The sequence below is a fragment of the Pongo abelii genome, chromosome 6 (genome assembly GCF_028885655.2).
Source record: "Pongo abelii isolate AG06213 chromosome 6, NHGRI_mPonAbe1-v2.0_pri, whole genome shotgun sequence".
NCBI lineage: Eukaryota > Metazoa > Chordata > Mammalia > Primates > Hominidae > Pongo > Pongo abelii.
This window is the reverse complement of record NC_071991.2, coordinates 61,693,493-61,909,752: the sequence shown is the minus strand read 5'-3', so window position 1 is coordinate 61,909,752 and position 216,260 is coordinate 61,693,493. Positions and strand designations below refer to the sequence as shown.

Here is a 216,260-nt window from a genome sequence, read left to right as displayed (position 1 = left end):
TACAATATTATACTTTGTATCATTTCTTTTAGAGTGTAGAGTGTATCATCTATTTTATAAGTAAAGTCCTTCTACTTATTAAAAAGAAAAAGTTAACTGTACACCAGCCTCAGGCAGGTCCTTCAGGAGGTATTTCAGAAGAAGGCATTGTTATTAAAACAGATGACAGTCCCATGGGTGTTATTGCCCCTGAAGACCACCCACTGGGACAAGATGTGGAGGTGGAAGACAGTGATACTGATGATCCTGACCCTGTGTAGGCCTAGGCTAATGTGTGTGTTTGTGTCTTAGTTTTTAATAAAAAGTATATTAAGGTCCCTTGGCATTGTGTTTTGTTTTTGTTTTTGAAATGCAGTCTCTGTTGCCCAGGCTGGAGCGCTGTGGCATGATCTTGGCTCACTGCAACCTCCACTTCCCAGGTTCAAGTGATTCTCCTGCCTCAGCCTCCCAAGTAGCTGGGACTACAGGCATGGGCACCACACTCAGCTAATCTTTGTATTTTTAGTAGAGATGAGGTTTTGCCATGTTGGCCAGGCTGGTCTCAAACTCCTGGCCTAAAGTGATCTGCCCACCACGGCCTCCCAAAGTGCTGGGATTATAAGCGTGAGCACTGTGCCCAGCCACTTGATGTTGTTTTTAAGAAGTTTAAAAAGAAAAAAAAATAAAAATTTTTAAGTAGAAAAAAAACTTACAGAATAAGAATAGAATTTTATAATATTGTAATATTATTTTACAATACTTACAATATCGTAATAATGTTATTATTACAAGAGTCAAAAAGGGCCAGTTGTGGTGGCTCATGCCTATAATCCCAGCACTTTCGGAGGCTGAGACGGGCAGATTGTTTGAGCCCAGGAATTTGAGACAAACCTGGGCAACATGGTGAGACCACATCTATACAAAAAATACAAAAATTAGCCAGGCATTGGTGACATATGCTGTAGTCCCAGCTACTCAGGAGGCTGAGGTGGGAGGATTGATTGAGCCAAGGATGGAGAGGCTGTGTTGAGCTGTGATCACACCACTGCACTCCAGCCTGGACAACAGAGTGAGACTCTGTCTCAAAAAAAAAAGAAAAAAAAAAACTGTTAAGAACTGTTCTTTGGGAGGCCAAGGCAGTGGATCACGAGGTGAGGATTTCCAGACCAGCCTGGCCACGTTGGTGAAACCCCATCTCTACTAAAAATACAAAAATGAGTCACGTGTGGTGGTGGGCACCTGTAATCCCAGCTACTCGGAGGCTGAGGCAGAGAACTGATTGAACTCAGGAGGCAGAGGTTGCAGGGGGCCAGGCTCATGCCTGTAATCCCAGCACTCTGGAAGGCCGAGGCAGGTGGATCACCTGTGGTCAGGAGTTCGAAACAAGCCTGACCAACATGGTGAAATCCCGTCTCTACTAAAAATACAAAAATTAGCTGGGTGTGGTTGTGGACACCTGTAATCCCAGCTACTCGGGAGGCTGAGACAGGAGAATCACTTGAACCCGGGAGGGGAGTTTGCGGTGAGCCGAGATCATGCCACTGCACTCCAGCCTGGGTAACAGAGCGGGACTCTGTCTCAAAAAAAAAAAAAGAACTGTTAGGGAAATGCAAACTACCATACAATGAGACATCATTTCACACCCACCAGATAGCCAAAGATGAAAAAATTATCTGACAAAATCAAGTGTTGAAAGAAAGTGCAACTTTGCTGTTGGGATTTTAAATGGAAACAATGGCTCTGGAAAACAATCTGGCATCACCTGGTGAAACTGAAGATGCACATGCCTAGGATCCAGCAATCTCACTCCTAGGTAGGTAATGCCCCAGAGAAACCCTTGCACATGTGTTCCAGGGGACACACATAAGAATACTCAGAGCAGTAGGAGGAATAACACAAATGTCCATCAACAGCAGAATGGGTAAATCAGTTGTGATATGCAATGGAATATGTTTTGTTTTGTTTTGTTTTGAGACAGAGTCTCACTCTGTCACCCAGGGTAGAGTGCAGTGGCGCCATCTCAGCTCACTGCAGCCTCCACCTCCCGGGTTCAAGTGATTCTCCTGCCTCAGCCTCCCAAGTAGCTGGGACTACAGGCATGTACCACCACGCCTGGCTAATTTTTGTATTTTTAGTAGAGATGGGGTTTTACCATGTTGGCCAGGCTGGTCTCGAACTCCTGACCTCAAGTAATCTGCCTGCCTCAGCTCCCAAAGTGCTGGGATTACAGGCACCCGGGTGATATGCAATGGAATATGAAGCCATATTCTAGTAAAAATGAATGAGATGACAGCTATAAGCACCAGGAGAGAAGACACTCACCAACATAATGTACACAGAAAAAAGCAAGTTGCAAAAGAATGCATACAACGTGACACAATTTATATAAAGTTTTCAAACTCCAGGCTGGAGTGCAGTGGTATGATCTTGACTCACTGCAATCTCTGCCTCCTGGGTTCAAGTGATTCTCATGCCTCAGCCTCTAGAGCAGCTGGGATTACAGGTGCCCATCACGACACCCAGCTAATTTTTGTATTTTTAGTAGAGACGGAGTTTCACCACATTGATTACGCTGGTTTTGAACTCCTGACTTCAAGTGATCCACCCACCTCGGCCTCCCAAACTGCTGGGATTACAGGCATGAGCCACCGTGCCTGGCCTCTGTAACATTTTATTTCTAAAGGACAAAGTAATTAACATAAAATAAAAATTCGCTGGGCTGAATTTTTAATAATTTTTTAAAAGAACAAGTTAATGACTATCTTTTCATTCCTTGTGAGTCTGAACAACCTAATATGAATAAAATGTAAACAATTCCATTCAAGGCCGAGCACAGTGGCTCATGCCCATAATCCCTGCACTTTGGGCAGCCTAGGTGGGTGGATCACCTGAGGTCAGGAGTTCGAGACCAACCTGGCCAACATAGTGAAACCCCATCTTCACTAAAAATACAAAAATTAGCCTGGTGTGGCGGCACACGCCTGTAGTCCCAGCTACTCAGGAGGCTGAGGCAGGAGAATCGCTTGAACCTAAGAGGCAGAGGTTGCAGTGAGCCGAGATCGCACGACAAAGTGAGACTTCTCAAAAAAAAAAACAAAAGAAAGAAAAAAAACAGTTCCATTCAAGACTGTCTAGAGCTTCTTGGCCTTTTCCTGTAAAATCTACCTTCCAACTTAATGACGTTATTTCTGGTTGGTGACTGTTGGTGGCTGACTCAGAAAATTTACTTGGCCTCATCTTTAAAATGAGAAGACTGGACTTCTGCAACCCTGAAACCTCCTAACAAGAGGCAGCCAAGAACATTTCGCACTCATGGGCTCCTCGGAGGGCTACAGCAGCAAGCTTTGCTTTGGCAACAGAAGGCTGCTTCAGCAGGTGAGCTGTGTTTCAAAGCTCCCAGCTGCTGCCTTCCTTCATTTTAATGCTATATGAAAATAGCTGCTAACCCATTGGTCCTGGGCCCCATAGATATCAAACATGTCCTGAGGGGACACTTGGCTCAAAAGCCAGTGACATTTTGATTCCACTCCCAGCCTGAGTCTTCCCTAAGCAACTCATAAGGTTATGAGGAGAAAAATGCAAATATGTTCACCAATACCATTTCATCCCCTGAGGACTGGGTTAAAAATGCTCTTAAATCAAACTTGTCCAATCCATGGCCCACGGGCCACACGTGACCCAGGACAGCTTTGAATGCACCCCAACACAAATTTGTAAACTTTCTTAAAACATTTGACTTTTTTTGCGATTTTTTTAAAACTCATCAGCGATCATTACTGTTAGTGTATTTTATGTGTGGCCCAAGACAATTCTTTTTCGAATGTGGCCCAGGAAGTCAAAAGATTGGACACCCCTGTCTTAAATGATGGACTCTATAAGACCTTTAGGTAATAAGTCCTTGCATGTTGTGTTTTTCTTAACAAACAAAATCTCTTTTCTCGACATTCTTCCATAAGGCTATCAATCCAGATCTGGATTATATAGTAATGAAGCAGGAGAACAGGGAATTAGGGTAACCAAGGGTTAAGATAGAAGCAAAAGACCACCAGGTGCAGCCAGTTCTAGGCAAGATTAGGCAGCAAACAGGCCACATCCTCACTCCTGTGATGAGACAGAAGTTTCCACTTCGGCCTCTGATTAAGCACGGACGAATCTCCATTTTAGCCTGTGATTGGTCACAGGCCAATCCTTCATAGAGTGTAACCAATTGGAGCCCTCTAATGGGCACCTAGGGGTGTTACCAAATACTTTTAGCTTAATAAAAACCCTTGAAGACCATCGTAACGGGAACTCTTCGGCCACTTGCTCTAGCCTGCTTCTGTTGTGTGAGTTGTACTTTTGCTCCAATAAGTCTGTGCTTTCCTGACTTTGTTGTTTTGTCTTTTGTTGCTTTGTGTGTTTTGTTCAACTCTGTCCAAGACACCAAGAACCTGGACCATTCACAGTCAAGACCTTCCATCCAGTAAAAGTAACGTTCTCTAAATGGTTTTCCCAACTCCCTCTCTCTCCACCCCCCTCCTTCCCCTCTCTCCCCCCCTCCTTCTCCTCTCTCCCCCCTCCTTCCCCGTCTCCCCCCTCCCCCTCCCCCCTCCCCCTCCTTCCCCTCCCCCTCCTTCCCCTCCCCCCTCCTTCCCCTCCCCCCTCCTTCCCCTCCCCCTCCTTCCCCTCCCCCTCCTTCCCCTCCCCCTCCTTCCCCTCCCCCTCCCCCTCCCCCCTCCCCCTCCTTCCCCTCCCCCTCCCCCTCCCCCCTCCCCCTCCTTCCCCTCCCCCCTCCTTCCCCTCCCCTCCCCCTCCTTCCCCTCCCCCTCCTTCCCCTCCCCCTCCTTCCCCTCCCCCTCCTTCCCCTCCCCCTCCTTCCCCTCCCCCCTCCTTCCCCTCCCCCTCCTTCCCCTCCCCCCTCCTTCCCCTCCCCCTCCCTCCTCCTTCCCCTCCCCCTCCCTCCTCCTTCCCCTCCCCCTCCCTCCTCCTTCCCCTCCCTCCTTCCTCTCTCCACCCCCCCTTCCGTCTCCTGATCATTGCTTTCAAGGCCATCTTTTTGTTGTTGTTGTTTTTAGAGAGAGAATCTCACTCTGTCGCCCAGACTGGAGTGCAGTGGCATGATCTCGGTTCACTGCAACCTCTGCCTCCCGGGTTCAAGTGATTCTCCTGCCTCAGCCTCTGAAGTAGCTGGGACTACAGGCACGCGCCACCACACCTGGCTAATTTTTATTTTTAAAAAGTATTTATTTTTAGTAGAGATGGGGTTTCGCCATGTTGCCCAGGCTAGTCTCGAACTCTTGAGCTCAGGCAATCTGCCCACCTTAGCCTCCTGAAGTGCTAGGATTATAGGCATGAGCCACCGTGCCCGGCCTCCAGGCCATCTTTTTTATTTTTATTTTTGAGACAGAGTCTCTCTCTGTCGCCCAGCCTGGAGTGCAATGGCGCGATCTCAGCTCACCGCAACCTCCGCCTCCCAGGTTCAAGTGATTCTCCTGTCTCAGCTCCCCGGGTAGCTGGAATTACAGGCGCACACTACCACGCCCGGCTACTTTTTGTATTTTTTTTAGTAGAGATGGGGTTTCACCATGTTAGCCAGGCTGCTCTTGAACCCCTGACCTAAGGTGATATGGCCACCTCGGACTTCCAAAGTGTTGGGATTACAGGCATGAAGCCACCGTGCCCTGCCAAGGCCATCTTTTAAAAGGTAACTTTGGAGGCCGGGCACGGTGGCTCACGCCTGTAATCTCAGCACTTTGGAAGACCGAGGCGGGCAGATCACGAGGTCAAATGTTCGAGGCCAGCCTGGCCAACATGGTGAAACCCCGTCTCTACTAAAAATACAAAAATTAGCTGGGCATGGTGGCGTGCGCCTGTAATCCCAGCTACTAATGAGGCTGAGGCAGGAGAATGGCGTGAACCTGGGAGGTGGATGTTGCAGTGAGCTGAGATCGTGCCACTGCACTCCAGCCTGGGCAACAGAGCAAGACCCCATCTCAAAAAAAAAAAAAAACCCCACACTTAAACCCTGTTGCTACTGGAGGATCTACTTTTGATGTGGTAACCTAGCAGAGAAGAGCAGAACCAGTGGCAAAACAATGGAGAGGTCAAGTCACATTTGTGTTCTAGCAAGGCAAAAGCCTCTGCATTGGCTTTTTTTTTTTTTTTTTGAGACGGAGTCTCGCTTTTTGCCCAGGCTGGAGTGCAGTGGCACGATCGCAGCTCACTGCAAGCTCCGCCTCCCGGGTTCACATCATTCTCCTGCCTCAGCCTCCTGAGTAGCTGGGACTACAGGCATCTGCCACCAGGCCCGGCTAATTTTTTGTAGTTTTAGTAGAGATGGGGTTTCACTGTGTTAGCCAGGATGGTCTTGATCTCCTCACCTCGTGATCCGCCCACCTCGGCCTCCCAAAGTGCTGGGATTACAGGCGTGAGCCACCGCACCCGGCCTGCACTGGCTTTTTAGTCAGCTGAAAACGTATTTTCTGGAATGTTTTCCCACCGTCATTACTTGTACAGCCTAGAGCCTGAACACTTCTGGGAACACAAATTCTAGACAGAGAAAATTTGAGGAAGGGAGTTGTCCTTGAAAGAAAACACTGGCTTAGAATTCTTCTCAATTGAGGATTTTAAGTACAGGATGGCCTTGAATTGAACGTCTTACAGTCAGTGCAGGCCACTCTGATTCGCTCCAAACTTGGAGGTCTCATTCACAGCAGTCTCTTGGTGGGGCACATTGCAAAAATGTTACAACAGCGGTTGTTGCTATAACATCCCCCCAGAGACTGTTTGGGTCTTAATTAGATCATAAGATATTATTTCCAAACTCTAAATAGAGAACAAATAGCTTTCCTCCACATCCTTGCCAACTTTCATCTTTTTGATATTAGACATTCTAACAGGATGAGGGGCCGTCCCATTGTGTGGTTGTGGGTTTTTTTTCCTAATTGACATAGTGTTCTGTCATTTTCCCCCCAATTGTTATTGTAGTTCTAATTTGCGTTTCCCTAATGATTAGTGATGCTGAGCAGTTTTGCATGAACCTGTTGGCCATTTGTATGTCCTTTGCCCATTTTAAAAATCAGGTTTTGTTGCTATTGAGTTGCATGAGTTCCTTAAAGTGTTAATATACAAAACATTTACCAGATGTGTGGTGTGCAAATATTTTTCCTACTCTGTGGAATATCTTTTCACTTTGTTAATTATTTTGCTGTACAAAAGCTTTTTAGTTTTATACAACGCCATTTGCCTATTTTTGCTTTTGTTGTTTGAGCATTCAAGGTCATAGCCAAAAAAGAAGAAGAAGAAAAAAATCCTTGACTAGATCAGTGTTGTAGAGCAAGCTTATCCAACTTGTGGCCCACAGGTCACATGCGGCCCAGGATGGCTTTGAATGACGTTCAACACAAATATGTAAATGTTCTTAAAACATTACGAGATTTTTTAGGCCAGGCTTGGTGGCTCGTGTACTTTGGGAGGCCGAGGTAGGCAGATCACCTGAGGTCAGGAGTTTGAGACCAGTCTGGCCAACATGGCGAAACCCTGTGTCTACTAAAATACAAAAATTAGCCAGGTGTGGTGGTGCATGCATGTAGTCCCAAATAGTTGGTAGGGGTGAGATCACGCCACTGCACTCCAGCCTGGGCAACAGAGCGAGACTCTGTCTCAAAACAAATAAAAAAAACCTGAGGTTTCTTTTTTTTTTTTTTCTAGCTCATCAGCTATCATTGGTGTTAGTGTGTTGTATGTGTGGCCCAAGACAATTGTTCTTCCAATGTGGCCCTGAGAAGCCAAAAGATTGGACACCTTGTTGTAAGAGCTTTTCCACTAGGTTTTCTTCTAGCAGTTTTACAGTTTCAGGTCTTACTTTTTAAGTCTTTAACCTCTTTTAAGATTTTTTTTCCAAGGTATAAGATAAGGGAGCTGTAATTCTGATATTGTCACCTTGTTCCTAACAGTAGTAGCAGCTGTAAGCGCCAAATAATAACATAGCCCGACAGAAATGGAGTGTCCTGGCTGGGTGCAGTGGCTCACACCTGTAATCCCAGCACTTTGGGAGGCCGAGGTGGGTGGATCACGTGGTCAGGATTTTGAGACCAGCCTGGCCAAGATGGTGAAACCCCGTTTCTACTAAAAATACAAAAATTAGCCAGGCATGGTGGCAGGTGCCTGCAATCCCACCCTCTTGGGAGGCGGAGGCAGGAGAATCACTTGAACTTGGGAGGCGGAGGTTGCAGTGAGCCGAGATCACGCCACGGCATTCCAGCCTGGGCGACAGAGCAAGACTCTTTCTTGAAAGGAAGAAAAGGAACAGGAAAGAAAGGAAAAGGAAAGAAAAGAAAGAAAAAGGAAAGAAAGGAAAAGAAAGGCGTGTCCTTGGAAGCCACTCACGCCTCACTAGGACTCAGGCTCGGACCTTTTCCCAGGGAGCTAAGGCAGCCTCTTGATATTTTAATAAGGCTGAATATGGATCAGCCTGTAGTGTTCCTGAACTCATTAGCTACACTTCTTAGAATTTGTTTGCAGTTTCGATTTGTGACACCACCAGGCAGATAGGAGAATTGATTGGCTGCAACTGTTAGGGAATGAATGTCTATTGTTAGATGCTTTCCTGAGGTGTGACCAAAAAGCTTGGAGTAGTAAAAGTCCAGGGCCAAAGTTCCAGCTTGACCTGCTCTGTGAGGTGTTCCCTCACCCCCCTAGGTGGAATTAATCACTCTCACCTGCCTTCCCAGACCTTGGGGCTCCCTACTGTGGTGGAAGTGTTCCTTTAAGGGACTTGCCCCCAAACCACAAGCTCCCCAAAACGCACTGGCAGAGGAGGCAGGCTTTGTTTCTTTCACCCAGCCCTCCAGAGTTCAGCAGCCAGAGGTTCCCCTCACCTGTTAATCACAATGACTCAAATCTCACAATAATTCCAAAATGGAAGAACCTCATAAAACTGGGATAAGAAAATGAAAAGCAGAAGTTTTACTGGACTGTCAGCAGAGCTGATCAAAAGAAATCAGAGGCCCTTTAGAAATCAGGTTTTGGCAGAAAGAAAACAACCCAAGGTCTTGTCTTATGACATAGTGGGGAGTGAGGCTGTATCGCACCTGTGAATCAATATTTAATATCACAGTTCAGCTCTGGGGACAAAACACTTCACAGGCTGTGGTAGATATGGCAGTAAAAACCCATGGGCTTCTCCAGGGGTTGATACCGTCACTGGTATTCCCCTGGCCTGGAACATCACCCCACAGCACCTCCAAAGTTACATCCCTTTAGGGGTTTCCATTCCCCCCAAGTCCATTGTGAAAGGGGCCCCCTGAAGTTGGCTAATTTGGGGCCCTGTAGTCCACTGTCCTTACCTCTGCCTCAAGACCCAGGTCTGTTCAAATAGCACCTCCCTGCAGAGACTTTTCCAGCTCTGGGGGAGAATTGCTGCTGTATACTACAGCATGTGGGCTCTCCTCTTTCAAACACAATTACATGGTATTGATGACATTTAATCATTATCTCTCCTACTCTCTGGGAGCTCCCTGGGTACAGATACTATGTTTTGTTTTTTATTTATTTATTTGTTTATTTTGAGACAGAGTTTTGCTCTTGTTGCCCAGGCTGGAATGCAATGGTGCGATCTCAGCTCACTGCAACCTCCGCCTCCTGGGTTCAAGTGTTTCTCCTGCCTCAACCTCTTGAGTAGCTGGGATCACAGGCACCCGCCACCATGCCTGGCTAATTTTTTGTATTTTTAGTATTGGCCAGGCTGGTCTCGAACTCCTGACCTCAAGTGATCCACCCACCTCGGCCTCCCAAGGTGCTGGGATTATAGGCGTGAGCCACCACGCCCAGCTGAGACAATGTTTTATTCACCTTCCCTCTCTCTGGCCTTAGTCCAGCGCCTGGCACAGAATGTTCACTTGAACCTTGGTGAGGCTCCTTGGGAGGGTGAATCACAAGTCTACGCAGAGTGCCCCACAACCTGCAAAGCCCACCTACCAACATCGGGGTGACAAGAGGGGACCCCAATATCAATTCCTGAGGCTGTGGGAAAAACAGTCTGGCTCTGTGACAGGGCCCAGTAATCCAAGGGGCCAATGTGAGTGTTTAGAGGCACAGCTTCAGAACAAACAACGGTTGTGAAAGCTGAGGAAACAATGCTGCAAGGGATGGGAGTCACAGCCTGCACTTTGGTTCCACAAATAGACTGGACAAATGGTGGAGGAGGGGCCTCCTCACATGGGAACCTCCTATGGGAGAGGCTGCAAGCAGTGCTCTGGGATGCTCGCAAACCACAGGCTTGGTGCCCTGAGAAGCCAACAGCTCATCTCATCGCAGGCCTCGGTGCCCACCCCAGGCTGCACTCCCTGCCCTTACAAGCCTGGAAGACATGCCTGGCAAACCCACACAGAACATCTGAGTGCACAGACAATACGAACCCCACAGCCCCAGGAGAGTTTGGGGTGCAGAGAGCTAGTACCTTACTCCTAGGTTTATAAAATACAAAGTCCCTGTTTGTCTTCTCTTGAGAAGGATTTTGTCCTCCTTCCAATGAGGATATTTACAAAGTAGGGGACAAAATAATTTTAAAAATATAAATATACAAATCCATAGTATTTATAACATAAGACAGGTCATTTTAATCCTGGCCCTTCCTTCTGCAAGGTCTCCGGAGGGCAGAACCAGTACAAAGGCAGTGGAAATCCAGGAAAAAGGATTAAGTTTACATGAGGTGGGAATATTCACCAACAGCTACAGCTGCCTGGTGGTGGAATGAGCTGTCCTATGATGATGGGAAGGGTAAGCTGAGGCTGTAGGGTGAGCAGTGATTCCAACATTTTAGTTATAATGAACTTTTGTCATAAGATGTATGGCTCTTTAAATGTCTGTTATTGAGCTGGGCATAGTGCCTGTAATCTCAGTGATTTGGGAGGCCAAGGCAGGAGGATTCCTTGAGGACAGGAGTTTGAGACCAGCCTGGGCATATGGTGGCATATGCCTGTAGTCCCAGCTGCTCAGGAGGCTGAGGCAGGAGAATCACTTGAGCCCAGGAGTTCAAAGTTAAGTGAGCTATGATCATGTCACTGCCCTCCAGCCTGGGTGACAAAGAGATCCTGTCTCAAAAAAAAAAAATTCATTCAGTACATGCATGACAAAGAGCTACTTGAAACTAAGCCACACTTTTAAATTTTTATTGAATTGCAATACCATCTACACCTATTTGCTGTGAGGGACATGTTTATTTGGCTCAAAGACAATGTTTGATGCACATGTGGATTTGAGGGTCCTCTGCTGTCAAAAGGGGGTTCATGGTCCACTGCTTAAGAAACATAGATGCATAATAAATTCATGCATGGAGTAAGCAGAGGTCGGAGTGATAAGCTTCCCAGTATCAAAACTATATAAATGTAGTCATTTATACACTATGTGCCAGTCCCGTAATGTGTGATGTTAAGGGCCCGATGGTCCAGTATGGGCACATCAGGAAGCTTGAGCAATCTCTCTCTAGTTTAGCCCTTGGGCCTTTGGCCCAACCAGCTCTGTACTTCTCTCTGAAGCAAGATCCTGAGGTCTGTGTGGTGTCATCTCCCAAAGTAGACCCCTACCTTCTCCCCAGCCCCTGGGGCTAGCTGCAGAGAAAATGTTTGTGACTGCAGCTTCTCACCTTCCCATGAAGCCCCAGGACACAAATTTGGGAACCTTTTGGCTCTGCTGCTAACACAGCAAACAGGAGGCTCCCAAATTACCACACCAGGGATGTAATTAGGGTCTGTAATCAGGAAGTCCTTGTACTAATGGAGTGTAGTTAATTTATAATTCCTGACTCTCAGGAAGTTGCTTTTGGCTTCAGTCCTCTGGCTCAGTACCCCAAAGGTAGTGATTATCAAACCACCCCCACTTCTGATTCTGCCTTTACTAAGTAACCAAGGTCTGAAAACAATGTCCAAGCCCATGAGTAGATGGCAGTTTTGGGGGAAAGAGGGGCATTTTGCATTTCTGAGAACCTCTCTAATTTTCCTCAGGTAGGAAATATGACCTGTAAAAATGGATTTTGGTAATTAACATTAAGGACATGCATAGTGCTGGCAAACCTTGTCTCTGAAATCACAGATGATGAGAAACTGTTGTTTGGAATCATTTCAGTGAGAATGGAACGTCCCGGTCTTGCCTGAAGACTCCGCATGGAGGTCATTTCACATCATTCCACACAAAGACACAGCTTCAGCATCGATCCTCCCCGAGGGCCAGCACTCCACATTTATCTTAACTTTTATAGTTCTAAGGAACAAGGACCCTGAGTCTGTTTCTCAGCCCTGCTGCTAATCAGAATGCGATGTTCCTAATGAAGCCTAAAATAATGTTTTTAAAAGGACATGATTCTCCCCAGACCACACGACTCTTGTGAGTGACTGACCAATGACATCTCCAGCCCCTGTGAACATTCTCCTGTCTCCTGAACATGATTACTGAGAAAAATTCCTAAACTTTCCTTGCTTCAGGACAGCACCCAATCCACAGCTGACACCACTTCCTCTGATCTCTCCTTAGACTCACTGAGCATAAGCACAAGCCCTAAACAAAGCCCCTTCTAGTCCCTCTTCCTGAGCTGCTCCTCTGTCCTCCATAGCATGCAGTCTCCCTTGCTACAGCAAGTTAATAAAACTAACTTTGGGCCAGGTGCGGTGGCTCACACCTGTAATCCCAGCACTTTGGGAGGCCGAGGTGGGAGGATCACGAGGTCAGGAGTTCGAGCCTAGCCTGGCCAACATGGTGAAACCCCGTCTCTATTAAAAATACAAAAAAATTAGCCAGGCGTGGTGGTGCATGCCTATAATCTTAGCTACTCAGGAGGCTGAGACAGAAGAATTGCTTGAACCCAGGAGGCAGAGGTTGCAGTGAGCTGAGATTGCACCACTGCACTCCAGCCTGGGTGACAGAGCAAGACTCTGTCTCAGGAAAAAAAAAAACAAAAAAACTTTGACCACATGTGTATTCCTGGTTGTCTTTTTCTGATGGGCTTTATCATAATAACTGGGTTCAAGCCATTTCCTCTCCATGAGGTCAATTTGTAAACAGATACTAATTTCCATATGATTACTACATGCCAAGCACTATGGTATATAATTTGCGCTGCATATTTTATTCAATTTTTCGAGAATCTGTGAAGAAGGTATCATTCCCTCATTTTACAGAGGAGGAAACTAAGGCTCAATAGTACACTGCTAATAAACAAGAGGTGGAATTAAATCTAAGTCTTTTCTAGTGGGGTATCATTCAATCAAACATAAATGTTAAAGACATTTATGAACAAAGGGATGAGGGGTTTCTGAGGGACCATCTGAGAGAGTAGGGGGAGATATCTTAATGCTTAAGGTATGTCTTACAGAGTGAATCTGAGTTTGTCATATGAAAAAATGGGAAAAGGGTGCTCTAAAAAGAGTAGTGGCCAAGCGCGGTGGCTCACACCTGTAATTCCAACACTTTGGGAGGCTGAGGCGGGTGGATCACTTGAGGTCAGGAGTTTGAGACCAGCCTGGCCAACATGGCGAAACCCCATCTCTACTAAAAATACAAAAATTAGCTGGGGGTGGTGGCACGTGCCTGTAATCCCAGCTATTCGGGAGGCCGAGGCAGGAGAATTGCTTGAACCCTGGAGGCAAAGGTTATGGTGAGCCGAGATGGTGCCACTGCACTCCAGTCTGGGTGACAGAGTGAGACTCCATCTCAAAAAAAAAGTATATGCAAAGCTTGGCATTGAAAGGATATGGTGAGGTTGCCAGGCATGGTGGCTTGTACCTGTACTCACAGCTACAGTGGGGTAGATTGCTTAAGGCCAGGAGTTTGAAACCAGCCTGGGCAACATAGTGAGATCCTGTCTTTAAGAAAATTAAAAACAAAAATTAGCTGGCCATGGTTCCACATGCCTGTAGTCCTAGCTAATTGGGAGGCTAAGGCAGGAGCACCGCTTGAGCCCAGGAGTTTGAGGATGTAGTTAGCTATGATTGTGCGACTGTACTCCAGTCTGGGTGACAAGAGTAAGACCCCATCTCTTTTAAAATAAAAAATAAAAAAGGGTATGGTGAGTTTGAAAAATAGCAAAAAGCAGATGAAGCAAAAATGATTCTAGTTGATAGAAGGGCAGTATGGAGGATGAAGAGTAGAAACAGACTGGAGACAGGAAAGCCAGGTAGGAGGCAGTCTCTGTAATTAGGCAAGAACTAATGAGGGTTTGGACTAAGGAAGAAACTGGAAATGAAGACAAGAAGCTGGACTCACACAAACATTTTGGAGGTAACATAAGCAGGATTTTGACAACAGATTCATTGGTTGTATGAAGATCTTGGACTGAATGAAGTCCAGGGTTTGGGAGATTTGAAGGGATAATGACCCATTAAATGAGCTGGCAAATACAGGTGGTAAAGCAGGTCTGGGATGTTCAGAGAAGGGTGGGAACACGGAATGGATGCCAAAAGCTGGGAGAAAAGCCAAGTTCATGCCTATGGAAAAATGGAATTGAGGATGGGGCTAAAATTGGACAAAGGAAACTTAATCTGTAATGTTTTTCTTTTCAAAAATAACTTGAAGTGATTGTACATATCTGGTGTGATATACACAAATGCTTAATTTCCGTATTTTAAAAAAATTTCCCAAAATTAGTGCTTGGAATTATTTAAAATAATGTAGCAAACATTTTTGGAGTGCCTGCTATGTGTCTGGCACTGTTTCAGGCATTTGAAATATTTGCGCTCTATGAAGCCTTCCTTTCAGCAGTTAGCAGGCCTGGAGTTCAGAAGCCAGAAACTGGCTTCTGATTCTGACGCGGTTAAGTGTATGACCTGGGCAAGTTGCTTCCCTACCTCGCCTCATGCCTCCCAACCCCCCAATCCCCCACCCGCGCCAGGGATCCATCGCAGTTCTCAAGTCCTGTGACTTAATACCGCAGCTGGCACCTCAGAATTCCTTATTCTTACAGAGCTGGTCCCCACAGTGCCGCCCCTGGGCGTAAACTCCTCCATACAGGGAGTGTAGATGATGGGCTGACCTAAGAACGGTTTCCAAATGGTCCTTTACACCTCTGCCTCCCACCGCACTTTAGCCCAGGATAACAGATTTTCCTCGTGCGATTTCAAATTTGCAAGGGAATCTTGAATATTTTTTAGTAATGAGAGAGGGTAGATTATATGTCCTAATCCCAGCCTAATCAGATTAACAGCAACTTCTGGACATTCAGTACCAGGAACTGTTTTAGGTGCTGTGGAGACGAGTTAAAAATGAAACAAAAATTATTGCCTTCATGAGGCTTACATTAGTGGACAGAGTCCAAAAAAAAAAAGTGACAACGTAATGCGCCACTGCGACACAAAGCAAAGCAAGGTGGGCAAGCAACATCAGTTCTTTATTCCCGCACGCCCTAATCCCCAAGTTAGCTCTTCCGGGTCACTGCCGTCTTCACGGGCTCCAGACTCCGCCCATGGCCCGTCCTTCAGGCCTTGACTCCGCCCACGCATCGACGTAGAATTTCCCGGCCGGGCTCCGTGAAGTGCCACCCACCCGCGACGGCGACGCGAGGCTGCTGCTATGGGGCCGGGCGGCCGTGTGGCGCGGCTGCTCGCGCCACTAATGTGGCGCAGGGCGGTTTCCTCGATGGCGGGGTCCGCGGTTGGGGCCGAGCCCGGGCTTCGGCTGCTGGCCGTGCAGCGGCTTCCCGTAGGAGCAGCGTTCTGCCGGGCTTGCCAGACCCCAAACTTTGTCCGCGGCCTGCACAGCGAGCCTGGGCTGGAGGAGCTGGCGGAGGGGACGGTCAACGAGGGACGCCCAGAATCGGACGCGGCAGGTACGGGCGTGGGGGAGAACGAAGGCGACCCTCTCCGGGCAGTCTGGAGTCAGGTCCCAGCCAAGGTGGCTCTGGGTTCCCCTCTTTGTGCATTTCTCTTGGAGTCACAAAACTTCTGCACATCCAGAGCTGGAAGGGACTTCAGAGGTTGTTGGCGCCAACCTTCCCGTTTCACAGTGAAGAAACTGAGGGCAAGAGATGAACTGCAAAATCCCGGCCTCCCGGACGGCCACCTCCCACCCTTGGCATCACAGTCTCACCGTCCTCACTTCCTTTTACGCTCTTCCTAGGATCCTGGGAAATGGGTTTGTGGGGACTGTTGGGGCTTGAGGATTCTGAGGAGCCAGGGTCTGGGTGCGAAGGGGTGCGTAGGAAGCGCCAAGTAGGAGATGGATCCAAGTTAATATCCTCTAGTTATTGCTGATGTTTTTAGAAACTTAAGAATGGTAAACAGATCACATCTAAGAATGTAGAGTATGAGAGGGAGAGGCCTTAGTGGGCTTAGCTACTAGGTCCTTTGGAGTCGGCTTTAGAACTTGGGCGAGCTTTAAATTTACAGCCTGTAATACTCCAAGCTGAAGATCAGAATATCTAAATCTTTACGGGAAAAAAAATTAGATTTTCACAGGTAACAGTTGTTAATAAACCAGTGGTTTTATATGAAAACTTGAAGGTTCAAAATAATAATTACTTAAAAATGTAGCTCTTTCAGTGACTGATCGTAGGCCACAGTAATTCTGCTAGGCCTCAGTTTCTTCATCTCTCAGTTGAAGGTTGTGGACCAGATACTACCTAAGAGCCCTTCCAGCTCACAATTCTGTGACCCGTTATGACTGAGATTCAATTTAATATGCTCCAGGATATCACCTGCTACCCAACTTGTGGTGCTGTTTTTCTTTGTACAGCATTTCTGTGATTGTGGTGTATTGCTCCTTTTAAGTATTAGTCAATAGAAAGTCATTTGTCACTGATGTCTGGTTCTACTTGAGTATGGTTAATAGCGAAGGATGTATAGTGGCTCTGCGTAATCTGAGCACCCTGACCATAAAACTTGAGCGCTGCTATGATACTACTGCCCAGGTTCAGCTTCCAGGAGGCCTTTGCCCTGCTATCTGTAAAAACACTTTGGATCTAAACACCCTCATGGAGGAACAGTCAGCTGCCGGCATCTGGGTGCATACAGGTCTATCTGCTTGGCCGTCCTGATACAAACAACTATTTGTGCATTTCAGATCATACTGGTCCCAAGTTTGACATCGACATGATGGTTTCACTTCTGAGGCAAGAAAATGCAAGAGACATTTGTGTGATCCAGGTTCCTCCAGAAATGAGATATACAGATTACTTTGTGATTGGTAGCGGAACTTCTACCCGACACTTACATGCCATGGCCTTCTACATTGTGAAAATGGTAGGATGCTTTCTTTTCTCTTTTGGACCATCAACTGAGTGGAATAGTGACAGTGCATCAGGCCAAGGAGCAACACTTAGAGAGTAAACCCATCATACAAAGTTACAGAAGAAGCCCAAATTTTCAGAATTTGCATGAATTCATGTTATGTTCTTTGATAGTGAAAGATATAGGAGCAAATATCCAGCCCTGTTGAGTTAGGATAGTTCTAATTCTTTTCTCTCGTGACCGCAAGGAAGATTTTTTTTTTTTTTTTTTTTTTAATTGAGATGGAGTTTTGCTCTTGTTGCCCAGGCTGGAGTGCAATGGCGCCATCTCGGCTCACTGCAACCTCCGCCTCCCGGGTTCAAGCGATTCTCCTGCCTCATCCTCCCGAGTAGCTGGGATTACAGGCATGCGCCACCACGCCCTGGTAATTTTGTATTTTTAGTAGAGATGGGTTTCTCCATGTTGATCAGGCTGGTCTCAAACTCCTGACCTCAGGGGATCCGCCTGCCTCAGCCTCCTAAAGTGCTAGGATTACTGGCATGAGCCATCACACTTGGCCGGAAGATAATATTTTATAACCTGAGGCAAGCTAGAAGACAGTATAACCAGAGGGATTTCTAGAGGCACTATCCATTGCGGTAGCCACTAGATACATGTGCCTATTTAATTATAAATTAAAATATAAATTCAGCCGGGCGTGGTGGCTTAAACCTGTAATCCCAGCACTTTGAGAGGCCAAGGTGGGTGGATCACAAGGTCAAAAGATCAAGACCGTCCTGGCCAACATGGTGAAATGCCGTCTCTACTAAAAATACAAAAATTAGCTGGGCATGGTGGCGTGTCCCTGTAATTCCAGCTACTCGGGGGGCTGAGGCAGAAGAATCAATTGAACCCGGGAGGCAGAGGTTGCAGTGAGCCGAGATCGTGCCACTGCACACCCGCCTGGTGACAGAGCCAGACTCTGTCTCAAAAATAAATAAATAAGATATAAATTCAGTTCTGCAGTTGTATGAGCTGTATTTCAAATGCTCAATAGCCACGTGTGGCTAATGGCTACCATATGGGACGGCCATAAAGCATTTTCATAATTGTAAAACGTTCTGTTGGACAGTGCTGGCCTGGAGTTTCATTCAAAGATTTGAGCATGCCCAGTGTTCCCAAGCACTGTACGGGGTATTGGGAAGGTAAGAACAAAAAAGATGTAGTCCTTGCCCTTACAGGTCTCGTTGAGGAAAGAAAGCGGGATTGTTTTCCAGTTGCACTGAATCTGAATCAGAATGAGGAAGAAAGTGTACTTGGAAGCCCCTCGCTGACTCTGGTACCATTCCACAGGGCCATCATGCCTTTCTTAGTCTTAGTCTGTTGAGAACTGGCCATAGGGGAGGCAGTGAAGACCACAAGAGTAGCCGAGATTGTACAGAGAAGGGTTGTAAAATAGAAAAAGGTGGGGCCTGTACACAAAACCCTGGTACAACATGACAGAGCAGAAGAAGAAGCCAAAAACGGGGTAATTGGAGAGATAGGAAGAGAACTAGGAAAGCATAAAGAAGAGATATAAAGACAGCATACCAGGGTCTCTGTCACATGTAACAGTGGGATGAAGTAAGAAGACTTAGTGACCATTGGACTTGCAGATGTAAAAAGAATGGGAAGTTTTACAGAGAAGTTTCTGTGAAAGAATTAAAGAAATAGAAATTGCCTTTACAAAGATTTTAGATGAGGAGAGAAATGCAAAGGCAAGAAAGTTTTGTTGTTTGTGGTAAAATATATATAACGTAAAATCTACTGTTTAATCTTTTTTTCTTTTTTGAGACAGAGTCTCGCTCTGTCACCCAGGCTGGAGTGCAGTGGCTCGATCTCAGCTCACTGCAACCTCCGCCTCCCGGGTTCAAGTGATTCTCCGGCCTAAGCCTCCTGAGTAGGTGGGATTATAGGCACCCACCACCACGCTTGGCTGATTTTTCTATTTTTAATAGTGATGGGGTTTCACCATGTTGGTCAGGCTGGTCTCAAACTCCTGACCACCTCGGCCTCCCAAAGTGCTGGGATTACAGGCATGAGCCACTGTGCCCAGCCCATTTAATAATTTTAAAATATGTTGTTCAGTAGCTTTAAGTACCTTCACATTGATGTGCAATCATTACCACCATCCATCTCCAGAACTTTTTTCATTTTTCAAAACCGAAACTCTGAACTCATTAAACAATAACTCCCCATTTCTCCTTCCCTAGGCAGCTACCATTTTACTGCCTGTCTCTTATGAATTTGACTACTTTTCAGTATCTCATAAAAGTAGAATCATAGATTTGTGCCCGACTTATCTGACTTAGCATAATGTCTTCAAGGTTCATCCATGTAGTAGCATGTGCCAGAATTTCCTTCTTTCTTAAGGCTGAATAATACTCTATGTTACGTATATACCACATTTTGTTTATCCCTTTATTCTTTGATGGACACTTAGATTGCCTCCACCTTTTGGCTATTGTGAATAATGCTGGTATAAATATGGGTATAGAAATACTGTTCATGAGGCTGGGTGCAGTGGCTCATGCCTGTAATCCCAGCATTTTGAGAGGCCAAGGTGGGCGGATTGCTTGAGCTCAGAAGTTTGAAACCAGCCTGGGCAACATGGTGAAACCCCATCTCTACAAAAAAGACAAAAAATAAAATAAAAAATTGGCCAGGCTTGGTGGTGTGTGCCTGTAGTCCCAGCTACTCAGAATGCTAAGGTGGAGGATTGCTTGAGCCCAGGAGCTTGAGGCTGCAGTGAGCTGAGATTGTACCACTGCACTCCACCCTGGGTGACAGAGCAAGACGCTGTCTCAAAAAAAACAAAAAAACAAAAAACAAACCAAAAAAAGGCTGGGTTCACACTTGTAATCCCAGCACTTTGGGAGGCCAAGGTGGGTAGTTCACCTGAGGTTAGGAGTTCAAGACCAGCCTGGCCAAAATGGTGAAACCCTGTCTCTATTAAAAATACAGTAATTAGCTGGGTGTGGTGGAGGGTGCCTGTAATCCCAGCTACTTGGGAGGCTGAGGCACGAGAATCGCTTGAACCTGGGAGGTGGAGGTTGCAGTGAGCCGAGATTGTGCCGCTGCTCTCCAGCCTGGGCAACAAGAGTGAAACTCAGTCTCAAAAAAAAAAAAATTGTTTATGTCCTTGCTTTTAATGCTTTGGGGTATGTGCAAAGAAATGGGATTGCTGGATCATATAGTGATTCTGTTTTTAATTTTTTTTTTTCTGTTCACCAGCCTAGCACAAAGCTGAATGTTTTTAATTTTTTGAGGAGCTCCTGTATTCTTTCACAGTGGCTACACCACTTTACATTTCCTCTAGCAGTGCAGAGTTTCCAGTCTTCACATCCTCATCAACACTTTTCTGGTTTTGGTAATAGCCATCCTAATGGGCATGAAGTGATATCTCATTGTGGTTTTTATTTGTATTTCCCTAAGGATTAGCATATTTTCTTTTGCTTATTGGCCATTTGTATATATTCTTTGAAGAAAAGTCCTTTGCTTTTTTGTTTGTTTTAAAGAGACAGTGTCTCACTTTGTTACCCAGGCTTCAGTGCAGTGGTGTGGTCATAGCTCACTGCAGCCTGGAACTTCTGGGCTCGAGTGATCCTCTCACCTCAGCCTCCCAAGTTGCTAGGACTAGAGGAGTAGGAGTAGTCAAATTCATACAGACAGAAGGTAGAATGGTAGGAGTTACTCCACAATGCCCAGCTAATTTATTTTTTGTAGAGACAGGGTCTCACTATATTGCCCAGACTCTTTGCCCATTTTAAAATCAGGTTGTTTGTTGTTTTGTTGTTGAGTTGTAGGAGCTCTCTATATATTCTGGATATTAATCCCTTATCAAATATGTGATTTGCAGATGTTTTCTGCCATTCTGTGGGTTGCCTTTTTACTCTTTTTAGAGTGTCCTTTGATGCACGGAAGTATTTAATTTTGATGAAGTCCAATTTATTTTTTCTTCTGTTGCCTGTGTCTTTGGTATTATATCCAATAAATAATTGCCAAAGCACTATCATGTTTTCCCTGTTTTCTTCTTAAGAGTTTTATAGTTTTAGATCTCCTGTTTAGATATTTAACCCATTTCGAGTTAGTTTTTGTAAGTGGTAAGGTTTTCCATGTGGACATTTCCTCAGCAGCATTTGTTGGAAGGACTGTCCTTTGTGCATTGAATGGTCTTGGCTCCCTTGTTGAAAATCATTTGACCATATGCACAGGGGTTTATTTCTGGGCTCTGTATTCTGTTTCATCAGTCTGCATGTCTGTCTTTTTGCCAGTTTCAGACTGTTTTGTTTACTATAGCTTTGTTCTAAGTTTTGAAATCAAGAAATATGAGACTCCAACTTTGTTCTTTTACAAGATTGTTTTGGCTATTTGGGGTTCCTTGAGAGTCCATATAATTTTTTTTTTTTTGAGATGGAGTTTTGCTCTTGTTGCCCAGGCTGTAGTACAGTGGCACAATCTCAGCTCACAGATTCAAGCAATTCTCCTGCCTCAGCCTCCCAAGTAGCTGAGGTTACAGGTGCCTGCCACCATGCCCAGCTAATTTTTTGTATTTTCAGTAGAGATGAGGTTTCATCATTATGGCTAGGCTGGTCTTAAACTCCTAACCTCAGGTGATCCACCCACCTTGGCCTTCCAAAGTGCTGGGATTACAGGTGTGAACCACCATGCCCGGCCCCACATAAATTTTAGGTTGGATTTTTCTGTTTCTTCAAAAAATACTGTGATCTTGATATAGATTGCACTGAATCTGTAGACTGCATTGGGTAGTATTGGCATCTTTACAGCATTGTCTTCCCATCCATGAATATGAAGTATCTTTCCATTTACTGGCATCTTTAAGTTCTTTCAGCAGTGTTTTGTAGTCTTCAGTGTACAAGTCTTTTGCTCCTGTGGTTAAGATTATTCTGCTAGGCTGGTCACGGTGGCTCATATCTGTAATCCCAGCACTTTGGGAGGCCGAGGCAGGCAGATCACCTGAGATCGGGAGTTCGAGACCAGCCTCACCAACATGGAGAAACCCCGTCTCTACTAAAAATACAAAATTAGCCGGGCGTGGTGGTGCACACCTGTAATCCCGGCTACTTGGGAGGCTGAGGCAGGAGAATCGCTTGAACTTGGGAGGTGGAGGTTGCTGTGAGCCGAGATCGCGCCATTGTACTCCAGCCTGGGCAACAAGAGCGAAACTCAAAACAAGAACGTCTCAATTAAAAAAAAAAAAGGATTATTCTGCTATTGTAAATGGAATTTTAAAAACTTTGTTTTCAGGTTGCTCATTGTTAGTGTATAGAAATACGATGGATTTTTGTGTGCTGAATTTGTTTAGTAGCCCTAACTGGGTTTTTTTTGTGTGGAATCTTTGGGGTTTTCTACATATGAAGTTGTATTGTCTTCAGAGATAATTTTACTTCTTCCTTTCCAATTTGGATACCTTTTTTTTTTATTGACGAATTGCTCTGACTAGAACTTCCAATACTGTGTTGAATAGAAGTAGCAAAAGCAGGCATGCATAGTCTTGTTCCTCATCTTACAGGAAAGCTTTCAGTCTCACCATTGAATATATTAGCTGTGTGCTTTTCTTACATGGCTTTTATGATGTTGAGGTAATTTCCTTTTATGCCTACTTTGTTGAGTGCTTTATTGTGAAAGGGTATTGAATTTTGTCAAATGCCTTTTCTGCGTCAGTTCAGATTATCATATAGATTTTTTCTTCATTCTGTTAATGTGGTGTTATTGCATTGATCTGTTTTTATATGTTGAACCACCTTGCATTCCAGGAATAAATCCCACTTGGTCGTGGTCTATAACCCTTTTAATATGGTGCTGAGTTTGGTTTGCTAGTATTTTTGTTGAGGATTTTTGCATCAAATGTTCATCGGGGGTATTAGTCTTATGGAATGAGTTAGGAAGTGTTCCCTGCTCTTCAGTTTTTTGGGGAGAATTTGAGTATTGCATTCTTGTTTAAATATTTGGTAAAACTCATCAGGGAAGCCATCTGGTCTAGGAATTTTGTTGGGGGATTTTTGATTACTGATCCAGTCCCCATACTAGTTATGGTCTATTGAAACTTTATATCTCTTCATGATTCAGCCGGTAGGTTGTGTTTCTAGAAATTTTGCTATTTCGTCTAGGTTACCCAGCTGTTTGGTGTACAGTTGCTCATAGTACTCTTACAATCCCATTTCTCTAAAATCAGTAGTGTCACTTCTTTCATTTCAGATTTTAGTTGTCTTTTTTCTTAGTCATTCTAAGAACCAAATCCTAGTTTCATTGATTTTGTCTTTTTCCTGCCCTAATTATCGTTTCCTTTGATTTGGGGATGATGTATATGAGATGTCCTTTGTCTTTTTTAACAGTTTTTACTTAATTGCCATCTTGTTTGATATTAGTGTATCTGTTTTAACAAAAGAACTGAACACACTTATAGGATGATGGGGTCCCATTAACATGTCATGAAGGCAGATGAGGTGAAATCAATGGCACTGAAACAACCTGGCTTTATAAATAGAAGGTGGTATCTGCAGTCCCTAAAGGTGAAGGGAAGCTGGGATGAACACAAGTGATGGATGTAGGTGGGTACCAAATGCTGACTGAGCTTAGCTTTTTTCAGCCTCAGAGGCACCTTGGTGAATGAATGGGGTGACCCTCTCAGAAGGGCTGGGGCAGGAGAATTCGGGAGAGAGGTGAAGGTAAGATTTAGAGGGAGAAATAGTTTCCCTAAGTTATTCATCACAGGGCAAAGTATAGCAATGAGAAATGAGTAAGATTAAAAAAACAACAACAACAAAAAAAAAACCAGACCTTCAGCAAGAACAGGCTTCCCCCCTCCCCTCTCCCTTTAATAAACTACCTGGCTTTTTGCAGTACAAACACCTGAAATGTAAACGTGACCCTCATGTTAAGATAGAAGGGAAGGACACTGATGACTGGCTGTGCGTGGATTTTGGTAAGTTATTCTGGCGTATTTTACAGGTAACTGTTGGTACTATGCTAATCTTGAATTGTTTTCAGTTGCAAAAGGATTGAGATCAAATTGATGAATGTATTTCCAGGTAAGATTTTTGAAGTGTGTTTAAGGTAACAAAAGTTTTTTTAGTTATAATCCAGGTGGTCTTATTCACATGTAGAATTTTCACCTAACCAAACCAAAGTACCCTAGATAATGCGCTCCTGGAAGATATATACTACATGGTGTGTATCTACTAGCCACACAGATCAGGAAAGTGGTGGACAACAGGATAACACAGTAGAGGCGGGAGAGATTCCTTAGTGGTAGAGGAAGGTTTGGGGGCTGCAGTGCGTAAATGAGATGAGGATGAGGTTATTCCAGGCACAAGAAAAGACAAGAGCAGAGGAGTAGAATTTTGAAAAGATCTAACAACTTTGGGTATTAATGTGTACATAGTTTTAAAGCACCTCCTAACAAGATAATATTTACAAAGGGGAAAACGTAACTATATGTCAAGAACTGAGGAACCTGAGATTTTATTCTGCTTGTAAGCTAATACGTTGTCCCGCCAGTTTTCATGGATACTGGTAGAAGACTATTAGAGGGTTAGAGACAAGAACAGTTTATTACTCAACAGCAGTAGCCAGCATCCATTTTGTACTGGTTTCCTGAGCTCTGGATTCCATAGGGCAACACGGGCTAGATGACACCAGCACACACAGTTGTAAAACTGCAACTCAGATGAGGGTATCTAGGTTATTTTATAACTAACTGGCAGGAAGCAGGCCTACGTTTGCTCTGATGGTTTCTCACTTTTGTCGCTATTAACGTTTTGGACCAGGTAATTTTGCACGTCGGGGAGGGGTGTCTCTTGTGCATGGTAGGATGTTTAGCAGTATCCTCCTTTCTCCAATTGTGACAATCAAAAATGACTCTAAACATTACCATTATTACCTAATTGAGAAATGCTGCTGTAAGCAAAGCTGCCCTTTGCCCTGGAGGGAGGCAGTATCTTTCTGTTAAGAATATTCATGATACAAACATTCTTGGATAGTCAAAACAAAAGGCAGTCAGTGTTTTTGCACAAAAGATGTGCAGAAGTGTGTTACCCATGGAGAATTGTCACTGAAGAGAATCCTGACACCTTTAGTCTCTTCGATAAAGTTACTATCACCAGCAATGTTATATATTGACATATGCCTCCTATAGGTACACTGAGAAAGGCATAGCATCACTTCTGTGGTATTTTTGCCGGGATGGGGTCCACAGTGATGCTAATCTGGGAACCACACTTGAGAACCACTGCTGTATTCCTAGAGTTAGCCAGTGTGTGTTGTAAGGTAAGAATAAAAGCAAATTAACTATTCCTTCATTGTATCTCTTATCTGTCCCTGATAGGCAGCATGGTGATTCATTTGATGCTTCCGGAAACCAGAGAAATCTATGAATTAGAGAAATTATGGACTCTACGTTCTTATGATGACCAGTTAGCTCAAATAGCACCTGAGACAGTACCTGAAGACTTCATTCTTGGAATAGAAGATGATACTTCATCTGTGACTCCAGTGGAGTTAAAATGCGAATAAAATATTTTATGCACTGCGTTAGTCATTTCAGATTTGGATTGAGTCACTTATTGGAAAATGCAGCTCCTAAAGCCCGTCTCCTTGGTTAGGCTGCTCTTAGGACAAGGCTTGTGTACCTCATGGGCACTCCTGCTAACTGGCATGCAGAGACTGTAGGTAAGTGAGCTAATACCTGCAACCAAAAATCAGTACACTCTACCACCAAAACTTATGACATGCTGCCTTTATCCCTGGAAATGTCATCAGAATTTCCTGGAGGTAGCACTGGCTCCTGTGCTTGAGTTCTCTGCTCAGATTTTTAATTTAGCTTAAATGTAAATCTTAACCCTGTTTAATGGAATGGCAAAAATTTTAAAAAATAATATAAAACATAGCCCACTGGTCCTATTTTTATATATTTTCTTTGCGGTGATAATATTCTTCTAGGAGGACTTCTGTAACCCTTCCAGAATACTCCAGTAACAGAAGAAAGTAAACGAAGTGTTAGGAAAAACTCTGAAAGCTCTAGTTCTTAGTTCATATGCAAGAGTATTATCAAGGTTCACATTAAGTACCATGGCTGGACATGGTATAACAGAAATCTGCCTAGAGTTTGAAAAACTCAAATTCAGAACATTCACATTCAATTGAAAACCAAAAATAAAACATATTACACAACAAGATGCACCTAAATGATGAAAAAATTTATTCTGCGTCAAGGTATCTGGAAAATGAAGCTGCATTTGGGGCACATTATACATGAGGAATGATCCATATATGGTGAGTACAAAACTCAATTATAGAATTATTTCTTAGCTAGTACCAGATACTCCAAATTACAAATGCTTAAGTAAAAGTAAAATATGATTTGCCATACTAAAAGGCTAGAAGTGAAATATGACAGAATTTAAACCAGCAGATATAAATGCAGCACCTATGTGTATATTTTTAAAAAATCAAATATTGGGGAAAAAAATCAAATATTGAGAAAAGCTCTGGCCTTAAACACATCTTACCTGAAATCCAACCAGAAAGCCAGTCCATGATTTTAGCAATTTTCATTCATTGTATGAAAAAAAAATTATGAATGCTAGGAGAATCCAGTGACAAAAAGGGCACTTTTTTGGTTAAAACTACAAAAGAAACTTGTTTTCTGAGAACATTAAGGAAAACACTTTAAATCATTTTCAAAATGTCTAATTGATATGATCTTCAGAAAAACATCTAGTCTGTATAGAAATTCATCTTGAAATAAGAATGAGGCAGAAGTTATTTTTTTTAAAGGGTTATATATGTAAGTCCTTTAGATCAGTGTAACATGACTGTGATCATCTTACAAACAAAACTCAAAATCAATTCAGAGAGCAGCGTGGCCTTGGAGACCACCCACACCCAACACAATTGTACATACTGGGCTTTGCTGTCAAGGAGTGAGCAAATGAGTTCAGTATCAAAGGTCATATGTTTTCACAGTCATTCAAATTATATCCCAAAAACTTTTCTTGTATTCTCTCTTTTGACTTTTTTTTCAAAGAACTGATTGCACAGTATACAGAAATCCTGTTATACTTTACTACTTAAGGTGGAGTCTAATTTATTTTTTTTTTAATTTATCAGTGCTTAAAAATCTTCAAAATAGCTTAGTGAGGCTCATGACAGTGCTGGCCCCATGGAAATGTAGCCTTTTGTTGCCTTTAAACACTGTCACACCATCTATGACTGTCCCATTGGTCTGAAGTGTACTGGCAAACTAAGCATCCTGTAAGACAAGCTAAAGCTTGCTTTTTGCCGGTCAGTTGAAAATCCTGCATCTCTTCATTGATGCACTTTCTTTAGGTATTGATAGTCAAAAGCACAAAGCATTTATTATGCATTCAATCATGTAGCTAAACAAAAAACTGAAGTCTCCTGAAGCTATTTAAACCAGCCGTTCCAAAATCTCCTGCGACCACTTTGTTAGTACCATCAAAAACTTTCCCAACTATAAATGAAAGAATAAATGGTAGTGCTGCTCTCCAGATATTAGGCACTGCTCCGTATCTTTGAACATTTGATTTAACTAATAACTGTGTCAAAAGCCTCAAAAAACCCTGAAATTAATTTTCCAGCTTTACTGTCACCAGCCAGAAGTAAAATTCTTAATTTGCCTGTTAGCTGATTGCTGTTAAATTTTAAATTTATTTTTTAAAAAACGGTTGGACTTCTATCATTATAAAGTATATAAAATTTTCAAAAAAAGGAACAATTTTGCTTTTCATTGTATTACTGAATACCTGAGGTAGTTGAGTAAAAATGCACGTTTAATACCCCTGCCAACATCATTCAGCACTTCCCTTAGGTTACTCATGTTAGTGTTAGGTAAAAATAAAACTGAGAACAGTTTTTCTATGCTAATGGCTTAACATTTAAGTTCCTGTGATAATTATGCTGATCCAATTTTAACAATTGGATTTAGGAGCAATCTATTTGATGAATTTAGTGAAAGCATCATTAAGCCAATTTCTGGCATTATGGGGGAATATTAAGAAGAATTAGAATATCTGTTATACTGTGAGACTACAACAAAGGGAAGTGCAGAGCTCTTCTCTTTCCCTCCCTCCCCCACCCTTTTTTTGTTTGTTTGTTTTAAAGCTGGGTGTCATACATTTCAGAGAGCATAAAGTATACATTCTCACAGAGACAGGAGTTCAAAAGTTGCCTGGTCCTCAGAAACAACTGGCTAGGTAAAAACTTGTGCATGTGATTCTGGATAGGGGGTCAGCGCCCGTCTGTTGGTTAAGCAATCTGTCTTTGGTTTGGCATCTGCCTCCGTGGTGGGCTGTTTCCTGAGCCTTTACTTCCGTCTTGACTGAGGTGGTCCACTTTGCAGAGCCTTCTGTTGTTGGTGCTGCTTTACCTGAGTCAGAATTTCCTGAATTTTTCTCTGGGCAACCTAGAAAAGGACAGAGCTTTGAAATTCCACTTGATCAAAAGCTACTAAAAGTTATTGTACTCCTTCATTTCAACAATTTCAAATAGAAATCCATTTGATGATTAAAAATACATACTAGTCAGTTTGCTAGTAGTCTCTGAAATCACTTGCTAAAAGGGAGATGAAAAGTCTTAAGCATCAAACAACCTTAACTAATTCTATCAGGTAGGAGCACCTGTGGGAGAATTGCTTCCATGTGAGAAAGATACAAAGCTTATTTTAGAGCCCACTTGCCTGGCAAGCATAGAAGTGACCAGTTATTTTGACAACCACTTGGTCATTCTCATCAGGTGTCTGGTCACGAGGGACAACAACTTCTGCACTTGACAAATTCTGAAGTTCATTCACCTGAAAGAGATAAATATAAATCACATTAAAGGGCAGTTTAAAAAACTTACTTCCTAAGCACTTACTGTGCGCCAGACACTGAGCTATGTATGGCTTTACAAATTTCATTTAATCCAGTGGTAATTCCATGAGGTTATTAGAATTATCCCCACTTCAAGATGATTAAGGCTCATCCGAAGAAATTGATTTGTCCAGTTATACAAGTGAATGGCAAAACCAGATTCAAATCTTGAGTCTGATTCCAAAGTGTATGTACTCAATCACTTCAAAATTATAAATAGCTTTGAAACCCACTTACAAGTTATATGTATTAGAGACTAGAAACAGTTTGCTTTTTTTCCATTACAGATGTAACGAGCTGTAGATGAAATTTTTAAAATTCCTGTTAAGTGTCTGTTCAATAAAAAGCTAAAGTTTTATCAGGAGAACGTTAAATGCCCTTTATAAATATAGGACAATCCTCTCACACAAAGTGATCTGAAAGAGATGCATTACGTTCACTAATAGCTGGCACCAACACTCAGACAGGAAACAAAAGGCAATCTTCTCCAAACCTTGGTCAAGATGGTCCTGCTTTTTATAAATTAGCCAAAATTCGGGGACTTGGAACTCCTAAGTACCTTTCAACGCTTTCCCTTTCATACCACTGCACAGGTTTTGCTGAAGTACTTGCCGTTTTGCCTCCTTTTCCAATAACTCTGCCAGCAGCAAAGGATGGCACTCTGATATGAGCTTCAAGTTTCACCTCTTCTTTAGGACTAACAAAGTTTTCTTCTTTAATTTTTCCATAAATTCTTCCCTGAGCCTACAGATGAAAACACATCCTATTAGTGTCATTCATGTATGAAATGGAAAAGGTCAGTTAACTTGAAAGATGGCCCAAATCCAAGTGGGATAGCCCTTTGCAGTGATACATCTACGTTTCATAGATTGTTGAAAATAACACAGAAGAGAGCAGTTAGAAGCCCTAAAAGGTTGGCAATAACTACTGCCCATCACAGTAGAGGCAACTGAGTGCTTGGTGAAAGAAGGATAAGCCATATTCTTCTGAAGAAAACAGTTAAATGCAATTAATAACCTAATAAAAATAAATTTTTGTGGGCAAATGGCCATTTGTACTAAAATCGTGATATTGGTAAAACTTCTCATGTTGGCCATGAGACATTAATTGCATTTTATTGCATTTTTCCTTTTTTTTGGAGACAGGGTCTTTCTTCTGTTGTCCAGGCTGGAGTGCAATGGTGCAATCATAGCTCACTGCAGCTTCAACCTCCTGGGCTCAAGCGATCTTCCTACCTCAGCCTCCTGAGTAGCAGCTGGGACTACAGGCATGCAACACCACACCTGACTTTTTTTTTTTTTTTTTTAGACGGAGTCTTACTTTGTTGCCCAGGCTGGAGTGCAGTGGCACGATCTTGGGTCACTGCAACCCCTGCCTCCCAGGTTCAAGTGATTCTCCTGCCTCAGCCTCTTGAGTAGCTGGGACTACAGGCACTGGCCACCACACCTGGCTAATTATTTTTGCATTTTTAGTAGGCATGGGGTTTCACCATGTTGGTCAGGCTGGTCTCGAACTCCTGACCTCAAGTGATCTGCCCACCTCAGCCTTCCAAAGTGCTAGAATTACAGGTGTGAGCCGCTGTGCCACTAATTTTTATAGAGATGGGGGTCTTGCTATGTTGCCAGGCTCATCACAAACTCCTGGGCTCAAGAGTCCTGCCTTGGCCTCCCAAAGTGTTGGTATTACCAGTGCAAGCCACCACACGTGGTCACATTTTTTTTTTTTGAGCAAAAGAGACAGAACTGCAGAGTCAGCTATGGCAAGCTCACTAAAAGTCAAGCTCATGTCTACATGGGCCAGTTAGAAACCTGCTGAGAAAAATGTTTTCAATTTAAATGTGTTTCATACTCTTAGAAAGGTGGTTTTTCCTTTGAATATTTTGAAGAGGCTACAACATCAAGATAAGACACTTTTTTCTTTTTTGAGACAGTCTCTCACCCTGTCATCCAGGCTGGAGTGCAATGGCGTGATTTCGGCTTACTGCAACCTCCAACCCCCCGGGTTCAAGCGATTCTCCTGCCTCAGCCTCCCGAACTAGCTGGGATTACAGGTGCCTGCCACCACACCCAGCTAATTTTTTGTTGTTATTTTAGTTGAGACGGGGATTCACCATGTTGGCCAGGCTGGTCTTGAACTCCTGACCTCAGGTGATCCACCCACCTTGGCCTCCCAAAGTGTTGGGATTACGGGCGTGAGCCACTCACTGTGCCCTGCCTTTTTTTTTTTTTTTTTTTTTTTTAAAGAGACAGAGTCTTTTTCTCTGTGGTGCGATCTCAGCACACTGCAACCTCTGCCTCCTGGGTTCAAGTGACTCTCCTGCCTCAGCCTCCTAAGTAGGTGGGATTACAGGCACCCACCGCCATGCCCGGCTAATCTTTGTATTTTTAGTAGAGATGGAGTTTTGCCATGTTGGCCAGGCTGGTCTCAAACTCCTGGACTCAAGTGATCTACCCACCTAGGCCTCTCAAAGTGCTGGGATAGCAGGCGTGGGCCACCGCGCCTGGCCAAGACACTTCTGATATTTAGAGTCAATACATCCTATCACCTACTGCATGCAACTATATAAACAACCTATTATATATAAACAACCTATTACATACAACCATTAGTCAGCAAAGGAGAAAGCAGCCCGAGAGTTGGTTTGACAAGCTGCCAGGGTAAAACACAAAAAACAATAGTACCCAACACGTGTTCACTGATTCAGAAAGCTGAGCTCATTTTAGGGCACTAAAGACAAAACCAAATTCATCTCGATACCCTATATTCCATTGATCCTTAATGCCTCAAGCAAATGATGTAGATATTACTATTAACACAGTCAAAAAGACACTAGGGATACACACTGTCCTCCAAAACTGAAGCTCTTGAATTTGTAAGAAAAAATACGGGGTAGGAGGTTTACCATTCCTTAGACCTCTAAAATAAAACATTTATTTAGCATTGTCACCAATCACATAAATGAAATTTAACTACTATGGCTTAAGTGTTACATTTAAGTTAACTATAAAACATGAGTTTTATTAGAGAATACAGGGAAAGAACTTTGAAGTTCCTATCATACAAGCATCGTAGGAATTGCCGGACAGTAATTCCACTTATAATACTAAAAGCTTGGCACCAAGGAAAGACATGTTTGTATTTATCTTTTAAGATTTCAAACTAAAAGTGACCCTAAAGGTTTGGGATAGGAAGCAGTTTTCAACAATTCTGAGTTAAGATTTGAACTCCTGGATCACAAGGCTGCTGTGAAGGAATTTCTTCGCATGATTTTCTTTCTTCACCTAACCACCTACATCTCAAAGCACCTCCTTCGTTTCCCATTCTTCCCATAAATGAAGTGAAGGCAGCTTTGGGTTTTTAGTGAAAAAATGGCCCAGAGAAAACAGAAGTCAAAGAGATTTTTTTTTTTGTTTGATTTAAGGGAGACAGGTGGGGTGGGGAGAGAACTGTATGCACTGTTACTAGTTACTGTTAACACTTTAAGGCTAAGAAAACTAAGGCTTGGCCAGGAGCAGAGTGGCTCATGCCTGTAATCCCAGCACTTTGGGAGGCCAAGGTGGGCGGATCACTTGAGGTCAGGAGTTTGAGACCAGCGTGGCCAACATGGTGAAACCCCATCTCTACTAAAAATAAATTGGCTGGGTGTGGCGGCACATGCCTGTAATCCCAGCTACTCGGGAGGCTGAGGCAGGATAATCGCTGGAACCCAGGAGGTGGAGTTTGCAGTAAGCTGAGATCACGCCACTGCAGTCCAGCCTAGGCAACAGAGTGAGACTCTGTCTCAAAAAAAAAAAAAAAAAAAAAAAAACCTACAGCTTAAGGTTAAATAGTTGTCTTCTTACATAGCCACTCAATGTTCTAAGACAAGACACCCATACTAAATTTTATGGGAGAAATCATACACTAAAAGGAATATATTTATGAATTTGGCATGGTCTTAGTCTGATTCATCCATAGTCTGTTGAATACCCCCAGCACGCTAATTTTGTGCTGCCCATGTGTTAGGCACTTTTCTAAACATTTCATATATTGTGTAAACCTTAAACTACCTTAGGATGTAGGTGCTCTTATCCCTGGTTTTACAGAAAAAGGTTAAGTAACTTGCCCAATGTCATACAAGGCAAATGGCAGAGCTAGGATTTGAACTAGCAGCCTGGCTGCCAAGTCTCTGCTCTACCACCTCTCAGTGGACATTGAAAGGCACACTGCAGCCCCAAAGACCTCAAATCCCAATAAACGTGCAATGGTTCATACCAGGACAAATGCTACAAGAGCTCCTGCCATTCCTATCTCTAAGATCCCAGGGATTAGAGAGATTTGTAGTCCATGGGCAGGATCTAACAGAGATAATCCAAGGGTAAGGAAAAAGGGGGCATTTTAATTCAAGTGTAGGCAATCTCAGGGACAGGAGGGAAAACATCTGAAAACAAATTTCCAAGGCATATTAACCTGGCAGGTTTGTAAATTTTAAGGTCTCACCTTAGCATAGGATTACAAGCCATTGAGCAAAATTAACCTTTGAGAGACAGGTAAACCCAGCAACCAGTACAGAACTCTCAAAATTAAAGACTTTTGGTTAATTTTGAAATATAATTTTGAGTGTGATTCTACTCTGCTCTTAGAATTTCCATTGACTCTTTCTGAGATTTAGACATATTTAAGGGAGACGCCAGGTTATGGACTACCTGTGCATTTGTTACCTGTGGACATAGCACATACTCTAGAGCACATACCTTGAACTGAGCCTCCGGTGGTCCAGTGATAATCACCATCCTCACTTTAGCATCTGGTGCTTCCGCTGGAGCAATCTGTAACAGACCCAACAACAAGTTATGATACTTTCAGGTATCACTGATAGGCATCTTGGGCCAACCAGCCTAACAGTTGTGTGTGACTGGCTGAAATGCAGAATTAAAGCCTTCGTGAAGGAAATTAGGGAGAGGCAGCAATTCCTGTGGGTTCACCATTTAGGCCTCCCTCCTGCATATACTATATACTTATTCTGTGCCGGGCCCTAATGGAGACCTCCACGTGCTGTCTCTTAGCTAATCCTCACCACATCCTGATGAAGTATTACCTCACTTCACAAATGCGGAAATGGAAGGCTGGAGAAGTTGAGTTATCTGGACCATGATCACACAGCTAACAGAGCTAGAGGGAGAGCTGAGTCTGCCTCCATTGCCTGTGTTCACTACACCACAGTGGTGCTCAAAGTATGGTCTTTGGCCCACTTGCATCAGAGCTCCTTGGGCTTCCTGTGTATGCAACACACTCTAGGAGTCTCTGTACCCTAAGTTTCAAGGATACTGCACACCACATGCCTTTGTTTGTCTGAGGCAGGGTCTTACTCTGTGGCCTAGGCTGGAGTGCAGTGGTGTGATCATAGCTCACTGCAGCCTCAACCACCCAAGCTCAAGTGTTCCTCCCACCTCAGCCTCCCAACTAGCTGGGACTTACAGGTGCGTGCCACCATGCCTGGCTAATTAAATTTTTTTTTTTTTTTTGTAGAGATGGGGTCTCACCACGTTGCACAGTCTGGTCTTCAACTCCTGGGGTCAAGCAATTTGCCTGCTTTGGCCTCCCAAAGTGCTGGGATTACAGGTGTGAGCCACCGCACCTGGCCAACCTTTATTTTCCTTAAATAAGGCATCAAAATACAGAATCTTCAGAACACACAGTTATCTATTATGGCAGACACCATTAGTTATCCTCTGGTTTGTTAACTTCTGTAGTTACAAAATGTTTAGCTGACTGTGCATAGCCTGTATTTTGTCCCTTCAACTTCGTCTGGCCAAGTTCTAGGCAATGGAATATAAGTAGAAATATCCCATAGTAGCTAACAAGAAACTTCCGTAGGAGAAAAGCTCTTTATTGTGTTCTCCTCTCCTACTGGCTAGGCAACAGACCTGATTCTTGGGGCACTGAATGGTGTCAATCTGGAACCATGAGGGACCAAGGCTGTACCTGGGGAAGGTGGCTTGGAAGGAACTTAGGTCCAAGGACTTGGTGGGGGCAGAGCCAACACCCAGCCCGGATGTTCACCTCCAAACTGTGTTTTCTGCACAGAGAAGTTAGCCTCCTTGGTGTAAGCCACTGTTGTTTGGGGTTTTCTTCATATCCTTATGTAACCCTAATAGTGTCTTCTACATTCGATTCAAATTATAAAGTGGCAAGAAGATTCATATTTCTGTAACTTACTTAAAGAACCAGAGAACCACAGCTGGTAGAACAGTACCTTAATTGAAGCTCCAGCAAAGCGAGAAAGCTGCTTGATGTGCTGGCCCTGCTTGCCGATGATGGCACCGACTGATAGAGCTGGGATAAACAGATGAACAGTCTCTGTTTCTGATTGCTGTTAGAAAAGAAAGCCAGGACACGCATGTTTATTTGCTACAAATCAGGCTTTTGTTAACATTAGCTTTAGGATGGACACCTTCTCATGCAGCAGGAATACCAGGAAAGTTTAAGGAAAAGCTACCATAAGAAGTTGATAAGAGCTTACCTAATAGGTCAAGAAGATCTCATACAGTCATCCTGAAAACAGTGGTATTTAAAATTTCACTTTTCTCTACTGTTGCCTTAAACTTTAAAATGTCACTGAGTTATGAATTTAAAAGATATGTAGATGTTGCAAAGTTTAATCATATTAGAATAGCGGGACATGCTTGCTTTAAAAATTAAGTAAGATCCCCCTACCACTCTCAAGGTAGATTCTTAACAAGTAAATGAAATTCTGGGCTACATATCAAACACAACAGAACTCAAGGATGCCAGCTCCACACCTTATCTATGTAGGTTTCACTCCTTAAACACATACATAGTGAAGTGTTTAAGAGAAAAGCTGAATTTTGTACATATGACTAAATTGTATGAAACCTTAACACTGTCATTCAATAGTTATCACATCCAAGCATAGGACAGGATTAGGAGACAGCTAATTCACTTTAGTGGTAAGATGCCATAAGATGCTTTCCCACAGAATTCCTTATTCCTTCCATCTGTGCCTTCCCTTTGCTTTTTTTTTTTTTGAGATGGAATCTCACTCTTGTTGCCCAGATTAGAGTGCAATGGCACGATCTTGGCTCACTGCAACCTCCGCCTCCTGGGTTCAAGCTACTCTCCTGCCTCAGCTTCCCAAGGAGCTGAGATTACAGGCACTTGTCACCACACCCGGTTAATGTTTGTTTGTTTGTTTGTTTTGTATTGTTAGTAGAGATAGGGTTTCACCATGTTGGCCAGGCTGGTCTTGAACTCCTGACCTCAAATGATCCACCCGCCTTGGCCTCTCAAAGTGCTGGGATTACAGGCGTGAGCCACTGTGCCCAGCCCCCTTTGCATTTTATACATGAAGAAATTAGAAAATATTTTGTAGGCTAACTCCTGAAAGGTCATTCATAAATGGATTTTATCTATGCACCTCATTCCTTCACTACTTCCCACTTCAAGCCAGTTGTGCCCTTCCTGAGTCTCTTTTCAAATAGTCCTTGCAGGGATAAAGGACACATTTACTCAAGAGTTCACAGCGACTGGGCTCCTAAAAAGGCCAATTCAAGGTTCAAGGTTCAAGGTTCAGCAATGTTACCAGTCAACTAACAGTTCTAAAGTATAGAAGCAGTGCACATAATTTATGCATTTTCCACTTTGTTTACCTTCTAACGATAAGAAAAACACTTCCAAGGATAAGCTAGTTCCAAGACACATATTACAAGAAATAGTTATTGAAATGAGCCACAACTGAAGAAGCCAGTAATATGCTTTTGTTAAAAAAAAAAAAAAAAAAAAAAGCCAGGCACAGTAGTTCCTGCCTGTAATCCCAGCACTTCGGAAGGCCAAGGTGGGTGGACTGCTTGAGCCCAGGAGTTTGAGACCAGCCTGGACAACATGGCAAAACCCCATCTCTTCAAAAATTACAAAAATTAGCCAGGTATGGTAGCGCTTGCCTGTGGTCCCAGATACTCAGGGGAGGCTGAGATCGGAGGATCACTTGAGCCCAGGTGGTTCAGGATGCAGTGAGCTGAGATCACACCACTGCTCTCCAACCTGGGTGAGAGTGAAACTCTGTCTCAAAAAAAAAAAAAGAAAAAACAAAAAAGGAAAGAAAGAAAAAAACCCAGTATGTATACCCAATCAGCGAATGTTTCTAGAAATATTAGAAGATATTTTGTCTTACACAACTTAGACATGAACTACTTGATAAACACTTTCATGGGATTCTCTTGAATCTTAGATTCCTATTGCATAATACTATAAATTCAGCTCCCAAGTACTCAAGTTAACCCATCAATACTGTAGTATGTATACACACAGCCATAGACAGCTCCTAATTTCTAATTTTTTAACCTAAACACTTTTCTGAAATTATTTTCTTTTTTTGAGACAGAGTCTTGCTCTGTTGCCCAGGCTGGAGGGCAGTGGCACGATCTTGGCTCACTGCAACCTCTGCCTCCCAGGTTCAAGCGACTCTCCTGCCTCAGCCTCCTGAGTAGCTGGGATTACAGGTGTGTACCACCATGCCTGGCTAATTTTTGTATTTTTAGTAGAGACAGGGTTTCAACATGTTGGTCAGCCTGGTTTCAAACTACTGACATGGTGATCTGCCCACCTCGGCCTCCCAAAGTGCTGGGATTACAGGCGTGAGCCACCGCGCCCGTCCTGAAATTCTTAAAAAGTCTCAAACAACCGCAGAGCAACAGTTTTGCTTTCAAAAATCTCAGGAACTAGGTAGAATCTTTAAAATTTTAAGCCGTTTTCAAAAATCAGCCAAAGAAAACAGTAACACTGGGCTCTGACAGCTTTACTAGATGTAGAAACCAATTTGTGCCATTTAATGTAGGACTACCAAATGACATCACTCTTCCCACATGGAGATCACTAGTGGCACTAATGGTTCCACCTTTTTCCTGTGAGCCCAGAGCAGAGGCAAAGAGCAGAGCACTAAGCACCATAAATCCATGGAGAGATACTGATCACCAACGGCAGAACCCCACATCAGACACACAGGCCGTGCCACTCGCTTGTCCCCCAATGCAGACTTACCAGGAGGCCATTCCATAGGTCACAGTTTACTCACCCTGTTTGGTAGGAATTTTAATCGTGTTTATTTAAATCTGAGAGTCTCTTTGTCTCTCTAGACTCCTACCTATGACACAGGTGAAAAATCAATCCCACTCAAAAGTAGTTGGGCTGTATCCTTTCTGCTACCTCATTTGTTTACATTTTTTAAGAAAAATCTCAACTACTATCATCTTAAATCTTTAAAGGAAAAATTCAGTTAATTGTTTACCTTTTTTTTTTTTTTTTGAGACAGAGTCTTGCTCTGTCTCCCAGGCTGGAGTGCAGTGGCACAATCTTGGCTCACTGCAACCTCCACCTCCTGGGTTCAAGCAATTCTTCTGCTTCAGCCTCCTGAGTAGCTGGGATTACAGGCGTGTGCCACTATGCCCAGCTAACTTTTGTCTTTTTAGTAATATTGGGTTTCACCATATTGGTCAGGCTGGTCTCCAACTCCTGACCTCAGGTGATCCACTACGCCTGGCCCTTAACTAAACAACTTTAAGCCTTTGGTTTCCTCTGAAGAAAATATTTTTAACAAAAACACTCCAGAAATAACAAAAGGGCTGGTTCTTTGAATATAAGGAATAACTTTTGCCTATTTTCCAATAAAATTGAAATAGGAAAGGATACCTAGACAAGAGAAAAATTAAAGTACAACAGTATGCTAACAAATCTGGAAATATCAAGAATTCGTCTAGGAATTACCAAGGTTAATCACAAAAACTTATACATGACCAAGTAATTTAGACCTCTACAATCAACTACCTACCTAACCTAAAGTTAGTGCTACACCCAAACAGCTTCAGTACTTAGTTCTTTCAAGCCAAATGCTCAAGAAGAATGACAGAAGCCCAGTGAAAAGACAGACATGGAAAAACAGAAAGGTCAGGCAGACATATTCTGTGAGTAAAAAAAAATGTAGTAAAAATTTAAAACAAGAGCCGGGCGCGGTGGCTCACGCCTGTAATTCCAGCACTTTGGGAGGCCGAGGCAGGCGGATCACGAGGTCAGGAGATTGAGACCATCCTGGCTAACATGGTGAAACCCCATCTCTACTAAAAAAATACAAAAATTAGCTGGGCATGGTGGTGTGCGCCTGTAGTCCCAGCTACTCGGGAGGCTGAGGCAGGAGAATGGGGTGAACCCGGAAGGCGGAACTTGCAGTGAGCAGAGATCGCGCCATTGCACTCCAGCCTGGGCGACAGAGCGAGACTCCGTCTCAAAAAAAAAAAAAAAAAAAATTTAAAACAATAAATGGATACAATAAATAACATCCTAATTTGCTTTTTTACCTTAACTTGGATATCTTATATTACTCAAATGTCCCTACTGCATTTTGACAAGAGTATTCCCTCAAATAGATATACCACAGCTGATTTCTCTCACCTACAGTGTGTGTGCATAGTTTCCAACTTCAATGTTTCAATAAAATCTTTGTACATAAAATTTGTGCCCTGTTTGAATACCTCTATTGCAACATGTTCTTAGAAGTAGAACGGCTGAGTCAAAAGGGCCTGAACATTTAAAATTGGTAAATATTATTAAATTCCCATACAAAAAGGTCCCTGCTCAGTCTATGGAATTCCAGTTATTCCATTCCAGTAGGACTCCAGTTAATACATTTATGATACCTTTGAATACTGCCTTTGTTTTCACATAAGAGTAGTGGAGATGGGTAAAAAGCATGCTGAGATAAAAATTCAGGTTGAGGCAAAAATAACTCTGACAAGGGTAGTGTATGCAGCAGCCATGTGGCAAGATCAGTTTGGGTCTCCTCTGTGTGAGGTGCTGTGCATGACCTCATTTGTACCCCACAACAGATCCAATTTCTAGAAACTAACAACATTCTCATTTTAGAATTGAAAAAACTGAGCCAGAGAGGTTAAGTTATTTGCCTGAAGTCACACACCACCTGGTGGAGCCAGGATTCAAACCTGGGTTTCTCCATCTCCTAAGCCGGATTTATAAACCAGTATGAAGCTCTCAATGGGTACAGATATGCTTTAAAATATAGCCAGAGCTGCCAGGCACGGTGGCTCACGCCTGTAATCCCAGCACTTTGGGAGGGCCAAGGTGGGCAGATCACAAGGTCAGGAGTTCGAGACCAGCCTGGCCAACATAGTGAAACCCCATCTCTACTGAAAATACAAAAAATAAGCCAGGCATGGTGGCAAGCACCTGTAATCTCAGCTACTCGAGAGGCTGAGGCAGAAGAATTGCTTGAACCTGGGAGGCGGAGGCTGCAGTGAGCAGAGATCACACCATTGCACTCCAGCCCGGGTGACAGTACAAGACTCTGTCTCAAAAAAATAAAATAAAATAATATATAATATTTATATAATATATATTTATATAATATTTATATTATATGTATATTTCTCTAGAGCTGTCAAAAATATACATGAAAGCTGTAAAGAAAAGTGCCCATTAGAACTGTCACTCGAGGGGCTGCCTTCCCCTGTCCTCTCACAAGTCCCTTGATTGGCCTTGGTATGACTTCCTGTGAGTCAAAAGAAATTTCTGTAGCGTAGTTGGCAAAAGCTTAAACCTTTGATCATCAAAATGCTAAAAAGGGCATCCAGAGACAGTCTGTTATTTTTATTTTGAAAAATAGGGGTGGACTGAAGATTAAGAACTGAAAGCAAGCAATGTTGGCCGGGCTGGTCTTGAACTCCCGACCTCAGGTGATCCGCCCGCCTTGGCCTCCCAGAGTGCTGGAATTCTTTATAGCGGTGTGAAAACGGACTAATATATACTAGACATACGGTCTAGAATCATACATCGCTTTTTCTTGGTTTTTTTTTTTTTTTTTTTGAGATGGAGCCTTGCTCTTTTGCCCAGGCTGGAGTGCAGTGGCACAATCTCAGCTCACTGCAACTGCAACCTCCGCCTTCCAAGTTCAAGCTATTCTCCTGCCTCAGCCTCCCGGATAGCTGGAATTACAGGTGCACGCCACCATGCCCGGCTAATTTTTGTATTTTTTAGTAGAGATGGGTTTTCACCATGTTGGCCAGGCTGGTCTCGAACGCCTGACCTCAAGTGATCCGCCCACCTCAGCCTCCCAAAGTGTTGGGATTACAGGCATGAGCCACTGCGCCAGGCTGCTTTAGTTTTCATAAAAGTGAAAGGCATGATTTATACTCAAATGATTTCTTCCTTTCTTTAATAAATTTATTGACCATAAAATACATGTACTACCATGATGATTTGGTACCATGATGATCTGGACTGCCTGTCAAATTTTAAAAGTTTGTGCTCTTTGACTCAGAAGTTCTATTACATAAATTCTTAGAAGTGTTTGTACCAAGGCACAGAAGTTTATGTTTAAAGATTTGATTGCATCATTACATGAATTAGTGAAAAATGGAAAACTGAACTTTCTGAAAATCTTTATAAAGCACCTTCAGATATAACAAAATAACTGTCAGGTGAAGATAAAGGAATTGAAACTTTTAAGTTTTAAGTTGCAAAGTATCTTAAACGTGCATAAGATGGGTGTGTACAGATGAGACAGAGTGAGACTCTGTCTCAAAAACAAAAAAAGAACTACCCAAGAATGGGTAATTTATAAAGAAAAGGAGTTTAGACTCATGCCTGTAATCCTAACACTTTGGGAGGCCAAGGTGGGTGGATCACCTGAGGTCAGGAGTTTGAGACCAACCTGGGCAAGAGGGTGAAACCCCGTCTCTACTGAAAATACAAAAATTAGCTGGGCATGGTGGCGTGTGCCTGTAGTCCCAGCTACTTGGGAGGTTGAGGCAGGAGAACTGCTTGAACCTGGGAGGCAGAGGTTGCAGTGAGCTGAGATTGTGCCACTGCACTCCAGCCTGGGTGACAGAGCGTAACTGTCTCAGAAAAAAGAAAAAGGAGTTTAATTGACTCAGTTGGCTGGGGAGGCCTCAAAAAACTTACAATTGTGGCGGAAGACAAACGGGAAACAAGGCACGTCTTACTTGGCGGCAGGAGGGAGAGAGAGAGAGAGAGTAAGGGATGGGGCAAGTGTCACACTTTTAAACCCTTAGATTTCATGAGAACTCACTATTACAAGAACAGCAAGGGGGAAATCCACCCCCATGATCCAATCACCTCCCACTGACAAGTGGGAATTACAATTCAAGATGAGATTTGGGTGGGGACACAGCCAAACCATATCAACTAGTTTCCTACAAATGAAAATCACTTAAACTCTATTGTCTCTTCCTTTATATCTTCAACCCCCATCATGTACCTCTTATTTATGTAAGAGTTAACCCAAAATTCAATTCATCATCTCTAATCACCCACCCATCTCTAATCATTTGTTTCTTCAGCACCTGTATAAACAGATGTACTAAATTTGTACCATATTGTTTACAACTTGGCAAAGTTCTCTGGCATACTCCATGTTTTCTAGGATAATGTAACACACTGCAAGTATTAATATAGCTGTTAGCTAAATGAAATCTCCCTTGTGGCTATTCAGCATTTTTAGAACACATACATCAGAAGAGGACTTGCCTTCCTACTAAACTATTATGTGGCGATTTGTGTTAGGGGCCTGTCCTGCACGGCTTGGCCAGATCACTTCTGTTTCTCTTCACCAACAAAGAACACAAAATAAAATTATTTCATTCTTCACTATTTAAGTCAGAAGAACAGCATCTCTCTTTGGAAGATACTACATAACTCACAGCCCCCAGTGTGTCACACAATTACCATGTGTCATTTATTCCTTTATGGCCTTTTTTATTTTATAACTGGATAGACCGATTGAATTAATGCCAACACTGACTATAAACTGTGCTCGATGTTAGCATTACTTCATCATTCTGGTCCTTGTATCAAGACCATTAAGTCAATCTTGACCATTTTAAAAAAAATTAAGGGTGGGATCTAAATATTTTATCTCACTAAGAATGTCCATATTATGTTCTTCTAAACAATATACTTGGGGGAAGCTGGTGGTGATAAAGACCTTTTCAATGGTCAAACTAAACCTAATGTGTAACTTTCCCAGATTTACCCCACAGTGTTTCATCATGACTGTGTAATTGTTTGTTTCCTGGGCTTTGTTCCAAAAAGAATTTTATGCTGCTTATAAAATACACATAATCTGGAAAGATAAAACAAGGAGGTGAAGAAATAAGAGCATAGGGACCTAAACACTCAAGATAAGATGAAGCCAAAAATGCTGTTATACAAATCTGGCTTTAAGCTTCCCTGCAGCTAATTTTTTAAAAAGTTAAGTTGCATGATTTCCCATGACTATGAGAGAAAAGCTATTCATTTACTTATTAAAAAATGACTATTCCTGGTACTGGTTTCAGAGAGCAATTCCTAAATATCCCCAGAGAACACTAATGTAGCAGCATCCTCCTCAGAGTGAAAGCCTGGCCCGAACATGTATGTGTCTTAGCCTGGAACACGTCCAAGGCTGCTGTTGTGAGAAACAAAAACAAAGTTATCTTTCTGACATAGTGATGAAGGGCTGTCCATGTTCTTGTTTTGCTGATGAGAAATAACAAACCCAAAATGAAGATTAAGCATAAACTTAAGAGAAATGTTGTGTGAAGCTTTAGAAAAGGAATGGTGGCCAGTAGATAAGGGTCAAAAGGACCAAAATGTAACAGAAAAAAAGGGCACATACATGAAGAATCAATGTGTAGACTTTAAAATGTCCTATCCTGGAATGAAAACAGAAGCAACAGAACTTGTCAAATAGAAGCAGCAGAGTTAGAAGCAAACTAAGTGTTTTTCCACACCAGGAGATGCTGCCCTAGAATGACAGACAATGATGTGTGCTGTTGGCAATCATGTCTTAAAGAAAAGTTGACTCATCAGATGTCTGAGGCTTGGTGAAGACATTTCTGAACGTCGTCCAATTCCCTTTGCTCCAATTTCCTATCCACGAAACAACTTCTTAACCAAAGATTACTTTTCAAGAAAATTTTCCTCTGGGAATGTAAGGCAGCTCACATAAATATGCTGTCAACTTTTGCCAATCATTAAATTGGCTCTCTGGTACACTTCATTCTTATATGGGATTCAGAATAAGCCATGAGCCGGGCGCCGTGGTTCACGCCTGTAATCCCAGCACTTTGGAAGGCTGAGGCGGGCGGATCCCTTGAGGTCAGGAGTTCGAGACCAGCTGGGCTGATATGATGAAACCCCATCTCTACTAAAAGTACAAAAATTAGCTGGGCACGTGCCTGTAATTCCAGCTACTCAGGAGGTTGAGGCAGGAGAATCACTTGAATCTGGGAGGTGGAGGTTCCAGTGAGCCAAGATCATGACACTGCACTCCAGCCTGGGCAACAGAGCGAGACTCTGTCTCAAAAAAGAAAAAAGAAAAGAAATCGAGACTAGAATAAGCCTATGCTAGAACAAGGCTGTGTCAGGATTTGGACACCTCAAATTTGCAGATAATTTAAATTTTTACTTGCAAAACTCAGCAGGCAGAGCAAAAGTTATAAGCCTTTTTCACCTGAATTTAAGTCTATGAGACCTAGGTTGGAAAAGGCCCATTAGCATTTACCCAGTCTTGTTACACATTCCTTCCATTTAAGTTAAGGTCTAGTTGCATTGTCTGAACCTTTTCTTGGATACATTCTTTGGGACTGAAGGATGTTCACAGGACATAAGCTGCTTCCCAATGGATTTCTGCCAGATGCCTATCGGCAAAACTTCCTTTGGACTTCTTGGCAGACTCTGAACTATGGCTTGAAATAACAGAAAAACAAAGCTGCTCAACTGAAAGTTTGCATAACTGGTGAAGTCTGCCAATGAGTAATTCCTAAGCATCTATCGTGAAGACATACAAGTATGAGCAAACAGTAAGGTTAAGTGTATTTACTTTGTGGGGGACAAAATCTAAGACATCACAAAGGCATGGAGACATGCATGTCAGCCAACACGATCAGCCTCCAGGAACCTGGAAGGATGCCAGGGTTTCCCTTTGGCTTGTAAAATAGATACTCCTGGGTTTTTTTTGTTGTTGTTGTTTTTAAATGGATTTTGGTCTGGAACTGAAACTAAGTTTACTCAACTCCATGACCTGAACAAAATATTGAAGTCTTTAACATAAAAAAAAAAAAAAAAAAAAAAAGGCAAAGAAAGTTTTTCGCCATAACTAGATAACCAAGGCTTCTCAGAAATAATAAATGTGCATAGTGAGTTACTTACTTAGAAATTGTTTACCAACAAAAGAGTTGCACCCACCGTGAGAAATCTTAAGTAGGAAGACTAAGAGACTCCCTGAAACAGTCATCTGATTTAAAAAATTCCTTCCAACTCATAATTTTTTTTTTTTTTGGACAAGGTCTCACTCTGTCACCCAGGCTAGAGTGCAGTGGCTCAATCATGGATCACTGCAGCCTTGACCTCCCTGGGCTCAGGTGATCTTCCTACTTTAGCCTCCCACATAGCTGGGATAGGCAAAGGCCACCACCCCTGGCTAATCTAAAAAAGTTTTCTTTTTTTGTAGAGACAGAGTTCTCCCTATGTTGCCCAGCCTGATCTCAAGCAATCCTCTCACCTTGGCCTCCCAAAGTGCTGGGATTACAGGCATAAGCCACTGCGCCTGGCCCTTTGTTTCTTAAAGAGTACCCTAAGCCTAAAAAAGTGCTCATCTCTCTTGCCTCTTTCATAAGCAGAAAGCTAGCCATTTTAAGGTTACACTATCATTTTGGAGACTTCTGAGAAGACTCCAAAGAGGCTATCAGAACTGAAGCCAGCAGCCCTTGGGATTACTTCTGCCAACCCAACTGCATGCTGCCAAGACCATCCAGCTAAGGCGACACGCACTATGCCAATTCCAGCTCTTGCTCTGCTTCACTAGCTGCCAATTCCTTCTTCCCTACTGTTTGAGCATTTCTGAAAGGCGCGTTTCCTGTCATTTATAAACTCGAAGTTTGCCAGTTAAGTACTGCATGAGCCAGCTGCTAGGCAGGAACTAGAGACTTTTTGTCTGTTGGAAGAACCAACTCTTTGGCTCTGGGGAGACTCAACCTGGCAAGTTCTGGGAAGAACAGAATATTGTGGGGGAACTAGTAGGCAAAGTTCTAGAATGGAACACAGGCAAGGGATTTATCCAAAGAAGAGATGCATCATTTCTACTTTCATGCTACAAAGCAGGAATGAGAAAACATGAGTAGAGAAATGAAACAATTCTAAAAGAAAAAGGAAGTAGTATATATTAAAAAAAAAAAACAGATTCTTTGAAACATTTAGCCATCAAAACCTACTTCTTGACAGGCAATATACATTTAAAATAAAAGCAGAAGTTCACTGTTAACCTACAAGACATCAAGGATAAACATGATCTTAGTACGTAATCTGTGATAGCTTCAAAGGAACAGCAAGCTTCTCATCAGCAAGTATAGATACCAGAATGCAGTTCAGGAACAGTTTAAAAGTGCTGAGAGCAAATGCCTGTCAATCTTTAACTTTCTAACCCAGTTTTTTGTTTTTTTTTTTTTTAAATAACATCATAGACCCTCACAAACATAAAACAGTATGTTCTTTTTTTTTTCTTTTTTTTCTGAGACAGAGTCTTGCTTAGTCACCCAGGCGGGAGTGCAGTGGCATGATCTCGGCTCATCGCAACCTCCACCTCCTCGGCTCATCGCAACACCTGGTTGTTATCATTGCTTCTTTTTGGCTTCACTTTTCTTGCTAAAGAATAGGCCGGCTGCAGTGGCTCACGTCTGTAATCCCAGCACTTTGGGAGGCCGAGGTGGGCGGATCACTTGAGGTCAGGAATTCGAGACCAGCCTGGCAAACATGGTAAAACGCTGTCTCTACTAAAAATACAAAAATTAACCAGGCATGGTGCTGCACGCTTGTAATCCCAGCTACTCGGGAGGCTGAGGTACGAGAATCACTTGAACCCAAGATGCGGAGTTTGCAGTGAACCGAGATTGCGCCACCACACTCCACCCTGGGTGACAGAGCAAGGCTCTTGTCTCCAAAAGAAAAAAAAAAAAAAGAAGCAGTGATAAGCAAAGAAACTGGTAAAGCTTTGGGAAATTTACTGCCTTTAAAAACAATAGTTTATTTGTATTTCAAAAAGTGGTGACCACTAGGTACACAAAATAGTTAAGTATTAGTGATTTCGGTTTAGAAAAAGAACAAAGTCTGAAAATAGTGAAGGCAAAGCTATTCCAACTGAGTACTTGCAACCACCCCCCACCCCCTGCAACTTGAAGTTATATACTCAAACAACACTTGTTAAAGAATTGTTCGCCTGAACATTAAGCCAGAAGATTGCCTAGCAGCTGTTTGAAAGTAGAATTTACTCTAATTGTATCCAGGGACAATATGATTTTCCGAATAATGGTGTTTTCTCTTTATTTAGATGAAAATAACCACAGGAATGGGAATCTGGAATATGGAATTTTCTCTTCCAAAATTTAGATTCTGCTTTTTGAGAGAACTTAAAAGCTTGCTTCCTCTCTTCCAGGCTCTAGGAGGCTCCTTTACCAGGCAATAGTGCCAAATCCAGTGAAGCAGACAAATAGCTGTCCCCAACATGTATTTTCCTTTAGTAACAGACCCTGTGTTTAATGGGCACATTGCTGCCCCCACACAGGGATTGTCTCCCAGCTTCTCTTGCAGCTAGACACAGCCAGTGGTATGTTCTGGCCAACATGAGGCAAACAGAAGTATGAAAAGCTATCCTCAGGCAGTGTCCTTAAATAAGGATGCTGCCAATTTTGATCCTTTATCCTTTTTTCAGTTTGAAATGAGGTCTCACCATGTTGCCCAGGCTGGACTGAAATTCCTGGGCTCAAGCAATCCTCCCACCTCAGCCTCCCCAGTAGCTGGGACTACAGGTGTCTGTCACCACAACCAACAATCCTTTATCCTTCTTGTTGGCTGGAAACAGACCCAATAGTTGGAGCCTGAGCAGTTATCCTGGGCCAGGGAATGGCACACAAGGCAGATAAAAGCACCAGTCCTGAAGGATATGGTGGAACCACTTCCAGCCTTGGATCGTCTACCCTTGAACTCTTCTCATGAAAAAGGGAAACTAATTTAAGTCATTTTTTTTTCTTGTAACAATACACACCCAAACCTAATCCTGATACATGAAGTATGCCAAAATAGAGTTAGAAAGGTAAAAACAGACATATGGCAACATCCCACAGAGGTTTTTGGCATGATATTTCCTACGAGTTGGGATGGCAGGTGGTCCAGAGAGAAAGAGGTGAGTTTTTTTTCACTCTTCAAAGCATAGAACAAGGTAGAAAAAGGGATATACGCAACTAGTATGTATTTGTGCTTATCCTGAACTTTTTCTCCCTTGCAATTGGTACTGATAGAAAATGTTCTTTTCAACATAGAAGCGCCCCTCCAAAGACGAGTAAACATTCTTTGTAGAACAGAAGTTCTTAGCTGGTCGTGATGGTGTGTGCCTGTAGTCCCAGCTACTTGGGAGTCGGAGGTGGGAGGATCACTTGCACCCAGGAGTTCAAGTCCAGCCTGGGCAACATAGTGAGTCCCCATCTATTGAAAAGAACAGTTCTTGACAATAAACGGGTAGCAAAAAACTCCTGATGACCTTTATGAAACTACGCATTTCTGAGCTTCCACCTGCTCCCACTGAGATTTTTATTTATTTAAGTGGGACATAAGTTCTTAACTAATTAAACAGTTGTTGTTAGCCTTGGCTACACATTGGAGTCATCTAGAGAGCTTTCAAAATTGATACCTTTGCCTCACCCCTACCCCTGGGAATTTTAATTCAAATTGTCTGGGGTAATTATAATTTAATTACGGGAAAAACATTTTTTTCCCCTTAAGGCAGGGAATAATTAATGCTGAACTTTACAGATTGTCAATCAATGTAAAATAAGAAATAAAAACAGTAATATATGATTTAGGGAAATATATGATTTGGGTAAATGATTTAGGAAAATATTCAGTTATAAAGTTGAGAACTCCATTGTATCACTGCCTGGAATACATGTAGAATAAAATATCCACTGGAATTCTGCAAAGAACACAGATTGTTAAGACTGTCCATGTTGTATTCCTTTAAGAATGAGAATTTCCTTTGCCTGTCCTTGAAACCACCAGACTGTTACATGTTTTCAGCTCTTGCCCTGTGGCAGTGTTTTTACTGTTGGCAGCTTCTGCAACTTCTGTTCTCGTTTGCTCCTTCTAATTGCACCTATTTGATTTAGCTTAAATGACAGGAGAAGCAAGATGATCTATTCCAGTGACATCTTCCTTACATTTACTCTTGGCTCAACTTTTATTTAAGTAAACATCACTGACCTCCTCCTCCCATTCTTAAAACAAAACTGCCACTGATTTAAGTCATTCAGACATTTAAGACTGTAGAAGTGCTGGAGAAATATAAGTTCTTAATATGATCTCACTTCTCTCAAAGCATTCTTAATTTTTCTAACATAGGAACCTGATACACAGAACTATACCTTAAGTCAGAAAAATGACTAAATCCAGAGAATATGCAGTCTTATCTATATATTTTAAAAATAGTTACCTACAAGTTCACTTTAGGAATTTTGGCTACTGAAGCATCCACGTAAGTGTAAAAGACTGATGTCCAAGAATGTTCTATTCTGTGACCACTTGTAATGTGAAAAGCTTTGTTGATTGGAACATGTCACCAGTATGGAGAGAAAAAAAGAGTTAAAGGGACACCTCAGTTTACAAACTGGGAATGAAACAGAGAGGTTAAGCAACCCACCCAGAGAGAAAGCTAATTTAGGGGAACCAGCAGAAATGTGGGTTAGATGCGAGCTTTCCTAGCACAGAGTTACTTCACATGATCAGCTCATTGTACCTTTTAGTAAGTGTCATTTTATACAGAAGTATTGGGGACACACCTGCCCTAAACCAATCCTATGACACACACATAAACTAGTGGACATGTTCAAAGTTAAGTCCCTAGATGTACTCTCAGATTCCTATTTTAGGCTCATTCTCCCCTATTCCTCCTTAACCCTTTCATATTATTTAATTCTATAGAAACTAGAAATGTGTGACCTTAAAGTCTTTAGACACAATTCTTATAGTTCAGTTTTTTTTTATTATACAGGTGAGAAAACAAATCCAGAGCCAAGGAGTCTGACCTTCAGTGACACAAAATTGTGTCAGAGGCAGTGGGCCAGACCTGGGCTCTGACTCCAGGGTTCTTTCCACCAGTCCCCTTTAGCATCAAGGTACAAACATGCCAGCCACTTCAGGGGGCGCGTAAGGAATCTATGCACACTTCACTTGTAGCTGAAATTTTGATGGCTATCCTTCTGTCTGTTACATGATTTCCAGGCCAAAACATACTAGAAATGGCAGGTGAATTGCAGGGGAGACAAGATGCTGCTGACAGTAAAGGCAGAAACACACACGGCAAGAGGGCAACTGCTTAGAACCCCTATCAGTTTGGTGGGTTCAAGGATAGGAAAAGGTAATTTTTATTTTTAAAGGGATAAAAGGGGGACAATCTGAGCCATCTGTATTTTCTGTACAATTTCAATGTCATTTTACTCTACATATTTATTCTAAGTAGTAATACAATGGAATCACCAACCTATTCCACCTGGACACTTCCCTAAATTGGTGTAAGAGGTATCACTCAAAATATTAAGTAAGTGAGCCAAACAAAAAGGGAGAGATGTCAAAACAAATTCATGAAGATCCTAGAATGTCACATGGATACCTCCAATTATTGATAATGCAACTGAATTATTAACTACTTTCAAAATAATTTATTCCATCAGGTGTCTGCTGTGCTGCGATTATTTTCATACCATCACTAGTCTCCTATTTCTGACCTCAAGGAAACTGCTATTCTTAAGAAGCAAGTATAAAATATTTCTTTTTTTTTTTTTTTTTTTTTCCTTCCCCAGATGGAGTTTCACTCTGTCGCCCAGGCTGGAGTGCAATGGTGCAATCTCGGCTCACTACAACCTCTGCCTCCTGGGTTCAAGCGATTCTCCTGCCTCAGCCTCTCAAGTAGCTGGGATTACAGGCACCTGCCACCACTCCGGCTAATTTTTTGTATTTTTAGTAGAGATGGGGTTTCACCATGTTGGCCAGGCTAGTCTTGAACTCCTCAACTCGGGTGATCCTCCCGCCTCGGCCTCCCAAAGTGCTGGGATTGCAGGTGTGAGCCATGGCACTTGACCTAAGATTTATTTCTTATATAACCTACCTCTTTACAAAATAAACAGCTGCTTAATGTATGCACGCGCACACACAATATAATTGTGCACAAAACTATCTTATCTCTTTGGTTTAAAAAAGTACACTCAACATAGAAGACACAGATAGTCACTCCTGACCTTTCAAAGCCATTGACTTCAGGTGACAAAGATGAAAGAAGCCTTTAGAAAATCTTTTCCTTTAGTATTTAATAATTACTGGCCAGGTAATAGCTCACGCCTGTAACCCCAGCATTTTGAGAGGCCGAGGCAGGCAAACCACTGGAGGCCAGGAGTTCGAGATCAGCCTGAACAACATGGCGAAACCCTGTCTCTACTAAAAATACAAAAAAAGTAGCCGGGTGTGGTGTGGCACACACCTGTAATCCCAGTTACTCAGGAGGCTGAGGCATGAGAATCATTTGAACCCGGGAGGTGAAGGTTGCAGTGAGTCAATATTGTACCACTGCATTCCAGCCTGGGCGAAAGAGTGGGACTGTGTCTCCAAAAAATTTTAAATAACCACCATGGCACATGTATACCTATGTAACAGACCTGCACATTCTGCACACGTATCCCAGAACTTAGAATAAAAAAAAAGAAAAAAGAAAAAAAAATTTTTTTTAAATAAGAAAAACAATTACTAAGTTTCTTCCCCTGCCACCTCAAAGTCCCAAACTTTTCTTGTGATATTTGAAAACACATGTTGACAACCCTGCTATCCAAAAACTGAAAAATAATCCCATGTCTACTCCACAAAGGGCCAAATAAGAAGGCTCCATTAGCGAGAACTGGAGAGCATATGTTGGCATCTAAACAGATGATCACGCAGGGACTAGGTTTACATTAAGATTTTGCCCAATCACAAAGAAAGCCAAGGCCAGTTATCTTACCTCAAACTGCGGGTAGGGAGGAGTCATGGCTGAAGGGGGCCCTGAGGTGGGAGGTGGCATCCCTGAAGTGGGTGGGAACAGACCCAAGGCGTTCAGATTTAATCCAGGAATTAAATGTGCTTGAAGCTGCAACAGTAAAAAGGCCCCTTAATTTGACAATTAAAAGAATCAAGGGAAAGTGAGCATTTTTAAGTGACAATATTCAAACTGATCTCTTGTCTAATAAAGAAATGATTGTATAACTCAAAGCAGATGTTCCATGGGACTTTACTTGAGTACATCATTTACATCTGTTTATATCCCTTGGTATTTTAAAATCTGTGTGCTGGTTTGTCCCTTCCTTGGTCCACAGCTGCATTAAGATATCTCAAGGGAAGCTTTCCTTTCCCTTATGACTAGCCCACAGGACTTAGACAAAACTGTATTCTGCATGCTGTGGGCAAACTAAATATAGACTAAAAGTCATGTATCAGAGTTGAAGAGGTAATCAAGTAAGACTGGGTCATTGAAAAGCAAACCAGCTATTAAGAGATCCTTACTCGTTGGGTAAAACTTAGGAACCATGGGTCGGCCTCAAAGTTGAGCCCTCTGGAAATCAGGACCCATCCCCATGTAACTACTGCAAGTAAACGTATCATTGGAATGGATATAGGAGCCAGAAAGGGGATTTTAATTTGTTTCATTTTATAAAGGTTGAGGATGTAATGTAGACGGTGGAAGGGAGATTTGAGTGTACTTGAAAATCTTTTTAAAAGGCCTAAGGGGGTTAGATTTATTCCCAGTTGATTCCAGAACATCTGGAGCCAAGCAGTGAGAATTGAAGCAGGTTGGCAAGAAGTCACGTGGGGTGTAAAATGGCTAGCATTCTAGGCTCTTCTCACAAACGCAGTATTTGCACATTTCCCTCATCTCAGGTTTTGTGTTTCAGATGACTGGCCCAATTGAAAAAAAAATTATTTTTTAAAGTCATTTACTTTAAAATTTAAGACAGGCTTTTGAAATGTTCCATTTTCAGCACCATTTCACTGATTAAGGAATGTCAGCAATTTGCTTTAATAGCCTCAGATGCACTACCCAGATTGTTTTATCAACTGAAATTCTTGTATCTCCAAGGTTTATACGGGTAACCAAGTTTCAAACCTGTAATCTTAACATTAACTTTTATATGCATTCTATCTATTGTAATCCTAATAAGAATGAAAGGTAGGCGGTAGTCCCATTTTACACATGAGTAAACTGAGGCTCAGAGAGACTGAGTAAATCATCTAAGAGTAGAGAGTTGCAGCTCATAAACGGTTCAGCTGTGATTCAAATCCAGTTCATGTAACATTTCTTCTATATTAAACTCTCTCAAATTAACACTGTAAGAGAGGTACTACATTAACCTTCGTAGGTAGACACTAGCCTTACTTCAGAGAGAAGGAAGCTAAGGCTCAAAGACTAAATAATTTGCTAAAGTCACAGGGACAGCAAAGCTTAATGTCAAAGCCAGTATCTTCCCTACTATCCCAGGATACTTGCTGAGGTGCTAAAAATCAACTAGAACTACTTCTAGTGAAAATGCCACAAAAGAATTCAATATTAATGCAGTTAAAAACATTGTTTTAACTATTTGTTAAAATAAAGACATGCCCTTCATAACAAAACTAACATTCATAGAAGCAATATCATTTTCATAAGACTCCCTGATTTTCTTCATGATCTCCTCCTCAGCTTTGGCACATGTCTCAACATTGCCTTTAACTGTAATGGTGCGTTCTGGATTATACAGCGTCAATTCCTGCAATCTGCAGAATGAAAAAGAAGGGAAAGAAAAAGAATGAAAATTGGAGGAAGACAGCTAATAATTCAGCCACAGACAGCAATTAAAAACAAACTGTGGAGCCTGGTAATATGTAAAAGTGGGTGGTAAAACATGATGGGAAATGAGTAAGCCCCAAAAGACGTAAATCCAAAACTGTAAAGCTGCAAAAGAGAAGAAAATACTTGCCCTCCCATTTTCTCAGCTAAAGATTACTGGGTACATATAGTTCAATCAAGCCCACATTTTAAATAAAGCTTACTTCTCAACCGCTTAAAGTTGAACTATTTTCACAATTGAACAGTGAATTGAAAAATGACTGGAAAGATGTATAGTTTTTGAGGAAACCAAATCCCCTAAGTACATAACCTTTCGTAAGTATGTTCCTAGTCTGTATTAACCAATTCTAGGCATAATTGGCATTCTCGTGCAATTGCATTTTCTGGGTCACCAAGCAAGGAGAAAGCATGGAAATATTCCAGAAACACAAGCCAGAATTCATGTGTCTAAACTTAGTTTTTACCAGTTTTTTTAGAATTTAGATTGAAGCAGGCTGGAGGAATATCAATCCATCTTGACTAAAATTTAAAATGGTTCACCGATGGCCATTTAGATAACAAAAACGTTAGATAGTGGCAGCAATATTCAGAAACTCCCTGCAGGACCTGGGTCCTGCTGAACCTTCAAAAGTCACTGAAAATCATACCTGAAAACACCTAAGCCTACGCTGGTCAACAGCCTTGAGAGGAAAAGCAATGGGAGACATGTGCCATCGATAACAGAACTAAGTACATAAATTGAGAGGATATGGATTATTGGTACAAATCTCCTTCATCTTCCTGAAGTTCTCATTTTCACTACTAGTAAAATGTCACAGGCTAACCTTGAGCCAGATGAATGAGAAGTTATTCCTTAACATTTTCCTCAAACTTGTTGAAAATGTAAACATTTCTATAATGAAGACTATTTCTCTTAGATTACTTTAAAAAGAAGTCTATAATTCTAATTCAGTCTCGACCTGGCCCTGCCCAGCATTTTGTATTACAGTTTTAAAAATAGCTGCTTCTAGAATAACTTTTAAGATTTTTTTCTTTTAAAACTCTCCCCTTTCTGGGGGTAAATTTAAGACAAAGTAGTATTACTTATTGTATTTACCACTTTGTGGGGTTTTTCTCCCCCTTTCTTTACAACCAAACAGAAGTTTCCGGCTTCCTTACTACCTCCTTTGAAAATTCCTTGTGCACACTGTGCAGTCTTTCCCCTACTACTCTTCCTCAGTTCATCAATCTTTTCCCACCTTTTTGAGTACTCTGATTGAAACTAAGAATGGCCACCCTCAGAAAAACCTTTCCACGTAATTTCAGAGCATCCACAGATTCTAAGTGTGGTAGCCTGCCTCCAAGGTGATTCCCGTCACCCAGTTATCTGTAGTCCCACACATACATACCGAATAGGGCTGACTTGTGTAAACAACATTAGAAAAATGATAGAGTATAACTTCTGAGGCTATGTCATAAAAGACATTGCAGTTTCCATCTTGACAGCTGCCATGTCTTGAGAACACTCAAGCAGCTCTGTGGAGAAGCCCATGTGGGAGGAACTGAAGCCTTCTGCCAACAGCCAGCATCAACTTGTCAGCAGCATTGTGAGACCCCAAGCCAGAACCACCCAGCTAAGCTGCTCCTGCATTCCTAACCCACAAAAACTAGCTGAGCAATTAATGTTCACATTGTGTTAAGCTGTCAAATGTTGGGATAATGCATTACACGACAATGGATAATAAACTGGGTTATATATTCCAACTTTGGAAATAAATGTCATAAAACATAGTTAAGACTGCATTTAGAAAACATGAATGTAAAGCATTTGGTTCCTCCTGCCAGAAGCAGATAATGCTTTCAATACGGGTCAGAAACCTAACAGGCAGCAAGCTATATTTGAGAAACCATGTGTAAGTACGGCAACATAGGCTAGCTGAAGCAGCTATAAAGTGGGAAGCTAAGCCCAATACACAACATGCAGCTTACAGTGTTGGAAAGTTTTCTTATTCAAAAGCAAAGGAGCACTCACGGAGATATCGTGATTTTAGTGTCTGTGTCTTGCTCAATTTTTTTAAGATTTCTTCCTTCTTTACCAATAAGACGGCCAACAAAGTTATTATGAGCTAAAATCTTCAAGGGGATCTCTTCTGTGCTGTAAATAGAAAAGTGGTCATAAAATTAGAATAAGTAAACCTATTCTTGGGTAGAAAGACAATATTCACTCATCAAACATTTACTTCCCACCTACCATCTGGGAAGCACTGTGTTAGGTACAGCTTAAAACTTGCTGACAATTGGCCAGCATTCTAGCAATGCATGAATAGAAGGGGAGAAAAAATACAGAACTTAACTTCTAAAATAGTTCTTATTTTATTCACTTCAGGAAATATCTTCAGTGATGGAGTCTCTTACTCAAAACCATATTCCTAAACCCCTACTACCAAAACACAACGTACAAATAAAAAACAGTACCATCCAGTACAAATATACACCTGGAGATATGTGCATAATTTATAGAAGGAAACAGAAGAAGCAACAGTGGTTACACTTTGGAGTAAGGGCATAAGAACAGGAAGGGGAGCTTTCACTTTTCATTTTGTAGCTTTCTGAATTTCCCAGTCATATATATATATAAAACTGTTTAAAATGTCATTGCGGTTAATAGATGGTGTGCTTTTCCTTTGTTTTTCTTTTTTTCTTTTTTTTTTTTTTTGAGACAGAGTCTCCCTCTGGCGCCAGGCTGGAGTGCAGTGGCGCGATCTCGGCTCACTGCAACCTCCGCCTTCCGGGTTCAAGCCATTCTCCTGCCTCAGCCTCCCAAGTGGCTAGGACTACAGGCACATGCCACCACGCCCAGCTAATTCTTGTATTTTTAGTAGAGACGGGGTTTCACCATGTTGGCCAGGATGGTCTTGATCTCTTGACTTCATGATCCACCCGCCTCGGCCTCCCAAAGTACTGGGATTACAGGCATGAGCCGCCGCACTGGGCCTATTTTTCTCTATACTAAAATAATTCCTTTTTAAAATTTTTACTTTAATAATTACATTCTTATAATATGGCACCCACATATAATATTACTAAAACATATTTAAAGTTCTCTACAAATTAAGGTTGGTAATGAGGTCCCCACACTAACTCCAGTGCCTTACTCTGGATTCTACTTTCAGCACAGCGCTGTTCTGTACGCTAACGTGGCACAGAACCCAACCTTCACTCAAAGTTCCTGTGGAAGAAATAGTTAGAGTTCCCGCCTGCATTACCCAGATAAATCTCCAGTTTGCCTCAGAAGAGACTTAGGCACTTCCCCACCTCCACACTCCCTGCTGCTCCAAGGTGGGGCCAGGCAGAGGACAAGAACAGAGCTCCAATGAGCTCTGAATAAAGGATGAGTCAAGATTTGGGGCTCCTGTCTTGGGTTAATACAGGATACCTCCTGGTCCTAGGTTCCCCAAGTTGCCTTCTTCTGTAGCCGCACTTCTCTTCCCCGTTATCACCACTCGCCTATGTTCAAATGTGAATGAAAATATTTAAATATTAAAAGACATACAATTCACGACCAAATCAACAGTGTCAACCACTGTAGCTCATCAGGATATCATTTCCATTTGTTTGTTGGCAATTCCCAAGAATTGTGTCAGAGATATCAAAAATACAAGAGCACAAATATCAACCTCTGTCACAGGACAATCTTCTTTACTCACAATTTTATATCTTGAGCTTCCTTATGCATAATCTCCAGAATAGACTTACAAGCCGCAGAGGTGCCTTCAGGAGTAGAGAGGATAGTAATCGACTTCTCAGCAGCCCCTGCATTTTCTTTACGGTGGACATCGATTCTGATAGTGGGCGCAAGCAGAGAGGAAAACGAGAGCAGTTAAGCGTGTATTCACAGTGGAGTCTGTAATTACCAACTGCAAAGTCATAGGGCTTCAGGGCAAAGCAGATGACTCACTTCCCTCAAGAGCATAAACTTTCAATAAACTGTCAACATTAATGCCTTAAGAGGCAAATTTTAATTCTAGGAACACTCCCCTTTCTCTTTCCTCAATCCAACCAAGCAGTGACATCTTTTCATTCTACCCAAGCTGTTTGTGCTTACAGCTTCCTTTCAGATGCCACAGAACAAATGTCTCATGACAAAGAGCCTGGATTCAATCTGCTCTAAAACAAATAGGAACTGGAGGGCATGCCAAGAGAGGAGTTGGAATCCCATAAGCCAAGTTGAACTGCTTATTCTGCACAGTATATCATTCTTCATTCATTGGATGAGCAGATTTCACCAATCTGCTTCCCCTTTGCAAGGTTCTTCCCACATTTTGCCTCCTTGATAGAGGAAAGTCTGCAACGAACAGTGATAGGAATGGAACCTGGACAGATGGCAATTCTACTTCAAGAAAAGCAAGTGGCCAATAAACTCAAAATGATGTTTAATTTCACTAGTAATTATATGTCTGCCAGTTAAAAGAATGTCATTTTCTTCGAGACTTGCAAAAATTGAGATAGAAAAAATTAAATATGGGCAAGATGACGGGTAACAAGGCACACTCAACACTTTTGGTAGAGTATAGAGCAAACTGGTCAGCAAAATGCTGAGCACCTTGTGACTCAAGAACTGTACTTCTTGTAACATCTACTCCTGGTAACATCTACAGATACAGTCTCATACATGGGCCAAGAGTGATGTTTCTTACCCTTGGCACTACTGACTTTTTGGGCCAGATTCTTTGTTGTGGGTGGGGTGTCTTGTGCATTGTAGGAAATTTACTAATATCCCTGGCCTCTACTAGATGCCAGTAGCATGCCTCTCTCTCAACTCTTAACAGCCAAAAATGTCTCCAGACATTGCCAAATATCTACGGGGGTTGGGGCAAAGAGATGATCATTTGTGGTTGAGAACCACTGGCATGGGAAAGTTCCGTTTCTAACAGATAGAAAATTAGAATTATCTAATTGCAGGAAGAGATGGTTAAATGCAGGAAGAGATGGTTAAATAACAGTATATTTATATCATACAGATGGTTTTGAAAATGTGGTAAAATTACAGGTACCAACATAGTAAAAAGTCCTTAAGTGAAATAATGCAATTCACATCATGACATGATTTCTTTTTTAAAGTCACCCATGTTAGTAGATACAGGCAACAAATCCTACAGAGACACATCCCCAACTTACCAATAGCTACCCAAGTGAGACGAATGGTAACTTTTTAATTTACATATTTATGTTTTGAATTAAATATAAAATAAGCCTGCCATTATTTAAAAAGTACAAGAAAGAAAATTAGCTACTCAAAAATATGTGTTTTTGGGAAAATTAAGTATTTATTGAGTTCCTTTGGCCACTCAAACACTTAAAGAGCTAAATAACTCATGGCCATGAGAGTGACCACTTGATCATGCCAATAAAATCAAGATTTGGTTTTCATTTTCCTAAATGTTTGGTTGAAATCTGAAGATTTACCTCAAGAGTAAAAGATAAAACTAAAAATAAGGGCATGAAACAAATTAAGGGCTACCTAAAAATAACTAATAAAAAAATAGTGTCTTAGATAACAGTCCCAATCTTAGGAGTCATCTTCCCAGCTGCTGTTTCAATCCCCAGTCACTTTCAGGGATGCTTGTCTTCCAGCAACACATTAGCATCTCTCTTTGCAGTTTATTTTCACCCTTTCACTGTGCTAAGTATTACTAAGCTCCGATCCCCTGAGAGAAGGGAATGTGGCTTTGGAGATTAGAGTGGCCCTCTGAGACCGTTCCAGAAACAGGGGTTCTGATAATGACTAATTTCAATGTCAGGAGTTAATTAAATCCACTGGTAGAGCTCTGCAAATGAATCATCGGATGTAACAAAAATTGCTTCCCTTCCCCATCCCCATCTTCCTGCCTTAAGTAAAACAAACAGTTCAATTTAAGTCACAGCTCTTTCATCTGACAGGGAAATGAGTAGCTCGAAAAGGAACAATTCTAATCTGCTACATGACAAGGAAGGGAAGCCATATAATGAATTTCTGCAGGTAATGGTGGATCAAGGGAAGCAAGAAGCCCTTAAATTTTAAGATTAAAGCCAGGCCGACTGACTAGGTTATGGTCCAGTTGTCTTTCCCACTCCTACATGATAAGGTCAGGGCGATTAATTTTGCATTCAGGTAACCAGCACCCAACATCTCCTGCTTCAAAGCAGGGGAAGGCAGGATCAGATGCCACTGCAGGGAGCAGGTAGGTATGGACCACCACTCAGTACAGTTCTTTTTGGTTCTGCATGAGAAATGGGTCAGCTAGTCCAATGCAGGCATGGTGCCTATGATGAATATGCATGTCCTCTTAGGCCTGCTGGAACAAATACATAAAGTATACACTGCAGTGTAGTTCTAACTTTTAGAGAAAGATTAAGCTTATTTTGTTGGATCACATTAAAAAAAAAAAAAAGAATTCTCCTTTCTAAATTTAAAAGGCAAAATAATCTTGTCATTTCTGTAGCTGGCCCAAGGCTTGCACAATGGTATTTTTGGATACAACCTCTTTTTCCCAGCACACTCACAGGTTCTTCAGGAAATATGGTAGTAACAGGCCCAGAGATGTGCCTTGTAGCACATTACAGAGCTAGGTATGGGGGGAAGAGTTTGTCACCAAGCTTCTTGGGGTCAAAAAATATCCACATACTGTACAACAGTATGGTTTCTAAAGCAAAACAACATATAATGCATGAGAATTGAGAAGTATCTTAGATACACATGAAAGGCTTCAAACATGATTCACATATAGTCATTTTAGTCATTTGACAAATAAAAGATCCTTCTATGTAGCAGGGCCCTGACCTTGGCCCTGGGGCTACAGTAGTAAATAAAAACAAATAGTTCCTGCTTTCTGCTCCTGATAATTAGCTCCAACATTTGAATGGGAATATTCCAATCCCTTAAACCCCACCAATTAAAACCATCAAAAAATATCCAGAAGAAAAAGCCATTCTAATTACATGGCTTGATCACAGGAAAAATTTGGACAAATAAGATGAGCGATTCTTTATTCGAGCGAGGCAAGACTGAAAAACCATCTCTGTATTGAAGCCACAAATAAAATGGACTGGACCCAGAAAATACTTCCAAAAGCAATGAGGGCAGGTGGGGGGTAAGGGGTGGGACAGAGAACAACCTAGAAGCTGCCTTTCTGTCTTCCAGAGCCTCCCCAATCAGAAGAGGATTAGGTATCATTTGTTTTCCATTCATGTGTGAAAATCTGACGTTCCCTTTGAGACTGAGGATTAGCTCCAGATTTATATGAAATGAACACCAAGATATTGCAAGATTTTTACACATTCCCAAGTACTGTACAAGGAGGCCTCATGGCTGTGTTCAGAAGGGCACCAAGTACCAGAACGACACACTGTTACTAAGATTCCAAGGGGAATTCTCATGAACACCCACCACACACACAGCATACTCACTTAGACTGGGTCTGTTTGGTGATGTTCCGAATGGTGGCACCTTCTTTTCCTATGATGGCTCCAACAAACTGGGTGGGAACCAGCAGGCGCAGAGGCAAATCACATGGTTTCTGCTTGGACACAGATCCTGGAGACCCCTGCCTTGATGAGCCCCTCTGCCCAAGCCCCCGGCGACCTCGGGGCTGCTGCAAGGGGTTTTGCTGGGCGGCCATTTCATCAGGGATATAGGCTACTTTCAAGGTGAAATTCTCTAACTGAAATCCATTCAGTTTGTCTAGTGCTCTGAAAGTTGAAAAGGGGCAGGGGTGGGAAAAGGAATCAGTCTATATGACACATCTTTTAGCAAAGCAACACCCATCTCTTCTACTCAGCATTACTAGCTCTAAACTTCTGAGTGAAGCCCCAGCACAAGCAGCAAACCCGCAACACACATAATCCTCCCCTCTCCAACCCCGCACCACCACCACCCACACACATTTTCCTTTGAGACAGGCACAGTGGGGAAAAAGGCCACAAGTTTCCAAAGGGAACTTATGTGCCATCTCCTAATGAAATATAGAAAAACAAAAAACATTTTGTCAAACTGTTGGTTAAGTTTAACCCATAAGGTTATTAACGGTTTAGGAATAGCTAAGCAGCAAGAGAGAAGCAAGTGGGCTTCTTGCCTTGGCTAACGTTTCCAAATCACTGTGGAAGGGACATCGGAAATATATACCTCCTTCACTTCACCATCTAAAATATGAAGTATTTAAAACCATTTTAAGAACCAGTGGACAAATATCTCTAAACCATTCACAAGAGACTATCCTGAGTATTAAATTCTACCAATCACACTCAGTACCTATTATGAGCCAGTCCCTGACTGTGTGGTTTATGATCTGATTTGGGGCAAAGAGGCAGGGATGGTGATAAACCAAAAAAAGAGTGTGCCCATTCTACCACACTATTTGGGGGAGAGTTTCTCTTTCTTTTTTTTTTTTTTTTTTTTTGAGACAGAGTCTTGCTCTGTCACCCAGGCTGGAGCGCAGTGGAGCCATCTTGGCTCACTGCAACCTCTGCCTCCGGGGTTCAAGCGATTCTTGTGCCTCAGCTTCCCAAGTAGCTGGGATTATAGGCGTGCACCATCACGCTTGGCTAATTTTTGTATTTTTAGTAGAGATGGGGTTTAACCAGGTTGGCCAGGCTGGTTTTGAACTCCTGACCTCAAGTGATCTGCTGCATTGGCCTCCCAAAGTGCTGGGATTACAGGCATGAGCTATTGTATCCAGCCTCTTTTTCATTCTTGATCTTTATTTTAACATGCAAGGAAAAGTGCCCAAATCTTGAGCATAAATCTCAGTGAATTTTCACAAGGTGAATGCACACATCCAGATCCAGAACTAGAACACAACAGGGCCCCAGAAGCCCCACCAGTACCTGCTTCCGGTAGTCACTGCCCCCCTACCCCTTGCAGACTTCTAATACCATAGATTAATTCTGCCTATTTAAAAATTTTATGTAAGTATATATGAGTATACATGATATGTATTCTCTCATATCTGGAAACTTTTAATTTATTGTAATATTCATCCAAATTGTTGTGTTCTATTTTCTGGGGTTTTTTGTTTTGTTTTGTATTCATTTTTTGTGTGTGTGTTCTGTTTTCAGAACGGAAAATAATAAACTAGTAGAGAGGATATAGCCCAGATTTCATAAACATACACCTAACAATACATCCCTTTCTAACTCCCCAATGCACAATAAAACGAAAAACAAAAAGAAAGAAGTCTCCACACTTCCCAGTGTCACTCAGGTTCTTTGCTCAGATTCTGTTCCAATGGCCCTGAGTTCACCCCAGGTGGGAAAGAAAAACAGGCATAAAATGGTCTCTTTCTAGTTGCTTGGTGTGGTCGTTTCCGGCTTATACACTGCTTTATTTGCAAATCTACTCTCAATTCTTGACTTAAATAGAAAAAAGGGGGTGGAGTGGGAGACAGTTCTAGCACCAAAAAAGTCACTGAGGGCTAGGACCTGGAAGGCAGACCTGGGCAAGCAGACAGAGGGCTCGCTGACATTCTCGGGCCCAGAATGATTCTTGGTCTATCACTGTCCTACCTTCTCTGGCACATGAATGAACTCTTATTGTAAAAGATCAGTCATGCAGAAAAGTAGCAAGAGGTTGCTCTGGCACCATCACCAACCCTCCAAGGCCCTTCCCAGAACTGCTGCTCACTGCAGTACTTCTACAAATGGACCAGTCCTTTCTATATGTTTACAAACATATGTATTCATGTTCGGTTCCTTCGTTAAAAGCATAATTGGGGTTGCGATGTACACTGCTCTGTGGCTTATTTCTAAATACAATGTCTTAGGATATTTCCATGTGATTTCTATGTCAGAGGGCATTCTTTTCATAAGCTTCAGAGGATGATAGCTGACACATGCCACACTTATTTTGCCAATGCCTTGATGACAGAACCTTAAGTTAACGCTGTACTTTCCTCCAGTCCCCTGTTTTTCTTAATGGAATGTGGATTAAGGGACCTAAAATATTTTGGTTATTTCTAAAGGAAGACAACAGCTGATATATTTTAATATTTATGGTGTATATTTGTTATAAAAAGTTGGAGTTGCAGAAGAGTCAACCAACTACAGATTCTTTCGAAACAGCTTTAATTTTTTTTTTTTGAAATGGACTTTCGTTCTTGTTGTCCAGGCTGGAGCGCAGTGGTGCAATCTTGGCTCACTGCAACCTCTACCTCCTGGGTTCAAGCAATTCTCCTGCCTCGGCCTCCTGAGTAGCTGGGATTACAGGCGCATGCCACCACCCTCAGCTAATTTTTGTATTTTTAGTAGAGATGGGTTTTGCTATGTTGGCCAGGCTGGTCTCGAACCCTTGACCTCAGGTGATCCACTCACTTCAGCCTCCCAAAGTGCTGGGATTACAGGCATGAGCCACCACACCTGGCCTTAAATGTTTTTAAAGTCGGGAATAAACAGATCACTGAAAGTTCTTTCAAAAAATCAGGAAACTTGAACCCACTGAAGGCATCAATTACATCTAGGCATAAAAGGTAGTCTAGGCTTTTTCATTATAAATGGCGTATTGCCAGCTTCAGAAGAGAGTAAGTATATTTTGACGAGTAAATTAAGTCATTAATGTTACAAAAATGGTAGATAACTTTCTTCTTGTGTGAGATAGAAATATACAGATATCATTCTCCCTGGGGTAAAAGGTACACACGTCAGTTATCAGATGCTTCTATATTTTAGAACCATCTAAATATTCTAGAACCATCACAAGAAACAACTTTATAACTTGGCAAAAACTAACTTCTAACTTTTATTGTGCTGCTTTAAAAAGATTTTTCTTTGTGGGGAAAAGAAAAGATTCTCTCACTGAAGAGGTCAGGTGGCCCGGGGCTCTAGTCCCCAGTGTACCTTCTGGGCCCCAATGGCTCCAAACTCAGGCTGTTCCAAGCAGAATGCAGACAGCCATTACTGTGTGTACCTGACTGTCTAATTGCCATCTAAGCAGAGTTCCTAACCCCTCAAACCACAGTGCTCCATCCACACTCAGACACAGCTGAAAAGGTACAAGAGGAACCTAACATGCAGAATGGTGTCTTTCTCATGATTGCAGCTCCTAAATTACTGAATTTAAGTCAACTACTAGAATCTTTCTAGGCACAAAGTTTGTTATTCAGCTATGTCATATGGTGATCTGCTGAGTTCACGGGGAAAAAAATTTTAGTATTTTCACCAAACCCACCGTAGATGCAAGACATGAGATGAACGACTGTCATAATTATTTGACACATAATGTATTCAGTTAAACAGAACTTAAAGATGTTTATCCAACATGTATATTACTCAGGATCCTGGTTTTGTCTTTTTTTTTTTTTTTTTTTTTTGAGACAGAGTCTCACTTTTTTGCCCAGGCTGGAGCGCAATGACGCGATCTCGGCTCACTGCTGCAACCTCCACCTCCTTGGTTTGGGCAATTCTTCTTCCTCCTCCCAAGTAGCTGGGATTACAGGTGTGTACCACCACACCCAGCTAATTTTGTAATTTTTTCTTTTTAACTAGAGACGGGGTTTCACCATGTTGGTCAGGCTGGTCTCGAACTTCTGACCTCAAGTGATCCATCCGCCTTAGCCTCCCAAAGTGCTTGGATTACAAGCGTGAGCCACAGCGCCAGACCAGGATCCTGTCATCATTACTTAACTCTTTGCTCTTGGTGCTATTTTAAAGGGTCGCTGAGAAGATGCTGAGTAATTTTGCCAGTTGGTAGAATTTAAATGTATTGATAAGAAGTTTACTGGGGCCAGGTGCAGTGGCTTATGCCTGTAATCCCAACACTTTGGGAGACCAAGGTGGGTGGATCACTTGAGGTCAGGAGTTCAAGACCAGCTTGGACAATATGACAAAACTCTGTCTCTACTAAAAGTACAAAAATTAGCCAGGCATGGTGGCATGAGCCTATAATTCCAGCTACATGGGAGGCTGAGGCATGAGAATTGCTTGAATCTGGGAGGCAGAGGTTGCAGTGAGCCAAGACTGCCCCACTGCACCCCAGCCTAGGTGATGGAATGAGACTTTGTCTCCAAAAAAAAAAAAAAAAAAAAAATTGTTCATTGGGGTAGATCACAATTTAGAGCTGAATGGGCCTCAATAGAGACAATAAGTAGGTTCAACTTGAGGAAGAGGGGGAAAGAGAAGAAAAAAGGAGAAGAAATGAGACCCAGACAAGTTAAACATACCCAAGAGTCCACACATACAGATCTGAATAGTGGAAAAAGAATACGGACTAGAGACCAGAATTCTAGTCCAGCTTGAACATTAAATAACCACGTTATCCTCCAAAGGTCATTTTCCTGTTTGGCATTAGCCATCTCCCTATAAAACTAAAAGATTAGATTTATGGTCCCTTTCAGCTCTAAAATTTCATGCCTGGCTGGGTGCAGGAGCTCACACCTCTAATTCTAGCACTCTGGGAGGCCAAAGAGGGAGGATCACTTGAGCCCCGCAGTTTGAGATCAGCCTGGGCAACACAGTGAGACACTGCCTCTACAAAAAAAAAAAAATTAGCTGGGTGTAGTGGCACATGCCTGTAGTCCCAGCTACTTGGGAGGCTGAGGTGGGAGGACTGCTTGAGCCCAGGAGGTTGAGGCTACATTAAGCCATGATTGTGCCACTGCACTCCCAAGTCTGCCTGGGCAACAGAATGAGAACCTGTCTCAAAAAATAATAATAAAATAAAATAAATAAAATTCCATGTCTAAAAATCTCTTCTTTTTTATTCCCAGATGTCACCCTGTATATAATACAGGGTCCTCACAAAATGAGGTTTAACCCATTATTGAAAAGTCATAAATTCAATTATCTCCTTGTATCAAGAATAAGAGGTTGACAATTCAGCAATCATTATTGAAGGCCTGGGTAATATGATTTTAAGGATGTACCTTAATGAAATAAATATGGATGAAGCCCAAATGTAAGGCTTCATGACTAAATTGGTTCTAAAAACAAAACAAAACGGTATGGGCAAATACCCTAGATGATGCACAACAGAAGACGGGATAGGAAACTGTGGTGAGGATCCAACACTATGCAGAGATTAGAATCAGTATAAATACACTGAATGAAAAACCCACAAAACTCTGCAGAATGATCTTTGTAATTCTGAAAGTTATAATGCATGGGACAAAGTCTACAAAACTCTATGGCAAATTTAACAGTGGTTATCCCTGAATGGCAAAAAATCCCTTTGTCTCACTGCTTTATTTCTTTTTCCAAAATAAATCTTTTATTTACATAATTGTTAAAGTTTAAATGGGAATTTTCTTACCTTTAGCCACTGGCCAAGTTGCTTCAAATACTTCTAAACATAACCATATTTACCTTATACAGATCTTCACAATGATACAAAGATAGTTTCTTTCTTTTTTTTTTGAGATGGAGTTTTGCTCTTGTCGCCCAGGCTGGAGTGCAATGGCACGATCTTGGCTCACTGCAACCTCCACCTCCCAGGTTCAAGCAATTCTCCTGCCTCAGAATGATAGTTTCAAAGTATGAATAAACATTACTATTCCCTAACAAAAATAAACATCAGAATAACCCCAAACAAAATAAAGTATAAGAACTCAATGTCTACACATTTTCTAGGGGGTTATTTCTTTGTCACACATGACAAATCATCTCATGAGTAATGTCTGTCCTTGACTGGCTTATCTCAACATCTCTGGAAGAGGGAAGGAAATAGGTGAGCCTCTCTTGCTCTAAGGAACAAGAAAAGGTGCATTCACTAAACACATACTTCCATTTTTAATGAAACTAATGAAATTTAAACTTGTCAAATTTTTATTTTAATAATTCAAGACTTAAGCCTAAAATGAACACATGTATTAATATTTTCTAAAATATGTGTGCTATTAACCTTTGATTTATTTTAGCCACAAGGTGGCAGGAATTTCCACATTAAATTCTGTCTTAAAGACATAGCCATATTTGAGGACTCCTCTTAAGTGACATTCATAGAGCTTTAAGTAACAGAGGCAGCTACAACCACGTTAAAACTAGCGCCCTGGCTCCTCAGCATCAGTGACCAGCCATCACTGGAAATGAAGTATACCAAACAATAACAGGGGGGCAGAAGCAGCAATCAAACATGTTGGAAAAATACATAATAGCTGCTAACTTTTGAGCTCTACCTTATAGGTATTATGAAACATGTTTTGGAGGCATTATCTTAGTTTTTCTCAGTAGCCTCATCAGCTAAAGACTACAGTTATTCCCATTTTAGAAATGGGGCTGAACCATAACAGATTAACTTGACCAAAGTCAGCTAGAAAAGTGGTGGCACACAGTCTATTCCATGCAACTGGGCTCTGGAATTGAACTCTTAACCTCCAAGCTCACTCATACTTTCACAAGTACATCAAGGTCACATAGCCTTCCAAACAACAGATGTTACAAAGAGAAAATTGAGAATTATCAGCATAGCCCTTTCACCTAAAGAATGAGCTTTGGGTGGCCTACCAAGGAAGGCATGGAGAAATGACACCAGGTTGGTTTAGGCAGCAGGCTGTCATGTTTGGAGCCCATGGAGCAGGCCTACAGGGTTCACTGGAAGTCCAGGCTCAAGCCACTTCAAACTGCTCCAAGCAGCCCAGAACCAGTGGGTTAAACTATAAATACATACATATATGCACAAATATTTGTTTCTCTTTAATCTTCACTTTGTAGCTGAGAAAACCAAAGCTCAGAAGTCAAGGTTACTAAGTCAGGGCTACCTGACTTTGGTGTTTACGCTTTCTCTACTACACCCAATGCCTCTCAAATAAAATTAATTCTCCTCACAGAATGAAAACATATTCCATATCCCTTTTAAAAGCTTATTAGAAAACTCTGATAACAATTTTTTTTACCACTGTAACACAAAACTGAGTTTTCCACTCCTTAGATTAACTTTTTAAAATACCTCATTGCTTTCTAATTCTCTCAATCTTTGAATTCTTGCAGAGGGAGTGAGAACAATATTCTTATAAGGCCACTTGACAGGCAGGAACTAAAATTAGGCAGTCCCTCTCCAAATATTCTTATTGGCAACTTTTGGTCAGTATTTAGTATTTAATAAATGTTAACTGACTGAATATTAGAACAAAGGATATGAAGACTACTTCCCTAATCAAAATGCCTAATTTATTAAGTTAACTAATTACTAAATTACACAATTCTTAACAGCCTTTTCCTTCCTCCTTGGGATCAACGGAAGCCTACCAATCTCTTAACAACTACGCTAAAGAATTTTGAGAACACCAGTGTGTCTACAATTCAGTTTGCTGTCGTGGTTGGGATTCTTTTCAGCAATAATTCTGCCTTGACTAGCCAATCTACCTTTCCTGTGCTTGCAGTCTTAATGCTTTGTTTTTTTTTGTTTTTAAAGGAGGAAGGCTAAATGTCAATTACTTTATCCTTAACAAAGTTCATCTTATGCCTCTTCAAAGCTATGTAGCTTATGTCTCCAACTTATGTTCTCCCATTCAACTAATTAACTATTAAATAAGCATTTTGTTTCCCTTTAGCTAATTTAAGTTTTCAAATAAGGCCACAACAACAGGCCTCTGACAATCTCCAAATATCCTTGGGTTTATCACATCATCCCACATTTTCCAACAGGGACTTGGCTCTACCAAGTATTCAGTATAAATCTTTGTAAAGTAAAACATGGCCGGGTGCAGCGGCTCATGCCTGTAATCCTAGCATTTTGGGAGGCTGAGGCGGGCAGATCACTTAAGCCCAGGAGTTCAAGACCAGCCTGGGCAACATGGTGAAACCCCATGTCTACAAAAAAATACAAACAAAAGACTGCCAGTCTCATAACCCAGCCTCAAAATAAATAAAAATTAAAACAATATGGAGCCTCTGCTTTCTCACTGCCCTCACTTTTATCGCCCACTCTACTGCGGGTATAAAAGGTAAAATTTTCCTGGTCTTCTTACATGATACAACTAAAGAACAAAATTAGTCAAAAAAAGAAGAGAAAGAAAAATCAATTTGTTTTATGACTCATACCACAATTTCCATAATGTCTGAGACCTTATATAAATTGCCAAAAAATTTTACATGAACGAAGGATACAAACAGAAGAAATAAAGAATGTGTTTAAACATATTAAAAGCCTCCAGTCTCACTTATGGGAAAAGTGAAAACACGAGATATCACTTTCACATACTAGACTGGCAAAGTTTAATCAAGTCCTGTGTTAGGGAGAATTGGAGAAAGACTCCCCCACAATGCTGATGGAAATTTAAACTAGCTCAAGCTCTACAATACAATTTAAAGTGCAGTTCTACTTCTGGGAATTTATCATATAGATACATGCTTACATACACACGACATGCAAAAACAGATTCACTACAATATTGTTCATAACTGCAAGAGACTGGAAACAACCTAAATATCCAAATTGCGATTAATCAAAGTCATGCCATATCTGTACAATCAAATACTATGTAACTATAAAAAATATATTTATATACAGAAAACATTCAAATATTATGGTATCATTTGTGTAAAAGGAGGAATACGTACATGTAGCATTTGTTTTCCACATGGTTATCTCCCAAGAGATGAGGTAGTTAGGGAATAATACTGGGAGGAAGATTTGTACTATGTGCATCTTCAAATCTTTCATATTTTGAACATGTGAGTGTTATTGATTTTACAAATAAAGTTCCATTTACCTTAAACACATTTCCATCTTCTTCTCAGTCTTATCTTTCCTTTCATAGTCCCTCTCGAGTGAGTACCGCCTTTAGTAACCTAGCTGAGCTCCTACTCTTGCAGCTCGTTTTACTTTTCCCCTTCAGGGCTCAGAGTCAGCCAGTGTGGTCTTTTCTTTCACCTTTCTGACACAGAGGACAGTCAGCCTGCTCCTGCCAGTATGGTATCTGGAGATAGGTAGTTCAGGCTTCCATAGTCAGCTAACACCCAGTGCTGTGCTACTGAGCACTTTGTATGCCATTCTTTCATGTTCATATTCTGAGCAGATCTGTTAAAGGCCATATTTGTGGGACCCCCATTTCTCTCTCTAGTGCTCAGTTTATTAGATCTTTTCCAGCCTATAGAATTATCTTTTCCTAAGGGGAGATTGTTTGATCTGTAAAGTATTGCCTGTTTACTGCACTGAAATATATTTTTTTCCATAAATCTAAGAGCAAATTACATTGATCCAACGTCTGCACGCTCCTAAATGACAATGGTAATCAGGTAATCAGTGAGTAAGAAGACTTAACATTTAACATTGCTGTTTAACACATGATCCAACTTACCAGCTTCAGATAAAATAGCAATAATATATGTGTCATACAAGAGGGAGAGACAGGGAGAGACTTTATGTTATTTGGCAACAATACCAAGGCCCAGAGCTTCTGCAAATAGGGTGTGATTCCGTTTCATACTAGACCACTCTATTATTGGCATTAAAGATATATTGAAAATGTAATACAAGTTTAACCCATGTAGATTTTTACTAGACATTCAAACTTAAGAAAGGCACGATTACAGGGTCAAATTTTGTAAAATAAAGTTTCTCTCTGCCACCCACCAGCCCTTCTCAATTGAGAAATCCGCAAAATATGTTACTGTACTTAACTTAGTTATTATATATAGATTAAAAGCTTCAAGCTGCTTACTGTCTAGCTTGGTCCTTACTGGAATAGGTTACATTTACAACTGCAGTTTCCGAGTCAGTGTTCACTAGAGGAAGAGAAAAATGAAGAGAATAAAAGTTAGTTTTCTTTCTACTTCCTTCCTTTTACAAATTTGAAAGCAATTCAGAAGACATGTACCTTGCTCACAGCTCTCCACCACTCCATACTGGACTAGTAAACTATCCAGCACCTATCAGGAGGGGGAGAGAAAATTATAAATTTTGAGTTTCCCAAGTTATTATCAAGGGCAGGAATATGTCTTAAAATCACTAAGTAATTGTGATGGAAAAGAGCCAAAAAATTATCTGGGGCTTTGGACTGCAGAACTAAGGGATGGATACCACAAATATCACACTCAGACTTGTCTCTTCTGCCCTCTCCTAGATCCCTGACATTAATCTCATTTCCTATGGCTAACCAAGAACTGGCTCAGCAAAGTATGCAAAGCCACAGCCGCCTGGTTCCTGAGGCTGAAGGAGAAGGAGCATATATTTCTCATACATACACAAACACATCATCATACTTTCTCCTTGTATACAAAGTCACTAGACAAGGGACCAAGTTAAAAACTAAAGTTTAACAGGGCACAGTGGCTCGCACCTGTAATCCTAGTACTTTGGGAGGCCAAGATGGGAGCACTGCTTGAGGCCAGGAGTTCGAGACCAGCCTGGTCAACATAGTGAGACCCCCCCCATCTCTAAAAAATAAAATAAAATAAAAAGAGAAAAAAAAACTAAAGTTTTATCTATAAGATGTTCTTTTCCAAAGGACTTATTTTACAGCTCTAATGGTTCTTACAAAACAGACTGCTCAAGGCAGGCTAGAAAAATGAAGACAGCACAGTGCATACTCTACCTGGAGTCGAATTTAAAGCCCAACATAAATACATAGACAGCAAAAGTGTGAAATGAAGCAAACATTTCTAAGTCTACACGGGGTTGGGAAATGTACAATTTGAAGCTGTCTATGTTTTTACCATCTTTCCTGTAGCTGTATTATTATACTATGCATGTTATCCAAATGGAGAGGCTGTTAGAACAGTAACTATAAGTTTATTATAATATCAACTGCAGATGAGTATGTCTCATCAATATAAACCAAATTCAAGTGTCTTTAGCTTCTAAGAGCTATAGCAAAACAAAATAAGTTTCCGTAAATTATAGCAAACTACTTACTCATCAGTTTAACTACAACTTTTCTTATTTATTTATTTATTTATTTATTTATTTATTTATTTATGAGACAGGGTCTTGCTATGTCACCCAGGCTGGAGTGCAGCGGCATGATCACAGCTCACTGCAGCCTCAACCTTCTGAGTTTAAGTGATCTTCTCACCTCAGCCATCCAAGCAGCTGGCACTACAGGTGCATGCAGCCACCCTCAGCTAATTTTTAAAATTTTTTGTAGAGATGACGTCTTACTGTGTTGCCCAGGCTGGTCTCAAACTCCTGAGCTCAAGGGATCCTCCTGCCTTGACCTCCCAAAGTGCCAGGATTACAGACGTGAGCCACTTAGCCCTAGCCTAACTGCAAAGTTAAAAAGGCGGTTCCTTGAAAATGTTTTTCAGGCTCCAGGAAATAAAAAACAAATTTTATAGTAATTTACTACTAAACTTAAGAAATTTCTTCTAAAGGAAGGTTTATCTTATGTGGTATATTTTAGGCTTTTGTCTACTGTTTCCAGTTGGAAACACATAACAAGGTTTGTCTGGGGTGAGCTTTTGTTTTTAGTTTTGGGACAGGGTCTCACGGTCACCTATGCTGGAGTGCAGTGGCACGACCATAGCTCACTGTAGCCTCAACCACTGGGCTCAAGCAACCCTCCCACCCCAGCTTTCTGAGTAGCCGGCACTACAGGTGCATGCCACCACACCTGGCTAATTTTTAAGTTTTTCGTAGAGATGGGGGTCTCGTTATGTTGCCCAGGCTGGTCTCAAACTCCCAGATTCAAGGGATCGTCCCAGCTGGGCCTCCCCAAGTGCTGAGATTACAGGTGTGACCCAGCGCCTGGCCTGGTTTTTCTTTTAAATAAGGTTAACACCTATTTATGAGTGAAATGCCGTTTCATTTATTTTTATTTGGTAAATTTCCTTTGCATGAGGTAAATTTAATTTTTATTTGGTAAATTTCTTTCGCATGAGGTATACACACAGAAGCACATTAATCTTTGTCTCTGATTATAGCTATTCTTAAATCACAAAAAGACATTCAAATATTTCATGAGTGAAGTGAATACTTCACAGGAGGAAATCCTGGTATATCTTATAGGAAGGGTACTCTGTAAAAGTGCTTGTCTGTTTTATAGGTGAATTTGCCATGTGATGTTGATCACAGACACATTTTATAAACGCCAAAAATTAAGAAACCTCTCACATTGCCATTCAAAGATAAAATATACAACACATAATTCCTTAAATTAAAAACAAGGGTGGCCGGGCACAGTGGCTCATGCCTGTAATCCCAGCACTTTGGGAAGCCATGGCAGGTGGATCACCTGAGGTCAGGAGTTCGAGACCAGCCTGGCCAACATGGCAAAACTTTGTCTCTATTAAAAATACAAAAATATTGGCAGGGCGTGGTGGCTCACGCCTGTAATCCCAGCACTTTGGGAGGCCAAGGCGGGTGGATCACAAGGTGAGGAGTTCGAGAGCAGCCTCATCAACATGGTGAAGCCCCGTCTCTACTAAAAATAGAAAAATTAGTTGGGCACGGTGGTGCGTGCTTGTAGTCCCAGCTACTCAGGAGGCTGAGGCAGGAGAACTGCTTGAACCCAGGAGGCAGAGGTTGCAGTGGGCTGAGATCGTGCCACTGCACTTTAGCCTGGGCAACAGAGCAAGACTCCATCTAAAAAAAAAAAGAAAAAACAAAAAATTAGCTGGGAGTGGTGGCGGGTGCCTGTAATACCAGCTACTCGGGAGGCCAGGGCAGGAGAATTACTTGAACCTGGGAGGTGGAGATTGCAGTGAGCTGAGAGCACGCCACTGCATTCCAGCCTGGGAAACAGAGCAAGACTTTGCATACAAAAAAAAAAAAAAAAGGCGGGGGAGGGTGCGGTGGGCAACCTACTTATTTTCTAAACAAAAATGAAATTTTTTCAATACGAAAAATGTTTTACTTCATACTTAAGTCAGATTTCTAACAAATTCATTCCAACTTCAGTAATGAAGTCAAGAGGAAAAGTATGTCTACCATTAAAATTTAGCTTTTAAATGAAAGCCACATTAATAATAGTAGAACTTTATAGCAACTTGGATGGAGGCAGGGGTAGCGGAGGGGTTCAGGGACTAGGAGGTAGTTGACAGTTTAATATGTTATTTAAAATTTAGCTTTTAGGACCAGACACGGTGGCTCACGCCTGTAATCCAGCACTTTGGGAGGCCGAGGCAGGTGGATCACTAGAGGTCAGGAGTTTGAGACCAGCCTGGCCAACATGGTGAAACCCCATCCCTACTAAAAATACAAAAATTAGCTGGGTGTGGTGGCGCATGCCTGTAATCCCAGCTACCCAGGAGGCTAAGGCAGGAGAATTGCTTGAACCTGGGAGGTGGAGGTGGCAGTGAGCAGAGATTGCACCACTGCACTCCAGCCTGGGCAAAAGAGCAAGACTCTGTCTCAAAATAAAATTTAGTTTTTAAATGAAAGCCACACTAATAGTAGAGCTTTATAGCAACTTGGATGGAGGCAGGGGTAGAGGAGGGGTTCAGGGAGTAGGAGGTAGTTGCCAATTTAATAAGTTTAATTAAATAAACATCCTTCTTAATTCTTCTGAAAAGCAATTTGTTCAGTAATTAAGTATATTAGTCTCCACACAGATTACCTTATGCCACCTTAACTTTTATTACTCTTAGAGATAACACTACAAAAGTTAAACACCTGTGATCTATAAACAATACCAACTATAATGTCAAGGCAACAAATGTTCTTCAAAAGCTACAGTGCCAAATGATAAATATTTATATACACACACATATGAATGATACAGGTAAATTTTTTAACTTAAAAAAAAATCAGGGGACAATCCTTTGGTGCTCTTCCTTTCCCAGTTAGGCCTGGTAGAATGGCTTCTACGAAGAAGGGTTGTGAGAAGAAGGGCCGCTCTGCTACCAACAAGGTGGTGACCTGAGAATGCGTCATCATTTACAAGGGTATCCATGGAGTGGGCTTCAAGAAGACTGCCCCTGGGCATTCAAAGAGATCTGGAAATTTGCTATGAAGGAGACATGTTCACTGACATGAGGCTCAACAAAGTTGTCTGGGCCAAAGGAATAAGGAATGTCCTATACCATAATCTGTGAGCAGCTGTCCAGGAAATGTAATGAAAATGAAGATTCACCAAACGAGCTCTATATTTTGATTACCTGTGTACCTGTTACCACTTTCAAAAATCTATAGTCAGTCAATGCGGATGAGAACTAGCCACTGATCATCAAATATGTTAAAGTTATAAAACCACACACACACACACGCACACACAAGAAGAAATATACATTAAAATTTTCACTGTATATATTCAAAACAAAATTGCTTGTATAGTTAAACATTCTATTCCTTAGATAAATGCTACTGGTTGTCAACTTTCGTGTAAGTCTTTTTTTTTTTTTTTTTTAGACAGAGTCTCACTCTATCACCCAGGCTGGAGTACAATGGTGCAATCTTGGCTCACTGCAACCTCTGCCTCCCAGGTTCAAGCGATTCTCCTGCCTCAGCCTCCCAAGTAGCTGTGATTACAGGCACAGGCCACTACACCCAGCTAATTTTCGTATTTTTAGTAGAGACGGGGTTTCATCATGTTGCCCAGGCTGGTCTCGAACTCCTGACCTCAAGTGATCCACCCGCCTTGGTCTCCCATAGTGATGGGATTACAGGTGTGAGCCACCACACCTGGCCATATAAAGTCTTTAGAAAGGTTAACTAGAAACTACAATCCTGTGCACTTTTTTTAAATGGTGAGTTTTATTGTCTGTAAATAATACTTCAACAAGCATGGCTTTAAAACAAACTAAAAAAGAAAAAAAAAAAACCACAAACAAAAAAACCCCTCTAATCCTTAGAAGAAATAGGTGCAGAATCAATCTTGGTACCTAGCTGTGAACAAATTTAACAACACAACTTGGGAGATTTTACATAGCCCCATAGATGGATTTCAGTGGATCTTTGATGTCTTACTCAAAGTTTCATGTACAAGGCTTGGAAGTAATGACAACAGAATAGGGAAAGGGCTGTCAATAGCCTAATAAGATTCCCCAATCTCAAAAGGATTTCCAACCCCCAAACGACTTGAACTGTACTATAGTAATCCCATCAATCTTAAGGCAGGCCATTATTTGAATATGCTCTTTTATATCAAGGGCTACCAAATGGTATCATGCCCCTCCAGCCCACTGAACTCTCAAAGAATAAATACAACTTACACTTGATAAGTTCTGACATTCTGCTTTTTTTTTTTTTTTTTTTTAAAGACAGAGTCTTACTGGAGTGCAGTGATATGATCTTGGCTCACTGCAACCTCCGCCTCCCAGGCTCAAGCCATTCTTGTGCCTCAGCTTCCTGAGTAGCTGGGATTACATGCATGTGCCACCACGCCTGGCTACTTTTTGTATTATAGTAGAGACAAAGTTTTGCCATGTTGGCCAGGCTAGTCCTGAACTCCTGAGCTCAAGTGATCTTCCTGCCTCAGCCTCCCAAAGTGCTGGGATTACAAGTGTGAGCCACAGTGTCCGGCCGCATTTTGCTTAATTCTGCATTAAACAGGAAGATAAGACAGTGTTCCTGTTACCTGTCACGTAAGCTACTTATGTACCTGTTTTTGTCTCCTAGATTCTTGTCCCCTCTCAGTACTGCTAATCCTTCTATGTCAGCCACAAATATTTCTTTTAAACAGTCTTATTTAAAGGCAAAAAAAAAAAAAAAAAAAAAACCACGAAAAAAACCAAAAAGCTTTCCACTCTATATTTCCAACACTTTCACAAGTTCCCATACCTAAATAAAATCTTAAACCAGACAGGAAACATTTCTCTATGCTTAGTTAAGTTTAAATTCCAACGACAGGGGAGGGAGGAAGGGGTATAAATGCAAAGTAAAGCCTCATAGAAAATGTCTTTCTAGAATTCCCCCCTATTATGTATTTAGGACGTGAAATCCTCAAATGTTCAGCCTTTTTAAAAAAAAAAAGTTCATCCACGGCTGGGCGCGGTGGCTCACGCCTGTAATCCCAGCACTTTGGATGGCCGAGGTGGGTGGATCACTTGAGGTCAGGAGTTCGAGACCAACCAGCCCAACATGGTGAAACCCCATCTCTACTAAATATACAAAAATTAGCTGGGCATGGTGGCATGCACCTGTAGTCCCAGCTACTCGGGAGGCTGAGGCAGAAGAATCCTTGAACCCGGGAGGCAGAGGCTGCAGTGAGCTGAGATTGCACCACTGCACTCCAGCCTGGGCAACAGACAGAGACTCCATCTATTTAAAACAACAACAACAAAAAAAAACAAAAACAAAGTTCATTCAAATGTATAAACAGTACAGAAAGAATCACATGAAAAATGCAAAGATTATCACTTCCTGAATGTAGTGGTACAAAATTAAGATCACTCATAATAGTCTGAAGTAGAAACAACCCAAATGAATGCTTACTGACTGATGAATGGAAACAAAATGTGGTATATTTGTACAATGGAATATTATTCAACCATAAAAGGGAGGTACTCATACATGCTGCAACAGACAGATCTTGAAAGTATTATGGTTACCTTGTTAGTATAGCGAAGAAAGAAAGAAAGAGAGAGAGAGAGAAAGAAAGAAAGAAAGAAAAGAAGGCATTATGCGAAGTGAAAAAAGACAGTCACAAAAAACTACTTATTATATGATTTCGTTTGTATGAAATGTCCAGAATAGGGAACTCTACGATAGACAGAAAGTAGATTAGTGGTTTCTATGGGCTGAGGAAAGTGAAAGTGGAGGGCAACAGTTAAATGTTTCTTTTTTGAGGTGATGAAAGTGTCCTAAAAATGTGGTGATGGTTGCACATATCTATTAACATACTAGGCCGGGCGTGGTGGCTCACAACTGTAATCCCAGCACTTTGGGAGGCCAAAGCGGGCGGATCACCTGAAGTCAGGAGTTTGAGACCAGCCTGACCAACATGGAGAAACCTTGCACCTACTAAAAATACAAAATTAGCCGGGCGTGGTCGCGCATGCCTGTAATCCCAGCTACTCGGGACACTGAGGCAGGAGAATCACTTGAATCCAGGAGGCAGAGGTTGTGGTGAGCTGAGATGGCACCATCGCACTCTAGCCTGGGCCACGACAGCAAAACTTCGTCTCAAAAAAAAGAAAAAAAAAAAAAACTTAAAAAAAATTGAATTGTACACTTTAAATGGTGAATTGCATAGTATGTCAATTATATCTCAATAAAGCTGTTAAAAAAAATACTTACCAGCTAACGGCCTAGTTTTGCCTTTTAAACTCTGAAGTATTATTGATCACTTCTTGGCCTTTTGGCCAAGCATCATCCACAGAACCTGCCTAGTCTGGTTCAGCTTTGTGTGACAAAATGGTGATTTGTTCTTCAGTTGCCATGGATCCCCAGGTTACAAGTTCTGTAACCTGAGCCTGTCCAGATGAACCACGCATGCAACCACAAGCAGAACCTAAGTGCCTAGACTGAGACAGGACCAAATTAAGAAGTGGACACCACATGACATGATCCATGATCCAATCAGATTGAGCCCTGGTATCACCTCCTGGTATGATCCAGTCAGATCACACCTCCTGGCATCACATCACTGTAAGATTCAATCAGATCATACCTCATTACCCTCTGTCTATAAAATATGTCCCAGCCCCCAGCTAGGGGAGACAGATTTGAACCTGACTGTCTCCTTGCTTGACAGTCTTACCACGAACTTTTCTCTTTACAAAAGAACCTATGCTTTGGTGTTTGGCTTTCCATTGCACATGGACAAACAGAACCAGTTTGGTTCAGTAACAGTATCATTGAAATACAGAATAAACTGCAAGAAATTTGATTCACTTTGACATTATGTATACACTCACTAAACTATCACCATCATGACAAGTTTCTTCATGCCTCTCTTCAATCTAGTAGCCTAGTTTATTGACACATACAGAGATCACTGCAATAAAGACAGTTTAAAAAACTGTTTTTGACCTGCAATGTGATCAGATTTTCTCAGCCACACACCAGATATATCCCCACCTCCCTCACAAAACTGGCTGTATTTAGCTGATACCACTATGGGCGTGAGGTAGATAATTTATGTTCTACAGATAAGCCTTCTGTTGACTGCTTATTCTTCATACCCACTGCTCAAGTCCCATCACTCCTGGGCTATCTGAACAGAGTCTGATTAGCATGCTTGCCTGTAGCCTAACACTCCATGACTATATCCTCCTGCCAGCAGTTACTACCGTTCTGTGGTTTCAAATTGCCAGTATAACTTGTCCAAACTTCAACACGGCATAAGAGGTTGTCAGTTACCTGGTGCTACTTCTCTCTTCCATATATCCAATGTACTTCCCACACCTATGCTCTAGTCACGCCCCCAAAACTGGGTAAAGTGCCTCTCTCGTCATCTCCCTAATACCCATTCTTGGAAATGAAAGCAATGTCACTTTATAATCTCTTTCCTGATCTTTATTTTCCCACTAGACTAGTGATTATTAACCATAGTGATGTGATTGTCAGGTGTGTCACAGTAATCTAGTTTTCAGAGTCACACTGACTTCCATGCTTAAGCTGGCAGGTAATTTATAATACATACGATCTTAGATTCCAAATCTTTTTTGACTGTTACATTTGCCTTATGTGTTTCAGAAGACGGAACAACAATGTCAGGCATTATAGTCTGTGCACCAGTCTATATCCTGAAAGTCTCTCTGGAAATGGGTTACTCCTTCAATGTGACTCTAAAACAGAGCTGCACTATCCCACAAACCTCATAAGGGAAGGGGCCACGTCTTACCTTTGAACCCAGTGCTCAGGATCTGTGATGAACAACAAAAGGTTAAAAAGCAGTCACACTATTTTTTTGTTCTGCAGGGCAAAGGAAGCTAGTTCTAGTTTTTTTGTTTTGTTTTGTTTTGTTTTTTTTAAGACAGAGTCTCGCTCTGTCGCCCAGGCTGGTGTGCAGCAGTGTGATCTCAGCTCACTGCAACCTCCACTTCCTGGGCTCAAGCCATTCTCCCACCTCAGCCTCCCGAGAAGCTGGGATTACAGACGTGTGCCACCATGCCCAGCTAATTTTTTGTATTTTTAGTAGAGACAGAGTTTTGCCATGTTGGCCAGGCTGGTCTCGAACTCCTGACCTCAAGTGATGTGCCCACCTCGGCCTCCCAAAATGCTGGGATTACAGGCGTGAGTCACCGTGCCCAGCCAGTTCTAGGTGTCTTTAAAAGTCCATAATAATATAAGCAAACAGGTATTTGTCAGGAATTTATACAAAAGATATAGAAGTGGAACAAGCATTACAAAAATCACAGTGAGATTAAAGTATTAATAAAATGCAAAGCGGGATATTTAATGCTCACTTGCCCCAACAAACAACTTGCCAACATACACACACACACACACACACCCCCTCTTCCAAGCACCAAAGCCAATGTCAGTCATTGGGGAGGGGTTTCTAGAAAGGAGTCACCTTGACTACTACTCACTGCAACAAGAGAGGCAACAAGTCTCCACAGAATCACCCTTAGAGCTAGGGATATGGAGATGAAGGGAACATCCTTCAAACAGCTCAACACATTTTATACAAACAGGAACTACTTATCTGTTATGGGCAAGATCATCTCAGGAACTGTTCTTTTACATCTATTTGTGAGAAATGGCTATATTACAAAATGAACAACAATCTGTATTGCAGGTTCCAAATAATCATTTCCAGTTAAATATTGATATATAATTCTAAAACAAAATAAAGAAATATCCACCTTAATGTATATTTCTCTAAAATGTTAGCATCGTAATTACTTGGATAACACTCAAACCATTCCTCACACTGGTGTGAAAATGACTGTTAAGTTAAGAAAGCCAGCACCACAGATCAGACCATTAATAAGATTGTAAACCATGCTGCATATCCCCTTTATCATTGAAAAGCCCCAGAGGGAAGCTCAGCCTCCATCATACCACAAGGAGCAAAGCCTCCCAACTTCCTAGCCACTTTCAATGTTCACAAGTTAGATCCTCTAACATGGGGAGGAGATGATGCTTTAGGACTCCTAGGAGTCATGTGATCAGAGCCTCTGAGAGAGAACAGTCCAAGTTACAATCCGGCCACGCTGAAGTCACAGTGGAAAAACCGAATCCAGAGCTTAAGAGGCTTACATTATGTTTCTCTTTGGCAGTGCTGAGCTAGACTGATTTTTATTTTTAATTTATTTATTTCAATAGGTTTTTGGAGAATGGGTGGTATTCGGTTACATGAATAAGTTTTTGTTTTTTTTTTTTTTTTGAGATGGAGTCTCACTCTGTCACCCAGGCTGGAGTGCAGTGGCACGATCTCGGCTCACCGCAACCTCCGCCACCCGGGGTTCAAGCGATTCTTCTGCCTCAGCCTCCCAAGTAGCTGAGACTACAGGCACGTGCCACCATCCCCGGCTGATTTTTGTATTTTTAGTAGAGACGGGGTTTCACTATGTTGGCCAGGCTGGCCTCAAACTCCTGACCTCGTGATCTGCCCGCCTTGGCCTCCCAAAGTGCTGGGATTACAGGTGTGAGCCACTGTGTCCGGCTTACATGAATAAGTTCTTTAGTGGTGATTTCTGAGATTTTGGTGCACCCATCACCCAGGTAGTGTACACTGTACCCAACGTGTACTCTTTTATACCTCACCCTCCTCCCACCCTTTCCCCCGAGTACCCAAAGTCCATTGTATCATTCTTATGCCTTCACATCCTCATAGCTTAGCTCCCACTTATGAGTGAGAGCATACGGCATTTGGTTTTTCCATTCCTGAGTTACTTCACTTAGAATAATACGGAACTAGACTGATTTTAAAAGCCGAGCAGAACAAGTCACACCCTACTATAAACTCTAAGCGATCCCTAATGAGTGCCCTGAAGGCCCTGGGTTCCACTCATCCTTTAAGGCCATTCTCCTCTCTCCAACCACACCAGCCTTCGTTCAGTCATGAATCAGGGCTGCTAACATTTGAGTGCTTTCTGGCAGCAGTATTGTCCCAAATGCTTTATCTACTTTAACTCAAATCCACACAATCCCATGAGGCAACATTATTCTATGTTATAGATGGGTAAACTGCAGCACAGAAAAGTTCACAGTGTCAGAACTTGGACAGATAAATGCTGGAGAAATGATTCAAACTCCAGCTCACAGATTCCAGAGCCCATACTCTTAATCACTTGGTCTAATAAGTTGCCTCATTTCCCTATACAATTTAAATAAAATATAAATACACAGATGGAAACCAGTTCAATCCTTACTCGGCCATCACCTGCACTGGAAAATCAAATCTGTCCATTGGCAGGTTAAGAGCTTTATTAACTCCCATGTATCCCTAGCTCACGTTCCAAGTACTAAATACTATACTTCCATACATCTCAGTCAGAAGAAGGTATTAGCCAGCATTAACTTGTGCCACATTTTACTTACAGAAATGCTCATAAAAACATTCAAAATAGTTCAACGTTAGGTGGTTTTTGAACCACCTGCTTTCAAAACAGGGACTTCCCTCCACCCCTAGAAGAAACCACTGTCACTTTGGTGGGGTCTCTCCAGGTGTTTTTAGAAGTGTGCGTGTCACATGAAAAGACGCTCTGCACCATTAGTCATTAGGGAAATGTAAATCAAAACCACAAGGAGATACCACTTCACCTCCATTAGAATGGCTATAATTTTTTTAAAAAGAAGGAAAATATGACTCAAGGGGCATCATAAAAAGAAAAACAAAGGAAAATAATGAGTGTTGACATGGATGTGGAAAAATCAAAACCCTCATACATTGCTGGATAAAATGGTGCAGCTGCTATGAAAAACAGTACAGCAGTTCCTCAAAAAAAAATTAAAAATAGACCTACCATATGATCCAGCAATTCCACTTCTGGGTATTGACATGGTTTGAACACTCTGTCTTCTTCGAATCTCACGCTGAAACGCAATCCCCAGTGCTGGGGATGTGGCCAGGTGGGAGGTGTTAGGGGTCAGGGGGCGGACCCTTCATAAATGGCTTGGTGCCATCCTTGAGGTAACAAGTGAGTTATTGCTCTGTGAGTTCACATGAGATCTGGTTGTTTTAAAAGAGGCTGGAACTTCCTTTTCTCTTTTGCTCCCTCTCATGCCATGTGACATGCCCACTCCCCTCTACCTTTCACCATGAGTAAACGCTTTCTGGGCCTCGCCAGAAGCTGAGCAGATACTGGAGCCATGCTTGTATAGCCTGAGGAACTGTGAGCCAAATAAACCTATTTTCTTTACAAAGTACCCAGCCTCAGGTATTCCTTTACAGCAACACAGATGGACTAACCGAGTATACATCCAAAAGAACTGAACACAGGGACTCAAAGAAGTACTTCTACACCCATTGTTCATGGGAGCATTATTCACAACAGCAATAATTGAAAGGTGAAAGCAACCCAAGCATCCTCTGACTAATGAATGGATAAAACAAAACAAGGTACATATAAACAGTCATCCCTCGGTATCTGTGAAGGATTGGTTTCAGCAACCCCCTACCTTGGATACCAAAATTCGTAGATGCTCAAGTCCCTTATAAAAAAAATAGTATAGTAGAGGCTGGGGATGGTGGCTCATACCCATAATCCCAGCGCTTTGGGAGGCCAAGTTATCACTTGAAGCAAGGGATTATTTGAGGCCAAGAGTTTGAGACCAGCCTGGGCAACATAGGAAGACCCCATCTCTAAAAAAATAAAAATAATTAGCCAGATGTGGTGGTGAGTGCCTGTACTCCTAGCTACTCAGGAGGCTGAGGTGGTAGGACTGCTTGAACCCAGAGTTAGGAGGATGCAGTGAGTTATCATGACGCCACTGCACTCCACCCTGGGTGACAGAGTGAGACTCTGTCTCCAATAATGATGATGATGATGATAAATAAGTAAAAGTATAAAAAGAAAATGATTTGATATTGGGGGAAATTCACCCCCAATATTTCACATAGGTTCTTTTCTATATTCCCTAAGTGTCGGCCGGTCTGAGAAATAAAGGGACAGAGTACAAAAGAGAGAAATTTTAAAGCTAGGTGTCTGGGGGAGACATCACATGTCGGCAGGTTCTATGATAAACGTCCATGAAATCTTCACCATTTATGTTCTTCTGCCAAGGGTTCAGCCGGTCCCCCCATTCGGGGTCCCTGACTTCCCGCAACAATTTTATATTATGTGAATTTCTCAATTTTTAAAAAGGTATGTGTATATGCTCATATATTCACATATATACCCAAAAAGCAGTATTTGTTGAGTTTTAAATTTTCACACTAGAGTGTCAAATACTGTTTTAAACATTTTACATAATCCATCTTATTTATGCCTCAGAATGTAGCAATTATCCCCATTTCATATAGGAATAAACTGAGGTCAATTTTAAGTAACTTGCTTAAGTATGACATTCCTCATCTTGCTACCCTCCCCCACCACCCCAATCTGTCATCTTGGTGATCCATCCGTGTTGGTAAATGCAAACCTCTGGAACTGCCACGTGGAATTTCAATAGCTGGGAGTCCCAGCTATTGATCTGCTATCTTTCTTTCATTCCACCCCCTTCAGGCATAGGGTCCCCTAACATGCCACACAGTCTGGGGGAGTCAAGCAAAGAACTAGGACAGCACTGACTGCCCAGGCCCCCTTCTAGGCTTTTCGCCTCTAAAACAAAATGCTAAGGCTAGAGAATCCTAGAAGCAAACACCAGTTTTAGTAACTAGCTTACTCCTTTAGCAGAAAGGCAGGAATACCACTGCAAACAGCTACAAATTACTAGAGAAAAAGGGAAAGACAGCAGTTCAGAACAAAGCCTGATTACAACTCCAACATAATTCTGGTAAAATCACAGAATAAGAAGTGAATTTTCTAAATGAGGTGATAAATGTCCAAGATTGTATGATCTCCAAAAGCAGTAGCAGACCATCCCAGATGCTGGCATTTTACCCACTACCCCTATTTAAAGCTTATTTTAAAAGTAAGAATAAAAGCAACTGGAGGAGGAGAAGAGGTAGATTCCAAAGTCAATAATGATAGGAATGTTTCCTACAAGAATTAGTCCTTGAGGTGTGCAGCAGTTATCCTTCTGGTTCTATGGGGCCTTATAATAAAATTCCTAGACTAGTTCAATAAAGAGAAAAAAGAAAACTCAGAATCTCTCACTACCGACTTATGCTATAGAATTGAATTTAGCATGAGCAGTTCTCAACATCCCATCAATAGGTGCAGTTAAGAATACCAGACTACATGAAAACACATGATTTGGTAAAACTGACTTTAAAATACACAAATATTTTTGGGAAAACACAGCAGCTCCACTTGCAAAAGGGCAAAGGAATCACAGCTAACAGATGCTAATATCAACATACAGCACTAACAAGGGATCACTGGAAGAAGTCTTAAACTCTGCTGGGAGGAGTGTTACTTGAGATATTTCTCAAAATAAATTTAGCAATTAAAAAAAGCCTTGAGGCCAGGCGCGGTGGCTCACGCCTGTAATCCCAGCACTTTGAGAGGCCAAGGCAGGTGGATCACCTGAGGTCCGGAGTTCGAGACCAGCCTGGGCAACATGGTGAAACCCTATCTCTACTGAAAATACAAAAATTAGCCGGGCATGGTGGCGGGCACCTGTAATCCCAGCTACTCGGGTGGCTGAGGCAGGAGAATGGCTTGAACCTGGAAGGCAAAACTTGCAGTGAGCCAAGATCACACCATTGTAACTTTAGCCTGGGCAACAGAGTAAGGCTCCATCTCCCAAAAGAAAAAAAAAAAAAAAAAGAAAAAGAAAAAGCCTTGAGGCTGGGCACGGTGGCTCACACCTATAATCCCAACACTCTGGGAGGCCGAGGCAGGCAGATTGCTTGAGTCCAGCAATTCAAGAGCATTTTGGGCAACATGGCAAGACCCATATAAAAAATTACCTGGGAATGGTGGTGCATGCCTGTAGTCCCAGCTACACAAGAGGCTGAGGCAGGAGGATGGCTTGGTCCAGAAGGTGGAGGCTGCAATGAGCCAAGATCAGCCTGGGCAACACAGCGAAACCCAGTCTCAAAGACCAAAATTAACTAACTAACTAACTAAATAAAAAAGCCTTGAAAGATTGCTAATCTTTGACCTGCTAATTTTATTTCTGTTCAACTGTCACTAAAGAAATCAGCAGGAATGTGGGTGTAAATTTATCCACAGATGTGTTCACAAATTTGGTAATTGTTAAACATGAGGAATGGTTAAGCAAATTACCAATTACACATAGAACAGAAAAAACATCCATTATAAACTTAAGGAGTCCAATTACATAATGTTTATGACAAAATTTTTTTAAAAACTGTGCTAAAAAGAAAAGAACAAAAAAATAAAACCTTTGTGCTTCAAAGAACACTATCAAGAAAGTGCAAAGACATAGATAATGGGAGAAAATATTTGCAAATCATATATCTGATAAGGGACTTATATCTAGACTATACAAAGAACTCTTATAACTCAACACTAAAAGGCCTAATAACCGATTTTTTTATGCATAGAGGAAGTGAATAGACATTTCCTCAAAGAAGATATACAGATGACTAATAAGCACATGAAACAATGCTCGACATCATTAGTCAGTAGGGTAACAGAAATCAAACTAAAGTTACTTATCGCTTCACACCCACTAGAGTGGCTATAATTGAAGAGACAAATAATAACAAGTGTTTAGGCAAAGGATATAGGGAAACTGGAACCCTCAGACATTGTTGGTGGGAATGTAAAAATGGTGCAGCCTCTTTGGAAAACTGGTTGTTCTTCAAAAAGTTACCATATGATCTAGCAATTCCATTCCTGGGTATACACCCAAAAGAACTGAAAATCTATGTTTACACAAAAACATGTACACCAGTGTTCAGAGCAGCATCATTCAATGGAAACAACCTAAATGTCCATCAACTGATGGATGGATAAACAGTAAGTGGTATATTCACACAATAATTATTACCCAGCCATAAAAAGGAATGAAGTACCTACTAAAATCTGGCTGCACCTTGAAAATATTATGCTAAGTGAAGGAAGCCAGACATAAAAGGCCACATAGTCTATGATTCATTTTACATTAAATGTCCACAACAGGCAAATCTAGAGGCTCAGAAAGTAGATTAGTGGTTTCTAGGGCCTGGGAGGAGACTGGAAGATAGGACGGGCAAGTGACTGTTAATGGCTATAGGGTTACTTTTGGGAGTAATTAAAATGTCTTAAGATTACTGGTGATACTTCCAAACCTTTAGAATATACTAAAAACCACTGAATTGTATGCTTCAGAAAGGTGAATTTTATGACATCAAATTTAGTTTGATTTTTAAAAAAATTTAAAAATGTTTAAAACAGGATATAAAATTATACATGCAAGACCCAACCATGTTGAAAAATGCCTATCACTAAACTGAACTATTAGTCATGGAATAATGTTGCCATTGGGAGAAAGACTTTTTCTTTTCACTTTTCAAGTTTTCTACAAGGAGTATATAATTTTAGAATCAGGAAGAAAATGAAAACAAATATCAAATCTGAATTATATTGGCCTTTAGATGGTTTTCAAAAAAAAAAAAAAATGCCAGGAAAATAGACATTTCTCTTCTTGGTTTTTTTTTTTTTTTTTTTTTTTTTTGAGACAGAGTCTCGCTCTGTCTCCCAGGCTGGAGTGCAGTGGTGTGATCTTGACTCACTGTAACCTCTGCCTCCCAGGTTCAAGCAATCCTCCTGCTTCAGCCTCCTAAGTAGCTGGGATTACAGGCGTGCACCATCATGCCAGGCTAATTTTTGCTTTTTTTTTTTTTTTTTTTTTTTGAGACAGAGTCTTGCTCTGTCACCAGGCTGGAGTGCAGTGGCATGATCTTGGCTTACTGCCACCTCCGCCTCCCTGGTTCAAGCCATTCTCCTGCCTCAGCCTCCCGAGTAGCTGGGACTACAGGTGTACGCCACCATGCCCAGCTAATTTTTGTATTTTTAGTAGAGACGGGGTTTCACCATGTTGGCCAGGATGGTCTCAATCTCTTGACCTCATGATTCACCCACCATGACCTCCCAAAATGCTGGGATTACAGGTGTGAGCCACCGTGCCCGGCCTTCTCTTCTATTCATAAGGCTCCCCCGGGAGAGTACTGGAGAAACACAATTGAATGAGCAGAGCCAAATGTATGAATTATTTGGAGACCAGGAAGAGGAAAAAAAGATGCTTACCACACCAACTGATTGTGGCATATTGAACACACTGCTAGGACAAGGTCAGAGTTCTATGGAAGAGAGCGGATTAGTGGAGTCCCTCCCTCCATTAGCATTTGTTTCCTATGATGGACATGTGTTTCATAATAAGTTCAGCTGCTTTTGAACAATGGGTGGACAAATTATCAGTGTTACAAATGTCCTTGAAATTTTCTCCTTCTGAAATTTATTGGTGGGGTGGAGCAGGTAGTTCTACAAGGCAAACCAAGGTTTCCCCACACCCAGTGTTGCTCTGTCTCAGCTAGTGTGTATTCAAGATAAAGGCATTTTTTGATCCCAGCCATGTTCTCTTATATCTGCTGTAGTTAAAAAACTGCTTAAGTCCATGAGTACTGCTTTTGGTCCAAAATTCTATTAATCCAACTTTTCACTCAGATCCTACCCCTCAGATGTGATCCCACTTCATGTTGTTTAGAAAAGATTTGGGTACCAATTTGGATAGCACCTACTACGAATGAACTGGGACTAGAAGCAGGCATTCTCAAGTAATTTTAAAGGTTTTAATGAGTAACAGGGGTCCATTAATAATCAAGGAGAAGTTATGGTTAGCAGAAGACAGTTTAGTTAACTGCAAATCTTTTAGGAAATCAATTCTATAAAACAGTAAATTGCCCTCACAGAAGCTCTATTCACCAACCAAGTTCACCTGGAGTTTAAAGATATTACAAAACAAAATCTCAATTTTCTAGTCTTCAAACTGTTCCTCCCCATGTGCCTGCTTCTATCCTCAACAGCAGGATTCCCAGAGTTGTGTCTGCAACTCACCACTCCCAGTCCATACTTGGTTTGGAACCTATATGCTCTTATAGCTTGTATTTGGTCCCTACGAAATATACATCCATGCATTGGCTATACACGGGACAATTCCATGCATCTCTTATTGTTAACAAGTGAAGTCTTACACAGGTGCACTTGAGAGGTCAAGCCTTGGTCAGCTAACTGGTGAGGGGTCGGAGGATGCAGAGAATTTGAATGTCAACTTCTAAGATGGGTTGGGAAAGTCGTAACTTGGTAATGTCTTTAAATATAAAAAGGCTATTTCAAAATTAATGTTCAGCCATGAATACAAAAGAATACCCACTGCACTGTGAATTTTGAGGTAAAAACCTTGGAGACTGCCCCCTATGCCTCTTTTTTTTTTTTTTGAGATGGAGTCTCGCTCTGTCACCCAGGCTGGAGAGCAGCCTGCCTTCTCCTGCCTCAGCCTCCCGAGTACTGGGACTACAAGCGCCTGCCACCACGCCCAGCTAATTTTTTGTATTTTTTAGTAGAGACGGGGTTTCACTGTGCTAGCCAGGATGGTCTCGATCTCCTGACCTCGTGATCCACCTGCTTCGGCCTCCCAAAGTGCTGGGATTACAGGCATGAGCCACCGTGCCCGGCCTACTGCCCACCATGCCTCTTGGCCGATGAGTGGCATCCATGGAATTTAATATGGTTCAAGACTGTCATATATTACTCTCATCCACTTCCAAATGATTCCCTACTAACTACCCTTAAACTAGAACACACTATGTCTTCTTACTTCTAGGACACAATCCCTGATCACCCCAGTCTTGATTAACTCCCTGTACTGGGATGAATAGCGCCCTTTAAAAATTCACCAGTACCTGTGAATATAGCTCTAATCCAATGACTAATACCCTTTTAAGAGGGAAATCTGGACAGACACACACAGGGAGAACACAACGTGACTACAAAGGCAGAGACTGGGATGATGCAGCTACAAGCCAAGGAACAGCAAAGATTGGGCACAGCCACCAGAGGCTAAGAGGAAGCCTGCCAGCACCCGATGGCAGACTTCTGGTTTCCAGAACTTCGTTTTAAGCTTCCCAGTTTGTGGAAATTAGTTAAAGCAGCCCTGATAAATTAATACACCTCTCTCCCATCCTCCATAGTAAGCACCCACCTCCAACCTAACCCAGGAACTTGTCTTTACTTTGGAAGGCCATTCACTTGTCCATGTCTAAATTAGACTCAACTTCACGGCTGTATCTAGAACAGGCCCTAGCACAGAGCTATAGACTTTGGGACTCCAACATAGCAATGGAGAAATCCCTCCTCCCAGCAGTCTCTATATCCACACAGTAATCAGCCACCAAAAACACTGGATTCTTCACACACATTATTCCACTTAGTCATCTGAACAACCTTTAAAGGCAGATATTAACCCTGTTTTCAAGATGCAAAAACTGAGTTTCAAAGAGGAACGGCCACATGCCCAGCGGGACAGGAAATACGTGAAGAGTCAGGATTTGAACCCACACTATGTGACTCTAAAGTCAGTGCTCAATAGGCTACACCCGTTTCTCAAAAAGTCACCACCTTGTATGGAAAATGATTCTTCAAAAGCTCTTCATACCAGCAAGCACAGAAGTTGATAAATTTTGAAGCTGGTTGACAGGTACATGAGGATTTATTATACACCCTCTACTTATATATGCTTACATGTTCACTAAAGTGATGGCTGATTTTAAAATTTTAAGTTAAATTTTAATTTTTTTTTTTTTTAGATGGAGTCTCACTGTTGTCACCCAGGCTGGAGTGCAGTGGCATGACCTCATCTCACTGCAACCTCCATCTCCCAGGTTCAAGCAATTCTCCTGCCTCAGCCTCCTGAGTAGCTGGAATTACAGGCACGTACTACCACGCTCAGCTAATTTTTGCATTTTTAGTAGAGACGGGGTTTTGCCATGTTGGCAGGGCTGGTCTCGAACTCCAGACCTCAAATGATCCACCCACCTCAGCCTCCCAAAGTGCTGGGATTACAGGCTTAAGCCAATGCACCCGGCCTTAAAACTTAATTTTTAATGTCAAAGTCCAAAGTTTAAAATTAACAATAATCACTGGGCAAAGATGTAACATTTGCACTGTTCATTAAAACATCACTATGTGACCTGGTGCAGTGGCTCACACCTATAATCCCAGCACCTTGGGAGGCCGAGGTGGGAGAATCATTCGAGCTCAGGAGACTAGCCTGGGCAACATAGGAAGACCCCATCTTTACAAAAAATAAATTAGCCAGGTGTGGTGACACACCCCTGTGGTCCCAGCTATTCAGGAGGCTGAGGTGGGAGGATCACTTGAGCCCAGGAGGTTGAGGCTGCAGTGAGCCGTGGTTGCAGCACTGTACTCCTGCCTGGGCAACAAAGACCCTGTTTTAAAAAAACAAAAAACAAAAAACTTCACTATGTAATGGGCACTACACAGGTTATTATCTCTGAATACAACAAAACAGGTTGGCAGAATAGCAACTCCTGCATCTTTCAGAAAACACTGTAGTTTGAGTAAAATGAAATTTGATCTTACCAGGTTTATTTTTTTTCCAAGATAAAGTTTCCTAGGATTCCAACTGTATCGTAAGAGAAATATTCTCTCATTGTTTAACGTATTTTATAGACAGAAGCAGTAAAATTGCTAAAAACAAATTCAAGCACTGCATCTGTTAAAATTTTAATCATGACCAAAAGTTCAGCTAAATACAAATTCACTTATATCACAATCAGTGCATCATCTGCCATCTCAATAACTACCCTCCTACCATTAATTTTTATCCAATTACTATACGCCTTATGGTAAAACAAAAATGGCCTTGCCCATCAGTAACACCTCAGACAAGTAAGTATAAAGATCAAAATTCTAGAACCCCATAACAAACTCAATACTTAAGCAAGGCTGGGTGTGGTGGCTCATGTCTGTAAATCCCAGTGCTTTGAGAGGCCAACGCAGAGGTGGAGGGGTAAGGGAGGGTAGAGATTTGCTGGAGCCTAGGAGTTTGAGACCATCCCGGGCAATACAGAAAAACCTAGCTCTACCAAAAAAAAAAAAAAAAAAAAATCAATCAGCTAGGTGCAGTGGCTTGCACCTACAGATGCAGCTTCTTGGGAGGCTGAGGCAGGAGGATCATTTGAGCCCAGGAAATAGAGGTGGCCGTGAGCTATGATGGCACCATTGCACTCCAGCCTGGGTGACAGAGCAAGACTCTGTCTCAAAACAAACAAACACACCTAAGCAAAGCCATGTGTGGAAACAATATAACTACATAGATTATTTTGATAAACTAGTCTTTAATACTAATTATTCAAATACAGTGAATAGTGATGGAAGTGTAGCAAAAATCAGGACACGCAGGCTGATGGATTTAGATGTTTACATGGAGGCTAACCAGCAAGTATATGAGTAACTTTTACAACTCAATAATAAAGACAAATAATCCATTAACAGATTGGAAAAATGTCTACTCAGATTATTTGTCTAAGAAGATATACTACAAATGCTCAATAAACACATGAAAAGATGCTTGATATCATTAGTCATCAGGGAAATGCAAACGAAAACCACAAGAGGATACCATTTTACACTCAGTAGGCTATAATCAAAAAGTCAGATCATACCAAGTGTTTGCAAAGAAAATGAAGAGATTAGAACTATCTTATACCGCTGGCAAGAATGTAAAATGGTGCAGCCACTTTGGATAACAGTCTGGCAATTTCTCAAAATGTTAAACATGAAGTTACTATGTGACTCTGCAATTGAACTCCTAGAAACATACCCAAGAAAAATGAAAACACATGTTCACACAAGAAATCATACATTAATGTACATAGAAGCATTACTATAGCCAAAAAGTGGAAACAACCAAAATGTCCATGGACTGACGAACAGATAAACAACGTGGTATAATTATGCAGTGGAGTATTACTCAGCAATAAAAAGAATGAAGTCTGGAGCCGGGCACGGTGGCTCACAGCTGTAATCTCGGCACTTTGGGAGGCCAAGGCGGGCGGATCATGAGGTCAGGAGATCAAGACCATCCTGGCTAACACGGTAAGACCATCCTGGCTAACACGGTAAGACCCTGTCTCTATTAAAAATACAAAAACTTAAGTCGCGCGTGGTGGTGGGCACCTGTAGTCCCAGCTACTCGGGAGGCTGGGCAGGACAATGGCATGAACCCGGGAGGAAGAGGTTGCAGTGAGCTGAGATCGTGCCACTGCACTCCAGCCTGGGCAACAAAGCAAGACTCCATCTCAAAAAAAAATAAAAATAAAAAATAAAGTCTGGATACAGGCAACAACATTGAAGAACCTTGTAAACACTTTCCTAAGTGAAAGAAGCCAGACACAAAAGACCACATATTATATGACTGCATTTATATGAAATGCCCAGAATAGGGAAATACAGAAAGATTAACAGATGCTTAGGACTAAGTGGGGTGGGGTGATGGGGGTTCAGTAGGGGGAAAGAACAGGAGAGCAATATCTAAAGGGTGCAGAATTTTAGGTGATAAAAATATTCTAAAATTAATTGTGGTAGTATGTATTTGTGAATACATTAAAAAACACTGAATTGTACACTTTAAATGGGTGAATTGTATGGTATATAAATTGTCTCAAAGCAGCTTAACAAAGCCCTATTTATGAGACTGGAAACAATTTATACAACCCAAACAAAAAATATATTAGTCTTTTCCAATTATGCAGCCCTTTAAAAAGAATGGCCATAAATGGATCTTTATATAACACCTGGTAGGCACTGGGCGAGGTGGCTCATACCTGTAATCCCAGCAGTTTGGGAGGCAGAGGCAGGCAGGTTACTTGAACCCAGGAGTTCAAGACCAGCCTGGGCAACATGGCAAAACCCCGTCTCTACAAAAAATACAAAAATTAGCTGGGTGTGGTGGTGCGTGCCTGTGGTTCTACCTACTCAGGAGGCTGAGGTGGGAGGATCACTCGAGCCTCAGAGGCAAAGGTTGTAGTGAGCCAAGATCATAACACTGTACTCCAGCCTGAGTGACAGAGTGAGACTCTATCTCAAAACAAAACAAAAAAATCCTACCTGGTAGGTTAGGTGTATTAAATGAATTTTCAGCTTACAATATTTTCAACTTATAATGGCATTATCAGGACCACAACCCCATTATAAGTTGATAAGCCATCTGTAAAATCAAACATTAATGCCTTTCTTATAGAAATTAAATTTTGGCAGTAACCAAATAGTATCTGGGAGTTTCTCTTTATAGAAGTGTTTCAATTAATAAATGAAAGAATAATAGAATTGGAAAATGACCTTTTTGCCTCCCTTTATGAAATAATGGAGCTCTCAAATCTATGGCTGCTAACATTACAAAAAGAGAAAACCAAGTATGTACTTCCTGACAGAAGTCTGTACTACCATCTATGAAGTATTCTTGCTTAAAGAGAAAGAGGGGAAGTGGAAGGGAGGGAGAAAGAAAGTGAATCTGAATATGCCCAGATCTACTGTGGTTCTCAATCTTGGCAGCACAGTACAATCACCTGAGGAGCTAAAAATACTGATGCCTGGATCCTAAGACTAGAAATTCAAATTAGTATGAGACATAGCCTGGACATTAGAATTTTTAAAATTTAAGGTTGAGATCACTGCTCTAAATCTAACCACCAATTCACAAGAATCCAGAAGACGGAGGAACATGTACTGTACTTCAAGGATGAAGTCAGCCAACCTAAACATGAAAGGATAAAAGAGTTTCTTCAACCAATGGGGTAGGGGGTGGGGGAAGATAAAAAAAGGAATGGGAACTTAAAAGTCAAGAGACTTAAATCGACTAACTGCAAAATATAAACCTCATTTGGATTCCCCCTACCGCCCATCTATTTTTTGGTTTTTTTTTTTAGAAAGAGAGACAGGGTCTCACCACATTGCCCAAAGCTGGTCTCAAATGTCTGGGATGAAGCAGTTGTCTTGCCTCAGCTTCCCAAAGTGCTGGGATTACAGGCGTGAGCCACCACGTCCAGCCTATTTGGATCCTAATACAATTTTTCAAATGTGAACCAACTAAGATATTTGAACAGACTTCATGGTTTATGAGAATTTTTTATATGTGACAGTATTGATTTTTTTAAGCTCATGTCTTTTAGAGATACATGCTGAAATAATTTCTAATGAAATTACTTATCTAAGATGTGTTTCAAATTATCTGATAGAGAAAGGTGGGATAGATACAGAGAAAATGAGATTGGCCTTAAGCTGATAATTGAAGTCAGGGGATAGGTACATGGGGAGATTTATTATACTATTCTCTCTACATTTGTAAATGCTTAAAAATTATCCATTTCATAAAGTTTTTAAAATGTGAAATATTGGCCAGGCATGCTGGCTCACACCTCTAATCCCAGCCCTTTGGGAGGCCAAGGCGGATGGAGTGCCTAAGCCATTCTCCAATAAAAGGAACCAAAACTCCTTAGACAAATAGCTATTTCAAGGAATGAAGCAGGAATTCTACAAGATAATCCTGAAATATCTTGTAGTGCCAGAAAGTACGTACTCAAAAAGGAAAAACCAATCGCAACCAACCAACAAAAAACCACCACACACAGAAACACACAATGATGGAGTGACCAAAGGGACACAGAAGCCCCCAACAGCCAAAGCTGGAACATCAGAACAGCAAAATAGTTGAATACTGTTTTGTACTCTATAGCCCAGAGTACAAAATAAATATCCACAAGCCAAATGACTGAACAAATAGGGAAGATTGAACAGATCTCCAAGGAGAGAAATTCCAAATAATTTATGTAGACGGTCCACCCTCAAGGACATAGAGCGTAATTCTCCACTCCTTAAGTGTGGGCTGTGCAAAGTATTGGCAGGGAGGGGTGGTGGTGCAAACTAACAGATACTATTTCATCCAGGTGATCAAGGTTAACATCAGTGGGCTGGGCATGGTGGCTCACACCCATAATCCCAGCACTTTGGAGGCCAAGGCAGGTGGATCACCTGAGGTCAGGAGTTCGAGACCAGCCCGGCCAATATGGTGAAATCCCATCTCTCCTAAAAATACAAAAATTAAACAGGCATGGTGGCAAGCACCTGTAATCCCAGCTACTGGGGAGGCTGAGGCAGGAGAATTGCTTGAACCTGGGAGGTGGAGGTTGCAGTGAGCCGAGATCACATCACTGCACTCCTGCCTGGCGACACAGCAAGACTCTGTCAAAAAAAAAAAAAAAAAGAAAGAAAAAGGAAGGAAGGAAGGTAGGTGGGTAGGTAGGTAGGCTGGTTAACATCAACATCAGTGGTAAGTCATATTGATTGTATGTGCCCTTGATATAATGAGAATGACATTTTATCTGAAGTCTTCCTCCTACAAAGTCCATAAACCCAGTCTAATAACGGGAAAAACTTCACACAAGTTCCAACTGAGGGTCATTCGACAAAATACCTGATCAATATTCCTGAAAACTGTCCAGATCATCAATAAGGAGAGTTTAAGAAACTGTCACAGTCAGTCAAGAGGAGCCTAAGGAAACATGACAATGAAATAGTGTCCCAGACAGGATCATGGAACAGATAAAGGATATTAGGTAAGAACTAAGGAAATCTGAGTAACAATATGGAATTTCGTTTACTATAAACCATGAAATAATAATTTGGTTCTTTAATTGTGACAAATGTGCCATACTCAAGTATTATGTTAATAACAGAGAAGACTGGGTCTAGGGTGTGTGGGAACTCTACACTATCTGTACTACTTCCCTGTAAACCTATGGCTATTCTACAATTTGTTTCAAATTATCTGATTTAAATTATCTGATTTTAAAAAAGGAACAAAGCACTGATAACCTGCTACAATACCCATGAACACTGAGAGCATTATACTAAGCAAAAGAAGCCACTTGGTATGTGAATATCTCAATAAAGTTATTATAAACACACACACATACTCACACAATGAGATACTACACACCTATGGCAAGGATGCAGAGCCATTTTAGAATGGCTAAAATTAAACCACCAAGTGTTGTCAAGGACTGGACCTGCTGGTGAGAACATAAAGTGGCACAACTACTGTGGAAAAGTTTATATATATATATATATATATATATTTTTTTTTTTTTTTTTTTTTTTGAGATGGAGTCTCGCTTTGTTGTCCAGGCTGGATGAACTGCAGTGGTGTGATCTCGGCTCACTGCAAGCTCCACCTCCCGGGTTCACGCTATTCTCCTGCCTCAGCCTCCCGAGTAGCTGAGACTACAGGTGCCCAACACCACGCCTGGCTAATTTTTTGTTTTAGTAGAGACAGGGTTTCACCGTGTTAGCCAGGATGGTCTCAATCTCCTGACCTCAAGATCCGCCTACCTCAGCCTCCCAGCGTGCTGGGATTACAGGCTTGAGCCACTGTGCCTGGCGTAGAATTTTTTAAAAACATTAAATATATGATCCAGTTACTCCACCCCTGTGTATTTACCTGAGATAAATGAATATACCAGGAAGAAAAACTTTCTCCTTTATCAACTTAGGTTCAGTAACTGAGGGCCTACGTATTCAACTGACAACGCACAGATGAACAGGAGAAAAAAACCAAAACTTTTTCATATGCATATGGAAGTGCACAAAAGCAGTACTCTAAACAGCTAAAAAAAAGGGAATTTACAAGCTCAATTAACTGAGGAAAAAGGATACGGGAGAAAAGGCTTCTATGGGAAGATAAATGGGTTTCAAGGGGAACACAGATAAATTTTGTGGTAATATTTGTTTATGCAGACGAGAGTGGTCTTCTCCATCTTTTTTTTTTTTAGGCCAAGAACATTCCCCGAGAGAGGGGATTTTTAGCAGCCTCATTCCCAGAAGTTTCTGCCTTTAGTTGAAGTAAGGAATTTCTGATTAGGCTTCTTTCTGCATCTGTTGAATCTCAAATGTCTTTAGTTTAAAATAATTTTCATACTATCTCTGGGGGTCACAAGTAGGTCCTCACAAAAGCAAACATCCATATAGAGACCTACACATAAATGTTCATAGCACCTTTACCTGCAGTAGTTAAAAACTGGAAACAGCCCAAATGTTCATCAACAAGTAAACAAGTAAATTGCAGTATATCTACACAACAAACCACTACTCAGTTATGAAAGGGAATAAGCTGTTGACTCACACATCATAGGTAAATCTTAATGGTTTCACATGTGTATATATAGGTTAAAACTTATCAAAATGTGCACTTTAAAGATGTGTTTATGTCCATCATACTTCAATAAAGCTGTTTTTTAAAAAGACATACTAATTCGACGATTTAAGTTGTTATAAATCAGAACAAAAGTGAGAATTATTCTCTTTGTCTCAATTAAAAAAAGAAGGGAATAATCCTCACTTTTGTTCTGATTTATAACAACTTAAATCGTCGAATTAGTATGTCTTTTTAAAAAACAGCTTTATTGAAGTATGATGGACATAAACACATCTTTAAAGTCAGAGTCTCACTCTGTCACCCAGGCTGGAGTGCAGTGGCACTATCTCGGCTCACTGCAACCTCCATCTCCCAGGTTCAAGTGATTCTCCTGCCTCAGCCTCCTGAGTAGGTGGGATTACAGGCACACACCACTACACCCGCCTAATTTTTGTATTTTTTAGTAGAGAAGGGGTTTCACCATATTGGCCAGGCTGGTCTCAAACTCGTGACCTGGTGATCCGCCCACCTCGGCCTCCCAAAGTGCTGGGATTTACACGGGTGAGCCACCATATCCCACTAACTCCCAATGTTTAATGTGTAAAAAGGCTTAAGGTTTAAGTGAGAAAAAAGCAGGAAATTACATGCAATATATTCAGTACTTTTTTTTTTTTTAAATTACAAGACTACACAGATGGGAAAAAGAAATTGGATGATAAATCTTTAATCAACACATTGTAACTGTTTGCCCAAAAAGTGTGAAGAATATCAGACATATACAGTTGGAGAAAAGAAGCCATGAATAGAACTGAGAGTCAAAAATAAATGGTCAGGCTGGGTGTGGTAGCTCATGCTCATAATACCAGCACTTTGGGAGACCAAGTCAGGAGGATGCCTTGAGGTCAAGAGTTCAAGACCAGCCTGGGCAACATAGCGAGAACCCTTCTGTTAAAAAAAAAAAAAAAAAAAAAAAATTAGCTGGGCATGGTGGTATGCATTTGTAGTCCCAGCTACTTGGGAGACTGGGAGGTCAAGGCTGCAGTGAGCCGTGATTGAGCCAGTACACTCCAGCCTGGGCAACAGAGTGAGACCCTGTCTCTAAAATACACACACACACACACACCCCTTTGACTATTGGTCAAAGATAGGCAAATATGCCAAGTGAAATAATGATGCTAGTTTTTGCAGACAAAATTGGCTAATATTTTGAATTATGTTAGCATGAAGTATGCTGGGGAGGATATGGAAAAACAATGTCTTGTCCATTACTGGGGGAAAGTATAAAGCAACATAGAATTTCTATAAAAGTTTTGTTAATATCAAATAGCCTAAAAATTCACTCTGATCTAATTCAATTTGTGTGTATACCTGCATAGAAGTATGAAAGGTAATATGCCAAGATATTTTTGAACTTTACTTTCCAAATTTTATTCAATGAGCCTGTATTACTTATAATGGGGGAAGACGTATATTTAAGTCATTCTTTAACTGAGGCTTCTGAAAAGAAAAAAAAATCAGTTTGAAACCAAAATACCAACTGAACAAGCGTAGATCTGTCCCTTGACTGACCAAGACAAGAATACAGATGAAGCCACTGAGCTACAGGAAAGCAAAGAGTGCCGCTAGATTAGGGTAAACCACGAGAGCTCTGTTAGGAGTAGCTGGTAGGAAGATTCAGACAGCAGGGCAACCCCACTCCAGGACCTCCCACTCTGGCACATGAATGAAATCCCTCACATGCCAGCTAGAATTAAATACAAAACCTGTAACAGCACAACCACCTTTACCCCCTTTTCTCCCTCTTCATAGCTTGTGTATAGGCAGCACAGGAATGCCAAGACCACAACTGTACAGCACACAACTTTCATTTTTGAAAAGACAGCTAAAAACTTTACTGCTGTTTTTGTCACCTTGGATTTATTGTTGCTTTTTTTTTTTTTTTTTTTTTTGAGACAGAGTCTCGCTCTGTTGCCCAGGAGGCTGGAGTGCAGTGGCATGATCTCGGCTCAGTGCAACGTCCGCCTCCTGGGTTCAAGCAATTCTCCTGCCTCAGCCTCCCGAGTGGCTGGGATCACAGGCACCCGCCACCACACCAGCTAATTTTTTGTACTTTTAGTAGAGACGGGGTTTAGCCATGTTAGCCAGGGTAGTCTTGAACCCCTGGCCTCAAGTGATCTGCCCGTCTTGGCCTCCCAAAGTGCTGGGATTACAGGCGTGAGCCACCGCGCCCGGCTTTTTTTTTTTTTTTTTTTAAGACAGATTCTTACTCTGTCACCCAGGCTAGAGTGCAGTGGCACGACCTTGGCTCACTGCAACCTCCACCCCTTGGGTTCAAGCGATTCTTGTGCCTCAGCCTCCTGAGTAGCTGGGATTACAGGCGTGTGCCACCACACCCAGCTAATTTTTATATTTTTAGTAGAGACAGGGTTTAGCCACATTCGCCAAGCTGGTCTCAAATTTCTGACCTCAAATGATCTGCCTGCCTCAGCCTCCCAAAGTGCTGGGATTACAGGTGTGAGCCACCGTGCCCGGCCTTGTCATTGCCTTTTAAAATCTCAGTTGTATGGTTACTGACATAGCCGCAACCCATCCATGACACTCTCGCTTTCCAGGGGTGCAAGGACAGCTTTAACAGCTGTAATGGGTTTAGACACTCAGACTATCTGATCTATTCCTGGAAGCCAGTGCTGATTAATTTTTAACTTCTTTGGAACTGAGCCCCAAACAAAACATGAAACTGGGACTTATATTACAATGACTAAGGTACTACAGACATCTACTTAGAATCAAGTATCACCAAAAAAAGGCAGAATAACCTGAGAAACATTTCATCCAAAAGATTGCAAATGAAAAAGTCTTTTTAAAATGATAAAAAGCACTGATCATTGTCTGTAGACAGGCTCAGTACACACCCTAGTTGAATAATTTGTAACACAGAAGGTAGAATGGCAAGATCAAAATGAGTAAGAACTTGAGGCAAGGAGAAGGAATGTTTCTGTTTTTACAAGTGAATGTTCATGAACCACTACTTTTAGGCCTTACTCTTCAATGCATTTAGTTCAAGAAACAATAAGTAAATTGCTAAACATCTGAAACAAAACTGAAAATCAAACAACCCAGCACGTCTCATTAATAGCTCTTCTAGGATATTAATGACATAAAAGATAATGCACCCAGATTAAAACGCACAATACTGGTGTCACCTGCTACACACCCTAACCAACATAGCTAACCTACAGAAAGTATTTAAGGTAAGTAGTAAAGAAGGAGAGACTGCTCTTCTCTACATTCATGAATGTTGTAAACTGATGGCCAGTACTGCCCACAGTATGGCAGATGTGGCCAAAATGAGGGCAGATCCATCAGTCCCTTCCTCACTAACCCTGATGAACCAAGACTTCCTCAAGCTTAGCTAAGCCTCAAATGAGAAAGGCAACACTTTCTGCGAACATGTCACAGTGCTGGATAGCACAAAGGCTGACCTCAAGAAAAGGCTGATTCAGTAAGTAGTGCTGTCACAAATGGAAAACCATTTGGAGGAAAAAAAAAAAAAAAAAGACAAGGACAGCTAATCATCATATACACACACACACACACACACACACACACACACATATATATATATGCACATATATATACACACACACAAATATATACACACACACACAAACATACAACTATTAATGATAGTTACCTCTGAATGGTAGGATTTTAAGCCCTTTTTTCTGTTTTCTAAAGTGAACACAAACACTTCTTTTTGTTTGTTTTTGGAGACAGGGTCTTGCTGCTCTGTCATCCAGGCCACAGTATGATGGCATGATCACGGCTCACTGCAGCCTCAATCTCCCAGGCTCAAGGGATACTCCCACTTCAGCCTCCCAAGTAGCTGGGACTACAGACGTGGGCCACCACGCCTGGCAAATTATTGTACTTTTTTTAAGAGATGGGGTTTTATCATGTTGCCCAGGCTGATCTTGAACTCTTGGGCTCAAGAAATCTTCCCACCTTGGCCTCCCAAAGTGCTGTGATTACAGGCATGAGCCGCTGTGCCAACAACATTTCTAATTTAAAAAATTAAAGTGAGTGGCATATAACTCCCAGTTGCTATAAAGGTGGCCACTGGTCAATTTCTTAGGAGTTCCTAGAGGACACTCTGATATCTGACTTCCTTGGGGGACACTCAGCAAGTCTCATTAGCTTCCTTGGAATTAACCCACCTTTGCTTCTGTGATCAAGAGAACTTGCTTTCATCCAACTCAAGATGTCTTCTGCCCGCTGGAGTGGCCTTCCAGAAGGACCCTTTCCCTGCAGAACTGTGCTATCGCCTCACCAATGATCACTCAGAATGGTCCTTCACGGTAGTACCAGGCAACGTGGTTAAATCAGACACCTCGTTCACAAAAGCCTCCCTCCCACACATACCTTGTAACATGTAAATCAATAATAAGTTATTATTAATAACTAAAAGCTAGTTCAATCGTAACCGATGATCATCTCATGAGTAAGGAATATGGGCATGTGATCTTCTATTCACTGAACAAATGTCAACTAATGTCAAGGACAGCTAAGATTCCACCCTGCAATAAGCACAGTTTAGGCCTGTAGTGAGTACTATGCTCAATTCTGAACCCTACTCTAAGGGACTCGGAAACCGTGCCCCCAAAGGGAAACAGGCTGAGAGGGGTCAGTGGAGGGGAATCTGGGAGGGACAGATGAGTGGCCTAGAGAGTTTCTCAGATGATGGACCATTTGAATGTGCTCTCTTCACACATTGGGAGAATTTTTATATTCTCAAAGGAGCTAAAATAAACATGGAAGTTGAAATGAACAGGCTCTTAAAAGATCATCTAGCCCAAGGGGGGCAATCATGTTCATTTTGCATGCCAACTGCAAACAACTGGTTGTGATTATCCACAGCCTGTGTGAGAAGGATTCTGCGGCCTAATCTAGGATCAGTGAGAAGAGTCTCTCCTTGAGAGTCCCTCCTGCTGCAGAAGAAAGGAGGCTGAACAAGTACCGTAGATTCCCAGCAGTGACCTTCACCAATGGACTGGATACTTAAGAGGCCAGTCAAGTTATAAGGGGGGTACACAAATCCATAATGCTTTCAAGACTTTCTGATAAGGCAAATAAACAGTAATTCCTACACTTGTGTATACCATAATCTTTCAGACAGGTATATGGGTTGTGTGATTAAAAAAAAATTATTAGTGTTATAGGTTTCTAAAGGTAATCTAGTTCACACAACAAGGTCTTTCAGCTACTGACACACCTGCACGACTTAAAAAATCTGCTTCCCAAAATGATAAAGCTATTTATAATCAACAAGACTTTTTAACATATCTACTTTGGGAGGCCAAGGCAAGCTAAGTGTATGAGCCCAGGAGTTTGAGACCGGCCGGAACAACATGGCGAAACCCTGTCTCTATAAAAAATATAAAATTTAGCCAGGTGTGGTGGCGCGTACCTGTAGTCCCAGCTACTCGGGAAGCTGAGGTAGCAGGATTGCTTCAGCCTGGAAGGTCGAGGCTGTAGTGAGCTGTGATCATGCCACTGCACTCCAGCCTGGGTGACAGAGGGAGACCCTGTCTCCCCTGCCCCCACCCTCCCCTAAAACAACAACAAACCATGAGAGAAAAATAAAGCCAGGAAAAATTAAGATTGAAAATAAATTGGTATGAAGTTAGTGGTGAAGTTAAATATTTTAAAAATACATAGTAGAGGTGACCCTTAAACTCAGTAGCAGACAACACCAAGGCAAACACAGTCAGTGAGAAATTATGCAGGCTCCATCATGCGCTACAAAGCTGTCTCTGGTAGCCAAGGGAAGCATATAAGCAAAGGTCCTTTTTTTAAACATTAATTAAACAGCACGTCAGAATAGAATTCCTACCATACAGAAACAAAGCTGTGACAAAAGAAAGGTTTGCTCGTGTTTAATTAAGCAAGAAAGAAATTAACACGATGAAGCCATGTCCTTTATGGGAAAGATACCATGCAAATTATCTGAAGTCAGAAATATTTGTTCAGCTGGGCAACTTCAAGTAGTGGTAAACAATACTGGAATACTGGAAGTGCACAGAACATGCTCAGAATTGATGGGCATCAGATTTGCTGAGAAAGGAGAACATGGAGTAATGATGGGTGTAAGCTCAGAGGAGCTTAGCATTAATCCACCCTAATGAGGCTGGCATCTGGGGGCACAGCCTGCTCAATTTCACAGCCATAAGGAGCAGCCCTCACTGATGCTTCTGACTTCTTTGTGACTCATTTTTTCAACACTGAAGTCTGAGGTTTTCCTTAAAAATTTTTTAATAAGAAATTAAACTTCCCCCAAAATAGAAAGCTGAATATTATGATCAACTACTATTAGAAAGCCTAACCAAAACAACCTGAACTATTTAAAACAAGTAACCAGATCAAGATAAAACACCCGCAATATACTTTCCAAAACATCTGATCCCTGCTAGTGAAGGGCCAACATAGCTGGCACCAAGATTTCCATTTGCCGCCACCAAAAAATAAAAAAAAAACACACAAAAAAAAATGAAAACTTTTTTTAAGAACTTCGGTGATTTCTGCCATCAATAAAACTCAATGACCTCGGGCCAAGTGCAATGGCTGACACCTATAATCCCAGCACTTTGGGAGGCTGAGGCGGGAGGACAGCTTGAGCCCAGGAGTTTGAGACCAGCCTGGGCAATATGGTGAGACTCCATCTCTACCGGCCCCCGCCAAAGAAAAAGAAAAAAATTAACTGAAAAACCAACAGGCCAGGCACAGTGGCTCACGTCTATAATCCCAGAATTTTGGGAGGCTGAGGCAGTCGAATCACTTGAGGTCAGGAGTTCATGACCAGCCTGGCCAACACGGTAAAACTCTGTCTCTACTAAAAATACAACAATTAGCTGGGCGCGGTGGCAGGTGCCTGTAATCCCAGCTACTCGAGAGGCTGAGGCAGGAGAACTGCTTGAACCTGGGAGGCAGAGGTTGCAGTGAGCCGAGATCACATCACTGCACTCCACCCTGGGCAACAGAGCAAGACTCCATCTCAAAAAAAGAAGAAAATAACAAAAATACAAACCTCAATGACCCGAGACAACAAATTTATATCCTATTTTCTTATACCCACCCCGCTACCCCACCCCTACACAAAAAAATCCAGTGAGCTTTTTTTTTTTTTAAACCCAATAACCCATTACAGAGTTGAAAAAATTCCCAACCAATACACTTTCAGTGAGGGAATACTGACCAGCAAGTCCATGCTAGCCATTGTTCTGAGTCTTTGATAACATGGGAGAACAGAGCCCTATCCACCTTAGCTCTGGTGGGAGAAATAGACACAAGTCAGAAGACAATTAAATATAAAGTGCTGGCTTGGGGGTAGGAGCAGGGAAGGGTGCACACCTATAGCCCCAGCACTTTGGGAGGCAAAGGAGGGAGGATCGCTTTAGCCCAGGAGTTTGATGCAGCAGTCAGCTATGATCTCACCACTGCACTGGGCAACAGAGAAGACTCTGACTTCTGAAATATGTACTTCACACACACACACACACACACACACACACAATGCTAAGTCAAATAATGAAATCACCCAAAAGAGCTGGAATTACTGGCAGATTGTGTAGCAATAAACCTAGTTTTCTGAAGAACAAAAAAATACATGAGAGAATGCAAGCCTACATGCAAAGTGCTACCATAGTGTTAAGTATGGGAGAAATACAGGAGAGATGTCTAATCCAAGTGTGGTAGGAATGATGTCTAAATTGAGGGCTAAATAATTGGTGAGAATCAAGAAAGATGGAAAGGATCCAGAACAAAATAAGACTGTTGGGGGGGAAAGAAAAAGAGCAAATGGATTCTTGGCAAAGAAAACATATGCAAAAAGTCCTGAAGCTAAGAGAAGGATGGGGTTGAGGAAGTAAAGCACTTCACAGTACTGGAGCACACAGCATGTGAATTTCAGCCAAAGGACAAATGCCTCCAAGAAAAGTTAATTCACAGTGCAGCAGGGCGAGGCACTTGTCATATTTGCTGGTTCTCACATTGACCCTGAAAGGACTTTTTTTTGTTAATCCCATTTTCACAGATGGGAAAGGGACTCTGTATGGTTGTCACTTTTATCCAAAGTCTCATAGCCAGTAAGAAGCTGCCCTCAAAGTCCCTACCCCGTCTTTCCATTCGACCATTCTGGGTTTCAGACCCAGAAACCCCATACCTCTGCCTTATATTTTAATGAAAAGTATGTCTCCAAGTTTATGTGGAGAATAACCAAGACCTCAGAAACATTTAGTGAAAATCAGAGCTAGGAGAAATCTGTTTTTTTGCGAGTCCAGAGAAGCTGACTTGGATAAGACATCAAAGTTGTCTTCTGCAGCAAATTCTCCTCTGGCACATAGTAGGCACTCTGACACATTCAAAAAGGCTTCTAAGAAGAGGCAGAAGCAAGGACAGGGAAGGAGCTCAGCTCCACAGTTCAGGGAGGGTGACACAATGGCCTAAGGCCCAGGAGAGCACCGTGTTGTCAACTGTCAGTGTCAAGCCTGAGACAGGAGCCATGAACTAGCACCATCTCGGCTCTGATATTGAACTGCAGCCGTCTCCTCTAAGGTCTCAAACTGGCCTTACACCAACACATGCCTCCTTCTAGCACCTAACTGGCCATACACCATGCCTCCTTCAACACCTAACTGGCCTTACACCAACAAATGCCTCCTTCTATCTTGTCATCTCATAATAGGAATGCTGCATCCCCTACATGAAATGACAAAATGTATTCTGCATAGAAATCCCTCTAGGTACTGAAGAACTTTATCTTAATGTATTTCACCACTGAGTATTTAGAGTCCCCACTCTCAAGGTTGTGGTCCTATTACCATTTATTTGACACTTGAGTGCTGACTACACTGGTGGTAAATTGAATAATGGTCCCAAATATATCTACCTCCTAATGCTTAAAACCTATGAGTGTTACCTTATACGGCAAAAGGGACTTTGCAGGTATAATTAAGTATCTTGAGGTGGAGATATTATATGGGATTACCTGGGTGAGCCTTACGTAATCACGGATCCTTACAAAAGGGGTGAGAGAGGAGGGAAAGTCAGAGAGAAGGCAATGTGAGGACACAAGCAGAGGCTGAAGTGGTACACTTTGAAAGAGGAAACCATTAGGTATATCTCCAAATGCTATCCCTCTCCCCTCCCCCCACCCCACAACAGTCCCTGGAGTGTGATGTTCCCCTTCCGGTGTCCATGTGTTCTCACTGTTCAATTCCTACCTATGAGTGAGAACATGTGGTGTTTGTTTTTTTGTCCTTGCGATAGTTTGCTCAGAATGATGGTTTCCAGTTTCATCCATGTCCCTACAAAGGACATGAACTCATCATTTTTTATGGCTGCATAGTATTCCATGGTGTATATGTGCCACATTTTCTTAATCCAGTCTATTGTTGTTGGACATTTGGGTTGGTTCCAAGTCTTTGCTATTGTGAATAGTGCCGCAATAAACATACGTGTGCATGTGTCTTTATAGCAGCATGATTTATAATCCTTTGGGTATATATCCAGTAATGGGATGGCTGGGTCAAATGGTATTTCTAGTTCTAGATCCCTGAGGAATTGCCACACTGACATCCACAATGGTTGAACTAGTTTACAGTCCCACCAACAGTGTAAAAGTGTTCCTATTTCTCCACATCCTCTCCAGCACTTGTTTCCTGACTTTTTAATGATTGCCATTCTAACTGGTGTGAGATGGTATCTCATTGTGGTTTTGATTTGCATTTCTCTGATGGCCAGTGATGATGAGCATTTTTTCATGTTTTTTGGCGGCATAAATGTCTTCTTTTGAGAAGTGTCTGTTCATATCCTTCGCCCACTTTTCAATGGGGTTGTTTTTTTCTTGTAAATTTGTTGGAGTTCATTGTAGATTCTGGATATTAGCCCTTTGTCAGATGAGTAGGTTGCGAACATTTTCTCCCATTTTGTAGGTTGCCTCTTCACTCTGATGGTAGTTTCTTTTGCTGTGCAGAAGCTCTTTAGTTTAATTAGATCCCATTTGTCAATTTTGGCTTTTGTTGCCATTGCTTTTGGTGTTTTAGACAGGAAGTCCTTGCCCATGCCTATGTCCTGAATGGTATTGCCTAGGTTTTCTTCTACGGTTTTTATGGTTTTAGGTCTAACATTTAAGTCTTTAATCCATCTTGAATTAATTTTTGTATAAGGTGTAAGGAAGGGATCCAGTTTCAGCTTTCTACATATGGCCAGCCAATTTTCCCAGCACCATTTATTAAATAGGGAATCCTTTCCCCATTGCTTGTTTTTGTCAGGTTTGTCAAAGATCAGATGGTTGTAGATACGCGGCATTATTTCTGAGGGCTCTGTTCTGTTCCACTGATCTATATCTCTGTTTTGGTACCAAATGCTAAATGACGAGTTAATGGGTGCAGCACACCAACATGGCACATGTATGCATATGTAACAAACCTGAACATTCTGCACATGTACCCTAAAACTTAAAGTATAATAATAATAAAATTAAATTAAATTTAAAAAAAAAAAGAAAAAGAAAGAGGAAACCATGCAAGCCAAGGACTACAGCCAGGCACTAGAACCAAGGAAGCAAACGGATTCTCCCGTAAGACTTCCAGAGGGAGCCAGTTCTCATGACAACCTTGACTTTAACCCACAGAGACTGATTTCAGACTCCTGGCTTCTAGAACAAAAATTAATTTCTGTTGCTTTAAACCACCAAGTTTGTGATTAATTTGTTACAGCAGCATAGGAAACTAATATACCTATTCTTATTTTACGTTAGCATGTACATTTTCTATACCATCACTCATATTGAATTGCTCTAAAATAATCCACCTCTCCTCCACCTAAAAAATGTGAAGCAATATTGATCAGTAAAACAAAAGCAGAATGTTGACTATCATTAAGGTCGGTAGATGGGGGCTTCAGTATACTATTTTCTCAATGTGTGTACGTTTGAAAACTCCCAAAGTACAGGGTTTAAAAAGTCACTTTAAAATTCCTAAGAAAGGAATCACATTTCTACACCATCTCCCACTGAGCCATATGAGCCAGTTTTTTTTTCCCCAACATTGGAACAAGTTGTCATATCTTTAGTTCAATGCCACACCAGGTCCTTGGCTAGTGGATAAGGGATACATGTTATAAAAAGTTTGCATCCTTAAACATGTTCTCAGTACATCTAAGAGGCACACAGGAGCTGAGCAACTAAAGAAACATTTGTGTTTCCAATATCTTGTTTCTCCAGGATAGTAAATCATGCATTAAAACAATGTGCAAAAGTTCTCCAAAGTATTATATTACTTTTTGCTGATCATAAATAGGCAAATGCATCTAAGATGATCTGATTTCTAATGCAATTCAATTCTGTGAAAGTCTAAAACAAAATATTAGGTTGGTACAAAAGTAATTGGAGTTTTTGCCATTAAAAGTAGTATCTCTAAGCTATATAATAAGCAGGTGGTTTTGGACTTAGAGAGCCACAGCTCCTGCTCCTCCAGGGTAACATTTTGAGGACAATGCTATCAGAAGTTCTTCATAGCCTAAGTATTGTCTGCCACACCAACATTACAACCAAAAGGGGCCATTCTGACTAAGGCTGACCCAGCCTCAGAAAGCAAAGTACGTGATAAAATCACATCCTTCAATCTGGCTGTACTTGTTCCACTCACTGAAAATTAAGAAATACCTAGATGCCCAAGAATTTCCATTTCACACAAGAACAACTTCAAAAGCCACCTCATGACTGTGTGCATGGATCCAACCATAAATACCTACACAAGCACACACCAAAGCCAACCATATGCATCGCGGCGTAATGACTGTGTGTAAAATGAGTCAGCTGGAAGAGCAGAAGTATTTAAGATGCTGTCAAAACCCTACTTTTCTGAGATGGAGCCTCGCTCTGTGGCCTAAGCTGGAGTGCAGAGGCATGATCTTGGCCCACTGCAGTATCCACCTCCTGGGTTCAAGTAATTCACGTGCCTCAGCCTCCCGAGTAGCTGGGATTACAAGCATGTGCCACCACACAACGCTAATTTTTGTATTTTTAGTAGAGACGGGGGTTTCACCATGTTGCCCAGGTTGGTCTCGAATTCCTGACCTCAAGTGACCCACCTGCCTCAGCCTCCCAAAGTGCTGGAATTACAGGCGTGAGCCACCGCACCCAGCCCAAAACCCTGATTGTTAAACCACGATTGAAGAAATGTTCTCCATTTAAAAATTGTAACTTTTCTGCTGATAGAGAGTAACCAAAAGTAAGGACACCAACCATATTTAAGATTCAGTCACTGTGGCCGAGTAGTAGGACCCCTTCCCAGCAGTACTTGCCTTCACACAGACCCACCAGAGGAACAATTGCGAGCCCCCTGCTGAGGGGGTTCACCATCAGCATCACCAGCATGAACTGCCAGGAGTCTGATAATCCAGGATCCTTCCTGCCTTGTATTAGGAATTGTCTTCCATCATTCAAACTCACAGTACAAAAAATACAGCAGGAAGTCTTCTGAAATTAAGGTTTGAAAAGTCACTGCTATGCCAGGCATGGTGGCTCACACCTGTAATTTCAGCACTTTGGGAGGCCAAGGCAGGTGGATCACCTGAGGTCAGGAGTTCGAGACCAGCCTGGCCATTATGGTGAAACCCTGTCTCTACTAAAAATACAAAAATTAGCTGGGCTTGGTGGCAGTCACCTGTAATCCCAGCTACTCGACAGGCTGAGGCAGGAGAATGGCTTGAATCCAGGAGGTAAAGGTTGCAGTGAGCCAAGACTGCGCCACTGCACTCCAGCCTGGGTGACAGAACGAGACTCGTCTCCAAAAAAAAGTCACTGCTTCCCTAGGGATTGGCATGAAGCAAAATGCAGTCTAGGCCGGGCACGGTGGCTGAAGCCTGTAAAGCCTGTAATCCCAGCAATTTGGTTGGCCAAGACAGGTGGATCACCTGATGTCTTGAGGTCAGGAATTCAAGACCAGCCTGGCCAACATGGCAAAACCCCATCTCTACTAAAATTACGAAAATTAGCCAGGCATGGTGGCGTGTCCCTGAAGTCCCAGCTACTCGGGAGGCCGAGGCATGAGAATCGCTTGAACCCAGGAGGCAGAGGCTGCAGTCAGCCGAGATTGCACCACTGCGCTCCAGCCTGGGCGAAAGAACAAGACTCTGTCTCAAAAACAAAAACAAACACAAACAAACAAAAAAACGCAGTCTAAGTCCAAAACCACCTGCTTAATACATAGCTCAGAGATATTTTTAGACTTTTAGAGTTGAGTTGTATTAGAAATCAGATCATCTAAGATGGATTTACCTGTATGTGATCAGCAAAAGTAACATATACTTTGCAGAACTTTTGCACACTTGTATTGCATGACTTCCTATCCATAAGTATATAAAGCTAAGAAGAAATAAACAACTTGAGTTATGCCTGTTAAACTACTTTGGAAATTTTATCATGGATAAAAAGAGACTGCTGATGGTAAAGGCAGTTAAGTTCATTTCCATCATTAAATGATAATTTTTATAGAAAGTGATACTTTTGCAAAACAAAGGAGATGATGGGAGTAAAACATTTGAGCATTTGGCCAGGAAGAGGGGAACTTACACCTTCCATGGGAAAGTTTTAGGAACATTATTTTAGGAACATACTGTCATTTTGGGTGACTGTGGGAAGAGAAAGAGTGAGATGAAGATAGAGACCATATCATGACAAGACAAACTTATAAGTGGAGATTAAGCATTTACAAATTTTTATAGCAGACTGACAAGAATTTTATGTCTGTTGAATCTAATAATAAAAATCAGCTTGTCTTTTGGCTGACTTTAAGCTTTCATTGTAATAATTTATTTCCATTGTATTTTACAAAAAAGTCAGTAATCAATTAGAAATTTAAAAATAACTGGTCCTTCAACACAGCTGAGGAAGGAATGATTTAGAACAGTAATTCTCAATGGAGAAACCTTCACCCCTTAAGGAAGTGGTTTTAGAAATCTGTGGATCTTTTGGGATTAGGAAAAGGGTCCTTCACTAATATTTGATAGGCACAGACCAGGTATGTCACACATCCTGAAGTGTGCAGTACAGCTTCACACAATAAAGAGAGGTGGCCTCATGTCCTGCAAAGCCTTTGAAGGTCCTTGATATTCAGATACAGGGGAAACCCATTTAACTGACCCTATAACCTGACAAAATATTTATTGCTCAGTTTTCATATATACTGTATCTTCCAAAACTGTATCATGTAAATCAAGATACTATTATATTTTGGTCTGCTTATCACTAGAGAAAACCACTAAACTGAGAGCACACAACTTTACATTGCCTGCATATTATTCCTGTCTCAACACCAGTATTGGTCCACTGAGGATTATTCTACATATGGTACAAGCACTTGGCTATTTCATTACGCCTAAACTCTGATCATGCCTAAGTATTTATGTACTAAATTTTTTTTTGTATAAATAATTTTTATGTCTCCTTTCTGGTATTACTAGGACGTTATATTGATTTTTAAATTATAGATATATATAAGTGGGTTATATTTTCTGTGAATTTCACTTCAGGATTGTAATTGGGACATTACATAAGAGGAAATTATAGATCTCAATAAAAACACTGATTAAATTGGTGCTAAAAGTCATAAATGCGTAAGTGAACTTGCAGTAGATATTAGAAGACATCCTTATTTCTGCGTTTGAGATGACAGAAGTATATACAGTTTAGATACAGCAGCAGCTTAAAAAGGAGGTTCTGCCTAGTTTAAATCCTAATTCAGCCAATGGTAGCTGCAAGACCTTGGCAAGTTTTTCCATTTCCCAATTACTTTGTTGTTTTTAAAAATAAGAATAGCACTATTCCCTTCTATAACTAGGGTTGGCTCTAAGAATATAACAAGAAGAGAATCCATCTAGAGAGGTACTTGGCCAGGCACGGTGGCTCACAACTGTAATCCCAACACTTTGGGAGGTCAAGGGAGGAGGATCGCTTAAGCTCAGGAGTTTGAGACCAGCCTGGGCAATGTAGTAAGACCCTGTTTGTAAAAAAAAAAAAAAAAAATTTTTTCTTTTTAATTAATGGGGCACAGCGGCATGTGCCTGTAGTCCTAGCTACCTGGGAGGCCGAGGCAGGAGGATTGCCTGAGCCCAGGAGGAGTTTAAGGCTGCAGTGAGTCGTGATCGTGCCACCTCACTCCAGCCTGGGTGACAGAGTCTTGAAAAAATCAAATGGAAAAAAAAAAAGAGGTTCGCATATTGTTCTGCTCATAATCAGCACAACGCACATGTGTGATATTAAGTTAATCTAAAACCCAAAGGCAGAGTACTAAAGAGAAGGAAATGAGCTAAGAATATGAGAGTAGGCATAAAAATGAGTGAAAGACAGACAAATCAAATATAGGCCTTCTTTTAAAAAGAAATCTGAAATATCAGTCATTACCATTAGCCAGAGTAAGCTAATTAAACAATTTCAATCTTTGTATATATACCTGGACACATGTGAGAGTCTAGGAGTAGTGGACACAAAACAAGAAAAAAATCCAGCAAGATGAACATAGACATCTCTATCTGGGTTGATAGTCAAGCTTTGAAAAGCATCATACACCCTCAATTCAACCAACACTTAACTTACTAAGCACCACCTTTGTCTACCAGATTGGAATAAAAAATTGAGGAAAGGTATCTGTGAATATATACAATAGACATCTAGGCAAGATCGCAGTAAATTACAGCCTTTCTCATCCCCACATGGAAAGTAATACTGAATAGTAATTACGCAATAGTAATATTGTGTTTTGAGTAAGACAAAGTAGGCCATTCAGGAAATCAAAATACGGCGAGTGGGGGGTAGGGGTGGGGATGGCCTTAGTACTGAGAAAACTCTTGCTTTTCTGGCTGCTGATAATAAAATTAGAAACAGCATTAATAGTGCCCTGTCATTCCCAATTGGTTTACTGTTCTAAAACCCTACCAGGAGACTTTGCCCTCCCCAGTCTTAACCTTGTATATTTTGTTCATTAAAACTGGAGGTAGAAAGTTAGGAAAAGAGCAACAGGTGAAGGTTTTTATATACTTAAATTTAAAATGATGAGCACTGCACACACATCTCTAGTGCTGAGTCACATGGAAAAACTGAATACGCATTTCTTTTAAGAGGGTAAAGTCCTGTTCAGTCTTAATTCAACCAAAGGTTATCTACAAGAATAAATTTAAAAGCAAATTACTTATGAGTAGTTACTCTGTTCTTGAGAAATAAAAAATTCAAATTCACCTCTTTTGAAATTTAAAAGGCACCAAAAAACAATATTCAAAGAAACAACTTAAACTTTAGTTCCAGGTTCTAGATCCAGACAAATTTCAATAAGCACACCTTGTTTCTCCCACTGAAAGCAGTTAAAAAATCTGGACAGAAAGTATCAAACAATAATTTGAAGACTCAAAGTAAAGACAGCAGACAGACTAGGAACTCTATAGTACTACATGAGCTGAAGTGATTTGCTTCTTTTTTTCGCTCTGCTATGCCCCAGCCTAGACTCAGCAGCAAAAAACTTGCAAGTTGTTAGTGGATACAGACAGATCTTAGGAGAAACCTTGTAGTTTAGGCTGGAGAAGCAAGAAAGGGGAACCGGGCCGCACAGCAGAAGGTGAGAGAAGTGAACAGGCCTAACTGCCTGAGCCCCGCCTCCTGTCAGATCAGCAATGGCGGCGTTAGATTCTCATGCAAGTGCGTACCCTATTGTGAACTGCGCACACGAGGGATCTAGGTTGCATACTCCTTATGAGATTCTAACCAATGCCTGATGATTTGAGGTAGAACAGTTTCTATCCCGAAACCACTCCCCTTCCCCGACCATGGAAAAATTGTCTTCTACGAAACCAGTCCCTGGTGCCAAAAAGGTTGGGGATCACTGATCTAAAACTCCGATGGAGGGAAGAAGCTATAGCTCCAAGGGGATGGGTTGAACCTGTTTGCTTCTTTTCCTTCTGTTTGCCTCTCGTTAGCCCTGGACATGTATACAGTTACAGGAAGTGCACAACCACGCAAGGTATCTAAGGCCCTTGCTTTTCTGACTGGAGAATCAAAAAGGGAAGCCTCAGGGAAACAAAATACTAATCAAATTGTGTCCGGAATTGGTTCCTTCCGGTGGGTTCTGTGTCTCGCTGACTTCAAGAATGAAGCCACGGACTCCCGCAGTGAGTGTTACAGTTCTTAAAGATGGTGTGTCTGGAGTTTGTTCCTTCAGATGTTCAGATGTGTCCACAGTTTCTTCCTTCCAGTGGGTTCGTGGTCTTGCTGACTTCAGGAGTGAAGCCGCAGACCTTCGCAGTGAGTGTTACAGCTCTTAAAGGTAGTGTGGACCCAAAGAGTGAGCAGCAGCAAGATTTACTGTGAAGAGAAAAAAAACAAAGCTTCCACAGTGTGGAAGGGGACCCTGGCAGGTTGCCACTGCTGGCTTGAGTGGCCAACTTTTATTACCTTATTTGGTCCCACCCCCATCCTGCTGATTGGTCCATTTTACAGAGTGCTGATTGGTCCATTTACAAAACCTTTAGCTAGACACAGAGCACTGATTGGTGCATTTTTACAGAGTGCTGATTGGTGCATTTACAAACCTTTAGCTAGACACTGAGTGCTGACTGGGGTGTTTACAATCCTTTAGCTAGACAGAAAAGTTCTCCAAGTCCCCACCTGACCCAGAAGCCCAGCCAGCTTCACCTCTCAAAATCATGGAGACAGAGAAGCTCATTCAGCTTCAACATCATGAAGTTATTAGAAATCAATAAAACAGATAAACCTCTGCAAGGCTGATGACGATTTTAAGGGCGAGAACACAAAACTTACTAGTATCAGAACTAAAAAGTGGAGATATCACTAGAGACCCCACAGACATTAAAGGATAAGGGAATACTACAAAGCTTTATGCAACTTGTCCATGATGATGTAAAGTTATTAAAAACAAAAAGAAAAAAAGAAACAACTTGGATGAAATTGACCAATTCTTTGAACACTACAAACGACCCAAGATGAAATAACCTGAAGAACACTATAATTACTGAAGATACTGAATTTGAGCATAAGGAAAAAAAAAAAAAAAGGGCTGGGCGTGGTGGTTCACGCCTGTAATCCCAGCACTTTGGGAGGCCGAGGCAAATGGATCACCTCAGGTCAGGAGTTCGAGACCAGCCTGACCAACATGGAGAAACCCCATCTCTACTAAAAATGCAAAAATTAGATGGGCATGGTGGCGCATGTCTGTAATCCCAGCTACTTGGGAGGCCGAGGCAGGAGAATCACTTGAACCAGGAGGCAGAGGTTGTGGTGAGCCAAGATTGGGCCCTTGCACTCCAGCCTGGGCAATAAAAGCAAAACTCCGTCTCAAAAAAAGAAAAAAAAAACTTCTGAGAGAAATTGTTCAAGTGGTTTCACAGGTGAATTCTATCAAATACTTAAAGAAATAACACCAATTCAGCACAATCACTTCCAGAAAACATAAGCATGTTTTCCCAACACATTTTAAGGCTGTGTTACCCTGATAACAAAATCAATGGCAACGCAAAAAACATCAAACTACAGATCGATATCCTTCATGAGTAGAGACACAGTAAGTCCTCAACAAAAATGTTAGCAAATTAAACCAAGCAATATCTTAAAAGAATAAAATACCACAATAAAGTGGAGTTTATCATAGGAATGCAGGGTTGGTTCAACATTTGTGGGGGGGAACGGTCAATGTAATTCATTTACAGCCTAAAAACTACATGATAATATCAATTCATGCAGAAAAAGCATTTGAAAAAATCCAACATTCACTCATCATATAGATTGTCAACAAACTAGAAACAGAAGGCAATGTCTTCAACCTGATAAAGAGTATCTACAAAAAACCCACAGCTAACATTTTATGTGATGATGAAAGACAATGTTTTCTCACAAAAATTGAGGAAGGGTAAGGATGTCGACTCTCATTGGAGGTCCTAGACAGTACATTACAGCAATAAAAGAAAAGGCATACAGACTATAAAGGAATAAAACTATGCCCATTTGAATACATAATTGTCTAAGTAGAAAATCCCAAGCAATCTATTAAAAAATAAAAACCAAACTTTCAGAATTAGTAAGTTTAGCAATGTCAAAGGATATAAGGTCAACACACAAAAATTTAAAATATTTCTACATACTAAAAACAAGTGGAAGTCAAAACTTAAAAAATAATATTCGCCTACTATTTAGAAAAAACAAAAACAAAATAACAAGTGTTGGAGTGGATGTGGACAAGTTAGAACACACTTGGGCACTGTTGGTAGAAATGTAAAACGGTACAGCTGCTATGGAAAACAGTAATGGCAATTCCTGAAATAATGAAAAACATAATTGCTATAACATCTTTTTCACTGGTTTATTTAAGGAGAGGAAAAGAAGAACTGCTATAACATCCAGCAATCCCACTTCTAGGTACATACCCAAAAGAATTGAAAGCAGAGTCTCAAAGAGATATTTGTTCACCTACATTCACGGTGGCATTGATCACAATAGCCAAAAGGTAGAAGCAACCCATATGCCCATGGACAGAAGAATAAGCAAAAGGTAGAATACACAGACAAAGGAATACTACACTTAGCTTTCAAAAGAAAATTCTGACACATACTACAACAGTGGTCCCCAACTATTTTCGCACCAGGGACTGGTTTCATGGAAGACAATTTTTCCACGGACAGAGAGTGGGGATGGGGGGATGGCTTCAGGATGAAACTGTTCCACCTCAGATCATCAGGCATTAGATTCTCCTAAGCAGTGAGCAACCTAGATCCCTCAACGTGTGCAGTTCACAATAGGGTATGCATTCCTATGAGAATCTAATGCTGTCACTGATCTGTCAGGAGGCGAAGCTTAGGCAGTAATGCTTGCTCACTTGCCACTCACCTCCTGTGGTACAGCCCAGTTCCTAACAGGCCACAGACGGTACCAGTCTGAGGCCTGGGGGTTAGGGACCCCTGTGCTACAACATGGGTGAACAGCAAACTAAGTGAAATAAGCCAGTCATAAAAAGACAACTTAGTAAAGTTGATAATTATTCCAAAAGGGTTTTTTTGTTGTTAACTTATTGCAATCCCAATAAACATCCCAGCAGAATTTTTGTATATAGACTTGCTGGTTCCAAAATACATGTGGAAAAGCAAAGTAACGACAATGGCCACAATTCTGAAAAACAATAAAGTTGAAGGAATAATACTATTCAATTTTAAGACTTATAAAGACACAGTAACCAAGAAAGTGTAGTAGCAAAGGGACAGACACATAAATCAATGGGATAAGAGTCCAGAAACAGACCCACACGAATATGGTCAATTGATTTGTAACAAAAGTGTGAGGGCAATTCAATGGAAAAGGAACAATATTTTCAATTTATGGTGTTAGAATGAGACATTTACATGCAAAAAATAAAACCACAGCCTGTGAAGCATACATTACATAAAAATTAACTCAAAATGCACCATGGCTTGAGACAACAGGAGAAAACCTTCACAACTTTGATTTAGGCAAAAAGTTTTTAGACAGGACACCAAAAATACTATTCATAAAATGAGATTGGCAGAAATGAATACACTGAACCTTCATTAAAATTTAAAACTTTTGGCCAGGTGCGATGGTTCAAGCCTCTAATCCCCGCACTTTGGGAGGCCAAGATGGGTTGATCACCTGAGGTCAGGAGTTTGAGGCTAGCCTGGCCAACATGGTGAAATCCCATCACTACTAAAAATACAAAAATTAGCCAGGCATGTTGGTGGGCACCTGTAATCCCAGCTACTCAGGAGGCTGAGACACAAGAATCGCTTGAACCAAGGAGGCAGAGGTTGCAGTGAGCCGAGATCGCACCATTGCACTCCAGCCTGGGTGACAGAACGACACTCCATCTTAAAAAAATTTTTTAAATAAAGATACAAAAGAAAAAAAAATAGCCAGGTGTGGTGGTACGCACCTGTAGTCCCAGCTACCGGGGAGGCTGAGATGGGAGAATCACCTGAGCCTGGGAAGTCAAGGCTGCAGTGAGCTGTGATTGCACCACTGCACTCCAGCCTGGGCGATAGGAGTGAAGATTCTGTCTCAATCAACTGATAAAGGGCATGATGACCTTTAAGATGATCATATCCAGAAAAATGACAGAAGCACAGGACAGAAGTCCAGGCAGCATAGCACAAAAGACATGGGGTAAACATGGAGGGAGCAGGGTGGGGTCAGAAATGCTTGCCTCATACACCATTCATATATACCGGTTATAGAGAACTCTGGTATTCCCCCCGCACACCCATCACCAGATTACTTCTAATGATGTAAAGTCTGGCCCATCCCAGAGCAGCCATGCATGAAGAACTCTACTGTCTACAGTTCTTTAAACAGAGAACTTTACTAATAACTTCCCCAAGGAAATTCATTCATCACTCATAACCATACATTACTTCCAGACCTGGGGAGGATCCAGTTTCTATTGGCTTCACTGTCAAGCTTTTCAGAGGCATGTTGAAACCAAATGATAATAACTAGAAGAAACAAGAACAACCCTTTGGGAGGAAGTTTTCTGTTAGAGCAACCTGACTGAGAGCAGACACTAACACTTTCCAGCTGCATGATCCTGGACAAGCTACTTCACCTCTCTGTACCACCATTGCCTTATCTGTAAAGTGGGGACATGGGACTGCTGTGAAGATTAAAACATGTTAATTCAGTGCCCGGCACATAAGTGCCTAGTAAGTGTCAGCTACTTATTGGCCAAGTGCTCAAAGTCAGGCCACTGAGAAGAAGAAAGGCACCTACAGAGAACACAGTTTATCTGCTATTTATTTAGAACTCCAAGCTGTCTGCTATAAAGGCAACCTTTAAACTGGTTATTTCTAATATTTAACATCTCTGACTCCCATTACTTCTTCTTGCTCAGTTCATGGATAATCTCATTGTCACTGTTTCTACAGATGTTTTCTTCTGTTGAGTTAAAGCACCTCATGGTGTTAGCTTTAGGTTGCCAATTACACTTAAAATGCTTCTCAGCCAGGCACATTGACTCATGCCTGTAATCCTAGCACTTTGGGAGGCCAAAGTGGGTGGATCACTTGAGGTCAGGAGTTTGAGACCAGCCTGGTCAACATGGTGAAACCCTGTCTCTACTAAAAATACAAAAATTATGCGGGCGTGGTGGCACACACCTGTAATCCCAGCTACTCAGGAGGCTGAGGCGGAGAATGGCTTGAACCCAGGAGGTGGAGACTGTAGTGAGCAGAGATCACGCCACTGCACTCCAGCCTGGGCAACAACTGTGAAATGCTGTCTCAAAAGATAAGTAAATAAAATGCTTCTCAAATTTCTATTTGACATTAAGTCCTGTATCCATATGGACCAAGTAGCACCTAACACAGCACCAAAAACAATCAGCAGTTGGACAGATGAATGACAGTTCCTGCCCTTTTTTTTTTTTTTTTTTCCAAATACTTTAAGGTTTAGGGTACATGTGCACAATGTGCAGGTTAGTTACATATGTATACATGTGCCATGCTGGTGTGCTGCACCCATTAACTCGCCATTTAGCATTAGGTATATCTCCTAATGCTATCCCTCCCCCCTTCCCCCACCCCACAACAGTCCCCAGAATGTGATGTTCCCCTTCCTGTGTCCATGTGTTCTCATTGTTCAATTCCCATCTATGAATGAGAACACGCGGTGTTTGGTTTTTTGTCCTTGCGATAGTTTACTGAGAATGATGATTTCCAATTTCATCCATGTCCCTACAAAGGACATGAACTCATCATTTTTTATGGCTGCATAGTATTCCATAGTGTATATGTGCCACATTTTCTTAATCCAGTCTATTGTTGTTGGACATTTGGGTTGGTTCCAAGTCTTTGCTATTGTGAATAGTGCTGCAATAAACATACGTGTGCATGTGTCTTTATAGCAGCATGATTTATAGTCCTTTGGGTATATACCCAGTAATGGGATGGCTGGGTCAAATGGAATTTCTAGTTCTAGATCCCTGAGGAATCGCCACACTGACATCCACAATGGTTGAACTAGTTTACAGTCCCACCAATAGTGTAAAAGTGTTCCTATTTCTCCACATCCTCTCCAGCACCTGTTGTTTCCTGACATTTTAATGAATGCCATTCTAACTGGTGTGAGATGGTATCTCATTGTGGTTTTGATTTGCATTTCTCTGATGGCCAGTGATGATGAGCATTTTTTCATGTTTTTTGGCGGCATAAATGTCTTCTTTTGAGAAGTGTCTGTTCATATCCTTCGCCCACTTTTCAATGGGGTTGTTTGTTTTTTTCTTGTAAATTTGTTGGAGTTCATTGTAGATTCTGGATATTAGCCCTTTGTCAGATGAGTAGGTTGCGAACATTTTCTCCCATTTTGTAGGTTGCCTCTTCACTCTGATGGTAGTTTCTTTTGCTGTGCAGAAGCTCTTTAGTTTAATTAGATCCCATTTGTCAATTTTGGCTTTTGTTGCCATTACTTTTGGTGTTTTAGACATGAAGTCCTTGCCCATGCCTATGTCCTGAATGGTAATGCCTAGGTTTTCTTCTACGGTTTTTATGGTTTTAGGTCTAACGTTTAAGTCTTTAATCCATCTTGAATTAATTTTTGTATAAGGTGTAAGGAAGGGATCCAGTTTCAGTCTTCTACATATGGCTAGCTAGTTTTCCCAGCACCATTTATTAAATAGGGAATCCTTTCCCCATTGCTTGTTTTTGTCAGGTTTGTCAAAGATCAGATGGTTGTAGATATGCAGCGTTATTTCTGTGGGCTCTGTTCTGTTCCATTGATCTATATCTCTGTTTTGGTATCAGTACCATGCTGTTTTGGTTACTGTAGCCTTGTAGTATAGTTTGAAGTCAGGTAGCGTGATGCCTCCAGCTTTGTTCTTTTGGCTTAGGACTGACTTGGTGATGCGGTCTCTTTTTTGGTTCCATATGAACTTTAAAGTAGTTTTTTCCAATTCTGTGAAGAAAGTCATTGGTAGCTTGATGGGGATTAATTACCTTGGGCAGTATGGCCATTTTCACGATATTGATTCTTCCTGCCCATGAGCATGGAATGTTCTTCCATTTGTTTGTATCCTCTTTTATTTCATTTAGCAGTGGTTTATAGTTCTCCTTGAAGAGGTCCTTCACGTCCCTTATAAGTTGGATTCCTAAGCATTTTATTCTCTTTGAAGCAATTGTGAATGGGAGTTCACTCATGATTTGGCTCTCTGTTTGTCTGTTATTGGTGTATAGGAATGCTTGTGATTTTTGTACATTGATTTTGTATCCTGAGACTTTGCTGAAGTTGCTTATCAGCTTAAGGAGATTTTGGGCTGAGACGATGGGGTTTTCTAGATATACAATCATGTCATCTGCAAACAGGGACAATTTGATTTCCTCTTTTCCTAATTGAATACCCTTTATTTCCTTCTCCTGCCTGATTGCCCTGGCCAGAACTTCCAACACTATGTTGAATAGGAGTGCTGAGAGAGGGCATCCCTGTCTTGTGCCAGTTTTCAAAGGGAACGCTTCCAGTTTTTGCCCATTCAGTATGATATTGGCTGTGGGTTTGTCATAGATAGCTCTTATTATTTTGAGATATGTCCCATCAGTACCTAATTTATTGAGAGTTTTTAGCATGAAGGGTTGTTGAATTTTGTCAAAGGACTTTTCTGCATCTATTAAGATAATCATGTGGTTTTTGTCTTTGGTTCTGTTTATATGCTGGATTACATTTATTGATTTGCGTATATTGAACCAGCCTTGCATCCCAGGGATGAAGCCCACTTGATCATGGTGGATAAGCTTTTTGATGTGCTGCTGGATTCGGTTTGCCAGTATTTTATTGAGAATTTTTGCATCAATGTTCATCAAGGATACTGGTCTAAAATTCTCTTTTTTGGTTGTGTCTCTGCCCGGCTTTGGTATCAGGATGATGCTGGCCTCATAAAATGAGTTAGGGAGGATTCCCTCTTTTTCTATTGATTGGAATAGTTTCAGAAGGAATGGTACCAGTTCCTCCTTGTACCTCTGGTAGAATTCGGCTGTGAATCCATCTGGTCCTGGACTCGTTTTGGTTGGTAAGCTATTGATTATTGCCACAATTTCAGATCCTGTTATTGGTCTATTCAGAGATTCAACTTCTTCCTGGTTTAGTCTTGGGAGGGTGTATGTGTCGAGGAATTTATCCATTTCTTCTAGATTTTCTAGTTTACTTACGTAGAGGTGTTTGTAGTATTCTCTGATGGTAGTTTGTATTTCTGTGGGATTGGTGGTGATATCCCCTTTATCATTTTTTATTGCATCTATTTGATTCTTCTTTTTTTCTTTATTAGTCTTGCCAGCAGTCTATCAATTTTGTTGATCCTTTCAAAAAACTAGCTCCTGGATTCATTAATTTTTTGAAGGGCTTTTTGGTCTCTATTTCCTTCAGTTCTGCTCCGATTTTAGTTATTTCTTGCCTTCTGCTAGCTTTTGAATGTGTTTGCTCTTGCTTTTCTAGTTCTTTTAATTGTGATGTCAGGGTGTCAATTTTGGATCTTTCCTGCTTTCTCTTGTGGGCATTTAGTGCTATAAATTTCCCTCTACACACTGCTTTGAATGTGTCCCAGAGATTCTGGTACGTTGTGTCTTTGTTCTCATTGGTTTTAAAGAACATCTTTATTTCTGCCTTCATTTTTTTATGTACCCAGTAGTGATTCAGGAGCAGATTGTTCAGTTTCCATGTAGTTGAGCGGTTTTGAGTGAGTTTCTTAATCCTGAGTTCTAGTTTGATTGCACTGTGGTCTGAGAGACAGTTTGTTATCATTTCTGTTCTTTTACATTTGCTGAGGAGAGCTTTACTTCCAACTATGTGGTCAATTTTGGAATAGGTGTCGTGTGGTGCTGAAAAAAATGTATATTCTGTTGATTTGGGGTAGACAGTTCTGTAGATGTCTATTAGGTCTGCTTGGTGCAGAGCTGAGTTCAATTCCTGGGTATCCTTGTTAACTTGCTGTCTCGTTGATCTGTCTAATGTTGACAGTGGGGTGTTAAAGTCTCCCATTATTATTGTGTGGGAGTCTAAGTCTCTTTGGAGGTCACTCAGGACTTGCTTTATGAATCTGGGTGCTCCTGTATTGGATGCATATATATTTAGGATAGTTAGCTCTTCTTGTTGAACTGATCCCGTTACCATTATGTAATGGCCTTCTTTGTCTCTTTTGATCTTTGTTGGTTTAAAGTCTGTTTTATCAGAGACTAGGATTGCAACCCCTGCCTTTTTTTGTTTTCCATTTGCTTGGTAGATCTTCCTCCATCCTTTTATTTTGAGCCTATGTGCGTCTCTGCACATGAGATGGGTTTCCTGAATACAGCACACTGATGGGTCTTGACTCTTTATCCAATTTGCCAGTCTGTGTCTTTTAATTGGAGCATTTAGTCCATTTACATTTAAAGTTAATATTGTTATGTGTGAATTTGATCCTGTCATTATGATGTTAGCTGGTTATTTTGCTCCTTAGTTGATGCAGTTTCTTCCTAGTCTCCATGGTCTTTACATTTTGGCATGATTTTGCAGCGGCTGGTACCGGTTGTGCCTTTCCATGTTTAGTGCTTCCTTCAGGAGCTCTTTTAGGGCAGTCCTGGTGGTGACAAAATCTCTCAGCCTTTGCTTGTCTGTAAAGTATTTTATTTCTCCTTCACTTATGAAGCTTAGTTTGGCTGGATATGAAATTCTGGGTTGAAATTCTTTTCTTTAAGAATGTTGAATATTGGCCCCCACTCTCTTCTGGTTTGTAGAGTTTCTGCCAAGAGATCCGCTGTTATTCTGATGGGCTTCCCTTTGATGGTAACCCGACCTTTCTCTCTGGCTGCCCTTAACATTTTTTCCTTCATTTCAACTTTGGTGAATTATGTGTCTTGGAGTTGCTCTTCTCGAGGAGTATCTTTGTGGTGTTCTCTGTATTTCCTGAATCTGAATGTTGGTCTGCCTTGCTAGATTGGAGAAGTTCTCCTGGATAATATCCTGCAGAGTGTTTTCCAACTTGGTTCCATTCTCCCCGTCACTTTCAGGTACACCAATCAGACGCAGATTTGGTCTTTTCACATAGTCCCATATTTCTTGGAGGCTTTGTTCGTTTCTTTTTATTCTTTTTTCTCTAAACTTCCCTTCTCGCTTCCTTTCATTCATTTTGTCTTCCATCACTGACACCCTTTCTTCCAGTTGATCGCATCAGCTCCTGAGGCTTCTGCATTCTTCACATAGTTCTCGAGCCTTGGCTTTCAGCTCCATCAGCTCCTTTAAGCACTTCTCTGTATTGGTTACTCTAGTTATACATTCGTCTAAAGTTTTTTCAAAGTTTTCAACTTCTTTGCCTTTGGTTTGAATTTCCTCCTGTAGCTCGGAGTAGTTTGATCATCTGAAGCCTTCTTCTCTCAACTCGTCAAAGTCATTCTCCATCCAGCTTTGTTCCGTTGCTGGTGAGGAACTGCGTTCTTTTGGAGAAGGAGAGGCGCTCTGCTATTTAGAGTTTCCAGTTTTTCTGCTCTGTTTTTTCCCCATCTTTGTGGTTTTAACTACTTTTGTCTTTGATGATGGTGTTGTACAGATGGGTTTTTGGTGTGGATGTCCTTTCTGTTTGTTAGTTTTCCTTCCAACAGACAGGACCCTCAGCTACAGGTCTGTTGGAGTTTGCTAGAGGTCCACTCCAGACCCTGTTTGCCTGGGTATCAGCAGCCGTGTCTGCAGAACCGTGGATTTTCGTGATCTGCGAATGCTGCTGTCTGATCGTTCCTCTGGAAGTTTTGTCTCAGAGGAGTACCCAGCCGTGTGAGGTGTCAGTCTGCCCCTACTGGGGGGTGCCTCCCAGTTAGGCTGCTCGGGGGTCAGGGGTCAGGGACCCACTTGAGGAGGCAGTCTGCCCGGTCTCAGATCTCCAGCTGCATGCTGGGAGAACCACTGCTCTCCTCAAAGCTGTCAGACAGGGACATTTAAGTCTGCAGAGGTTACTGCTGTCTTTTTGTTTGTCTGTGCCCTACCCCCAGAGGTGGAGCCTACAGAGGCAGGCAGGTCTCCTTGAGCTGTGGTGGGCTCCACCCAGTTCAAGCTTCCAGGCTGCTTTGTTTACCTAAGCGAGCCTAGGCAATGGCAGGCGCCCCTCCCCCAGCCTCACTGCCACCTTGCAGTTTGATCTCAGACTGCTGTGCTAGAAATCAGCGAGACTCCGTGGGCGTAGGACCCTCCGAGCCAGGTGCGGGTTATAATCTCCTGATGCGCCATTTCCTAAGCCCATCAGAAAAGTGCAGTATTCGGGTGGGAGTGGCCCGATTTTCCAGGTGCCGTCTGTCACCCCTTTCCTTGACCAGGAAAGGGAACTCCCTGACCCCTTGGGCTTCCCCAGTGAGGCAATGCCTCGCCCTGCTTCGGGTGGCGCACGGTGCACTGCACCCACTGTCCTGCGCCCACTGTCTGGCACTCCCTAGTGAGATGAACCCGGTACCTCAGATGGAAATGCAGAAATCACCCGTCTTCTGCGTCGCTGACGCTGGGAACTGTAGACCGGAGCTGTTCCTATTCGGCCATCTTGGCTCCTCCTCCCACTTCCAGTTCCTGCCTTTAAAGATGCCAGCATCCAGCAGGGATGTCACCTAATTCACTCCGTGGTCCCTGCCTACTCTCTTCCCCAGGAAGTCATCTACCTCCCCACAAACCTCAAGACAGCTTTCCACTTCTCAGCACACGTTCATCCACAGCTTACAGTGGGGTGTCTCTGAGCTATTTTATATTAACTATGGTATTGTTTTGTTTTTCCTCCAGACTAGATAACATGGCATCACTACTTTTCCATTTACTTATTTCTTCACTACTTTCCCACTTATTTCTTTTTTTTTTTTTTTTTTTTAGTAGAGTCTCGCCTGTCGCCCAGGAGTACAGTGGCACAATTTCAGCTCACTGCAATGTCTGCATCCTAGGCTCAAGCAATTTTTGTGCCTCAGCCTCCTGAGTAGCTAAGATTACAGGCATGCGCTACCATGCCTGGCTAATTTTTGTATTTATAGTAGAGATAGGGTTTTGCCATGTTGGCCAGGCTGGTCTCGAACTCCTGGCCTCAAGTGATTTGCCTGCCTCAGCCTCCCAAAGTACTGGGATTACAGGCCTGAGCCACCATACCAGGCCTACTTATTTCTTCTAAATAAGGAATACTTAGTTTCCCTTCTTTGACCAGAGCCTCACTTAATACTCATCTTCCCAGATCAATGAAGTCCAGGAAAAAAAACAAATATGCAAGTGTTGAAGTAAAACCAAGAAACGTTCTGAATTTTCTAGCAAGACTGTGATTTTAAAGTATGTATTCCCCATAAGTACCTGTCAGATCACGTATTCAAATCTTTGCTCAGAAAACAGTCATTACAGTCATGAGTGATGTGGGGGCCCCACCAGTATGGAGAACCTGGCGATGCAGGTGACTAACTGTAGCACAGGCTGTTTCCCCACACAGTAAACATAGGGAAATATTGTTTCACCTTCCTCATCAGCCCCCAAAATGACAACCTTCCTTGCCCTTTCCTCTAGGACCACTTCATTTACCTAATGTCTTCCTTTACATAAGGTTTTATGCTTCACTTCAGGGAAGGTACGCCCAGCTTTGGGCATTTTTTGAGTACTTACTAGGAGTTTTGATTCTTTTGATTGGAGAGTAGTTTCAAGAAAATAACATTAGCAGAAACTGAGAAATCCTTTCCTTAAGACTCTGGCCTGTTTTTTTTGTTTTTTTTTTTGTTTTTGAGACAAGAGTCTCGCTTTGTCACCCAGGCTGGAGTGCAGTGGTGCGATCTTGGCTCACTGCAACCTCTGCCTCCTGGGTTCAAGAGGTTCTCCTGACTCAACCTTCCTAGTAGCTGGGATTACAAGCCTGTGCCACCACGCCTGGCTAATTTCTGTATTTTTAGTAAAGATGGGGTTTCTCCATGTTGGCCAGGCTGGTCTATCTCCTGACCTCAAGTGACCCACCTGCCTTGGCCTCCCAAAGTGCTGGGATTACAGGCGTGAGTCACTGCAACTGGCCCTACTTACTGTGTATTTTCTACATACAAAAAGACATTCCTGCCGGGCGCGGTGGCTCACGCCTGTAATCCCAGCACTTTGGGAGGCTGAGATAAACAGATCACTTGAGGTCAGGAGTTCGAGACCAGCCTGGTCAACATGGTGTAACCACGTCTCTACTAAAAATACAAAACTCAGCCGGGTGTGGTGGCAGGCACCTGTAATCCCAGCTACTCAGGAGGCTGAGGCAGAAGAATTGCTTGAACCCAGGAGGCGGAGGTTGCAGTGAGCCGAGGTCGCATCACTGCACTCCAGCCTCAGTGAAAGAGCAAGACTCCGTCTCAAAAACAAAACAACAACAACAAAACATTCCTTAAATTTAGAAAATGGAGCCCACTTGAGAAATTGGGTAGGCAAAAGAAAAAAATATCTAAAGGTGTTTAACATCAAGTACTCCACTAAGGCTTTCTCCCAAAGCCCTACCTTTATCCATTTAAGGAAGGGCTCTCAAATCCTCCTCCTAATGTACACCTCCCTTGTGGCATCTGAACATCCACATCGTTGTCTGCTGGGACTGTTTCTGTGGAGGAACCCTTCCAGTCTGGTCACACTGAGTCTACTCTTCAGGTACCTCAGGCAAAACAGTGATGGATGGATGAGAAACCATTTTCCCTTATTTCTCTGCTATATTCCATATATTTGGGAGAAAACAAACCTACCTAATTCTCTAGCAGTGAGTCCTTCAGAAAGTCTGTAATCCCAGCACTTTGGGAGGCCAAGGCGGGCAGATCACAAGGTCAAGAGATCAAGACCATCCTGGCTAACACTGTGAAACCCCGTCTCTACTAAAAATACAAAAAATTAGCTGGGCGTGGTGGCGCACACCTGTAGTCCCAGCTACTCGGGAGGCTGAAGCAGGAGAATCACTTGAACCTGGGAGGCGGAGGTTGCAGTCAGCCAAGATTGCACCATTCCACTCCAGCCCGGGCAACGAGAGCAAAACTCCATCTCAAAAAAACAAACAAACAAACAAACAAAAAAACATACAAAGTGACCCTTCTCAAAAAGGAAATAGTGTTCCCTCAAGTCTTTAAGGAAAGAAACACCTAACAACAGCAGCCCATCTTATTCCTAATGAACTCTCAATAAAATTGTTTTTGTTGATCAATATGTAAATAATCATTAAATTTTTAAAGGGAGTCAAAGGTGAAGAATTCCAAAGTCTAGTTCTAAGCATCTTACGATTCAGTATGTGCTCTTGCTTAATTAACTTTATCTTGCGTGCCCGTATTTGCCCATTTGAAAACAGAGATAATCCACTAACTTGACACTACCTCAAAGGACAATGAGGAGAGTAAAGTGAAATACAAAAATTAAGAAAAGTTAGATATGGCAAATACCCAGAATAAGGGAAAATGCAATAAACTAAAAGCTAAATTCTCTAAATTTGAAGAGATTATGAATGAATTAAAAGGAAACTCTGCCCATAGCCGATATGCTAGTACTCTAATAATTTACTTAAACTTGGTTTCTACCATTTGGCTATTTCACAGAAAGCTACATTATACCAGATGTAGCTCCTGAACAAAAAAAATCATATTAAATTACATTTTAAATCATATTTAATATGGCTCATCTTAAAATAAGGGGATCAAACTAGTAATCTTGCTATTACAACACTTGAGGACCTATCCCCCAAGCTACTGAATTCCCTAAATAAATGTTAATCTAAAACAGGAACGTGTAAAAAGTTTAATCTTATAACCCACCATTTCCATCTATAAAGTATATTTTAGTGCATTATATAACTTGCAATATATTCAGCATATACCAAAAACCAACCCCTTCCTACAAAGCTTAATCTCAATAATACTGTTTTGAAGATAAATATTCTCAGCACAAATCACCTGTGACCAACTGAGAAACCTTGGAGAATCAGACTTAGATCAACTTCCCACCAAACTAACCTTTTAACCAAACTTTGCATTTTGATGGGGGTTATGATTTAGTGACTCATCAAATGTCATTTTAGAAGACTAGTCTAAAACACACAAAACTAGTTACTCTTGATTTTTTTTATATTAGAAATACATAAAAGCTAAGCAGTTTCTCTGCACCACCCTCTCCAAGGTGGGTTTTAAGAACTTTCAGGTTCCATTGTCTGAAGAGTCAAAAGACATTTTCTTTTATCCCTTCAACTACTGGTGTCTCAAATTCTCACCATGACATCATTATTATGCTTTGGAAATTGCTGACACAGGCTATTCAATTGTCCTAAATAGTTTGTGCTTATGCATATTACACAATCAGTGCAGTGCCACCGTCTGAGCAAAAGGAAGCAGAATAACATTTTAAAGTAAAAGCACAAAATAGCAGGTATTTGTCTTTTTAAAACTTTGCCAAGATAGGAACTTCATATTTAAATACAACTGGCAAACTCATCAGAAAGAACTGAAATCAACAAAATCCTGTTGGGAAGGGAATGAATGAGAAAGATTACCCAGTTACCCAAGAATATATTTCAATTTTTGGTTTCTTATCCCAAAGAGCAGATTTTTAAAAGATATACTGTGCCCTTATGAAGAAAAACCCAAGGCACGGGTCATAAGAGAAGAATTTTATGTTCTAGCATACCCAAGAGTTGAGGAAAGGAGAAAAAGCTTTGAAAAAACTAACAGCAATAGGCTTCCATACTTAGATCTGAATTTTAAATATAGAAATTCTTACCTCCCACTGTAAATGAGGCGGGATATTTCGTATCTGAAGTTTCCGAATCCTGCAGAAGAATTAAAATGTTTTTTAAAAGAAAAAAAACATAAAAGCAAAACAATAATAGCCAACATGGAAGTTTAGAAACTACTTAAAATATTAACTCTATATTAATTACAAACCAATATCTATTAAGAAAATACAGCCCAAGAAGGAAAAGCAAAGAAGCAAAGTCAAAAAATGCATAGAGACCATTTGGAGATCCGGCATTTATTGGACTGTTATGACGTATTTTAAAAGCCACTAAAATTGGCAGATAGGATGTTTAAAACACACTTATCTGATGACTACATTCTAAGTTCAAATCCTTTAGCTTCAAATTAGGCATCCCAGGACACAAACAAGGCCTTAGTCCAGGTGATCTTACTCTGACCGTCACAGCTAAGGAGTCCATGGATAAAATTCAGGGAAATAAAAATGAGGTGTGGGTGGGAGGAAATTACACATTTATCTTCACTATCCCCTAAATGAAATTTAACACGTCCTTCAATTATGAATGCTGACACTAAACCACAGAATTACAGTACTTGTAATTTTGACATCAATATAAATCAGATATTTTCATACCACATTAGACTGTTGGAGATCTTTATCATCTATACTCATTACTGTGAAACTTAGATGTGTTGCTAGAACTTGTTGCTTATTATATTAAGCACCTATCACTAAGTTTTAACATTCTGCTAACTACATTTCAAAATAATTGGTTTCCTTTATAATCCTACATATTTTATGCATTTTAAAACATCCTGAGGCCAGGCACAGTGGCTCATGCCTGTAATCCCAGCACTTTGGGTGGCCGAGGCAGGTGGATCACTTGAGGTCTGGAGTTCAGGACCAGACTGGCCAACATGGTGAAACCCCTTCTCTACTAAAATTACAAAAAATTAGCTGGGCATGGTGGCAGGTGCCTATAGTCCCAGCTACTCCAGAGGCTGAGGCAGGAGAATCGCTTGAACCTGGGAGGCGGAGGTTGCGGTGAGCCAAGATTGCATCACGGCACTGCATCCTGGGCGACAGAGCGAGACTCCATCTCAAAAAAATAAAAAATAAGACATACTGAAACGTAAGAAGAGATCCATAGGTTTCAGACTGCTAAAGGAGTGCACAGTACAGAAAATGTTAAGAATCAGCACCTTATTTCAAATGCCTCCCTACACATGTATATATGTATGTATAACGGAAGGAAGAGGGCGACACATATAACACAACTGCATGTTAACTATATGAGACTATACCAAAGAAGTCACACGCCAGTCACCTCCTTTGAAGGAGGAAGAATTTATAGTCAACTAACTATTAAAAACAAAATAAAACAAAAACTAGCAATTGAGCTTGACATCTCAAGTGAAATAAATTACTTAACTTCCAAAATTAGAACTACGGGACAGGCCTTGTGGCTCATGCCTGTAATCCCAGCACTTTAGGAGGATCACTTGAGCCCAGGAGTTCCAGACCAGCCTGGTCAACATAGCCAAACCCCATCTCTACAAAAATCTTTAAAAAAATTTTTTTAAACTAGCTGGGCGTGGTGTTGCATGCTTGTAGTACCAGCTACTCAGGAGACTGAGATGGAAGGATTGCTTGAGACCAGGAGTTCAAAGCTACAGTGAACTGTGACTGCACCACTGCAATCCAGCCTGGGCAACAGAGTGACACCCTGTCTCGAGAAGAAAAAAGAAAAATAAAAAATAGAAAAAAACAAAGAACTATAGTGAACTTCTCTTTCCAGGTCAAATAATCCACAATTTTGAAGCATCTGAGGAAAACACCAGTTTAGTCTAGATTCATAACCTAGTTTAGTCCTTTGCCTCTTCCCTTTCCCCAAAAGGGTGAGAACAAACAAATACCACAGCTGCCATTGATCACTTCGAGAACATCAAAGAAAACTCAGATTAACTAAACTCAGGTACATCCTGTCTACAATCATAAAATAGAGGAGGGAAGGAAGAGAAGCACTTTTACATTATTTTCATGACAAAGTAAAAGCACAGTCAACAGGGTAAAATATACCAAAGAGATAAAAGAGAATGCCAGTTTAAGAGAAAAAAAAAAAACCCAAACTATAGCTAGTATAGGTTTACAGACAAAATGCTGGTTTGGGATTTGTTTCAAAATAACTCATGTGGTAATAACTGTTAAAGCTTCAGGACAGGTAACTCTCTGCTTTTATGTAAGTTTTATATTTTCTTTTTCTGTTTTGTGTGTGTGACAGGAGTCTCGCTCTGTCGCCCATGCTGGAATTCAGTGGCACAATCTCAGCTCACTGCAGCCTCCGCCTCCCAGGTTCAGGCAATTCTCCCACCTCAGCCTCCTGCGTAGCTGGGATTGCAAGCATGCGCCATCACACCCAACTGATTATTGTATTTTTAGTAGAGATGGGGTTTCACCATGTTGACCAGGCTGGTCTCAAACTCCTAACCTCAAGTGATCCGCCCGCCTCGGCCTCCCAGAGTGCTGGGATTGCAGGCGTGAGCCACTGTGCCTGGCAGTATTTTCTATAAAAGGTTTAAAAAATATACCCTAATAAAAAGATTTATAATTCATAGATTTCACAACTGTTATATGTTGCTTCAGTTAAAAGAAAAGTTGCGGCCGGACACAGTGGCTCACACCTGTGATCCTAGCACTTTGGGAGGCTGAGGTGGGCGGATCCCCTGAGGTCAGAAGTTTGAGACCAGCCTGACCAACATGGAGAAACCCCCATCTCTACTAAAAATACAAAATTAGCTGGGCATGGTGGCACATGCCTGTAATCCCGGCTACTCGGGAGGCTGAGGCAGGAGAATTGCTTGAACCCAGGAGGCAGAGTTTGCGGTGAGCCAAGATTGTGCCACTGCACTCCACCCTGGGTGACAGAGCGAGACTCCATCGCAAAAAAAAAAAAAAAGGTGCTCACACTGTATTTACCTGACTAATGAAGGTATGATTTACTACATATATGCAAGTACTAATCTGGTTTTTTGTTTGTTTTTGTTCTGTTTTGAGATGGAGTCTCACTCTGTCGCCCAGGCTGGAGTGCAGTGGTACGGTCTTAGCTCACTGCAACCTCCGCCTCCCGGGCTCAAGGGATTCTCCTGCCTCTTCCTCCTGAGTAGCTAGGACTACAGGTGCATACCACCACATCCGGCTAGTTTTTTATAGAGATGGTCTCGCTATGTTGTCCAGGTTCAACTTGCAAACTCCTGGGCTCAGGCAGTCCTTCTATCTTGACCTCCCCAAAGTGCTGGGATTACAGGCGTGAGCCACCATGCCTGGCCCTATTCTGTTTTAATCAAGTATCTAACACATTAAGGATTAGCAGCAGTGTTAAGAAACTAAGTATTCACCTCCACTGGCCTCATTTTGGAGGGTGTATATATTACCAAAAAATTTTCCCAAAAGTACACATGTAAATATACATAGAGAGTTCAGGTTAGTTAGCACGTGATCATACATATTACAAAAATAAATATCCACTTCACAAAGAGGATACTATCTTTTGTTTATTAAGAGTAATCCAGGCGGTACACAGTGGCTCATGCCTGTAATCCCAGCCCTTTGGGGGGCCAAGGTGGGAGTGCTTAAGGCCAGGAGTAAAATTAGCCTGGCGTGGTGGCACACGCCTGTAGTCCTAGATACTCAGGATGCTGAGGTGGGAGAATCACATGAGCCCAGGAGTTTAAAGTTTCAATGAGCTATAATCACGCCACTGTACTCCAGCCTGGGCAACGGATTGAGACCCTGTCTCACACACACACACAAAGCAATCCGTTTGCCATGTTTTCCCAAAGACTTTTTAAGAATCTCATACTCAAGGATCCCACAGATTTTCTACCCACTCTTCAAAATGTACATCCAACACCCATTTAATTATTGGAAGTTTAGATGTTACTCCAGAATAATTATTTCCCTTAAATGGTTTTCTCGTTTCCCTTACCTGATACTCTTAAGTTTAATTTTAGACAAACATCAGAGTTATTTTTATGCAGTGTTTTGCTTTGTTTTTCAGATGAGAGTCTCGCTCTCTCACCCAGGCTGGAGTACAGTAGCGCAATCTCGGCTCACTGCAATCTCTGCCTCCCAGGTTCAAGCAATACTCCTGCCTCAGCCTTCCTAGTAGGTGGGATTATTAGATGCCCAATAACTTTAGTGAAGATGGAGTTTCACCATGTTGGCCAGGCTGGTCTCAAACACCTGATCTCAAGTGATCCGCCCACCTCAGCCTCCCGAAGTGCTGGGATTGCAGGCGTGAGCCGCTGCGCCCGGACCTGCAGTTAGTGTTTGATATCTAGAATTGTTCTTTCCCATTTGCTCAGTAACTAATCTTAAACTGTGTGACGTTTACCTCTGGCTCCTAACCCTGTGCTCTGCTCTTACCAGTACAAGAGCCAAAAGTCTCAACATTAACAGGAATGAACCAAAGGCATGAATTGTAATCATCCAGCACAGATAAAAACAAATTTCTGGCATGGAAAGAACTGGAGAAAAATCTATCTCAGTCAGCTATACAATTAAAATACTCTACTGCTTCTATGGTCATATTCCATCTGAGATTTGAGAATTAGTTTATATTTGGGTTTGATTCTAAATACTTACAAGTCAAGAAAAGGTATTAATATTTTAATAGAGTGTTTCTATCATACTGATTACCAAAGTCATTAAAGTTCAATTTAACTATCAGCAAATAAATTAGTGTTTCACCATCTCCTAAAACATACATAAATACACAGGATGCACACTCCATAACAACAGGGACTAATTAGGTTATCTTGTTTGTTGCTGCATTCAGAGCCTGAACAGTGCTTGGCATCTGACAAGCATTCAACTGATAGTTAAAATGTTACACTCTAGCCTAGGCGACAGAGTAAGACTCCATCTCAAAAAAAAAAAAAAAAAAAAAATTTTTCAACACAATTTGAGGGTTCCGAACCAGAGGGGAAATAGGGTAAATTTTAGTTCTCAGGCTAATAGATTAAAAATTTAAAGGCCAGGTGCAGTGGCTCAAGCCTGTAATCCCAGCACTTTGGGAAGCTGAGGTGGGGGGATCATGAGGTCAGGAGTTCAAGACCAGCTTGGCCAACATGGCGAAACCCCGTCTCTACTAAAAATACAAAAATTAGCTGGACGCAGTGGCAGGCACCTGTAATCTCAGCTACTCGGGAGGCTGAGGCAGGAGAATCGCTTGAACCCAGGAGGCAGACATTGCAGTGAGCCGAGATCGCACTACTGCACTCTAGCCTGGGCGACAAAGCAAGACTCCGTCTCAAAAATAAATAAATAAATAAAGATTTTAAAAACTGCCCACTCTGCTAGAAATATTAGTTACTATGAAAATTCAATCATTATTTATTAAAAGCATGTTTAATTACAAAAGAAAGAGTCAATGGTAGGCCCGGCAGGGTAGCTCATGCCTGTAAACCCAGCACTTTGGGAGAACTGCCTGAAACCAGGAGTTCCAGACCACCTTGGGCAACAAAATAAGACCCCCCCACACCGGCCCTGCCTATCTATAAAAAAATCAAAATTACAATTAATTTTTAAGAGGCAATAGAGCAGCTCATGTAGACTCTGAAGGGCATCTTCAAGATCTTTAGTAATCGATGAAACTGATTTGATTTTATAGAAATGTTCAAATTGTCACCAATTAGAGAAAGTGAGCCTCCAAATACCCATCACCTATTTCAATTAACGAGTATGATAATCTGATCTTGTTTATTCTATACCCACACCTGTACCAAGTCCCCCTTACATAGCTACTCCAGTAAACAACAATGAAAAATAAGGAGCTTTATTTCAACATAACCACAACAGCATTATTGCTCCTAGAAGTGATTAGCAAAAATTCCTCGTTATTAGATATCCACTAAGTGTTTATTTCCAATTGCTAATAACTATCTTTTTACATGAGGTTTGTTCGTATCAAGATGCCAACAAGATATATACATGCATACAGTCGATATGCTGATATATAATCTTAGGTCTATTTAATACAAAAGTTTCCCCTCACTGTTTTCTTCACATTTATGTAGTGGTCCAAAGTCATAAAATCCTACATGATTACTCATTCTGGATTTTACTCACTGCATCCCCCTTTGTATCATTTTAATAATTGTTTACTATATAGAATTAGATATATAATAATGTATTTTTTCTAAGAGATAGGATCTTGCTCTATTGCCCAGACTGGAGAGCAGTAGTACAATCACCTCACTGCAGACTCAAACCCCTGGGACTCAAGTAATCCTACCATCACAGCCTTCTGAGTAGCTGGGACCACAGGCATATGCTACCACGCCCAGCTAAATTTTTTGTAGAGATGGGGTCTCGCTACATTCCCCAGGCTGGTCTGGAACTCCTGGCCTCAAGCAATCCTCCTGCCTTGGCCTCAATAATGTATAATTTGTTTATATACATAAGACATCTATGAACCCACCTCCAATAATTAGAAGATAATTGAAGATAATTGCATGCTTCTCCCCCAACCTTCCTCCTCCCAGAATATAATTATCACCCCTAATTTTTTATTCTCATGCTTTGATTTACAACAGTTATCTGTTAAAACTGACTTTTTTAGCCGGGCATAGTGGTGTATGCCTGTAGTCCCAGCTACTCAGGAGGCTGAGGCAGGAGGATCAACTGAGCTCTAGGGAGGTTGAGGCTGCAGTGAGTGGTGGTGGTATCACTGCACTCCAGCCTGGGCAACAAGGTGAGATCCTATCTCAAAAAACAAACAAAAAAACCCTGACTTTTAAAAAGTAGACAAAATGGTGCCAGCAGTCCTTAAAAACGACCAAAATTGGCTGGGTGCAGTGGCTCGCGCCTGTAATCCCAGCACTTTGGGAGGCCAAGGCGGATCACCTGAGGTCAGGAGTTCAAGACCAGCCTGGCCAACATCATGAAAACCCATCTGTACTGAAAATAGAAAAATTAGCCAGGCATGGTGGAACAGGCCTGCAATCCCAGCTAATTTGGGAGGCTGAGGCAGGAGAATCGCTTGAACTCAAGAGGTTGCAGCAAGCTGAGACCGTGCCATTGCACTCCAGCCTGGGCAGTAAGAGCAAAACTCTGTCTCAAAAAAAAAAAAAAAAAAAAAAAAAAAAGGCCAAAATTGCCAGAAATGGTCAGGGGAAAAAATTTAATGAGCAAAACTTAATACTATCTAGTCAGTACTCAAATTTTCCTGCTTAAAAAATGTCTTTCTTAACAACTGGTATGTTCAAATCAGTATTCAGATAAGATCTATATGTGGCATTTGCTTGATTATGACTCTAGTCTTATAACCTAAATGTTGCCCTTTTTCTTGCAACTTATTTGGATAAAAAAACCAAAAACCTAAAATGCTGTCATTTGTCCTTGAGTTTCTCACTACCTGGAGTTTGCTAGTGACACTCCTGTAATAGTGTTTAATACATTCCTCTGTTCCCTATAAAGTTGTAGTTAGATCCAAAGGCTCAACTTGGTTTCTCTTGTTTCGTATTTGAGAGAGGCAATATTCCATAGGGAGTGTTCTGTACTTCCATGGGAGTTGTTACCTCTGATATCTTTCTATGATGTTGGCAGCTACTAGTGATCACTGCCTAAATCCACTATTTCATTCAAGGTTGAAAACCATGATTTTCTCATTCTATCATGCCTTCTGTGTTTTTTTAGCCAGAGTTATTCCATAAAGAACAAGTGTCCCTCATCAAATATTTGGATGCTCTGAAGCATACTAAGTATAGTAAAGACAGGATAAATACTTTATTCTTTCCCTTCTGCAGCAGATGGTTTTGTGCTCCTTATCACATCACCTGACTCATCACTGTGGTGGACAATCAATCCCACACACATTTCAGTTGTCTCGCTTCTTTCCACCCAAAAGCACACACCTTACACAAGGCTGCTTCTTTATCTCAGGGCTTTCTCCAAAGCCTCTAGAGTACAGGAGCAGCCCAGAAACATTGGACGGAGAAAATCCTTAAGAAGAACTTGCATAAATATAGGTATATGAGGGTGTGGGCAGAGAGTTCCAATTTTTCAGATAGATAAACCCGGGAGGCATTCTGTGAATTTCTTGGAGGTCCTGTTTCCCTATAGGAAACTCAATAAAGTATCTATCATTGGCTTTTCCTAACTCCCCAATTCATTCTCCCTCTTCCCTCACTTCTTCTTGAAATCATCTCCAAAATAAACCAACTTTGGCACATCCCTGTTTCAATCTCTGCTTTAGGAGTCCAGGCTGGACACAGTGGCTCACATCTGTAATCCCAGCACTTCGGGAGACCAAGGTGGAAGGATCGCTTGATGCCAGGGCAACATAGTGAGACCTCATCTCTACAAAAAAATTTAAAACTAAAAAATTTTGCTGGGTGTGATGGCTCATGCCTGTAATCCCAGCACTTTGGGAGGCGGAGGTGGGCGGATCACCTGAGGTCCAGAGTTCAAGAACAGCCTGGCCAGCATGGCGAATCCCCATCTCTACTAAAAACAGAAAAATTAGGCCAGGCACAGTGGCTCACGCCTGTAATCCCAGCACCTCAGGAGGCTGAGGAGGGTGGCTCATGAGGTCAGGAGTTCAAGACCAGCCTGGCCAAGATGGTGAAATCCCATCTCTACTAAAAATATAAAAAATTAGCTGGGCATGGTGGTGGGCATCTGTAATCCCGGCTACTCAGGAGGCTGAGGCAGAGAATTGCTTGAACCCAGGAGGCGGAGGTTGTAGTGAGCTGAGATCGCACCACTGCACTCCAGCCTGGGTGACAGGGAGAGACACCATCTCAAAAAAAAAAAAATAATAATAATAATAATAATTAACCGGCTGTGGTGGTACGCACCTGTAATCCCAGCTACTTAGGAGGCTGAAGCAGGAGGATCACTTGAACACAGGAGGTGGAGGCTGCAGTAAGCCAAGATCATGCCACTGCACTCCAGCCTTAAGAGACAGAGTGAGATTCCGTCTCAAAGAAAAAGAAAAAAAAAAAAAAAAAAAAAAGGCCAGAAGCAGTGGCTCATGCCTGTAATCCCAGCACTTTGGGAGGCCAAGGCAGGCGGATCACGAGGTCAGGAGATTGAGACCATCCTGGCTAACACGGTAAAACCCCATCTCTACTAAAAAGTACAAAAAATTAGCCGAGCATGGTGGCACGCGCCTGTAATCCCAGCTACTCAGGAGGCTGAGGCAGGAGAATCGCTTGAACTCGGGAGGCAGAGGTTGCAGTGAGCTGAGATCGCACCACTGCACTCCAGCCTGGGCAACAGAGAGAGACTCCGTCTCAAAAAAAAAAAAAAAAAAAAAAAAGTATTGGCTTATCTTTGATGCTGTATAAAAGAAAAAAAAAATATATATATATATATATATATATATATTTAAAAGTTAATGGGCATGGTGGTACATACCTGTAGTCCCAGCTACTTGGGAGGCTGAGATGGGAAAACCGCTCGGGCCCAAGAAGTTGAGAGGCTATAGTAAGCTATGACTATGCTACTGCACTCCAGCCTGGGCAACAGAGCAAGCCTCTTTTTCCTTTTTTTTTTTAGGAAAAAAAAAAAAGGAGTCCAAAGATATTATCTCAAATTTTTCAGAATAACGTGTTAGGGACCTGACATTGCCCAAAGACAACCAAATATTTCATTCCTTCAGTATCATTATCAATTCAGAGTCATACATATTTTGCTTGTATCAATCTTTTTTGATGCTCAAATTGTCCCATCTTTGGCCAGCAAAACGGCCTCTTCACATTAGCTCCTTCATCTTTTGATGTGACTCCAATATTTGTGAGCACGTCTGCTTTCTGTTATGATGTGATATTCTAGGTTTAGCTTGTATGTTTCTCGCCCCCATCTATAATCAGCCTTATCAGCATGGATTCTTGATCCCTTTTAGTCAGAAAAAGTACAAAGAGACTACAATCTGTTCACTAGAGGCACTCATTAGATTGGTCATTGCTTCCAAGCCAGAGCTAGAAAATACACTTGGAAAGAAAATAAACCATGGGTTCATATTGATTATTTCCAACTCAGATTTTGGATGACTGGAATTTCACAGAAAGTCTCTTATATTTGCATATTTTCTTCCACTAAAAAATCTGACAAAAGATAGAAATAAGAACAAAAAAAAGTGCTTTATGTTTATTATCTCATTTAACCCTCAGAGCTGGCATTTTACATATTAGGAAACAAAGGCAGAAGTAATTTAATTTGTCTGAATACACACACAGCTACTATGTGGCAGGGTCAGGATATATATTTGAGCATTCTGGCCCCAGATTCTATCCTCCTAACCATACTCTATTCGGTCTTACTGATTTCACTTATAATCCAACCAACAGCATAACCATATCAAATAACTTCAGAAAAAAGTACAGATTGCACATGAAATTCAAAAGATAAAAATATATACTAATCCTAAGCAATATTTTCCCTTTACACCTTAGCTTTAAACCACAATAACTTACATATGGCAACTCAATATTGAAATTAAGTGGACAAGCTTACATATTAATACCAAGAAAGAAGGAAGAGAGGAAAGGCAACTATGAGGAAAACACAACTACTCAGTTGTCTCAAGGTATTACAAAGATTATATACACAGGCACTTCAGGTACTTCTGAAGCTAGTCATATCAAGTCAAGTCCCAATGCAAGACACAAAACTGTATTAGTCCTGCAACCTTTCATCCAAATTACCTGTAAGTCCTGGATGCACCTTTCTCTTATTCCTCTGGAAAAGGCTCTGTCTCAGCCCCTGCCTTCTACCAACGCTTACATACAAATCAAGTGGGAATCACTGCTTCCCTACTTTATAAGACAGATACTGATATAATGCTGCTAACACCAGCTGATGACAGAAGGAGAAAACCAAGTCTAACTTGTAACATGTTCTTCTTTGCCTTTCTCTTTTTTTTTTGAGATGGAATCTCGCCGTCACCCAGGCTGGAGTACAGTGGCGCGATCTCGGCTCACTGTAACCACCACTTCCCGGGTTCAAGCGATTCTCCTGCCTCAGCTTCCCCAGTAGCTGGGATTACAGGCGCGCGCCACCATGCCCAGTTAATTTTTTGTATTTTTAGTAGAGACGGGGTTTCACCATGCTGGCCAGGCTGGCCTCGAACTCTTGACCTCGTGATCTGCCCGCCTTGGCCTCCCAAAGTGCTGGGATTACAGGCGGGAGCCACCGCGCCCAGCTGCCTTATTTCTTATGCAAAAAAACTGGAACACAAGGTTCAGATTTGGACTGGTATTTTCAAGTAAAAAGCCAAGCCTTGTGGCTCAAAGCAGTCTAGTGTGGGCTTTCCAACCCGCCACTTGGTGGCACTCTGTACCGGCTGCAAATTTTCATTCCAGCTGTGCCGAACTAAACCTATGTCCAAAGAGGACTTCGTTCAGCCTGGCTAATTTCAATATGGCTATATTGTAATTACACCTATTCTTTCTTGGTTTATACAGTTAAGAATTAGCTCTTTAAAAGGCCAACCTCAATTTTCAAGAAGTTTAACACTGTACTCCAAGTAAATACTTGGGAAAATGATCAGTCTTACATTCCTGGTCTAAGTGTCAACTGGCATAACTCTGCCTCATTGCTGACTTGGCAGTGTCTTATCCTCTAACTCAAGAACTATCTTTCTTACATCATTTCCTTAGGTAAAGTTGTAACATGCTCAAAGGCCTAGCTGTCTGTAAATAGGGAGAACTAGGAAGAACTTAGAGGTCCAGGAAAAAGGGATTCAATTACAATACACAGAATGAAATCTCATGGAGATATTATAAATATGAAAGAATATTTAATGAAGACATGCGCTTATGACACTGCTCACTGAAAAAAGTGCATCACTAAAAGAGAACATGGAATATGATCTCATTTTAAAATATGTGTTTTTATCACAAGAATATTCCAACCGGAACAAAATGTACGTATCTGTACATACACACATACACATGAACATTAACAGAAGTAAGGAAGAGAGAGCATTAAGATACTGACCATGATGAGCCCTGGCTGGTAGAATCATCTGCAGTTTTCCATTTCTTCTAGCTTTTGTGTTTTATAAAATGAACTTTACTAGTTGTTGAGGGAAAAATAAGCTATTGTTTCTAGCCAGCAGCATAATATCAGAATGAACCAAGAGGAAAACAATTCTAGATTCCAACAGTTCTAACTAGCTCTGTGACATCCGTTCTCTCTCCCCCTATAAAATTCCTATAGATTTTATAGTTTAGCAGAAGAAACTAGATACTTTAGGTCAGTCTTAAATAAGTACCTGTAAAAGTGCAAAGGAGGAAACATAACTTAGGAGTAACACAGGTAGACCCAGGTCAAAAATCCCTATGAAAGATGGAATTGCATCTAGTGGATTGACAGAGGGTCACAGGTACTCTAAAGAAAAGCATACTTCCTGCAACAGTTAAAAAGAATGCCAGATTCTAATGAACTGAACAGGAGGAAGGAAGAGGGGAAAAAAAAAGATTACAAGGTCCCCTACACTGTAAAAGAGATGTACTTCAAGTATGGTCTGAGAACCGCCTGTGTTAGAATCACCACAAGGGACTAACTAAAATGCAGATTCCAGGGCGCCAAAACAGACTTAAATCATAATTTCTGGAGGTGGGGCAGGGGAACTTGGCCCCTCCCCCACCAACCCACACACACACATTCTCTCTCTCTCTCTCTCTCTCTCTCTTATGGATTGGTGGCCACTGTGGTATAGTTAACAGGGCGAGTCTCAAAGGCAAAATTACTTGTTTTGTTCACTGTTGCACATTCCATTGGTTAACAGATTGCTTAGCTCATCTCAGGCAATTATTCAATATTAGTTAAACAATGAGCAAGGGCACAAAGTCTCTTAACATCACAGTTCTAAGTGAGAATCTAAACATGGTTTTTTCCATCATCCCCAGCTCCCAGATCTCCATGGTAACAGCTATGTTTTAGTCCCGTTAACTAAAACAGAGGTATATTTTATCTTTTACATTTGCACACGTTATCTCCATCTATATAGAACAGAGTCTGACAGCCAGACGTGCATGGATGAAAACTTGACTGACGCCATGAGTATGCACTGGAAGAGACCAAAAAAGACTGAATGTTTTTCTACATACTCTCTTACTACTATTGTTTGCTTGCATTTACACACTGCCATGTCTTTCTTTTAGAAGATTACATGTTCCTTGAAGAAACATAGTCAAAGTTTTTATACTTCCTTAGGACATGTGCAAGTTAGGAAAACCTAACACTGTTCGAAAGACAATTGATATAGGCACACATCATCACACTGGGCCTTTGTTTTACTTCTTAATGTGACTACTAGAAGGGCACACACATCTTAATGTAGAATGTCAAACAAACAAACAAACAAAACAGGGCACAAACTAAACCTTGATCCCTAAATAACCAAAGATTTTTATAGTCTTCATACTGAGATTTTAACTAAGTAAATGTGCTTCATTTTTAAATTTTTTTTCTTTTCTTTTTTTTTGTGGAGAGAGGGTCTCGCTCTGTTGCTCAGAATGGAGTGCAAACGGCACGATATCTGCTCATTGCAGCCTCAACCTCCGAGGTTCATGAGATCCTCCTGCCTCAGCCCCTCAAGCAGCTGGGACTACAGGCATGCGCTACCGCACCTGGCTAATTTTTGTATTTTTCATAGAGCTGCGGTTTCACCATGTTGCCCAGACTGGTCTTGAACTCCTGGGCTCAAGCAATCCACTTGCCTCGGCCTACCAAACTGCTAGGAATACAGGCATGAGCCACTGCGCCCCAGCCTATAAATGTGCCTTTAAACTAAAAAGTCACCACCAGTATTACAACCACAGAAACACATGCAGTTGAACAGTTACTATTTAAATAAAAGCCTCATTGCCTGTATGACCTAAAAGCATAGCTCTTTCAAAAGTCTTAATATTAACACAATATAGTAAATTGTACATATCTTCCTTAAAAATTAGAGTAGTAACAAGGGAATAAAGAACTTGGATATAAAACCTCTAATATGCTTGAGTAGCATTGAAAATTAATGATTCCCATATTTTTCCATAGCTAAAACTAGTTTTATAAATATCATTACATTTTTTTCCAACAACAAGATATTTTTAAACAGTGATTTTAGAAACCGTACATCTTAAGCTGCTCTGTCCAATAAAGAAGCCACTAGCCACATGTGTCTAACTACTTGAAATGTGGCTAGTCCGAATTGAATTGTTCTGTAAGGATAAAATACATACAGATGTTGAAGATTCAATACCAAAAAAAGCAAAATTCTCAACACTTTATTATACTGTTACATTTCAGATACATTAGGTTGTATATAATTTTTTTCTTTTTTTTTTGAGACAGGGTTTTTGCTCTCTTGCCCAAACTGTAGTGGCACGACCATAGCTCACTGCAGCCTTAACCTCTTGGGCTCAAGCAATTCTCCCCCCTCAGCCTCCCAGTCAGCTAGGATACAGGCACACATCACCACACTGGGCCTTTGTTTTACCTAATGTGGCTACTAAAAGGTTAAAATCATATATATTTAGTTCATGTATTTCTATTGAACAGAGCTTACCTAAAACTAATTGATTAAATTTAATTTGTTTGTCAAGGGAATTTGAAGAACAATCAAGAAAAAGTTTTAGGCCGGGCACAGTGGCTTATGCCTATAAACCCAGCACTTTGGGAGGCCGAGGCAGGAGGATCATCTGAGGTCAAGAGTTCAAGACCAGTCTGGCCAACATGGCAAAACCCCATCTCTGCTAAAAATACAAAAATTAGCCAGGCATCATGGTGGCGTGTGCCTGTAATCCCAGCTACTTGGGAGGCTGGGGCAGGAGAATCGCTTAAACCTGGAAGGCAGAGGTTACAGTGAGACAAGATTGTGCCACTGCACTCCAGCCTGGGTGACAGAGTGAGACTGTCTGGAAAAATTAAAATTAAAAAAAAAAAAAAGTTTTATATGGAATACTTATTTTCCATATAAAAGTAACCATCACTAAAACTGTACCTGAAAGAAGAGGTGTTTTAAGATTACTAAACTTTTTAAACCACTGTATTTTGAATACGGGGTATGTCTACATTAACAGTTTTTATTTTGTATTACTGCTAAGTGGATGTGGTTCTTAGACAAGGCAGATCCCTGGGTTTGTTTTTGTTCGTGGGAAAGTTGCAGTTGATCATTATCAAATTATACCACCTTCTCATCAACTTTAGAAACTATAATAATCTCACAACCCCAAAGCTTGAAGACTGTTTCCCAGAGGTAGAGTTATACAGCCAGACTTGTTTATATTTTCATTTTTAATGTTTTCTACAAGTAGGCAAAGAAAATAAGCAAATAATTGTGTTCAAGAAACTCAGTATGAGAATTCTCAGTTTCACGCACTCTGAGAACTCCAATGTATCAAGAAAACAAAAGGTTGACAAGTTTGATCTAAATATTTCTGCCTGACATTCCTCATCCTAGGTAACTCAACCCTTTCTTTTCTCCCAAGATATAATTTCACTAGGCTTTGTAGATAACCCTTCTCCTAGCAGAAAGCATAATGCAAATGCAATGCTACGTTTCCAGTCTCCAATAGCAGCAAATTGTTCCTGCTTACTAAGCTCTTTTTCCTTCTAGTGAGATAGAACAGGTATGTTTACCACACTTAAGGACAAACAAGTTAAAAAAAAAAACTTTCACTTAGGTGCAACATGCTTCCCCAACTACATCAATATTTTCCCAAATTTGAACTCAGTCACATTAATCCATCATTTCCTTGAATGAATAAAACCTTGGCCAAAGTATTAAAATTTTCCCGTTTCTCACCTATGACATATTTGCCAATTAAACACAAAAATCCTGAAAATCGGCCAGGTGTGGTGGCTCCTGCTTGTAATCCCAGCACTTTGGGAGGCCGAGGCAGGTGGATCACGAGGTCAGGAGATGAGACCATCCTGGTTAACATGGTGAAACCCCATGTCTACTAAAAGTACAAAAATTAGCCAGGTGTGGTGGTGGGCACGTGTAGTCCCAGCTACTCAGGAGGCTGAGGCAGGAGAATCGCTTGAACCCGGGAGGCGGAGGTTGCAGTGAACCAAGATCGTGCCATCGCACTCCAGCCCGGGCAACAGAGCAAGACTGTCTCAAAAAAAAAAAAAAAAAAATCCTGAAAATGATGAAGTCTCTAGACCTATCACGTCCTCCAAGAACAGAATTACACATAAAAATACACCACAAAAATACCGTCAGCAACATCCAGACCTGGGAAACTCTCCAGCACAAACATCTAAGGTTTTTTTGTTTTTTTTTTCTTCTTTGAGACGGAGTCTCGCTCTGTCGCCCAAGCTGGAGGGCAGGGGCATGATCTCACAGCTCACCACAACCTCCGCCTCCTGGGTTCAAGTGATTCTCCTGCTTCAGCCTCCCGAGTAGCTGGGATTGCAGGTGCCCACCACCACGCCCAGCTAATTTTTTTGTATTTTTAGTAAAGACGAGGTTTCACCATGTTGGCCAAGATGGTCTCGATCTCCTGACCTCGTGATCCACCCGCCTCGGCCTCCCAAAGTGCTGGGATTACAGGCGTGAGCCACCGCGCCTGGCCTTTTTGTCTTTGTTTTTTGAGACAGTCTCGCTCTGTAGCCCAGGCTGGAGGGCAGTGGTGCGATCTCAGGTCACTGCAACCTCCACTTCCCAGGTTCAACCGATTCTTGTGCCTCAGCTTCCCGAGTCATTGGAATTACAGGCGTGTGCCACCATGCCTGGCTAATATTGTATTTTTAGTAGAGACGGGGTTTTACCATGTTGGCCAGGCTGGTCTGGAATTCCTGACCTCAAGTGATCCACCCGCCTCGGCCTCCCAAAGTACTGGGATCATAGGCATGAGCCACATGCCCGGCCAACATCTAAATTTTTTAACAAATAAATTTCAAAGTGAAAAAAGGAGGGGGGCATCCTTGACATTAAGTAAAACAAACTTAAGACCTATCAACCAATCATAATGGAAGAAACTTATTTAAATCCCAATTCAAATACAATGGAAAAAACTAATCAGGAAAATTGGAATATTTAATACCAGTGAGTGAGTGTCATGTTTTTTAATATGTAATGATATTGTCTATGCTTTTTAAAAGTCTGTCTTTTAGAGATACATGCTGAAGAATTAGGAATGTAAAAAGCTTGCTGTCTTCAATTTGTTTTGAAATAATTTGGGGAGGTGTGGCATTGAGGCACAGAGATGAATCAAAGCCAGTCATCATTTGGTGATTCTTGAAGCTAGGTGATCAGTATAGGAGGATTTATTATACCATTATGTCCACTGTGGTACTTTTAAAATTTCCACTGTTTTTCCCTACTCTCTTAAATCTAGAAGTCACCATCTACACGAATGTTAAATTCCATTAAAATCAAACTCTGAGCTTGTTAGTACCAAGAAGAAGGAAGTTTTAAGAGAAAAATATAATTTAACTTTACATGACTATCTGGTAGTAAAGAGATGTTAAATATTTTCCATGCACATAACCTGAGATGACATTAGCATTTTCTATACCACAAAAAAACTAGAATTTTCTAAGATTGTTACATTAGACAGTGTTAAATGTCCTTCCTTTGCCTAGGAAAGTACATTTGGATTTATTTTGCTGCAATAACTATAGTATAACTTCAAATATAGGATATTGGCCGGGCCCAGTGGCTCATGCCTGTAATCCCAGCACTTTGGGAGGTCGAGGTGGGTGGATTACCTGAGGTCAGGAGTTCAAGACCAGCCTGGCCAACCGGGTGAAACCCTGTCTCTACTAAAAATACAAAAATTAGCCAGACGTGGTGGTGGTGTGCACCTGTAGTCCCAGCTATTTAGGAGGCTGAGGCAGGAGAATTGCTTGAACCCCAGAGGCAGACGCTGCAGTGAGCAGAGATCGTGCAACTGCACTCCAGCCTGGCAGACAGAGCCAGACCCTGTCTCAAAAAAAAAAAAAAAACAAAAAAGCAAATATAGGATGCTTTTCAAACTTTGTTCTATAACTTAATGTATATTAATAAAATTATCGGCCAGGCGTGGTGGCTCATGCCTGTAATCTCAGCACTTTGGGAGGCTGAGGTGGGTGGATCACCTAAGGTCAGGAGTTCGAGACCAGTCTGGCCCACATGGTGAAACCCCCGTCTCTACTAAAAACACCAAAACTAGCCAGGCATGGTGGCAGGCACCTGTAATCCCAGCTACTCGGGGGGCTGAGGCGGGAGAATTACTTAAACCCGGGAGGCGGAGGTTGCAGTGAGCCGAGATGGCACCATCGCATTCTAGCCTGGGGGACAAGAGCGAGACTTCGTTTCAAAAATAAATAAATAAATAAATAAAACTATCTGGACTGTCCACTTAAATGAAATCCTTTGTTACATTAAGACAATTCTGCACAATTCACATTTATGCCAATTCTGATAGAAGCAGAAGAGCTGCTGTACATGAAAAGTTACATCTTCTAGCCAGCAAAACAAAGTCATTAACATACAGGAAGCTTAATCATTTCCAGATTATTTCTGCCACAACTGCAATTTAACAACAAACTTTAAGATTTCACCAATATTCAGAACCAAAGTAAAAAACTATTCAGTGACTCCTTATGGGTAAAGCCATACCAAGCACTTGAAATACATTTCCACTGTACCCTTACACCAAACAAGTGAGGTCAATTTAAGACTCCCATTTTACAGATTAAGGAAACAGCCTCAAAGGATTATTTTAACCAAAGTCAAAAAGCAAGTCAACGAAAAGCCAAATTCAAACTCATACCTCCAATGTCCATGCTACATCTACCTTTATCTTAGATGTATACTATTTGGCTTCTGTGTAAATAAAACTCACTTATACAGATATTCAGGAAAATTGTTCAATATAATAACAACATGAATCCCAATCTCCTGGAGGAAACACTAGAAATTATCGAACTTACTTTCAAATTTTAATTTTTTTGAGACGGAGTCTCACTCTTGCCCAGGCTTAAGTGCAGTGCCACGATCTCAGCTCACTGCAACCTCCGCCTCCCAGGTTCAAGTGATTCTCCTGTCTCAGTCTCCCAAGTAGCTGAGATTACAGGCACCCACCACCATGCCTGGCTAATTTTTGTATTTTTCGTAGAGATGAGGTTTCTCCATGTTAGCCAGGCTGGTCTTGAATTCCTGAGCTTAAGTAATCCGCCCCCCTTGGCCTTCCCACAGTGCTGGAATTACAGGCGTGAACCACCAAGCCACTACACTGGGCCATATACAAATTTTATAAAGGAGACTCAAGGTCACATCAACATAGATCATTTCAAGGCAAATATCCAACCTCAGCCACCATCTAAGGTAAATAAGGCAAATAAGTACACTAACTGACAATAAAAGATCCAATGCATATGATGTTTCAAGAAGTTCCCTTTGACCAGCCTGGGCAACATAGCGAGACCGACTCTATTTTTAAAAAAATTGTTTAATTCCTTTCTACTGGGAAGTCATTTCAAGGACCCCACATGCTTATAATGGTTGTTAGGCTGATAAAATAATCTTTAAAAATTTAGTTAAATAAATTCAGTTATAATAACCCTAGTTGTGGTCCTTTAAAACTTCAGTAACTATGTCACACTTCCAGTTAAATTACATTCTCAGAAAAGATGACAGATTTCCAGTAGTAATAATGGTAAAATCTACTTAATAAACTCATAAGACTGAGATGCTAAAAAAACTCAATGATTCTACTTTCCACCATTATAGTTGTTAAAAATGTTACATATTTCTCAATTTCAATTTAAAAAGTTACATGTTTAGGCCAGACATGGTGGCTGACACCTGTAATCCTAACATTTTGGGAGGCTGAAGTAGAATCACTTCAGTCCAGGAGCTAAAGACCAGCCTGGGCAACAAAGTGAGACCTCATCTCAACAAAAATTTTTAAAACTAGCTGGGCACAGTGACATGTAGCTGTAGTCCCAGCTACTCAGAGGGCTGAGGCAAGAGAATCCCTTAAGCCCAGGAGTTTTGAGGCTGCAATGAGCTATGATACCACCACTGCACTCCAGGCTGGGGACAGAGACCTTGCCTCAAAATAAAAAATAAAAAGTGACATGTTTGGCCGGGCACGGTGGCTCACGCCTGTAATCGCAGCACTTTGGGACGCCAAGGTGGGAAGATCACGAAGTCAGGAGATCAAGACCATCCTGGCGAACACGGTGAAACCCTGTCTCTACTAAAAATACCAAAAATTAGCTGGGCGTGGTGGCACGTGCCTGTAGTCCCAGCTACTCGGGAGGCTGAGGCAGGAGAATCACTGGAACCCAGGAGGCAGAAGTTGCAGTGAGCCGAGATCATGCCACTGCACTCCAGCCTGGACAACAGAGCAGAAATTTAGTTATTTCAAAAAAAAAAAAAAAAAAAAATTAGCTGGCACGGTGGCGCGTGCCCTTAATCCCAGTTACTGCAGAGGCCAAGACAGGAGAATCATTTAACCCAGGAGGCAGAGGTTGCAGTGAGCCGAGATCGTGCCAATGCACTCCAGCCTGGGCAACAGAGAGAGATTCCGTTTCAAAACAAAGCTTTATAATTTGAAAAATCATCATAAACTAAATCTGTAATTAACAATCTGTATAGGGTATTACATTTTAGTGGGATGGGCCTTAACACCTTGTAAAAATGTTGAAATCAGTGTTTTGGAAATGCATAAGCTTTAAGAATGTGTTACACAGACAAGTACTTTAACAACTGCCTGAAACAGACTAGTAGAAACAAGTGCAAACATAAGCTATCTGGACAGACTGTCTATTGGGGGAGCAGCACACCAGGACTCCAACAACCCCTAACCACCAGCCACCTGTCCACATATCAGGTCATTTTTATTTTTACACAGGCTCTACTAGGGCTAGAGAAGGACCTAAGTCAAAGTTTTAGCTTTTTTCTAAGAGGTCCCACATCATGTACATACACAAATTTAAGCCTACTCTACTGATGATTAACCCTCGAACATAAGAATACAATATCAGTTGCAAGCATTTGGGATTCTGAATCCCTTCTCTATAGATTTATCTATCAGACATCATTTAAATAGTTATTTACCCCTATGTTTACAACTTTAGGTATCCTGGGACTTGGGAAGGCTTTAAATACATAAATAACTTAAAAATTAGTTGCAGAATCCTACAAGCAGAAAACAATAGGAAATAATGAAGTATTTTTTTGGTCTACCATTTCAAGAGCCTATGTATTCAGAGTCATGACAGTTATGAGACTGAATAAATAGCATCAAAACCACCAGATCTGATTTACTTCTAACAACACACACACACACATCTTAAGGTGGGAGGATCGCTTGAGGCCAGGAGTTCAAGACCAGCCTGGGCAATATAGTGAGATCACATCTCTACAAAAAATAAAGACACATATGTTAAGACCAGGCACGGTGGTTCACACCTGTAATCCCAGCACTTTGGGAGGCCGAGGTGGGCGGATCATGAGTTCAAGAGATCGAGACCATCCTGGCCAACATGGTGAAACCCCATCTCTATTAAAAATACAAAAATTAGCTGGGCTTGGTGGTGCACGCCTGTAGTCCCAGCTACTTGGGAGGCTGAGGCAGGAGAATCGCTTGAACCCGGGAGGCGGAGGCTGCAGTGAGCTGAGATCACGCCACTGCACTCCAGCCTGGGGACAAGAGTGAGACTCCATCTCTTAAAAAAAAAAAAAAGACACACATGTTAAAATTCTGTAGATTTAGGAAAAAAAAAAAGACTTGCAGAACCTTAACTGCTCCCACCTCTACCAGAAATTGCAAATTACCTAATCAGAGAGTGTGAAAACTCAAGTCCAGCTAAGCATTTAAAGTGACTGTCAATTATGACAGTGGTTAAAAATATTATACTTCTATCCTTCACATAAATCTGTTATTAAATTGAATAAGATTACTATAAAATGTTAATTTTTCTGGCTGGGCAGGGTGGCTCACGCCTGTAATCCCAGCACTTTGGGAGGCAGAGGCGGGCAGATCACCTGAGGTCAGGAGTTCGAGACCAGCCTGGCCAACAAGGAGAAACCCCATCTCTACTAAAACTACAAAAAAATTAGCCGGGCGTGGTGGCACATGCCTGTAATCCCAGCTACTTGGGAGGCTGAGGCATGAGAATCACTTGAACCTGGGAGGCAGAGGCTGCAGTGAGCCAAGATCGTGCCATTGCACTCCAGCCTGGGCAACGAGAGTGAAACTCTGCCTCAAGAAAATTTTTTTAAAAAGTTAATTTTTCTCTTTCGAAATTGTAAGTTAATGCTTTTCTGTCTCCCTAGCACCTGGGCATAATGGTTGTCATTGGCAGGGCTCAAAACATAAGTTGAAAGAAAATGAAACTTCAAATAAGCAATGGAAATCAAACTGCAAACATCAACAACATTAAAATGTAATCCCTTTAAGGCAGATTTATCAGTTGTGTACGGATTAATGTCATCTTAGGTTTTATGCAAGGTCAATAATATAGAATAACATTCCATTTTTGTTTTGTTTTTTTTTAGATGGAGTCTTGCTCTGTCGCCCAGGCTGGAGTACAGTAGCCTGATCTGAGTTCAGTGCAACCACCGTCGCCCGGGTTCAAGCAATTAACCTGCCTCAGCCTCCCGAGTAGCTGGGATTACGGGCGCCCACTACCATGCCCAGCTAATTTTTGTATTTTCAGTAGAGACAGGGTTTCGCCATGTTGGGCAGGCTGGTCTCGAACTCCTGACCTCAGGTGACCCACCCACCTCGGCCTCCCAAAGGGCTGGGATTACAGGCTTGAGCTACCAAGCCCAGTCTGTTTTCTTCATTTTTAAAATAACAAGAAATAACATATTATAATCAGACTTTGCATAGACCAATCTCTAGATTTTAAGGAGTTACAGTTTCAATTTTAATTTATAAATATTCATTTTAGATGTTTTGATGTTATTTTACTAAACTGTCCATCTAGTCCTTTGATAAATTCAGAGATTTATGGTGGCAGTATGTAAACCAAATTAAAATGTACCATAAAACCAGGTAACTAGAATTTTATGTTTAATCAAACCATTTGGAAGCAGTTTAGTGAAATTTCAGTATCTTAAATTATACTGTCATTAAACTTATTTTGAAAAAGTTAAATATTAATACTGAAACACAAATCGACCACAACCAAAAGTAAAACATATCAATCAGATCTACATATTTAAACATAACAGTGATTTTTGTTTTGTTTTGTTTTGTTTTTGAGACTGTGTCTTGCTCTGTCACCCAGGCTGGTGACACTGCACCCAGTGCAGTGGTGTGATCTCGGCTCACTGCAAACTCCGCCCTCCCAGGTTCAAGCGATTCTCCTGCCTCAGCCTCCAGAGTAGCTGGGATTACAGGCATGCGCCACCACTCCCAGCTACTTTTGTATTTTTAGTAGAGACAGGGTTTCTTCATGTTGATCAGGCTGGTCTCGAACTCCCGACCTCAGGGTGATTCACCTGCCTTGGCCTCCCAAAGTGCTGGGATTACAGGCATGAGCCATCGCACCTGGCCTATTTTTGTATATTTTAGTAGAGACGGGGTTTCGCCATACTGACCAGCCTGGCCAACATTGGGAAACCCCATCTCCACTGAAAACACAAAAATTAGCCAGGTGTGGTGGCATGCACCTGTAATCCCAGCTACTTGGGATGAGAGGCTGAGGCAGGGGAATCTCTTGAACCTGGAAGGCAGAGGTTGCAGTGAGCTGAGATCACACCACTGCACACTCCAGCCTGGGCTACAGAGTGAGATTCTATCTCAAAAATAATAATAATAATAATAAGCAAAAATAAAAAATAAAATATACAAGATTTTCTGGGCTGGGCGCAGTGGCTCACGCCTATAATCTCAGCACTTTGGGAGGCCAACGAGGGTGGATCACGAGGTCAGGAGATTGAGACCATCCTGGCTAACACGGTGAAACCCTGTCTCTACTAAAAATACAGAAAATTAGCCAAGCATGGTGGTACACGCCTGTAATCCCAGCTACTCAGGAGGCTGAGGCAGGAGAATCGCTTGAACCCAGGATGCAGTGAGCCGAGATCATGCCATGCACTCCTGCCTGGGAAACAGAGGGAGATTTTGTCTCAAAAAAAAAAAAAACAACACCATTAGAATTAAATTTAGAGCACTGAACAAGTTCCAGTTAATACAATGTGTCATGCATATGCTATTTAAAAAGACTGCTCTGAGGTTTTCAGAGGTTTGGGGGTTTTGTTCTTTTTTTATTTTTGGTTAAACATTGCACAACAGATTTCTTCTTTCCATCATAGTTGGGGTAAACCACATGCTGGAGTTTCCTGAAAATCAGAAAAATCTTTAACAAGTCCTAATAATGAAACCTAGGATATTATTAATATCCTATTAATGACAAGATGTTTAAATAGGTTTTAATGTATTATTGGCCCACATATGGGTGAATATACTTTACTCCTAAATCAAGTCCACTACTTTAATAGTATTTAACATATCACATTACTGCAATTATTCCCTATCCCACCTTCCAAAGAACCTTTAAAATTGCTTTTTAGGTCAGGTGCGGGGGCTCACACCTGTAATCCCAGCAGTTTGGGAGGCCAAAGCAAATGGATCACTTGAGGCCAGGAGTTCAAGACCATCCTGGCCATCATGGTGAAAACCCCATCTCTACTAAAAAATACGAAAGTTAGCTGAGCATGGTAGTAGGTGCTGGTAATCCCAGCTACTTGGGAGGCTGAGGCATGAGAATCGCTTGAACCTGGGAGGTGGAAGTTGCGGTGGGCTCAGATTGCAACACTGCACTCCAGCCTAGGTGACAGAGCAAGACTCCGTCTCAAAAAAAAAAAAAAAAAAAAAAAAAAAACCGCTTTTTAAAACAGTGAGGTAGTTGGGTTCAGTGGCTCATGCCGGTAATCCCAGCAATCTGAGGCCGAAGCAGGAGGAACACCTGAAGCCAGGAGTTGGAGACCAGTTTGAGCAACACAGAGTTCCCATCTCTACTAAAAATTTAAAAAGAAAGCAATTAACCAGGTGTGGTCTCAGCTCCTCAGGAGGCTAAGGTGGAAGGATCACTTCCGTCCAGAATTTAGAGGCTGCACTGAGCTATGATTATACCACTGCATTCCAGCCTAGGCGGCAGAGTGAGACCCTGTCTCTAGAAAACAACAATAAATAAAACAAAACAGTAAGGTATGGTGCTAAGTCGTATTTTTTCTAAAAAAGCATACATTCACAGATGCTCACATATACATGTAAATTTTCCCTAAAGGAACACAACAAACTGTACAGTAGTTGCATTTGAGGAAGGAGAAAAATAAATTATCATTTAAATTTTGCCATGTGCACTATTTTTCTAAAACCTTCCAAGCTTTTTAATTAATTTAGAAAAAACTACTTTTATTTAGTTCCTGTGGGTGTTTTGTATACAGTATAACTAAGTATTACTTAGTTCCTATGGGTGTTTTGTATACAGTATAGAGTATTACTTAGTATAACTAAGTAAAACTGCTTTTACTTAGTTCCTGTGGGTGTTTTGTACACAGAAAATAGCTTAAGATTCCATTAGATTTGTTTCGGTATGTACATTATTCATCAGGAGACCTAAGAATAAATAGGAACACTGAAGAAGTGTGTAACAATGCTTTACCAATATTGTTATAGATAGCACATCAAAACGCCAGAGACTGGGGAAAAATGCATGATCATGAGCTAAAGTTAGACTGGTACGGAAAAAATAACCTGCAGGTGATTAACAATTACCATAAGTGACGTATACAACATACAATAGTTATGTTTAAGTAGAGGGCAGTATCTGAATTTAAGGAAATGCATCATATATATGAACAATGACCTTATTTTCACTAGTTGTAAGATATCCCCAGAAAAGTAGTAGATTTATTACATTTAGGTAGATAAGTCTATAATAAGTATAAAGCTGCTCATCTAAAATGAAGCACAAAAGAAAAAAATAAAATAAAGCACAAGCACAGATTTCATCTTTGAAATTAGATGATCATAATCTTTGGACATTAGATGGTCATAATCATCTTTCCCTCTGTGCTGAATGATCGCCTTCAGAATACCACTACGTTAATACACTTGCCTTTACAAAACCTCGCTTCCATAGTCTGAGCAACAAAATAACAGCTGTAACACGTTATAATCTATGCAATAAGATTCCATATTGCATAGCAGTCTAATTGCATAGGAGTCTAATATTAATATAAACAAAGTAAATTGGGGAAAGTAAAGTTTATTCCAAATAATAAATGTAGATGCCCAGCGTGGTGGCTCATACCTGTAATCCCAGCACTTTGGGAGACCAAGGTGGGTGGATTACCTGAAGTCAGGAGTTTGAGACCAGCCTGGCCAACATGGTGAAACCTCGTCTCTACTAAAAATACAAAAACTTAGCCAGGCATGGTGGCGGGCACCTGTAATCCCAGCTATTCGGGAGGCAGAAGAATCACTTGAGCCCAGGAGGCAGAGGTGGCAGTGAGCCGAGATCGCACCACTGCACTGCTGCCTGGGCAACAGAGCAAGACTCCATCTTGAACAAAATAAAAAACAAATAATAAATGTAGAAAAAATAAACAGAAGTAGAAAGCCACCATTTGACAGCCACTATAGTAGCAGTGACAGTTGCTGACAAGAATCATCAATGGGTGCTAAAATTAGTGAAATTATTGAGAGACAGAATCTTTACACTGTCTCAAAATATCTCCCCACGAAGTTCTTATTACAAAAGAAAAAAATAGTAACTTTACCCTAAAAAAGCCTGGCAGACACTACTTAACCAATTGGTCAAAGTTACCACCACTACTGAAACAAAAATCAACAAACACCATGTGCCTCTAGATGAGGTACACTGAAAGCAATATCCCTTCTGAGGAATTCCATCAAAAATGCCTCACCTGGTGCCGGGCACAGTGGCTCACGCCTGTAATCCTAGCACTTTGGGAGGCTGAGACAGGAGGATCACTTGAGGTCAGGAGTTCAAGACCAGCCTGCCCAACATGGTGAAACCTCGTCTCTACTAAAAATACAAAAAATTAGTCAAGTGCAGTGGCGGGCACCTGTCATCCCAGCTACTTGGGAGGCTGAGGGAGAATTGCTTGAACCCGGGAGGCAGAGGATGCAGTGAGCCGAGATCGCGCCACTGCACTCCAGCCTGGTCGACAGAGTGAGACTCTGACACACACACACACACACACACACACACACACACAAAGCCTCACCTGATGCTAACCATGGGAGACATCAGATAAACCCATATTGAGCGGCATTCCACAAAATAAACAAACAAAAAACTAGCTTATACTCCTCAAAAACAGGAAAGTCATTAAATCAAATGAAGGATTACTCCGGAGGCTGAGGAATGAGAATTGCTTGAACCTGGTGTAGAGGTTGCAGCGAGCCGAGATCCCACCACTGCACTCCAGCCTAGACAACAGAGCAAGACTCTGTCTCGGAAAAAAAAAACAACAACAACAAAATAAGACCAAGGAACTGTCCCAGATTAAAAGAGACCAAACAGGCTGGGCATAGGGACTCACACCAGCAATCTCAGCACTTGGGGAGGCTGGAATTTGGCAGGCAGATCTACCTGAGCTCAGGAGTTCGAGACCAGCTGGGCAAAACAGTGAGATCCTGTTTCTACAAATAAAATTTAAAAATTAGCCAGGCATGATGGTGTGTGCCTGTAGTCTTGTCTACTCAGGAGACTGAGGTGGGAGGATCCCTTGAGTCCAGGAGTTCGAGTTGCAGTGAGCCATGGTCATAGCACTGCTCTCCAGCCTGAGTGACAGAGCAAGACTGGCTAAAAAATAAAAACAAAAAAAGACAAGAACCCATCCAGTGATAAAAGTCAGCCAGTTATTTTCTACATTTAACTAATATTTACCCAGGGCAAGGAAAGCTGTCTGAAACATGTCAGAGGCTGGACTCTCCATTTGGTCATCCTTAAAAATACAGTGAGTGACCACAAGGTTCCAGCCTCAAAATGTAAACTGTCAAAAGAAGTGTTGATGGGGTCCTGAAATCATTATTAGATTTTTTAAAGTTTTGGGAATAACAGAAGGAAACAAATGCTATTCATTTCCTTAGGCATGACCTGGTGTCAACATGTAGGGTTCACTTCAGTTTGAAGAACTTAAGTGTATCAGTAGATGCCCAGATGTCCAAATTCATTTCATCCTCCTCATACGTATTTGTTTTCAGCAGTCCTTAACTATTTATTCGAAATACTTATCTTTTCAAAAATACATTTTAGAGACAGGGTCTCACTCTGTTGCTCAGGCTGGAGGGCGTAGCACAATCACAGCTCACTGCAGCTCACTGAGCTCAAGCAATCTTCCCACCTCAGCCTCCCAAGTAGCTGGGACTGACTACAGGCATGCACCATCACACTCAGCTAATTTTTTATTTTTTGTAGAGATGAGGGTCTCACTATGTTGCCCAGGCTGGTTTTTTTTTTTTTTTTTTTTTTTTGAGGCAGAGTCTCGTTCTATCACCCAGGCTAGAGTGCAGTGACCTGATCTCGGTTCAGTGCAGCCTCTACCTCCTGCGTTCAAACGATTCTCATGCCTCAGCCTCCTGAGGAGCTGGGACCACAGGCCACAACACCACACCTGGCTAATTTTTTTTGTATTTTTAGTAGAGATGGGGTTTCACCATGTTGGTCAAGCTGGTCTCGATCTCCTGACCTCAAGTGATCTGCCCGCCTTGGCCTCCCAAAGTGCTGGAATTACAGGCGTGAGCCACTGCATCCAGCTACCCAGCCTGGTCCTGAACTCCTGGGCTCAAGCAATCCTCCAGGCTGCAGTTTCCCAAAGCGCTGGGATTACAAGCATGAGACATCACACCTGGCAATATTTTATCTTTCATACACTTAGATTTTTCTTCTTTTTGTTTAGAATTTGACATTTTTTCATTTGCTTCTCTTCCTATACCGATTTATTATCTTTTTTTTTTTTTTCTTCCAAACTGACTTCCCTATGGAGGCTAAGATGCCATGGAATTGCATAAAATCCTCACTTGCTCTTGTTATGATGTAAATACATATTCACCAGAATACCTGATACAGGCCAGGCGTGGTGGCTCACGCCTGTAATCCCAGCACTTTGGGAAACAGAGGCAGGCAGATCACGAGGTCAAGAGATCGAGACCATCCTGGCTAACACGGTGAAACCCCGTCTCTACTAAAAATACAAAAAATTAGCCGGGCGTGGTGGTGGGCGTCTGTAGTTCCAGCTACTCGGGAGGCTGAGGCAGGAAAATGGCATGAAACCGGGAGGCAGAGCTTGCAGTGAGCCAAGATAGCGCCACTGCACTCCAGCCTGGGACACAGCGAGACTCCGTCTAAAAAAATACCTGATACAATTTTTTTTTTTTTTTTTTTTTGAGAGAGTCTCACTCTGTCGCCCTGGCTGGAATGCAGTGGCGCAATCTTGAGTCACTGCAAACCTCCGCCTCCCAGGCTCAAGAGATTCTCGTGCCTCAGCCTCCTGAGTAGCTGGGACCACAGGTATACACTACCACACCCGGCTCATTTTTTGTATTTTTAGTAGAGATGGGGGTGGTTTAACTCTATTGGCCAGGCTGGTCTCGAACTCCCGACCTCAAGTGATCCATGTGGCCACCTCAGCCTCCCAAAGTTCATGTGAAAGGCATGAGCCATCACACCCAGCCACCTGATCTAACTTCAAACCACACATTAGAGTGGAGCAGCCATTCTCAAAGTATGGTATAAGGAATCCCTGACACACTTTCAGGAGGCCCAAGAAGTTAAGACTATTTTCCTAATAACACTAAGATGTTATTTGCCTTTTCTGCTGTGTTGTATTTGCACTGGTAGAGCAAAGGCAATGATGAGTAAAGCTGCTGGTCCTTAGCATGAAGCAACGCAGTGGCACTGAACTGTACTAGTAGTCACTGTATTCTTCTCTGGCATTTGCAGCGAAAAATTATGCAAACTGTTTAAAAATATCCTAATCTCAATCCTTCAGTATACATCCTTTTATGATCTGTATGAAGAAAAGGGAAGTATGCATAAAGCACTTCTGCTACCTATCCTGGTTGTCTGCTCAAAAAGCACTGTGCAGTTGTTTGAGTTGCAAGACGAACCAGTCAAGCACCGTTTCTACCTGAAAAACTACAAGCAAAATGTAGTTACTTAAAAGCTTGAGTATCTGGCAGATATTTTCTCAAAAAGGAATAAAATGAGTCTGTCACTTCAGGTAAAACGATTTTCCTGAAGTATCTGTTGCCAAATGTCTAAATTTGAGCTTTTAAGTAAAAATTAGTATTTTGAAAAACTTCTATTACCAATGAGCTTTGACAGCCTCCCAATCCTCGTGGATAAACATCCTTTCCGAGTATAAGAGAATCAATGGATTCTTTTTTTGTAACAAGTACAAAAAAAATTCACTGATATGATTTCAGATTCCACATTGAAACTAGACTTTAAAAAAACTACCACTTGGTGTTACAGCTCTTTTAGAATTTGTCCAGCAGGTGGTTTTCCGGTCTTTACCAATAAGCCTCCACCCCCGCACCTCTGCAAAAAAGCTACCACTTGTAGCTGGGTGCAGTGACTCATGCCTATAATCCCAACACTTTGGGGAGGCCAAGGCACAAGGATCACTTGAAGCCCAGGAGTTCAAGACCAGTCTGCACAACATAGTGAGATCCTGTCTCAATTTAAATTTAAAAAGGAATTTTTTTTTAACTACCACTTGTCATATTTTGATGTAGTACCAAAGAATAGCTGTAATTATTTACTCCTTCCTTTTCTAACTACATATCCATATGTGGCTGGATTTTCTTCATATACTTCAATCAAAACAATACATGACAACAAACTGAATGCAGTAGTAGTTACCAGTTCCCAGTTGCCTCTTAGGCCAAAGAAACTTACAAAAATGAAAAACAGTTCTCTTTTATAAGAGTGTTTTAGGGCCGGATGCAGTGGCTCATACCTCTAATCCCAGTAGTTTGGGAGGCTGAGGTGGGCGGATCACTTGAGGTCAGGGGTTTGAGAACAGCCTGGAAAACATGGTGAAACCTGGTCTCTACTAAAAATACAAAAACTAGTCAGGCGTGGTGGCGCATGCCTGTAGTCCCAGCTACTCAGGAGGCTGAGGCAGGAGAATCGCTTGAACCCAGAAGCAGAGGCTGCAGTGAGCTGAGATTGCATCACTGCACTCCAGCCTGGGCGACAGAGCAAGACTCTGTCTCAAAAAAAGAGTTTTTTATTTAAAATTTTATGTTAACATGTAATGGTTTTTTTTTTTTTATAAAACCTCTATCATTCCAGGAGGCTGAGGCAGGAGAATTGCTTGAACCCAGGAGGTGGAGGTTGCAGTGAGACGAGATTGCACCATTGAACTCCACCTTGAGCAACAATAGCTAACCTCCATCTCAAAAACAAAACAAAACAAACCTCTATCATTCCTTATAACTGCTACAAAATACACCACAGAATATATCGTTAGGGCTGGGCACAGTGGCTCACGCCTGTAATCACAACACCTTGGGAGGCTGAGGCAAGCAGATGATTTGAGGTTAGGAGCTCGAGACCAGCCTGGCCAACGTGGTGAAACCCTGTCCTACTAAAAATACAAAAATTAGCCTGGTATGGTGGCAGGCACCTATAATCTCAGCTACTCAGGAGGCCGAGGCAGGAGAATCACTTGAACACGGGAGGCAGAGGCTGCAGTGAGCCAAGATTACACCACTGCACTCCAGCCTGGGCGACAGAGCAAGAAAAAAAAAAAAAGGAATATATGGTTAGAATAGGGTATGTTTTCTTTTTTCCTTTTTTGTTTTGTTTTGTTTTTTGAGATGGAGTCTCCCCCTGTCGCCAAGGCTGGAGCACAGTGGCGTGATATCAGCTCACTGCAAGACCCGCCTCCTGGGTCCACGCCATTCTCTTGCCTCAGCCTCCTGAGTGGCTGGGACTACAGGCGCCCACCACCACACCCAGCTAATTTTTTGTGTTTTTAGTAGGGATGGGGTTTCACCATGTTAGCCAGGATGGTCTCAATCTCCTAACCTCGTGATCCGCCTGCCTCGGCCTCCCCAAGTGCTGGAATTACAGGCGTGAGCCACCACACCTGGCCAGAATAGGGTATGTTTTCTTTTGATGGCCATTTAGGTTATTTCCTATTTTTAACTATTAAACAATATGGAAAAAACACGTCTTTTTGCCAAGTATGTCTTTGTAATAGAATACTACAAGTGAAATTGCTGTTATGGAGAAAGGCATTAAACATGCCTCAAAGTTACAAATAGTTGAACATTATTTTAAAGTGCTTATTCTTTCCCTTTAAACATGGGTTCCACCAGGCGTGGTGGCTCATGCCTGTAATCCTAACATTCTGGGAGGCTGAGACGGGTGAATCACGAGGTCAGGAGTTCAAGACCAGCCTGGCCAACATGGTGAAACCCGATCTCTATTAAAAATACAAAAAATTAGCTGGGCAAGTGGCGGGCACCTGTAATCCCAGCTACTTGGGAGGCTGAGGCAGGAGAATCGCTTGAACCTGGGAGGTGGAGGTTGCAGTGAGCCAAGATCGTGCCATTGCACTCCAGCCCGGGCAACAGTGCGAGACTCATGTCAAAAAAAAAAAAAGGGGGGGGCGGGGGGTGGGGCCGGGCGCAGTGGCTCACATCTATAATCCCAGCACTTTGGGAGGCCGAGGCAGGCAGATAACGAGGTCAGGAGATCGAGACCATCCTGGCCAACATGGTGAAACCCCATCTCTACTAAAAATACAAAAATTAGCTGGGCATGGTGGCGCACACCTGTAGTCCCAGCTACTCTGGAGGCTGAGGCACGAGAATCCCTTACCCAGTAGGCGGAGGTTGTAGCAAGCAGAAGATTGCAGTGAGCCGAGATCGCGCCACTGCACTTCAGCCTGGGTGACACAGCGAGACTCTGTCTCAAACAAACAAACAAACAAACAAAAAACAAATAAACATGGGTTCTTGCTGTGTTACCCAGGATGGTCTCCCAAAGTGCTGGAATTACAAGCATGAGCCAAGCACCTCGGCCTTAAAGCACTTTTAAACAAGAAGAAAAAAGGAAGGACTCTCAGTATTGTCTTCCTTTACAAAAATTCCCCTTCTACAACTCAAAGATAGGTAATTGCAAAATGTCCCAAATGGTAAAATTAGAGCTAGAGATCTTTTTTTGCTCGAAAAGTAGACAATAGTGTTAGTTTCAGATTATCTGTATGATACTGTTAAAATGTGACGTGTAATATAGTATAACCTAAGAATTCTGTGTTTTACAGACTCCCACCTACTAGAGACCCTTTCTACCAATTCCTGCTTGGCGATTTGGATGGAGCTCTTTTACAATATTGTACAATATTGCTGATTAAAACTGTGCTTACAGATTACACAGAGCCATGAGGACTGGGTTGTTTTCCATGACACTTAGTTGAAAGGTATTCTCATTTTAAGTTCTAACAGATACTGCCAAATAGTGTGCCAAGAAGTCTTTGCCAATTTACTCTTTAGCTATATGAGTGGCCATGCCTCCACAACCTTGCCAACACCAGATACAGCCAATCTTATTCATTTTTCTCCAACCTCATAGGCAGAAAATGTCATTATAGTTGGCACTTCCCTAATAACTAGTTAGACTAGGGTGTTTTTTTGTTGTTGTTCTTTGAAATAGGATCTCACTCTATCGCCCAGCTTGGAATGCAGTGGTGCAAACCTGGGCTCAAGCCATCCCCCCGCCTCAGCCCCCCAGTTAGCTGGGACTACAGGCACGCACCACCATGCCTGGCTAATTTTTGTTATTTTTTGCAGGGACGGGGTTTCGCCATGTTGCCCCGGCTGGTCTCAAACTCCTGAGCTCAAGCGATTCATCCACCTCGGTCTCCCCAAGTGCTGGGATTACAGGCATGAACCACCATGCCCCGCCTAGATTGGGTATCCTTTTGTACACAGATTGACTTTTAGCTATGCCCTTCTGAACTGCCACTTCTCATCCTTCGTTTTTAAACTGTTTCTACCTCTTTGGAATTAGGAATTCATCTCCTGGTCTATTATTTCCTTTAAGTATGATCTCTCCTAAGATAATTCCATAACTAAACACATTTTAGGGATTCTAAGATCCATGCACCTAGATATAAAGCACCAATTATTAACTTATTCACAGTGCATAACCTGTATTTTACAAAGAAATGTGAAACACTTCTATGTCTCTGTATATATGAAACATAAACCATAAACCACGGGGTCATACAGGAATAGACACATCCATCCCTCATTTTCCACTGCCACATGGTAAATACACAAACTTATTAGTGAGACAATATCACTTTAGTACCAGATAATCCAAGAAGTCCTTTACAGACATTATCATTTAATTCCCAACAACTCTCTGCAATAGGTCTTATTACCCTCATTTACAGATTTTAAAAACAGAAATCTCAGAGTTTAATCAGTTTGCACAAGATCACAGGGCTAAGCAAAGATTCCTACTGAGGCCTGTGTAGCTCCAAGCAAGATGCCACTGGCCCACCCTACCAGTGTGCTGTACTGCCGTCCCCAACTTTAGGTAGTAGTACGTGCACACAGAAGTGTCTATCACATTTTTCTCCAAAGGTTCATTACATCACTTGGGATGTCTTTAACAAAAATCATATAATACCAGAAGCTTTAACCAGCACCATTGATTGTCTTGCCATAGCTAACCTCAAAAAAATAACATGGGCTCAGTCAACCTTATTATAAGATTCCTAGTTCTGTATCACAATTTGCCTTAATTACCCTGTCAGAGGATACCCTAAGAACAGCTGAACAGCTGTGAACTCCATGAAATGTTGTGGGAGCATAGCCAGTCCCATGCTTATGAAGTACTGAAGAGGCAAAAAAAAGTTCAATGGGGTCTCTGGTGAGCATTTTCCAAAATTAACCTAGGCATCAGCTTCCATGATAATCCCAAATCAGCATTTGCTAAATGGCATGAACTAAACTACTTAGCTCCTAAAGTTAAACACATGAAGAACGAGAATAATGTAGTCACTCCATCACGCACACAGGCTGCTCTAGCTGCCCTCTCCGCTCAGCCTCAATCACCATCCTGCCTCACACTCCAGCCTCTTTAATCTCAAATAGCTTGTAGTTCCCACACACACCCCAGGATGTTCCACACTTACATGACGTGGCTCCTGCTGTCCCTTCTGCCTCTTCCCTCCTGGGTGTACACGGTTATTAGCCTCTGCCTATTTTCACATCCCTCTCTGAATGTATTTCTCACTGGTAACAACCAGGCTAAGCCTAATAATGCCCCCTCCTCCTATGTTTCTGGGGCATCTCACATATACCCTATGACATATTCACTTCTCTTTACTTGGAGAGATTTTAACCCACCTTTAGGATCACTGCCACAGTGAGCCACCATTACTGTTGAAAAATAAAGACTGTCACCCAGGAAATCAGACAGAACAAAGTGAAAGTCACTGTACTCCATGTCTTTCTTCAGGACAAGGGTCTTACTACTTTTTTTTTTTTTTTTGGAGACGGAGTCTCCCTCTGTTGCCCAGACTGGAGTGCAGTGGCATGATCTCGACTCACTGCAAGCTCCGCCTCCCGGGTTCACGCCATTCTCCTGCCTCAGCCTCCTGAGTAGCTGGGACTACAGGCGCCCGCCACAACGCCCGGCTAATTTTTTGTATTTTTAGTAGAGACGGGGTTTCACTGTATTAGCCAGGATAGTCTCAATCTCCTGATCTCGTGATCCACCGGCCTCGGACTCCGAAAGGGCTGGGATTACAGGCATAAGCCACTGCGCCCGGCCGGGTCTTACTCTTCTTTCTAGCCCCTGAAACCTAGCATAGAATCAACTATGAGCACAGGCACTTAATCTATGCTTGTTAAACTAAAAATTTACATAAGATATTAAGTCATTTCAGAAACTCAAAAAATGCAAAAATAGGTAAACTCGCATACAAGAAATACAGAAACTAAAAATTTCAACTGCACTTAACTCTCCAAAGAAAAAGCAAGAGCTTCTCCATTTTTTGCAAAACCAGCTGGGAAAAAAAAAAAAAAGACCTCTGGGGAGAGCTCAGTCACTTTTCAACCAGCATTTTTTTGTTGTTGTTTTTTAACCACTATTACCACAGGTTCTCTTAACTAGATTCTCTCATTATCTGCCCTGCTAGGACCAAAAGCTGAGTAGCACCTTCTTTTGGAAGCTAATTCTTAATCAAATTCCTCCTCAAAATGTGGACCTTCTTGAAGTTTCCTCCGCAAGAAACTACTGCTAGTTTCTGAAGTAGGATGCAAAATTTAAGGTGCTAAGTACGGGAGAGCATGAGTCCTAGACATCTTAGCTATAAGGTATCAGAACTTCATTTTTACAGCTTTTTACTTAATTTTTACATACAAGGGGCACAAATGAAATGGGCAAAGACTTGTCAGAGTTAGCACATCCATGGTAGAAGAGTGTGTTCCTACAATTATATAGTCCTCCATGTTTGATGAGACAGTTCTTACTCAAATGGTCTCACTGCACACTTCATTGAAAGAAGCTCTTTGCTGGCAAACTTATAACTAATCATGTCAAACATAAGAAATTTAGTTTTGAGGCCAGGTGCAGTGAGTGGCTCACACTCGTAATCCCAGCACTTTGGGAGGCCGCGGCGAGGGGATCATGAGGTCAAGAGATGGAGACCATCCTGGCCAACCAACATGGTGAACCCCGTCTCTACTAAAAATACAAAAATTAGCTGGGCGTAGTGGCACACGCCCGTAGTCGCAGCTACTCGGGAGGCTGAGGCAGGAGAATCCCTTGAACCCGGGAGGCAGAGGTTGCAATGAGCCAAGATCACGCCACTGCACTCCAGCCCAGTCGACAGAGCAAGACTCCGTCTCAAAAAACGAAAACAAAAAGAAGAAATTTAGTTTTAGGTTTTTCAGAGAGCTTTCAAATTTAAATGTCCACATCTTTTGACATAACAATTCCCAGTTTAAGAATTTACGTTATAAAAATTCTCAACCTGGATGCGGTGACTCACTCAGATACTCCCAGCACTTTGGGAGGCTAAGGCAGGAGGATCACTTGAGGTCAGGAGTTCGAGACCAGCCTGGCCAACATGGCAAAACTCCGTCTCTACCAAAAAATACAAAAATTAGCCGGGCATGGTGCCACACACCTGTAATCCCAGCTGCTCAGGAGGCTGAAGCATGAGAATCCCTTGAACCCGGCAGGCGGAGGTTTCAGTGAGCAGAGATCACGCCACTGCACTCGAGCCTGGGCGAGACCAAGACCCTGTCTCAAAAAAAAAAAAAAATTAAAAACTTCTCAACAAGAAGTCTGATGGCATACACGTAGGTACACTTGAATAAAGTTACTATGAAAAGGATGGCTAAATTATTGCACACCTATGCTGAACAATGCATCTGTTGGTTAAAAAAGAGAACTATTTGTATCTACATTGAAGATTCTTCAGGATACATTATTTAGTAAAAGCACAAATTATAAACAGTATGATTTCATTATTATATTCAAAGATGTTTGTGGACACATGCATAGAGCTTCTAGAAAATATATTCAGCAACCAGTGTAAGCAAGCCCTGAGAACTACTAGAGAGAGGATTGAAAAACATTTTTCACATTTTATGTATTTTGAATTAATCTGAATGTGCACACATGTAAAAATTATCAACCTGTTTAATATTTATACAATCTGTTGTATCTATGTTGTATCTGAACAAAAAAGGTAATACATGCTCATTGTAAATTAAAAACACACCACCCACAGATTATTACTTGAGTCCACATCCCAAAAGAGAACAAAGATCTTCCATGTTTCTGTTATCACCATCAAATCTATTTACATCCATCCAGCTTCCCCATCTGAATCTCAAGAAGAAAAATACAACGGCTTCCACTGGAATGACTACTGGGTGACATTGTATTCATCCTTTACACACATTGTCCAACAGGATCCTATGAAGCATCATTTCCGTTCTAACCTCCCAAGACCTCAAATTCCTCATCCTCAAGCTACATCATGCATTTAGTAAGTGGAGCTGGAAATCAAGCCCAGATCTAGACCTCATATCCCACAAAACAAGCCCAGATCTAGACCTCATATCCCACATCCTCCTGGCTTTTCCCTTCAGTTCAACAAGGACACATATGGCAAGCAACCAGTCTCCCCATCGAGAGGTTTCAGCACAGTTTCTCCTTCCTACTCTCCTGTTCCTCAGCAATATCTCACATTCAAGACATTTTTTTCTGCAAGTCAGGGTCATACCAAACTTGATAACAAGCTGAGACAGACAGACACCGTGGACTCCACTCCAGATACCTCTACCTCTTGCAATCTAAGAACACATCCCCAGGAACCACAATCAGCCTCCTGAGACAAAGCCGTGACATCTACCTCTCCATGCCCTCTGCCCTAACCTCGTATCTCCTTAGGCCCCTCTCCAACTTCTCCGCAATCCACTTATATTAACATGAAGCTACTAAAAAACAAATTGAAACAAAAAAAGTCTCATTTTTCTGTCTTAAAACAGGATATCCATGTTTTTATTCTATAATAAGCCCTGGGGCGCAGACTACCTGTATACTAGAGTCTTTTTCCTAAAGAAAGAAGATAAATCAACCCTTCAAAAAAGCCAAACAAGATTTCTGTACTTAGAGAAGGCAAGAAATAGGACATCTCTGCTCTGACTTGCCACTGCCAACATGATTGGGCTCCTGTGCAAGCTACTTTGAGGATTTGGACAACTTAAATGGGAAGGATGATGTCAGGCAGAGTTGCAGCACCTGGCAATGGGTTCCCGTGATTATCTGGAGGACCTCGGGCAGGTTGCTTTTCCCAGGGTTCTATGGAGAATCCTTTGGTAAAGCATCTATTGTGCTATCTCATTTTTATTAGTTTTCCTTTCTTTTAATATTTAAATACATCCTGGAAGTAGTACTCTATTGATCAAAGGACTTGCATAGACAGCAGAAAAGTCTCGAAAGGAGTTATTCAGAACAAGTCCCCTATCTCAAAATCAACTGATCTAACATATCACCCAGTTTTTGATTAATAGTTTTGGTCACTATTGTGACCAAAGACAGGATTCATAATTGGGGAAGCATGCTACTTTACCAAGGCCCAGATTTTTTTAAATGTAAAAATGAGGGAATTTAGCTCCTCCCAAAAGATTTCTTGTATTTCTTTTAGCAAAAGTTTTATGAACAAAATGGAAGGAATACTTAATTTATGCTAGTGTCCTAAAATAACCAGATAAAGGTATTTTAAACCTGGCTCATGATATCCATGAATGTTTTGGCCAACAGTTTCAACCTCTGCTTGTCAAATCACGCATTTAGACCACCATATAGAAGAACTGGACTTGGGGCCAGGTGCGGTGACTCACGCCTGTAATTCCAGCACTTTGGGAGGCCGAGGTGGGCAAATCACAAGGTCAGGAGTTCAAGACCAGCCTGGCCAACATGGTGAAACCCCATCTCTACTAAAAATACAAAAATTAGCCGGGTGTGGTGGTGTGCGCCTGTAATCTCAGTTACTAGGGAGGCTGAGGCAGGAGAATCACTTGAACCTGGGAGGAGGAGGTTGCAGTGAGCTGAGATCGTACCATTGCACTTCAGCCTGGGCAACAGAGTGAGATTCTGACTCAAAAAGAAGAAGAAGAAGAACTGGACTTGGTCTACACTCTTTTGGAACCTAAGATAGGTTCAGACAATTTCCCCAATGTTATGTTAATAAGAAAGCAGAATGAATTTGTAAGAAAGTGAAGGCCGGGCACAGTAGTTCACGTCTGTAATCCCAGCACTTTGGGAGGCCGAAGTGGGAGGACTGCTTGAGCCAAGGAGTTCAAGACTAACGTGAGTAACACAGCAAGACATCGTCTCTACTAAAAATTAAAAAAAAAAATTAGCCAGGTGAGGAGGCATGTGCCTGTAGTCTACACCTGTGATCATTGCACTCCAGCCTGGGCAACAGTGCAAGACCCTGTCTCAAAAAAAAAAAAAAGTGAGTTCACACTCACCAGAAATGTTAAAAAAGTGCAAGAGTAGATCAACTGGCCAGGAGCAGTGGCTCACATCTGTAGTCCCAGCACTTTGGGAGGCTGAGGTGGGCAGATTACCTGAAGTCATGAGTTCGAGACCAGCCTGGCTAACATGGTGAAACCCTGTCTCTACTAAATATACAAAAAAATCAGCCAGGCGTGGTGGCAGGTGCCTGTAATCCCAGCTACTCAGGAGGCTGAAGCAGGAGAATCACTTGAACTCAGGAGGCAGAGGTTGCAAGTGAGCCAAGATCACCACTGCACTCCAGCCTGGGCGACAAGAGTGAAACTCCATCTCAAAAAAAGAGTAGATCAGTCGTCATTTGTCACAAATAAGCCTTGTCCATTGAGTCAGAGGATCTACTAAGGAGATTCTTCCATCTCCAACAGATACATAAGTACTCAGATACTTCTAGAAACTAAGAAAATGCCAGGCACAGTGGCTCACGCCTGTAATCCCAGCACTTTGGGAGGCCGAGACAGGCGGATCACCTGAGGTCAGGGGTTCAAGACCATTCTGGCCAACATGGTGAAACCCTGCCTCTACCAAAAACTACAAAAATCAACTGGGCATGGTGGTGCGCACCTGTAGTCTCAGCTACTTGGGAGGCTGTGGCAGGAGGATCTCTTGAATCCGGGAGGCGGAGGCTGCAGTGAGCCAAGATCGCACCAGCCTGGCAACAGAGCAAGACCCTATCTCAAAAAAATAAATAAAAAAGTAAGAAAATGAACAAAAATTGAGTAAATGAATTCTGAAAGAAAGGTTATATCCCAGGTTGCTCCAAAATTTGTAAATCGTTCTCCTTCTATTTACAGCAGAGCTAGAAGGCCGAGATTTAACACCACCCCCACTCACTTATTCATCCATCTACATCACTCTCAGTGGTATTCTACACAGCTGATTACACCCTCCTTCTCCACAGGCTTTCTTCATTTATCTCCCAGAAACAGTTTGCCCTGCTTGCTTTCTTCTCCTTTACTGTCCTTCCTCACCCTCCTTTGCTGGTCTTTCCTTCATCCTACAGCCATAGGCTCAGTCCCTTGATGATCATGTCCAATTCCATGGTTTCAAATGCCACAAGCTAATGAAGTCCCCAAATGTCACTTCTATGTCCTATCTCCCCCTGAGCTCCAAATTGATATATCTGCCTACTAACCTTCTTCACTTAAATTTCTAGTAAGTATTAGAAACACCATATCAAAACCAAAGTTCCTGTTTTCTACCCAAGAATCTGCTCCTCTCCCAATATTCTCCATTTTGGTAAATGGCACCATCTTCCACCCAGTTGCTCTGGCCAAAAAATCTTGTCATTCTTCACTTTTCTGATATTCCTCAGCTAATCCATCAGCAAATCCTGTTGGCTGTTCCTTACAGCTATACAGAGAATAGCCACTACTCATTACACCTCCAAAGCTAGTAACATCATCTCCTGCCAGAATATTACAACTGTGCTAAATGCAATTTTCAGGTATTTTCTGTTGCAAGCATTTTGAAACCACTACTCTACCCTTCCTTCAATTTGTGGAAGATGACATACAAAGATAGCCACCATCAATTCCTCTCTCTTGGTACATGCATGCCACTCTACCAACTAAAGATGGAGTCTATTTCCATATCTCCCCTGAATCTGAGCTGCCCTGATGACTTGCCCTAATCAATAGAATGTGACAGAAGTAATGTGCCAATTCTGAACCCAGCCTTTAAGAAGACTAGCAGCTTCCATTTTCACTTAGGTAAGATCAGTCAACTCTGCTAGGAAAAAAAAAACCTCCAGCTTCTTCTGAACAATAAGATATCATTTGGAGAAAGGTTACAAGGACGGCCAGTTACATCAGCAAAGTTTCCCTGGTCCTTTTAGCCCAGTTTAGTAATGGACCTGAGTGACACATGTGGATCAGAAACCACCGCCTAACAGCACAGAATGAGAAAGAATAAATTGTTCTGAGCCACTAAGTTTTGGGGTGGTTTGTTCATGCAGCAATAGATAACTGATACACCATGACCACAATAGGATCAGCTCCCTTAACAACTAATGATAATGCAATAATGCCAGACATTCTAAAGACAGGCTCCTTTCAAGCTTATAGTTCAATAGATTCCTCTAAGAATATTTCTTTTTTTTTTTTTTTTTTTTTTTGAGACGGAGTCTTGCTCTGTAACCCAGGCTGGAGTGCAGTAGCGCGATCTCGGCTCACTGTAAGCTCCGCCTCCCAGGTTCACGCCATTCTCCTGCCTCAGCCTCCCGAGTAGCTGGGACTACAGGCGCCCGCCACCAAGCCCAGCTAATTTTTCTGTATTTTTAGTAGAGACGGGGTTTCACCGTGTTAGCCAGGATGGTCTCGATTTCCTGACCTCGTGATCCGCCTGCCTTGGCCTCCCAAAGTGCTGGGATTACAGGCGTGAGCCACCTCGCCTGGCCCAAGAGTATTTCTACAATAACTTTAAACTATTTCCTAATCAAGTTATATGGTCTCAGGATAATTCTCTAAAATATCTATAGTTTATGTACTATGTAGTCCCCTTCAGGGCAATAACATTCACAAAATATGTCAATATTTATAACTGTGTTTATTTACCAATACTGAATACTTGCCAAACAGCAATTTCAGACCATGATAAATTACACCCTTAATTTTAATGGAACACTCAAAACTATGTATGCTTGCCACCAGCCTTCAAGCAAAATTCTGGCAGTCCAAGCCAATTTGTAACATCAGATTTATGGAGCTGAGATCTTAACTAAGAATACCAATCCTACCCCTTGGTCATTGCTACCACACTGCCACCTCCTGTCTTATGACTCTGGAAGCTTGAATCAGAGGCAACAGTCGATAAAGGAAACTCAGCTAAGAATAGCACAGCTAACCATCTCGTCTTTCCGCCTCTCCTTCCTCCCAGACCAAACCAACCACCAGAGTTACTGAATGGATAACTCACACCTTCCAAAAATTCGTTATTGCTAGAAAAGTTGCTGCCTGGATGCTGCTAAAAACAAGTATAATGGAGTCACTTCAAATACATGAAGGTAGTTTGACAGCTTCACTTTAATACAAAATCCCAATCCTATAACCACACATTAACTTGTGTCGCTCATAATAGTTTCAAAGCATGGCAAAGATCATTTCCCCCTTGCTGACTGCATGAAAGAGGTACACAGGCAAAAACAACAGAGCTACAGAGAAAAATTTAAGTCAAGCTCCTTACAGGAAAAACCCCAGATCTCTGTAATTCCAAAAGATAGTTTTAAGCCTTAGCTGATAACCTATTTATTTTGAGCACAATGGCAAAACCTCAAAACAAAATACTATATACTCCTTGTAGTTTATCATAACGGCATCTGGCCTGAAAAGAGAATGTAACTGATCACACAAATCAAAAGGAAAGCCAGAAACAGAAGCCAAGATTCTCGATTTCCACTGCCTCCAGGCACACGTCATGTTTCCATAACATCTTCCTCAGGGTTACTGTGGACAGCCATACAGCAGAAGCTACTTATCAACATGCATCTAATTTTTTTAAACTCTTATTAAAACCAAAATAAGAAATCTTTCAAGATCTCTGAATTTGTTTTGAGAAAATATGGAATTAGGAAAAAAAATCTTTTCAGCTACAACCACTTAGGCAATCCCATGCTGATCTTAAACTGAGCACTCCAAAGATAACCTAGTTTATAATTATTTAACCAGCCAAAAAAGTTTCCTAACATTCAGAACCTCAAGTCTCTGCATGTGTGAGAAACTTTCCCGAATCACAAGATTCACCAAGCCACACACTGATAAGGAAGGAGTACCACTGCTATTCATACCTGTTTAAACGTTCTACGTTAAAAACAGCTTTTGTTGTCCTAAGACTTTGAAGTCGGAGGCAGCATTGAAGGGTCATGTGCCCTGGCTAATGGGCACGTTGCTGGTCATGACACTAGCCTATTCTATCCTTAACACCTATTAAAATGCAACACTAGCTTTTAAATAGCCACTTAAAGTAAGATTTAAAACCCCGATGACTTTTATAAGTTCTATCCAATTTACATTTTAAACACAAGACTAATATGGAAATAAGTTCTTTCTTTTTTGCATTCCCCCCACTTTTACTGTGATAAATACATATAAAATTTACCATCTTAATCACTTTTAAGAATACAATTCAATGGTGTTAAATACATTCATAGTGTTGGGCAACTATCACTGTTTTCTTTTTTTAAGGAAACAAACAAAAAAGAACGTTTGAGCTTAGGCACCACAGTCTGTTTTAAAAGATCTTACTCTAAATTAGCCAGGCATGGTGGCGCATGCCTGTAATGCCAGCTACTAGGACGGCTGAGGCAGAAGGATCGCTTGAACCTGGGAGGCAGAGGTTGCAGTGAGCCGAGATCGTGCCACTGCACTCCAGCCTGGGCAACACAGCGAGACTCCATCTCAAAAAAAAAAAATCCTACCCTGAAAGGAAGAAAAAAATAAAGGATCCTGCCTAGAAAAATATTAACTATAATATCCTATTATTTTTTCTCCTTTCTTCAAATGTATTTTTTGCTACACATAATCCTAAACAATGCCAACAGCTAAATCATGAGGAAGTTTAATAAAAATATGCTTAGGTTCTTCATCACATAGGAGGCAGCAACAACAAAAAAAAGGTTAGGTTCTAAAAAACTGAACATATGAAAAACTATTTTCATAATTTAAAAAAGTAATGGAAATTGAACTAAAACCACCATCCTCTCAGTTCCCCAGTGTCAGCAATTTTCCTCTTCCCTCTCCCATGCCCAACAGCCCACAACACAACAAAAAAGGACATCAGTGCTATTTACATAATCACATAGGGGCACAAACAAGGCCCCACAGGATACCAGCAGCTCTTCCAACCAAACTCAGCTACATTTCCAAGTACCAACTATTTTCCACACCCACCCTTACCTCCAAGGTGGAGGGAAAAAACTTGAGCCTATACTTCAGAGTCAAAGTCTTCATGTTCTGTATCTTTTGTATTTAGAATAGAAAGTGCAACACTATCACAGATATCCAATGCAATCTTCTCTTTAGTCCAGCTGCAGGAGACTTCAATGTCTGTAAAGTAACTGCTATAATCTTCCCCAACTGAGGGGTATCTGAATGCAGAAAAGCCACATTCCTTCCACATTCCCTTGAGACCTCAGTAATTGGGAGCTAAGCTTGGTCTGAACCAAATTCAACCTTACTCCTTCCTGAAAGGGTCCCCCCCAAGCTCCACTGGAAGTCAAAGCCAGGCCAGCCTGCCAAGCCTCCAATCACCTCCTGGGCCTGCTCCCCTGTTTAGTTAGCGCAAGCCCATTCATCCATCTCAGCGTGCATTCTCCATGTCAGGTTCCTGACATGCCTTGTATATCAAGTATAAAGGTCACTGCTGCACATGTGGGTGTGCCTGCCTCAGATGCCCACATGATGATGGGATGGAATGAAATGACTGCTAAGCAGAAAGAACTCCACCCTAAAGTTCAGCAGGCTTGGCAAGGATTGGTTTGTGGCATTCAACTATCAGAGCAACCCCCATCAGTCAGTACAACCTCTTGACCTTCCCTTAGGTGCTGGGTATGTGGTCACCCTGATGCCTTCTCTGCCCGCTTCCAGAGCCCATGAAAATGGTGGAACAGTCCAGATATGGGAAACTGCATCACAGCTCCAAGAGTCAGTTAAAATAATTGTAATATAGATTTCCAGAAGCAGAGAAAAAAGGTTTTTTGTTTTTTTTTTTGAGGTAGAGTTTCACGCTCTTGTTCAGGCTGGAGTGAAGTGGCACAATGGCTCACTGCAACCTCCACCTCCCCAGTTCAAGCAATTCTCCTACACCCGCTACCACGCCCAGCTAATTTTTGTATTTTTAGTAGAGATGGGGTTTCACCATGTTGACCAGGCTGGTCTCGAACTCCTGACCTCAGGCGATCCACCCACCTTGGCCTCCCAAAGTGCTGGGATTACAGGCGTGAGCCACTGCGCCCAGCCAAAGGCTCTACTTTTAAGACATTTCAACACAAGCAAGGAACATGATTGTTCTATCGGTAAAAAAAATCTCCAATGTTCTCATCCCTGTTTACTTTGTTAGTAAGATAGTACTATATCATTTAAAATCCTGAGCATGTTAATGAACTTGAAAATTTAATCTACATTGTTAATAAACTGAAGATAGATGGATAAATACTTGCTGTCACTGGTGACACCTTATGTGCTTTCCTAAAGAGGAACTCCTGTTTATTATAAAGTAACAAGTAACTAAGTATATATATGCTTTTGGACTAAGCAAAAGCTTTTAAGAATAAAACAGGCAGTTGTTACCAGGTAATGTTTTAAAATTAATCCCCTACACCTGGGGAGAAATTCCCATCAGTTAGCAAAAGAAAAGCAGCAGGGGAAGGCACAGTAATCTGTATTTACATGTAGCTCAATGAATTGTAAAAATCCAAAACATTTCATTTTTAAATTTAGAAACTCTCTCAAATGTTAAAATGCCAGTCCTTGAGGCACAACCATTTGCTTATTTATTCAACATTTTAACAAAATTAAGACATACTGACCAAACATAATAACAATTAGAATTTGTAAAATGGGCTTATGTTTTTTTCCTAACCAATTCAGGCTATGGCTTTAAGCTTCTTTTTAGGGGAATATGACTTCTCCCTCGATTTTCAATTCTTGTTAAACTAAGCTCAATTTATATGAAAATAATGTGACCCCTACCAAAATTCCCAACTACAACTAAATCTATCCGGTCACTCAAATCCCTTTCAATTATCTTAATGAAATTTAAGTATGAGAACAAGAAAAATCCAAACCAACTCATCCTTAAAAACAAGATTTATGAAAATGCTTTGCCTGGGAAGAGAGCTGAAATCTACACAGGCATACAGATGAGATGTTTTGTAGCCATCTATTTCTGCACAGCACCAGAGAAATGCATAGCAAACCCTCCTGCTCTCCAGCACACTCTCTCTCAACAATATCTAACCAGATACACGCAGCCCTGATTTAAATTAACTTTCAGCTTATTGTTTGGCTCAGGTTGGGAGTTGGGGGGTTGGGAGAGGGGCAGGCAGAAACCCTAACCCCACCTTGCAAAATCCAGAAAGGCTTAGAGGCCCACCCCGGTGCGACTGGGAGGGAGCAGTGCCTTTCCAATTGCAGTTAGAGCCGGAACCTATGGTGTGAGTTGGCTGAAGGTTTTAAAAAACAAAACAAAACAAAAAAATAGAGCCGGAATCCGGCCTGCTCTAGCGAAAGGAAAGGAGTCTCCACTGCTCCATAAGGCTTCATAAGAAAAAGAAAAAGGGAAAAAGCCATCTCCAAAATGCTTCAGAGGCTAAAACAGTCTGCAAACATTCTGTAAAGCGACATACTACACACATGATCTCGGAGACGAGAAATCCCCCTCCTTAAGTAGTACAAATCTTCCTGTCTTCATCTTTTGGTGGTTGTAAGCAAAAATGTACCCAGGAGGAGTGGGGTGGAAAGCGGGGAGACAAAGGTGCTGATTGCAGGAACCTGTAGAACTTTGGAGTGACTCAAAGGCACTTCTGGGCCAAAGAGGCCCCAGCGTTTACGCACGCGTTCCAATACCCCTGGCGAGCTCACAGGGCAGAGGCAAATTCCTCTCCAGTCGGCCGCGCCCACGGCCTCCCAACCCCGGACAGAGAAGGAAAGGAGGGACCCCCGCGTGTCCGCAGCTGCTTTCGCCTCTCCTGCTCCTGGAGGGGTGGGGGAATCATCCGCTGCTTCCCAAGCCCTGCAGACCCCCCAAACTGCTTGTTGGGACCCATTTCCCGTGGGAGCAATTTGACCCGCTCGGACCGAGGACATTCAGCTGTGAGCTTTCGAGAGATTTTGTAACCAATAACCATAATCCCGCGGCAGAGGCCACAGAAAAGCTTTCAATTCCTACCCAGCATCATCAACACACACACCCCCGCCATAAACTTAAAAGCAAGGGGAAAAGACCGGAACACCACGCCACACGGCAGCTGGGTAAGCACCAGAGGACAAGAAGTTCTCAGCTGAGTCTCTCCACCCAATAACGGAGTGAGAACAGAAGCGGGGGAAACAGAAGCAGCAGCTCACCTTTGCCTTTTTGGGACCGAGTGCTCAACTTCTATGGGTTTCCCGTGCAGTTCTATTTTACCTGCGGACACACAAGAAGTGAGACGGTCGGCCGAGTTCAGCGGCTCTCCCTGCCCGAAAGACCCGCACAGCCCAAGCGGCGACACAAATGGCCTCCTGAGGCCCCCGAAGGGCCCCCGAGGCCCGGACGCGGCTCCAGGCGGAGAGAGAAGCCGACCCCCTCGAGCGGCGTGGGCATTTAACTCGCAAATGGTTGGGGAGCAGGGTCCGCTGGCGGGCCCACTACTTGGTTATCAGTCCAGTCCCCAAGCCTCCCCCACCCACCCCTGGGGGCCACCAACACTACGAGGCCCGCAAGAGGGACGCGGCCCACCACCCTCTCACCGCCCTGGACACGCTCCACAGGGCAGACTCGGGGCAGGGGGCTCCCCTGGCTTTCTTCAGGAGGGGGCGCCGTGGCCCTACCCTCTGCTTCAGCCCAGACCTGCAGGGAACACAGCGGTGGGCTTCGGGAAGACAGAGAGTGGCGGGAAAGGGTCGGGGACGGCAGGGGAGACCGAACGGGAGAACTGGCAGAGGCGCAGCTCGGCACAGGCTGAACCAGGCGCGAAGGGCGGCGAGGCGCCCGCACCACGTCTGAGTTGATTAAAAGGGAAGCCGAAAGGCACGGGGCTCCCATGGGGACCCCAACGCAGCCTTCCCCCTGGGAGTCCTGCTCCGCCCGGCACCGTCCCTCGCCCTGGCGGAGCCATACCCGGAGGCCGCAGCCCCGCGCCAGGGCCCGGAGAGCGGCGGGCGGCCGGTGCGTGGCGGCGACTCCCTTCCAAGCGACCAGCCGCCCCCGCCCACCTGCCCCTATCGCTCGTCGGACCAGGGGAGGTGGAACGGGGAAACCGGGCACACACTCTCTCCTCCCGCAGGGTGGGGAGGAAGCGCGGGGCCGCCTGTGCGAGGCACCAGCCCCGCGGTCTCACTCGGCAGCAGGGTCGAGGCCACTTTCCGTTCTCCACGGCCGGGGGTTTCAGGGCGCAGCACAGACAGCGCCGTAAATAACGACCGAGGAAAGCAGGAAGGAACGAGGCACAGGCGGGCATTCTAGCTCGGCCCCCGAGGCCCAGCGTGCCGGGGCCTGGAGCACGCGCCTGGGCCCGGGCGGGGCGCTGGGGGAGCGCGCCTCCCCCAGCCCCGCGCCCCCCTTAGCCAGCGCCGGGGCTGTCTTGACAGCGCGTCCGCCCTCACCCAGCAAACCCCGGCCGGGGAAGCAGAGCCGCGGGCCGGAGTGGGAGCCGTAGCTGAGGAGAGCCCCGGCCCCCACGCGCGTGGGTGTGGGCGCTCAGGCCTCACCCCCGCTCCCCCAGCGCGCCGGGCCTGGGGCCCGCGGAGCCACCCGGTGGGTCTGGGCGGGCGGTGCAGGGCTGGGGCGAGAGCCCGGGTGGGGCCAGGCCCGGGCCCACCTGAAAGCGCCTCGATGGCCTTGAGGGCCCAGCTCTCGTCCGGGCAGTCCACGAACGCGTAGCCAGTCTTCACCAGGAAGGGTCCCGACACCGGGATCTTGGCGTCCTTGAAGATACTTTCTAGGTCCGAGGGGGCGGCGTTCTCGCTGAGGTTTCCGATATACAGTTTGTTCATTGTGAAGAGTGGTTGTTTAAAAAAAAATAACGAGAAAAACGAAAAATTAAAACCACCCACGGTGATGGATGGATCCAGCTGGTTTTGTTCCCCTCGTCTTCTCGCCTTTAAAATACACAAACACAGTAAGAACCAAGCACAAGAACGAGGAGCGAAAAATCAGATCCGAGGCTTGTTTTTTCCTTGTCTAGATATGTTTTAAAAGAGAAAGAAAAGAAAAAGCCTAGCTACAACCCAAACGCATCCACCAGTCTTCCTAAGTCTTAGGAGGAGGCGGGATTAGCAAGAGAAAGGAGGAGGAGGAGGGGAAAAAACTACTTTTTGTCTCTTCCTTCCCAACCCCTTTGGCTTCGGCCAGCGGACTGTGAAAATATCACACTACGTGAGGCAGGCGCCGCCTCCCCATAAAAAACCCAGAAGGGTGACTGGCAGGAGGGAGGGGAGAGGAGGAGGAGGAGTAGGAGGGAGGAAGGCGCAGGAGGCGGAAAAAATCCGCTCCGAGTGTCCGGCTTTTTGAATGAGCCACGTGTTCAAACTACAAATCAACGTCTCACGTGAGGAATCCCAGAGCCTCAATTAGAGTGGGTTTCGGAGAAAAAAAAAAAGCGAGCGAGAGGAAGAGGGGGAGGGGAAACGAGATTGGGAGAGGGACTCTGAGAAGGGGGAGGAGGAAGAAGGAAAATGCTAAAGGAACCGCAGCCGGCACCAAGCGGGGCGCTGACGGTCACAACTCGAGTTTGTAAAGGGTTATCTGGTCTGGGCGGATCCTGGAAGGGAGGGCTGGAATATTGATTTTTTTTTTTTTAATGAGGAAATGGGTAGAGGTACTAACAGGCAGTTCCTCAGCTCTAGTTACGGTAGTTTTAATCATTCGATTTTTCAAAATAGGTTATTAACAACAAAGCCAGAGTCACAATCACGAACTCGCCTGGTGGCTTTAATGGCATTAGAAGTGTAACCCCAGCAAAGCCGCAGGCACGTTTCTAAGGCTGGCAGGGACGGAAATGCTGCGAGGAGGGGTGGGGGAGTGGGTGAGGGGGGAAGGGGGTGGGGGCAAGACAGGCGGGCGACGCGCCCCACCCTGTGCGCTCTTCTCGGGCCCCGGGCACCGCGCGAGTAGGGGCGGCCCGGGCCCGGGGTGGTGGGGGATGGGATCCCGCAGCGTCCTGGGCGGGTGTCTGGGCGACACCTCCTCCGCCTCCGCCTGCGCTCGCGGTGGCTCTCGGCTTCGCGTTTGCCATTGGTTGCGCGATTCAGAAAAGGCTCCAGGATAAATGAGGCCGGGGGCGGGCTTGGCCACTGGTGGGGGAGGGGAGTGCAGGGGCGGAGGTTTCTGGCTAGGGGCTGGGGTCGTCGGGGGCCTGGGCCGCTGGAGGAGAAAAGTCAAAGTGGGAAAAGTCGGTAAAGGGAAACCCTCTCTTCCTGTAGTTTTTAAAGGGGGAGGAGTGGAGTAGGCTGGTACTTTTATTTAAGTAATTTTAGTTGGAGAACTTGAGACTTAAAACTGGAAGACCGTCCTGCATTACCCCTAGGTGGTATTCGCATTTGAAAAATTGTTCCAGTCTCTTTCTGCCTCTTTTCTGCCTGGATTTGGCCATGAGAGCCATACATAATTTTCTCTATATCTAATGAGTACAATGGTGGTTGTCGGGGGAGGATTTGGGCCCGGTGGAGCCTTTGTGGGCCAACAAAATGTGAACTGGAGACGAGTAATACGGAAACGAAGGCAGTGCTGGGGTTCTAGTGGAAATCTCCAACTGTCGTTTAAAGATTGTGTACTCCACTCAGAGGTTTCATTTGCACCAGATACTTGTGTGTTTTTAACAGGTATATTTTTAACAGGTATTCTATGGAAAAGATAGAAAATTCTAATTTTTTAAGTGAAAGAAATTCTATATAACATGAAAATATAGACAAGAATCTTTAATGACTTGGTACTCTTACTGGTAGAAAAAAGGTATCCTGAATAGAGGAAATATTATGATTTACACTGGAAACATCTTCGGTAATTAATTGATACAAGCTTGCTTCTCTGTCAAAACCGTTGTTAGCATCCTAAAATGTGTATTTTTCATTGAAAAGATGAATAGTAGACTTAAACATGGGAATTGTTGCATGATATAAAGAGTATTTACATTTTGTCTTTTAAAGGGAACTTACTTTGTAATTTTGTGTTAAGGAACCGGAAGGTGTCAGATCATCCATTTTAAATGCAACTGTTCTTTCTTACAGGTTTTTCTTTCCTGCCAAGCGAATCCAACATTTTAAACGTAAACACACTTTCACAATAATTTCATTCACGTTTAATTTAATGAAATGTTGTTACTTTATAAAAGAGGGGGACAGACGTGTTTTTGTGTTACATTATTTGGAACTGAATTAAGAGCTCAGCCTTGAAAGAACGTTTTGGTAAAATTTCTCTTTAAGTTTATGGTTAGGTTGAACTTTTTAAAAGCATTTTTTTTCTTTTTTCTTAAAGAACTTTAGTTCTAAAGAAGAAATGTATTCTTTCTTTTGGCCTCTGTGGTATGCAAAATGTAAATATCAAAAATTATGGATTTATTTTAAATGTACCTGTTGTAGAACAAAAGCCATTTGGAGAAATGTTCTTCATTCGTTCATTTGGTAATATTTGCACTTCTCAATACCACTGTAAATTTTACAACCTGTTGATCATTTAACACTTTTAGTAATTTTTCATAAAAACAGATTGTGTGTGTTCAGCTTGCTTCCAAAATCAATTGAACTATGGCTTCTGGGTTGACTGTATTTGCTCTTATTAAAACTGAGACCTAAGGAAATGTCTACTTCTAAAGCATGGAATAAATTGTTTATTTTCCATAAATACTGGTCCATGCTTGTCTGGCACTATCAAACAAATCTAACAGCTGGAATTTAAAACAAGTGTGTGTTTTGATGAAATATGTTCCTGGGACTTCTGTTAACCTAATCTGTGTATTATTGTAACAAACTGGATAGTCCATCTAGGACCTTAAAAACATACATGAGTAATATAAGCTCAGACATCAAAGAGAGAGGTGGATACAGTCCACTCCACTTCCAGTCTTCCAAGCATTTAAGGGCTGAGTCAAAAGATCTTACGTAGTTGTCTTGCACTAGCACTTCAAGTACAAAGATACCTTTGGTGAATTTTCAAGAATGAATATAAAATCAATTTAACTTCCAGTTTTTTTTTTTTAATGAATCTCACACAAATTAACTGGTTATAGGCTACTTCAGCTTCTTCCTGAAGCAGTTGTAGCTCCTAATTCATGTGAACTCCACGAAGAAAGAACTCCCACCATTGTATGTGCTCTGGGATGCGGCTGAGTCTTTCCAATTGCAGTCTGTTTACTCTTTGGACAGCTGCATCTCCTCCTTATCTGCTGAACTGAGGACTGTACAAATGTTTCTTGTGGGTCAGTGTAATATTAAAGAATAGCTATGTTTAGAAGGCCAGTTACCGTTGCTGTACCCACACGTCAGGGGCAAAGGCTGAGTGGGCAGATGGGGGGAAGGGGCTGCCACCCCTCCTCACGCCCAGCTTGGGACCAGCCTGGAGTCTCAAGCCGAAACCCCTCACGCGGGTGGGCACACAATGCCCGGCGTGTCGCCTGGGCCTCCTCGGAGGTGTTTTAACAGGGTCTTGCGCTTTTGAACGGCCCTCCTGGACTCTGATCTGTTTAAACTAGAGGCGTTAATAAGTGATAACCTGGATCTGCCCTCCCTGGAAGCTGCCTTCATATATCTTATTGTTTAAAATAAATAAAAATGGTGCCCCGGGAGAGAAGATGGGGTTGTTTCCTTTTTCCTCTGGCTCTGCCCCGAGAAAGAGGGCGGGATCCTCACAGCTCACACTGGGGAGGGTCTTTCGTCGGCCGCCGGCTCGCCTCGGAGGGCCTGGACCACTGGACCGCCCTTCCCCGGGGCCCTGCCGCGGGACCGCGGGCTTCTGGCTCCTCCTGGGGCTGCGTCCGTATGCGCGGAGCGTGTGGCCGGGGCCCTCGCCGCGCCACCCCACCTGAGTCCGCCCGCCAGCGCGGGGACGCACCGGGCAGCGTTGGGTTTGGCGACCCTCCCGCACCTCTGGTCTCAGTTGCGTGTGTGCACGAGGGGTTCCGTAGGGCTCAGGGATGCTTGGTACCCACGGGGAAGAATCCCTCGCCGAAGCCTGCGGGTCTGCGGGGCAGGCCGCGAGACTGGCGCGCAAAAGCGGCTCCAAGGCGGGGCTCCCGCGCTCCCCGGGGCCGGCTTGTCGAGTCCAAGTTGAGCAACCGGCGTCGAGAGAGACACCGCCCCTGCTGCGGGCGGGGGCCTCTCCTCGCTTCCGATTGGCTGACGGGGGGAACCTATCGCCGTCGGCCGCCTCCGCCAGAGCGGTTTGCTGGTTTCCATTCATTGGCCCCGGAGCCGCCCCTGGATTTCCATCTTTTGTGGCGCGAAAATAACCCTTTGCTCCCTCGTTGGTTTTGTCGAGGTTGAGGGGTGGGACTGTGTTCCCCTCTGCTTGCTCTCGTTTTTCCTGCCCTTTAACAGCTCGCCCCCAGCCCCAACCCCAAGGAGGAAAGAGGGAGGTAACGCTGAGGAAGGGTGGAAAGCAGTTCTGCGTCCGTGGGTGGAGCCCGCCCCTTGGCTGACCGCATGGTGCCCGCACGGTCCCCTCCCTTCCCCCAGCGTCCAGCGCCCGGAGGTTCTGGATTTGCGCCATGCTCAGCAGCTGGAGTCACATCTTCGTTTCCCTGCCCATTTCCAACATCTTAGAGTTTATACGTCCTTTTTTACTTAAAACGACTACAACCAACCATGTTCTCAGGTACCAGAACTTTTCTGGGCTTCTAGAGAAATCGACTCGCCCTGCCCCCTCCCTTCCTAAACCCCTTTGTGGTCCACAGGGTTGTTTTAAGCAAAATCAAACAACCCCTCCAAAAAAAGCAAACGAAAAATTCCGGGTAAAATCAACTATGCTGAGACCACGTTTTCGTTGAAGCTGCCCTAAGACCAGTGAAGCTGAGACCGACCTTCAAGGATTAACGATTTCTGTAGCTGAAATGTTCTAATTTCACTGACGTTTGGTGGAGACGGTGAGAAAAAATAAATATGAATTTGACTTGGAAAAGCACAAAACAAACGAAATAATAATATTTAATTTGATTAACTGAAAAGGCAAACAGCCTCAGTGGTGTATTCTAGGTACTGGTGTCTTTGGTGAGTTTGTAATTATATAAATAAATTGCTGTTGGTTTCATCAAAAATACAGATCAGAACTCTGGCCATGACAAAAAAAGAAGGAAGTATAAATTTGTTTGGTATATCTAATTTTATAACAGACTTTACCAACCTTTCATTATCTGGAGAAAAGGAAATGTACCAGTTAAGAATATAAGTTAATTTGTTTGCAGATAATTGTTCATTTTTTGTCTTGACAAAATACTCTATTTGGTTAAAAACGGTAAAATGATAATTCAGTAAATATTTAAAACTTTGAGAGAATTGGTTTAAATCAGGGAGTTCAAAGATTTTCTCTGTGTTGTTTACTCTTAGTGATATTACATCTTCCTCTGAGTGCTTTTGAAAAAATTATTAGTTCTGTGTTAGTCTCTAAAAACTAAAGTAACATAAATTGTCATGTACCAAAATTTTAAAACAAATTTTAACAACTGAATTGGTTAGTAAAGAAAAACTACTTTAAAATAGAAGTAATCATTAAACATATTTTATTTACATTTGCATATTTCAACTACATTTCACTAATGTGGTTGATAGTATTTTTGAACTTGTCATGTAAAATTATTCATCAGAAACATTAGAATAACTTAGAAATGGTTTGAGTTGAGTAAATTAATTAAAACTTAAGGACTGAATTTGTAGTATGCTAAAGATTATAGAGTTAATAATTTAGATAATCCTTTATCACCTAAGAAATTTAAATTGTGAAGATATGATTATTTGTGAAATGATTCTAGGTTGCAATTTATATATTCAATTATTTATATTCAATTTTTATATTTTGGAAATGATACAGTAGAAAACTATTGAGGAATTTATTAGAGAAAATTGTAATTGTAAAAAAAAAAGTCAAAATTAATCATTTAGACAAGCCAAGACTCTAAAACCTGGGATATTTTTTAATGTTTTCTCAAAATCAAAGATTTATACAATCAATATTTAAAAAAAAAAAACTGTTCTGTTTGAGAGAAACTCATTTTTTAAATTTTCAACTACTAAGTCAGGAATTGGAATTTTTATCTGGTAAACATTATGCATAGTTGTTAAAGTAGTAGATAAGCATGAGTACTTTGATTGGAATTATATCCTGTATTAATACTACTTCACTTAGGTGAAAACTTTAAAATACTCATTCTTCTGGAGAGGGGGTGGGAAGGATGAGACCTTCAATAAAGACTCTTTGGTGATTAGTGTGTACATATGTATTTGCAGACCAGCCATAGAAAACAGAGGGTAGGCATTTGTTTCATAGGGGGAGGGGTCTGGGGAAACTGGAAAGATTTGGGTATTTAATCTTGTTTCTTGGTTGCAACTCATTTATCCTGCAGGTTTCCTTGCTCAGTGTGGAAGGAAGAGGGTAGAAAGAGAATGTATTAACTAATGGTGTAAAATGGGAAAGTAATCCATGCATGAAATCCCACTGGAAAGAACAGTAAGAACCTACTCTCCCCACTAAAATAATCTGAAAACAAAGCACATGCTGAGGTTATAGCTAGTTTTCAGCACTCTCTAACACCTACATTTAAAAGACACATGCTAGGTTGCTGTGTTCATATTTGGACCCTTTGTTTTCTTGACCATTTCTATTCCAGAAACTAATTCCAAAGATCTCAGGAATTAAAGATTCTTTAATACAACAGCAGATCTCATGACATATATTTATATACACATTAACTCTTTCTAGGCAGTCTTTAAGGTAAATTGATGAATGCCTCATGCTATCTATAAATGTAAAGTTAATTTTTAGATGTACTAAGGCAGAATAAATTTTACAATTCCTTACTTGCAAGATGATAATAGATCATAACCATTTCCATTTGGATTGATTAAAATTCATTCCTTCTTTATTTTAGTTTACGTTTTGGTCCTAAGCTGCTCTCTAGCATGATGATCCTAGCTTTAAAGAGGGAAACAGCAGACTAAGTGAGGGGTTTTTGTTTTTTGGTTCTATTTCAAAAATCTCAACTGAAGTTCATAAACAATCTGAGAGCATAAGATAAAGCAGAGAAAAACAAAACTTAATCATCTTTCTCAAAATCTACACTATAAAAAAATTTGTCCTGAAATTCATGTCTAACATACTTCTATTGAAACATTGACTTCTTTTTTTTTATATAGAGGACGGTTTAAATATAAACACATGTATATTCTTAATCTGTGTATATTCTTAATCCCCAATGTGATTGTTGGCACTAAGACACTGGGGATTAAGAATACACAGAGAGAGAGAGATAACTTTTCTTGCTTTTTCTCAACTGACTTAAATTTAGTGATCAATTATTTCTAAGTTGACAGTACTAGTGCCTTCTTAAAGGCAAAATTTTGTTTGAACTGAGGTTTAATTTAATACCAATAATTGGACCTGATTGATAATTTCCAATTCTTGATTGATTTTGTTTTGGCGGGTGGGGGAGGGGTCTTGTGTCATTCATTAAAGCAGTTTTTCTGTTTTTTTAATTATTTTTTATTTGTAGGGTAAACTATTCATATATTATTTGTAACTTAAAATCTTTTTCCTAGCACTTTCTAAGACTTGAAGAATAATTTAAAAGTAACTAAATCTTACTTGTAAGGTTTGAATAAAGACTTTTTAAATTGTGTACAATTTAATATAAATAAATATGAAATATTTTGTGTTTTAATCATCCATTAAGCTGAAATAACTGCATGGTCCCTTTTTTATAAGTAGCCTAAATCTAATCCAGCTATTAGAAATCTAATTCATAAAAAAGATACCAACGAAGTAACAATTCATAAAAGCCAAAAACAATCAGTTTTTGTTATAACAGAAATAGATACTGTTTCTGTCATCTGGTGAACATTTTGTTATTAGACAATTAAGTACAGAATGACATTACCATGTTTTGTTTTCGTTTGTTCAAAATTGCCTAGAATTTTGTCCCTTGACTCTGTTACCATATATCTGATGGTAATTTCTTTGCTTTTGTATTTCTTTGCTACCAAGATTCAAATAATATCTTTGCTTTTCATTTAAATAAATAACTATCTATAAAAAGCCAAATAGAAAATAAACTAAAGCATCAAAAGTTGTAGTGTAGTACACTGTAAGTGCTTATTTCTGCAACCATAGTGATATATTCAAATTTTATTTTAATCCCAAGTCAATATAGTGACTTTTTAAAAGAGATTAAATTGAATTTTGTTTTAAATATTAATTAAGCAAAAAAAAAGTCGAGTAGATGTTTTAATTCAATGAAATAGACAATAGGGCGAAAGGTAACATTACTCTGTTCTCTCAACAACAACAACAGATCTTCCAGTTGAGGGCAGTTTTGTCGGATATGGAATGCACTCAGTGTGTGCACTTGGACATGTGAATATATGCACATATTTCTGCTGAGAAGCCCTTTAGAGAGATTAGTGAAGGAGCAAAGCAAGATAGAACTTGTGTTCAAATTCTGAGGTTGCAGGTTAAAACAAGCAAGGCAAGCACTACTTTTAAAGTGTTTTCTTAACCATCAGAATACTTCAGTATGATGTCTTTAAAGCTAGGGAGATAACACTAACAAAACAGTATAGATTGAACTGAAATTATGATGCTACTAGTATATCACCATTAGAACTTACATCATATAAATGTGTTTTCCATTTTATGTCTTTCTATAACTCATTTTCTATTTAAAATATATGCAGTTAGTATTATACATATAAAACATCCATCAACATTATTAAAACATGAACGTAACCAGTTTAAAAATTGGTAGAAGTAATACGGGTCACATATTTTGAAGTTAAATTTATCTTGAAAATATGAAGTTATCACAAATCCTTTCTGTTGGATTGTTCTACCACTTCTATTTGTGTACATTATCCATAATAGATACATTAATCAAAATAAGCAGTGTTATTTGAGAAAATGTCTCTATAAAAAAAAGAGCCAAAGATAGATACTAGTCTGTTCTTGTCGTGAAAACAATAGTTTTTGAAACTTAAGGAGAGAAAACTCAGATTTAAGTGAAGTGTGGGTCCTGTTATTTACTGTCTTTATTGGGGGTTAGGAGAGCTGAGATTAAACTGTAATGTTGCTTCAGGAATGACTACCAACAAAGTTTTAAGTTGCTATAAATGAAGAATGTTCTTTCAATCAAATGATAGCCCCTTCCTGTTATTCTTTAAAATAATTATTTCCTTGTTTATTAAATATCCTTAAATTATTTCATTGCAAAGTGAGGGGGAGTCATATTGTATTAGGATAACCAAACATTTTAACACTTTGAGCCTCTAAATGGATGAAGAATGCCCATTGCTTTTTAAACAAACCAAAACAAAAACAAAAACAAAAAAAGTTTATCTTTGTTACAATAAGTGATGCATTTATCTTCTTTCTTTACCTGTGGCAATGTTCTGCTAACACAGTAATAAGCTGAGTTACTCTCTGGATGTGACAATTAATAGAAATAAATATATTACAGTGAAGCACAGATAGGATATATAAGCAAAAAAAATTAAATTATCAGATTTATGGAACTCTGGATTAAGCTAAAATTTAGAGTATCTTCTTACAACCAAATCCAGTGATCAAGCTTATAGTCCTTAAAACCTGTAACAAAGTAAAAACTTGAAAGTATTGTTAATATGCAGTTATTACTAATTATGATAAAAATCTATTTCTGGTTTCGTTTAATGTAACTTTATATAATATAAAATACAATTATTTTGTTTTTAAAGATTTTTTCCCATGTTTCTTTCGAGTAAATTCAAAAACTTGAAAGTTAAACTGAGCCGGGCACAGTGACTCATGCCTGTAATCCCAGCACTTTGGGAGGCTGAGGCAGGTGGATCACAAGGTCAGGAGATCAAGACCAGCCTGGCCAATATGGTGATACCCCGTCTCTACTAAAAATACAAAAATCAGCTGGGTGTGGTGGCACGCACCTGTAGTCCCAGCTACTTGGGAGGCTGAGGCAGGAGAATTGCTTGAACCTGGGAAGCAGAGGTTGCAGTGAGCCATGTTCATGCCACTACACTCCAGCCTGGGCAACAGAGCGAGACTCCATCTCCAAAAAAAAAAAAAAAGAAAGTTAAACTGAAGACTGTTAAAGTTGTTTTATAAAAATCAGCTATCTGTGGATTAAAACATGGTCCTTTTCTAACTTTTCCATGAAAGCTTGGAATATAACCTATTAAAAGCTAACTGACAGCCAGGCGCGGTGGCTCACGCCTGTAATCCCAACACTTTGGGAGGCCGAGGCAGTCGGATCGCCTGAGGTCAGGAGTTCGAGACCAGCCTGGCCAACATGTTGAAACCCCATCTCGCCCTCCCCCTCAAGCTGTTTTTCTAGCGTGTTGCCCTTTTTCAACCACATTTGTGTTTCAGGTGTAGAGAGGAGAGTGAACAGGGAGCGGGGCTTTTGTCTGTTGGTCTCCCTGGACTGAAGAGAGGGAGAATAGAAGCCCAAGACTAAGATTCTCAAAATGGTTTATTACCCAAAACTCTTTGTCTGGGTCAGTCAAGAACCATTTCCAAACAAGGACATGGAGGGAAGGCTTCCTAAGGGAAGACTTCCTGTCCCAAAGGAAGTGAACCACAAGAAGAACGATGAGACAAACGCTGCCTCCTTGACTCCACTGGGCAGCAGTGAACTCCGCTCCCCAAGAATCAGTTACCTCCACTTTTTTTAATCATAACACCTCCATTTGTATTACATACGGTGTATGGGTATTGATGAGGTCATGGTACCATATATGGGATTTTTTTCCTGTGTAAATCATCAAGTATAAGAGGAAACTATGGGACTCTGAGCCTTGCTTTAGAGAATTTACAGTGGACAAATAGGTATCATCAAACCAGTTTTTAATCATTCTGACCCAAGTGAAAATGCTCAGAATTTCACACTGTGAATCCACGTTTACAGCCCTTACAGGTGGGCCTTCAGGCCTGGTTCGCTACAACAATGTCTTCCACAACTCAAACTCCCACCGCGTTCTCACAACCGGTCCACTCCTGCCTTTTCACTCACACAGCTCCCGACTGCTTCTTGCAGAGGCTGAGAGTTCCCCCTTTTTTTTCGTTTAGATGTAACAAACCTAGTAGTTTATGTTCATCAATTGTCTGTATATCTCTATATTTTATCCATGTACTCTTTTGATGTATAGAAGTAGTTTGAAACTCATTGTTTCCTTGTGGTAAGTGACCGAGATGCTGCCACAGGACCTGAGACACTGATGAATGGTGCTATTTTGGACTTTCAACATGCTCCTTGGCGAGGTAGCTCTGATGGGGTTATTTTTTATTGCCATGTTCTAAGAAGGTGTTGGTACTCTGTTTACCTGAATGTTGTTCTCTAGACTGGATTGACTTGTTTTCCTTGTGTCTTCAGTGTGGCTTTCTTCCTCAGTGTTGTGGGTTAAGCGAATGCTACCAGAGTGTGAGAGACGATTGTCTCGTTGGCTGGCACTCACGGACATGCAGTCACGGCAGCGGGAGAAATCACAAAACTGTAATTTACTTACCAAATCTCTTCCTTTCTATAGCCTCCCCTGCCTGACTTAGAGAAAGAAAAGCAATAATTTTACAGGCATTTTGAGGTGTCTCTTTGGGTTCTTTCTGTTTGAAAGGATATTTGTGGAAAAAAAGAGCAAAACCTTTTTAAATAAATTCCCCCTGAAAAAAACTCAAAACACTGGCATCTGAGTAGGAATATGAAAATGACACCTTTTCCAAATATTACATTGGAAAACAATGTCTTTACAAAATCATAATACTTTTTTAAAAGGCAGAGCATTCTTTTTTTGGCAATTTTAAGCAAGGTGTAGATTTACATTTTTGTCCTTGCTCCCAACGAAATGGATAAACAGAAAATACCATCTACTCATGGAATATTGTGTTATCCAGTCTGAAAGCCCACCTTAATTTTTATCTAACTGTCTTTTAGCTCTTCTTTTGATAGGGCAGGCCTTGTTCTGAACTGTTTCACTTCTGACTGTTAAACACCGACGACGCATGCACTGCACTTTTTCGTTTTCTTCTTGCTCCCCCATTGGCCTGAGTTTCTTGTGCATTCCTCCTCTCCCTCCTTTGTTAGAATAGGTATATCAGCTGTGTAAATAGAGCAAGAAAACAGTATTCTGCATCTGTGGCATTTATGTAGAGTTGCAGTTGTGTACTGCTGAAAATGCAGGCTTTTGTAACAGTGTGATCTTTACTCATGCACTCATGAAAAGTACCCAATGTATTTTAGCTATTTTAGTAGTATTTGTTCAATAAATATGCAAACTGTAAGGTTAAAAAAAAAAAAAAAGAACTCCGTCTCTACTGAAAATACAAAAATTAGCTGGGCGTGGTGGCACGCACCTGTAGTCCCAGCTACTTAGGAGGCTGAGGCAGGAGAATTGCTTGAACCTGGGAAGCGGAGGTTGCAGTGAGCCGAGATCACACCACTGCAAAAAGCTCATAAAACAAGTTTTGCTGATTTTTTTAAAAAAAATCTTACAGGTAATGTAAGGACATTGGAGATTTTGATTGTATATGTATGTAGCTGATTAGAGGTTGGGTATTCAAACAAATTCATTTTGAAAACAATACATTTGAAGAAAATTGCCACTTTGGCATTATCAAAGTGATTCTGCAATGTAAAATGAAGTAATAGACTCCGGATTTTGAATCCTGCTATGGACATACCGATATAAATATGCAAATATAGTCTTGTTTTCAAAAGCCAGGCTAGAGTGCATGTTAAGTCAAGAAATCAGACTCTGTGACGTAAAGGGAAGTCAAAGTGTTTAAAGCACTTGTAACTGGAAAAGAACGCATAACTGGAAGGTATCTTGCGGTTACATCTACTATAGTAAATAGTACATCCATTATAGTAAATAGTAGGTTACAATTTCGCTAAAATACAATTTTGGTAGTTAAGATTTTATCTTTGGAAGTGTATGCTTTTAGCACTTTTTATTTAATAAAAAGAGAGATTGAGGCAATGTGTGTTACAGCCTAGTACTAGAAGACTCAAAGTGGGAAGATACAATATTTAGCCCTTTTGTTTGTTTGTTTCTGAGACAGAGCGTCCCTCCATAGCCCATGCTGGGATGCAGTGACTTGAACACAGCTCACTGCAGCCTTGAACTACTTGACTTAATCAATCCTCCCACTTCAGCCTCCTGAGTAGCTGGGACTACAAGGCACGCACCACCATGCCCAGCTAACCTTTTTTTTTTTTTTTTTTAATACAGTGTCTCATTATATTGCTCAGGCTGGTCTTGAACTCCTAAGCTCAAACGATCCTCTTGCCTCAGCCTCCCAAAGTGCTGGGATTACAGGTGTGAGTCACTACACCTGGCCCTATTTATATATATTCCAAATTCTTAGATACTTTGGATAAGGAAATTTGGTGTTTGTTTTCTGTTTAATAACTAGGGGATTGTACATTCTCTTTTACATGACTTTCAATTGAACTTGTTTCATAAAGATGTTTCTATAATTTGAAGGCGCAGGTGCGGTGGCTCACACCGGTAATCCCAACACTTTGGGAGGCTGAGGCAGGCGGATCGCGAGGTCAGGAGATCGAGATCATCCTGGCTAACACAGGTGAAACCCCGTCTCTACTAAAAATATAAAAAATTAGCCAGGCATAGTGGTGGGCGCCTGTGGTCCCAGCTACTCCAGAGGCTGAGGCAGGAGAATGGCGTGAACCCAGTAGGCGGAGCTTGCAGTGAGCTGAGATCGCGCCACTGCACTCCAGCCTGGGCGACAGAGTGAGACTCTGTCTCCAAAAATATATATAATGATAATAATAATTTGAAGACTAGACAGATTATTAGGGATCTACTAGATACCCATTTTACCTTTGAGGCCAAAGAAGGTCAATGCAGGCAGACACACAGCTAGTTTGGTGGCAGGACCAAGATGTGTTTATCACCGAAGGACATCATAGAACAACGCAAGGGAGAAGTAGTAATAGTATGTTTTTCCTATTTTTGGTGACAAGAAAACAGACCCAAGGTGAGGTTTACCCAGACACAAAATCATTACCTTTTTAAATAAAACGCCTACATTTATGCTTATCAGGGGTTCTGCATGTTATGGAAAGCTTAAGGTTGAAAGTCTTGATGGTGGAGGAGACCTTGAAAAAAATCACCTGCTTCACCTCAGTAACTTCAGTCAGGATCTCATTTAAACTGTTGCAAACAGGTAAAATCAGTTCACTAAAAGGCTGCTAGGGAAGAAATCCCATGATTTATTTAGCCCGTGATCTCTCCTGTCTCTCACAAGCTTGATTCAAGGCCCAGCTATATCAGAATCGCTAGGTGACGAGGAATCTGCTTTCTTTTTTTTTCTTAGACAAGATCTCACTATGTTTCCAGGCTGGTCTCAAACTCCTGGCCTCGGGTAGTCCTCCTGCCTTGGCCTCCCAAAGTGCTGGAATTACAGTCCTGAGCCTCCGTGCCTGGCCAAGAAATCTGCTTTAACAGTCATCTCACACATTCCTAGTGGTAAGGTAAATTCTTCCTTATATCAAACTTGAAAAATGTTATGCTCTGGTTTTCTCCAAATTACCAATTGACAGGGTTGAATTTTATTTTATTTTTGCTTCAGTGAAATATCGGAGGCTGGGCGTGGTGCCTCATGCCTGTAGTCCCAGCATTTTGAGAGGCCAAGACAGGAGGATCACTAGAGCTCAGGAGTTGGAGACCAGCCTGGCCAACATGGTGAAACCCCATCTCTACCAAAGTACAAAAATTAGCTGGGCATGGTGCTGCGCATCTGTAGTCCCAGCTACTCAGGAGGCTGAGGTAGGAGGATCGCGTGAGCCCGGGAGTTTGAGGCTGCAGTGAGCTGAGATTGAGCCACTGTGCTCCAGCCTGGCGGACAGAGCAAGACCCTGTCTCAAAAAAAAAAAAGGAAAAAGGGCACATGTCATCAGGACTTCCTGGGGCTGGGACTTCACAGGCAGCAGGCATCCTTAAATTTCAAAAATGTATTTTAAAAAAGGGGGAAAAAAGAAAAATACCAGGGGGTGGAGGGACTGTGTATTACTATTTAATATTTCTTACCTAAGTTCACATGAAGCACAAGGGTCTGATTCTAACAGAAGGAAATCTTTTATGAAAATGTATTGTTGGCCGGGCACGGTGGCCCACGCCTGTAATCCCAGCACTTTGGGAGGCCAAGGCGGGCGGATCACCTGAGGTCAGGAGTTCAAGACCAGCCTGGCCACAACGGGTGAAACCCCGTCTCTACTAACAGTACAAAAATTAGCCGGGCGTCGTGGCAGGCGCCTGTAATCCCAGCTACTCAGGAGGCTGAGGCAGGAGAATCGCTTGAACCCAGGAGGCGGGGATTGCAGTGAGCTGAGATGGTGCCACTGCACTCCAGCCTGGATGACAAGAGCAAGACTCCGTTTCAAAAAAAAAAAAAGAAAGAAAGAAAATGTATTGTTTTACTTGGATTGTTGAGACAAATTTCTTATATTTGTCCAGGATGTCGGCTTGTGTTAATGACTGGCATTAATAAGGGATTCCTTTACAGGGGATAGTTTTTTCTTTTCTTTCCTTTTCTTTTTTTTTCTGCTTTCCCCACAAACTATTACTTGGGACTCCCCCAACTCCTATCTCCTAAGGAGTTGAAGAACCACTGAGGGAATTGCAAGCCCAAGCTCTCACCCCTAACTAGATACATGAACTGAAAAGTAAGATGGTCACAGTCCTTGGCTGTGCCTTTGAATTAGAAGCTGCTTTTCAATAACTTCATTTACCTGTCAATCAGTTTGTCTTCCTTCCTAAACTGTGGATGCTGCCCTGGTGCCTGTTTTGTGTGTGCGTAGCTGATGTTGCTGTGGCCCCGGGTCAGTTTTCTTCACCTCCCGGGCCTTTGTTTCCACAGCTGTAAAAAGAGTTAAACTACTTCTACCACCCTTTATCTTTTTCATCCCATGAGAGCACTGAGTAGTTTTCAACAGGTATTTGTGGAATTTAGTTTTCAACAGGTATTTGTGGAATTTAGTTTTCAGAAAAAGGACTAAGACTGGGAATATCGATAAAATGATTGGACCAGTTTAGAAAGTTCTATAAAATGCGAGAGAGAAAGGGATGATTGCTTGACACTGGAAAATAATGCAGGGAGGGATATTTTGTGTCCATATAACCAGGATCAGAGACAGAGAGAAGGAAAGAAAAATTTATTCAAATAACACAGCTAGGTAACAGTTTGTGGGGAAAGCAGAAAAAAAATCTATTCCCTTTACAGGAATCCCTTACTGGCCGGGCGCAGTGGCTCACGCCTCTAATCTCAGCACTTTGGGAGGCTGAGGTGGATGGATCATTTGAGGTGAGGAGTTTGAGACCAGCTTGGCCAACATGGCAAAACTTTGTCTCTAATAAAACAAAAAAAGAAAAAAAAGAAAAAAAAATACAAAAATTGGCCAGGAGTGGCCGGGCACGGTGGCTCACGCCTATGATCCCAGCACTTTGGGAGGCCAAGGAGGGCAAATCACGAGGTCAGGAGATCGAGACAAGCCTGGCTAACATGGTGAAACCCCATCTCTACTAAAAATACAAAAAATTAGCCGGGTGTGGTGGCGGACGCCTGTAGTCCCACCTACTCGGGAGGCTGAGGCAGGAGAATGGTATGAACCCGGGAGGTGGAGCTGGCAGTGAGCCGAGATCACGCCACTGCCCTCTAGCCTGGGCGACAGAGCGAGACTCCATCTCAAAAAAAAAAAAAAAATTAGCCCGACATGGTAGTGAGCGCCTGTAATCCCAGCTAATTGGGAGGCTGAGGCAGGAGAATCTCTTGAACCCAGGAGACAGAGGTTGCAGTGAGCCAAGACTGGGGCCACTGCACTCCAGCCTGGGTGACAGAGCGAGACTCTGTCTAAAAAAAAAAAAATGGCCAGGCATGGTGACTCACGCCTATAATCCCAGCACTTTGGGAGGCCGAGGCGGACAGATCACTTGAGGTTGGGAGCTCAAGACCAGCCTGGCCAACATGGCAAAACCTCATCTCTACTAAAATACAAAAAGTTAGCTGGGTGTGGTGGTGCGCACCTGTAATCCCAGGTACTTGGGAGGCTGAGGCAGGAGAATCACTTGAACCCGGGAGGTGGAGGCTGCAGTGAGCTGAGATTGTGCCACTGTACTCCAGCCTGGCAACACAGAGGTTGCAATGAACCGACACGGTGCCACTGCACTCCAGCCTGGGTGACAGAGTGAGACTCTCTCAAAAAAAAAGAAAAGAAAATATCATTTACTCCTCTGATTTCAAATTTTTTTTTTTGAGATGGAGTCTTGCTCTGTTGCCCAGGCTGGAGTGCAGTGGAGCAATCTTGGCTCACTGCAACTTCCATCTCCTGAGTTCAAGGGATTCTCCTGCCTCTGCGTCCCAAGTAGCTGGGACTACAGGCGCATGCCACCACGCCCGGCTTATTTGTGTATTTTTAGTAGGCGGTGGGGGGGAGGTTTCACTATGTTGGCCAGGCTGGTCTCGATCTCCTGACCTCATGATCTTCCCGCCTCGGCCTCCCAAAGTGCTGGGATTACAGGCATAAGCCCTACGCCCAACCTAGATTTCAGAATTTTAAAGTGTGAATTTGATATAGCACTTTGTTTATTGCAAAATATTTATCATTTAAAAAGATTTTCACACTTGTCTCTTCTATTGGAGTCTAAACTGATTAGCAAGGTCTGATTTATCTTTGTATATAAGTAAACTACAAGAAGGCAGAGTTTTTTTGGTTTATGTTGTTCACTGCCACTTTCCCAATACCTTAAATTGTACTTGGCCCATAGTAAATACTCAGTAAATATTTGTCGAATGAATGTATGATACTGTCTAACATCCAGCCTTCCATGCTGCAAGTCGTCAGTACACATTGTTGAGCATACAAATGTTGGAGTTTTTTTGTGCAAATACATTCTCCACCCCACCCCTTAAAAGGCATATGGTGACCTCGTTTGAAACAACAGCAACAACAAAAACCCAGTTAACTTTGGGATTGAGAATATAGACCAATTTTTCAGAACTAAAATATCTTGAAGCTTTATGGTTTCAGTTATCTAAGGGTGATGAAAAGCTTGGTCATAATTCAGTATCAGTACATCCATGTCAGATACAGCATTATGAACTTTTATTACTTCATATATGGACTACCCTTTAAGAAATAATAGAGGCCTGGCACAGTGGCTCACGCCTGTAATCCCAGCACTTTGGGAGGCCGAGGCGGGTGGATCACCTGAGGTCAGGAGTTCGAGACCAGCCTGGCCAACATGGCAAAACCCTGTCTCTACTAAAAATACAAAACTTAGCCAGGTGTGGTGGTGGGTGCCTGTAATCTCAGCTACGTGGGAGGCTGAGGCAGGGAGAATTCCTTGAACTCGGGAGTCGCAGGTTGCAGTGAGCCAAGATTGTGCCGCTGCACTCCAGTCTGGGTGACAGATGGAGGCTCTGTCTCAAAAAAAAAAAAAAAAAAAAAAAAAAGAAATAATAATAGCAGAACTTTATTTAAAGGAGATTTTGAGGCTTACTATGGATGATTATTTTCACTTTTGGCAACATATACTGAGTTAAGGCTGGGCGCCGTGCCTCACGCCTATAATCCCAGCACGGTGAGAGACCGAGGCAGGCAAATCATCTGAGGTCAGGAGTTTGAGACCAGCCTGGCCAATACGGTGAAACTCTGTCTCTACTAAAAATACAAAAATTAGCTGGGTGTGGTGGCACAAACCTGTAATCCCAGCTACTTGGGAGTCTGAGACAAGAGAATCCCTTCAACCCAGGAGGCGGAAATTGAGCCGAGATCATGCTATTGCACTGTAGCCTGGGTGACAGAGTGAGACTCCGTCTCAAAAAATATATATATATTTATATACATGTAATATGCATATATTTATATACACGTAATATGTATATATTTATATGTGTATTTATATACATATACATATTAACACAAATATATGTATATACATATACATATTAACACAAATATATGTATATACATATATGTATGTTATACATATTATATATACATATACGTATATGTATATTTATTATACATATTATGTATATACATATTATTAACATGTGGTTTTTACGATGTCCTATTTGAAGAGAAGAAATGGCAAAATTGGCCTGAAAAAAAAACAATCTGTAATCTAAACTCCTTGAACAGTAATTCTCAGGTTGAAAAGTAGAGTTCGGCTGGGCGCCGTGGCTCCTGTAATCCCAGCACTTTGGGAGGCCGAGGTGGGTGGATCACCTGAGGTCAGGAGTTCCAGGCCAGCCTGACCAACATTGGAGAAACCCCGTCTCTACTAAAAATACAAAATTAGCTGGGCATGGTGGCGTGCGCCTGTAATCCCAGCTACTCGGGAGGCTGAGGCAGGAGAATCACTTGAACCCAGGAGGCGGAGGTTGCCGTGAGCTGAGATCATGCCATTGCACTCCAGGCCGGGCAACAAGAACAAAACTCCCTCTTTTTTTTTTTTTTTTTTTTTTTTTTGGAGACGGAGTCTCACTCTGGCCCCCAGGCTGGAGTGCAGTGGCACGATCTCGGCTCACTGCAAGCTCTGCCTCCCGGGTTCACGCCATTCTCCTGCCTCAGCCTGCCCAGTAGCTGGGACTACAGGCGCCCGCTACCACATTCTGCTAATTTTTTTGTATTTTTAGTACAGATGGGGTTTCACTGCGTTAGCCAGGTTGGTCTCAATCTCCTGACCTCGTGATCCGCCTGCCTCGGCCTCCCAAAGTGCCGGTGCCGGGATTACAGGCGTGATCTCATTTAATTATTAAATGAAATTCTAGGAAGTTACAGTAAATTTATTTCACCTTCTATTTTAAAAGAGCTATAATTCCAGATAGCAAAATATATGTTTTGGTTATTATGGGATACTTTTGTTTGTTTGTTTTTAGATGGGGGCTGGCTGTGTTGCCCAGGCTGCCCTCAAATTCCTGGGCTCAAGCAATCCTTCCACTTCAGCCTCCTGAGTAGCTGGGATTACAGAGACACACCACCACATCAGGCTGGGATCCTTCATTCTTACATTTATTTCATGATGGGTTACATGAAATAGTTAACACTATTCAAAATGTAGTGAAATGTCATAAGGTTTCATTGTGTTGTTAGCTAATTAGCTAACAACAACAAAAGATTTATATAATCCCTAGATTGTAAAAATTGTGACTATAGCATATATATTTTTCTGTAAAGACACGAATGTGCTGCTTCTCCGAGAAAACACCAAATGGCGGACGACGCCAGTGCAGCGGGCGGGGGCGGGCGAGCGCGGGCGGGCGGGGTGGTGTGGGCGCCGGAGGCCCCGGGGGCCCTGGGAAGGGGAACCGATGTGACTTCCGCTGAGGGTTTCGGCAGTGGCATCCGGGTCCGGGGTCACGGCTGTGGATGGGTCCGGGGTCACGGCCGTGGATGGGGCCGGGGCCGGGGCCGGGGTCACGGCCGTGGATGGGGCAGGGGCCAAGACCGCGGAGTTCGCAGAGGCAAGGCCGAGGATAAGGAGCGGATGCCCGTCACCAAGCTGGGCGGCCTGGCCAAGGACATGAAGATCAAGTCCCTGGAGGAGATTTATCTCTTCTCCCTGCCCATCAAGGAATCTGAGATTATTGACTTTTTCCTGGGGGCCTCTCTCAAGGACGAGGTTTTGAAGATTATGCTGGTGCGGAAGCAGACCCGCGCGGGCCAGCACACCAGGTTCAATGCGTTTGTTGCCATCAGGGACTACAATGGCCACGTTGGTCGGGTTGAAGTGCTCCAAGGAGGTGGCCGCCGCCATCCGCGGGGCCATCATCCTGACCAAGCTCTCCATTGTCACCGTGCGCAGAGGCTACTGGGGGAACAAGATCGGCAAGCTCCACACCGTCCCTTGCAAGGTGACAGGCCGCTGCGGCTCTGTGCTGGTGCGCCTCATCCCCGCACCCAGGGGCACTGGCATCGTCTCAGCGCCTGTGCCCAAGAAGCTGCTCATGATGGCTGGTGTCTATGACTGCTACACCTCAGCCAGGGGCTGCACTGCCACCCCGAGCAACTTCGCCAAGGCCACCTTGGATGCTGTCTCTAAGATCTACAGCTACCTGATCCCCTGAAGGACCTCTGGAAGGAGACTGTATTCACCAAGTCTCCCTATCAGGAATTCACTGACCACCTCGCCAAGACCCACACCAGAGTCGCCGTGCAGAGGACCCAGGCTCCAGCTGTGACTACAACATAGGGTTTTTATACAAGAAAAATAAAGTGAATTAAGCCTGTTACTGTCAAAAAAAAAAAAAAAAAAAAGACATGAATGTTCTGGGTATGATTCGAACTGGATTTGTTTCAAGCCTACAAGTCTCTCTGATAAGTGTCATCAAAAAACACTGGGTGAAATAATGTTTACTTACTTATTTATTCAACACATATTTATACCCCAAAGGGAGTCTTGTGGAGGATAGAGATGGATGTATACTGTGGGTCCTTGCCTGCCCCTTGAGAGGCAGCCTATAAATGCGATTCATGTTATTCTTAAAAGTGTGGAAAAGTACCCAAACTGCTCTTAGCTTTCTTCCTCCTCCTCCTCCTCCTTCCTCTTCCTCCTCCTCCTCCTACTTCTTCCCCTCCCTCCCTGGCTCCCTCCCTCCCTCTCTCCCTCCCTCCCTCCCTTCCTTCCTGGCTAATCAAGTGAAGCAGTGGGAGTGGAGGAGGAACAAAGAAATCTATAACTGGTTGTGATCAATTAGTTGTAAACACCACTGCACTCAGACCGGCCCTTAGTTTTCTTTAATGTCTCATTTTAAAGCTTTTGTTTAGGAATGTATCTAAATGTTTTTTTTTTTTTCTTTTTGAGACAGAGTCTTGCTCTTGTCACCCAGGCTGGAGTGCAGTGGCACGATCTCGGCTCACTGCAGCCTCTGCCTCCCGGGTTCAAGCGATTCTCCTGCCTCAGCCTCCAGAGTACTTGGGATTGTAGGCGCCTGCCACCAAACTTGGCTAATTTTTGTATTTTTAGTAGAGATGGGGTTTCTCCATGTTGGCCAGGCTAGTCTTGAACTCCTGACCTCAGGTGGTCCGCCCACTTCGGCCTCCCAAAATGTTGAGATTACAGGCATCAGCCACCATGCCCAGCCAGGAACACCTTTTAGAATCTGATGGGACCACTTAACTTTCCTTAGAAAAAATACACACAAGGCCGGGGGCAGTGGTTCACGCCTGTAATCCCAGCACTTTGGGAGGCTGAGGCGGGTGGATCACTTGGGATCAGGAGCTTGAGACCAGCCTGGCCAACATGGAGAAACTCCATCTGTACTAAAAATACAAAAATTAGCCAGGTGTGGTGGCAGGCGCCCACAATCCCAGGTACTCTGGAGGCTGAGGCAGGAGAATCGCTTGAACCTGGGAGGCAGAGGTTGCAGTGAGCCGAGATCGTGCCACTGCACTCTAGCCTAGACAACAAAGTGAGACCCTGTCTCAAAAAAGAAAGGAAAAAAAAAAAACCACAAATGCAAGCACATCAAGTTCTGAATATATGTTCAAAGGGTTATGATCTCTCTTAAAGTTTATCCACTACCTCCTAGCCATGGACCCTAGGTTAAAACCCATTTCCTTAAACTAGGTACTCTAAAGAATATCTTATTTTAGAGGGATACAATCATTAGATAGAAAGTTGGATTAGACAATTTTAAGACATTACTCAACCTAGAGATAGCTACATTACTAAAAAGAAAAAAAAGCAGAAAGATTGACTATGTTTTTTTTGTTTTGTTTTGTTTGTTTTTGAGACAGAGTCTTGCTCTGTTGCCCAGCCTGGAGTGCAGTGATGTGATCTCAGCTCACCTCAACCTCTGCCTCCTGGGTTCACGCAGTTCTTCTGCCTCAGCCACCGTGAGTAGCTGGGATTACAGGGGCGTACCACCATGCCTGGCTAATTTGTTTGTTGTAGAGATGGGTTTCACCATGTTGGCCAGGCTGGTCTCAAACTCCTGACCTCAGGTGTTTCACCCGCCTTGGCCTCCCAGAGTGCTGGGATTTCAGGCATAAACCACCGCACCCAGCCCAGTAAATAACTTTTAGCAATCTTCCCACACCTTAAAATTAACTCTAATTGCATTTTACTGTGGAAATTTTAGAGCGTTTTCTAAATCTCTCTATAGACTAAAGGCCATAGAACAAAAATTGTTTCACTAAAGGCCATAGAACGAAAATTGTTTCACTAAAGGCCGTAGAATGAAAATTGTTTCACTAAATAAAATTTTGGTTATGGCCAGGTGCGGTGGCTCACTCCTATAATCCCAGCACTTTGGGAGTCCGAGGCGGACGGATCACAAGGTCAGGAGTTCAAGACCAGCCTGGCCAATATGGTGAAACCCTGTCTCTACTAAAAATACAACAGTTAGCCGGGCGTGGTGGTGGGCGCCTGTAGTCCCAGCTACTGGGGAGGCTGAGGCAGGAGAATCACTTGAACCTGGGAGGCAGAGATTGCAGTGAGCTGAGATCATGCCACTACACTCCAGCCTGGGTGACAGAGCAAGACTCCATCTCAAAAAATAGTAAATAAATAAAAATAAAAATTTGGTTAGCACTTTGTTTTCTCATGACACACGTCTGTCATCTAAAAGTACAGTAGGCTGGGTGCAGTGGCTCACACCTATAATCCTAACACTCTGGGAGGCCAAAACGGGAGGATGGCTTGAAATCAGGACCAGTCTGGGCGACACAGAAAGACCCCGTCACTACAAAAAATTGAACAATTAGCTGAGAGTGGTGGCAGCACCTGTAGGCCCAGCAACTCCGAAGGCTGAAGAAGGGGGATGGATTGAGCCCAGGAGTTAGAGGCTGCAGTGTTTTGTTTTGTTTTTGTTTTGAGACGGGATCTTGCTCTGTCACCCAGGCTGGAGTGCAATGGCACCATCTCGGCTCACTGCAGCATCCAACTCCTGGGTTCAAGCAATTCTCCCACCTCAGCCTCCCGAGTAGCTGGGATTACAGAGGTGCACTACCATGCCCGGCTAACTTTTGTATTTTTAGTAGAAACAGGGTTTCACCATGTTGGCCAGGCTGGTCTCAAACTCCTGACCTCAGGTGATCCACCCACCTCGGCCTCCCAAAGTGCTTGCATTACAGGTGTGAGCCACCATGCTCGGCCGAGGCTGCAGTGTTATGATCACACCACTGCATGCCAGCCTGGGCAACAGCGCGAGACCTTGTCTCCCAATAAATAAATAAAGTAGAGTAAGCCTTAGTTTACGGAGGGCTTAATTTAGTTAACTTTTACTTAAAATAGAATTTAACATTCTTTTTTTACACCAATTCAGTCTGTCTTGAAAGTCAATTCATAGAATTGACTTAAATATACTTGGTACTAAAGAAGTTCTAAGAATAACTTATATGGAAAGATTTCTGCTTTGTAGCTGTCAAAGTAGATTACAAATTAATGTATCCTTTATTGGACTTGTGCTACAGAAAAAAATGATGTAAACCCTGTGTACATTTAATCAAAACATTACAATATTACTCTCAGAGTGGTGGATTTTTTGTGTTCAAAGGAAGATTTCGTTTTAAAAAAAGTCAATTTTATGTGTATTAACTAAACCTCAATAAATCTGATTTTAAAGAGGCGCAAAGCTGGGTCCAGTGGCTCATGCCTGTAATCTCAGCACTTTGGAAGGCCAAGGCAGATGCATCACTTGAGTCCAGGAGTTTGAGACCAGCCTGGGCAACGTGGCGAAACCCTGACTCTACAAAAAATATACGAAAATGAGCTGGGCATGGTGGCACACGTCTATAGTCCCAGCTACTTGGGAGACTGAGGCAGGAGGATCAATTAAGCCTGAGAAGTGAAGGCTGCAGTGGGCAGAGATCCCACCACTATACTCCAGCCTGGGCAGAGAAAGACACAGTGTCAAAAAAAGAAAAAAAGGAGGGGGATAGCCAGGCGCAGTGGCTCACGCCTGTAATCCCAGGACTTTGGGAGGCCGAGGCCAGTGGATCACCTGAAGTCAGGAGTTCAAGTCAAGCCTGGACAACATGGTGAAACCCCGTCTCTACAAAAATACAAAAATTAGCTGGGCGTGGTGGTGTGTGCCTATAATCCCAGCTACTTGGGAGGCTGAGGCAGGAGAATTGCTTGAACCCAGGAGGCGGAGGCTGCGGTGAGCCAAGATCGCACCACTGCACTCCAGCCTGGGCGACAGAGCAAGTCTCTTCTCAAAAAAAAAAAAAAAAGGGGGGGGGGGAGGGGGATAGAAGAATGGCTAACAAATGATTGTATAATTCCCTACGATTGAAAATGAAATTATTTTTCAAATCATGTTTTAAAAATGGCTGGGTGTGGTGGCTCACGCTTGTAATCCCAGCACTTTGAGAGGCTGAGGCTGAAGGATCACCTAAGTTCAGGAGTTCAAGACCAGCCTGGCCAATATGGTGAAACCCCATCTCTACTAAAAATACAAAAATTAGCCGGACGTGGTGGCATGTGCCTGTAATTCCAGCCACTCAGGAGGCTGAGGTGGGAGAATCACTTGAACCTGGAAGGCAGAGGCTGCAGTCAGCCGAGATTACACCACTGTACTCCAGCCTGGGCAACAGAGCGAGACTCTGTCTCAAAAAAAGAATTTAAAAAGAAAAACCCCAGATCATGGCTTGTATTTAGTTATCATGTCTTTTCAGTCTCCTTTAATCTGAAATATTCCTGTCTTTAACTTTTATAATATTGAAATTTTTTAAGCTCCCAAGTCAGTTATTTTATAGACTGCTTCTCATTTGGGGGGTATCTGATTTTTTCTGATTATAGCAGTGATTATACTTATTTTTTGTGAAATATCACCAATGTCTTTAGTGCATCAGGAAGCACATGATATCCATTATTCCCATTACTGATGATATTAACTTTAATCACATGGTTTGATATGCCAGGTTTCTCCAGTGTAAAATTACAAAGTTTTTTTGTTTGGTTTTTGTTTTTGTTTTTGTTTTTTTTGGAGATGGAGTCTGGCTCTGTCACCCAGGTTGGAGTGCAGTGGCGCGATCTTGGCTTACTGCAACCCATCTCCCAGGTTCAAGCAATTCTCCTGCCTCAGCCTCCCAAGTAGCTGGGACTACAGGGGCATGCTGCCATGCCTGGCTAATTTTCTTTTTATATTTTTAGTAGAGACAGGGTTTCTCTGTGTTGCCCAGGCTGGTTTCGAACTCCTGAACTCAGGCAATCTGCCTGCCTCAGCCTCTCAAAGTGCTAGGATTACAGGTGTGAGCCACCGCGCCCAGCCCAAAGTTTTTTCTTATTTGTAATAAATAGCTTGTGAAGATATATTTTCAGATTATATAAATTCCTTGTTATTCCTGCATTTTTTTTTTTTTTTTTTTGAGACGGAGTCTCACTCTCGCCCAGGTTGGAGTGCAGTTGCATGATCTTGGCTCACTGCAACCTCTACCTCCCAGGTTCAAGCGATTCTCTTGCCTCAGCCTCCCAAGTAGTTGGGACTATAGGCATCTGCCACCACACCCGGCTAATTTTTTATTTTTAGTAGAGACGGGGTTTCACCATGTTGGCTAGGCTGGTCTTGAACTCCTGACCTCAGGTGATCCACTGGCCTTGGCCTCCCAAAGTGCTGGGATTACAGACATGAGCCACCATGCCCAGCCTATTCCTGAAATATTTATGTACTAGTTTTAGTACCCATCAGAGTCTTGCCTTATCAACTATTATTATCATGGTTGCCAAATAACATATAGTTTTTTTACATTTATATATTAACCCACCTATAATTTGTATTGTAATATTGTATGAGGCAAGAGTCTAAATCTATTTTCTTCCAAATAGCCATATACTATCCTTTATTGATCTATCATTTTCCCATAAAAATAAAATGCTACCTTTATCATTTAAGTATGTACGTTTTCTTTCCTTTTTTGAGACAGGGTCTCATTCTGTCAGCTAGGCTGGAGTGCAGTGGCACAACCACGGCTCACTGCAGCCTGGATCTCCCAGGCTCAACTTACACCTCAGCCTCCTAAGTAGCTAGGACTACAGGTATGCACCACCAAACCCAGGTAGTTTTTAATTTTTTGTAGAGATGGGGATCTCAGTATGTTGTCCAGGCTAGTCTTGAACTCCTGGGCTCAAGTGATCCTCCTGCGTCAGCCTCCCAAAGTGCTGGGATTACAGGCATGAGCCACCACGCCCAGCCCATGTAAGTTTTCATAGGTACTTGGATCTAGTCTGGACTCTATTCCTGATTGTTTATTCATTTCTAAGTACATTCTTCCATGTGACCTTTGGTACTATTTCACTGAACTCCCCGCCCCCAGCCCCAAATCTTGTAGGGACTACTATAAACTGTTTAATAAGAACTTTCCCCTTCTGTGTGGGAATTTGGCCTTTCATTAAATTTCTAGTTGTTTCTCTGGCACCCTGATAAGGCTAGTATGTCAACTGTGTTACAACATTGCTTGTGGTGAAAATGATTTGACTGGTAAATTGCGTCTTCACTAGGAGAAACTAAAGTATCCAATGGAGACACTACATCTTAAGTGCAATGACATAAGAGGCATATGTCTCAGGAAGCTTGGAAGCTATGCCTGTGGGTAATGGGTCATAAAACTTTTAAAACCAGGTGTCTCGTGTACTTGCGTGATGTGGATCTCACATCTCAGACCTAAGTTGTATTGCTGTGTGAACTGCTACAAGGATCCCTGTGGAATGCCTGGCACTGCCCTACTTGTTGCTTCCTATCCTGTATTTTTCTAAGTGAATATGCCAAATGTGGACTAATGGTTTTCTAAGTCTGAATGTTTAACTTAAGACACCCTGGTGAACATAGCATTCTCACTGTAACTCCGTGAAGTGCACAATAATATACATTTGAAGGTAAGGATTGAAATATTTATAGTACTAGGTTTTCCCATTCAGTAATATGAATTCAGGATACATACATAAAAGACAACAAATGTTTTTCATTTTCTTCATTTGAGCTTTGCACTTTAATAACAAATTAAATAATTTATTAAAAAATAGTATAAACTCTAAATTACCTTAAGAACAACCAAAGCATACAAATCGTACTTTAAAATGTTAAATTTTGGCCAGGCACGGTGGCTCATGCCTGTAATCCCAGCACTTTGGGAGGCCGAGGCGGGCGGATCACAAGGTCAGGAGATCGAGACCATCCTGGCTAACACCGTGAAACCCCGTCTCTACTAAAAATACAAAAAAATTAGCTGGGCTTGGTGGCGGGCGCCTGTAGTCACAGCTACTCGGGAGGCTGAGGCAGGAGAATGGCGTGAACCTGGGAGGCGGAGCTTGCAGTGAGCCAAGATCGCGCCACTGCACTCCAGCCGAGGCGACTGAGCGAGACTCCATCTCCAAAAACAAAAACAGAAACAAACACAAAAAACAAAAACAAAAAAAAGTTGTTTTATTAAAAGTGTGATTACAAATATATGTGTATGCCTTTACAAAGGTTTGAAACTTTGCCTACATTCATTGTTGAAGGAAATGCTAAATTTCAGCTGGAAGTTTGTGAAAATAATGTATCAATAGCTTTGTTAGAGTATTTGAAAATAAATCCAGCTGGGCACTGTGGCTCACATCTGTAATCCCAGCAATTTGGGAAGCTGAGGTGGGTGGATCACGAGGTCAAGAGATCGAGACCATCCTGGCCAAATGGTGAAACCCCATCTCTACTAAAAATACAAAAAAAGTAGCTGGGCATGGTAGCACGCGCCTGTAGTCCCAAGCTACTCGAGAGACTGAGGCAGGAGAATTGCTTGAACCCGGAAGGCGGAGGTTGCAATGAGCTGAGATCGTGCCACTGCACTCCAGCCTGGGCCTGGCGACAGAGTGAGACTCCATCTCAAAAAAAGAATATAAATCCATATCCCTTTTAAGTTTTAAAAAAAGAACATTTTCCATTGTGACTTTTTTTTTTTCTTTTTTTCTTTTTTTTTGAGACAGAGTTTCACTCTTGTTACCCAGGCTGGAGTGCAATGGTGTGATCTCAGCTCACTGCAACCTCCACCTCCTGGGTTCAAGCAATTCTCCTGCCTCAGCCTCCCGAGTAGCTGGGATTGCAGGCATGCGCCACCATGCCCAGCTAATTTTGTATTTTTAGTAGAGACGGGGTTTCTCCATGTTGGTCAGGCTGGTCTTGAACTCCTGAGCCCGGGTGATCTGCCTGCCTTGGCCTCCCAAAGTGCTGGGATTACAGGCGTGAGCCACCACGCCCGGTCTACTGTGACATGTTTGCACTTGATATTCTTGTGAATATCAAATAGAATGCTTAATTTATCTGACATTATCAGGGATCCCAGTGTTCCATATCAATGAATTTTCTTTTTTTATTTGGAGACAGAGTCTTGCTGTGTTGCCTAGGCTGGAGTGCAGTGGCACAATCTTGGCTTACTGCAACTTCCGCCTCCCGGGTTCAAGCCATTCTCCTGCCTCAGCCTCCCAAGTAGTTGTGACTACAGGCGCATGCTAACACACCCGGCTAATTTTTTGTATTTTTAGTAGAGACGGGGTTTCATTGTGTTAGCCAGAATGGTCTCGATTTCCTGACCTCGTGATCCGCCTGCCTTGGCCTCTCAAAGAGTTGGGATTACAGGCGTGAGCCACCGCACCCCACCATAAATGAATTTTCAAGGTGACTTAATTGCCACAGCAAAGCAATATGTATTTGTGCGTAATGGTTGAAGTTGCTGTGCAATTCAAAATGTTCTCGGGGTGGCTCATGCCTGTAATCCCAGCACTTTGGGGGGCCGAGGTGGGCAGATCACCTGAGGTCAGGAGTTCGAGACCAGTCTGGCCAACATGGTGAAACCCCGTCTCTACTAAAAATACAAAAATTAGCTGGGTGTGGTGGCACATGCCTGTGATCCCAGCTACAGGAGGCTGAGGCAGGAGAATCACTTGAACCCGGGAGATGAAAGTCGCAGTGAGCCAAGATCGTGCCACTGCACTCCAGCCTGGGCAACGGATAGTGCAAGACTCCCTCTCAAAAAAGAAAAAAAAAAAGTTCTAACACTGATAAGCAATGACACCCTAAACAAGCAAGGGCCAGGCTTGGTGGCACACAGATCTACTCTTGAGAGCAAAGCAATAGGGTTGCTTTAGCGCAGGAGTCCTATGATCATGTGAGTAGACACTGAACTCCAGCATAGGCAACACAGTGCCCAGCATAAAATTGTTTTATTGGTTTTATGAATGTTCATCTCACCTCCTCTCTCCACAGATTACCACTCCACAGGGTAACTACTGTGAGGAGATTGGTGTATATTCTTTTTTTTTTTTGAGACGGAGTCCCAGTCTGTTGTGCAGGCTGAAGTGCAGTGGTGCGATCTTGGCTCACCGCAACCTCCGCCTCCTGGGTTCAAGTGATTCTCCTGCTTCACCTTCCTGAGTAACTGGGATTACAGGCGCCCACCACCATGCCTAATTTTTTTTTTTTTTTTTTTTTAGTAGGGATGGGGTTTCACCATGTTGGTCAGGCTGGTCTCAAAATCCTGACCTCAGGTGGATCCACCTGCCTTCGGCCTCCCAAAGTGCTGGGATTACAGGCGTGAGCCACCACACCCAGCCTGGTGTATATTCTTTTTTTTTTTTTTTTTGAAACTGAGTCTTGCTCTGACACCCAGGCTGGAGTGCAGTGGCACGATCTCGGCTCACTGCAAGCTCTGCCTCCCGGGTTCATGCCGTTCTCCTGCCTCAGCCTCCCAAGTAGCTGGGACTACAGGCGCACGCCTCCATGCCCGGCTAATTTTTGTATTTTTTTGTTGAGAAGAGGCTTTGCCATGTTCCCCTGGCTGGTCTCAAACTCCTGGGCTCAAACAAATTGACCTCCCTCAGCCTTGAAAAGTGTTGGGATTGCAGGTGTGAGCTACCACGTCCAGCAGAGTATTTGGCTTTTAAATTATAATCTTGTGCATAGAATAAGATCTATAAGAATATACACCAGGGGCCAGGCTCACACCTATAATCCGAGCACTTTGGGAGGCTGAGGCAGGTGGATCACAAGGTCAGGAGATCGAGACCATCCTGGCTAACACGGTGAAACCCCGTCTCTACTAAAAAATACAAAAAATTAGCCGGGCGTGGTGGCGTGCGCCTGTAGTCCCAGCTACTTGGGAGGCTGAAGTGGGAGAACTGCTTAAGTCCGGCAGTCGAGGCTGCAGTGAGCTGTGATCGCACCACTGCACTCCAGCCTGGGTGACAGAGTGAGACCCTGTCTCAACACAAAAACACCAGAACGTTTCACACAAGTGTTTCTGGGAAGACAGACTGCAGGTTTTTCAGATTTTTTTTAGGGCTCCAGGACCTAAATAAGATTAAGTGGGAGCCACGGTTGTAAGAAGTTAGAGAACCAAGAGCAGCAGTTTTTCTTACCCGCCAGTTGAAAACACTTATATCTTTTTTTTTTTTTTTTTTTTTTTTAGATGGAGTTTTGCTCTTGTTGCCCAGGCTGGAGTGCAATGGCATCATCTCAGCTCACTGCAACCTCTGCCTCCCCGGGTTTAAGAGATTCTCCTGCCTCAGCCTCCCAAATAGCTGGAATTAAGGTGTCCACCACCATGCCCAGCTAATTATTTTTGTATTTTTAGTAGAGACGGGGTTTCACCATGTTGGCAAGGCTGGTCTTGAACTCCTGACCTCAGGTGATCCACTCACCTCAGCCTCCCAGAGTGCTGGGATTACAGGTGTTAAGCCACAGTGCCCGGCCACACTTAGATCTTAATAGTAAACAGAAAAAGTGGAGGTCCAGAAATATCTAAGCTTTTATTTCTATTTTGAGTAGTTATGCTCAAAATAACTTTCTGTGTCAGCGTCCCAAGTAGTTGTGACTACAGGTGCACACTACTGAGCTCAGCTCCCTAGTCACAAAATATACTTAAAAAGGACAGAACTTTCAAACAGTAAGCTTTTTTTTTTTTTTTGAGATGGAGTCTTGCTCTGTTGCCCAGGCTGGAGTACAGTGGTGCTCTCTGCAACCTCTGCCTCCCAGGTTCAAGTGATTCTCCTGCCTCAGCCTTCTGAGTAGGTGGGAGTACAGGCACATGCCAACATCCCTGGCTAATTTTTGTATTTTTAGTAGAGACTGGGTTTCACCATGTTGGCCAGGTGAGTCTCAAACTCCTGACCTCAGGTGGATCCACCTGCCTCGGCCCCGCAAAGCGCTAGGATTATAGGCATAAGCCACCACGCCCAGCCCAAAAGGTAAGCTTTTTTTTTTTTTTGAGACGGAGTCTCACTCTGTTGCCCAGGCTGGAGTGCAGTGGTGCGATCTCAGCTCACTGCAAGCTCCGCCTCTCTGGTTGACGCCATTCTCCTGCCTCAGCCTCCCAAGTAGCTGGGACTACAGTTGTCCACCACCACGCCTGGCTAATTTTTTGTATTTTTAGTAGAGAGGGGGTTTCACCTTGTTAGCCAGGATGGTCTCGATCTCCTGACCTCGTGATCCGCCCGCCTCGGCCTCCCAAATTGCTGGGATTACAGGCATGAGCCACCATGCCCGGCCCAAAAAGCTTTTTAATAAAGATGTTGGGCAGGGCATGGCTCATACCTGTAATCTCAGCACTGTGGGAGGCCCGAGTCTTTACACCTGTCTCTCTGTCTCTCTGTAAGATGCAGCTATCCATACCTACTGCTTCTAACAGCAGTTTCCATATATATAGGTATATAAACTTAGCTCTTACTTAAAAGCCACACCTCTCATCCCATTCCCCTTTCACTCCCCAGCAGCACCCAGCCCTGTGGTTAGTATCTGTCATTTCTTACCTTCTCCAATATTCCAGGTATGCTACTTAAAGTCATTTTACTTGTTCCTATATGTAACATGCTTTCTCACAGATACCCACCCCGCTAACTCCATTTGTCTCCTTCCCTGCTTTTTCACCGTCCCACATATGTAAAATCTTCAATAATATTTACTGGATTTTTTTTTTTGAGACAGAGTTTCGCTCTTGTTGCCCAGGCTAGAGGGGAGTGGCTCGATCTGTGTTCACTGCAAACTCCGCCTCCCGGGTTCAAGCAATTCTGCCTCAGCCTCCCAAGTAGCTGGGATTACAGGCACTCGCCACCATGCCTGGCTAATTTTTGAATTTTTAGCAGAGACAGGGTTTATCCATGTTGGTCAGGCTGGTCTTGAACTCCCAACCTCAGGTGATCCACCCGCCCTGGCCTCCCAAGTGCTGGGATTACAGGCGTCAGCCACCGCGCCCAGCCTGTCTCTCTTAATAAATACTGTCTTCCAGGCTGGGCACGGTGGCTCACGCCTGTAATCCCAGCACTTTGGGAGGCTGAGGCGGGAGGATCACCTGAGGTCGGGAGTTCAAGACCAGCCTGACCAACATGGAGGAACCTCGTATCTACCAAAAATATAAAATTAGCTGGGGTGGTGGCACATGCCTGTAATCCCAGCTACTCGGGAGGCTGAGGCAGGAGAATCGCTTGAACCCAGGAGACGGAGGATGTGGTGAGCCGAGATCGCACCATTGCACTCCAGCCTGGGCAACAAGAGTGAAACTACGCCTCAAAAAAAACAGGCTGGGCGCGGTGGCTCACGCCTGTAATTCCAGCACTTTGGGAGGCCGAGGCAGGTGTATCACAAGGTCAGGAGATCGAGACCATCCTGGCTAACACGGTGAAACCCTGCCTCAACTAAAAATACAAAAAAAAAAAAAAATTTGCCGGGCGTGGTGGTGGGCGCCTGTAGTCCCAGCTACCAGGGAGGCTGAGGCAGGAGAATGGCGTGAACCCGGGAGGCGGAGCTTGCAGTGAGGCGAGATTGTGCCACTGCACTCCAGCCTGGGTGACAGCAAGACTCCATCTCAAAACAAAACAAAACAGAAAAAACCTGTCTTCCAGATGGCGGCTAATGTTTTCAGTGTTGATATACTGCTTAAGTCTTTTAAAGTACTCGTATAGTCAACAATGTTCCATTTAGAACTATAGGTTCTTTTTATTATTAAAGCCAAACCAAACCTTTATTATTATTATTAGAGACAGGGTTCTCACTATGTTGCCCAACTGGAGTACAGTGGTTATTCACAGGCATTCACAGGCACAATCGTAACAGCACACTGCAGCCTTGAATTCCTGGCCTCAAGCAATCTTCCTGCCTCAGCGTTTCAGGTAGCTGTGACTATAGATGCACTCGACTGCACTCGGTTCCCTAGTTGCAAAATTTAATTATTTAAAATAATTTTTAAATAATAAATTATTTAAAAAGGACAAGTCTTTCAAAAAGTAAGCTTTTAAATAAAGATGTCTAGCTGGGCATGGTGGCTCATGCCCGTAATCCCAGCACTGTGGGAGACCGAGGTGGGAGGATTGCTTCAGCCTGGGAAGCAGAGGTTGCAGTGAGCCAAGAACACACCACTGAACTCCAGCCTGGGTGACAGAGACCGTTTCAAACAGAGCAAAAGATGTCTGAGGCTTCAATCCCCTAACACCTTTTCTTTCTTTTGAGACCACTTTGGCCAGCCTGGTCTCAAACTCCTGACCTCAAGTGATCCACCTACTCAACCTCCGAAACTGCTGGAATTACAGGCATGAGCCACCACGTCTGGCCC

At 42.2% G+C, this 216,260-nt stretch overlaps 3 protein-coding genes, 2 non-coding genes and 1 pseudogene across 5 annotated transcripts; 5 read left to right on the top strand and 1 right to left on the bottom strand.

The window, feature by feature from the left end:
* The first annotated feature begins 15,368 nt into the window (after positions 1–15,368).
* MALSU1 (mitochondrial assembly of ribosomal large subunit 1) lies at positions 15,369–27,662 on the top strand. Its single transcript, XM_002818147.5, has 4 exons — positions 15,369–15,772; positions 17,005–17,183; positions 24,054–24,135; positions 25,537–27,662. Exons 1-4 carry the CDS (start codon positions 15,517–15,519, stop codon positions 25,722–25,724), a joined length of 705 nt encoding a protein of 234 aa, XP_002818193.1. The 5' UTR covers positions 15,369–15,516; the 3' UTR covers positions 25,725–27,662.
* On the bottom strand, positions 26,387–182,258 carry IGF2BP3 (insulin like growth factor 2 mRNA binding protein 3). Its single transcript, XM_024249765.3, has 15 exons — positions 181,356–182,258; positions 179,902–179,962; positions 131,807–131,855; positions 71,798–71,849; positions 71,642–71,705; positions 61,464–61,745; positions 57,725–57,859; positions 56,050–56,172; positions 53,830–53,965; positions 52,179–52,304; positions 35,319–35,435; positions 33,817–33,891; positions 29,696–29,827; positions 28,909–29,022; positions 26,387–28,635 (listed from the first exon to the last, which is right to left on the bottom strand). Exons 1-15 carry the CDS (start codon positions 181,528–181,530, stop codon positions 28,537–28,539), a joined length of 1,740 nt encoding a protein of 579 aa, XP_024105533.1. The 5' UTR covers positions 181,531–182,258; the 3' UTR covers positions 26,387–28,536.
* LOC112134500 (small nucleolar RNA SNORD65) lies at positions 106,598–106,668 on the top strand. The gene has a single exon (XR_002915919.2). It is a non-coding gene; the product is annotated as a small nucleolar RNA SNORD65 (small nucleolar RNA).
* LOC112134473 (U7 small nuclear RNA) lies at positions 162,240–162,304 on the top strand. The gene has a single exon (XR_002915898.1). It is a non-coding gene; the product is annotated as a U7 small nuclear RNA (small nuclear RNA).
* Positions 182,259–191,974: 9,716 nt separating the features above from the next.
* LOC129060361 (neuronal regeneration-related protein-like) lies at positions 191,975–198,451 on the top strand. Its single transcript, XM_054559394.2, has one exon. It carries the CDS (start codon positions 192,193–192,195, stop codon positions 192,397–192,399), a length of 207 nt encoding a protein of 68 aa, XP_054415369.1. The 5' UTR covers positions 191,975–192,192; the 3' UTR covers positions 192,400–198,451.
* A 2,792-nt stretch (positions 198,452–201,243) lies between these two features.
* On the top strand, positions 201,244–203,529 carry LOC100447692 (small ribosomal subunit protein uS5-like; annotated as a pseudogene).
* Positions 203,530–216,260: the final 12,731 nt, after the last annotated feature.

Coding starts and splice junctions, on each gene's coding strand:
- MALSU1 (XM_002818147.5), top strand. CDS start 15,517: ATGGGGCCGGGCGGCCGTGTGGCGCGGCTGCTCGCGCCACTAATGTGG. Junction 17,184..24,053: donor CCTTCTACATTGTGAAAATG/GTAGGATGCTTT, acceptor GGCTTTTTGCAG/TACAAACACCTGAAATGTAA. Junction 24,136..25,536: donor CTGGCTGTGCGTGGATTTTG/GTAAGTTATTCT, acceptor TGTCCCTGATAG/GCAGCATGGTGATTCATTTG.
- IGF2BP3 (XM_024249765.3), bottom strand. CDS start 181,530: ATGAACAAACTGTATATCGGAAACCTCAGCGAGAACGCCGCCCCCTCG. Junction 71,706..71,797: donor GGTGGAGAGCTGTGAGCAAG/GTACATGTCTTC, acceptor CTCTTCCTCTAG/TGAACACTGACTCGGAAACT. Junction 57,860..61,463: donor ACCAAACAGACCCAGTCTAA/GTGAGTATGCTG, acceptor GCCCACTATCAG/AATCGATGTCCACCGTAAAG.
- LOC129060361 (XM_054559394.2), top strand. CDS start 192,193: ATGGTTTATTACCCAAAACTCTTTGTCTGGGTCAGTCAAGAACCATTT.